Genomic DNA, 281,371 nt, shown 5'->3' with positions numbered 1-281,371 from the left:
GAAGACTGCAAAACAGCACTGAATGAAGGTATAGAAGAGTACATTAAATACAAAGGCATCCAACGTTCATGGATCAGAAGACTGAATATGGTGAAAATGACAACACTGCAAAACATGATCTGAAGATTGAATGCAACCCCTATCAAAATCCAAGGTTGCTTTTCGCAGAAATTGACCATCTGACCCTAACTTTCCTATGACGATGAATGCGGAAATGCATGAAAGGGATGTCGGGTAACAAAAACAATCTTGCCAAAGAAACTCAACGGTGGGGGACTCACACATCCCAATGGCAATGGGTGCTGCACGGCTACAGCGATGGAAGCACTGTGGTGCTGCCTGAAGGATACACTCACAGATCAGTGCCATAGCATGGACAGTATGAAGATGAGCCCTTGAAGTTATGTTCCACTGACTTTCACCCAGAGTTCCAAAACAATCAATGCAAGAGTCTTTTCCATAACTAGTGCTGACACACCTAGAAATCCACTTTCAAAAGAATGAACTTGCATCTTTACATCCCATCATATAAGAAAACAACATCATCAACAACAACAACAACAACAACACAAATCCTTCTATCTGGATCAAGCATTTTAGCATAAAAGTTAAAACGATGCACTACAAAACTCTCAGGAGAAATCCTGGCTTACGTCTTTGAGACCTTCTGTCGGCAATGGCTCTGAGATACGACAGAAAAAGCACAGGAAGAAAAACTCAGGCAAATTGGGTGCCATCCAAATGGAACACTGTGACATATGCAAACCTCTTACTCCTCGAAATCAACCAGTCAATCAAGCAACCAATCAATGAATAAGAATGAAGCCCCCCTGCCCAAAAGAGAAAACAATTGAGCACTGGATCTGGATAGACACTGGTCCAAGAAGGTACACGGTTGGCGAATAAGCCAATGAGAAGATGCTCAACCTTATTAGGAATCAGGGAAATGCAGATCAGAACCACAAGGAGATCCCAGTGCCTAGGATGGCTAGGATCCAAAAGACAGACAATAAGACGTGCTGGGGAGGGTGTGGAGAAACCAGAGCCCCGCGCGTTGCCGATGGCACTCAAATGGAGGCAACTGCTTTGCAAAAGAGGTTGACCGCTCCCCACGTGTTAAGTAGAGATTCCATGCGACTCAGAAATTGCACTGCTAGGTATATCCCCAAGAGAGGAGAGAACGTACATCATGCAAAAATTCGTGTGCGGAGTCGTGTAGCAGCATTCTTCACAAAGGCCGCCACGGGGAAATAACCAAATGTCCGTCAACTGATGCGTGGGTAAACAAACTGGTCTATCCATGGCATGGGATCTTACTTAGCTCTTTTTCGAAAGGTATAAAGCTCTGATACATGCTAATCAAACAAAGAAACACACAAAAACGTTGAAAACGGTATGCTAAGTGAAAGGAGACACACACAAAAGGCCACATACTATACGACCCCATTTCTCTGACAGTGTCCACATAGCCATCTACACTAGCAATGAAGAATCATTCTAGATCAGTATGCCCTGGGGGCTGGGTGGGAAGGGACGAATGGATACCACGTGCTCACGTTATGGAGTTGTGTTTGGGGGGCCATGAACATGTTCTGGAACGAGTCAGAAGTGATGCTTGTCTCACTTTGCCAATCGACCAAACACCACTCAATTGCACACGTCAAAGGCTGAATTTGATCACATACGGAGTAGGTCTCCATTCTCAAATTCATGTGACGTGACATTGTTTGGGCATCCTCTTCTATGGGGAAGAAACTCGTCCACGGTTAAGAATCTTCCCAAACCACCTTGGGATCGCCATCGAAGGTGCGCCTTTTAGTCATGGACTGCAGATTCCCATGTCAAGGCAAACGTCATGAACTACCCTAAGGAATATTCAGGACGGCACCAAAGTATTTCCCAGAAGCGGACGTTTCATACATTCTACGGCTGTATTTCTTTGGTCCGTGGACATGACATGCTAGAAGAGGGTTTCATTGTGATGGGATGTGAAAGCGTCTTCAGGAGGGAAACCATGCCTGCAGAGCATGGGAGGAGCTTGGAGGTGGCCACGCCCCTCCACCCACCAAGAAAAGTCTCAACTGAAAAAACCAGCAGCCCTTGTCAGATCCACCAAAGAACCGAGGTCACAGGGCATCCTGCTGCATGCCCCCCCACGCCCCGCCCTGTGTTGGAGAGACAGAGGGGCAGAGACAGGGAATCACAACTTACAGAAACAGAGGGTAAGCCAACCTCAGTGCAGACATGCCCGAGAGCTAACATCTCCAGGGGGACACACTCCAAAAATCCCCTCACGCTTTGGGCCAGAGGGAGCATGGAAGGAGACATGTAGAATTATGCCAGAGCACGTCCCCACCTTCGTGAGGTCTGCCCTCAGGACACATGATTTGACCAAGCCCAACGTTGCTGGGGTTTTCTCAGAGCCCAGTGACCTGGAGGGGAGGAAATACTCAGCTCCAGTCCCAGGCTGATTCGTGACCACCTGGCGGCAGGGTGGCAGCCCGGCTGGCGGCGGGGGCGTGGTGGGGACCGACTGAGGCCGCCTAGTAAAGGTTGCAGGCCAGGTCACTAAAAGACGAAGAACATCCCCTCACCCCCAGCCCTTATTAACACACCCCTCCAGGCCTAGGTACCACCATTCCTCTTCCCCGGTGCATCACGTCCCGCTTTCGACATCAAAGTACAAGGCATACTAAAAGACAAAGAGCTCAGCTGGAAGACACAGAGCGGGCATCACAGCCAGACCCAGGCACGGCAGGGACTTTGAAATGATCAGACGAGGAAGTTAAAAGAAATATGATTGACACGCTGAGCCTCTCGGGACACCTCCGAGAGGAAACGGGTGACGGAAGCAGCGACAGGAAATCCTACCAAAGATTCCCAGAAAGGGCTAGAGATCAAAGGCACTGTGACAAAGGCGAAGAAAGGCTTTGATGGACCCATCAGCTGACCGGACACGGTGTGCACGCACTCCGTGAACTCAGGCAGGTCAATGGAAACTTCCCAAGCCGGAAGGACAGAAAAATGCCTGGGGGTGCAGGGGGGGGGTGGGGGCGGGGGGGGCGGGACAGGGTGGGGAAGGAAAGGAACACGCCCAACCGAGACACAGACATGCAAAAGAGGAACCAAAGCTATCGACTTTGCACGCGCGGTTTAAAATTTGAAGGGCATTTGTCAAACTAATAAAGGCGGTGGCATAGATAGTTAAGCCTAAGAGCCTGCAGGGCATTTCTCTTCGAGTTGCTCAGACTTGAGCCCTGCGTCCCTTTGGCAGGGAGTCTTTGCTTTGTCGTATTCTTTTGATTTTTATCTTTCCGAAGAGGGGGCTATCAGCCTCCACAAGACACATTGAGGCCACATATGTGTAAGTCGCCCTTGGAACGACGTACAGCCAAGTGTTTTCAACGGTCACGCGAGCAAATGGAATATTGATATCAAACCCGCAAGCCATCCAAATCTTCCGGGGCAGACACCATTGTTCTCACGCGTGGTTCCCTGGTCCACGCGTTGAGGGCTGTAATGGCGGGCGAGGCCAGGGCGAGCCACCAGACCCCAAGGGGACAGGCTAGGAACGGTGGGTTGCGCTACACTCCTGACGGACTCTACGGAGAGCATCGGCGTCAAGGAGCTGAAAGACGCACGGCCGGTGATTCCTACCACATCCTCCTCACTCTTTTCCCTGCTGACCCGCTAGCAAAATGGTTCTTCTCTCCAGTCGCCGGGACCTCACGCGCCGCTGGCCTGAAGCTCTTGGTTGCGGAGGGAGAAAGGCTTCCAGCACGGACACACAACCATTCCGCTGGACTGGAGTTGAGGCGGCCACCCGGCCACTTTGGGCTCCTCGTGCCTCGGGGTCTACAGGCAAACAAGGGGCGTCGTACTGATAGCACGGATGGATCCTGATGCCCACAGTGCAATCGGGCGGCTCCGATCCATAGAAGGAAGGCAGGGCACCTCGGGAGCACAGGAGCTGGCTCAAGGCATCTCTCAGCACCACCCTGCCCCCACGAGTTCAGTCAAAGCAGAACTCCCACGAGGCAATTCAAGGAGGACCCTGAGTAGCCCAGGCTCCGCCATCAGGGTCCCAGCCCAGAACCGTGGGCGCCACCTGCTCCGAATGCCCATAAGCACCTCCTGCCCGGAGATGGACAGGAAGGGCCCTTCCCACTGCCCACCGCCACGGTGGCTTTCTGCTTCCCACACTCTCCACACCCTGAGCCCACCGGTCATGTGCTCTTTGGAATCATGCCAAGACTGTTGAGGGTCACGAATCGGGTCAGGGTGGGACCACCAGGGCTCCGAGGCGCTGCTTCCGTCTCCCTGCAAACTCTGAAACACAAGCCCGTCAGGTGATGCAAGTCGGGCGCTGGGGAAAAGGCAAAACCCACCAAAGACGTTCTGGTCAATACAATCACATGGTCATGATGAAATTCTGAAAAATACTCATCCTTTGTCCGCTGCAAAGCGGCACAAACAGGAACCAGGAAGTGACAGTGTGTCAGCCTCTCACCTGACCCTGGCAGGTATATACAGGGCCCCTGGCCCAGGAGGCTCCACACCTGAACACCTCCCCTCTGCACCTGCATCTCTGACCGACTCCGCCCAAAACCCACCAGAAACATGGGCTGCTGTGGCTGTTCTGGAGGCTGTGGCTCCAGCTGTGGGGGCTGCGGCTCCAGCTGTGGGGGCTGCGGCTCCAGCTGTGGGGGCTGCGGCTCCAGCTGCTGTGTGCCCGTGTGCTGCTGCAAGCCCGTGTGCTGCTGCAAGCCCGTGTGCTGCTGTGTGCCAGCCTGTGCCTGTTCCAGCGGCGGCTCGTGTGGGGGCTCCAAGGGAGGCTGTGGCTCGTGTGGGGGCTCCAAGGGGGGCTGTGGCTCCTGTGGGGGCTCCAAGGGGGGCTGTGGCTCCTGTGGGGGCTCCAAGGGGGGCTGTGGCTCCTGTGGGGGCTCCAAGGGGGGCTGTGGCTCCTGTGGCTCCTGTGGCTGCTGCCAGTCCAGCTGCTGCAAGCCCTGCTGCTGCCAGTCCAGCGGCTGCCAGTCCAGCTGCTGCAAGCCCTGCTGCTGCCAGTCCAGCTGCTGCAAGCCCTGCTGCTGCCAGTCCAGCTGATGCAAGCCCTGCTGCTGCCAGTCCAGCTGCTGCAAGCCCTGCTGCTGCCAGTCCTGCTGCTGCAAGCCCTGCTGCTGCTCTTCCGGCTGTGGGTCCTCCTGCAGCCAATCCAGCTGCTGTGTCCCCGTTTGCTGCCAGTGCAAGGTCTGAGGCTCTGGCTGATGGCCTCGGGGAACTCCGAAAGACCTGTGCTTGCCCTCAAGTGACTATAGGTACATCCTGGTTACACCCCCCCCAAAAAAAACACACAAAGCCCGCCCCCCAAACACTTCCTCTCCACTTGCTGGATCCCTCCAGTGTCTTGGCTTAGACTTTGCCCCCAGCCAGCCCTTGTGGCAAAGCAATGGACTACTCTCATACACATTCCCTACAAAGGCGATCCCATCCTGCAGGCCCTTTGGCCTCTCCTACGGCCATGCCTTCATGCCTGAGCCACACTACCTGGAAAAGGCCCATAGGCCCAGGACGTGGCCCAGATCCCCCTCTCTCATCATTCTCTGTGTCAAAGCACCACATCCTTGCTCTCCTCTGCTTGCTAGGAGCTTGATGGCATTGGCATTGCAATGTCTCCTGGAAGCTGCCTCACTAACACAGGTGTGTTAAGATCCAACGGGTCTTGGTGCACCACCCCCATAAGTGGTAAATAAACTCTCCCCCCAAAAGTCTTGGTCTTCGTGTGGCGGTTTCCTTCCATCCGCGGTCTCACTTGCAAAACACACCGTGTGTCCCTCATCTCACTTCTTAAGGGACCACTGCTCCCCACATCTTCACTGCTGTCACTCCACTGTTGGCTCACTGCTCACTGCACATACGTTTGTGGAATTAAATCAGGAACGACTCACTCACTACACGCATGGAGGAATGAGTCAATAAGTCAGGAAGAGACGACTGAATGTAAAAGAGTCGTTCTTATCAGGCTTAAGGGAGCCCAGACAGCTGAGCCTCCATGGGATTCAGACTTTGTGGGAATCGTGGAGGCTGCTCCTTCCCCATGCCATGATCTGCTTCGCAAGGCATCCCATGAGTGGTGTCTGCGCCCATCCAGGCCGCAGAGCAGGAGCCAAGCCTAGAGAGAGGGCAGGGACTTCAAAATGGGCTGTGTTCCTCAGGTGTTCCGGATGACAAAAGGAGAAACGGTGCCGTTTTCAGACACCAGAGGCAGGGTGTCTCGGCACACACTGACGAGCACTCTTTCCATCTCTGGGCTCACAGACATCACAGCGTTGGTTCCACACAGGATGGAACACAAGGCGATGTCCTCGACCCGAGCAAAGGATCTACCAAACAGCCACAGCTGCCACCACACGTCCCACTGAAAGCCTGGAATTTCCTTTGAAGGTCAGGGACAGGAAAGGATGTCCACATTCACCACATCTACTCAACATTGCACGCAAGGTCTACCCAGGCTAATAAGGCAAGACAAGGACGGAAAAGGCATCCATGTGGGAAACGAAGAAGGAAAAGTATGTCTCTTCACAGAACACATAATCTTGCACAAAAAAAAGAACCTAAGACGTGCATGCACACGCGAGCGTGCACGCACACACACACACACACACACACACACACACCACGCTCAGAAATCAACTCAGTGGGTTGCACGATCCATCCGCAATATACAACAATCAGCTGTATTTCTAGACACGAGCAATGAAGAATCATCATTGAAGTTCAGAAAACAATGTCCTCAGGAAGAACAAGTACTTAAGAATATACTTGAAGGGGCACCTGGGGGGCTCAGTCAGTCTAGCGTCCCAACTTGATTTTCGCTCAAGTTGTGACGCTCAAGTTGTGAGTTGGATCCTCCAGTCGGGCTCCATGCTGACAGTATCGAGCCTGCATGCGATTCTCTCCCTCTCTCCATCTCCCTCCCTCTCTCTCTCTCTCTCTCTCTCTCTGTCTCACTCAAAATAATTTAATAATTACACTTTAAGAAAAAAGAATGAACGGAACAACAAATGGGCAAGACTGACATCCTGAAGACTGCAAAACAGCACTGAATGAAGGTATAGAAGAGTACATTAAATACAAAGGCATCCAACGTTCATGGATCAGAAGACTGAATATGGTGAAAATGACAACACTGCAAAACATGATCTGAAGATTGAATGCAACCCCTATCAAAATCCAAGGTTGCTTTTCGCAGAAATTGACCATCTGACCCTAACTTTCCTATGACGATGAATGCGGAAATGCATGAAAGGGATGTCGGGTAACAAAAACAATCTTGCCAAAGAAACTCAACGGTGGGGGACTCACACATCCCAATGGCAATGGGTGCTGCACGGCTACAGCGATGGAAGCACTGTGGTGCTGCCTGAAGGATACACTCACAGATCAGTGCCATAGCATGGACAGTATGAAGATGAGCCCTTGAAGTTATGTTCCACTGACTTTCACCCAGAGTTCCAAAACAATCAATGCAAGAGTCTTTTCCATAACTAGTGCTGACACACCTAGAAATCCACTTTCAAAAGAATGAACTTGCATCTTTACATCCCATCATATAAGAAAACAACATCAACAACAACAACAACAACAACAACAACACAAATCCTTCTATCTGGATCAAGCATTTTAGCATAAAAGTTAAAACGATGCACTACAAAACTCTCAGGAGAAATCCTGGCTTACGTCTTTGAGACCTTCTGTCGGCAATGGCTCTGAGATACGACAGAAAAAGCACAGGAAGAAAAACTCAGGCAAATTGGGTGCCATCCAAATGGAACACTGTGACATATGCAAACCTCTTACTCCTCGAAATCAACCAGTCAATCAAGCAACCAATCAATGAATAAGAATGAAGCCCCCCTGCCCAAAAGAGAAAACAATTGAGCACTGGATCTGGATAGACACTGGTCCAAGAAGGTACACGGTTGGCGAATAAGCCAATGAGAAGATGCTCAACCTTATTAGGAATCAGGGAAATGCAGATCAGAACCACAAGGAGATCCCAGTGCCTAGGATGGCTAGGATCCAAAAGACAGACAATAAGACGTGCTGGGGAGGGTGTGGAGAAACCAGAGCCCCGCGCGTTGCCGATGGCACTCAAATGGAGGCAACTGCTTTGCAAAAGAGGTTGACCGCTCCCCACGTGTTAAGTAGAGATTCCATGCGACTCAGAAATTGCACTGCTAGGTATATCCCCAAGAGAGGAGAGAACGTACATCATGCAAAAATTCGTGTGCGGAGTCGTGTAGCAGCATTCTTCACAAAGGCCGCCACGGGGAAATAACCAAATGTCCGTCAACTGATGCGTGGGTAAACAAACTGGTCTATCCATGGCATGGGATCTTACTTAGCTCTTTTTCGAAAGGTATAAAGCTCTGATACATGCTAATCAAACAAAGAAACACACAAAAACGTTGAAAACGGTATGCTAAGTGAAAGGAGACACACACAAAAGGCCACATACTATACGACCCCATTTCTCTGACAGTGTCCACATAGCCATCTACACTAGCAATGAAGAATCATTCTAGATCAGTATGCCCTGGGGGCTGGGTGGGAAGGGACGAATGGATACCACGTGCTCACGTTATGGAGTTGTGTTTGGGGGGCCATGAACATGTTCTGGAACGAGTCAGAAGTGATGCTTGTCTCACTTTGCCAATCGACCAAACACCACTCAATTGCACACGTCAAAGGCTGAATTTGATCACATACGGAGTAGGTCTCCATTCTCAAATTCATGTGACGTGACGTTGTTTGGGCATCCTCTTCTATGGGGAAGAAACTCGTCCACGGTTAAGAATCTTCCCAAACCACCTTGGGATCGCCATCGAAGGTGCGCCTTTTAGTCATGGACTGCAGATTCCCATGTCAAGGCAAACGTCATGAACTACCCTAAGGAATATTCAGGACGGCACCAAAGTATTTCCCAGAAGCGGACGTTTCATACATTCTACGGCTGTATTTCTTTGGTCCGTGGACATGACATGCTAGAAGAGGGTTTCATTGTGATGGGATGTGAAAGCGTCTTCAGGAGGGAAACCATGCCTGCAGAGCATGGGAGGAGCTTGGAGGTGGCCACGCCCCTCCACCCACCAAGAAAAGTCTCAACTGAAAAAACCAGCAGCCCTTGTCAGATCCACCAAAGAACCGAGGTCACAGGGCATCCTGCTGCATGCCCCCCCACGCCCCGCCCTGTGTTGGAGAGACAGAGGGGCAGAGACAGGGAATCACAACTTACAGAAACAGAGGGTAAGCCAACCTCAGTGCAGACATGCCCGAGAGCTAACATCTCCAGGGGGACACACTCCAAAAATCCCCTCACGCTTTGGGCCAGAGGGAGCATGGAAGGAGACATGTAGAATTATGCCAGAGCACGTCCCCACCTTCGTGAGGTCTGCCCTCAGGACACATGATTTGACCAAGCCCAACGTTGCTGGGGTTTTCTCAGAGCCCAGTGACCTGGAGGGGAGGAAATACTCAGCTCCAGTCCCAGGCTGATTCGTGACCACCTGGCGGCAGGGTGGCAGCCCGGCTGGCGGCGGGGGCGTGGTGGGGACCGACTGAGGCCGCCTAGTAAAGGTTGCAGGCCAGGTCACTAAAAGACGAAGAACATCCCCTCACCCCCAGCCCTTATTAACACACCCCTCCAGGCCTAGGTACCACCATTCCTCTTCCCCGGTGCATCACGTCCCGCTTTCGACATCAAAGTACAAGGCATACTAAAAGACAAAGAGCTCAGCTGGAAGACACAGAGCGGGCATCACAGCCAGACCCAGGCACGGCAGGGACTTTGAAATGATCAGACGAGGAAGTTAAAAGAAATATGATTGACACGCTGAGCCTCTCGGGACACCTCCGAGAGGAAACGGGTGACGGAAGCAGCGACAGGAAATCCTACCAAAGATTCCCAGAAAGGGCTAGAGATCAAAGGCACTGTGACAAAGGCGAAGAAAGGCTTTGATGGACCCATCAGCTGACCGGACACGGTGTGCACGCACTCCGTGAACTCAGGCAGGTCAATGGAAACTTCCCAAGCCGGAAGGACAGAAAAATGCCTGGGGGTGCAGGGGGGGGGTGGGGGCGGGGGGGCGGGACAGGGTGGGGAAGGAAAGGAACACGCCCAACCGAGACACAGACATGCAAAAGAGGAACCAAAGCTATCGACTTTGCACGCGCGGTTTAAAATTTGAAGGGCATTTGTCAAACTAATAAAGGCGGTGGCATAGATAGTTAAGCCTAAGAGCCTGCAGGGCATTTCTCTTCGAGTTGCTCAGACTTGAGCCCTGCGTCCCTTTGGCAGGGAGTCTTTGCTTTGTCGTATTCTTTTGATTTTTATCTTTCCGAAGAGGGGGCTATCAGCCTCCACAAGACACATTGAGGCCACATATGTGTAAGTCGCCCTTGGAACGACGTACAGCCAAGTGTTTTCAACGGTCACGCGAGCAAATGGAATATTGATATCAAACCCGCAAGCCATCCAAATCTTCCGGGGCAGACACCATTGTTCTCACGCGTGGTTCCCTGGTCCACGCGTTGAGGGCTGTAATGGCGGGCGAGGCCAGGGCGAGCCACCAGACCCCAAGGGGACAGGCTAGGAACGGTGGGTTGCGCTACACTCCTGACGGACTCTACGGAGAGCATCGGCGTCAAGGAGCTGAAAGACGCACGGCCGGTGATTCCTACCACATCCTCCTCACTCTTTTCCCTGCTGACCCGCTAGCAAAATGGTTCTTCTCTCCAGTCGCCGGGACCTCACGCGCCGCTGGCCTGAAGCTCTTGGTTGCGGAGGGAGAAAGGCTTCCAGCACGGACACACAACCATTCCGCTGGACTGGAGTTGAGGCGGCCACCCGGCCACTTTGGGCTCCTCGTGCCTCGGGGTCTACAGGCAAACAAGGGGCGTCGTACTGATAGCACGGATGGATCCTGATGCCCACAGTGCAATCGGGCGGCTCCGATCCATAGAAGGAAGGCAGGGCACCTCGGGAGCACAGGAGCTGGCTCAAGGCATCTCTCAGCACCACCCTGCCCCCACGAGTTCAGTCAAAGCAGAACTCCCACGAGGCAATTCAAGGAGGACCCTGAGTAGCCCAGGCTCCGCCATCAGGGTCCCAGCCCAGAACCGTGGGCGCCACCTGCTCCGAATGCCCATAAGCACCTCCTGCCCGGAGATGGACAGGAAGGGCCCTTCCCACTGCCCACCGCCACGGTGGCTTTCTGCTTCCCACACTCTCCACACCCTGAGCCCACCGGTCATGTGCTCTTTGGAATCATGCCAAGACTGTTGAGGGTCACGAATCGGGTCAGGGTGGGACCACCAGGGCTCCGAGGCGCTGCTTCCGTCTCCCTGCAAACTCTGAAACACAAGCCCGTCAGGTGATGCAAGTCGGGCGCTGGGGAAAAGGCAAAACCCACCAAAGACGTTCTGGTCAATACAATCACATGGTCATGATGAAATTCTGAAAAATACTCATCCTTTGTCCGCTGCAAAGCGGCACAAACAGGAACCAGGAAGTGACAGTGTGTCAGCCTCTCACCTGACCCTGGCAGGTATATACAGGGCCCCTGGCCCAGGAGGCTCCACACCTGAACACCTCCCCTCTGCACCTGCATCTCTGACCGACTCCGCCCAAAACCCACCAGAAACATGGGCTGCTGTGGCTGTTCTGGAGGCTGTGGCTCCAGCTGTGGGGGCTGCGGCTCCAGCTGTGGGGGCTGCGGCTCCAGCTGTGGGGGCTGCGGCTCCAGCTGCTGTGTGCCCGTGTGCTGCTGCAAGCCCGTGTGCTGCTGCAAGCCCGTGTGCTGCTGTGTGCCAGCCTGTGCCTGTTCCAGCGGCGGCTCGTGTGGGGGCTCCAAGGGAGGCTGTGGCTCGTGTGGGGGCTCCAAGGGGGGCTGTGGCTCCTGTGGGGGCTCCAAGGGGGGCTGTGGCTCCTGTGGGGGCTCCAAGGGGGGCTGTGGCTCCTGTGGGGGCTCCAAGGGGGGCTGTGGCTCCTGTGGCTCCTGTGGCTGCTGCCAGTCCAGCTGCTGCAAGCCCTGCTGCTGCCAGTCCAGCGGCTGCCAGTCCAGCTGCTGCAAGCCCTGCTGCTGCCAGTCCAGCTGCTGCAAGCCCTGCTGCTGCCAGTCCAGCTGCTGCAAGCCCTGCTGCTGCCAGTCCAGCTGCTGCAAGCCCTGCTGCTGCCAGTCCAGCTGCTGCAAGCCCTGCTGCTGCCAGTCCTGCTGCTGCAAGCCCTGCTGCTGCTCTTCCGGCTGTGGGTCCTCCTGCAGCCAATCCAGCTGCTGTGTCCCCGTTTGCTGCCAGTGCAAGGTCTGAGGCTCTGGCTGATGGCCTCGGGGAACTCCGAAAGACCTGTGCTTGCCCTCAAGTGACTATAGGTACATCCTGGTTACACCCCCCCCAAAAAAACACACAAAGCCCGCCCCCCAAACACTTCCTCTCCACTTGCTGGATCCCTCCAGTGTCTTGGCTTAGACTTTGCCCCCAGCCAGCCCTTGTGGCAAAGCAATGGACTACTCTCATACACATTCCCTACAAAGGCGATTCCATCCTGCAGGCCCTTTGGCCTCTCCTACGGCCATGCCTTCATGCCTGAGCCACACTACCTGGAAAGGGCCCATAGGCCCAGGACGTGGCCCAGATCCCCCTCTCTCATCATTCTCTGTGTCAAAGCACCACATCCTTGCTCTCCTCTGCTTGCTAGGAGCTTGATGGCATTGGCATCGCAATGTCTCCTGGAAGCTGCCTCACTAACACAGGTGTGTTAAGATCCAACGGGTCTTGGTGCACCACCCCCATAAGTGGTAAATAAACTCTCCCCCCAAAAGTCTTGGTCTTCGTGTGGCGGTTTCCTTCCATCCGCGGTCTCACTTGCAAAACACACCGTGTGTCCCTCATCTCACTTCTTAAGGGACCACTGCTCCCCACATCTTCACTGCTGTCACTCCACTGTTGGCTCACTGCTCACTGCACATACGTTTGTGGAATTAAATCAGGAACGACTCACTCACTACACGCATGGAGGAATGAGTCAATAAGTCAGGAAGAGACGACTGAATGTAAAAGAGTCGTTCTTATCAGGCTTAAGGGAGCCCAGACAGCTGAGCCTCCATGGGATTCAGACTTTGTGGGAATCGTGGAGGCTGCTCCTTCCCCATGCCATGATCTGCTTCGCAAGGCATCCCATGAGTGGTGTCTGCGCCCATCCAGGCCGCAGAGCAGGAGCCAAGCCTAGAGAGAGGGCAGGGACTTCAAAATGGGCTGTGTTCCTCAGGTGTTCCGGATGACAAAAGGAGAAACGGTGCCGTTTTCAGACACCAGAGGCAGGGTGTCTCGGCACACACTGACGAGCACTCTTTCCATCTCTGGGCTCACAGACATCACAGCGTTGGTTCCACACAGGATGGAACACAAGGCGATGTCCTCGACCCGAGCAAAGGATCTACCAAACAGCCACAGCTGCCACCACACGTCCCACTGAAAGCCTGGAATTTCCTTTGAAGGTCAGGGACAGGAAAGGATGTCCACATTCACCACATCTACTCAACATTGCACGCAAGGTCTACCCAGGCTAATAAGGCAAGACATGGACGGAAAAGGCATCCATGTGGGAAACGAAGAAGGAAACGTATGTCTCTTCACAGAACACATAATCTTGCACAAAAAAAAGAACCTAAGACGTGCATGCACACGCGAGCGTGCACGCGCACACACACACACACACACACACACACACACACCACGCTCAGAAATCAACTCAGTGGGTTGCACGATCCATCCGCAATATACAACAATCAGCTGTATTTCTAGACACGAGCAATGAAGAATCATCATTGAAGTTCAGAAAACAATGTCCTCAGGAAGAACAAGTACTTAAGAATATACTTGAAGGGGCACCTGGGGGGCTCAGTCAGTCTAGCGTCCCAACTTGATTTTCGCTCAAGTTGTGACGCTCAAGTTGTGAGTTGGATCCTCCAGTCGGGCTCCATGCTGACAGTATCGAGCCTGCATGCGATTCTCTCCCTCTCTCCATCTCCCTCCCTCTCTCTCTCTCTCTCTCTCTCTCTGTCTCACTCAAAATAATTTAATAATTACACTTTAAGAAAAAAGAATGAACGGAACAACAAATGGGCAAGACTGACATCCTGAAGACTGCAAAACAGCACTGAATGAAGGTATAGAAGAGTACATTAAATACAAAGGCATCCAACGTTCATGGATCAGAAGACTGAATATGGTGAAAATGACAACACTGCAAAACATGATCTGAAGATTGAATGCAACCCCTATCAAAATCCAAGGTTGCTTTTCGCAGAAATTGACCATCTGACCCTAACTTTCCTATGACGATGAATGCGGAAATGCATGAAAGGGATGTCGGGTAACAAAAACAATCTTGCCAAAGAAACTCAACGGTGGGGGACTCACACATCCCAATGGCAATGGGTGCTGCACGGCTACAGCGATGGAAGCACTGTGGTGCTGCCTGAAGGATACACTCACAGATCAGTGCCATAGCATGGACAGTATGAAGATGAGCCCTTGAAGTTATGTTCCACTGACTTTCACCCAGAGTTCCAAAACAATCAATGCAAGAGTCTTTTCCATAACTAGTGCTGACACACCTAGAAATCCACTTTCAAAAGAATGAACTTGCATCTTTACATCCCATCATATAAGAAAACAACATCAACAACAACAACAACAACAACAACAACAACAACACAAATCCTTCTATCTGGATCAAGCATTTTAGCATAAAAGTTAAAACGATGCACTACAAAACTCTCAGGAGAAATCCTGGCTTACGTCTTTGAGACCTTCTGTCGGCAATGGCTCTGAGATACGACAGAAAAAGCACAGGAAGAAAAACTCAGGCAAATTGGGTGCCATCCAAATGGAACACTGTGACATATGCAAACCTCTTACTCCTCGAAATCAACCAGTCAATCAAGCAACCAATCAATGAATAAGAATGAAGCCCCCCTGCCCAAAAGAGAAAACAATTGAGCACTGGATCTGGATAGACACTGGTCCAAGAAGGTACACGGTTGGCGAATAAGCCAATGAGAAGATGCTCAACCTTATTAGGAATCAGGGAAATGCAGATCAGAACCACAAGGAGATCCCAGTGCCTAGGATGGCTAGGATCCAAAAGACAGACAATAAGACGTGCTGGGGAGGGTGTGGAGAAACCAGAGCCCCGCGCGTTGCCGATGGCACTCAAATGGAGGCAACTGCTTTGCAAAAGAGGTTGACCGCTCCCCACGTGTTAAGTAGAGATTCCATGCGACTCAGAAATTGCACTGCTAGGTATATCCCCAAGAGAGGAGAGAACGTACATCATGCAAAAATTCGTGTGCGGAGTCGTGTAGCAGCATTCTTCACAAAGGCCGCCACGGGGAAATAACCAAATGTCCGTCAACTGATGCGTGGGTAAACAAACTGGTCTATCCATGGCATGGGATCTTACTTAGCTCTTTTTCGAAAGGTATAAAGCTCTGATACATGCTAATCAAACAAAGAAACACACAAAAACGTTGAAAACGGTATGCTAAGTGAAAGGAGACACACACAAAAGGCCACATACTATACGACCCCATTTCTCTGACAGTGTCCACATAGCCATCTACACTAGCAATGAAGAATCATTCTAGATCAGTATGCCCTGGGGGCTGGGTGGGAAGGGACGAATGGATACCACGTGCTCACGTTATGGAGTTGTGTTTGGGGGGCCATGAACATGTTCTGGAACGAGTCAGAAGTGATGCTTGTCTCACTTTGCCAATCGACCAAACACCACTCAATTGCACACGTCAAAGGCTGAATTTGATCACATACGGAGTAGGTCTCCATTCTCAAATTCATGTGACGTGACGTTGTTTGGGCATCCTCTTCTATGGGGAAGAAACTCGTCCACGGTTAAGAATCTTCCCAAACCACCTTGGGATCGCCATCGAAGGTGCGCCTTTTAGTCATGGACTGCAGATTCCCATGTCAAGGCAAACGTCATGAACTACCCTAAGGAATATTCAGGACGGCACCAAAGTATTTCCCAGAAGCGGACGTTTCATACATTCTACGGCTGTATTTCTTTGGTCCGTGGACATGACATGCTAGAAGAGGGTTTCATTGTGATGGGATGTGAAAGCGTCTTCAGGAGGGAAACCATGCCTGCAGAGCATGGGAGGAGCTTGGAGGTGGCCACGCCCCTCCACCCACCAAGAAAAGTCTCAACTGAAAAAACCAGCAGCCCTTGTCAGATCCACCAAAGAACCGAGGTCACAGGGCATCCTGCTGCATGCCCCCCCACGCCCCGCCCTGTGTTGGAGAGACAGAGGGGCAGAGACAGGGAATCACAACTTACAGAAACAGAGGGTAAGCCAACCTCAGTGCAGACATGCCCGAGAGCTAACATCTCCAGGGGGACACACTCCAAAAATCCCCTCACGCTTTGGGCCAGAGGGAGCATGGAAGGAGACATGTAGAATTATGCCAGAGCACGTCCCCACCTTCGTGAGGTCTGCCCTCAGGACACATGATTTGACCAAGCCCAACGTTGCTGGGGTTTTCTCAGAGCCCAGTGACCTGGAGGGGAGGAAATACTCAGCTCCAGTCCCAGGCTGATTCGTGACCACCTGGCGGCAGGGTGGCAGCCCGGCTGGCGGCGGGGGCGTGGTGGGGACCGACTGAGGCCGCCTAGTAAAGGTTGCAGGCCAGGTCACTAAAAGACGAAGAACATCCCCTCACCCCCAGCCCTTATTAACACACCCCTCCAGGCCTAGGTACCACCATTCCTCTTCCCCGGTGCATCACGTCCCGCTTTCGACATCAAAGTACAAGGCATACTAAAAGACAAAGAGCTCAGCTGGAAGACACAGAGCGGGCATCACAGCCAGACCCAGGCACGGCAGGGACTTTGAAATGATCAGACGAGGAAGTTAAAAGAAATATGATTGACACGCTGAGCCTCTCGGGACACCTCCGAGAGGAAACGGGTGACGGAAGCAGCGACAGGAAATCCTACCAAAGATTCCCAGAAAGGGCTAGAGATCAAAGGCACTGTGACAAAGGCGAAGAAAGGCTTTGATGGACCCATCAGCTGACCGGACACGGTGTGCACGCACTCCGTGAACTCAGGCAGGTCAATGGAAACTTCCCAAGCCGGAAGGACAGAAAAATGCCTGGGGGTGCAGGGGGGGGGTGGGGGCGGGGGGGCGGGACAGGGTGGGGAAGGAAAGGAACACGCCCAACCGAGACACAGACATGCAAAAGAGGAACCAAAGCTATCGACTTTGCACGCGCGGTTTAAAATTTGAAGGGCATTTGTCAAACTAATAAAGGCGGTGGCATAGATAGTTAAGCCTAAGAGCCTGCAGGGCATTTCTCTTCGAGTTGCTCAGACTTGAGCCCTGCGTCCCTTTGGCAGGGAGTCTTTGCTTTGTCGTATTCTTTTGATTTTTATCTTTCCGAAGAGGGGGCTATCAGCCTCCACAAGACACATTGAGGCCACATATGTGTAAGTCGCCCTTGGAACGACGTACAGCCAAGTGTTTTCAACGGTCACGCGAGCAAATGGAATATTGATATCAAACCCGCAAGCCATCCAAATCTTCCGGGGCAGACACCATTGTTCTCACGCGTGGTTCCCTGGTCCACGCGTTGAGGGCTGTAATGGCGGGCGAGGCCAGGGCGAGCCACCAGACCCCAAGGGGACAGGCTAGGAACGGTGGGTTGCGCTACACTCCTGACGGACTCTACGGAGAGCATCGGCGTCAAGGAGCTGAAAGACGCACGGCCGGTGATTCCTACCACATCCTCCTCACTCTTTTCCCTGCTGACCCGCTAGCAAAATGGTTCTTCTCTCCAGTCGCCGGGACCTCACGCGCCGCTGGCCTGAAGCTCTTGGTTGCGGAGGGAGAAAGGCTTCCAGCACGGACACACAACCATTCCGCTGGACTGGAGTTGAGGCGGCCACCCGGCCACTTTGGGCTCCTCGTGCCTCGGGGTCTACAGGCAAACAAGGGGCGTCGTACTGATAGCACGGATGGATCCTGATGCCCACAGTGCAATCGGGCGGCTCCGATCCATAGAAGGAAGGCAGGGCACCTCGGGAGCACAGGAGCTGGCTCAAGGCATCTCTCAGCACCACCCTGCCCCCACGAGTTCAGTCAAAGCAGAACTCCCACGAGGCAATTCAAGGAGGACCCTGAGTAGCCCAGGCTCCGCCATCAGGGTCCCAGCCCAGAACCGTGGGCGCCACCTGCTCCGAATGCCCATAAGCACCTCCTGCCCGGAGATGGACAGGAAGGGCCCTTCCCACTGCCCACCGCCACGGTGGCTTTCTGCTTCCCACACTCTCCACACCCTGAGCCCACCGGTCATGTGCTCTTTGGAATCATGCCAAGACTGTTGAGGGTCACGAATCGGGTCAGGGTGGGACCACCAGGGCTCCGAGGCGCTGCTTCCGTCTCCCTGCAAACTCTGAAACACAAGCCCGTCAGGTGATGCAAGTCGGGCGCTGGGGAAAAGGCAAAACCCACCAAAGACGTTCTGGTCAATACAATCACATGGTCATGATGAAATTCTGAAAAATACTCATCCTTTGTCCGCTGCAAAGCGGCACAAACAGGAACCAGGAAGTGACAGTGTGTCAGCCTCTCACCTGACCCTGGCAGGTATATACAGGGCCCCTGGCCCAGGAGGCTCCACACCTGAACACCTCCCCTCTGCACCTGCATCTCTGACCGACTCCGCCCAAAACCCACCAGAAACATGGGCTGCTGTGGCTGTTCTGGAGGCTGTGGCTCCAGCTGTGGGGGCTGCGGCTCCAGCTGTGGGGGCTGCGGCTCCAGCTGTGGGGGCTGCGGCTCCAGCTGCTGTGTGCCCGTGTGCTGCTGCAAGCCCGTGTGCTGCTGCAAGCCCGTGTGCTGCTGTGTGCCAGCCTGTGCCTGTTCCAGCGGCGGCTCGTGTGGGGGCTCCAAGGGAGGCTGTGGCTCGTGTGGGGGCTCCAAGGGGGGCTGTGGCTCCTGTGGGGGCTCCAAGGGGGGCTGTGGCTCCTGTGGGGGCTCCAAGGGGGGCTGTGGCTCCTGTGGGGGCTCCAAGGGGGGCTGTGGCTCCTGTGGCTCCTGTGGCTGCTGCCAGTCCAGCTGCTGCAAGCCCTGCTGCTGCCAGTCCAGCGGCTGCCAGTCCAGCTGCTGCAAGCCCTGCTGCTGCCAGTCCAGCTGCTGCAAGCCCTGCTGCTGCCAGTCCAGCTGCTGCAAGCCCTGCTGCTGCCAGTCCAGCTGCTGCAAGCCCTGCTGCTGCCAGTCCTGCTGCTGCAAGCCCTGCTGCTGCTCTTCCGGCTGTGGGTCCTCCTGCAGCCAATCCAGCTGCTGTGTCCCCGTTTGCTGCCAGTGCAAGGTCTGAGGCTCTGGCTGATGGCCTCGGGGAACTCCGAAAGACCTGTGCTTGCCCTCAAGTGACTATAGGTACATCCTGGTTACACCCCCCCCCCAAAAAAACACACAAAGCCCGCCCCCCAAACACTTCCTCTCCACTTGCTGGATCCCTCCAGTGTCTTGGCTTAGACTTTGCCCCCAGCCAGCCCTTGTGGCAAAGCAATGGACTACTCTCATACACATTCCCTACAAAGGCGATCCCATCCTGCAGGCCCTTTGGCCTCTCCTACGGCCATGCCTTCATGCCTGAGCCACACTACCTGGAAAAGGCCCATAGGCCCAGGACGTGGCCCAGATCCCCCTCTCTCATCATTCTCTGTGTCAAAGCACCACATCCTTGCTCTCCTCTGCTTGCTAGGAGCTTGATGGCATTGGCATCGCAATGTCTCCTGGAAGCTGCCTCACTAACACAGGTGTGTTAAGATCCAACGGGTCTTGGTGCACCACCCCCATAAGTGGTAAATAAACTCTCCCCCCAAAAGTCTTGGTCTTCGTGTGGCGGTTTCCTTCCATCCGCGGTCTCACTTGCAAAACACACCGTGTGTCCCTCATCTCACTTCTTAAGGGACCACTGCTCCCCACATCTTCACTGCTGTCACTCCACTGTTGGCTCACTGCTCACTGCACATACGTTTGTGGAATTAAATCAGGAACGACTCACTCACTACACGCATGGAGGAATGAGTCAATAAGTCAGGAAGAGACGACTGAATGTAAAAGAGTCGTTCTTATCAGGCTTAAGGGAGCCCAGACAGCTGAGCCTCCATGGGATTCAGACTTTGTGGGAATCGTGGAGGCTGCTCCTTCCCCATGCCATGATCTGCTTCGCAAGGCATCCCATGAGTGGTGTCTGCGCCCATCCAGGCCGCAGAGCAGGAGCCAAGCCTAGAGAGAGGGCAGGGACTTCAAAATGGGCTGTGTTCCTCAGGTGTTCCGGATGACAAAAGGAGAAACGGTGCCGTTTTCAGACACCAGAGGCAGGGTGTCTCGGCACACACTGACGAGCACTCTTTCCATCTCTGGGCTCACAGACATCACAGCGTTGGTTCCACACAGGATGGAACACAAGGCGATGTCCTCGACCCGAGCAAAGGATCTACCAAACAGCCACAGCTGCCACCACACGTCCCACTGAAAGCCTGGAATTTCCTTTGAAGGTCAGGGACAGGAAAGGATGTCCACATTCACCACATCTACTCAACATTGCACGCAAGGTCTACCCAGGCTAATAAGGCAAGACAAGGACGGAAAAGGCATCCATGTGGGAAACGAAGAAGGAAACGTATGTCTCTTCACAGAACACATAATCTTGCACAAAAAAAAGAACCTAAGACGTGCATGCACACGCGAGCGTGCACGCGCACACACACACACACACACACACACACCACGCTCAGAAATCAACTCAGTGGGTTGCACGATCCATCCGCAATATACAACAATCAGCTGTATTTCTAGACACGAGCAATGAAGAATCATCATTGAAGTTCAGAAAACAATGTCCTCAGGAAGAACAAGTACTTAAGAATATACTTGAAGGGGCACCTGGGGGGCTCAGTCAGTCTAGCGTCCCAACTTGATTTTCGCTCAAGTTGTGACGCTCAAGTTGTGAGTTGGATCCTCCAGTCGGGCTCCATGCTGACAGTATCGAGCCTGCATGCGATTCTCTCCCTCTCTCCATCTCCCTCCCTCTCTCTCTCTCTCTCTCTCTCTCTCTCTGTCTCACTCAAAATAATTTAATAATTACACTTTAAGAAAAAAGAATGAACGGAACAACAAATGGGCAAGACTGACATCCTGAAGACTGCAAAACAGCACTGAATGAAGGTATAGAAGAGTACATTAAATACAAAGGCATCCAACGTTCATGGATCAGAAGACTGAATATGGTGAAAATGACAACACTGCAAAACATGATCTGAAGATTGAATGCAACCCCTATCAAAATCCAAGGTTGCTTTTCGCAGAAATTGACCATCTGACCCTAACTTTCCTATGACGATGAATGCGGAAATGCATGAAAGGGATGTCGGGTAACAAAAACAATCTTGCCAAAGAAACTCAACGGTGGGGGACTCACACATCCCAATGGCAATGGGTGCTGCACGGCTACAGCGATGGAAGCACTGTGGTGCTGCCTGAAGGATACACTCACAGATCAGTGCCATAGCATGGACAGTATGAAGATGAGCCCTTGAAGTTATGTTCCACTGACTTTCACCCAGAGTTCCAACAATCAATGCAAGAGTCTTTTCCATAACTAGTGCTGACACACCTAGAAATCCACTTTCAAAAGAATGAACTTGCATCTTTACATCCCATCATATAAGAAAACAACATCAACAACAACAACAACAACAACAACAACAATCCTTCTATCTGGATCAAGCATTTTAGCATAAAAGTTAAAACGATGCACTACAAAACTCTCAGGAGAAATCCTGGCTTACGTCTTTGAGACCTTCTGTCGGCAATGGCTCTGAGATACGACAGAAAAAGCACAGGAAGAAAAACTCAGGCAAATTGGGTGCCATCCAAATGGAACACTGTGACATATGCAAACCTCTTACTCCTCGAAATCAACCAGTCAATCAAGCAACCAATCAATGAATAAGAATGAAGCCCCCCCGCCCAAAAGAAAAAACAATTGAGCACAGGATCTGGATAGACATTGGTCCAAGAAGGTACACGGTTGGCGAATAAGCCAATGAGAAGTTGCTCAACGTTATCAGGAATCAGGGAAATGCCGATCAGAACCACAAGGAGATCCCAGTGCCTAGGATGGCTAGGATACAAAAGACAGACAGTTAGACGTGCTGGGGAAGGTGTGGAGAAACCAGATCCCTGCACGTTGCCGATGGGACTCAAAATGAAGCATCTCCTTTGAAGCCCTGCTGCTGCCAGTTCCACTGTTGTGTCCCCTTTTGCTGTCAGTGTTTGGTCTGAGGGGTTGGCTGTGGCCTTCACATCATTCCTACAATTCCAGGATCTCTAGAATGTGATCAGTGTCCCATACCAGAGTCTGCGTGTAGATCCAGATGTGTCTTTTCTACATTTGACATTCCACATGTGCAGTCTCAGTTGGCTTGCTCTCCAGAGTATGAAGTATTGCATCTACCCATGCCTTTTGTCTATTGTAGATCCTCTTCCTCTATTCCATTGGAGAAGAGTAATTTTCTTTTTCCAATACTTATGTTTCCCTCAGGACCCTGATCTCCTGAACCATGATGTCCCCTCCCCATACTTGTGATTTGGCTGAGTCTGGGGATACCACATGTCCAGTGTCTGAAGTCCAGCCCTAGGAGGTACACCCCCAGCCCACATCACCAGGTCCCACTCTGGTACTTCATTCTAATTTCCCCTTCTTCTTTTGTCTTCCAAGGTCCAGACTAGACCTTGTGGTAGCCCTAAATAAACACATTTCTAACCCAAGCACCCTGCCTCTCCATGATTCTTCTTTAATAGGGAAATTGAAAACCAACTGTGCATTACTGATGGGAGGAAAACAGGTGCAATTATTTTTTATGAAGATAACTTGGCAATATGTACTCTGATCTCATTTTGTCCATATTATTTTACTTGCTTTAGTGGCATTATCCAATACAATTATTAAAGGGAATGAAACACAAAATATAACAATTGAAAAGAGAAAGCACAATTATCATTATTTACAGTGATTCCATTGCATATCTGAAAGAAAAACAAAAACAAAACAGGTCAGGGGTACCTGGGTTGCTCAGTTGGTTGAGTGTCCTACTATGACTCAGGTTCTGATCTCTTGTGTTCATGAGTTCAAGCCCCACATTGGGCTCTGTGCTGACAGTTCAGAGCCTTCAGCCTGCCTCGGATTCTGTGTCTCCCTCTCTCTGTCCCTTCCCTGCTCATGGCATCTCTATCTCTATCTAAATTAAAAAAAAAAAAAAAACAGATCAAATGAAAAATACTGAGAATGTAAATGCATTCAGATAGTAGGCTGGATACATAATTAGCATGTAAAATTAGTATCACTCTATTCACACATAACAAACAAAATATAATAAAACAATACATCCCCACCCCTTAAATATGAGCCCTGTAAGAAACATTTTTAAAAACCTATTTTAAAAAATTGGGACTTCTTATATTAAAAGGAAAAACTGTCCAGATGTCCACTAATAGAGGGAAAGGACATCATTTTTGGTATAGACACTCAGTGGAATAGTATGTGGCAATGAGAATCTTACAGACTTAATGTTGAGTAAAAGAAGCCAGGCAAAAAGCCAGTCGTACAAAATGTACGACTCCTTTTGTATGAAGCATACATGCAAAAACAAAAATTGAACAACAACAACACCAGTCTCTTTCATTAAAGCTCATGAGAGGGTTCCTTTAAAGGGAAGTGGATGTAAGGGAGATACAAAGACAGCTTCTGCAGTCTAGTCATGTTCTATTTCTAAATCTGGGTGCTGGTTACATGTGCATTCTGTTTGTAGAATTTCACCAAGCTGTCTTCTGTGCATTTTCCTCCATGAATTTATATTTCAGTAAAATTTTTAATGGAAGTTTTTACATATCTATGTGAAGAAAAAATAAACATAAAAAATAAAAACCTATGCGAATAAAATTTTAATATAGAAGAGACAGAAAAGGAGTCATGAATAAAAGAATAGATAATTCTTATTTTAATAAGAAGTTTTAATATTATAATTAAGACAATTCTTCCTAGGTTAACCTATACATTTGATCTGGATAAATATACCAGTAAGGTATTTTAAGTAGCTTTGCTGTTTGTAACATTTGTACAGAAAACAAAGAAAATGCTAAAAAGGAAGGGGACCAGATATCAAAAGTTATTTCAAAGTTATAATCCAAACAACTTGACACAAACACATTAAAATCCAACAGATAGGGGCGCTTGGGTGGCTCAGTTGGTTAAGCGTCCGACTTTGGCTCAGGTCATGATCTCATGGTCCGTGAGTTCGAGCCCCACGTCGGGCTCTGTGCCAACAGCTCAGAGCCTGGAGCCTGCTTCAGATTCTGTGTTTCCCTCTCTCTCTGACCCTCCCCCGTTCATGCTCTGTCTCTGTCTCAAAAATAAACATTAAAAATAAATAAATAAATAAATAAATAAATAAACAAACAAACAAACAAATAAATAAAATCCAACAGATAAATGTAAAAGAAAAGAAACACCAGAAAGAGAATCAAACACACATGAGAAATACCTACATGAAAAAGATGGCATTTTAAATTTGGAAGAAAAAATATCGTTCCCTAAATGGTGTTAAAACAATTATGTAGGATCTAGGAAAATTACAATTGGATCCTTACCTCACCTCTTACTCCAAAAATAAATTCCATACAGAGTAGAGACATAAACAGAAATACAAACATAAAACAGGGCACCTGGGTGGCTCATCCAGTTAAACACCCGATTCTTGATTTCGGCTCAGGTCATGATCCCATGGTTCACGAGATCAAGTTCTGTGTTGGGCTCTGTATTGACACACGGAGTCCACTTAGGATTCTCTCTCTCTCTCTCTCTCTCTCTCTCTCTCTCAAAATAAATAAAAACATTACAAAAATAAAATAACTAAAACTAAATAGGAATTTTAAGTAATATTGGAATAGAATAGTTCTTTCTAAGGATGATGCAAAATTCAGCAGCCCTCTAAAGAGGAGTGATAAATTTGGTGTAAAAGAAAAATAAACAGTAAAATTAAAAGAAATTATCTGCATGGCAAGAGAAAAATTTTCTAAAATATCAACTGATCATCAACAAAGAACAAACTGATGTCTGAGGCACTGACATCTGTCTTGCCTAACTCACAGTACTGACTGGACTGGTGGCCTTGTTTAGAAGCCACTGCAGGCAGACACAATCATATGGCACATTAGAGCCACAGTTCCAGAGACAGGTGCCAGGGGGCTTTTTTTTAATTTTTCTAATGTTTATTTTTGAGAGAAAGAGCATGAGTGGTGGAAGAGCAGAGAGAGAGGGAGACACAGAATCTGAAACAGGCTCCAGGCTCTGTGCTGTCATCACAGAGCCCGATGGAGGGCTTGAACCCACAAACCGCAAGATCATGGCCTGAGCCTAAGTCAGTGTTTAACAGACTGAGCCACCCAGGTGCTCCAAGATTACATGCTTCTGGGAAGAAGCAGGGACAAAATGCTTGGAGAATTTGAGACGACTAAAAGCACACACACACAAACCCCAGGAAGATACAGCCTCAGAAAAGGTTTGAGAGCTAGGCTAGGTAAGGTTAATCACTGAACATTTCCCACTGCACAAAGCCAGTCAGCAGAACTGGGAGGGGTGGTTATTTTTTAAATAACCAAGTCTCAATGACAACAATAAAACTTCAAGTCATACAAAGAAACAGAGAAACATGGCCTGACCAAATGAATAAAATAAAGCCCTAGAAACCAACCAACCCTAAAGAAATGCAGATCTATGAGCTGCCTGACACAGAATTTAAAATAAATGTCATAAAGATGCCCAATGAGCTAAAACAGAGCACAGAATGACAACTGAATGAAACCAGGAAAATGATGCATGCATAAAACTAGAATATCAACAAAGAAATTTTTTTCTCAAAACAAAAACAAAAACAAAAACAAAAACAAAAACCACCCAGGAATTCTGGAGCTGAAAAATACAATAACTGAACTGAAAAATTCCCTAGAGTGGTTCAACTACAAACTTGTGATCAAGTCCTAGAACTGACTCAGTGAATTTGTAAACTAGTTGTTGAAATCAAGTCAGAGGAGCATAAAGAAAAAAGAATGAAGAAAAGTGAAGAGAGCTTAAGGGACTTATTGGTCATCAACAAGGAGATCAATATATGTCTTGTGGGAGTCCCAGCAACATCAGAAGTGAACATGGAAGAGAGTTTATTTGAAGAAATAATAGACAAAAACTTGTAATCTGAGGAAATAAATGGATATGTAAATTCAAGAAGCTCAAAGAACTTCAGACATATTAAATCCAAAAAGATCCATTTCAAGATACATTATAATCAACCGGCATTTGCAATTTTTTCCCTTAGAACATATTTCTATTTATTTATTTATTTATTTATTTACGTATTTATTTTAATATGAAATTTATTGTCAAATTGGCTTCCATACAACACCCAGTGCTCATCCCAACAGGTGCCCTCCTCAATACCCCTCACCCACCCTCCCCTCCCTCCCACCCCGCCATTAACCCCCAGTTTGTTCTCAGTTTTAAGAGTCTCTTATGTTTTGCCTCCCTCCCTCTCTAACCTTTTTTTTCCTTCCCCTCCCCCCTGAGACACTTAACAGAAGACCATGGGGGAGGGGTAGAACATATTTCTTGAAGGCTAATGGCTAGGCAAATGTGTATGTACATCAAGTGCTGATAAATATATTTTACAAAGTATTGATTTGTTTCTGATAAGTAATAATCACACATAATAAATGTAGTAGTCCATTGCTGCTGCACAAATTACCACAAACTTAATGTCTTAAAGTAACACCAACTTATTATCTTAACGTTCTGGAAGTCAGAAGCCTCACCAGGTTTAAATCGGGAGTCAGAAAGGTTGTGTTTCCTCTGGAGGCTCAAGGGAAGAATCCATTTCCTTGCCTTTTACAGTTTCTAGGAATTGCCTGCATTCCTTGGCTCATCCCCCTTGCATCTTCAAAGCACATCACTCTGACTCCAGTTTTGTAATCACATCTCATTCTCTGGCTCTCAAAGGGCCTTCATATAAAGCTTCCCTCTTATAAGGATCCTGGTGATTAGATTGTGTATACCAGGATTATCCAGAATAACCTCGCATCTCAAGACCTTTAACTTAATCATATCTGCAAAGTCTCTTTTACCATGCCAGGTAACATATTTGAAGGTTACAGGGCTTAAGACATGGACATCCTTGGGGGACTGGAATCCAAACCACCCAGGATATAGGATCCGCACTGGTTTGCAATGCACTAAGAATGCATTGCACTCTTAATGGATTATGAATGAAGGAAAAGGAACAGAATAATAAGCATTGCTAAAGACGAGTTTATAATACAAAAAGTTAAAAAATAAACTCTGATGAGCAAGAATAAGTATTTATAATAAACAGAAGGATTAGAAACCTAAATTCATAAAATAAAAGAAAAACAATATGAAAAGATGCTATAAATACATATACCCAAAACTATTAAAGACATCAGAAAGAACTGTATCCATAAAGAGAGAATAATAAACCGAGAAGATATTTATAAGAACATGCATAAAGAGTATCCAATACAAAATATTATGTCACTGAAATTAAAAATCCCAGGTTCCAGTTAAACAGAAAAGTACATACAACTGCAGAGAGAATTGTTAAACAGGAGAGAAATACTAAGTGAAATTAATTGCAATGGAGTATGGAAAAAAATTAAATATGAAAAAACCCTTAAGATACATAAAGAATAGAATGAAGATGTTCAATATATATCGTATGTGAGTTTTGGAAGAAGAGTAAAGAGACAGTGGATAAAATTCAATATTTGGAAACAATAATCATCCAGAATTAATAAAAGAATACATTTCATATTGAATAATCACAAATCTAAAGCTTGATAAATAAAAATATAAATAAGCTGAAACCTAGTCACAGCATAGTAAAACCTCAGAACACAATGGCAAGCAGAAAACCTTAAAAGGTATCAGACAAAAAAAGATTAATCAATAATTCAATTGACAACAAATTTCTCAGTGAAAGACTTGGGGGTGGAAACATGGAAAAATAAAATAAAATTCTAAGCAGAAATTTCTGCCAACCTGGAATACCCAGATAAACTATCAGTCAATAATTAAGTATAAGACACTTTTCAGATAAATTAAGAGCTTACCCACCATCAGACCTCTGCAGTAGTAACTTATTCAGAATTCAGGAAGAAGGAAATTAAACTTACAGGCAAAGAGTAAGTTACTAAAGGCAATCATCATTTAGTCATGAGTAACTATAAATCATGTTGACTAACCAAAACAAACAAAAAATTCATGACACATTTTGGGGGTATTATAAACAAGGTGGCAAAAAAAATACCAGCAATGATAACATTCAATGGCTCCAGAAGCATCATTGTCATGAGAGTATGAGAGTTAAAGTGATTCAAGACTCTTCAATTGGTAAGTAGGATCAAGAAACTTTGGGCTCCAATTTGGAATTAGAATTGCTTTACCTTTAGTAATGTTTTAACCTCTATTTATTTTTGCTAAGATAAGTTGACCCATGGTGGGAAATATCTGAAGTTGGAGTCTGTGGTTTTAGAATCCTGATTTTCTGTAGTTGTTTGGAAAGCTAATACCCACGCAAGGAATAGCTTCTAACACTGTAGACACACCACACAGATTCTTCAATATTTGTGTGGAGTAGGAACTGAGTATTATATTTGACTTCTCCCCCATCCTTGCTCTCAACTGATTACCTTGCTTCCTATTTCACTGAGAAAATCGAACGCTCAGGAGATGACTGTCACAGCCTCATGCCCCCACATCTACTTCCCCTAGCTTCTGTGCCCATCACTGGCCCACCCTCCCAAGATAGCAGATAAACAGTCCCTTCTCCTACTTGAAGCAAACCCCTGCCCCATTTGTCCCCTCCTGTCCGTTAAAGGACATCTCTCCGAGATTTTCCCCCACTCACCTGTATGACCTACAGAAGCATATAAAATACCTTGGTATAGAAACATTCTGGAGGTGGTGATGGTACCAGCGCAGCATGAGCTGTGATGGTACCAGCACAGCGCCCCCTCGTGGCCGGCCTGATAAAACCAAGGCCCCGCCACACGTGGCCCGCCACCCCCCGTCTCTCCCCTGCGTGTCCCCATCTGCAGCACCGGAAACACCATTCCACACGCGTGGCTCTGGCCCCCTCTGCTGTCCGCCTGAGATATCCTCACCCAGAGGAAGGCCCAGGCTAATGCTGAGCCGCGGTCCTGTAATGTGCAAGTGGTCATCTGTAGGCACTGACCCACGTCCGGGGCCCACCACTGACTGGTCAGGAACGTCTACTGCTGGCTCCCCCAGTCCGAGAAAGCACCGTCCCCGTCGCCCCTGAGTTTCCTCCTTTCACCAACAAAGCCCTGTCTGGCAGGGCTGCTTCCTGACCTGTCACCATATGTTTCTGTTGAAATACAATAAAGTTCCCTTTCAGTAAAATCATCTCTGTGGCCACAAAACGATTTCATTCACCGTGCGATTCTTTCGCCGTGGTCTGTTCACTGCCTACGGATGAACAAGGAATCTCCCTGGAAATGGGTCCCGGGGGCCCCCGCCAGGTCACCAGGCACGGCCCCCTTCCATGCACGTCTCCAGCTGCCTCCCACCGTGAGTGTCTCCACCGAGCTTTTGGCGAGGGATGTTCTGAGGCATGATAAAGAGGGCAGAGAGTCCCGGGCTCCAAGGCAGGATGTGGCACTCGAGTCCTGTGCCTGTGACTGTCCGTCTGGGGAACTTTCCCTTTGGGGGCGGTGAACTGGGAGGGTTGGGGCCAACAGAGTCTCCATCCTCCTTCCGTGCTGTATGGGGGCAGAAAGCATCCTCCTGCTGCCCTAGAAGCTCTGGCTCTGGGCGTAATCAGGTTCGACCTGTCGTTGCTTTCTCGTGATATTTGGAAAGCCAGTAAGGCGTCTGGGACCCCGGGAGGTGACATCAGCAATGTCCCACTGTCCATCGATGGGCATGGCGCTTGTCCAGGTGCAGACCCGGGGAGCCCGTCCTGGAGGCTGCGCCTGGGGCTGGATTCGGTGGCCCTTCCCGCGGACTCTACAGCCAGCTAGTCTTCCTGTCACCTCCACTTGGCTGAGACGATGGTAGCAGGATGTCTCCGCCCAAGACGCCCTCTCCTAACCCCAGAGCCGCGCGGATGTTAGGCTGCATGGCAAAGGGACTTCAGCTGAGCCTGGGGAAACCGGACTGGGTCACCTGATACAGGGGTCCTGACACGGGAAGGGGGAAGGAGAAGAGTCACGAGCAGAAAGCTGGCAGGCGTGAGGGCTTTCCCGGCCCCTGCTGCTGGCTCGGAAGACGGGAAAGCAGTCGTGCCCCAGAGGAAGCAGGCAGCGCCTGGGGGCTGGAAAAGATAAGGGGAAGGATGCTCCCCCGGAGGGCCCACAAATGAGCGTGGCCCTCACATGCGGCGACGTTGGCACAGTGAGACCCACCGTGGACGTGGCGCTGAGAACCAGTGTGTGGCGGGCATTTACAGCAGCACCGATTGTGGGAATTATATCACCTGGGATGAAGCCGGGCTGGCCCATCCATCCTGGGGTCCCTGTGGCTCCAGCACCCCTGGAATGGAGTGTAAGCGTGGGGGTGCAGGGTCCCCCTGCTTGGGCTGCACCAGCCCTAAATCTCACGCCCGTTTGGCTGGCTCCCAGGAGGTCCAACAGAGTCACCGGGGCAGACGCTGGCACCCTCTGGTCATCCCATCCGGCGGCTCACCTCTCCCTCGGAGCTTGTGTAAGGCCTGTGCCCCTCGTGCCCACATCCCCGTGTGAACCTCAGAGTGAGCACAGCTAAAAAATGTGGTCACCAGCCGACTCACACTTCAAGAAATGTGGAAAGAAGATCCTCGGGGCAAAGGAAAACAACCCCATAAAAACACAGATGTACAGGAAGGAATGAGGAACCCTAGAAAGCGTAAATGTAAGAGTAAGGATTGTTAGGGACCGAATCATGCCCCCCTGCAATTCAGATACTGAAGCCCCAACCCCCAGTGCGGCCGTATGTGGGGGGGGGGGGGAGCGTCCAGGGAGGCAATTAAGGGTAAATGGGGCCATGAGGGTGAGACCCAGACACAGCAGGACTGGTGTCCTTATAGGAAGGGGAAGAGACACCAGGCCTCCCGCATCCCCTCTGCACACACGGGAAGCTCGTGCGTGGACACGGTGAAGAGGTGGCGGAGGGCAAGCGGGAGAGAACTCAGTCTTGCTCCTGGACCAGAGGAAATAAGTGTCCGTGGCCGGGGCCCCCCACCCGTGGCGCTCTGCCATGACAGTGCCCGCTTCGGGGGCCAGTAGCTGTGGCTCTGGGGGTTACACATGGCACAGGGGAAGCGCATGACCACGTCCCCGAGCCAGCGGGAGGGCGCCAGGGTCAGGGGGCCGCTGTCCTATTCCCAGCTCCCGTGTCGGAGTAAAAGCACTGATTTTGAGGGCAGACTGTAGTGCCTCACGGACGCGGTCGAAAAAAATAAGTGGACAGACACAAGAGACAATCCCAAATAATCTACAGATTAAGCATTATAACAAGGAGGTAAAGTTAGCAAGGTCACTGAATAAAAGGTCGCTCTGAAGTTAATTTTCCTCAAATGCTAAACAAGTTTGAAAATTCCACTAAAAATCAAAATCATTTATAATTCATCCCCCCAAAATCGCATATGTACCTAGAAGTGTAAATCGTGCAAAAGGTGCACCAGACCTCGAAAGTGAAAATCACAAAACCTCCGAGAGAAATTAAAGAGCGCTTCAAGAACGGAAAGCAGCCTCACACAGACTGGAAGGCTCGCTCTGGGGAGACCCGGCTTCCCCAACGTTTATCTACGGGGCCCGTGGTTCCACTGAAATGCCAGCAGGGTTTCCACAAATCTAGAGGCTCAGCCTCAACAGAGTGGCGATCCTGGGCATCGTCCCTGCCCCCGATCTCGAGCACGGCGCACCGTCTTGTACCGCCTGGAGGATGCTTGGGGCAGGTCTTCCCCGGCGCTCACGGGGCACACGCTCGGTGGGCCGCGGGTTTCCTGCAGGTCTGCACCTCTCGTGAGCTGGGCGCCAGCCTGAGCCCCGCTTTCCCGACGGCCTGGGAGGGCAGAGACAAGGTCTCGTCCCGAACAAGGTGCAGACACGCTTCCTGCCTGCAGGGGGCGCTGCAGACCCTCCGCGTTCCGGGCCTCTGGCGCCAGGCGCGCACAGGTGCCCCGCACGAGACCCCGCGGGGCTGGAGCTCAAGGCCGAGGCCCTGCACACGCTGCTGTGGACCAAGGCCTGCTCCGTCTCGCGGTGGCCGTGAACCCCGCCCGCCGTCTGACTGGCTGGCTTGCGGTCGGGAACGTGGCCCCCTCAGTTCCGGACCTCTGTCTCATCGCGCTGAGGGGTGCCTGTCTGTTTTCACCACGAATGGCATCGGATTTTGTCTAATGCTCGCTTGTGATTTCTCCGTAAGATCAGGTGGGTTTTCTCCCCTGTTCCGCTCCCATGGTTGATCACATCGATTCATTTTCAGATGTTAACCCAGCTTTGAATCCCTGGTATAAAGCCCGGCTTATCAGAGCGCATCATTCTCTCGACACGTTGCTGGGCTCCGGTTTGCTGAGGGCTTTGGCCGTGTTGCCTCGTGCACCTCCTGCCCTGAACACTCACACCAGCAAAAACATCCTTGAGAACTGAGGGGCCAGTACATATATTTCCAGACAACAAAGACTGCAGGGGGTCACCAACCGCGTGTCAGGCCGCAGGGACGATGGAGTGGGGGTGGTTTTCTTCCGACAGAGGCGGCGGCTCCAAGGTGCAGGGAGGAGAGCGAGGAGGAAAGGGTAAATGTGGGTGAATCCACAGAGAACTTGACTCCACAGAGCAAAGGTAATAACGGACAGCGGGGGGTTAAATTTTACTTTAAATAAGAGTCACAATGTGGAAAGCACCCGTGCGGGATGAGGACCAGCCCCAAAGGACCTCTGTCCTCGGCCACGCGTGGAAACGGTAAAATAACTACCTCTGACTTGATTTTTGTGAGTCAGAAATGTGCATTTTCGTCTCTAGGGTAGCCCCGAAAAGCACCCTAAAATCGGGTTGATACCTCACAGGTGGGAAAGAGTAAAAATTAAGTTTTGGATCAATGGAGAGGGAGGGAACCCACAGAAAGCAAATAGTGAAAAGGTTCATTTAAGCCCAAACAGTGGACATCAGATATAAGCACACCAAATACCCAGTTAGAGGACAAATGTCCTTGACAGGCTGCTTTTTAAAACTTAAAAAAAATTTTTTTTAACCCCGCATATAAGAGACACACGTTAGAAATAAAAACACAGAAACCTTGAAAGCAAAGGATAGAAAAATAAGTAACCTGCAAATCAAACACTGAGCACAGATTTCTTAACCGGGACAAAAACACCGAGCACAGCGTGAACAGGGCCAATGACCTGTGCTGTGCCCTGCCTGGCGCCCAGGAAGGGGTCACACAGGCAGTGCCAGCCGGCGTCTGTCCCCGGGCCGGCTCCGAGGGCTGACGCTCCAGGGTAAGCAGGGAGCTGCCACAAAACGGTAACGAAAATGAAAAGATGGAGAGAGAATAGAGAGGCATGAGGAGGACCATGGAACGGGCACTTTTCTAATCGACCAGTACACACAATAAATGGTTCTCTGCCTCGTTAAAAACGCAAAGTAAAAGCAGAGAACGATAGTCACACACATCGCACGAGAGCCAGCCGGGCGACCCCACATTCAGGGAAGGACGGGAGGCCGTCAGTGCTCCTGCACGTGGCTCACACGCTGCTCCCACCCACTGAAGCTGGACGATGTCCCCTGACTCGGCCGCCCCACTCCGAGGGCGCACCTGGAAATGCCCCCAGATGCACGCCTGGCTGGACACACGCAGGAACGTTTCCGGAGCGTCGTGGACCCGAGTGCCCCTTGACAGTGGAAGACATAAATGAACGGTGACGACAGAATGCTATTAAGAAATGAAAATAAAAGGACTTCAGCTGTGGCCAACAGTGTGAACCTCACAAACACGACGTGGGCTGGGAACAAGCCAGACAGCAGAGGACACGTCCCACCTTGTTCCACTTAGATGAAGTCCATCTTCATCTTAGAAGATGAAGAGCAGGTAAAGCTGACCTCTGGACTCACCAGTCAGGACAGCAGGTGTTTGAGGAGATGGGGCGATGTTCGGAGAGGGGGTGGCAGGCTCCGGATTCGGGGTGGGAGTCGTTTAGTATCAGGACCCGAGTGGCGGGGACCTCGCTGTGCTCACATTGTGATGATGTCACGATCCGTGTGCCTGTGATCTGTGCATTTGACCGTCAGGCTGGCGCACTCCGCTAAAGACAAGCTTGTTCAAAAGTCGATGCCGGACACGTGCTCCTCGAGAGCCCCGCGAACGTTCCTGAATCCATTCGGCGAATTTGCGGCGAATTTGCGGCGAATTTCCTGTTATGCCTCAGACACTGTTCAAACACGGGGAAGGCAGGTGAATGAAATGTTCATGCTTTATGGAGCTTAGGTCTGGGGACAGGGGGGGAGGCAGGAGAGAGAGAGAGGTAAATGACTAAATGGAACATCAACATGATGGATAAACTGGGAAGGAAGGAAGGAAGGAAGGAAGGAAGGAAGGAAGGAAGGGGGAGGCAGAGCAGGGGGTGAGCGAGGTAATGGCAACACTTCTGGAGGCAGAGCCCTGCCGAGACCTTGTCGTTTGAGCAAGGGTCTGAAAGAGGTGAGGACACGTAGGGACGGCAAGGGCAGAAGCCACAGGCACGTGCTGGGGTGTGGGAGGGACGCGTAGCTGGACACACAGGAGCCGAGGGGGCCGGAGGGGCTGGTCTTGCAGCCCGTGGAGACGGGGGAACAGCGGCCCGGGAACGTGTGCAGAAGACCAGCCAGCCCGGCAATCACACGAGGTGCCTCTTGCTGCCGTGGTGGCCAGATGAGGCGCTCCGGAACCCTGGCTGGACCGGACAAAGTGTGAGGACGGGTCTGCACACGCGTGCGGCCTGGGGAGACCAGAGCGGGGCTTCTGAGGGCTTAGCCAGCGGCCACACTCGGAAGGCAGAGGGGTGGGGGCGGCGGGTCTGGGGGAGGTGAGCACCTCGTGGCTCTGGGTGGGTCGGGACGTCCCAGGCACCCATTAGACCCCCCACAAGTGGGGACACGAGTGGCAGTAGGGTGTGGGAGCTGGGCAGGGGGCAGCCCCGGGCAGCGGCAGATACTGCCTCCAGGCGCCAGGCTGCAGAAGCCCATCTGGCCTCAGGGTAGAGGACACAGCCCTGCGAGGACGCAGGCCTGGCGGGAGTACTGTTTCCTTAAGAGAATGGTAAAGAATTTTAAAACTATGTGTTGGTTGCTTTGATTAAAAAAATTAATTTTAGGGGACACCCGGGTGGCTCAGTCAGTTGAGCATCCGACTTCAGCTCAGGTCATGATCTCACGGTTCGTGAGTTCGAGCCCCGCATCGGGCTCTATGCTGACAGCTCAGAGCCGGGAGCCTGCTTCCGATTCTGTGTCTCCTTCTCTTTCTGTCCCTCTCCCCCTCGCGCTCTGTGTCTTTCTCTCAAAAATAAATAAATGTTAGAAAAAATATGTTTTTAATTAATTTTAGGGGCACCTGAGTGGCTCAGTTGGTTGAGCGTCGGACTCTTGGTTTCGGTTCAGGTGGTGATCTCAGGGTCATGAGATCGGGCCACACGTCGGGCTCTGCACTGACAGTGCTTGGGATTCCCTCTCTCCCTCTCTCTCTCTGCTCCTCACTCTCTCTTTCTCTCTCCAAATAAATAAATAAACCTTAAAATAATAATAATAAATTTCAAACTTAATTTTAAAATACTAAATAATAAAATTGGTCTAAAAATTAATTGGAAATTCACAGTCTTCTAAATATGCAAAAAGGAGGTGGATTCTGGGCACTGAGTAGATGAGCCCCACTGACTGCGGCCACGGGCCTCTTCCCAAGCAGCAGCCACTGAGAAGTGGGACCGGCTAACCCTGGCCATGCTGGGACCAGTTCCTAGGAATGCCAGGACGCAGAGGCAGGCAGGAGCTGGGATTCAAATTATAGGGACCAAGGGAGTGGAAGACATCACATTTAGAAACTTCAGAAAGTAGTGCAGCCACAGCCAGTGGGAGGTGACCCTGTGCCAGCATCTGACCTGACCCTGGCAGGTACGTAAAACCCCCGGCCCAGGAGGCTCCACACCTGAACACCTCCCCTCTGCACCTGCATCTCTGACCGACTCCGCCCAAAACCCACCAGAACCATGGGCTGCTGTGGCTGTTCTGGAGGCCGTGACTCCAGCTGTGGGGGCTGTGGCTCCAGCTGTGGGGGCTGCGGCTCCAGCTGTGGGGGCTGCGGCTCCAGCTGTGGGGGCTGCGGCTCCAGCTGCTGTGTGCCCGTGTGCTGCTGCAAGCCCGTGTGCTGCTGCAAGCCCGTGTGCTGCTGTGTGCCAGCCTGTGCCTGTTCCAGCGGCGGCTCGTGTGGGGGCTCCAAGGGGGGCTGTGGCTCCTGTGGGGGCTCCAAGGGGGGCTGTGGCTCCTGTGGGGGCTCCAAGGGGGGCTGTGGCTCGTGTGGGGGCTCCAAGGGGGGCTGTGGCTCCTGTGGGGGCTCCAAGGGGGGCTGTGGCTCGTGTGGGGGCTCCAAGGGGGGCTGTGGCTCGTGTGGGGGCTCCAAGGGGGGCTGTGGCTCGTGTGGGGGCTCCAAGGGGGGCTGTGGCTCCTGTGGGGGCTCCCAGTCCAGCTGCTGCAAGCCCGTGTGCTGCTGTGTGCCAGCCTGTGCCTGTTCCAGCTGTGGCTCGTGTGGGGGCTCCAAGGGGGGCTGTGGCTCCTGTGGGGGCTCCAAGGGGGGTTGTGGTTCCTGTGAGGGCTCCAAGGGGGGCTCTGTCTTCTGTGGAGGCTCCAAGGGGGGTTGTGGTTCATGTGGGGGCTCCAAGGGAGGTGTGGCTCCTGTGGGGGCTCCAAGGGGGGCTGTGGCTCGTGTGGCTGCTTCTCTTCCAGCTGTGGGTCATCCTGCAGCCGGTCCAGCTGCTGTGTCCCCGTTTGCTGCCAGTGCAAAATGTGAGGTGCTGACCACAGGCTCAGGTGTCTCCCGCCAATCCAGGCTCCCTGGCCGTGAGTGGTGACACATCCCGTACCCTCAACACACAGTCCTGTGTCCCTCCCCTTCAGGAGTGATGCAGACTGAATCTTCAGGACCGGAGATCCTGTTCCACGTTTCCTGATGGACACGGGGATTTCTCTCACACCCTCTGAACCATGCAAGGATTCACTACTATACTTAACAACCAAGAAGAAACTTCCTCCTTGCCGGCTCAACTCTGCCATCTGCAGGCTCCTTGGGGAATAAGCCCCAGAAAAACCACCCCCCCCCCAACACACACACACACACACACACACACACACACACACACACAGCCTGGGTCCCAGAGCTGCCCTAGCCATCCCCCTTCCCAACCTCTTCCTGCTCAGCCCTCCTCCCCACACGACCTCGGGCTGGCGCTGCCCAGACCCACTCCACACTCCGCCCCTCCTCTCTGGGCATCTCCCCGGCCACCGGCTCGTCTGATTCTTGGTCTGATAAATTCGACTCTGAGATTTACAAAGCTTCTAAACAAACAGATTCTCCAAGGACAAGCCTCCTTCTTACAGCGGTGGTAGAAACCAGGGTGCACGGGGTCAGTACATGCAGACCCTTTTATTCAGAGTTTATCGAGGACACAGGACACTGGATGTGCATAGATTTTGTGAACAAAGTTGGTTAACGCAAAACTACCTAGAAGAGGATGGGATTAGCAGCCACCTAAAACTGTAAAAGTGACGCTTGTCTGTGTAATGTGGATACATTTGATATATTCCGGGCTGCTGGGATTCCCACCAGATGGGTTCTTTACAACCTGGGAACGTGGTGGTGTTACTATGTAACGGGGAAAAAGCAGGACATGGAGCATGTGAACACAGCCATGTGTGCCCCACCACGGATGAGGTGGGGTTCTTTAATTTTCTTATTTGTAATATTAAAACTGAATAAGCTTCAACAAACACATCGAGGTGGGGCGCCATGGGCACTCCTCAGTGAGACACGGGTGCCACTCACACAGGCACAAAAGTTCAGTGAGCTGTGAACTTTTCAGACACTACATTCTCCCACCTCAAATCCAAAGCAATACACAAAATGAAAATAAAACATGCAGGTGCTCTTAAGTGACACATGAAGAAACAGCTGGTGCCCAGGCCCTGGTGGACACCATGGGAAAGTCCTTTATCTGGTCTGACCAGACTATAAAGAAGAATTACCGGCCAATATCCCTGATGAACATGGATGCAAAAATTCTCAACAAGATACTAGCAAATCAAATTCAACAGTATATTAAAAGAATTATTCACCATGATCAAGTGGGATTCATTCTGGGCCGCAGGGCTGGTTCAATATTCACGAATCAATTAATGTGATACATCACATTAATAGAAGAAAGGATAAGAACCTTTCTTTATCCTTTAATAGAAAAAAGGATAAGAACCTGATCTTGTTAATAGATGCAGACAAAACATTTGGCAAAAACACAGCATCCTTTCTTAATAACAATGCTCAAGAAAGTCGGGATAGAAGGAACATACCTTAACATCATAGAAGCCATATATGAAAGGCCCACAGCTAATATCATCTTCAATGGGGAAAAACCAAGAGCTTTCCCCCTGAGATCAGGAACAAGACAGGGATATCCACTCTCACCACTGTTGTTTAACATAGTATTGGAAGTCCTAGCCTCAGTAATCAGATAGCAAAACGAAATAAAAGGCATCCAATTTGGAAATAAATAAACGTTAAAAAAAAATTTAAAAAGGGGCGCCTGGGTGGCGCAGTCGGTTAAGCGTCCGACTTCAGCCAGGTCACGATCTCGCCGTCCGGGAGTTCGAGCCCCGCGTCAGGCTCTGGGCTGATGGCTCAGAGCCTGGAGCCTGTTTCCGATTCTGTGTCTCCCTCTCTCTCTGCTCCTCCCCCGTTCATGCTCTGTCTCTCTCTGTCCCCCAAAAAAAAATAAAAATAAAAAAAAATAAAAATAAACGTTGAAAAAAAAATTTAAAAAAAAGGGGGGATGGCGCCTGGGTGGCTTGGTCGGTTAAGCGTCCGACTTCGGCTCAGGTCCTGGTCTCACGGTCCATGAGTTCGAGCCCCGCGTCGGGATCTGTGCTGACAGCTCAGAGCCTGGAGCCTGTTTCGGGTTCTGTGTCTCCCTCTCTCTCTGCCCCTCCCCTGTTCATGCTCTGTCTCTCTCTGTCTCAAAAATAAATAAACGTTAAAAAAAAATTTTAAGGCATCCAAATTGGCAAAGAAGTGTCAAACGTTCACTTTTCACAGATGACATGATACTCAACATGGAAAACCCAAAAGACTCCACCAAAAAGCTGCTAGAACTGACACATGAATTCAACAAAGTCACAAGATATAAAAATCAATGTACAGAAAGCAGCGGCATTTCTATACACCAATAATGAAGCAACAGAAAGAGAAATCAAAAAATCAGTACCATTTACAATTGTACCAAGAACCATAAAATACCTAGGAATAAACCTAACCAAAGATGTAAAAGATCTGTATGCTGAAAACTATAGAAAACTTATGAAAGAAATTGAAGAAGACACAAAGAAATGGAAAAACATTCCATGCTCATGAATTAGAAGAACAAATATTGTTAAAATGTCGATACTACCCAAAGCAATCTACACATTCAATGCAATCCCAATCAAAATTGCACCAGCATTCCTTTCAGAGCTAGAACAAACAATCCTAAAATTTGTATGGAACCACAAAAGACCCCAAATAGTCAAAGTAATGTTGAAAAAGAAAACCAAAGTGGGAGGCATCACAATCCCGGACTTTAGCCTATACTACAAAGTTGTAATCATCAAGACAGTATGGTATTGTCACAAAAACAGACACATAGACCAATGGAATAGAACAGAAAACCCAGAATGGGACCCACAAATATATTGCCAACTAATCTTTGACAAACCAGGAAAAAATATCCAATGGAAAAAAGAACTTTTAGCAAATGGTGATGGGAGAACTGGACAGCAACTTGACATGCAGAAAAATGAAACTGGACCACTCTCTTACACCACACACAAAAATAAACTCAAAATGGATGAAAGACCTAAATGTGAGACAGAAAACCATCAAAACGCTAGGAGAAAACAAGACCTCGGCCACAGCAACTTTTTACTCTACACATCTCCAAAGGCAAGAGAAATTAACTATTGGGACCTCATCAAGATAAAAAGCTTCTGCACAGCAAAGGAAACAATCAACAAAATGAAAAGACAACCAACAGAATGGGAGAAGATATTTGCAAATGACATATCAGATTTTAGTATCCAAAATCTATAAAGAACTTACCAAACTCAACACCCAGAAAACAAATAATCTAGTAAAGAAATGGGCAGGAGACATGAACAGACACTTTTCCAAAGAAGACATCCAGATGGCCAACAGACACATGAAAAGATGCTCAACGTTGCTCATCACCAGGGAAATACAAATCAAAACCACACTGAGATACCACTTCATACTGGTCAGCGTGGCTAAAATTAACAACTGAGGAAACAATAGATGTTGGCGAGGATGTAGAGAAATGGGAACCCTCTTGCACTGTTCGTGGGAATGCAAACTGTGCAGTCACTCTGGAAAACAGTGTGGAGGTTCCTCAAAAAAATTAAAAATAGAATTTCCCTATGACCCAGCAATAGCACTACCAGGAATTTATCCAAAGGATACAGGAGTGCTGACTCATAGGGGCACATGTACCCCAATATTTATAGCAGTGCTTTCAACAATAGCCAAATTATGGAAAGAGCCCAAATTTCCATCAACTGATGAATGGATAAAGAAGATGTGTTTTATATATACAATGGAATACTACTCGGCAATGAGAAAGAATGAAATCCTGCCATTTGCAACAATGTGGATGAAACTGAAGAGTATTATGCTAAGTGAAATAAGTCAGAGAAAGACAGATATATGTTTTCACTCATATGTGGAACTTGAGAAACTTAACAGAAGACCATTGGGAAAGGGAGGGGAATTTTCTGTTGAAAATAGTTTCAAACAGAGAGGGAGGCAAACCATAAGAGACTCTTAAATACAGAGAACAAACTGAGGGTTGTAGGGAGGTGGGGGGAAGGATAAAATGGGTGATGGGAATTGAGGAGAACACTTGTTGGGATGAGCACTGGGTGTTGTCTGTAAGCAGTGAATCGTGGGAATCTATGTATAGAGCACACTGTATACACTGTATATTAGCCAACTTGACAATATATTTATAATTAATTAATTATTTAAACCAAATAATAATAATAATAATAATAATAATAATATTCTGAGAGAAAACCTAACCCTAACCCAAACCCTCAGCCTAGCCCCTGAACCCAAAGCCTAAGTCTGATCCTCACCCTAATCCTCCCCTTCAACTCAGTCCTCTGGGGAGGTCTCTGTACCACAGATAGGCCCCAACCATCTCCTGGGCCCTAACCCTAACCCTAGCCACAGCTCTGGCCCTGACCTGAACCCTACCCCTTGATCTGAGGGAAACCAAGATTTGGTATACACAGAGGACAGAATATTACTCAGCCACAAAAAAGAATGAAATCTTGCCATCTGCAACGACATGGCTAGAGCTAGAGTATAATGCTAAGCAAAATAAGTCAGTCAGAGAAAGAAAAACATCATATGATCTCACTCACATGTGGAATTTAAGACACAAAACAAATGAGCCAAGGGGGGAGAAAAGACACAAACCAAGAAGCAGACTCTTCACTTTAGAGGACACGCTGATGGTCACCAGAGGGGAGGTGGGGGGGCGTTGGATGGGCGGTGGGGATTAAGGAGGGCACTTGTGATGGTGTGTGGAAGTGTTGAATCACTAAATTGTACATCTGACACTAACACAATACTGTGTGTTAACTACACTTCAATAAAAAAGGGAAAAATAGAGATATTTTGTACTGTTTGTTACCAAAATGAGATCCTATTACGCTTGTGCCTCTACATCTACTTTCCTGACTAACTAATGCCTTGGGGAAATTTCTCTAACTCAACTGGTATGGCTAATTTAATGTTTCTGAAAGGTTTTATTATTGGTTTCGAATTTGGTGATATTTTTTGCCAATGCATATATATGTGTGTGTGTGTGTGTGTGTGTGTGTGTGTGTGTGTGTATTAGGTGTGTGTTTCTATTTGCTTTTACTTTTAGTCATTTCAAGGTCAATTGTGTTGATATTACCAAATTTTATTAAATTCTGCTTCAAAAAACTGTACCAACTTCCGCCCCCAAGAACAATGTATAAGAGCACCTTTTCCCCTATGTCACTAACAACAGGTGTCATTGGTGGATATCAACTATCTTATTCTTTACTTTGCTTTTACCTGACTACTGGTGGATTTGACCCACTTGTCCATGTGTAGGAGCCACCCATGCCATACATACTGGAGCCAGTGAGTGAGTCCAGCGAGGTCTCAGGACACAAGATCAAGACACAAAAACTGATTGTAAGCCTATTCACTTCCCATGAACAATCTGAACATGAAAGTAAGAAAATAACTTCAGGAGGAGCCAAGATGGCGGAACAGCATGGAAGTTTTTTGTGTGTCTCGCGTCCGTGAAACACAGCCAGACCAACACTAAACCATCCTGCACACCTAGAAAACTGATCTGAGGATTAACACAACAATCTGCACAACCTGAACCACAGAATTCAACAGGTAGGTGGCTCGGAGAGGTGAAGGGGGGAGAGAGAAGCTGCGGAGGACAGGGAGCTGCTTTTGCGTGCAGAGAATGGATGGGGGAGGGGGGAGAATACGGGAAAAGCACCCCCCCCAAAGCAGCTGGAGAGAAAGTGGAAAAGTGGAAACAGCCGCAGGGACTGACCTAGAAAGGGAGAAGGGAGAAAGGAGAAAAGAGGGGGTTTAAATTCCATTAATACTGTGAACAGGGGGAGCACAGAGTCTGAAACTCCACAGCTCGATACCTGGCGGTGCTCTGGTGGGAAGGGCGAATCCCCAGGAGCAGAGTGGAGTCCAGGGTTCTTCGGGCCACATGGGAAGAGGCGGTTCCCCTGCCAGAGGACACCCGGTAGAGGCTGTGTGGATCCCCCAAAGGCAAGGCCCCCGTGGACCCAGGAGCACAACCACATTCGCTGGTGCTGGAACAAGGTCGTGGGGGGGTGAGGCCTGGTACCAGATGCGTGTTGTGATTTGCCATAATCCCTGAAGTGCTGCTGCTACACCGCCTCACGAACTTTTTCTGGGGCGGGCTGGCACCGGGCCGCAGTCTCTGGGCAGCAGCGGCAGGAGCCCGGTCCTGCAAACTTTCCTGGGTGAAGCCGGCACCAGCCATTGCTCAGTGAGACCCTCCCGCAGAGGGGAACAGGTGAAAGCCACAGTCCCTCAGAAGTAAGGGGTCGGGAAAAACAGCCGCAGCTGAGACAAAACTCAGGAGGAAGGTGCTGCCTGGGACTCGGTCACGGACAGTGTAAAAGCGGGGAGCGGACAGAAGCTGAACACAAAGGACGGGGCATGATTGCTGATCAGGGAGAACAGAGTTCGATACTAGAGACTGGGTAGCTGAGTGACGCCATTTTCAGCACTCCTGCGCATACGCATACACACCCACAAGCCCCACGGCAATCCACCCCAGTAGGCTAGCAGCGCCATCTAGTGGAGAACAGAGCCGTTACACTAAGCTCCGCTCAGCTGGGCCAACCTCACTCTTCAGGAACACAAGTCTCTCCGTCTGCTTAGTTTACGGACTATAAAGCACTTCATAGTTTGACTTCTAGGGGAAATCGAAGTGATTTCAGTCATATTTCAGTCTGTTCGCTGGTCCATCTATTCAATTTTCTTTCTTTCTCTTTTTTCAGTTTTCTCCTTCCCATTTCTTTTCTTTTTTTTGAATAGAGAAAGAGAAAAAAATACATTTTTATTTTCAATTTTTATTAGAAATATTTTTCCTTAATTTTTTTCTACTATACTTTTTTCTTTTGTATAAATTTTTTCAAATTCTTTTTTGCTTCCATCATTTCATTTTAGTCTACTTCAGTGTATTCATTTTTTTTCAAATTTTCAAGTGATTTTCAAGTGTCTTTTTTTTCTTTCCCCTTTTTTCTCTAATCTGTCAAGCCCCTTTCAACACCCAGACCAAAACACACCTAGGATTAACCATCATTTATTCGATTTTGTGTGTGTGTGTCTGTTTGTTTTTAATTTTTAATTTTAATATTTTTTTAACCTCATTAATTACTTCTTCCCTTCAAAAGGATGAAATGGAGGAATTCACTCCAAAAGAAAAGCAGGAAGAAATGACAGCCAGGGACTTAACCAACACAGATACAAGCAAGATATCTGGACCAGAATTTAGAATCATGATAATAAGAATACTAGCTGCAGTCGAAAATAGATTAGAATCCTTTTCTGCAGAGATAAAAGAAGTAAAAACTAGTCAGAATGAAATTAAAAATGCTATAACTGAGCTGCAATCTTGAATGGATGCCACAGTGGCAAGGATGGATAAGGCAGAACAGAGAATCAGCAATATAGAGGACAAATTTGTGAATAATGAAACAGAAAAAAAGAGGGAGATTAAGGCAAAAGAGCACGATTTAAGAATTAGAGATATCAGTGACTCATTAAAAAGGAACAACATCAGAATCATAGGGGTCCCAGAAGAGGAAGAGAGAGAGAAATAGGGGTAGGAGGGTTAGGTGAGCAAATCATAGCAAAAAAACTTTCCTAACCTGGGGAAAGACACAGACATCAAAATCCAGGAAGCACAGAGGACCCCCATTAGATTCAACAAAAACCAACCATCAACAAGGCATAACATAGTCAAATTCACAAAATACTCAGGCAAGGAGAGAATCGTGAAAGCAGCAAGAGATAAAAAGTCCTTAACCTACAAGGGAAGACAGATCAGGTTTGCAGCAGAACTATCCACAGAAACGTGGCAGGCCAAAAAGGAGTGGCAGGATATATACAATGTGCTGAATCAGAAAAATTTGCAGCCAAGAATTCTTTATCCAGCAAGACTGTCATTCAAAATAGAAGGAGAGATAAAAAGTTTCCCAGACAAACAAAAATTAAAGGAGTTTGTGACCACTAAACCAGCCCTGCAAGAAATTTTAAGGGGGACTCTCTGAGGGGAGAAAAGATGGGAAAAAACCCAAATAAATAAAGACCAAAAGCAACAAAGACTAGAAAGGACCAGAGAACGCCACCAGAAACTCCAGCTCTATGAGCAACATAATGGCAATAAATTCATATCTTTCAGTACTCACTCTAAATGTCAATGGACTAAATGCTCCAATCAAAAGACATAGGGTAACAGAATGGATAAGAAAACAAGATCTATCTATATGCTGTTTACAAGAGACCAACTTTAGACCTAAACACACCTTCAGATTGAAAATAAGGGGATGGAGAACCATCTATCATGCTAATGGTCGGCAAAAGAAAGCCAGAGTAGCCATACTTACATCAGACAATCTAGACTTTAAAATGAAGACTGTATCAAGAGATTAAGAAGGCATCATATCATAATTAAGGGGTCTATCCACCAAGAAGACCTAACAATTGTAAACATTTATGCGCCAAATGTGAGAGAACCCAAATATATCAATTAATCACAAACATAAAGAAATGCACTGATAGTAATACCATAATAGTAGGGGACTTCAACACCCACTCATAGCAATGGACAGATCATCTAATCAAAAAATCAACAAGGAAACAATGGCTTTGAATGACACATGGGACCAGATGGACTTAACAGATATATTCAGAACATTTCATCCTAAAGCAGCAGAATATACATTCTTCTCCAGTGCACATGGAACGTTCTCCAGAATAGACCATATACTGGGACACAAGTCAGCCCTCAACAAGTACAAAAAGATCGAGATCATACCGTGCATATTTTCAGACCACAACACTATGAAACTCGAAATCAACCACAAGAAAAAATTTGGAAAGGTAACAAATACTTGGAGACTAAAGAACGTCCTACTAAAGAATGAATGGGCTAACCAAGAAGTTAAAGAGAAAATTAAAAAGTTCATGGAACCAATGAAAATGATAACACCACAACCCAAAACCTCTGGGACGCAGGAAAGGTGGTCATAAGAGGAAAGTATATAGCAATCCAGGCCTTCCTAAAGAAGGAAGAAAGATCTCAGATACATGACCTAACCTTACACCTTAAAGAGCTGGAAAAAGAACAGTAAATAAAACCCAAAACCAGCAGAAGACAGGAAATAATAAAGATTAGAGCAGAAATTAATGCTATTGAAACCAAACCAAAAAAAAAAAAAAAACAGATCAATGAAACCAGAAGCTGGTTCTTTGAAAGAATTAACAAAATTGATAAACCACTAGCCAGTTTGATCAAAAAGAAAAAGGAAAGGACCCAAATAAATAAAATCAAGAAAGAAAGAGGAGAGGTGACGACCAACACAGCAGAAATAATAATAATTAGAGAATATTATGAGCAATTATATGCCAACAAAATGGGCAATCTGGAAGAAATGGACAAATTCCTAGAAACATATACACTACCAAAACTGAAACAGGAAGAAATAGAAAATTTGAATAGACCCATAACCAGTAAAGAAAGCAAATTAGTAATCAAAAATATCCCAAAAAACAAGAGTCCAGGGCCAGATGGCTTTCCAGGAGAATTCCAGCAAACATTTAAGGAAGAGTTAATACCTATTCTCTTGAAGCTGTTCCAAAAAATAGAAATGGAAGGAAAACTTCCAAACTCTTCCTATGAAGCCAGAATTACCTTTATTCCAAAACCAGAGACCCCACTCAAAAGGAGAACTATAGACCAATTTCCCTGATGAATATGGATGCAAAACTCCTCAACAAGATATTAGCCAACCAGATCCAACAATACATTAAAAATTATTCACCACCACCAAGTGGGATTGATACCTGGGATGCAGGGCTGGTTCAACATCCACAAAACAATCAATGTGATTCATCACATCAATAAAAGAAAGGACAAGAACCATATGATCCTCTCAATACATGCAGAGAAAGCATTTGACAAAATACAGCATCCTTTCTTGATAAAAGCCCTCAAGAAAGTGGGGATAGAAGGATCATACCTCAAGATCATAAAAGCCATATACGAAAGACCCAACGCTAATATTATCCTCAATGGGGAAAAACTGAGAGCTTTCCCCCTAAGGTCAGGAACAAGGCAGGGATGTCCACCCTTGCCACTGTTATTCAACATAGTATTGGAAGTCTTAGCATCTGCAATCAGACAACACAAAGAAATAAAAGGCATCCAAGTAGGCCAGGAGGAGGTCAAGCTTTCACTCTTCACAGATGACATGATACTCTATATGGAAAACCCAAAAGATTCCACCAAAAAACTTCTAGAACTGATTCATGAATTCAGCAAAGTTGCAGGATATGAAATCAATGCACAGAAATCGGTTGCATTCCTATACACCAACAATGAAGCAACAGAAAGGGAAATCAAGGAATCCATCCCGTTTACAATTGCACCAAACACCATAAAATACCTAGGAATAAATCTAACCAAAGAGGTGAAAAATCTATACACTGAAAACTATAGAAAGCTTATGAAAAAAATTGAAGAAGACCCAAAAAATGGAAAAAGATTCCATGCTCCATAGGAAGAACAAATATTGTTAAAATGTCGATACCACCCAAAGCAATCTACACATTCAATGCACTCCCTACCAAAATAACACCAGCATTCTTCACAGAGCTAGAACAAATACTCCTAAAATTTTTATTGAACCAGAAAAGATCCCAAAGCAATCCTGAAAAAGAAAACCAAAGCAGGAGGCATCACAATCCTGGATTTCAAGCTATATTACAAAGCAGTAATCATCAAGACAGTATGGTACTGGCACAAAAACAGACACATAGATCAATGGAATAGAACACAGAACACATAAATGGACCCACAAATGTATGGCCAACTAATCTTTGACAAAGCAGGAAAGAATATCCAATGGAATAAAGACAGTATCTTCAGCAAGTGGTGCTGGGAAAACTGGATAGCGACATGCAGAAGAATGAACCTGGACCACTTGCTTACACCATACACAAAATAAACTCAAAATGGATGAAAGACCTAAATGTAAGACAGGAAGCCATCAAAATCCTCGAGGAGACAGTAGGCAAAAGCCTCTTTCATCTTGGCCACAGCAACTTCTTACTCCACACGTCTCCAGAGGCAAGGGAAACAAAAGCAAAAATGAACTATTGGGACCTCATCAACATAAAACCCTTCCGCACAGCAAAGGAAACAATTAGCAAAACTAAAAGGCAACTGATGGAATGGGAGAAGATATTTGTAAATGGCATATCAGATAAAGGGTTAGTATCCAAAATCTATAAAGAACTTATCAAACTCAACGCCTAAAAAACAAATAATCCAGTGAAAAAATGGGCAAAAGACATGAACAGACACTTCTCCAAAGAAGACATCCAGATGGCCAACTGACACATGAAAAAATGCTCCACATCACTCATCATCAGGGAAATACACATAAAAACCACAAAGAGATACCACCTTACACCTGTCAGAATGGCTAACATTAGCAACTCAGGAAACAACAGATGTTGAAAAGGATGTGGAGAAAGAGGATCTCTTTTGCATTATTGGTGGGAATGCAAACTGGTGCAGCCACTCTGGAAAACAGTATGGAGGTTCCTCAAAAAAAATTAAAAATAAAAGTACCCTACAACCCAGCAATTGCACTACTAGGTATTTATCCAAGTGTTACGGGTGTGCTGTTTTGAAGGGACACATGCACCCCAATGTTTATAGCAGCACTATCAATAATAGCCAAATATGGAAAGAGCCCAAGTGTCCATTGATGGATGAATGGATAAAGAAGATATGGTATGTATATACAATGGAGTATTACTCGGCAATCAAAAAGAATGAAATCTTGTCATTTGCAACTACATGGATGGAACTAGAGGGTATTATGCTAAGCAAAATTAGCCAGTCAGAGAAAGACAAATATCATATGACTTCACTCATATGAGGACTTTAAGACACAGAAAAGATGAACATAAGGGAAGGAAAGCAAAAATAATATAAAAACAGGGAGGGGCAAAACATAAGAGACTCTTAAATATGGAGAACAAATACAGGGTTACTGGAGGGGTTGTGGGAGGGGGGATGGGCTAAATGGATAAGGGGCACTAAGGAATTTACTCCTGAAATCACTGCTGCACTATATGCTAACTAATTTGGATGTAAACTTAAAAAATAAAATTAATTTTAAAAAAAGAAAGAGAAGAACTTCAAGATGCCTGGGTGGCTCAGGCAGTTAAGTGTCTGACTCTTGGTTTTGGCTCAGGTCATGATCCCAGGGTTGTGGTTCTCTCTGCCCGTGTCTCTCTGCCCCTCCTCCACTCCCTCTCAAAATAAATAAATACACTTAAAAAAAAAAGTTCATATGGAAACTCAAGGGACCTTGAGTAGCCAAAACAATGTTTAAAAAGAAGAGCATAGGGGCGCCTGGGTGGCTCAGTTGGTTGAGCATCCGACTTCGGCTCAGGTCATGATCTCGCGACTCGCGAGTTCAAGCCCTGCGTCGGGCTCTGTGCTGACAGCTTGGAGCCTGGAGCCTGTTTTGGATTCTGTGTGTGTGTCTCTCTCTGCCCCTAACCCACTCGCATTCTGTCTCTGTCTCTCTCAAAAATAAATAAACATTAAAAATTTTTTTTAAAAAAAGAAGAGCAGAGTTGGGGCTCCACATTTCCTGATTTCAAAGCCACGGTGACGAAGACAGTGTAGCACTGGCTTAACGACAGACACACAGACCAATGGGATAGGACAGAGAGCCCAGACATACACGGCCAGGTTTTGACAAGGGAGTCCATATCAGAGGGAAAGGACCGTCTCTTCAGCATATGATGCTGGGGAAACTGAACAGTCACATGCAAGGGAATAGTCAGAGCCTTACTTTACTCCATATGAAAAAGTTAACTCAAAATGGATCAAAAGGCCCAAATTTAAGAGTCAAAACTATAAAATTCTTGGAAAAAGACTTGGGGCAAATCTTCACAAACTTGGGTCTGCCAGTGGTTTCTCAGATGTGACACCACAAGCACAGGCAACAGTAGACAAATTGGACTTCATCAAAATTTTAAGATTTCGTGCAGCAAAGGACTTGGTCCAGACAGTGAAGCGACAGCCTCCAGATGAAGGAAATACCTATGGATCGAGAACTGATAAGGGTCAAGTGTCCAGAATACATGGAGAACTCTTGCATCTCAAAAATACAAAGACAGAGAGGGGCACCTGGGGGGCTCAGTCAGTTGAGCGTCCAACTTCAGCTCAGGTCATGATCTCATGGTTCGAGGGTTTGAGCCCCGCCTCAGGCTCTGTGCTGACAGCTCAGATCCCGGAGCCTGCTTCCGATTCTGTGTCTCCCTCTCTCTCTGCCCATTCCCCCTGCTTGTGCTCTCTCTCTCTCTCAAAAATAAAATAAACATTTAAGAAAGATACAAAGATAACACAACTAAAACATGGGCAAAGGATCTTCATAGGTATTTCTCTGAAGAAGACATACAGAAGGCCAACAAGCACATGAAACTGTTCCCGACATCATTTGCATCAGAAGCACAGAGTGCACCATTCCACCCTCACTAGGATGGCCACGATATGAAAGGGGACATAATAGCAGACACTGGACATAATGGAACCCCCTTAGCTGCTGGTGGGAATGTGAGTCGATGCAGCCAGGCAGTTCCTCCAAAAGTTAAACCTGGAGCCATCGCATGACCCAGGAAGTCCACCCCGGGCATCCGTCCAAGAGAAATGACAACATCCATCCATAGAGGGACGTGCACTCAGTCACTCAGAGCACCATAATTCACAACAGCCAGATGTCCATCAGTGGACGGACGGATTAAAAAGATGTAGTTTATCCATAAGATGAAATATTATTGACAAACAATGTACAATAAAAAGAAATGATGCACAAGATGGAGAGGCTCAGAACATCACACTCAGCGGAAGGAACCAATGACAAAAGACCACGGATTATAGCGTTTCATTTTTGCATAATTTCCCAAACAGGTGAACATATAGAGGCAGAAAGAAACGAGTGGCTGCATAAGGCGGGGCTGGGGGAGGGTGAATGGGAGGTGGGAGCTAGAGAGTATGGGGTTTCTTTCTGAGGTGGTGCACGTGCTCCACAATTGATGACGGTGGCACAACTAGGAACACACGAGAAACCACTCAGCTGTGCGCCCTCAGTGGGTGAACTGTATGGTGCGCGAATTTTATCCCAACCAGCCATTACCAAAGAAGAAGAAGTCATCAGAGACACTGAGGGTCGGTGAAGAGGGTCTGGTGTCCCTGGACTGAGGGTCCTGGTGAGGTCAGGGCACAGGAGAGTAGGGGGAGTGGGGGAGGGGCTGCACTTGTTAAGAGCAAAGTTAAGGAGACCACCAGCCGAGGGCAGAGGAGGTGAAGAAACTGAAAAGGCCTGGAAGGATGGTCCACATGCACAAAGAAATCACCAGGAATCAACCCAGAAACTGTTGGAGAGCATGGCCTTGAGTCAGCAGCCAACACCCCACCTGCAGCCATAACCGTGGCCAAGCTGCAGGGTCCTGGCAGGGGGCGGCCTGGACCACGTTGCCCTACAGTCGGAGTCAGCTCCCAAGCTCAGCACTGGGACTTGTCATTTGCATAATTCAGTCTCTATCCTTTTATTTTTGTGTCCAAAGATAAGCCCAGTTCCAAAAGACTGGTGGGAATGACAGACTGAAATCTCCCTCCGTAACTCCATTGTTGACCATTTCCCTGGGGAACTCCTCAGGTTTCATTTTCCCAGCAACCTTCCCTGAGACCCAGTGAGCTTCTCAGCGGCTGACTGGCCTGCTGCTGGGCTCTAGGAATGTCTTCCAGCAGGTGCTTTGTGACTGCCCCATCCCCCATCTCTCCGCCTCCCCGTGAAACTCCTGCAGTGGCCGTACGGTGTCCTGGTCCGGTCCTCACCCCTCCTCTTGTGGCTTCACCTTCTTGATCCCGCTCTGTGATCTGACATGTTCCTTCTGCCGCATCTTCCAGAGAACTGTTTCAGCCCCATCACTCTCCGAGTGGCCCAGAGGCCTCACACAGGACGCCGTCCCCACACACGCAGCCTGGGCACTGTCCACGTCCCCTCCAGAGGCTGCGTTTGTTAAAACAGATGTGTCTGTGCAGACGTCATTGGGTGCAAAGTCCTCGGTGCACAGTACGGTTCACTCGTGATGTCATATATCCCACGGGCTTTAATACATGTATAATGGCCTCTACTTACCACTTCGGTGCCACATGGAGTCGTTTCCCTCCGTGTTCTGCCCATTATCCCTCCCTTCCCTCCCTTCCCTCCACTCATCTCTTTACTGTCTCCCCAGTTCTGCCTTTTCCGGAATGTCATGGCATTGGGATCACACAGTCTGTGGCCAACTCAGATTGGCTTCTTTCACTTAGAAAGGGGCCTTTAACGTGCCTCCATGACTTTTCATGGCTTGATAGCTCGGTTTTTAGCACTAAATGGTATTCCATCATCTGGATGTCCCACACTTTGTCCACCACCTACTGAAGGGCACCTTGGCCACCTTCAAGTTTTGACAATTACGAACAAAGCTGCTGTAGACATCTGTGTGCAGGAGTTTGTGTGGACATGAGTTTTCAGCTCCTTTGGATAAATACTAAGGAGTGTGGTTGCCAGATCCCATGGTAAGAGTATGCTAAGTTTGGCAAGAAATGGTTAAAGTATCTTCCAGCATCCTGCATTCCCACCGGCAGTGAGGAGTTCCCACATCCTTATCAGCACCTGCTACTGTTAGTTTAGTTTTTTTTAATCATGGTTTTCTAGTTTTCAGTGACGTGACATGAAAATCCCGCATAACCAACAAAATAATCCAGAACTAATAAGTGACTGTAGCAAAGTTGCAGGATACAAGGTTAATATAGGAAGTCAACTGTTTTTGGGGGGGCACCTGGATGGCTCAGTCAGTTCAAGCATCTGACCCTTGATTTCAGCTCAGGTCATGATCTCACAGTTTGTGAGTTTGAGCCCTGCATCAACTTCTGTGCTGACAGCACAGAGCCTGCTTGGGATTCTCTCTCTCTCTCTCTCTCTCTCTCTCTCTCTCTCTCTCCCCCTCCCTCCCTCCCTCTCTCTCCTCACTCTCTCTTTCTTTCCCTCTCTCTCTCTCTCTCTCTCAAAATAAATAAAATAAACTTGAAAAAAAATGATGCTAGAACTCTTGGACATCTACATGAAAAAAAAGAAAAAAAGAAAGAAAGAAGCTGTGTCCACACCATACACTCTTCACAAAAATAAACTCAAAATGGATCACAGACCTAAATGTAAGACACAAAGCTATTAAAGTCCTAGAAGACAACAGGAAAAAATCTAGGTGATCTTGGGTTGGGTGACGAGTTAGACACAACACTGAAAGTTCATCTTTGAAAGAAAGTTGTGGTAAGTTGTACTTCACTAACATGAAAGACATCTGCTCTAGGAAAGACACTCAGAGAATGACAACACAAGACACAGCCCGGGGGTAAAAGCCCAAACCACTTGTCAGATACAGGACTGGCATCCAAAATATACAAAGAACTTTTAAAATTCAACAATAGGAAAAACAAACAACTCAGCTTAAAAATGGGCAAAAGGTCCAAATGTACACACTACCTGAGAAGAAACACAGATGGCACAGGAAAAGATATCCCACATCACATGTCATTCAGGAAATGCCGATCAAAACAACAGTGAGACACCATCACACACACCCGGCTGGGAATGCAAAATGGCGCATCCACTTTGGGCAATTTCTTACAAAACTAAATATGCTCTTACCTTAGGATTCAGCAATCACATTCCTTGGTACTAAGGGAGTTGACAACTTATGTCCACACAAACACCTGCACATGGATGTTTACAGCAGCTTTATTCATATTGTCAAAACTTGGAAAAGGCCAAGATGTCTTTCACCAGATGAATGGATAAACTGTGAGATATCCAGACAATGAAATATTATTCCATATTAAAAAGAAATGACCTATCCAGCCATGAAAAGTCACGGAGGTATGTTAAATGCGTCTTACTAAGTGAAAAAAAATAGTCTGAAATGGCCACATACTGTGTAATCGTATGCTGTGACATTCTAGAAAAGGCAGAACCATGGAGGCAGTAACAGGACCAGTGGCTGCCAGAGGTTGGGGGAGAAAGAGAAAGAGAGATGAACAGGCAGAGCACAGAGGATTTGGTGGCAGTGAAACTACTATTCTGTACCATAGTCACAAACACGTGTCGTTATGATTTTTCAAAAACCATGTAATGTCCAACAACAGTGAGAGTGGCCCTAATGCAAACCATGGGCTTTGGTTAATAATAACGTATCAGTGTTGGTTCATCACTTGCAGCAAAGTAACCATATTGACACAAGATGTTAGAAATATGGGAAATTGAGCAGTTGTGGGTAAAGGGGGCTTATGGAATCCTCTGTACTTTTCGTTGAACTTTTTCTGTAAATGTAAAACTGCTAAAAAAGTTGTTTATTAATTTTTTTAATCTTCATGCATGTGTACTCAACTAGCCTGAACTAGTCTTCTTCTCTTGTTTGTCTGCCATTCATCCCCCAGAAACTCCTGGTATCCAGGCTCCTCATCCCCCCAACTTGACCATCCTTAGTGTGATGCATGTTCCCTGTTGCCCTGCGGGGCCCACTTCACTTGCCAGGGCACCTGTAAGGGCTGCATTCCCACAAGATGTGGAAGGTCAGATCCCCAGTGAGGCTGTGGGTGGGATCACTCTGCTCCCCAATGTTTCCAAGTCCTTCCAGAAGTAGAGAGGACACATCCCACCTTCTTTTTCCCAGTTGTGTGGAGACAGAGACAGGGAACCCTCAATACAGGACAGGCAATGACTTGTGCTCTGTTCCATGGCTCTCTGTGGTCAGTACTTGCCCAGGCCAGGGTCTCTGACTCTGCTCCCAACCCTCATCAAGCCCAGAGGTTCAAGGAAAGCCTGAACTTCAACTACCACCCCACCTATGACCTCTCTGCCTGCTGCCCTTGAAAAACATGCGGCTTGGAATCAAGGTTGGCAGCAGAGAAGAGGTGCTGTGTATTCAAGCTGCCATCTTCCAAGAAGGCCCTCTAAATTATACTTCTGGATAGAGATGCAGACATGTCTAAATATTAATCGGCAGAATGCAACAGTGTATCAAAATAAAAATACACTAGGACCAAGCTGGGTTGCCTCCCCAGGCATGCAAGGATGGTTCAATGTCAGAAGCTCCAGTCAGACTAGAAAATGTAGTCTTCCACCTTCCCATGGACTAGGAAGCCCTGACATAAGAGCACAAACCAGACACAGATGCTGCACACTGATGTGTTCAGCTCACTATTTAATTAATTAAAAGGCTAACTTCATGAGGAATAAGGGGAGTCTCTACAGAAATTATCACATAATTTGCTGATTTGCAGGATCCCTTGTCAGGACCACAATCAGAGGCAAAGACAATAAGGAAAAGTGGAAGAAAAGGGGGGAAATTTTCATACCAAAGGGAGTGGTCCAGCCACGGGTGGAAGGCTGGAGGCCGGGGGAAGAAGGCAGTCAGCAGGAGGCCAATGTCCAAGGGCATGGCCAAGAGCACTCAGGAGTAGTGACATCTGGTACACAGACTTAAGTTTTCCTTTTCAGTAGAGTAATCCTCTTATGCTCACCTCAGGGTTTATAACCATCCCTCCAACAAAGTAGCCTTGCATTTGCAGTGGCTGGTGGTTACTACACAGAAACCACTCCTCCCATGGAGCAAGGCGGAGGAGGAGAGCCCACTCAGAAACTGGAAAAGTAGCTCAGGATGAACGGATGGTCTGAGTGGAGATGGGAGAAGCAGTAACAAGAGATGTTTGTGAGGTTTTCAGAAATAATCAGGTGGGAGAAGGGGTTCCTCTTCAAATACCAGGCTGGGGGCTAGATTATTCTTCTCTTGATAGTCAAGGCGGACAAACGCATGGGCAAACTGAGGCAGCACCAACATACATACACATGTCCATGCTTATAGAAAGCAACCAAAATTTCACCTCTAGGTGTCAGGATTATGGGTATTATTTGCTTTAGGTATTAATAAGACCAAATATGGGCATTATTTGCTATTTCCAGTAAAGACCATGGATGGTTGCCAGGGAGAAGTTGGGTAGCACGGGCAAGAGCACCTGAGGCCAGCAGGGAGGGCAGGTGACCAGCGCCTGGGGCTCCTAGGAAAACACCAGCATCCTGGAGTTGAGGTTCTAATTATAGGGCCCAAAACAAAAGTGGAAGGGGACAAATTTAGGAAACAAAGAAAGTGGATGCTCACCTGAGCCAGTAGGAAGGCACTGGCAGGGAGAAAAGAGGGCTTGAAAAAAAAAACAGGATAAACAGACACAAGGAAGTGACCTTGTTTCCTACAAGTCCACTAGGCAAGTATGTAAAAGCCCCCGGCCCAAGAGGCTCCACACCTGAACACCTCCCCTCTGCACCTGCATCTCTGACCGACTCCGCCCAAAACCCACCAGAAACATGGGCTGCTGTGGCTGTTCTGGAGGCTGTGGCTCCAGCTGTGGGGGCTGCGGCTCCAGCTGTGGGGGCTGCGGCTCCAGCTGTGGGGGCTGCGGCTCCAGCTGCTGTGTGCCCGTGTGCTGCTGCAAGCCCGTGTGCTGCTGCAAGCCCGTGTGCTGCTGTGTGCCAGCCTGTGCCTGTTCCAGCGGCGGCTCGTGTGGGGGCTCCAAGGGGGGCTGTGGCTCATGTGGGGGCTCCAAGGGGGGCTGTGGCTCCTGTGGGGGCTCCCAGTCCAGCTGCTGCAAGCCCGTGTGCTGCTGTGTGCCAGCCTGTGCCTGTTCCAGCGGTGGCTCGAGTGGGGGCTCCAAGGGGGGCTGTGGCTCGTGTGGGGGCTCCAAGGGGGGCTGTGGCTCCTGTGGCTCCTGTGGCTGCTGCCAGTCCAGCTGCTATGTCCCCATTTGCTGCCAGTGCAAGATCTGACTTTCAGTTTTTGCAGGGCCTCTTACCAAAGCAGGGCCATCCTGATCAAGAGTCATGGGCTCCAGCACAGCCATCATCTCCCTCTTCCCTGCACCCCTGATCCAGACTCTCCTCCATGCCAGTGTCCTGTGGTCCATCCGCCTCCCTTTCCCAATGTGAGCATGTTTGTTTGATCTCTTGCCAAGAAATAGAGTGGGCACTTGTATCCAAGAATGATTTCCAAGACCCCTCCTCCCAGCACCAGGACACCTTCCCCAGCCGCTTGCAGAAAAGGTCCATCCCTAGCCCTGCCTACCTGGCACCTTCTCCAGTGAGGACATCTGAGCAGGGACAGGCCAGGCTTTCCTCAGCTCTGCATACTCTGCAGTCACTAATTTCTCAGATATCTGTCCTGGAAGCATCTAATAAAGCCATTTGTCCCAGAACCCCCTGCTGTGTTGATGTATTTATCTGTTTATATTTCTCTGATGGGAGGGAGGGGGTGTGCATTGGAATAACACCCATAGCCATGCTCAGTTCCTGCACCTGCTAACAGGTGACCTGTCCCACGTTCCCACAGTGTCTTTGGCAAATGCTGATCTGTTGCCCATCTCCAAACGCTCCGTGTGTCTTCTACAGCCAACCATCTGAGGAGCCCTGAGCAAATCATTCTTCCTCCTGGAACCTGTGCCCACACCTGTAAAATGGGCTGCTAATATAGCATCTTCCTTATAGGAAATGCTGTGTGAGTGGTAAAGCAGCCATAGGAGATGGACCCATCACGATGGCCATCTGGGGGACTGCTGGCACGTACCTCCTCCTGGCTCAGTGCTGAGCTGAAGTAGGTATGGCCCTGTTGTCTTTCCTGAAGGAATCTGACCCAAATGAAATGACCTGTAATTGTTTCCTGTGTGGGTGTGGTGCTGCGCTAAGCACTTTGCATAAGCCACCTCACCAAATGCTCACAGCAGCCCTGATCTACCAATGTAAAGTGAAACATAGAGAGGGTCAGTGCAATAAAGAACCCAACACCATTTTTGATGTTGGACCACCGACAGTTTTCAGGAGCTCCCCACCTTCTTTTTACCCCACAACCAGGCAGCCAATGAGAAAGCCCATTGCACTGGCAGGGACGTTCAAACCATTCAAACTCCAGCCTGTGCAGGAACCTTAAGCCTAGACTCACCCCTAACCATGATAAAAACCAAAGAACATTCCCTCTGTTTATTCAGGTCATTCCAAACAAGCCTGGGTGCCTGCCGTGCTCACCCAGAATCTCATTATGTGAGGAATAAACCCTTCTCTACTCTCTTGATGCATGTGTGGTGTTTCAGTCTGATACCTGAGCCGATTTGGGGCAGAGAATTGATCCTGTCCCCCATGGGGCAATCACAAGATGGCAACATTTTGTCCATAGTCCCACTGTAGAGAGCTACAGAGCCAGAATTGAAAACCATGCAGGCTGGTTCCAAACCCACACATGGACGTTTATGGTGACGTGTAAAAGTCAGGAGAGCAAAGTTTCTGCTTCCAAATGGAGATGTAATACGTATAGAAGGTTAACGATCCCACCGCAGCAACCAGGAAAGGCCAAATTAGTTTCAAAACCCATAGAGTAAAAGACGTGAGCAAACTCTATGTTGTGTGTATTTTGCCACAATTTATAAAGAGTAGCATACATACATAATGTTAGACCACTGTGGAATCAGTGGGGACCAGATAGAAGCAAGCCTCAAGGGGGAAAGCTTTCCGAGATGAACTGAGGATCAATCACCACGTTTTCTTCCTTTGAGGAATCAGCCACTTCTGGGGTGTGGGCTTATCATCAGGCTTGACCCAGAAGGAGCGACTCTGCCAGGAGAAAGAAAACCCACAGAACTGTTGCAATCACCACCAGGGCTGGTGTAGAAAATTGGGACATTTGCTAACTTCCAAATCTATGAGAGGACAAAACTAGACCTGAGGCTTGTACATGCAAAGTGAGATCTCCCGTAGCCTCGTGGCACTCAGCACACAACATCCTCTGAGAGAAAAGGTTTCTGCCTCAGACACAGGCACGTGTCCCTTAAGCCATTTTCCAAATTTTGAAGCTTACTGAGCAGAAGAGCTAAGCTTAAAATATTTGAGGAAAAGGACAGTTTCCCACAGCCTTGCAGCACCAAGAAGCTAAAGAGAAGCCAGGTTCTTAACACCAACACCAGGAAAGCCAAACCCAGAAGACTTACACAAGTGCAATGAGCCCAAACCCAGCCCAGTCTCTACCGAACTGGAGTGTTCAGCTGCTTGCCCTACCTGGATAAGAGAGGAAAAGCCAAGTATCCCTGTTAGAAGATATCAACTAGAACCTTTATGGCCCTTTTATACAAATATCTGGCATACACTCAAAAAGTACTAGACACAGGAAGTGGAAGGAAAAATATGGTCAATAATCAAGAGGAAAGCTAACAACAGAAGCAGGTCCATGGATAATCCATATATTGTAATAAGAAAACATAAACTTAAAATAACTATGATTAATACACTAAATGAAATAAAGGAAAAGATAATCAAAATGGATGAAAAGATAGCTTTTTTAGTAAGGAATTAGACTATATTTAAATTTTTTTAATGTTCATTTATTTTTGAGAGAGAAGGAGAGAGAGAGTAGGGGAGGTGTAGAGGGAGGGAGACAGAGGATCTGAAGCAGTCTCTGTGCTGACAGCAGAGAGCCCAATGCGGGGCTTGAACTCACGAACCACGAGATCATGACCTACGCCAAAGTCAGACACTTAACTGACTGAGTTTCACTTCCAGCTAGGCTCCCCAAGAATTAGAATATATTTTAAAATGTTAAATGGAAAACATTCTCATACTGAAAAATGCAATATATGAAATACCTAAAACTAATGACTCATTGGATAGAAAACAAGTTTAGGAAACACAAAGATATATAAATAGAAAATATCCTAACTGAAGTGCAGAAAGAATAAATACAGAAAATGATAATAGAACATAACATGAGACACCTGAAACACAGTTTAAAACATATTTCTGGACTCCCAGAAAAAGCAGCAAGAAACAATGGATTGTGGGCTATATGAAGAGAAGATGATATCTTTTTTCCAGGATTGTGGAAAACCATGAATCTACAGGTTCAAGAAACTCAGCAAACTGAAAGCAGAATGAATAGATAGAAGAACACGCAGAGGCATGCTGTAGGAAAATTTCCAAACATCAAAGATCAAGAGAAATCTTTAAAAGCAGCAGGAGAAAAAGAACACATTACCTGTGAAGGAACAGCTATAAGAGTGACAACTGATTTTTAAGTAGAAGTGATGGAAGCCAGAAGACATGGAATGACATCTTAGAGTGCTGAAGTTAAAAAACAAACAACAACAACAACAACAAAAACCTGCCGACCCGGAATCTTACACCTAATGTAAATACCCTCCAAAATGTAAGTGAGGAGCACCTGGGTGGTTCAGTTGGTTAAGCTTCTGACTTTGGCTCAGGTCATGATGTCATGGTTTGTGGGTTCAAGCCCCTCATCTGACAGTGCAGAGCCTGCTTGGGATTCTCTCTCTCCCTTTCTCTCTCTCTCTCAAAACAAATAAATAAACTGTAAAAAAAAAAGTGTAAGTGAAATGGAGTTGTTTTCAGATGAGAGACGTTATCGCCAGAAGACCTACACCACAAGAAATACTAAAGAAAGGCTCTTCAGACTGAAGGAAAAGAGCCCCATATGGAAGCATGGGGCTTCGGGACTGAGTGAAAAGTGCTGGAAATTGTAAATATGTTGATAAGTATAAAAGAAAAGGAACTGCTTGGAACAATATATTAATGTCCCATAAGATTTTTAGCATTTTTGGAAGTAAAATGCAGGAGGATAAATGAAATTAAACAGTTGTAAGGCTCTTGCCTTGTTCAGGATGTCATGAGATGACTAATTGATAGTATATTATAATAAATCAAGGATATGAAATGTAATCTCTAGGATAGTCACTTGAAAATATACAGGAATATGGGAGTGCCTGGGTGGCTCAGTCGGTTGGGCATCCAGCTTCAGCCCAGGTCATGATCTCACAGTCTGTCCGTTCAAGCCCCACGTCAGGCTTCGTGCTGACAGCTTTAGAGCCTGCTTTAGACTTCTGTGTCTCCCACTCTCTCTGCCCCTCCCCTACTCACGCTTTCTTTCTCTCTCTCTCTCTCTCAAAAATAAATAAACATTAAAAAATTATATATATATGTGTATACATATATGTGTGTGTGTGTGTGTATATATATATATATATATCCCAACAGCTAACAGAAAAGAGAAGTTGGATTACAAAAATAGTTGAATATAAAATAAAGCAAGAAATAAGGGAAAAAGGGAACAAAGAGGAGATAGAAGAAATGGAAAATAACATAGCTGCTAATAAACATGAGTGGAGTCCATGGTTAGAGGCCAAATGGCAAGATGTAGGGCTGAAACGAGCCACCCAGGCAGTGCCATGATTGTTGCTGCCCCCTGTGGGATAGTGGTCCAGGAGAGCTCCAGTTCCCCACAGAGAAAGCGCAACTGCACCCTGTCCTGCCAGCCACAACCAGGACTATCTCCAAGGGCAATGGCCCCACACAGTAGAGTAGTCCTGAGACACAGACCTACAGAAAGAGGAGAAGAGAAACGGGCCCTTTGGGTCAACAGACTGGGCAATGGCGACGGTGCGAGTGCCAAGGGGCTGACAAAGTCGTGTTCTCCTAGGTGTTGGCCACAAGCAAGCATCTCCCACAATTCATGCTGCAGACTCGCTATTTGGATACCTGTTTAATGGCCACCAGATGGCCAACCCAGAGAGACATCCTCCAGGCTGGTAAGATCCCACAGACACCACAGGAGGAGCTGTCCCAAGCCTGAGGGCTGTGGCTGCTCTGGATGGCCATATTAGGGACAGACTGGCAGCCTGAGGGCAAGTAGCTCACCTGACAATGGCCAATGAACTGTTAAAGAATATCCCACCTTGTTAGCACCCAGAGGTCCTATACTCCTGGGAGCCTGTAAAGCTTTGGGACCTAAAATGCCCTGGATAAAGATGGATGCCCACCCCCCCCCCCCAAACTAGTCTCCTTGGTACCACACACACCACGGACAGGAGTAGCAAATACTTCCCAACGTGACCTAGCCACACCACATGCTGGAAGTGACTGTTAAAACAGCAATTCCCCAAAGATAAAATAAAGGGGGCAAGCACCCAGAAATTCAGGCCATATATGGAGCTACGAGAGGCCACAAGGGGGCACTCGGGCACCTTCGAAACAAAAGGGCTGCCACAAAGCAAGACCTTCATGGAGGTCAGGCGCTGTCTGCCAGAGGAACTGAGGGCCAGTGGTTGCTCTCTTTTAGGACCTCTACTACCTGACCCACACCCCTGTATCCCGATGTAATGGCCTTTATGAGAAGGGGAATTAGCATGGGGCTGAGGTCTCTCAGTCACAGCGGGGGCTGAGGTCTCTCAGTCACAGGGGAGACCAAGGTCTCGTGGCCCAGCAAGTGTACAAGGGGCCCAGTGGCTGCAAATCTTTATGGCTGTTTCAGACATGATGCCCAGGTGAGTCACCAATAGTGGTGCAGGGAGGTCCCAGGAGGACAGCTTTGTGACCAGGTGTTGATAACAGCTAATTCAGATTGGAAAACTATAGAATATTCTCTTTAAAGTCAGTTAATGGAATGAACCTAGCTTGTTACCCCACTCCATCCCACCCCCATCATGTCTGCTGGCCCCCTTTCCAGCCCCAGTCCATGGCCTTGCTTCCAGAGAGGGCCGGTCTTCGGTTTGACCTTCATCATGCCTGCAGCATCAAGAAGTTCCGTATGCTGGCACAACTTTACTGAACCCACGGGAGCTCTGGCCCCTCCAGTGGTTTCCTACAAGAGCTGGTTTAACACACAACACAAAGGTCAGGGAAGTAAGTTCCCCGTGAAGTGAACTTTGATCTGTGAGAACAGAAGACAGGTGGATAAAGTGTTCTCCCTTCTTCCTCCCTGCAGACTGTTCTGTGCTGCAGTGTCTCCATTAGGCCTCATTGGGGAGATGGCGTGCATAGACAAGCAACCAGCCGCAACTTCTTCCGGCCCCGACTCTGGCCTCCTTTGGATCGGCCCTTCGACAGCACGCTTGGATTAAGCTTTGCCCCTGGCTGCTTTCTAGGCAACCCAGGCTAAGACTGTTACCATCACCATGTACATTTGACATGATGATGCGGATCCTAGTCAATGCACTATGACAAGAAAAAGAAATGGGTGATGTCAGGTTTGCAAAGAAACAAACGTGGGGACCCACAGATGTATGACTATCTGCCTGGAAAGTCCACCTGAATTGATAGGCAATTCATGGCGGAACTAATAAGGGAATTGAGAGGCTAAATCAGAGGAAGCCTACAGACAAGTGACAACAAATCAGAAAATGATTTTTACAAAGAGCCCTTCCTTCCCAACAGAAACAGAAATTATAAGGCAAGTAGGAATACATTTAACAGGAACGGATAAGACCTCTCTGGAGAAAATCCTAAAGCAACAGAGAAGGACATTTAAAAACTAAATACACGTACATGGATGAGAAGAGCCTGTAGTGCTCTCCTCCAAATTAACCTATCAATTCAATGCAGCTACAATTAAAACACCAAATGTTGACAAGGATTATAAAAACTGGAGCTTCCATAACTCACTGGTGGGGTGATTATTATATCCACACCTTGAGAGCAATTTAGTAACTTCCAGGACGCTAACGGCAGGCGTATCCTGTAACCTGATGACCCCACTTCTGGGCACACACCTCAGAGAAATCTGGCCCAAGAGCCCTGAGACAGTGTCTCTCAAAGGTAAATGTGCAAATGGCAGTCTTATAAGTTAAACAAATATCCACCATGTGACCCATGGTCATACTCCAGGGCATTTACTCTGGAGACATGAAAACTTACATTAACACAAAACCCTGCACGGGAATGTTTCTAATGGCTTTATTCATGATGTCTAAAAAATTGAAAACGATCCAGATGTCCTTCAGCAAGTGACTGGGTACACTGTATTCTAAACGTGCCATCAAATCCTTCCCAGCAGCAAAAAGGAACAAGCTATTGATACACCAACAACCGGGATGAACGTCAAAGACAATAGCAGTCTCTAAAGCTTACGTACTGTGGGATTCCACTCCTCTCGTGTCCTCAGAAAAACTAAACCATACTGATGGGCACGGACCAGTGGTTGCCAAGGGGTAAGGCTGAAAGGAGTATGTCACCATAAAGAAATAGCACGGGAGACATTCTTAGGGTGACAGAGCTGCTCCGTATTGATTATGATGACGGCACACGAATCTACATAGGTGTCAAAACCCAAAAGTGTCAATTTTGTTGAGATGTCGAAAAGTTGGAACACTGGTGCGTTGTTGGTAATTTACAAGAGTACAGCTGCCATGGAGAACAGTTTGGTGGTTCCTCAAAAGGTACACACGCAAATGTCATGTGATCTGATAATTCCACTTCCACGTACATACCCAAAAGAGTGCACAGCAGGGTCTCTGTTCACAGAGACTGTTCACAGCAGTGTTATTCACAGTACACGAAGGACAGGGACAGCCCAGCATCCACCGGCAGACGAAGGGATACACAAAATGTCATCTGTCCACACCATGGAAGATTATTCGGCCTTAAAAAGAAAGGCAATTCCGACACCTGCTACCTATGGATGAGCTCCAAGGACATGATGTTGAGTAACATGAGGCAGATACAAAGGACAAATACCACAGGGTGCCACTCACACAAGTTCCCTGGAGAAGTCAAATTCGTAGAGACAGAAGCATGGCGGGTGCCAGGGGCCAGGGCAGGGACAATGGGGTTTATTGTTTAATGGGGATTGAGTTTCAGTTGGGAAAGATGAGTAAGTTCTGGAGACGGATGGTTGTGGTGGGTGCACGATGGGCACGTACTTAATGCCCCTGAACTGAACACTTAAAAATGGTTAAGGCGGCAACTTTTATATCATGCATATCTTGCCACAATAAAAAAAAAAAGTCGAGTCAATTTTACTGTATCATTTTAAAAATTAAATAAAATGATACAAAAAAGAAAGCCAAAAGCTTGAACGTGCGTACGAATCTCCTGAACTTGTTAAAACAGAGAGTCTGGCTTAGCAGGCTTGGGTGGGGGCTGAGAGTGTGCACTTCCCACACAGTCCCAGGTCGTGCTGACACAGCTGGCTACGTGGTGCGAGGAGACAACCACCAGAACGTTCGCTGCAACACAGCTGCGTGGAGAAAAACTTGCAAACGAGCTAAATGTCCATCAGTAGAGTAATGGCAACATAACCGGTCTGTTCCTCCAGTGCAAACCTACACACACAGCAGCTAAATCGGGTGGACGGGGGCACCCGCCTCAACAAGGATAAACAGGCTGGCGCGTGCAAAACAGAAAAAGCAAATTGAAGGAGAAATGTTGTGCCATGATGCTCATACAGAAATATTGAAAAGCGCACAAGATAATACTATCTGCTGTATGCAGGACTTATACGTGCCATGAAATGATAAAGCCACAACCAAGAAGACGTCCCCCACTCACCGCCTGCCTCCCACCAGGACCCCGATGTGGTTCTTCCAGCCTGAAGCAAACACGGAGACCTGCTGACATGGTTGGGTCCAGACCTAAAAACAGGTGTCTGTTCCATCATTACACGTGTTTGGCAGGGTTTGTTTTTGTTTTTGTTTTTTTTTACATCATAATTTAAAACCAGGAAAGAAAATAATCTGAAATGTGTTATGAAAAACACACAGAAGGATGCTGCTGCCTGCACTGGTTGTAATAACCAAACTATGGAAATAATCTATCACATAAATATAGAAACTTGGTCCAAATATCACCGCGCGTCCATCAAATGCAACACCACACAGACGTTTATCACCTGGTTATGGTGAACCTCGTGCAGGTTCACCGAGCGCTAGGTCAGAAGGTGAGGGCGCTAGGTCAGAGGCTGGGAGGGCGGGGGAGCTTCCTGGGGCGACCGGAAAGCTCTAGGTCCAAGCCCACCTGCTTGGACAACCGGGATACGCATTTTATTGTTAACAATGCCTTGACTTAAAAAAAAAAAAAAAAAAAATCTGGTTGTGGGGAAAACAATGCCACGGCTACACGTTTATTGTGTGTCTTTGGCTGAAACGCCGAGCTGCAAATCGGCAAAAAAAAACCCACAAAAAACAAAAAACAAAAAACAAAAAAAAGTGGACCCCGTTTTTCTTTCTGTGTGGCGAGGACGCAGGAAGGAAAGTCCACCCCGAGCGTCCTCTCTGGTCGGGCGCAGGCGGGCGGCAGGGGGCGCGCACGGACCGCCCGCGTCAGCCCGACGCGGCGCGCGGTCCTCCAGGCGGGGGACCGAGCCGACCCCGACGCTGCCCTGAGCCGGGTCCCGCTCCACCGCTGGGGGCCCGGGCCCGCGTGGCCCGCCGCGATCACCCGCGGGGAGCCCGGGCCCAGCGGGCAGCGGGCTTGGACCTGGCCCGGCCTCACAAGGCGACCCCTGGCTGGGGAGCTGGGAACCCCACTTCCTTCCACGCACCGACCAGCACCCGGGCCCACCGCAGCCCCCTCCCTCAGCCGCCCCTGCCCCTGCGCATCTCGTTAGGGCATGAGTCTCAGCGCCCAGGCCGCTGGCCCTCCGAGGGGGCCTAGGGGGCGCGGATAGAATCCAGCACGGGGCTGGAAAGAACCTAGGGCAGAGCTAGCGGCCTGGGAAACTCGCAGTGCCTCCCTAAACCTCTGCCCCCTTGTTGCAAAACTCCAGGTTTTAAGTGCTCCTTTGCACCAGAAATGACAGAACTGGAGAATAATCATGGCCCAAACATACTTCCCTGGCCAGGTCCAGCCCCAGAAAGCTGCATGCCACCCCCCACCCACTCATCTACAGCTTCCAGAAGGAAGTGAGGACATCATCGCCCGCCCCTCAATTTACTGCCACCTGCTCAGGCCTAGCTAGGAGCTGCCCAGGGCACAGCCAGAGTTCTTTGGGGCCATGGGCACTCCCAGGCCACGTGCAAGTGCTGACCACGTCCCGGCTGGGCAGAAGAGGAGCCCACTTGAACACCTTCCCCCCTGGCCAGGGAGCAAACCCAACTCCTCAATCTAAAGACCGACAAACCCCAACTCCTGCCGCTCCCAGGCCCTTCTGGCTCTCTCTGTGCTCCCTCCCCAAGGGCCTCATGTGCTCCCTCCAGCCACCTGGCCCCGTCTGGGCTCAGCCTGAATCCCCCTGTCCCCTCCTGGGGCTCAGCCTCCCCACTCTTCAGACATGGAGTGAACCCAAACATAGCAGGGTCCCAGGGAAGCCCCCACCCACCACTGTCCCGGCCATGCATCTGGGCTGGGCATTCCCAGGAGCTCAGGGTCTGCCTCTGGCTAGCAGATCACAGAAAGAGGAAAGACCTCAATCCAGTCCCAGCCCCAGCCCCAGCCCCAGATAGCCCCCAGCCCCAGCCCCAGATAGCCCCCAGGTTACCAGTGCTCCCTTCCAGGACAGGCCCAGTTGACTGTTTATCCTCGTGGTTGGCTCTGTGCCAGGAACACATCCTCTCCCCTCCCCCCGCGCCCGCCACGCACCACATATACACACAACTACCCTGACATTCTTCAGGCCAGCAAGAAAGGAGGCCCCACACACTTACTACACACCTACTCTGTGCGAAGCCCTGAGGCTGTAGGTGGCTCAGCCTGCTTGGGAGAACTGAGGATCAGAAGGGGGGACCCTCCAGAGCCCTGCCCAGGACCCACCTGCTACCCGATGCCCTCCTGCACTCCCACACAGAGCTCTGCGGTCCAGAGTGCCCATCCTTGCCCAGGACAAGACAGGCCAGTTGTGCCTGGCACATTTTTTGTGACCCTTCTTCAACCAAGGATGGCTGAGAGCCACCTCCTAGCTCTCTCCCTCCTTGGGAAGGTGCTGCACTCCCTGGGGGCCAAAGCCCCTCTCAGAGCCCCTAGGTGGCCCTGGGAGACCTGCCAAGGCTGGGCACCTCAGGCTAGAGAAAAGATCACCTCACTCTCCATCGGCCAGCCACAGGGAAGGGGTTTTAGAAACAACTGAGCTGTCTGGTCACACCTCCCACCAAAAAATAAATTACCTTCAAAGGCTCCCGTCAGTGTCAGCTCATGGCAATGGTCTTTGTCGTCTTTCTCAGAGCTAACATCCCAGTGCCCCGCACAGGGCCCGGCTGGAGAAGGTGCTCAGTAATCAGGAGGTGTGTGGGTGCATATCTTCTCCCGGCTCTCCTGCCTCCACCTCCCTGACCTCCTCCAGGTGTAGAGACCATCCAGGTCTTTCCTGCCTGGGGGGTAGGGAGGGTCCCTTCTGCACCACAGGTGCCTCCCCAGCCTCCAGACCACCTCCTGGGGTGGCCTCCAGGCTGCCCACCGCCCGTGTGTCTCTGGCCCCTGTTTGTTTCCGGCCCAACCCTGCTCAAGGTGTAATTACCTATGTTTGTTCCCGCTCTGGACTCCCAGCGTCCGGGCCTCAAGTCGCCTGGGGGCAGACCCTGACAGCCGTGACTGGGGGCTGGGGGAGAACACATATTGTCAGGGTGGACCCCGATAAGCACTGTTTGGGGGGGTGGCTTTTCACCAGAAGCATCAGGGGCTGGAGTGATCGGCGGGGCCTGGGGGACAGCACTGCACTGGGGACACCCTCCCCAGAGTTCGTGAGACGTGTGACCTGAGACAAACCGTCTCGCCTCCGAGCTTCCAGTTTGCTCCCGAGTAAAGTGGAAACCCAGGTTCCCACCTCCAGGGGTGCTGGAGAGGGTCGGCGTCAGTGCCGCAGGTAAAGTGCTCGCGGGCCTAGCTCGCGCAGCGCCCTCGCCGCCCGGGACCGAGAGGGTCTCGGGGCCCGCAGGCCCCGCGCGAACAAAGGCTGCGGGGCTGGGGAGGCGGCGCCAGCTCCGGCCGGGCCACGGCGGGTGAAGACCCTCGAGCCACGACCCGTTCAGCCGGCCTCTCCTCGGCGGTGAGCGGCGCGAGGCCGGGGGTCCCCGCGTGCTGGGGCCGGGCGCCGGGGCTAGGAAGGCTCCCTGAAGGTTGGTGGGGGGCGGGGGGGGGGGTCCCTGGCAGCACGGAGGGGACGCCACACGGCCCCTTTAAGAGCCGGTGCCGGGCGGGGGGGCGGAGGGCAGAGGGCGGAGGGCGGCGGCCAGCCCGGCCCCCCGCCCCCCGCGGCCGCCGCCTCTGATCTGCACCCGCGGCCGGGCTCCGGCTGACGTCACCTGCCCCCGAGCCGCGCGCGCTGATTGGCTGCAGGTGACGTCAGGGCCTTTTTCGCTCGGCATGACCTCATCCCCGCCGGCGGCCCCGCCCTCCGCCCCGGGCCTGTCACTCGCGGCCGAGCGCGGCGGCCCAGCCGGCTCCGCGCCCCCCGCCCGGACGCCGGAGCCCGAGCCGCGCCGGAGCCACACCGGCCGCGCCCGCCGAGCCCGGGGGGTGGGATGCGCGCCGCGAGCGCGCGTGCCCGTCCGCAGTGCGCGCGCCCCGGCTCGAGCGAGCGCTCCCCGCGGCGGCGGCGGCGACGGCGGCGACGGCGACGCGGCCCGCGCGCTCCCCCGGCCCCTGCCCCGGCTGCGCGGGCCCCCGCCGGGCCCATGGGCGGCGCGGCCGAGCGGGCGCGCTGAGCGGGCGCGGGTCCCCGTGCGCCCCGGACACGAGCGACGGCGAGGTGAGCGGGGGCGCCGAGCGCGGACGCGCGGGGCGCGGGCAGGGGGCCCGGGGTGGGGGTGGGGGGGCGCTGCGTCTGGAGCGCTGGGGCGGCGGCACCCGGCGGGCGCCCGGGAGGAGGAGGCGGCCCGGAGGTGAGCGGCCAGGCTCGCGGGGACGCCACTGGCCCGCCCGGGAAGCCCTTCCCCCGCCTCCCCCAGCCCCCGGTGGACCCTGGCCCGGTCCACACTGGCCCACCCCTCCCTCCTCCGGCTTCGCCGCCTTTCTCCTCGAAATCCCTTCTCATTTGGGGGGGTAGGGGGGAGCACGCAATAAGGACCCAGGACCTGGGCCGTTTGTGATCCAGCGTGGATCTGTACGGACGTCTGCGAGAACCCCAGACTCCCTAACCCCCACCCCGCCATGGAGGCCCCAAATTGGAGAAGGTCGTCCCTGCCCCCGCGGGCTGGCGATGCAGGCCTTGACCAAAGGAGCCGAGGGTCCTGGCCTGTGGAGAGGCTCTGGAAAGGGCCCATTCCGTGTTCGGCGGGGAGGGGCTGCAGATCCGTGTCCCCTCTCTGGCCAGGCCGCCACGGGTACCCCCACCCCAGGGTGCTCAGCTGGCCTCTGCAGAATAAAGACCATCCGCCCGCCCGCTGCAGAGGCAGCAGCGGGTGCTGGGGGAGGGGCTGGCACTGCCAGGCTGAGTGCAACCAGCCTCCCTCAGCCTATCTGCCCACCTTGGTGGGGAGGGGTACCTAACAGTCTGGCCCGGAGCAGAGGGGGCGATGATGGGCCGACGATGCGCCCAGCCCCCACCAGGTCACCCCTACTGGGAGAATTTGCCTCCTGAGTTCCTGCTGCAAGCTGGTACTAGCTTCTGCCCTGGGCGAGGGGGGAGGGGGGGTCCTGGGTGCTGCAGTGATTGGGGGTTCCGGGGGGGGGGGGTCGCGGATCCCGCAGGGTGGAGGAGGGAGGTGGCCAGATCTAATGCAGTGTCCACAGGGGTGCCGCTTGGGGTGGAGGTGGGGGTGCTGCAGGCCGGGGGAGCAGCTTCATGCCCTGGGGGTCTGAGCGGAGGTCTGAGGGTCCATCACTCCCCACCGCCTCCCTCAGACCTTCTTGCTTCTAGGGAAGCTCAGGGAATGAGTGTAGCATGCAGTGTCCCCACCCTGCTCAGGGAGGACAGATGTCCCATGAATTCACTCCCCAGAAGCTTAATAAGCACCTGCCTAGGTAGGGCAGATCATGTGACCAGGAGCTGGGAGTCAGTCCTGAAGTCTGACTGAATACCTCCCGCTGCAGGCAGCGAGGGCCCCAGGAGAGTTGCTGGGTGACTTCTAGTCCCCTGCTGCCCTGGGCCCTTGGGAAGGCTCCTGTGCCCCAGAGGCTGCCTCCAGGAACAGTGGGTTCCATGCATACAGATGCAGAGAGATGCTTGAAGTGATCCTCTGCTCCAGGTCCCTACCCGGAATCCTCTCCTCTCCAGCTGAGGCTGACCAGCTGGTCCAGATGTTTCCAGTGGACAGAGAGCCCAAGGGGCCATGAAAGCCAGTGGGTGCAGAAAGGAGAGGAAGCGGAGCCAAACCCATAGCAAGAGGAACATGGGTCAGACTCTGACCACGAGGACTGCACGGGCTGAGGCCACCTCTGCCTGAACCCGTCCAGGCAGTGACTGGTGGGTGCCCCGGGAAGGCCCAGGTGTGTGGCATGGGGCACAGTGACCAGAAGTCCTGCAGATCAGTAGGACTAGAACAAGCCAGGAAGGAACAGAGGAACCTAGATTTGTAGGGTCCCGAACATGCCCTCTCAAGGACCGACGTGCTGGGACCTCCCACCCCAGGCTCTGCCCAGACTCCTATGACCTGGGGGTGCAGGGCCCCCACCCCACCGTCTCCCAGGTACACAGCCTCCCCAGACCAACTTGGCTCTGCTTGGCCTTGCCATTGGCTCCTCCCGGGCAGAGTAAAGGCCAGCTTGGGTCCTGTTGCATTCACCTCGGGGAGAGGGGGTGGGGGGGCGGGTGAGAGCATTTGGGGATCCCTGATGAGAACAGATGGGGGTAAATGAGCTGAGCTGGTGTGAGCCCCCTACCAGTCTCTCTCCTGGCCTCTCCGTTTCTGCCTCCAGAGGTGCCCCTGGTCACAGTGAGCTGGACACATCAGCATTGTGGGTGCCCCCGCTGCCAGCTCTTCCCGAGGGCCTGCCTATGTGTGCCGGGCACCACTTGAGTTGGAGACACCACTCTGAGCGAGAGCCACGGGCCACCCATGGCAGACAGGCCTGACGGTGGTCTCCGGAGGTAGTGAGTTCCCCATCACTAGGTGCTGAGCAGAAGGTACCCTGGTGAAGATGCCTTCTGTTGGGGGTCTTCTGGCCACACGTGTCTCTTGCTCAGGGACAAGAGGGTGCCCCGTGGAGGCCCTGGGAGCCAACAATGTGACAAGATCTTGGAGCTGGCTTCTGGGGTTTTAGGGGATTTGGCACGCAGAGGGCACACCGGTGACCACGTGCATGTGCACACACATCTGTGTGTGAGCGATTGCATGAGGGGGTGGAGTGGGTTGTGGGAAAGAGGTGAGCACTGTGCGGACAGTGTGCAAGGGGGCACGTTCTGACTCACGCGGCAGTGGACACACAGCACAGAAGCCAGGCCGCGCTGTGTACTTGACCTTTCAGAGGAAGGGGGCTGCCTGCAGCCTCCTAGGCGGTGCCCAGCCAGGTGGGGAGGGGCCTCCTGCCTTTGCACTGAGAATTGCTAAGTGTCCTAAGCAAGGAGCCCTTTGACGGGGGTCTAGGGGGCTGTGCCCCCCTCCCACTGCCACCCAGCCTCTGGAATAGCAGGTGATGGCTGCTGTCTCCCCTCAGTTCCCAAGAGTGGAGTCTGGGCTGTACCTGGGGTGGGTGCTTGAAACTGGGGAGGCCCAAGAGCCTGCAATATCTGTTTTCCTTGTGCCCACTAGGGGCCCACCCTAGCCCCACTTACCTGCTCAAGACTGTCCTAAGCTTTCTCCACCCCCGACTGGAGTTCTGGGCTCGGATCCATAGCACGACAGGGGAGGGTCTGCCCCCAGGAGCTTTAGCCCCGAGGAGGCCCTGAGAGGTCTTGCAGGAGGTGCACTCGGGCCAGACCGTGGCCCCTTGAAGGCTCCCTGGAGGCGGGAGTGAGGTGCTCCGTGGGTGCCCTTGGCAAGAAAGGTTAGGACCTGGTGGAGCAGAGAGGGGAGGGCCCGGAGGAGTGTCACCCCTGGGCTTTGGGACTCGTAGGGACCCGGCCCCCGGTCATCCCAGGCCCCAGCTCCTGGGCACCTGCAGGAGGCAAGGAGCGGGCCCTGCCGTTCTGCAGAGCCAGCCTGCTCTGTAGCTGTGCCGCAGGACCAGCGTTGCCTGGCACCTCCGTGGTTGCCATGGCAACGACGGAGGTGCTAACTTGCTAATGGGTCCCCCTCGGCTGCAAATAACAATACTAGAGTGGTTCACCGGGCCGAGCTGGAGGGTTCCCTAGGGGCTGGGGCTGAGACCAGGTACTGGGCCTGGGAGCCCAGCGGCTCCCCCTTCCAGCCCCGGTCCCTGTCCTGCAGCCCAGCTCAGCTCCTCCACACCCTCCTCTCATCCTGAGCCCGCCTCCCTGCCTGTCCTACGGCCCTCAAGCTGTCCTGAAGCTTCTCAAAACACCTCATACAGGAATCGAATTGGGGACCCCTCATCACCCAGGCGGGGACACCCCTCAGACGGGCCCCCCTTGGCAGGTGGGGAACCCCCTTTGCAGACAGGCCCCCGCCAGCGAGTGAAGACCCCCCTCAGCAGGTGGGGCGCCCCTTTGGGCAGATGGGCCCTTTTGCTGTTGAACTGGTTTCATACGGCCCTCAGGATGACCAGCAGCCCCAGCTGCACCCCTAGGCCCTGCCCCCACAGTGGAGGAGCCCGGGTGCCTGCCTGGGGAGCAGGGTGTCTGTGAGTGGTATCCCAAGGCCCCGCCCGCTGACCGGGGCCATCCCGGGCACTTCCCTCTGGGCCAGCAGACACGGTCTACACCTGCCGTGCTCCTGTTTCTCTGTGAAGTCTCCCACCCACACCCGCCTGGGAGCTCACCTGAGGGGGTGGTCCAGGTATGGCCGCAGCTGCCACTGTTGTCCCCAGGGCCATCGTCACTGCAGTATGACAAGTGTCCTCAGGGGGCCCCCCCGCAGCAGCACCTGCAGCTGCAGGTTGGGGGCGTGCTGAGGGGGTCCCCTCTCTGAGCTCCAGGGTACGTCTGTGCCCCAGCCTCTCCTGTGTCCGAGCTGGGTGGGGCTGTGGTAGAGGGAAGGTCCCGACTGAATGGCAATGGTGGAGGCCTTGGGTTCTATCCAGTGTCCTTGGTGTGACCTTTGACTGGTCCCACCCCTCCCCTGAGCCTCGGTTTCCCCCCTTCAAAGGAAACTCATCATCCTCACACTGTGTGCCTCCTGGCAGGCTGTGAGGCTCGGTGGGCCTAGAGAGAGGCCAGTCCTGGCAGGTGACAGGGCAGATGGGGCCTCGCAGGCAGGACGAGGATGGGAGGCATGTGGCAGAGGCTTAGCACCAAACCCACAAGAGGGGCCTCTGCCCCGAGATCTGGGGTCCTTGTATCCCCACCTACCTCCTCCTCCTCAGGCCGAGGGCCCTTAGAGGCCGTGCCGAGAGTCCCCACACCCCGAGAGTCCCCACATATGGGTCACCTACTTTGACTTTCATCTTTAGGTGCCACCCATCCACCCCACCCTGGGACCTCCCAGCCCCCAGAAGGGTCCCCCTAGACCTCAGGACTTTACTGTGCCCGGAGCATACCCGTGCTGCCACCCCCATCCCATGAGCGTGTGGCGCACTCCTGCTGGGGGACAGACACTGGCCCCACATGGCACACACTCAAGCTCGCTCTGCAGAACTGGGACAGTGGCCGTGGCAGAGGAGCCCCGCCTCCACTCCCAGACCCCTCCAGCACCTGCCCTGGCACCAGCCTCAGGAACCCACGGACTTGTGGAGGCAGCCCCAATGGCACCCCCGTTCCTCGGGGCCAGATTATCAGCTTATGGAGAGATTGTGCAGCATGGGGCCACAGAGGGAGGGTATGCCGGGCAAGGAGCACGTTCTGGACCCCTGCCTTGCCCAGAGTTCTGGACATTAGGAAGATGTGCAGGCCGGGGAGGGTATGCATCCTAGCAATGGGATGACAGAGCCTGAAGGCAGGATGAAGTGTTCTGGAAGCAGTGAGTGTCCATGATCCCGAGGGCCCAGGGGAGGCGTCCTCAGGCCCGTCCTGGCCAGCCAGCCCAGTCCAAGCCCTGAGATCCTTCCCTCTGTGTTCCCCCATCCGCCTTGCTGTGTCCCACTTAGAAGCTGTCCCCATGACCTGGACAGCGCAGTGCTGGGTAGGACCGCGTACAAACGCTCTCAGCCCAGCGGGTCACAGACTCCACCCCGCTTACCTAAGATGTTAGGGGGCCTGACTTCCGTGGAAGAGCCAGAGGGGATGCTGGTTTATCCCAAGAGAGGAAGGGCCTCTGGGGGCACATGTCAGGCTCAAACCCCCTGGTCCCCCTGGGTCTCCCCGTGGGCCCTCTGAGGCTGGCCCTGCCCGGGGAGCTGGCCAGGCACCCACCCTGGGGGCCTGCAGCACTGCTGACCCTTTGCCTCTCCCTGCAGGTCTGGCACCATGCCCGGTCCCTCCAAACTCTAAGCCACAGCCCCGGCCACCGGAGCAGCCTCTGTTCCCTTCAGGGCCCACCCCCTCCCCACTGCCCACTGCCCCACCATGGCTGGGGACCGGCTCCCTCGGAAGGTGATGGATGCCAAGAAGCTAGCCAGCCTCCTGCGGGGCGGGCCTGGGGGGCCACTGGTCATCGACAGCCGCTCTTTCGTGGAATACAACAGCTGGCACGTGCTCAGCTCCGTCAATATCTGCTGCTCCAAACTGGTGAAGCGACGGCTGCAGCAGGGCAAGGTGACCATCGCAGAGCTCATCCAGCCAGCCGTGCGCGGCCAGGTACCTGACACCCTCCCTGCTGTGTCCACCCAGTCCCTGGGGCTGGTGCCACACACCCCCCCCCCCCGCTGCCCCCAGGGCCACCCAGTCCCTGGGGCTGACTGCCTTCCCGCCCAGTCCCCCGTCACTTCCGGAGGCCAGGACAGAATTCGCCAGCCAGGTACACAGGAGCTCTCAGCTAACCCCAGCTGGGCTCCTAGGGCCAGAATGTACTAAGCCATTCCAAGCCTCGGGCCTTGTAGGCGGCTCCCACCCCTCCTCCCTGAGCTTCCTCTTAGGGTGCACAAATGCCTCTCCCCAGGGAGGCCCTCTGCAGATACCGTCTCCCCAGATACAATTCATCACCCCTCCCTTCCAGAGCCTGCTGCCCTATCTGGGTCCTCACTCAGCCCTCCGCCCCTGGCAGAGGTCTCCCCTCATAAGACAGGGCCATGTCCCTGGGGCCCTGTCCAGGGCTCACAGAGGGGCACTGAACGGATGAGCTAGGTGTGACCTTGCACAGGGGCATGGGGCGGGCCGGGGGGGGGGGGGGTGCGGCGCACAGGGAGGCCGTGGACCAGGATGGCAGCTGGGGAGGCATGTATTGATGGCCATGAGAAGTCAGAGGAAGACAGGAGGGGTGGCCAAGAGGCTCACACTGAGAGGTCCTGTCCCCAGCCCCCCAGTTCTTTCCCCTCTAGAGTTTTGAATGACCCAGAATTCTCTCTGGGCCCTCCCCCGAGAACATCCCAGGTCACCTGCGGTGGACAGTCCTGGCACCGTCAGCCAGGAGCATCGAGTCCAGCCCTGGAAGGGACCCCTGGCCCAGTGACCTGGGAAGGCAGAGGCACCTCCAGTGTGGAGAGTGGCATGCCCAGCGGCCTGGAGCTGCGGGAGGGGTCTTGGTCACAGGCCCCGCCTCAGCAGAGCTGGATGTGAGAGGACCCAGGTGGCACAGCCGCTCGTGGGGAGTCCCCCCACCCACCCCCAAGGCCAGAACAAGCTCCCTGCAGCCTCAGTGAGGGGAATCCGGTGATTAATCACCCCCAGCGAGGACTCCCTGCCAGAGCGCCATCCCATTGGCTGCTGGTGACATCATCCAGCCTAGGGTTGGCGGCTCAGCTGGCTTAAGGGCTGAGTGTGCTTGGGGGGCAGGGCATTAGCCACTCTGAGCAGAAGCTGCTGAGCATCTGGTCCCCAGGCGGGGCATTTGGGGTGGGGGGAGGGCACGGAACCCCAGCTTCGAGCTGCTGCCTCCTGAATCCAAGGTGGCCCCTGTGGCACTCCTTTTCCCATCGCTGGCTGGGGAAGAGGGGAAGGCCCAGGCCCAAAGGCATCCCGCCTGCAGAAGCCCCAAAACGTGCCTCCCGGGGACCCTGGGGACAGCTTTCCCCTTGCGTCGGTCGCCCTGAGGGTGTCCGTGCACCCCTGTCCCTGGGGGCACCTGTGTGTACCCCTGAAGACCCTGTTACTTTCACCTTAATCTCTTCTACGTGGACGTGGCCCCCAGCGGACATCCATAAGTGCTCCCTTAGCTCAGATGCCCGTGCGTGAGGACACGGCATTAGGACAAGTGTCCCCCGTTTCTGCCTGCTCCGAGGGCCTGCCTGTGTGGCTGGGGACGTTTCTACCTGTCCAGGTGTGAGCTGTGCAGTGGGCGGCTCAGAGCCTGCCCTTCCCTCGAGGCGGCAAGGTGGCCGAAGCCCCTCCCTGCCAGTGCCTGACAAGCCGCAGTGGGTGGCAGCCGGGGATGGGGGCCTCCGGCAGGTGCCCAGCAGTGCCCTGACCTCTGCCCTCACGGCTCCCAGGTGGAGGCCACAGAGCCGCAGGACGTGGTAGTGTATGACCAGAGCACTCGGGACGCCAGCGTGCTGGCTGCAGACAGCTTCCTCTCCATCCTGCTCAGCAAGCTGGACGGCTGCTTCGACAGCGTGGCCATCCTCACAGGTGAGCTCCGGACAGACGCAAGGGGGGGGACTGGGGGGCACCACTGCAAGCTTGGCTGTGCTGGGTGGAGGCGTCTGGGGAGGCAGGGTTCTGGATCCATCTCTGCTCTTTTTTCTAAGCCCAGAGACCAGCGACTACAGGGGCAGTGCCGGGAGGGGCGCCTTCTCGGTAACCCCGGAGTTCTCTGAGGCCCCGTTGTCCCCTCCCCTGGACCCGCACGCTTCAGAACCCCCTCGCACATGGGCCTCCCGCCACCGCTAGCAGGTGAAGAGGTAGACAAGAGGCAAGCCCTAAATGCCGCGGAGGGAAGGGATCTCTGACCCTCCACCTGCCTGGGAAGGGAGACAGGGGCCCCATCCTCTGCAAACCCCAATCTGAGCACCCCTGGTCGCAGGCAGGGAGTGCCTGTGAAGGCCACGGCCAACACGGACGCCTACTTGACGATGACTCCGCCTGGGGGCCAACAGGGGTCCCTATAGGGCTTCCTGTTCCCCAAAAGCAGCCCAGCCAGCCTGGAGGCCCACACGTAGGTGTGCCCGACGTGCGCGCGCACACACACACACGTTCCAAAGTGGTTCTTGATGATGCCTTCCCCCCGTGGGCAGGGGCTGAGGCACTTCCTGTAGAACCCACCTCCCAGAGGTGGCCCAGGTCCCAGGGCTGGGTTGACCTGGTCTGTCCCAGGGATGCACACCCTCCCTGCCCGGGTCTGGGGCGTTTGTGGGCGCTCCCGCCCCCGACCTCTGCCTGCCAGGGGCTGTGGCAGGTGGACGGAGGACGTAGAGGGCTGAAGAGGGCGTTGTCCCCACCTCACACAGCCAATAGGATGTACATTCAGCCTGTCTGCCCTGAGTGGCCCTCACATGCAGGCACCCCATGGGGTGGTCCCAGGGCACCGGGCTGGCCCTCTGGCACGGGCCCAGTGGCAGCATGGACCTTCAACGTAACCTGAAGGCTAGAGCCAGGCCGCTCAGGGCAGACCTTTTGGAGGAAGTACCATATTCTGAAGGGTGTTCAGGTGGGTCAGCATCGTGTGCAGGTGTGCACGCTGCCTTCTACACATGTCTGGGTCTACACGGTCAGAGGGTGTCTACGTCGGTGCCTGCCCCTGGGAGGCTGGTGATCTGTATTTGCTTGTGTGTGTGTGTGTGTGTGTGTGTGTGTGTGTGTGTGTGTGTATCCCACCTTGGTGATCCCAAACTTGTGTGGGTGGGCTGTGGGACTTGTGTGCATGTGTGTGAGCTCTGGGAACCACAAGCCACAGAATTGCAAACTCTGATTCAACCGCTGTCCCCTGGGTTCACTGTGGGGGCTGAGCGGGTAGGAAGAAGATAGAGAGGACAGAGAGGCTCTGGGCTTTTTAATGGGTAGCCTGGGCGGACGGGAGCTCTCCCAGGGCCCAGCTGGGAACCCCAGCGTGCACGTGTGTGTGTGTGTGTGTGTGTGTGTGTGTGTGTGTGCACGTGTGCACGTGCATGCATTCACGCACACACGTCAGTGTGCAGGCGCACACTCTCCAGCCAGGAGCGGGAGCCACCAGGCCCTTTTCTGGGAGTCAGAGAAACTGGTCTTAGAGCAGCACTCTCCCTTACCCCCAGGCTGCCCAGGAAAGCCCAGAACCCCTAATGGTGGGTCTCCTCTGGAGGCTGGGGCCCCTCACCCAGCATGCAGTGGGGCAGGCCTAGGCTGGAATGTGCCAGGAGCACTCACTTGGGACCTGGTTGTGCCCCGCTTGGCTCGCTAAGCTCTTGGGGCTGCCGCCCCTTGGAAGGTTAGAGTATTTGCACCCGTTTCACTGAGGGCCAAGCCAGGTAGAAGTTATGACCCACCATGGTATGACAAGGGCTCAAAGTGACACCGAATCAGGACCCAGACTTGGGACAGCCTTCTCACCTTGCCCACAGTCTGAGGCCAGAGCAGCCCCGGAGCCAGTGAGAAAGGGAAGGCGGGAAGGCGAAGCTCAGTGGGAAGGAGGGATGCGGCCAGGCCAGAAAGGGGAAGTGACTTTCCAGGAACACCAAGATCACAGGGGGAGAGGGGGTCTCAGCAGAGGCCAGAAAAGGAGGACCCCACCCCTCCGTGGGTGGGGCTGAGGAGCGCTGAGAGGCTGGCGCGGCTGGAGGGCAGGGAGATCCCTCTCCGGGACCGCGGAGGCTCATGGAAGCAGGAGTGGGGCGGTGGGGCAGGCGCCCTGGGGCCCGGAACCGGCTGCTGTGACCGCTGCCCTCCCCGCCCCCTCCCCCCAGCAGCTCGGCGGTGACGTCCGGCGGGGCGGGGACGGGAAAGGGAGCCTGGCCCTTTAAGCGGCGGGCGGCCCTCGCCCCGGTGCGCGTTGCTGCGGAATGCGGGCTGGTGATGTCGCGGCGCCGGGTCGGTGCGCCCCCGCGGCCCGACTCCGCACGCGCCGCCCTCGGACCCTGGCCGGAGACCGCGGCGGGAGCGGCGGCCCCTGCGCAGAGGGTGCGCGGAGAGAGGATGGGTGGGTGGGGACCCTGCCCGGGGCGCGGGGACCGCGGGGGGCGCGCGGGGGTTGTGGGGGGGGGCACCGCCCGCATCTGGGCAGGAGAGCCCGAGCATTGGGAGCTGCGGGAGGGGGCGGGGGCCGAGTGCCCGCGGAGTCGGTGGAGTTGGTGCGTACTAGGCATGAGCTTTTGTGCGAATCCGAGATTCCATTGTGAGGCGCAGCCCGCTGGGAAGCCGTGAGGCAGAGGGAGGCGGGCATCCCTCCCGAAGGAAGGTGCCCTTGGGGACGCCTAGGGGATGGGGGCGCCTCCCGGCTGCCAAGAGTGCCAGCACCTGCAGAGGGTCCAGGCCGGCTGCCGCGGATTCGACCCAGGACGGCCCCAGAGCCCGGGCGGGGGGGGGGGGGGTGCGGCTGAAATCACTGGAGGGGCCCGGTCTCCAGCTCTGCTGCACCTGACATCTATAGGGGGCTTGTAGGGGTCACTACCAGAGGCTTGGCTCCGGTTTGGTGGCGGGGGTGGGGGGTGGGGGGTGAGTCCTGTGGGGTTTACTTGAGGAATCGCAGTCAAGTCTGGTAAGTCTGCACCTGTCCAGAGATCCCCCTTTGTGCAGCACGTTCCTGGTGGAACGCAGCCCCCCTCCCCTCAGCTTAGGCCATGTCACCCAGAGAGCGGAGAGCAAGGGAGGCTAGAGATGATAGAGATGAGCCTTTGGAGAGATGCTGCAGACCTTGCCCTCCTGGGGTGGGGGCACCATCATCCAGCAGGAACATCCAGGGGCCCCTGGCTCTGAAGGGTGAACAGGAGCCCTCCCCCAGAACCCGGGCCAGCTTTCACCTGTGAGCTGTGTTGTCATTGGTGCTGACGGTCACCCACTTCTCACTGTCCGGCCAGCAGGCTCGCGGGGACGGGACAGCTCCTCCAAGGCTCGTGCCTGCACCCCCCCCCAGCCTGGGGGCCCCCCATCACCATGCCCCCCCCAGTCAATCCTTCGCTGGGGTCACAGGGAGCACACATGGCAGGCACTCTGGTCGGAGGTTTGTACAAACTGGCCACTGATCTGGGCTACGGGTGAAGGCCAAGGGCACCAGGCATCTCTGTCCTGGGAAATCAGCCAGGGCTCCCTCACCGGCTGTTGCTGCAGACCCGGAAAGAGCACGGGGGTCTCTTGGCCTGCGAACTCCCCTCACTCCGCGGCCTCCTCCAGAGCAGTGAGGTAGAGCGCGGTCCAGTTGAATTCTGAAATGGACCAGTCCACGGAGAGCAGAGAACGTCCACAGGGCTTGTGTCCCCGTAAGTGTGGTTAGCCCCAGGGTGCAGTCTCACGCCGTCCCGCCGAGTGCTGGCGATCACACCGGGTGTGGGCAGGTGTGTTCTCAGTGTTTCTTCGCAGTCATTGTCTCCTCTGAGCTTCACAGCTACGCCATGTGGCAGGCAGGGTGCGGAAGCAGGCCAGAGGCGGAGAGAGCTCTGCCCGCGGTCACTCACGGACTCAGAGACATACTCGGGAGGCCCCCTCGGGTCTTTCAGGCCAGCGGAGGGGCTCGTTCCACTGACCTGCGGCCTGGGGCTTGGATGTGCAGGGAAGGCGGCAGGGCACGTGCCAGCCACGTGCAGAACGTGGGCCCGCTTGCGTGCCCTGCTTGCGCACAGCCCCTGGGCTTCCCAGCTCTCAGCCCAGCCTCTGGTGCTGCCTTCTGGGCAGAACGGAGCCCTAACTAGAGCACAGATGCCCCACGGGCTGTGCCGATTCCAGTAGGTGATGTCATGCCCAGGGGGAGGAGGGCCCCTCAGAAGCCCTTGCCTCCTGGTCCTGGCACCCAAGCTTGGTCTGGGGCTCCCGGCCAACTAGAGCCAGGGAGGGATTGCATCAGCCCAGGGGGAGAGGCGGGAAGGCCGGGGCTGGCCCCAGGCCACGGGTACGAAGGAACCACACCCTCAGCAGGAGCCTTCCGTGGCATCTGAACGCACCCCTGCCTGGGTCCTGCACGTGCTAGACTGGCTCACCACCCAGACCCCACATTTACGGGCATCACAGCGGCGTCCTCAGTGCGCCAGCTGCTAATTAGCCTGAGGAGGAATGTGGGCGTAGGGGCGGGCTGTATATGTGCGGAGCACACACCCCGACCTGGTGAGAGCGGCCCTCCAGCACCCAGCACGGAGGCCGGGTGCTCAGGCCAGAGGCCCACCCAGGGGCCTCCCTCTGGGCGGGGGAGCCCAGGCTGGGGGAGGCTGAGAGGTAGTGGTGCTCCGGTGCCCCAGCCAGCCGACCGCCTGACCCACGTCTCCTCCGCTCCTCCTCCTGCAGGGGGCTTTGCCACCTTCTCCTCCTGCTTCCCCGGCCTCTGTGAGGGCAAGCCTGCTGCCCTGCTGCCCATGAGCCTCTCCCAGCCCTGCCTGCCGGTGCCCAGTGTGGGCCTGACCCGCATCCTGCCTCACCTCTACCTGGGCTCTCAGAAAGATGTCCTGAACAAGGTGTGTGCACAGCTGGGGCTTTGGCCGTTGGCCGGGGGACGAGGCAGGAGCTCAGAAGCGGCTCCGGGGCTGGTCTGGGGGAGGAAGGGAGCCGCCAGGCCACGCGGGGATGGGTGCCCAGGTGCGGGAGAAGCACGGGTTGGGGGCGCGAAGACCCAAGGGCGCTGTGGCAGGACCAGAGCAGAGACGGGTGGAGAAGCAGCTCCCAGCCCCTCGGGCGGCGGAGCCCACATGCCAAACTGCTGATGTCACTGGGCCCCCGGCCAGCACTGAAAGAGTCCCGTGTTTTAAAACTGTGACGAGGGAAGAGGGTAAGGCCACCGCCCGGGCAACCCACCTCAGGCCGTGGGCGGGGCTTGCAGAGGCTCCCCTCTCGGGGACGTGCCAGGACCCGGAAGTCCGGTCCAGCGGCACCCCCGTGGTCTGACCTGCCCTCCTGTCCCTCCAGGATCTGATGACCCAGAACGGAATAAGCTATGTCCTCAACGCCAGCAACTCCTGCCCCAAGCCGGACTTCATCTGTGAGAGCCGCTTCATGCGCATTCCCATCAATGACAACTACTGCGAAAAGCTGCTGCCCTGGCTGGACAAGTGCATCGAGTTCATCGGTGAGGGGCGGCCGCTCCGCTGCCTGTGCTCGTTGGGGGGGGCGGGGGAGCAGGGGGCGGGGCCATCGAGTGCACCGTGAGGGGCGGGCACTCCGCTGCCTGCGCTAGTGGAGGGGGGACAGGGGGCGGGGCCATCGAGTGCACTGTGAGGGGCGGGCGCACTCCTGCCTGTGCTTGTAGGGGGGACAGGGGGCGGGGCCGGGGGCGGGGCCATCGAGTGCATCGTGAGGGGCGGGCACTCCGCTACCTGCGCTAGTGGAGGAGGGACAGGGGGCGGGGCCATCGAGTGCACCGTGAGGGGCGGGCACTCCGCTACCTGCGCTAGTGGAGGGGGGACAGGGGGCGGGGCCATCGAGTGCTTCGTGAGGGGCGGGCGCACTCCTGCCTGTGCTTGTAGGGGGGACAGGGGGCGGGGCCAGGGGCGGGGCCATCGAGTGCATCGTGAGGGGCGGGCACTCCGCTACCTGCGCTAGTGGAGCGGGGACAGGGGGCGGGGCCATCGAGTGCACCGTGAGGGGCGGGCGCACTCCTGCCTGTGCTTGTAGAGGGGCAGGGGCGGGGACAGGGGGCGGGGCCATCGAGTGCATCGGTGAGGGGCGGGCGCACTCCTGCCTGTGCTCGTGGTGGGGGGGGCCAGGGGGGTAGGAGTCTCCAAGAGGAGGGAGGAGCAGGCGCTCTCCTGCCTATTCTCGTGGTGGGGGCGCGGCGGGCGGGCAGTGGGGGCAGGAGTCCCGCAGAGAACAGCATGCAGGAGGCGGGAGGGAAGAGCTGCGGTCACCGGTCACCGGCCTGAGGTGGGGCTGGGGCTGTTGGCGGCGGGAGGGGGGGTGGATAGGGCCGGTGAGGCCCACCCCCCCCACCTGGGTTGGGGACCCCAGGCCTGACCCCGCCCCCACGGCTCCGCCTCCAGATAGAGCTAAGCTGTCCAGCTGCCAAGTAATCGTCCACTGTCTGGCCGGCATCTCCCGCTCTGCCACCATCGCCATCGCTTACATCATGAAGACCATGGGCATGTCCTCCGATGACGCCTACAGGTAGCCCCGTCTTTCTTCCCTCCCGTCTCCCCCCGCCAGCAACGGAAAGGCCCTGGCCCGGAGGGAGGGAGAGGCCCGAGCGAGGGGGGGAGGGGGCGGGGGGCTCCAGCACTCTCGGCCGGGCGCCTCGGCCGCGCCGCGCGCCCCAGCGTGGGGGAGGGGGAGCGGAGGGAGACAGGGAGGCCGTCCGGGTTGGCAGGGAGCCCCGAGCCAACACAGCCGCCCTCCTTCCCGCAGGTTCGTGAAGGACCGGCGCCCGTCCATTTCGCCCAACTTCAACTTCCTGGGCCAGCTGCTGGAGTATGAGCGCAGCCTGAAGCTGCTGGCCGCCCTGCAGGGTGACGGGGCGTCCCACCCAGGGACCCCCGAGCCCCTCCCGGGCCCTGCGGCCCCACTGCCGCCGCTGCCACCACCTACCTCAGAGAGCGCTGCCACCGGGAGCGCGGCGGCCAGCACAGTCCGGGAGGGCGCGCCCGGCGCGGGCGGGGAGCTCCCCGCGCCTTCCTCCAACCCCGCCACCAGCGCGCTGCAACAGGGCCTTCGTGGCCTGCACCTGTCCTCCGACCGCCTCCAGGACACCAACCGCCTGAAGCGCTCCTTCTCGCTGGACATCAAGTCGGCGTATGCCCCGAGCCGGCGGCCCGACGACCCCGGGCCCCCCGACCCTGGGGAGGCCCCCAAGCTCTGCAAGCTGGACAGCCCGTCGGGGGGCGCGCTGGGCCTGCCCTCGCCGGGCCCCGACAGCCCGGACGCGGCGCCGGAGTCGCGCCCGCGCCTCCGCCGGCGACCGCGGCCTCCAGCCGGCTCCCCAGCGCGCTCCCCCGCGCACGGCCTCGGCCTGAACTTCGGCGATGCCTCCCGCCAGACTCCGCGGCTCGGCCTCTCGGCCCTGTCGGCACCCGGGCTGCCCGGCCCCGGCCAGCCGGTGGGCCCCGGGAGCTGGGCGCCGCCGCTCGACTCTCCGGGCACGCCGTCGCCCGACGGGCCCTGGTGCTTCAGCCCGGAGGGGGCGCAGGGCGCCGGCGGCGCGCGGTTCGCACCGTTTGGCCGGGCGGGCGCGCAGGGCGCGGGGGGCGGCGACCTGCGGCGGCGAGAGGCGGCGCGGGCCGAGGTCCGGGACGCGCGGACCGGCTGGCCAGAGGAGCCGGCCCCGGAGACGCAATTCAAGCGCCGAAGCTGCCAGATGGAGTTCGAGGAGGGCATGGTGGAGGGGCGCGCGCGCGGCGAGGAGCTGGCCGCCCTGGGCAAGCAGGCCAGCTTCTCGGGCAGCGTGGAGGTCATCGAGGTGTCCTGACGGCGGCCGGGGACCCGGCGCCCGGCGCTCCGCTGCCCTCCGCCCCCTGGTCTGGGCCGCCAGCAGCCGGGCCCACTATAAATATATATTATATATAATGCAAAGAAAGGTAAATGGTTTTACTGCGATTTTTATCGAGAAGTAAATATTTCGATTTTTTTATTTATTTAAGCTGTTCATTCTGGCAATGATTTGGCAACAGTGCGGGCGGTCCTCGGAGCTCTATTTTTACTGTCTGGTATTTAAACTGAAACACCCGTTTCTAAGCAATATGAGGCCACCTTCAGTCCCGAGCTGGGGTGCCAGGCCTGGGGTCCCCTCCCTGCCCCCTCCCTCCCCCAGGAAACACTGCTGACCGTTGCAAAGAGGCTGCCGAGCTTTTGTGCACTTTTTACATAAGAAAAAGGGGGAAAAAGGAGAAAAAAAACTTTGCCACAAACTGAGCCTCAGAACCTCCCTGTCCCTCCCCGCCCCCTCCTCTCCACTCCTTCTCTTCTGCTCCTGTCTCAGGCTCTGCACCAAAGCCTAGGTGGGGGAAGTATGCCAGGAGCTGGGGTGTGGCGGAGGAGGCTCTGCCGGCTGGAGGCTCCCCCTCACCTGCCCTCCTATTGCCCCCTCTCCCCCGCCCCGTTGCCTGGTTGGTGTTACAGGCATTGGGCCTGCAGAGGCTAGGGTGTTCAGAGGGGCTGGGGATAGAACAGGGTAGGGGCGCAGTGAAGGGGGCTCTTGAGTGTCAGATGCTGTGGGTCCCCAGGGCAGGGATGGAGGTAGAGTGCCCCCCCCCTTGCCTGAGCCCAGGTCCAGTTTCATGGGTTCAGCAAGGCTGTTGGGTAGACGCTGCTCCCCTCTCCTCCACTTTGCAGGTTGGGTAGACGCTGCTCCCCTCTCCTCCACTTTGCAGGTGCCCTCAGCGCCACCTGCCAGGTTGGGGAAACAGCTGGAGTACAGGAGCTTGGCCCCTGGGGCAATCAGGCGGGAGGAGCTGGGCTAGCCAGTGCTGGCTCCATTGGTCAGAGGGCAGATGGATTTACAGTCTTGTTCTGGGCTCCTCCTGCACCCAGCCCCAGGCCCCAGGTCAGACTTGGAATTCAGGTATGTTCCTGCAGGTGGGGCGGTGGGGGGGGGGGTTCTCCACGAGGAGCTGGCTGCCTCGAAGCGGGAGGAGGCAGTTAAGCACCAGTCAGACCCTTGTGCTTCTGGGGGCGGGGGTCCTCAGCTTTGATAAGGACCCCTGACTCAGGCAGGTGCAAGAGGTCGCCCCCAGTCCTGCCCCTGCCCCTTGGGGTCCTTGGAGAAGAGCAGCTCCCATACTCCCCTTTCCTGGGGAGCACTCACCTCTGTAGCCTCCCTGGGGTCTTCCAGGTGGTGTGCCGGGGGCTTTTTGGCCCGAGTGGGCCAGCCTGGTGGGAAAGGCAGGGAAAAAACTCCAGCCACCCCCTGCCCCACACCCTCTCAGGTCACAGGGACCCACGGCTTTTGGAGGCAGGAGTAGATGACCCCCAATCTTCAGATGTCCTAGAGTCTAGGGGTGGGGGCTGGTCACCTTGGGAAGAGGCCAGGGGCTTGGTAGGAGGGGTGGCCGGGGGGGGACGGAGCCCTCAGGCAGCGGCCTCTGTGGCTGTTTCTTCTGTTTGTTCTTCTGTTGACCTGCAGCTCTGTGCACCTGCCATCCCCCCTTTAAGCAAAAGTCCTTTCCGGTTCCCTCCGTCCCCACCCCATTCCCCAAGAAAATAAGCTATCATTGTTGTGTTTGCAATCTATGGATTAGAGGTTTAAGTATTTATTATTATTGGTTTATTATTATTATTATTGATTATGTAAATTTGCCTTCTGTCTGTCTATCGCGTTGGGTTTCTGAGGTGACCCTGGGTGTGGAGGATGCACTGGTCCCCGCCTCCGCGCCCCCACCCCCGTGCTGTCCAGGAGACAGTGGTCTGGGGCCACTGGTTGGGCCCCAAAACTCTGGAGGCAGGTCCCGCAGTCCCGGTCCTTTCCTCCCTCTGCCCTTTCTCAGGGCGGCCAGCATCTCTTGTGACTTCTGTCCTGAGGTGTGGGGGGCTCTTGCCCTTGAGGCACGGGTCACCCCAAAGCAAGCAGCTGCACTGGGGGGAGGTCTTGTCTCGGCCACCCCCTCTCCTGTCCTGGGGGGACCGGGCCCTGGCACAAGCCCCTCCCTGGCCACTTCCACGCACTGCCCAAGGCGGGGCGGGGGCCGGGCCCCAGCCCTCTCCCAAGTCTCTCGGCCCTCCTCCCCTCCCCCATACCTCCCCACCCCCCCCACTCCCCCGGCCCTGGCATTGGGGGTTGCCCCACATTGGATCCGCCCCCTCCTAATATTTGCTGGAAAGTCCAGCGGAGGAGAGGTGGCAGGTCCCCCGCATGGCTCCTGGTCTCTCTGGACTGGGCGGCCCACCCCTGCCTCAGAGCCCGTCCCCCAGCGCGGCCACACTCTGCTCCCCGACCTGTCCCCTTCTTTTGTATTTGGAAACGACGTGTTGTAATAAATCCTGAGATGGATGTTTTCTCCATGCCTCTGGTTGCCTCTTTCTTCACGCTGGTGGAGGGTGGAGTAGAGTTGGGGCAGCGGCCCCTGGAGGCGTCCGACACCACGGTGCTGGGGATGGGCCCACAAAACCCACTTCCCGGGACCCAGAGGGCAGCCTGGGCCCGGTGGGGGAGCCGTGCCGGAGGAGCGCCCCCTTGTTTGCGGTCACATCCCAGGGAAAATCTAAATACCTCAGAACTACGTCCAGTAAAAACTCAACCCCTTCCCATCCCACTCCCCAGGCATAACCCCTGGAGTAGCTCACCGCTTCCCTGCAGCCCTCGTGTGCATGCCAGCGGGCGCACCATGGACACACCACACGATGGCTTTCCTTCCCAACAGAAATGGGGGTCTAGCTCTAGAGCGTGACGCAGCTGGCTTTTTAATTATTATTCAAATAATTTGTTGAAGGAATACACACGCGTGCTACAAGGACCAAAGGTCCCCAAGGTATCTGGTGGAAGGCACCGGTGCGACTCACCCACGTTTGTCCCCAACCACTGGGTTCCCACCAGGGCGGCCGGGCTGCTGCGGCTTACGTGTGTCTGCACTGACTGCAGCGGGAGGAGTGCCGGCTGTGGGCTCCGTCAGCCGCTGCAGCCCGGGCTGAGGTTACCCCACCACGTGTGGTCGCAGCCACAGCTCCGACCGTTCAGACAGGGCTCTCCTGGGACAGATTTTTAGACAGGACTCCTCTGGGTCACTCCAATGCTCGCTTGGCCATTACTATAACAGCGGCCCCTGGGTACTGAGCTCACTCCGCCAAGCGTCGCTCCAGGTTATTTCCCGGGAACGTATCTCCCCGTGTCCAGGTGAGCGGTCGGACCGATCGGTGACCTCACAGGGCATCGGACCCTTCTCGCAGGCCTGGCCTGCTTATTCCTAGGGACGCTTCCCAATTTCCAAGCAGCAGAGAGCCCAAGCCGGGGACACAGGCCCGACCCGCGTGGGTGCGTGTGAGCACGCGTGCGCGTGAGTGCGTGCAGGATGCGTGTGTTTCAGGAGCCGGGAGAGAAGAGGAAGCAGGAGGTGGGGGGGTGCTGAGCCGGCCCGTCTCTGGGGGCTGCCAGAGGAGGCAGGGTCCTTGAGTCCAGCATCCTAGGAGCCCTCAAGAGGCCGAAAGCTAGAAGCCTTGGGCTGCCGCTAAAGCAAGGCTATTTTTAGCTCAAGAACATCTATTTATAAGTCTGGCAGCCCCTTGGAGTCAATAAAACCAGGACTGGAAGAAAGCTGTCTCAAGCACCGCAGTGGTCTCTCCCACTCTCCCTAAGGCAGGAGAGCACCTGCAGGTACAGGAGGCAGGGTGATGGAGCTTCAGGCTCTCGATGGGTCTTGGGTGGGTGAGTAGACTGGTCAGTAAAGGGTTGCTTTGTGTGGGTCTGGGCCCGTGGGTTGTGATGCTTTCGGCCAGGGGTACCCGGGGCCGTCACCTGGCCCCCACTACTTGGTGGCCCCCACACACCTTTCCCCCACGGGGCCAGGGCTGTGGCCACACCGGCCCTGCCAGTCCTTACGATGACCACAGGACACACCTCAGCAGCAGCCATGGGGGCCCTTGGAGGAACACTTACTGCCCACAGGTCCTGGCAGGTGCACACACACACCTGGGGCCACACGGCGAGGTCACGGGGAGAGAGGGAGGCAGCGTCTCTAACTTTTTGGGGTTGAGGGTGGCGGCTGGGGTTTCTGGAGTGGTCAGTTATCAAGGTCACCCAGGGCTTTCTAGAGGGAACTTCACGGGGGGGGCGGCCTGACTCTGGCTCTGTATCGAGTTGTGTAGCTGGCAATGTGCTTATGTGAGATGGGTGTCTCTGAAGCGAATGCCTCGGCAGTGAAAGGCTTAATGCCAGGCACTTAGATTAACAATCAGAAAAGCTACTCATCGGGCACTTATGCTACAGGGGTGGATGGGTGGGTGGGTTAAATGGTTGGGCAGATGGGTGAATAGGGGCATACGGGTGGATGGATAGATGGATAGATGAGTGGATGGATAGATGGATAGATGGATAGATGTACGGATGTACGGATGGATGGGTAAAAGGGAAGACGGATGGGTGGACGGGTGGACAGCAGGTTGACGGATGGGTAAACGGGAGGCAGCAAGAAGGAGGGAAAGAAGGTAGGTGAGTAGTAACATGACATGGTGCACTTCTGCTGGTCTACCTGATATTAGAGCTGGGTGCTAACCTTCATTCTACCGCCAGATTGTATGCAGGCTTCTAGTCCTTGCTTATAGAAGATGGGCAGTAAGTGTCCAATGTAAAACCCACAGCTCAGAGCCGGAGACTACTGTATAGACCCAGTTCAACCCTCCCCGAGGCCCAAGGAGGCGTTAGAAGAGAGACAACCGGCCCAAAATGGAGTCACCTGTGCTAAGCTCCCAACCAGCAAACAAGACTTAACATCTAACCCGACTGCACTTTCAGCCCCTCCCAGGAGTGAACTCAGTCTGGAATTTCCTGGTCAGCGCCAGTGAGGTCATCTGCCGGATCAGACCCCTCCCTTCCTGAAACAATCCACTCGTTCAACCTCCTTGTCCCCTCCAGCCCTTCTGCCCAGAAAAACCTTCCATTCTGTACAACTCCTCAGAGCTTCTTTCTACCTGCTAGGTGGGGTGTTGCCCAATTCATGAATCTTTGTATGAAGCTGATTCCACCTTCAAATTTATCCAGTCGAATTTTGTGTTTTAGCAAAGGGAACTGACATTCCGACGTCCCCCAGAGTTGGGCCAGAGTTGGGCCAGAGTTGGGGTAGGCTGTTTCCTGATCTCTGGGTGCCACTCATCCCAGCTAGCAGTCCCTGGAGGTGTCCTGAATGGGGCCAGCCTCAGTGGCCCCTCAGGCCCCTTCCAGCTCAGACCCTGCTTCTGAGGCTCAGACCTGAGGGGCTTAGAGGAGGGGAAGCTTGAAGCCACTGGTTCTCAGGAAGGTGGGGGGCCGGCCTCTGAAAGCCAGGTTGGATTTGGAGCTGTGTGTAGAGGGGACAATGCAGCCAGACCACAGAGAAAGGATGGGGGTGGGGCTGCATGCTTCAGCGGGGCGGAAGCTGACTGCCTCTGGCCAATGGGTCCAATGGGAGGTGCAGTGCGAGGCTCAGAATACCGGTGGGAGGGGGTGTTGGGAGGTTGACCTGTTCTCCAGAAAAGTGGTCCTTCCTGAGAAGCCATGGGGCCTCCAAGGGTCAGAAAAAATGGAAACTGTCAGGGGCGCCTGGATGACTCAGTCGGTTAAGCGTCCGACTTCAGCTCGGGTCGTGATCTCACGGTTTGTGGGTTCAAGCCCCGCATCCAGCTCTGCAGTTCAGAGCCTGCTTGGGATTCTCTCTCTCTCTCTCTCTCTCTCTCTCTCTCTCTCTCCCCCCCGTCTCTCTCTGCCCCCCCCCAATCGAGCTTTCTGTCTCTCTCAAAATAAATAAACTCTTAAAAAAATGGAAACTGGCAGTTGGGTGTCCCATTCTCCAGAAAGGGGTGCTGGACAGACAGGCCGACTGCCAGGGGAACTTCACAGGGCGTGTCTTGTGCACCTAGCATGAGCACTCGGGAAACAGTTCTCCCTCTGTGGAGGGGCTCCTTCAGCCAACCCCCCAGAGTAATCTCAGCCTTCGGTGGTGGGGGGGGACGGTGGCTAGGCTGACAAGACAGTTCCAGGGCCTCCTCCCGGCCCTGGGGTTGGGGGTGTCTCCAGATAGAAGGTCATCTCTGAAGGAGTGGCCAGGCTTTGACAAGGGTGCTGATAGCTTGATGAAGGCAAGGGGACGGGAGTGGTTCCCCAGAGGACAGACCCGAGGCAGGCAGGCAGGAGGGCACCAGGCTGAGAAGCAGGGGCCAGTGCCCAGAACCTGAGGAAGCCTTGGTGGGCTGGGGAAGGACAGTGCCCCATTGCCAGAACACACACAGGCCACAGGGCAGGGTGATGCCAGGGGCAGGCCTTTGCCAACCGGGCAGGTGCCTGGAGAGCCCCTCTAGCCTTTCCAAACCGAGCAAATCTTCCAAGGACCATGTTCCTGGGGAGCACCAGGGGAAGGGAAGGGCTGGGGGCGGGGCCTCAGGAAGAAGAGCGGTGGGCGGCGCGGGACCCCGGGACCCCCGTACATCGGACGGGACTAGAACACACTGGCCTTCGGACGAGGGGCCTTCATTCCGGAGGGAAGAGGCAGAGGCCACGGCGGGCTGCCCTGTGCAGCCCGGTGGGAGGCTGCACCCCTTTTCTTTGCAAACACCAAAGGTGAAACCAGAGAGGCAAAGGCCTTTCCTCAGGGCAGCCCAGCGGGGTAGTTCTGAGGACCGAAGGGAAAGTTGCCCCCTTGCCGCCACCACCCCTGCCCCCATCTCGAATGAGGGGGCTGTCTCCCCCAAGCCTCTGCCTCGGGTGCTGCCGCGCCCAAGGTGGGATCCGCCACACCCCGGGGCACTCACCGCACACCTGGGACAGCCCGGGGCCCAGCAGGCCAGGTAGCTGCCCAGGCGGGGGTGGTGGCGCCCTCGGCTTGGGGCCGGCGGGAGCCAGACTCAGCCTGACGCAATTGGCGGACGTAGCTATAAATAGCCAAGGAGAGCTTGAAATAGAAGTGGGGGAAGAGAAGGGGGAGGGGGCCGGACTCCCGGAGCCGGTGGAGGGGAGAAAAGGCCAGAGCGCCCGAAGCCCGGAGGAGGAAGACAAAGCCGGGTCCTAGAGCGCCCCACCCCCACCCAGCCCGTCTCAGGGGGTGTTTGCGCACAGAAGCAGCTGGGGAAGAAGGGTGGAGTCAAGAACCCTGCCGGCCCAGGGCGGGGGTGGCGACCGAGGGCCACAGCCCCCGCTGCCTGTCCCAGGTGGAGAATTGGACCCTCTTGATGCCTAACGGGACGGATTCCGTGCCCCTCCCTCCTCTGCCCCCTCCCCAGTTTAGCCCCTGACCCAGGAGCCCCTTCCAGCACCCCTCACACAGCTCCCAGGGACTGAACTAGTCTGCCCAGGAGGGGGCTCCACTAGGCGTCCCGTGCTTGCAACGTGGACCCCCAACGTGCTCTGGGCTCAGAGGCAGGAGGACCTGTCCAAGGTCACGCTGGGCTGATGCCGAGCGGGGATCTTTTCTCTCTTCCACCTGTTTATTTGGGGGGTCGGGGGACTTAGTCCAAGACGGGGAACCACAGGCCTGCAGGGCTGAACCCCCACAGTGAGGCCCAGAGGTGGAAGGGAGAAACCCAGGGCCTGCTCTCTGCACTCCCGCCCCTCCCCGTGCTCTCTGCCCAGGTTCCTGCCCCAGGACACCCCCGCCACGCGCCCGCCCCTCTCTGCTCCCGATCTGTTGGTCAGCCTTGGGGAGGAGCGTGGGCAGGCTGGCGGCCGGGTGGCAGGCGTTAGGGCTGATAAAGAACGAGGGGACGTCGCAGGCGCAGCAGATCAGGCCCTTCTCCGCGAGTGGGCCCTAACGGGAAACTGCAGGAGGGGCAGGCTGGGGTGGGGGAGGCGGCGCTCGGCCCTCACCTCTCCCGGCAGGTGGTTGGCTGCCCCACCCTCCCCGAAGCCGAGGACCCAGTTGGAGAAGGGGGCAGCCGCTCCGCCAGGGGGAGGACGGGAGCGGTCCCGGCGGCGCGGGCGGGGCCGCTGGGATGAACGGTGACGTCAGCCCAGGTGAAGGGCCGCTCGGGGCCTGGCAGCTGGCGCGGGAGCAGCCGGCCTCTGGTCCTGGGCTCCCCAGGGAGCGCCCCCACCGCACTCCGGCCCCCGGGTCCTCCTCCCTAGAGGCCCGATCCCACCCCCCCCTCCCCGCGCCCGCACTGCCCCCCGCAGCCCCGGGCTCCGAGGGTCGAGAGGTTGGGCGCGGTGGGGGCGCCGCACCGCCCTCGATGAGCTCACGCCGGGAAGGGCCGCGCCCACTCCTGGACGCCCGCCCGCCAGGCCGGCCGCGGCGCCCTTCATCCTCAAAGAGTCGCGCGGGTGCTCCCAGGGCTCCCCCTCCCGCCCCCGCCCCCGCCTCCGCCTCCGCCTCCGCCTCCGCGCGCCCTCGTCGGCCCCGCTAAGAGCGCAGGGCGGGCGCGCAGAGCACCTGCTCGGCGTGGGAGCCCGAGGCCCGCGCGCCCCCACCCCGCGCTCCAGTCCTGGCCCCGGGGGGCCGAACACCTGCTGGGCAGGGCGGCGAGCGTCCCCCCAGAGGGTGCCTTTCAGACCCGGGGTCGCAGCGTGCGTTCCTCGGATCTGGCCCCGCGGGCCACCCTCCTCGCGCTCCCGGAGCCGCGAGGGCCGACGGCAGCCCGGCAGCGCCATCTGCTGCCTGCGCCCGCCAAGAGGGGGCGGCCGGGTTGCCAGCCGAGTAGCCCCCAGCCTGTGCACATCCCACCTGTGTGGGGGGCGGGGGGTTGGGTCTCCAGCGGCCTTGAGCCCCGAGGCTCCCACCCGCCCCTCTTCTGAGGGCCTCGCCTCGTCCCAGCCTCAACTGCCCTTGAGCGGCTCTGGGGCTCCGGGCCCCACAGGAAGGTCAGCCACACCCGAGGCTCCCGGGACACTCGTGCAGTCGACTGCCCCAGCTGTGTCACCAGTCAGATTTCATCCTCGACCTTCAGACCAGGAAATGCCAACACCGGCTGGATCTCAACACCTCCAACTCTCTTCCCTGCCCCAGCCCTCACCCCTGCAGCTCTAGTAAGCAGTACTGGGTATTGTTCTTGACTCTTACCTGCCTCGCCACCACCCCCCCAGCCTCTGCACCTCTCACTGGATGGTTCCACCTGCCACCACCCCCACCCACCCATCCTCCAGGGCTGTCTACAAAGCACCCTCCTTTTCTCTTCCTAGAAGGTGCCCCTCCCCTGGCCTGCCGGCATATTCCATGCCCTCAGCGGCCTCACCCGGTCCTAGATGCGTGGCCTTGCTAGGGTCCCCTCCTTGGTGAGGGGACACACAGTGTCCCCCTCTGTTGGGGGCTTGCCTCTGTCCCCCACTGTCCAGCAGAGCCTAAAACTGAGAGTCCCCAACTCTGCCCCCACTCTCCATGGGATTCTCCCTATGTCTATGTCCAAATGTCACCTTTTTGTAAGGACACCAGTCATGAGATTAGGATGCACTGTAATCTTATCTTAACTAATTTCATCTGTAAAGGCCCTAGTTCCCAGTCAGTTCACATTCTGGGGTCCTGGGGGTCAAGCTCACGCATATCTTTTGTGGGAGGGACACAAACCAGCTTATAACAAGGGTCAGTGGAGGGAGGGAGTTACCCACGTGCACTTCAGGACCACCAGGGGGAAGCCACTCAGCCCTCTCTCGCGGCCCTGCCCAGCAGCCTGCCCTGGGCACAAGGCTCTGTAGCAGCGGGTCTGCAGAGCGGCCTCCAGGGCTGACTGGTGACTTTGCAGACCAGAGCAGGAGAGACGTTGATCAGGAAAAGCCATCAGGGGCCATCTGGCTCAGGGCTTCTCACCCAGACACCTTTCAGGGTCACCTGGCAGCATCTTTGCATGCCGATCCCTGGGCCCCACCCTGACCCCCAAAGTCAGACTCTAGGTGGGGGGGGGCAGGCATCTGTGTTCCCAAAGTTCCTCCAGGGAGTTTGCTGTGCTAATTGATGGGGGGACCTAGCATTGGGACCCCTAATCTAGTGGTTCTCACCCATCTGATGGAGGGGATGAGGGGTGAACCCGAGCTGGTTAATGGCAGGCCAGGAGGAAGGCCATCTCTTGGCTCCCCCTCCCAGGCCTGATCCTTCCACTACCACTTGCCCAGGGCCATCATCTAGGGACCCTCAGCCTGCCCTGCCCCAACCAACCCTTGGACTGGGGCTTGGGAGGGCTATGGAATAGATGATGAGGGGGAGGAGCCTTGGGAATGGAGCGGCCCCTACCTCTGGCCTCAGGCACCTGCACATTCTGCTGGCTGGTTGGAGCCCAAAGCCACCCAGTAAGGGAGGGGTTAGGGAGCGGTCGCGTGGGAACCCCTGAAAGGGGTGGGTGAGAGGCAGTGAGACCTCTGTGGTCCCTGTCACCTTGTTCACCCTCTTCCTCCCCCTCGGGAGGAAGCCCCAACCGGAGAGGGGCTGAGGGCGGCTTTTTAAGGCCCCGCTGAGGTCTTTGAGCAGGAGGCCCAGCCATCCCCGCAGTGGCCAAGCTGCAGCCCAAACTGGGGACAGAGCTAGCACCCTGCTGTTCCAGCTCCCTCCAAGGCACCCATTCCCCCCCCCAGGCCTCCCGGGGCACAAGGCTCCCACCAGGACGGCCTCTGCCACACCGGGCCCGGCTCCTAGCTCTCGGCTGCTGCCAGTGGGGTCCGCATCGGCCCCAGGCCTCCTGAAGAACTCAGCTGGCCGGCCAGCGCCCAGCCCGTCCCATGGGCCTCAGGGGCCCCAGTGGGAAAGGCAGTGGGAGCAGAGCTGGTGGCCTCCTCCCGACCGTGAGTGAGAATCCATGTCCGGCCTGGCTCCACCAACTCCTCACCGAGCCACCCCGGGCAAGTGCCCCCTCGCCGGGCCTCTGTGTCAGCCCACGAGATGGGAGTGGGGGCAGGGAGAGATTTCGCTGCCTTACTTTTCTGCTCCCACCTTGTGTGCATTTTTTGGGGTTTACTAACAAGTACTGGGCCACTGCATAAAAGAGACCCTTCAGCCCCCCAAGTTCCCCCGCCCCTGCCCTCATACAGTGGCAGATGAGTGGCAGGGGCCATGTGGCATGCCACCGCAGTGAATCCACGGTTCCTGTGACAGGGAACGTGCAAAGATGCCGCCACTTGAAGGAAATAGTGCCTGGAGGAAGGGGCATCTGACAGAGGCCTTGAGGGATGAGCAGGAGTTCTCTAGAAGGAAGGGCATTGCAGAGAGATGGAACTGCATGTGCAAACTTCTATAATGTGACAGAGCATACTGGTTCGGGCCACACAGGTCATTTATTGACCTGGCATCTGCCCTGGGTCAGGTGCTCTTTGGGCTACAAAGCGGGGTTAGTGTGGGGAGAAGAATGGGGCTGGGTCAGCCCCTGAGGGTGAAGAGAGCCGACCAGGCCGACACCTCAGAAGGGTTGCTGGGAGGCTGGCACCGCAGATCCAGGAAGGAGTGGCGGTTCTCCCACTGGGTAGAGGTGGCAGGCTGGGTGGCGGGCACAGACCAAAGGGCAGTTCCTAACCCAGCAGGCCAGAGGCCGCCCTGCTCCCAGGTATGGCCTGCAGGTGACCCTGTGGGGTTGGGTCCTCAAGGGGCAACCTGAGTGGTCTCCACCTGCTGCCTGCCAGGTACTCTGTCCACGTGAGGTGGGGCGGGAGCTGGCAGAAGGCCTCACCTGTATCTGGAAAGACAGTTCTGAGGATGGCTGGGGATGCTGAGAGAGAATGGGCATGATGGTGTGCGTGGGGGGTGACACTTCCTACCAGGCATTGGGACAGCGGGTCACGGCTTGGCCTGGGAAATCCTGCCACCCTTCCACTCTTGCCGCCTCCTCTTGCGGGGGCTCCCCTGGGCCCTGTCTTCCAACCCCGGCCCCTCTTGAGCCTGCTCTGGTGGCTGGAGAAGATCCTGCTGGGGTCAGGGCACCCCCAGCCCCTGGACGCCTCCTCCCCTTTCCTGGAAATAGAGGAAGATGGGGTTCCTCCCAGCACTTCGCCCCACCCTGGCCTCTGGCAGGGGCGGGAGGGGGGGGACCCCAGGAGGCGGGGCCGGATGGGGACCTCTCCAAAGGCCAAAGCGGGGCAGGGGCAGGACCCACCAGGAGGAGAGGCGGAGGCCGGCCAGGGCCAGGACCTGCTGGGACCTCCGGGCCAGCGCTGGGGGAAGGCTGAAGACCAGCGCTGGGGCAAGTCGGACAGGCAAAAACACTGCAGATTCGTCTTCTTTTGAAAAACTGGGAGACCTGGCGAGGCTCGGCCTGGGGTCCTTGGCAGCAATAGCCAGTGGGAGATCATCTGGATCTTGGGGGCCTTTGCTGATGGGACAGGGGAGCCAGGAGAAACTTACCTTCTTGAGGTCATTTCTTGCCGTCCTGAGCTGGACGGCAGAACAAACAATAAAATGGAAAACGTCCCCGTCTGCGGGAGAAAGTCTACCCGATATTCAGGCCTGTGAAGGCAGGACACGTTTTCCGTGCTTAGTCTTCTGCCGCGGAGGGTCCAGGAAGAGGGAGTTCTTCTAGGAGTGAAGGTCCAGGGAGAGCCGACGTTAGCAGCACCTTTGAAAATCCCAACAGGTGGCGCACCTGGGTGGCGCAGTCGGTTAAGTGGTTAAGCGGTTAAGCGGCCGACTCCAGCTCAGGTCACGATCTCACAGCTCGTGATTTCGAGCCCCGCGTCGGGCTCTGTGCTGACAGCTCGGAGCCTGGGGCTGCTTCGGATTCTGTGTCTCCCTCTCTCTCTGTCCCTCCTCTGCTCATGCTCTGTCTCTCTCTGTCTCAAAAATAAATAAACATTAAAAAAAAAATTAAAGAAAATCCCGACGGGAGATTCAGGCGAGTGGAATTCAAGTGATTCACCATTTGGGTGGGGAAAGTTCCAAGTCCCGCCTTAACGATTCATTCCTTAAAAAAAGAAGCTTGCCTGTCACCTCAGAAATTGGTGGCTAGTTAATGACAAGTCACATCTAGATTAATGACACTCGGCAAATCTATAAGTCTTTGGGGACTTCCAGAGTCCCATCTAAATCCCAGGGCAAGCATGTCATATGTGACGAAGGAACCACCCCTGTTACGGGCTGAACTGTGTACCCCAGAAGAGGCATGTGGGTGTCCCAACCCCCGGACCCTGTGAATATGACTTTATTTGGAAATAGGGTCTTTGCAAGATAAGACACGGTCATTAGGGTGGCCCTGACCCGATGGCCGGTGTCCATATGCAAAGAGGGAAGTTTGGACTCAGACACAGAACCCACGCAGGAGGAAGGCGGTGTGGAGAGGGCGGCAGAGAGAGGAGCGGGCGGTCCGCAAGCCAGGGGGTGCTGGCAGTCACCAGACATGCAAGGAAGATCCTGCTGGCACCTCGATTCCGACTCCCGGGCCCCAGGACTGTGGAGCCATGCACTCCCATGGTTTTAAGCCACGCAGTCTGTGGCCGTTTATTACAGCAGCCATAGGAAATTGACACAGCCTCCCACCAAAATCCGAATTTGTTTTTTTCCTAAAGGTTGGATCTCCAGCCAGAAGTCCCAAAGTGACAGCCAGTATCCTGGGGGGAGGGGGTGGCTGGCACATCATCTGAACTCAAGCATAACGATGAGGCTTCGGACGGTGAAGAAAACACGAGAAGTCCTTCATTCGAAAGGTCCCACCCTTCTTTAGGTGCCGGATGCCCTCAGGTGAATAAGCAAGGTGGATTCCGGGAGGGAGCGGAGGCACCGGCTGGCGCTGGTTCTCCGTGGGTGCCCGCTGGCCGAAGCTGTGAGCAGGGACGTTGCAGTCACCTGCACGTTCCAGGATGGAGGAGGAGGAAGGAGACCTGGGAATGCCAGGGGGGAGGGGGGAGGGGGACAGACCCGCCTGGGACCTCAGGCGTCCCAGGGTGTCACCTGGGCCAGCGTGCTGAGCCACACCTGTAAGAGAGGTCCCTGAGGGCCCCCGCCTGGGGGGGTAGCGACGGGGTACACGGAGCACGAGCCTGGTGCCTGGCTGGTGGCGAGCACCCCGGAAGCGATCCCAGGTGATATCGGTTATTGGCGTCCCTGTCGCTACCTTGGCCCTGAGCCCTGGCCGCCCCACGGGCCCCAAGTCCTCTCCCTTGGCACCTAAGCCAAGTGCACCACCAAGGGGCTTCCTGCTTTCTGCAGGGGGAGGGCGCTGAAGCCACTGTCGCCCAACACCCAGGGAGGAGAGCCCCGCTGGGAAGCAGGGCACAGTGGGAAGATGGGGGGCTTGGGAGCAGAAGGTTCTGGGATCCCATCCCCCTTGGGCCGGTCCCCGCCCCTCGAGGAGCCTCAGTCTCCTGCCTGACGACCACCGCCCAGACGCCGTGGGGTTTAAGCGAAGGAGTGCGTACAGGGCAAAGCTGGCCCGCTGTGGGTCTGCAGGAGGGCGTCTCGGTGTTTGCTGAGGGCTTAGGAGGGTTGATGCCGCAGGAAAGACACAGCGGCCACCCACCACGGAAGCGCTCATGGGACTGGCTTCCTGAGTACCCTTCCCAAAGTGTCCCCCCCCCCCAGGCCAGCTTCTCAGACAAGCAAACGCTGACCCTCTGGGGTGGTGGGAACGGAAGGGGCTGCCGCAACCAGCCTGCCACCCCCCGCCCCGGCCCCCGCTGCCCCTGCACTGCCGGCGCGCACCCTCGGCCTTACTTGGGACTGTACCCGGCACAGGAACCCGCTCAGGAGGCAAGAGGGAGCCATTGTTCTCCGGCCTCCAGAGTGGAGGAGAATGTGTGTCACGAGGCGCGCCCTGTGCCAAGGCCTCCTGGCGGGGCGGCCAAGCACAGGGAGGGGGTGCCCTGGACCGACCCAGGCTGTGGGCAGGGGCCCGGTGGAGGGCAGTGAGTGAGCCCGAGGGACAGACAGGGTCAGTCCAGACAGAGGCAGTGAAAGAGGAGGGAGGGCCCCGGGTCAGCCGTTGAGCAGAGACCCCGCTTTCCTCTGAGACTAGGCCGCGCGTTCACGCTTCTGCTACGGGTGTCAGCCTCCACTCGCAACAGGACCATTTCCCTGGGGGGGGGGGGGAGTTCCTGCCGGTCCTCATCTAGAGCAAAGCAGAATTGGGCAAATTCTGTCTCCCAGCCCAGGAGCTCCCGGCTGGCACGGCCCCTTGGAATCTGGGCAGAAGGTGGGTGCCTGGTGGAAAAGGTGAGGTTGTGGACTGGAGCCTGTATGAGTAAGAAAGGAACACAAACTGGGCAGCTTAACACGACAGAAATTCATTGTCCCACAGTTCTGGAAATCGGAGCCCCCGAGTCTTTCGGGCGGGCAGGGCTGGTTCCTCCCGAGGCTGTGAATGAGGATCCGGCCCGGGCTTCCCCCGCCTCGTCCTCCCCTGTGTCCTCACGCTGCCTTCCTAACCTTCTGTTCCCGCTTCCTCCCTTTTTATAAGGACACCTGTCATACTGGATTAGGTGCCCACCCTCGTCTCTGTGTCCTCATCTGAACTAATTTAATCTGCATTTACTCTCTCTACAGGGAAGGTCCCATCCTGTGGTCATGGGGGCAGGGGACACCCAGCATTCTTTGTCCCTATCATCGGTGTTATTGTGTCTGACGTATTATATGTCTCATTTGTTCCCATTGACTGTCGGCTCTCAATAGCCTGTAAGCTCCATGGGGGTAGATTCTTGTCTGCTTTGTCTGCCCACCGTATTCTGAGCACCTTACGAGCGCCCGGCATATACTTGGCACTCAGTACTTATTTGCCAAATGAATGAAGGAATGAATGGAAAGAAGGAAGAACGGATTGAAAATCCTACAAGTCCGGGGTGCCTGGGTGGCTCAGTCGGTTAAGCGTCCGACTTCAGCTCAGGTCACGATCTCGCAGTTCATGGCTTCGAGCCCCGCGTCGGGCTCTGTGCTGACAACTGGGAGCCTGGAGCCTGCTTCTGATTCTGTGTCTCCCTCTCTCTCTGCCCCTCCTCTGTTCACGCTGTCTCTCTCTCTCTCTCTCTCTCTTTCTCTCTCTCTCTCTCAAAAATAAATACACATTAAAAAAAAAAAGAAAAGAAAATCCTACAGGTCCACCTCCTGCTTAAATAGACCGCAAGCAGGGCTTTGTGGCCAGAGAAGTCACAGAGGGGCATGCCACCGCCCAAGACCTGAAGGACACAGACAGCGAGGTTCCTGTCATTCTCATCCTCTCCCCGCCCGCGCAGGAGGTGGAGGGGTGTCAGTGATGGACAGTGTGCTTGCAAGTTTAAAAGACACGACTCCAACCGCGGCTGTCCTTCGAGATGTGGTGTCCTTCCTGGAGCAGGTCGGCACATTTGTTACGCAGCTACGGGTCTCACGGACGCGACGCGCCCCGCCTCAGAGCAGCGCGCTGTCCCGTGGCCAGACCAGCAGTGTGCCCCTGCCTTCATGCCGCGGGGTCAGATCGTCTCCTGTTTTCCATCCCAGTTTGGTCCGCGCAGATTCTGACCGTCTCGGCACGCCTCAGGGTCTCACACCATTCCACCGGATGATGGCTTCATGCCAATAGGCCGTGGAGCCCAGGACTTGGTGACATTTCGGGGGTTCAGTGGTCTGGGAATGTCAAGATATCCCCTGCAAAGTGGAGGACAAATCTTTACGCCTTGATCACCGTAACGACAGGAAGAAGACGGACATCCGGACGAGGGTATCAATTAGGTAATTGCCTTTTACTTCAAGTAACGGCAACAGGGAAGAACAGTGACGTAATCAAGAGTTTTTCCATTAAAAGGAGTCCAGAGGCAAGAAGTTCGGGACTGCTGTGGGGGTCCCAGAGCGGAAGCGGGAACCCCATTCCGTCCCGCTCCTCTGCCTCCTGGTCCTGGCAAGCGCTAATGGAAGAGAGAGGTGGGGGGTCCGGGTTTTGGAGCAAAGCCGTGTCACCTGAAAAAATAAATGGCGATTCTTTGAGATGCAAGTTTCGGCTTGCCACCGGGCACAATTCAAAGTGTACATCAGACGGTGGGGGGGGGGGGTGTCACACGACCATGCGATCTGAGCTGCCCATTAGGGACTGGGTGACACGGGCCGTAAAGTGGGGTGTGCCTAGCCATGCGCCATCATCAAGGGAAAGGGGATTGACCTTGAGCCCAGGTAAATTGCCAGGAGCAGGTAGGCCACACTCCCCATAGGCCTGGTCACACCTGCCCGCTTCCGCACCTCCAGCCTGCACCGGTGAGCTCGCGAAGTTTCCTATGACACATGTGGCAAGGGGTACTCCCATTTCTCCAGCAAAGAGGCTGAGTCACGGGGACATTAAGCAACGTGTCCAAGTCACCCGGCGGGTTCGAGGAAGAGCCGGGGTCTGACTTCCGGACTACCGAGGGGACGAGGGGACGTAGACGGCCGGTACACGGCGGGGGCGGGAAGGAAGACGATGTAACCGCAGCCCCTCCCAGGACTCCCATGCCCGGGGGACCCGGTCGGCGAAGACGGCGGTGGCGCGAGGCCGGCGGGGTCAGCGGGAGCGCGGAGTCCTCGGGGATGGCGGTCTAGGTCGCCGCACCAGGCGGAGGTGCAGCCTGACGAGGGGCTGGCGGAGGGCAGGGTCGTGAGAGTGGGCCACGGCCACCCGTCGGGTCGCAGAGATGAGGTCCCCGCGCGGGGCTGCGTGTCCTTCCTTTCCGAGATATGACGGGCTCGGCGACTCTCCTCTTCTGCCATCTCTCTCCTCCCTACTTCAGTGGTTGTCGGTGGCCAGGGTTGCACACGACGCAGGGGCGTTACGGCCGCAGAGCGCGCCTTCCGCCCCCCCGTCAGCAGCCTGGGCGCGGGGACAACGCGGTTAGGGCGAAGCAGCGAGACGGGGCGGCCTCGGGCCTCCCCTCCGGGGTCCTCGCCTCGGCAGGCGGGGCGCGCCCCCCTCTCCAGAAGCGTCCGGCCCCTGGCTCAGCCGAGGCGCGGGAGCGGGAGCGGGAGCGGGGCGACCCCGGCCGGCCGCCCCTGGGCCCCGTGCGGCCACCCCGCCGTCCCCGCCGGCCGTCCTTCGCAGGGGTGGGGGGAGGCAGCCGTGCCAGGCGGGGGTCCCGCGGGCCGTCGGCCACTGTCACCCCCACAACGGCGGAGGACGGCGGCTCGCCCGAGTCGCCCGCGACCCGGCCCCGTCTTCTGGCTCCGCGTTCTTAGCGGCAGCCGCCCCCGCCCCCCGACGTGGCCCCGGCTGGCTCCGGTGCCTCGGGCATCGCGCCCCTGCACAAGCCCCGGGCGCCCCGGCACCTCTCTTCGGAGGCTTCTGGAAGGGAAGCCCGCGGCCTCCCGGTTTCCCCGTCACGGTGACCTCAACACGACCCTGGCCTCCCGCTGCCGCAAGGGACGCTGGGAGGACACGGGGTCGCCGGCGGCCCGCGGCTCTGGGGACGGCGGGACAGCGGGGGCTCACCAGGCCGGTCGCCTGGTCCCAGAAGCCGCCCCCCACCCCGCCCCCGCGCCCGCCCCCGCCCCCGGCCGCGCCGCGAGCTGCCCCTGTCCCCCCACCCCCAACCCCGGGGCTCCCCTTTCCCTCAGACCCCCCTGCGGGCGACGGCGGGGGGGGGGTGGGGACCCGTCTGACGCGTGAACCGTCGCGTCCGCAGGGACCGCAAGGTGGCATCAGGGGACCTGAGGGGAAGGGACTTGGGGGGGCGGGTCCTCTGACAGTGGGAGGGGCTGCTTCCCTCGGGCCTGGAGGAGGTCGGTCCCAGTGCAGGGGGACATCCGGGGTGTGAGGGGACTTCCGGGGTGTGAGGGGACAGCCGGGTGTGAGGGGACATCCGGGGGTGTGAGGGGACATCCGGGGTTGTGAGGGGACATCCGGGGTTGTGAGGGGACAGCCGGGTGTGAGGGGACATCCGGGGTTGTGAGGGGACAGCCGGGTGTGAGGGGACATCTGGGGTTGTGAGGGGACATCTGGGTGTGAAGGGAACATCTGGGGTGTGAGGGGACATCTGTGGTGTGAGGGGACATCCGGGGTTGTGAGGGGACATCCGGGGTTGTGGGGGGACATCTGGGGTGTGAGGGGACATCCGGGGGTGTTAGGGGACATCTGGGGTGTGAGGGGACATCCGGGGGTGAGGGGACAGCCGGGTGTGAGGGGACATCTGGAGTTGTGAGGGGACAGCCGGGGTGTGAGGGGGCATCTGGGTGTGAGGGGACAGCCGGGTGTGAGGGGACATCCGGGTGTGAGGGGATATCTGGGGTGTGAGGGGGCATCTGGGGTTGTGAGGGGACAGCCGGGGTGTGAGGGGACATCCGGGGTGTGAGGGGACATCTGGGTGTGAGGGGACATCCGGGGTTGTGAGGGGACAGCCGGGGTGTGAGGGGACATCTGGAGTTGTGAGGGGACAGCCGGGTGTGAGGGGACATCCGGGTGTGAGGGGATATCTGGGGTGTGAGGGGGCATCTGGGGTTGTGAGGGGACAGCCGGGGTGTGAGGGGACATCCGGGGTGTGAGGGGACATCTGGGTGTGAGGGGACATCCGGGGTTGTGAGGGGACAGCCGGGGTGTGAGGGGACATCCGGGGTGTGAGGGGACATCTGGGTGTGAGGGGACATCCGGGGTGTGAGAGGACATCTGGGGTTGTGAGGGGACATCCGGGTGTGAGGGGACATCTGGAGTTGTGAGGGGACAGCCGGGGTGTGAGGGGGCATCTGGGTGTGAGGGGACAGCCGGGTGTGAGGGGACATCCGGGTGTGAGGGGACATCTGGGGTGTGAGGGGGCATCTGGGGTTGTGAGGGGACAGCCGGGGTGTGAGGGGACATCCGGGGTGTGAGGGGACATCTGGGTGTGAGGGGACATCCGGGGTGTGAGGGGACATCTGGGGTTGTGAGGGGACACCCGGGTGTGAGGGGGCATCTGGGTGTGAGGGGACATCTGGGGTGTGAGGGGACATCTGGGGTTGTGAGGGGACATCTGGGGTTGTGAGGGGACATCCGGGGTGTGAGGGGACATCCGGGGTCGTGAGGGGACATCCGGGGTGTGAGAGGACATCTGGGGTTGTGAGGGGACAGCCGGGTGTGAGGGGATATCTGGAGTTGTGAGGGGACAGCCAGGGTGTGAGGGGGCATCTGGGTGTGAGGGGACATCTGGGGTTGTGAGGGGACATCTGGGGTTGTGAGGGGACATCCGGGGTTGTGAGGGGACATCCGGGGTTGTGAGGGGACAGCCGGGTGTGAGAGGACATCTGGGGTTGTGAGGATACATCCGGGGGTGAGGGGACATCTGGGGTGTGAGGGGACATCCGGGGTTGTGAGGGGACATCCAGGGTTGTGAGGGGACATCCGGGTGTGAGGGGACATCCGGGGTGTGAGGGGGCATCTGGGGTTGTGAGGGGACACCTGGGTGTGAGGGGACATCTGGAGTTGTGAGGGGACAGCCGGGGTGTGAGGGGGCATCTGGGTGTGAGGGGACAGCCAGGGTGTGAGGGGGCATCTGGGTGTGAGGGGACATCCGGGGTTGTGAGGGGACAGCCGGGTGTGAGGGGGCATCTGGGTTTGAGGGGACAGCCGGGGTGTGAGAGGACATCTGGGGTTGTGAGGGGACATCCGGGTGTGAGGGGACATCTGGAGTTGTGAGGGGACAGCCGGGGTGTGAGGGGGCATCTGGGTGTGAGGGGACAGCCGGGTGTGAGGGGACATCCGGGTGTGAGGGGACATCCGGGGCGTGAGGGGGCATCTGGGTGTGAGGGGACATCCGGGGTGTGAGGGGACATCTGGGGTTGTGAGGGGACATCCGGGTGTGAGGGGACATCTGGAGTTGTGAGGGGACAGCCAGGGTGTGAGGGGGCATCTGGGTGTGAGGGGACATCCGGGGTTGTGAGGGGACATCTGGGTGTGAGGGGACATCCGGGGTTGTGAGGGGACAGCCGGGTGTGAGGGGACATCCGGGGTGTGAGAGGACATCCGGGGTTGTGAGGGGACATCCGGGGTTGTGAGGGGACACCCGGGGTTGTGAGGGGACATCTGGAGTTGTGAGGGGACAGCCGGGGTGTGAGGGGGCATCTGGGTGTGAAGGGAACATCTGGGGTGTGAGGGGACATCCGGGGGTGTGAGGGGACATCCGGGGTTGTGAGGGGACATCTGGGTGTGAGGGGACATCCGGGGTTATGAGGGGACATCCGGGGTTGTGAGGGGACATCTGGGGTTGTGAGGGGACAGCCGGGGTGTGAGGGGGCATCTGGGGTTGTGAGGGGACATCCGGGGTTGTGAGGGGACATCCGGGGTGTGAGGGGACATCCGGGGTTGTGAGGGGACATCTGTGGTGTGAGGGGACAGCCGGGGTTGTGAGGGGACATCCGGGGTTGTGAGGGGACATCTGGGGTTGTGAGGGGACAGCCGGGGTGTGAGGGGACATCCGGGGTGTGAGGGGGCATCTGGGGTTGTGAGGGGACAGCCGGGGTGTGAGGGGACATCCGGGGTGTGAGGGGACATCTGGGGTGTGAGGGGACATCCGGGGTTGTGAGGGGACATCCGGGGTTGTGAGGGGACAGCCGGGTGTGAGGGGACATCTGGGGTTGTGAGGGGACAGCTGGGGTGTGAGGGGACATCTGGGGTTGTGAGGGGACAGCCGGGGTGTGAGGGGACATCCGGGTGTGAGGGGACATCCGGGGTGTGAGGGGGCATCTGGGGTTGTGAGGGGACAGCCGGGGTGTGAGGGGACATCCGGGGTGTGAGGGGACATCTGGGTGTGAGGGGACATCCGGGGTGTGAGGGGACATCTGGGGTTGTGAGGGGACATCCGGGGTGTGAGGGGACATCTGGGGTTGTGAGGGGACAGCCGGGGTGTGAGGGGACATCCGGGTGTGAGGGGACATCCGGGGTGTGAGGGGGCATCTGGGGTTGTGAGGGGACAGCCGGGGTGTGAGGGGACATCCGGGGTGTGAGGGGACATCTGGGTGTGAGGGGACATCCGGGGTGTGAGGGGACATCTGGGGTTGTGAGGGGACATCCGGGGTGTGAGGGGACATCTGGGGTTGTGAGGGGACAGCCGGGGTGTGAGGGGACATCCGGGGTGTGAGGGGACATCTGGGGTGTGAGGGGACATCCGGGGTTGTGAGGGGACATCTGGGGTTGTGAGGGGACATCCGGGTGTGAGGGGGCATCTCGGTGTGAGGGGACAGCCGGGTGTGAGGGGACATCCGGGGTTGTGAGGGGACATCCGGGGGTGAGGGGACATCCGGGTGTGAGGGGACAGCCGGGTGTGAGGGGACATCTGGGGTTGTGAGGGGACATCCGGGGGTGAGGGGACATCTGGGTGTGAGGGGACATCCGGGGTGTGAGGGGACATCTGGGGTTGTGAGGGGACATCCGGGGTGTGAGGGGACATCTGGGGTTGTGAGGGGACAGCCGGGGTGTGAGGGGACATCCGGGTGTGAGGGGACATCCGGGGTGTGAGGGGGCATCTAGGGTTGTGAGGGGACAGCCGGGGTGTGAGGGGACATCCGGGGTGTGAGGGGACATCTGGGTGTGAGGGGACATCCGGGGTGTGAGGGGACATCTGGGGTTGTGAGGGGACATCCGGGGTGTGAGGGGACATCTGGGGTTGTGAGGGGACAGCCGGGGTGTGAGGGGACATCCGGGGTGTGAGGGGACATCTGGGGTGTGAGGGGACATCCGGGGTTGTGAGGGGACATCTGGGGTTGTGAGGGGACATCCGGGTGTGAGGGGGCATCTGGGTGTGAGGGGACAGCCGGGTGTGAGGGGACATCTGGGGTGTGAGGGGACATCTGGGATTGTGAGGGGACATCTGGGATTGTGAGGGGACATCTGGGGTTGTGAGGGGACAGCCGGGGTGTGAGAGGACATCTGGGGTTGTGAGGGGACAGCCGGGTGTGAGGGGACATCCGGGGTTGTGAGGGGACATCCGGGGGTGAGGGGACATCCGGGGTTGTGAGAGGACAGCCGGGGTTGTCAGGGGACATCTGGGTGTGAGGGGACAAGGGGGTGTGAGGGGACATCCGGGGTGTGAGGGGACATCTGGGTGTGAGGGGACATCCGGGGTGTGAGGGGACATCCGGGTGTGAGGGGACATCCGGGGGTGAGGGACATCTGAGATGCGAGAGGACATCTGGGGTGTGAACGGACCGTCCGTGGCGTGAGGGGACGGTCTGTGGTGTGGGGGAACATCCGGGCCTGTGAGGTGATATCCGAGGTGTGAGGGGACATCCGGGGTGTGACAGGACATCCTGGGGCGTGTGATTAACTGTCCCGCAGTAGGGAGCGGGGCGTCGAGGCCGCCCTCCGCCCCCATCCCCCGCCACGCCCCGCGCCGGCTCCCTGGCTGGCGGGCCTGGCCTAGAAGCCGCCGGGACTACGCGTCCCAGCAGGCGGCGCGCGGCGCGTCACTTCCGGCGGCGCCCGCGGCGCGCGTGTGGGAGTGTGCGAGCGAGTGTTTACTTCCGGCCGCCGCGCCGCCGCGGGCTGAGGGCCGAGCGTGTCGGGCGGCGGGCCCCGAGCAGCCATGGACTGGCTCATGGGGTGAGTGGGGCGGCGGGGCAGGCGGGCCGGGGCGGCGGGGCGCGCTGCGGGCGGCACGGGGTCGGGGCGGCGGGCCCGGGCGCGGCGGGCCGGCCGGGCGAGGGGCGTCTCCTCGGGGACGGGGCGGCGGACGGGAGCTGCCGGCCGCGGGGCTGCGGCGGCGGCGGCCGGCCCGGGCGGGACGGACAGGCGCCCACCCCCGGTGACCAGCGCAGGTCCGGCGGCCGCGGCTCGCCGCTGGGCGGGGGAGGGGGGGGTTGGGGGAGCGGCCGGGGCTGCTCTCGCCGGCCGCCGCGGGGAGCCGGCCGTGGAAGAAAGAAGTGTGTCGCCGGCTGGGGACGCTCCGCGGGGGAGGGGGCGGCGGGCACAGCGGGCCCCCCCCTCCCGTGCTGGCGCGTCCGCCGGCGGCGGGGCCCGGGCGGCGGGGGCCGGAGGGCGGGGTGCGGAGCAGGGCGGTCCGGGCGGTGGCGGCGGCGGCACGCTGGCCTTCCGTCCCGCCGGCCCTGCGCGCGGCTGGAAACCCGGGAAGCACAGCGTGGCGTCGTGTCCAGAAGTTGCTCTCCCCGAAGCGAGCTCGGGTGAAAACTTTTTTGTTTTTGAGGAACGAGAGGGGCGGGTACTTCTCACCCGGTGGCGCGGCCCTCGTGCGTCCCCGCCCGACGCTCCTAGCGCCCCCGCCCCCGCCCCGCCGCCCCCGGGGGCTGGGCTGGCAGCGCGCAGGTGGAGGTGCCCGGCCGACCCCGCAGACCCGGCAGGGGGGCGAATGGTCTTCGTGTCCGGGTCCGCGCAGGGCCGGGGGTGGCGGGGTGGGGGTGGGGGGGGACGGCGTGCCCCTGCCCGGCCCGCAGGTTGGCCGCGCGGGCCAGTGACGGGGAGACCGGCGGAGGTGGGCACGGGAGGGATGGATCCAGAGGCCAAAGAGAAGTTCGAGCTCGGCAGGGGAAGGCCTGGGCCCAGAGGGCAGGGCTCGGGCCGCGTGGGGCGGCGCAGGGGACCGCCGTGGGGCGGGGGGGGGGGGGGGTGGGGGCGCTCCGCTGGCCGCCTGGACAGGCCGGCCTCCGTCCTGCGCCTGCTGCTTGGCGGCGGTGTGCCTTCACGCCGTCAGGTCACGTCTCCAGACCTGCTTTTCTAACGCCGCCCGGGACCTGGAAACGGCAGCGCTCGCGGGACAGGTCCGGGGAGGTAGACCGAGGCGTCGGAGAAGAGCGCTTGGCGCGGGGCTGGGCACTGGCGACCGTGGGCTGCCGGCAGGACGGGGATGCGTTTTGTGGGGGGCCTTTGTACCCCACAGGCGCGGAGGGTCGAGGGCAGGCGGCCGCGTTTGCTTATTTGGACCCTCGGACGCTCTCTGCGTGGATAGGCCGCCCCGCGGCGCTTCGGGGAGTGGACGGCTGATGGGCCGAGTTGACTTCCCGGCGCCGCGGCCGCAGGGCCGGTCCGAGCGTGGGGTTGTTGAGGGAGCGGCCGACTGTCTCGTCGTCTGCGTGGGATCGCTCGGCGCGCCGGCCCACACGGAGCGGGTCCTCCGTGCTGAACACCCGCCGGCAGGCGGTCTTTTAAACCGAGTTCCGTGCTTTGTGCCCCTTCAGTCGTCGCGGCCAACGTCCAGAAGCTGACCACAGTGAGGCTAACCGGGCACTGTTCTCGAGGCCCTGGGCGAGACTGCAGCCGGGGCGGGGGCGCAGTGAGGTCAGCGGAGCCCTCGCCTGCTGGGTCCACGTGCTGCAGGAAGACCGCGCTGAAAGGGAAGGGGCCTTAGGAAGGGCAGGAGCGTTTCCTGCCGCCTGGCTGTGAGACCGGCGGTTCCGAGAGGACACTAGAGGTCTCGGCAGAGGGACTCGGACGGGGTCTGGTTATCTGTGCGTGTGCGTTTTCAGTTTAGTGGACTGTGTATCGGAGGTGGTGAATCAGAAGTTCTTCAGCAGGTCCTTAACCGCGGACCTCCCGCCCCTTTAAAGAAAAGTGGCGCGGTTTCAGTTGTCACGCAGTGACGTCCCTCCAGAGCTGGTCATCCTAGGACGTGAGAGCTGGGAGGGCCCGGTGCCCTCTGCCCCTCCCGCACGTTTACTGAGCACCTGCTGTGGAAAAGGAGGATGCCGAGGCCTTGGCTTTCCAGCTGCAGAGGGAGTGAGCAGCCCGGACCCCAGGTGGCCCTCCCGCTGGTCTCTCCTGGAGGTGAGCCCGCCCACGGCGGGTGAAGAAGCTTGTCCTGCCAGGCACCTTCTGCGTGCTCAGTGCCGCGGCTTTAGTTGCCCATTAGGCCTTTCTCTGGTTTTCAACCTGGAAGAATTGAGGAACTGTGTTATTTTTTACCGTTCCTTGATATTTTTCTTAATTCACACCATTATCAACCAGCTAGTCTGAACTGCAGTTCTCTTCTTATGTTTTAAACAGTTTTTCTTCTTTTTTAAGAAAGTTTCTTTGCGATGGTTCATCTCGGGTGACAAAGCGTGGACTCAACTGTAGTGGCAAGCACTGCTCCCGCCCTCTGTGCTGGCAGCTGTCACGGGCGGAGCAGCCAACGGAGGTACTTGTCTGTCACAGAAAGCGCGCTGCTGAGTAACACCGGCGGCCTTATCTGAGGAAAGGGAGGTCTTGCCGGAAACCTGCCGCGGGAAGTTGAGAACAACGCCAGCGTGTCACGACTTGCCGTCGGAGTTCGCTGGGACTCAACTTGGAGAAGAGTTTTGCGATGCGTAGCTTGCCTCCGTGTGTTTTACTGCACGTTTCCTCTGCTCGGCGTGGAGCTGGCTCGTGAGCTAGGTGTAGAGTAACTTTTCTTTCTTTTTTTAAAGAGTAATTTCTGACTTGAGAAGGGTCACCGCTTCTCGTGTGGCTGCCTCTTAAGTCCTTGGCGATCTCCGTCCTGGACAGTTGATGACGGGGGAGGAAGCGAGCCCCAGAAGAGACGCTGCGTGAGCTATGTCAGATTCCGCGTGGTCCCAGACAGTGAGGAGCCCTACACATAGTGGGGAGTGGTTTGGGGGAAAACTTTTGTCTTAACTGGCAGTGACGGGCATTTGTGAGCAGACAGTAAGAGTGCAGTTTAGTTTTTACCCGACAGAAAGCACAGCCCAGAAGCTTCTGAGTATCTGGGAATGTAGAAGAGGAAATGCACTTCCTCCCACTTCTGAGTGGGGGGAGCACCTCAGCCCTCCCGCTGGTCGTGGGCGAGGCCGACGGGGTGAAGTTTGCAGGGACATGCCCGCCCTCCACCCTGCAGACTGGGCCCGGAGCCAGGGCAGGGGCAGGCGCACACCAGCCCCCTTCCTGGGGCTGTGGCCGCCCTGTTGTTCTTCGAGCGGCGGATGAGGTGGGTGACGTCCGTAGCTCAGAGCTCTCCGGCTCTGGCAGGAGATCCGCCTCTGGTGTTGGCAGTTCAACGCAGACCACGATGGAAGTTGGCGCTCCTGGTCAGCCAGCAGGCATTTCTAGATGGCCACGGGGCTTTCTGGCCTGTCTGGCTTGGCCTTCGGAATCTTGTGCTCAGTTGGAGGAGATAATTCCTGTGTACGTGTACCTATGCAGGATTTGAATGGGGTGTTGATGACTTTTTCTTTGCACTTTGGCTCATGGGACGACTGGCCTGGGACTGACCACCAGATCTGATCGTGTGGACACCCAGACTGGACTTGCCTGAGTCGCCAGGCTTTTTTTTTGTTTTAACAGCCTCATCGAGGTATAATTTACACGGCGTAGAGTTTCCTTGTTTTAAGTGCACAATTGGGTGACTTTCAGTGAAAGCACAGAGCAGTGTAGCCGTCAGCACAGCTCGGTATGCCAGTGTTGCCATCGCCCCGAAGGAGCCTCGTGACCATCGGCGGTCACTCCCCTTTCCCAGCCCTGGGTAGTCACTGACTGACTTCCTCTAGAGCCGCCTGTTCTGAGCGTCTCCCGTAAGTGGAATCACAACACGTGGTCTTTTGTGGCTCGTCACTTAAGCGTAACGTTTAAAAGTTTGCTCACGTTGTGCGTGGATCAACCATCAGTCCTTTTCACAGCCAGGTGACATTCTGGGGTACAGAGATACGCACACTTTGCTTCTCTGTCGGTGGTCTGGGTTGTTCCCACTGTTGGTCGATCGTGAGTGATGCTGCGGTGACCCAGCCTTTTCTGACAGTGAGTTGGGCCACTTCCTCAGCTGAGGTTACCTTCGGGTCCTGACGGCATCCACCGTCCGCTGTGGGTCGGGCCCTGTGCTTCCGAGATCAAGGAGACAGTCTTTGCTTTGTCAGGCTGGGAGAGGAGGGCCGCGGACACTGGTGACCCAGCGTGGAGGGGTGAATGAAGTAGAGCTGGGGTGGGGGGGCCAGGCCGGGAGGGTGGCTCAGAGCAGGGGAGCTCATATGGGGAGATGCGTAGGAATTTTCCAAGCAGAAAGGAAGGACTGTGGCCCGGGCGTGTGCAAAGGCACGGAGGCATCGACGGAAAAGCTGTCTTCCAGCTGGTGACCCCCTCGGAAGCTGTGGTCGTGGAGCTTCCAGGAACGGCTGCGGTACAGACGGCTCCACCTGGGCGGCTGTTTGGGCCCGGGCTTGCCGAACTTCTTGGCTGCGGCCGCTGGTGCGTTCAGATTCCCGTTAACACGAACCTCTTTGTGGGGTGAGCCCGTGCACCTGGGTGCTCTCAGCGGCGCCTCATTTCTCATTTGTCCTCCCGCTTGGGGTATCCCCTGGGAGCTTTGCAGGGAGCGTCCCAGCAGCTGTGCCTCTGCGGGGAGACGGGACGCGCACTCACCAGTGGCGCTGCAGACAAGCTCTGCCGGCGACGGGGGTTGTGGCCTGGGAGGGCCCCGGGCCACCCTGGTGGACGCTGCTCTTCCCACTAGGTGCCACCGCCTGGTGCTTGCTCACCAAGGCCTCTTCCCCAGAACCCAGAAAAGCCAGACAGCACTGGGGGGGGGGGGGAAGGGGGGGCTGGCTGCCAGGCCTTGTCAGGAGCTGGCGGTGGCTTGGGAGGGGCTCACTCGGTACAACGGGGCTGTTGTTCGCTCTAAGGCCTGCCGTGGGAGGGAGCCGTGTGGTTCGGGAAGGTGGGTGCCGGGGGCCTCGGCGGGGGTGCCTGTGCCGGTGTTGCTGTGGTCGCGGTGTCTCCTGCTTCGTCCTGGGAACCGACAGGCTCTTGGCTTTGTCGTGAATGTGCTCGTGTGGCCTGTGAGGTGCTCGGTGAGGCGCTCTCTGCACTTTTTGGGCACATGGATGCTGGGAGCTAGTCAGGGAGCTGGTCTCGGGCCCCGCCCGTGACTTGTGTGTGTGCCTTTCCTCCCGTCAGTGTCAGCCTGTCCGGAAAAGGAGGTGGCGCATGCTGTTCCTGTCCGACTTGGCAGGAGTGCCGCCCTTCTTTGTCTCCCGTGTTTGTTTTTCTTCCAGGACAGGACTGCTCCTGGCTGGGCACGCCCACCGGCGCCGGGAGCTGCTCTGTAGAACAGTGCGTGGAGACGTGGACGTAGGAAGAGGTGAAACCAAGGAGTGAACTGTGGAGGCCTAAAGAGGAGAGAGGGAGGTGCTGGGTGGGGTGTCCAGGCCACGTATGAGCTGTGGCACTGTTCCTGTGTAGAGCCATGTGGCTTTGGGCGGTGACCGCATTCACGTTGTCACCTTCTGGTTCCTTTCTCTTTGAAGACGGTTTCCTTTGCTAGCTCGAGAGAGCTGACAGTGCACGGCTGCTGGGGTGGGACATACTCTCCTCCTTCCTGCAGCTGTTCCTGGGCACATCCCTGGGAGAGCGGGGTGCGTAGTTAGAACCTGTCGCACCTTTTTGTTTGTTTGCTTGCTTGTTGGGGATGTCGTTGCTGAGTTGGGTCATGGTGGTGACTTTTGGTGTTAGTTGAGCATTTCTGTGTAGGGTGAGGGCAGGGAGCTCCCGCAGGGGCACGCACCTTCTCCCCCAGAAGGCAGGCTGACCGTTGGCAAGCAGGGAGGTGTGCCCTCGTTCCCCTTAGGGTCAGGGGACCTCTCCCCTCCAGCCTTTGCACCAGGCTGGCCCTGGGCTGGCAGACTGTTCTCTCCCAGAGAGTGGCGCCTCTGGAGTCCCGTGGTCTCGGGGCTCGGCCTGCACTGCCCGTGCTCACCAAAGTGGCCAGCCCCCCCACTTCACTGGCTGTGTCCTTCAAGGCCAGCAGGGAGACCCTCCCCAACCCCAAATGGCTTACTGGTCTGACCCCCAGCAGTAATGTGGGTGGCTTAGCCAGGTTGTGGATGTGTGGCCCACATCCAGTCCTGGGGTCCAGTGGACTTGGCCCCATCGTGCCAGGTAAATGTGTCTCTTTTCTTGGGCTTTGGGTGGTGTCTGTTGCTGTGAAATCAACCCCAGAACTTAGTGGCTCCGAACAAGGACCACCATTTCTCTCAACTCTGGGTTGATGGGTGGGGCCTCAGTTTCCCCATATGGCCTCTCTGCATGTGGACTCTGGAGCAGCATTCTCAAACTTTTTGGTCTCAGGCTCCCCTTACATTCTTAAAAATTATTGGGTTTAGGGGTGCCTCAGCCGGTTAAGTGTCTGACTTTGGCTCAGGTCACGATCTCACGGTTTGTGAGTTCAAGCCCCGTGTCGGGCTCAGTGCTGACAGCTCGGAGCCTGGAGCCTGCTTCGGATTTGGTGCCTCCCTCTGTCTCTGTCCCTCCCCTGCTCGTGCTCTGTCTCTCAAAAATAAATAAACCTTGGAAAAAAATGATTGGATTTATATGGGCTGTAGCTAACAATATTTACGTATTAGCAAATAAAATAAATTTACAATATTCTTTAATTCACTTAAAGAGACTAGTAAACCCAGTGTATGTCAACGTAAGTTGTTTTCAATTAAAAAGTAACTACATTTTGCAGAATACAAAGCACGAGAAGAATGATCCAACTTTTTGCAAATCTCATGAGCTGGATCCCTATATCTCCTTTTGGGTTCGTTCCGTTATAATCTTACAAGTCACGTAGCTTCTGGAAAGCTCCGCTGTACACGGGTGAGAGAATGGGACTGAGAGGCAAGTACCGTCTTCAGGTTGTCATGAGAAGAGCTTTAACCGTGGCCCCCCAGGTCACACTTCAAGCGCCGTGACAGGGGCTCTCTACGTGGCCTTGCTGCAGCAGGAGAGCCACGGTGGAAGCCGTCAGAAGACGAGTGTCGGCTCTGCTGTGTCGGTCAGACAAGTCACAGGGCCACCCAGATATGGTGGGAGGGGACAGACTCTCCCTCCTGAAGGGGGAGGGGGGCCACGTGTGGGGAAGGGGAGGGCTGCCGGCAGCCCCATCTGCAGACCAGGGGCCATGGGAACGTTGGGCCGGTTATTGCTGGAAGTCCGGGTGCACGGGCCGCTGTCCTGCAGAGGTGCTGAGCCCATGTGGCCCCGGGGCAGCTGCTTCAGGTGTGAGTCCTGGCGCCACAGCTTGTTTAGGGCCCCGGAGCCTCTGTTTCTTCATCTGCGACACGGCCCGAGTCGTCACCTTCCTGGCAGCGCTCGGGGGGTTTTGTGAGGCGTCCGCGTGTGGTGTGGGTGCACCTCAGGCAGCTGTTGTAGGGAACCCCCCTCCCCCAGCTGAGACGGGGCTTAGCACCGGCCGGGTCTGAGAACTCATTTCCGGGCCTGCACTTTCTTCCTGGAGACCTGGGGGTGGGCTGGTGTGCGAGCGGTCCCTGCCCTGCCCGCCCCCGGCCTTGGTGCCAGCTATGGTGGCCAGTGTGGGAGTGGTCCTGTCCTGCCCCCCCACCCCCCCACCCCCAACCCCGGGTGCTGGCTGCGGTGGCCGGCATACGTGCTCAGCGCCCCAGGGGGGCCGGGTACACGTGAGGTGCACACGGCTCGGCTCGCCTTCCTGGCTGCTTCCCTCCCAGCTTGTCTGCCCCGAGAACCTCACCGCACCGCAGCCTCTAGAGCTCCGCTGTCACCTTGCACGTCACCTTGTCCCTATCACCTCTGTCCTGTTCTCGGAGAGCTGCTGTTACGTGCGGTTAGGCCCCGTGTCCCGGTCCCTAGGGAGAGCCCGGTCGGATGAGCACACCATCCTGCGGGTACGGCTGCCCTTGGGACTGCAAGGTCGGCACCTGGAGCGTGACCCCGGGGTCCTGTGGCGGGTCTGGCTCTCAGGGCGACCGTGGGCAGAGGGCGAGGGTTCGGGGGCTCGGTGCTCTCTGGAGACTGCCTGACCCCATCCCCGAGCAGAGAGTGCCTTCCGCCTGTGACCTGCCGGTTCCCGGTCCCACGGGGCCTGAGCGGGGGGATGTCATCCCGCCACGCTTGCCTTCCCTGCCAGATGCCAGCGCCTCTGCTGACACAACCCCAGCGTCGTCAGAAGGGCGCCGGCATACCCCGTTTGCCGTCTCCTGCCTCCACCTTTGTGCCGTGGGGGTTGCCGGCTCATCCCTCTCATTCCGTGCCCCATGCCTGTCCTGACACCGTCACACGCTGGCCCGCACAGGATGCCGTGGCACCGGGTAGCGACGGCGGACCGTGGCCTTTGTGATCGATGACGCGGGTGCTGTGGCCGCTTCTTCCCTGTGCTCTGCCGCTTTCTTGGTTGTGAGCATGTTCCTGCTGCCAAAGAGGGGAGGCTGAGAGGGCGCTGGCTTCACCGAGAGCGGCTCTTCATCACCCTGCCGTTTGAGAGGAGCACGCCTGCCCCCTGCTTGTTCACGTTTCCCTCCGTCCGGGCTCCCCACGGCCATTGTGCCCACTATTTTTCCCATAGCGGACTCCTCATTTCCTTCTCCTGCTGCCCCCCTCTGGGGGCAGCCGCCCTCCGCCCTCCGGGCCCTCCACAGGTGGACTCTTGTCACACTTCCCTCCTGGGCTGGGGGGGCCGTGCCAGGTCCTCCCCACCTCCTGTGCCGCCCCAGCGCTGAGACCCTGCCTCTTGCCCTCACTCAGCTCTCCCCCTGTGCCTTTCGTTCTCCACCCTCTGTCCCCACCCCCCCCCCCCCGCCTTCCTCCCCATCCCCCACCACCACTTCCCTTCTTTCCCTTCATGTCTGGGCCTGGTGGGGGGCAGTCCCAGGGCAAGGCAGTAAGGTTCAGCAGCAGAGGCCGTGGCCCGTGGCCCTGCCTATCCACGGGCAGCCCCTAAAAGGAGACGCCTGCTTTAGCATGAGCGACCTGCCTGCGTGGCGTGTCTGGTCCTGAGTGAGCAGCCCGTGGTCCGTGGCTGGGCTCCATCAGCTGGGCTCCATCTGGGGGAGCACTTGAACTGAGCCTGCTTCGGGATGCACGAGGGGTATACATGACCTGAGGTTAGGCTTATCTCTAAACCCGGGTGGCCACTTCTCCAGCCGTGGAACAAAGGAGCAGGCCCAGCCCCGCGAGGCCAGCAGCACAGAAGTAGCCGCCGTATTCCTGGCAGTTTGTGAAAAGGTGGTGGCTTTCACAGTGCTTGTTCCTTCTTCCTGTCTGCCCCTCCCTGGGCAGGCCTTTGAGGGGGGGCCATGGGGACACTGGCCTCAGCTTGGTGCTTTAGTTGCTGTCAGTCAGGTGATTTGGCGAGACCCGGGGCCACCCCAGCTACACTCCACGGGACGGAGGCCGTCTCCCTCGTAGAACACACGTGGCCCGTCAGCATAGGACGCAGAGCCAACGGCAAGTTCCACGGCTGTAGGGCCCCGGATCCCATGCTCAGAGCCTGTCGGCTTGGTCCAGCCTACCAGGTGGGCTCTGGCTTCTATACATGAATGTGGCCCCTTTGGCCTGTCCTGTGCATCCCTCGGGAACGGCGCTGTCATGGAGGATAGAGGATAACCAGGCGTTATCACCAGCCCCAGCTACTCATTAAGTAGACGCTTCCAAAACAAATACGCCTCCGGGCTGCGGCTGTTTTTAAGGCTGTTCTCTACCTGTCTCCCCCTTACTGTGAGCCTGAGGTGCTAGGACAGCTGGGGGGAGAAGGGGGCTGACTGGGAGTCGCTTCCTGTGGTGTAGGTGGGCTGCTCGTGGCCCGTGTCCTTGAGGGCACGCAGCCTGGTGTCTCTCTGGAGGCAGAGCTAGATTCTCGAATGTGAGCAGCACCTGCCTGGCACAGCATTGGCCCAGTGTGTTGCCACTGCTAGGGTGCTCTGGCCCAGGGATGCCTTTGGGGAGGGGCTGCTCTCTGAACGTCTCATTTAGGAAAAGCGCCTGGGAGGCTTGGGGGTTCCCAGCCTGCCCCCAGCCTGTTCCATTCAGCAGGATGTGAGTGCCCTGGCCTCAACCCCAGGCCACCAGCCAGCCTCAACGGAGGCCTCAGAGTGAAAGGGAAGGGAGACCCTGAACTGCAGAGGACACACAGTTGGTCACCAGAGGGGAGGGATGGGATGGGGATCAGGGAGGGCACTTGTGATGAGCGCAGGGCCACGTGTGGAAGTGCGGAATCACTCGATTGTACACCTGAAACTAACATTACACGGTGTGTTAACTGGGATTTAAATAAAAACTTTAGGGGCGCCTGGGTGGCGCAGTCGGTTAAGCGTCCAACTTCAGCCAGGTCACGATCTTGCGGTCCGTGAGTTCGAGCCCCGCGTCAGGCTCTGGGCTGACGGCTCAGAGCCTGGAGCCTGTTTCCGATTCTGTGTCTCCCTCTCTCTCTGCCCCTCCCCCGTTCATGCTCTGTCTCTCTCTGTCCCAAAAATAAATAAACGTTGAAAAAATAAATAAATAAATAAATAAATAAATAAAAACTTTAAAAAAGGGAAAGGGGGAAACGCCAGGCAGCAGGCTTCAGAGGGCGCAGCCTTCCCCTCCGACCTTCAGACTGCCCAGTCTTCCCTTCTGACCTTCAGAGCGTGCAGCCTTCCCCCCGACCTTCAGTACGCCCAGCCTTCCCCCGACCTCCAGAGTGCATAGCCTTCCCCTCTGACCTTCAGAGGGCGCAGCCTTCCCCCCTGACCTTCAGAGGGTGCAGCCTTCCCCTCTGACCTTCAGAGGGAGCAGCCTTACCCCCTGACCTTCAGTATGTCCAGCCTTCCCCTCTGACCTTCAGAGAGCGTAGCCTTCCCCCCTGACCTTCAGAGTGCGCAGCCTTCCCCCCCTGACCTTCAGAGCGCATAGCCTTCCCCTCTGACCTTCAGTACGTGCAGCCTTCCCCCCCGACCTCCAGAGCACCTAGCCTTCCCCCCTGACAGTTGTACAGTGGCTTTAGAAGCCTCAACCAGCCCCTGCGGCAGGCCTCCCCTTGGGGTGGTTCACCCATTGAGTCACACTGTCTGCTTAGCCCTGGCTCATCAAAGCAGACCCCTTTGATAGGTTCACAAGGACTGTCTCTAGTTCAGAGAACGGGGGCCCCAGCATAATGTTCCTCAGTAGGGGAGGAGGGATGGGGTGCATGGGAGGTGATGTTTACTGAATGGGCCCCCTGGGTCTAGCCACATGGAGGGCACTGCAGGCTGATGGGAGACAGTTGGGTACCCCTGTCACTGCAGCTTTATCTTGGTGGTGCCTTCCTAACAGCTGCTGGGGGCTGGGTGTGCAGGTGTGGGGAGTAGGGGTGGTCCTTACTAAGGTCCCTTATCCTCCTGGGCCTGTTACATTCTTTAGAAGTGGGAGTGATCAGGGCACCTGGGTGGCTCAGTCAGTTAAGTGTCTGACTCTCGGTTTCAGCTCAGGTCATGATCTCACAGTTTCATGGGTTTGAGCCCGACATTGGGCCATGTGCTGATGGTATGGAGCCTGCTTGGGATCCTCTCTCCCTCCCTCTCTTCCTCCCTCTCTCCCTCTCTCTCCCCCCCTCTCTCCCCCCTCTCTCCCCCCCTCTCTCCCTCTCTCTCCCTCTCTCTCCCCCCGTCTCCTACTCACGCTGTCCCTGTCTCTCTCAAAATAAATAAACTTGAAAAAAAATGAAAAAAAAATAGCGGGAGTGAGCCATTTTCCTGTCCTTTCTGAGTGGCGGCTGTGGTTATAAATGATGGAGAGTGCCCATGTGGAGTGCCTGGCACTGGGGTGGCCAGCGAGGGCGGGTGAGGGTGGCATTTTTACAAATGTCATTAGTTGTACTGGGAGGAGAGGTGGGACGCTCTGTGTTGGAAGCTCCTGAGACATCCTCAGTCCCTCTGGCTGCTCAGAAGGATGGGCATGTGCTGTTGGTCCTTTCTCAGACTAATTGCATGTGGTGGCCCAGCGTGGACACTGCAGACACGAGCTGACCGCACCAACTTGGTTTCTGAGCCCGCCAGGCTGTACCTCTGAAGCGTGGGGACTGACTCGCACTCACTTTTGGCCCTCAGAGCCTGGTACACTGGCACATTGAGCACCTGGTCCCTGCGGGAAGCGAGGGCCCATCCTGTCACCCCATCAGCATCCCACAGAGCCGGCCGCCGGTGGTCTCACCTGCTGGGGATGTTTTGGTTGGAGACATTGCAAGGCTTGGGTGGGGGCTTCTGGCCCCTACATCCTGTGGTGCAGGACAGCCTCACAGTAGGAAGGACTCCTCTCCAGGGGCCTTGTATGGTGGAACCAGCCTGGGCCAGGCCAACACCGCATGGCTGTAGGGCATGAATCACAGGAGGTGCCCTGAGCAGTTGCGGCCCTGGTCCAGGGCTGCCCCCGTCCTTGACTGCTGTCTCCAGGTGCTGGTGATTGTCAGCCCTGCACGTGGGTCGGCAGAAAGGCCTCAGAGCCAGGCCCGAGGGGGCCTGTTATCCCAGAGTGGCTGTGCTTCCTGGGCGGTTGGGTTGGGATGCACTGGGGAAATGTGGGATGCATAAAAAGGATTTTGGGTGCCGTGGGGGCCGTCTTGGGGAGCCACCAGAGTAGACACGCGTGCGTTTGTGGTTTCTGGTGGTTGCGCCCTTTTGAGCTAATATCGTGTCACCTGCGGAGAGTGCTCTTGAGGCCCAAGGAGGAGAAGGAGTAGTGGGTTCCAGGTGCAGAGGGGCACTGGGGTGCCGGGCCACCGTGTGGAAGCACGCAGGAAGGTGGAGGTCCACTTGGATCTAGGGGTCTAAGGAATTCCAAAATCTCAGTTAAGAACACTCCTGAAGGGTTTCCCGGGGAGAGAGGCAACAGCACCCACTTGCTCACTCACTGCCTTGCGAGCACCACTGTGTGTTCCTTTGTGTTTCCTGCTGGTGTGCGAGGGAGCAGAGTGCCTGCTCCCGCGGAACTTGATTTCACAAGTCTGTTGTAGAAATATGAAAACACGGGAAACGTAGAAAACAAAAAGTGAGTGATCCTGCCGCCCAGAGACCGCAGTTAATGCTGGCGTCCTGCTGGGCCGGACTCTCCTGCAGCAGTCAGCAGTCGCCGGCAGGAGATCCTGGTGGCTGCCTGGGGACACTCCATAACTCACGTGGTTCTCTGTGGTTGCGTCTTGAGGATGTCTCCTCCGGGTTGAGTGGTGTTCTGCACACTCTTGCACATCACTTACTGTGCCCGATGTTGGCATTTCCTTGGGTAGAATTCCGGAAGGGGACTGGCGGGCTCCAAGAGCAGGGCCCACGAGGGTCTCCCTGGAGAGGTTCTGCCCGCCCACGTTCCCGACAGCATTAGCAGGCACTCGCCTCTGCTTTGTGGCCAGCTGCCTGTGTTATTCTTTTGTGAGAAATACCTTTGCCGCGTTGACGAGTAGGAAAGGGTGTTTCGTTGGAGCCCGGTTCCTTGAGGGGAGCTGGGGCTGACATTCTCGTGCGCTGGGCCCATGTGTTCTTGGTGAATCCTCGGTGTGCTCTTTGTGTGCTGAGTGGTCTAGCTTTCTTGTGACCGGCCTGGGTTCTGTACCTTCTGAGGGTATTAATCCCAAGTATTAAGATTTTAGAATTCTTAAAGAAACAAGAGCAAAGACAGAGCGGGGGAGGTGCTGCAGCCGGCGGGAGTGGGACCACCCCCCGGCCCCCAGTGCCCCATTTCTTGCCGTTTCCCAGGGACATTCATTCTCCAGCAGAGCAGAGAGTGTGTGTGGCCGTGCTGCCCAGACCAGAGAACCCACAGGGGGTCAGGGTGTGCCAGGAGACCAGAATGGCAGCCGTGGGACAGCAGACACAGCAGTGTGTGAGCGAGTTTGGGCTGTGAGACTGAGCCCCACACCCTCTGCTAGGCAGTTCTGGGGTGTAGCCTGGGGAGGGCCATAGGCACAGACCAGAGCTTGGCCCTGTGCCCTGCCCTTTTCCTTCCTGGCTGATGCGTGGGGGGTGATCTCAGCATTCCGTTTTCTTGTGCAGCCTTTATCACCACCACCCCTCCTCATATGCACACGTGCATGCGTTACTGGAACTGTGTGTACCATTTGGTTTGTTCTCCTGGGAAGACGTTCAGTTCATGTTGGTATCGGGAGCTGTTCAGGAGCCCCTTGCTTGCCGACTGCCTCCTTGGGGCTGAGCTACAGGGGTTATTGAGAAAGCATTGGGGCCAGAGGACGACGTGGAGAGTCCGGAACAGGGCTTTTCAAGATGCCCCTCGAGGAGCACTCATCGTCTGAGATGCTGGATGAGTTTGGGACGCCCTGGCTGAAGTCTGGGGTCCTCTGGGAAGCTCAGTGGTCAGCAGTAGTTTGGGCTGTGAGCAGTCCTAAGGAAGATCACCATATGAGCTGTCTGTACAGCTTGTGGGTCACACTCCCCCCGCCATAGCCCTCTCCCAGTCCCTCTGCCCTCTTGGCTGTTGGGGTGAATGAACAAAGAAGGCCTGAGAAGGAATCCAGGCCGCTGCTGTCCTCACCACCCCCTGCCCTCCCACCAGCTGATGATGGGCCGCAGAGAGGAGTCCTCCTGGGCGGCCTGGTGTCCTCGGGGCAATGCCCCCAAAGTGTGTTTACTTCTTGCTGTGGACTGTGTCATATTCCCTCCTGTGCTGGGTGAACTGTGTGGTGGCCCACAGGGCAGAAGGTGGGCAGGGCCTAAGGCCGCATGAGCTTGTCTGAGAGTCACCGACACGGGCTGTGCAGCTGAGCACCGTGGCTTCAGCAGGAGAACAGAGTGGGCACCTTTGTTGGTCCGGGACAGGGTTCCCTCCCTTCCCTGAGAGGGGCGTTTTGTGCTGCACTGGCTTTCCGCACCTGTGATAAAATACATTACAAGAGCTCCCCTTTCGGGTGGGCTTCATCTTCTCTCCCCAGGCCCCTGGGGAGCCTCTGCCGTACATGGTGTGGTCAGGGAGGAGGCAGCACCGAGGTGTTCTGAGCCTGCCAGTGTGCAGCTGGCGAGGTGAGTGCTGGCGGCAGGCGTGTGTCCCGTAGGCCCTGGCCTCGGTTGGGGGGAGGTGCTGGCACGGAGGCCTGGGTGCTCCTTCGGCGTAACGCCTGCAGCTCGGGATCTCGGGCACCGTGACTGCTCCCTGAGCCTCAGCACCCAGGTCACAGCCCCTGCCCTGCAGGACGGTTTGGGCTGGGACGTAGTTTGTAGCAGGTGCCTGGTGGTGGTAAGGCATCCGCCTCGTCGTAATCAAGTTTACTGGTTTCAGAGAGATGGATGTGCGAAGCCCCAGAGGGTGCAGGGGCACCAGGGGCACACGGGAGTGCATCTTATGGGTCACTTTGTAATCACACAGGCTGTCCCTGCTGCCTGCCTCCTGGAAGCAGGGCATCCAGGCTGAGCTCTCTGCTCTGATGTACAGAGGGGACTTGTTTCTGGCTTGCACTGTGGTCTGGGGATGCACGTTTGCTCCTGTGCTGTCAGAATGGAGACCCAGGCCTCAGCCAGCTGGGGTTTCAAAATGCTTTGTAATTAAAATCCTTGTTTTCAAGTACATTCTATTGTTCCTGCTGGGAAGGCCTCCTACCTTTTTGGCTGAAGAAGTGCTGGGCTCAGCTGAGTTCTGTTGAGAGTTCCTGGCATTTGTAATTCGTGTAAAAATAAACGTGTTGTCTTGCTGTGACCTTGTGGGCTTTAGTGTACTTCCTCCAAGGCCGGCCGAGTGCACCTGTTGTTCAGTGAGGTGGACTGTCGGCCCTGAGGTGTCGCACTCTGACCCTCTTTACAGGGCTCTGTGAGGAGCAAGGCTGTGGCCCGTGGGCAGTGCTTTCTCCTGGGGGGCCTCTGCACCCTGGACCGTTTTCTCTCATCTGCTGCCTCCTCACTAGGCTCGTGTCTTTGGGGAGTAGCCTTAGTGGTTTGCAGGCCCCTGAGGTCCGAGCTGTCACCAGTATGGTGACAGGGCCCTTGGTTTGCCCGAAGAGCTTCCTGTCTCCTGACGTCTGAGCGAGAGTGAGGGCACAGCCCACTGCCCTCTGGTGGAGCTGGGGCCCAAGGTGGCCTCTGTGGGACTCACATTCCGCTCACCCGGGTTCTAGGGCCCCGCCGAGCCCCTCACCCAGAGTTCCGGCCTGGACCTCTGAGGCCCGGGATGGAGGAGGGGGGATGGGAGGCCTCAGAAGAGGGTCTGTGCCAGGCGGTGCTGTGGCCCAGACCACTCCCTGCCCCGCTGACCCTTTCCTGCGGTGTGCCGGGGCCCTGGGCAGTCCCAGGGTGGCCCCCAGGTAGAGACCTCAGGGGTGCTGCAGTGCTTTTTTGGGATGGAGCGGCTCAGCTTTGTGCTTGCTGTCCTTGCACCTGGCATCTGGCTGTGCCCGGGAGAATTGTTGGCAGCAGCATACCGGCTGAGGGGCCTGAGGGGTCCCGCTGTCCTGTCCCCTGCAGCCTCCCGTTGTGTGCGGCAGGCTCCCTGCTTGTGTGAGCCCGGCAGGGACTAATGGGTCAGGGCTGACCAAGAGCTAGTGCCGGTGGCCAGAGGTGCCACCTTCGCTGTCCCGTAGACTCGCTGCGGCCCCTTCCCACCGCCAGCGTGTGCCTGGGGGCTGGTGTTCAGGTCCTAAGCTGTAGGCGCCCTGCCTGCCTGTGAGGGCTGTGCTGCCTTGCCGGCCAGGGCGCTGTCCTGGCATCTGGCTCCCGGTGGCACGCGGTCCCGCTGCACCTGCGGTGGTGGCCGCATTGTAGGAGCAGGTGCTGCTGTGCGGGACTCGGTGGCTGGGGTTTTCAGTGTCCTGGCCCTGTGCTGACCTGGCAGGGCGGGGACGTCGGCTGTACTTTCTTGGCCTCTGGTAGTCGGCACCTGTAGTGCTAGAGGTGACGAAGGTGCTGGGCTTGGGCTGGCTACCCCCTGGGGGAGCAGGGATGGGACTAGGCAGTGGGAGTGGGGTGTGGTGTAGGGGCCGGAGCCAGGGCCCACAGAGCTGTGGCCTCTGAGTCTCTTCTGATGGCTTGTTTTTAGCCAGATGGTTCAGATGCAGGATCGACATGCAGTACCTGTACGTGTCGCCAGTTGTCCCATTGGTTTTTTTAAGCTAATTCTGCTGTAACTGGAGTCACAAAGTGCTCCTGGTAACACAGCAGCCGGGAGAACAGTAATCATGGGGCCATTCTTGCTCTCCGGAGCCAGGTACCCCTGCCAGGAGCCGCCCACAGGGACCCACGGTTTTCCATTTCTTTCACAGAAGTCCGGGTCCTTTGATCTCTAATACGAACAATATAATGTCCCCTCAAATGACATTTGCAGGAGTCTAGGGTGAAGATTGCACTCTTTGGCCTGTATGCCTGGGCCTAGGGCCTGTGCCGGGGAGGCCGTGTCCTGGCTGCTCACACACCCCGTGGTTCTGGCTCTAGGCTCGGTCCGGGGGCCAATCTAGACGCCAGGACCTCATCAGGGCCATGGCTTTGCTGGGCTCCCTCCAGGCAGGCCCCAGGGCCCTGGGCTCTCTCAGATACAGGCACCCAGGTGTGGGGTTGGGGGCCGTATGTCCTTACCTTTGACTCCAATCTTCCAAGACCACCAGAGAGCAGATCGTGTCCTACTCCTGCTTAAAAGATCCTTTGTCAAATTTCCCATCTCCCTCCAGCTCCCACCCCATGCCCACCCCACAGGTACCTGTTGTATTGCAGCCTGGTCAGCCCCCCATGTGCCCTCTTCCACTGAGACCCCTGGCCCCCGCTCACGCTGTCTCCGTGGCCTGGCGAGTCTCTCGCTGCCTGTTTTCTGAAGAACACGTACACATGGCCAACAGATACAGAAAAAGAAGCACCACGTCACTCATCGTCAGGGAGGTGCACATCCAAACTGCCCTGAGCTGTGACCTCACACCTGCCAGAATGATGATCATATCATAAAAGAGGAGATGACAAGCGTGGGTGAGGAGGCGGGGAGAGGAGCACTGTTGGTGGGGGTGCACGCTGGTGCAGTCGCTGCGGAAAACAGTATGGAGGGTCCTCAAGACGTTAAAAATGGAGCTACCATTTGACCCAGCAGTTTCTCTTCTGGGTATTTAGCCAAACAAAACCATGACCTTGAAGCCACGCGTGTATCCCCGTCGTCGCTGCAGAGTTATTCCCAGCAGTCCAGGTGTGGAAGCAGCCTGTGCAGCTGGCGACAGAGAAATGGGTAAAGAGCGTGTGGTAAACAGACACAATGGAATGCCACTCGGCCTTAAAAAAGGAGGAAATCCTGTCATTTGCAACAACATGGATGACCCTGGGGGGTATTACGCTAAGTGAAATAAAAGCCTGATGAAGAAAGACAAATACCACATGGTTTCACTTATCCGGGGAATCTAAAAAAAGAAAGGAAAAATCAAACTCAGGAGCAGAGTGGTAGAGTAGTGCCAGGGGCTGGGGGAAATAGGGAGAAGTCAGTAGAAGGACACAATCTCAGGGAAGAAGGATGCTTGTCCTGGCTCCGCCCCTCCTCTTGTTTCTACCTCCCCGGGGTCCTTGGACAGCGCCCCGGGCGTCTCTGGAGCTACCCTGCTGGCCCAGGGCCTTAGGAAGGTGTTGGGAGGCCGAGTCCACCCGCTGGCCCTGCTCTAGGGATGCCGGGGAAGGGGATCCTGTCACAGCAGCTCAGCTTGGCAGTACTCTAACCAGACATGCCAGCTAGCGTGAATATTTGAAAACCACGACTCACACATTTGAGCCAATATAGAGAATAGTGAACCCAACAACGGGGGGGCCACACACCCTCTTTAAGCCCTCATCGAACATTCGCAAACTGACTGAAACCTCGACGGATTTCCGCCAACTGCGGCCATCCGGTGTATCCTTGGCCTAAGTGGAATCCAATCAGACGTCAGCAACAAAGGGAAGCTAACTCCCTCTATTTAAAAATTAGGAGACACACTTCTAAGTAACCAGTGGGACAAATAATGATTCAGAATGGAAATTAGGAAATATTATTAGCTGGAAGATAACAGAACCCCACCTGTCAACACCTGTGCGCTGCAGCGAGACGGGAGAGTAGTTCAGAGCCTTGGGTGCACGGATCACACATGAAGGAATCACCCAAGGAGTGGCATCCAAGCCCAGAGGAGGCAGTGGAGGGAAGGAAGGCCGCGGCACAGACTGGATCTCCAGCAGAGTCATCAGGGCCAGAGTTTGATGCATTGAACGTATGGATAAAGTGAAAATCTCTGGCAAGACTAATCAAGACAGAAGAAAGAGAAGGTCCAGAGAGTCTTTTAGTAATGCACGCCGGGTCAACTGGGTGTCCGTGTGTTAAAAAAAAAAAAAAAAAAAAAAAAGGGAAATCTTGGTCCATACTTCACAGCCTACAAAGGAGTTGAGCCGGGAAGAATGTGGGTCTAAAACTCGGAGAGCCTCACGTGCTCACCGAGAGCTTCAGCTGTGCTGAAGTGCACAACACCTAGATTTTGAAAAAAATAACGTGAAGTGTGGTTTTTGTGTCTATTGCATATTGAAATGATGATCCTCTGGGCTAAACAAAATATATTAAAATTAATTTCACCTGTTTCCCTTTACCCTTTGTGGTGGCTCCTAGAAAATCTGAAATTTCAGACGTGGCTGGCATTTGTGGCTTGTGGTATGTTTCTCTTGGACAGTGCTGTTCTAGAAGATAACACAGAGGATGCTATTCTTGGCCTTTGGGTGCATAACGGTTTTCCAGAACAGGACCAGGAAGTGCAGATCATGAGGGGGAAGAGAATTTGGTTTACGCTGAACCTAAGGCACTCTGTTCACCAAAGGATACCCCTCGGAGAGTGAAAAGGCCGGTACCCTGGGGAAGTGCGGCACACGTCCCTGACGGAAGGGGCACAGCCAGACCTCGTGGAGTAGCCAGAAACAGGCCGGAGACTCGCGGAGGAGGGGGGCACGCCTGGCCCCCGGACAGAGGCAGAAGTGGGCCGCCCCGGGGCTCTGGGCTGCACGCTGCAGTCCCCGCGGCTCTGGCGACTGTCACGTAACCGGGCTGCACGGGAACCATCTTTCTTCTTAGCCCGTTTGCCCTCGATGCTTGCGGTGGTGGCCGGGTCGTGTAGGTCAGACCTGCCAACGCTGCCTGTCCGCCTTTCTTTGAATGTGTTTGTTACTGCTCTTTCAGACCCTCCTTCCTCCCAGCCCCCCCTGCTTTGGGAGCTGTGCACTCACGTCCCTTTCTTTCAGAGGTGTCTTGTGGCACAGAACCAGAGCTTACCAGCGTCTGATGCTGCGAGTCGCCCTCTCCGCCTCCCTGCAGCGCCCGGACCTCAGGCCCGCATGCAGTTGCCCTCCCCGGGGGCTTCTGCATGCTGCTGACGTGGCTCTTCACGCGGCACGTGTTAACCCCCGGTGTCAGCAGTGTTTTATACGCTTGGCGTTTGTTTAGGTGCACACTTTCTTTCCATCCCATGCCGGGATTTGCTGTTCTCCTTGTGCCTTAGTCCTCCTGGCGTTTGACCTCCTTCCACGGCTGGTTCTTTTCTGCCTGAAAGACGTCCTTTTCATCTGCTTTCTTCAGTGTCGGTACATGGGTGGGTGGCTCCCCATCTTTGTCGGCCTGAAAATGCCTCCAATTTGCCTTGTGTTCTCACTGCACAGAGCAGTTTTGCTCGGCTTTCTTTCAGCCCGTTTAGGTGTCTGGCCACTGGCTTCTGGCTTCTAGAAGCCACCTGTCAGGTAAACTCCTCTCCTTTGGAAGTGATCTGCTCCCCCTACCACCCTCCCCCCCCACCCCCAATACTGTTTACTTTTTATTTGCAGTAATTTCAAAGTTAGAGGAGTTGCAGAAAATAGTTTCAGTAATTCCTGTATACTCCACCCACATTCCCTAGCGTTAAACTTCTCATGTTTGCTCTGTCATTCTCTCCTCCCCCCACGTATATATTTTTTTCTTAACGGTTTGCGAGTGACCTGCCCCTTTAACCCAAAATAGGACAGAACATATTTTTGTGGGAAGGTGCTCGGCTGCACTGCACTAGAAGACGCAGCGAAGGAGTCCGCTGCCTCTGCCCTGCTCTGTATAGCTTAGAAATAGGATCCGAAGTCACTGGACGAGAGCCACAGGGAAGGGAGAAGGCAGAGGTGAGGACGATGTGGTATCAGGGTAGGAAACAGAACATCGGGCTTGCCAGCTTCTGAGGCCCATGCAGGCAGGGCAGGAGTGGAGCCTGGAGGGCCAGGTCTCCAGGGGTCGCCGGGCTGGTGTGCCCTCCGGAAGCCCCACTTCTGCGGAGGCGCATGTCTGCCCTCCAGCTCCCAAGGCCACGGAGAGCAGCCCTTCCCTGGCGGCAGGGAAAACAGAATGGATGGGACATGTGGGGGAAGTCTGGCGACTGACAGGTTAGAGGCAGAGTAAGACACAAAGCAGTCAGTGTTCCCCAAATACGTACATTTGTTGTATTTTGTAAGATTTTGTGTCCAGCTTCTCAGAAAGAACGTCAGGTCTTCTCTGCTCCTCATCTGCAGCCATCATTCTTGCTTTTGCATTGGTGACACCCCTCCCCTAATTGTGAGGTTGGAGATGCCCCGTCTGCGGAGAGCAAAGTCTGTGGAAGGAGTTGGTTGGTATTTTCTAGAGCCTGTCTGTGCTCCAGTGAGCTAGCTTCCTTTTCCAGCACGACCTCAGGTGAACCTGGGCTCTGGCATACCTTGGTAAAACAGATCTGCTCTTTTGTCACGAGGTCCATGCTAATCCCTGCGGTGTCCCCCGGCAGGTTCCGGAACTCTAGCTGGGCCCTACCAGTAGCCTCTCCCCTCTCCTGGTGCAGCCTCTCAGTCAGTGCCACAGCCTGACTTTTCACTTCTCCACCGAGGTGGCAGATGCTGCCCGGGACAGAAATGTGCCAGGTCCCAGCCCCAGTCTCTTGCTCCGGTCCCTCGGTGTGCGGAGTTCTCTCCAGCCTCTGTTCCTTTCTGTTGGCTCTACTCGCTGACCATCCCCTTGGAGGCAGGGCAGTGAATCCTTGGGTGCTGTGTCCCGGGGTCTCCAGGGCTGGCCTGGGCAGGTGCCCGGTGATGTGTGTTCTGTGGGTGCAGAGAGCCCCTGTGGTAGGGCCATCTCAGCCTCCTCCACTGCCTTTGCCCAGCCTCTTGCCGGCACCCCAGAGAGGACAGGCCTGGCCATCTCGGTCTTAGAGGGACTCCTGCAAAGACACAGGGCTCCTGGGGCTGGCATCAGCGAGAGAGTCCTGAGGCTGCTTTCTTTGTGCCTCCTGTGTGGGTGGGCGTAAGCCATCCAGTCCACTGCAGTGGTGTTTGAGAGGGTGGAATCGGGGGCATCAAAGCAGCCACTTGGTGTAGGGAGCTGTGGTTTGTAGTGAGGCACTTTGGCCTTGCCGCCTCCAGCTCGCTCATCCACCCCAGGTGACTGGAGGCGCGGCCCCAAGGTCACGATGCCGGGGGGAGGGAAAAAGACCTGAGCCCCATTGGAGTGGCTGGACAAGGCCCTGTCTGGCTGCTGACCACCTCCTCCTCCCTGGTGCTGGCCCGGCAGAGGGGATGTCTTCCCGGGCCATCCTGGCACGGCGCCTGGTCTCCGTCCACAAAGGCTGATAGGTTCTGGCGGTGGCCATGGGCAGGGAAGGAGTGTGATTCGGAACACATCTGGCATCACAAGTCTGTCTTTGTGCTGGCCAGAAACCCCTCACCCACCCCTTTCAGAGCTCACAGCTTTCGTGTGGTCCCCACTGGCCACGGAAGTTGGAGTTGAGCACATAGTGTCATTTACTTGGTGCCTCATTTCTCCTTGTTGGGTGAGAGGGAGAGAGCAGGTGCAAGCCTCACCTTCCTGGGTGTGTGGACACGTTGCTGAAGGCCACATGCCAGTCTCAGGGCAGCCTGGAGTGCAGCACTCTGACCAAAGACCTGTCAACTGCTTGGTTCCCCCAAGATACCCCGAGTCGATGTAGGAAATTCAGGATAAATGCTTGATTTTTTCCCTCTTTTTACCAGCTCTCACAATTAAGGAGTTGATACCCTGACATCTTCCCAAAGTGACCAGGAGGGTTTAAAATATACATGTTTCAAGAAGAACTCATAGATTAAAACGGTCTTGGTCTTTGAGTCTCTTGTGGTTGTCCTCCTCAGCAGTGGTCATACCGTCCTGTCTCTCGCCCCCAGGAGCTCACTCAGGCTGGGTCTGAGTTCTGATGACCCGGGCTCTAGTGACCTTGGATAGTGTCGCTCCTCTGCTGTGATAGCAAGGTCCAGACCTGGAATCTGCCTGTTCTCTAAGAACCCCTGGTTTCTTGAGGTGGGAAATGCTTTTCCAAGACCACGTTCCGGGTGCCAGGGTTGACCCTGTTGCCTTGAGTTGACCACGGTCTCAAGGCCTTTTTGGTGAACAGACCACGCATGGATGGACAAAGGTGCTGTGGAGTCATGCTCACCCTTCCCGTTCCGTGTGGGCCTGGGGCTTTTAATTAATTGAATCCGTTTGATAGCCATCTCCCACTGTGCTGGAAATCAAGATTCTCAACCTTAACCCGCATAGTTTCCCTTTTGATTCATCCCCTATCCGTACGCAAGACTCTCGGAATATAACGGCAGGATGAGCCTCGCCCCCCGACAGAGTTTGGGCTGGGCGCAGCCCCGAGCTCCTTGGGTCTGCCCCCCCCTCCCCCCCCCCCCCCCCCCCCCGCCCCAAGCTGCTCAGTCCTCCCATCCGGGCGCACCAGGCACTCGTGCACCGTTCTCTCTGGAGGGAACGCTACGGACTGGTTCTGTGAGGTCAGGTTCTTTTGTCACGTGCTCTGAGTGTTTCTGATTCTGATGTGGCATCACGGTCCTCTCATGGCTTCTTGTATTTTCCTCATTGTTAAAACAGTTTTGAAATTGTGGGTTATGGTTTTTATCTTGAGGGGTGGGCCCCTTTGGCGGGTGTTCATTGCATGGAGGGTACTTGTAGTCCTGGGCTTTTCGGTCGGTCCTTCAGCGACCAAGTCAGATTCACCCATCACCCTTTTCTGTCAGTCTCTTTCTAATTAAGTAAAACGAGTTTTATTTTTTGGTTGGGTTTTATTTTATTCTGTTTTCGGTGGGGAGAGCGGGGGAGCATCTAAAACGTCTTTTTAGTTTTGTGCGCTAGGTGGCCCTCTCCTGTTGTCTTCAGAGGGTTGCATCGGCCTCCTCCCTGCCTGTGTCCGAGCTGCGTCTCCTGTCCTCTGCCCAGGCTCCAACTTGGGAAGGAGCCGTCGTTAGTGTTTGCTAGATGGCTCTGCACCATCAGACCGTGCCGCGTCGGGTTCTGTGTGCCCCAGGCCTGCCTCGCTTCCCAGGGGCACCCGTGGTCGCCGGTAGACCGACTCGCTGCTGTTCAGGGAGGCCAGTTTGCCTCCCCTTGCTTCCTCCTGTGGCACAGTGTCGCCCCGTCGTGTGACGATAGTCCAGACGGCTGGCCTGCTGGCTGTGCCCACTAGCAGCCTGTTCACGGCCGATCGCTGGTTCGCCCCCCTCCTCGGTAAGGCTGAGCGGGCTGCCCTGCCTTAGCCCCAGTCCAGGGGGCTGCGTGGTGGTGCGCCGTGCCCGAGGGCTCACGGCCTCGTCACTACCCCCTGGGCCCGGGCCTGCCTCTGGGGAGGAGGATCCGGTGCCGTTGCTCCCAGGAGCGAGGCGTGGACTCCGAGTGCCTGTCTCCTGGGTGTGGCAGGGTAACCATCGGTCATAATATGCTCAGCCAGTCACTTGTTAAATTATACAATGAAATGTGCAGAACGAGCCGTCGTATGTCTGCCCTGTGGTATTCCTCCTTTGTTTCTGCATGAGCTGAGGACAGCAGGAAGGCAGGGTCCTTCTCTGTCCCATAGAGGCATTGTGGGAGGGCCCCTTGCCCCTATGGAGCCCTGGCTGGGTGTCCCCTTGCTGCCCTACTTTTGGGTTTTGGCTCGCCCCTTGCTTCTCAGCTTCTTCCTTTCTCTGCACGAACAGTGGTCTAGTTACCCCCCCTCTTGCTCTGCTTGGTACAGCCATTGGTGACAAAGCCTTCTAACTTGATGGAGGGGCCCTAGGTTTGGGCCACCAGGATTTGCAGTCAGTCTATGTTGGGGAAAGACTCCAGCAGGCTCACCTGGGTCAGGGGCCAGATTTGGTTATCGGAAGGGATTCAGATCCAAGAGGCCAGGAGCTGGGTGCTGGGCTCAGGGCAGAAAGGGCAGCGAGTGCTCAAGTACAGAGTGGCGGACCCCAGACTCTTGCTGAGCTGAGGCCACCGGAACGAAAGAGTGCTGTGCTTCTTAGTAACCACTTAGGGAGTGGGGACACGGGAGGAAGGTGTCTGGGCCTTGGGTGGTGTCCAGTCCCTGAGCACATGATGCTGGAGCTTCAAGGCTCCCCATCAGTGTGGCTTCCCTTAACCACCACAGCCCCCTGGATTGGGAGCGTCCCAGAGGGTGGGGAACGCTGCCCTTTCGTGATGTTGGCGGGCCGTGGCGGAAGCAGGAAGGAAACTCGCAGGTACTTTGACTGCAGAGCTGGCTAGGAGTTAGGGGGTGTTGGGGTGTCCGTTCTGTAAGAGATATTTTGGAAGAACTTCTATTAAGTGACATTTTGAATAACTGTCTGGAACAGAATCTGAAAAGCAGCTCCAAAAATAGCAGACCTCACTTAAAGTTTATGGCTAGCTCGTAAAAACACTGACGCAGTGAACACACTTAACTACATTGCATTTGGAAAGCATTCTCCGTTGATTCTGTTTGCGAGCATGGTTTTGTTTTTGTCAACCCAGCAATCCTTCTCCTTAGGACTGTTGCAGACCCACGTGTGTTTGTAGCTCTTTCTCCCTGGAACAGACTCTTCAGCAGAGAGGATGTTTCAGTTGTTTCCAGAATGTGTAATGTGTGAATTTGTGCCCCTGTTGGTAGGTAGGACCTTCCAGTAGACACATCTCAATGGGTGCACTTTCCAAGGCCCTGTGTCCACACAGGTTGTCCCAGATAATAGGCCAGATATGGCCACCATTTGTTCCAGAACAGTCTTCCGAAACTTTGTGGTCGTGAAATTAATTCATTTTGTAATGTGACTTAGAATAATATAGTGTGCAAGTCTGTGTATATGTGGTGTGTGTGCGCACGTGTGTGTGGTCTTTATGTATAACTGAAACGCACTGGTCTGGGGCACGTGCCCTACACCGATCGTTTCTGTTCTGGGCTACTTCTTTTTTTATTTTGTTAAAACCGGCCAGGTGGGGCAGACCTTTTTTATAAGCCATATTAGTGGGTCCGGCCTGTAGTTTGAGAAACTGTAGGTCCAGGATAGTTTCCATTTTGAAATAAGAAAAATCACACATGTAAGGAGATCTGTTTAAAATGGGCCAAAATCCAGGCTTACAGTCAGAGTTGTTTGAGAGGCTGTTGTACTTTAAAGGAGGAGACGGATGACGGGGACGATCCTGCGAGTGGAGTGTGAGCGCTGGCCAGAGCTCCTGCACAGGCCCTCATGTCTCGCCACGCAGGGCGTGCGTTGTTTGCAGGCACGTGCTGGGGGGCTGTGCACCTGCCATACGCGGTGGGCGCCTCCTCTTGGGAGAGGTGCCGAGTTAGTGATCTGTGCCATGCAGCTGGTTGGGGTGGGCCGAGGTTCCCCACCCCTCTGGGGCAGGGGAGTGGTCCTAAAGCTAGTGCTGTAGGGAGGGGCGCACAGCAAGCACGGCCCCACCCCTGGGCTGGGGCCCCTGGCTCTTGAAACACCAGGACCTGGGCTTTTCACCGAAGTGCCTGGTGGCAGAGGGCAGATGTGGGTCCCCGTGTCCCCTGCTCTCTCTGTCCCTTGCCCTCTGCGCCCCTTCCCGGGGCCTGGCTGCAGCTCACCAGCCAGGAACCTCAGTAGGCCCAGCACGTACTGCCTTTCCTTTCCTCTGCTCAAGGCAACAGAGTGGCGAGTCAGAATTAAGACTCCTTTGAGAAGATGAGGCCCCCAGGTTGTCTGGCAGGTGTGATTCTGTACCACGAACACCAAGTTTAAATGAACGAGCGAAGGCTTTTCCCAAGTGGGACAGTCTTGCCCGGCACCCTTCCTCGGGCCAAGCCTTTCTGCTGACCGCGTGCGGTGCCTGCCTGGAAGCTGAGGGCCACTCGCTGCCTGCGTGTCCGGCCCTCGGGGCAGAGAAGTCCCCGCAGGCAGCAGCAGGGGCTGCGGCGCCAGGGCCACATCTTTTTGTGCAGTGGTGGGAGCTCTCCTTCTTCTCGGGTGTGCTGAGGCTGCAGACGCCTTGCTGGGAAGGCCTCTGGGCAGCGGGGCACAGCCCCAGGCCTCCGCTCCGGCGCTGTGTGCAGGGGCCAGGCGGCAGGAAGGGTTGGATGGGAGCGATTCTCATTTCCGCTCTGGTGGACGACCTTCCAGTGAGGCGTAGGTGTTACTCTCAGAGCTGTCTGAGAACAGAAGCGTCGGGCTCCTCCCTGTCTCTGCTAGGCATTCGGCGGCGAATTGCTGGGGGATTATTTCTAGAAGTGTCGCTGTGGGCTCTTGGGAGTCCTTTGGAGGACTTTTGCAGGCCGCCTCTCTTCCCATGACTGTGAGCCTTGGACTCTAATCTGGCTGTGCCCGTGCCCCTGCTGGACCCAGCTTGCCGCCACCTCCCACACATCCTGAGTTCCCGTCCTGTGCCTGCTGCCCACCTGTGTCTCCACCCCGTCTCTACCCACGTGGCATGTCTTCAGTTCAGACTCCCCGTGTCTCAGAGTTTCCCTGGTTGCTCCTTCTTTCCCCTCTGGCCCTTCTCTTAGTGGGTCTGGCTCATTGGCCGGCTCTGCCACAGCCACGCGTCTCTGGTTCCTTTGTCTCCTTCAGGCCCTGGGAGGTCAGCTCCGCCGTCAAGCACACCCCAAACCTGCTGGGTTCTGGCCGTGCACATGAGCCTTGTGGGCACCCCGGCTTCTTACTCCCGGGCCGCCTCCGTGGCATCCCAGCGGGTGCCCTGCTGCTTCTCTGCCTCTAGCGGCAGCACGTCGGCCGTGTCACTCCGCCCCTAGGGCCCCGGTGGGTTTCCACTGCACTGGACTCCCACGTCAGCTTGTGCCCCACGGGGCCCAGCTGCAGCCTGCCGGCCTCCTGCCTGTCTGCATGGCAGGCTCCTTTGTGTCCCACGATCTTTGCACTTGCTGTTTCCTCAGTACCTTTGCTTGGCTGTCCCTTTGCATCACTCAGGTCTCGATGAAAGTACCTGAGTTCTCTGTGGCTTGTCTCCATCCTTGGAAACAAACGACAGTGCCCGGAGGCAGGGGTTTGGGCTGCACAGTGTAGCGTAATGTCACGTAACTGACTTTGCCACGTTCCTGACGCCAGAGCAGGCCAGGCGCGGCGTCTGTGTGCCTGCTACAGTGTGGGCTGAGCGAACCACGACCCTGCCCAGGCTCACTGCTGCAGCACATCAGCCTGTGGGTGGCCGGCCTGGCAGAGTCCTCTCTTCACTGCCAGGGCCACTGGTCTGTATGCCAGGGCTGGGACTCGGCGTCGAGTCTTGGCGGCTGACCCGCCCTTGGCACTCCCACGGGGGGGAGGCAGACGTCGCTCACGTGCATTGTGAGTGGAAGGTGAGAGGCCATCTCATCAGGGCCCCCGGGGCCAGGGCTCTGTCCCGGCTGTAGCTGGTACCAGGTGAGACCCCACTGTGGACAGGGCCTCCCCATGGTGGGCGGGGTCTCTCTAGCGCACTGGCTGCCACAGGGTCCTGAGGAGGCATGCTGAAGCCAGGGGAGACAAGTTCTGTAGGATGCACGAGGCCTGGGGCGAGGCGGGCAAGAAGGGCACGAGTGAGCACATCCCGTGAGGCCAGAGGGACAGGCTTCACGTGGCCTCACAGACTTGAGGTGTGTTTCAAGCACATCAGGAAGCCTTTAGAGGGGCTTAGCGTGGCCTGGTTGTGTTTTGCCACGACCCCTCTGGGTGTTGCATGGAGAGGGGGATGTTGCCAGGACCCCGTGAAGGAGGCCAGTTAGGACACCTGTCAGGGTCCCAGCAGGTGGCAGTGCCTGGTGGAGGTGGAGATGACAGGGTGGCAGGCGCACTTGTTCCCTCCTTCCTCAGCTCATGCCTTCGGGGGTTCTCATACTCCTGGTGACCCCATTTTAGAGGCGATAAAGACAGGCACAGAGGGGGTAGGACAGTGCCTGAGTTACTAGGAAGTCCCGGTGCTGGAGTTCAGCCTGACCCAGCCATGCCAGGGTCTGTTCCAGGGTCCTCTGGTGGGTTTGAGAACTAGGTGAGGGAATTGGTGGTGGACTTTGGGTTGCAGAGGGAGATGGTGGCCCGGCCCTGTGTGGACATGAGCGGGCAGGGGGCAGCTCTGTTACTGAGACGCAGGCGTCCGTGTCCTGTTTGTACTTCAGGGCATGGTGAGTTTGATGAGCAATGGTGCCCTCTGCCTGGTGGAGCAGAGGTGCCGGGGGGCTGTGAGTATGCAGACGGGCCTGGCCGAGCCTGGGCAGAGGGAGAGGAAGGGAGGGCCAAGAGAGAAGGGCAGGAGCAAGGCTGGGCCCCGAGGAGCTGGGCCCCAGGTTGGGAGGAGCTGTGGGGAGCACGGAGTCTGCAGGGAGGCCAGCGTGGGCAGCTGCGGCAGGTGGACAGGTGCCCTGCGCTCAGCGGCCTGGACCGAAGGGTGTGGGACTGAGGGTGACCTTAGCCAGGGCGGTTTTGGTGTACGGATGGGGGGCAGGGGGCGGGCGCGGGCCAGTGTCAACCTCAGGGAAGGTAAGGAGGTGGAGCCAGGGAGCGATTTTCAGGAGCTTGGCCGTGAAGGGCACGAGACAGCGGGGCTTGTTGGGTCGGCCTCCGTGCCGGCCACTTTGCTCTGTCTCCCGTCTCCTTGCGTCTCTCGGCATTTTTTTCTCGTGACACGGAGGACCGCACAAGGGAATAAGCCTCGTAGAAGGTCGTCTGGATGCTCTGCTGTGAGCTTTGTTTCGTGCAGTGTTCTTTCTTCCATAAGGAGACTCAAGGTAAAGCCACACAGGCTCCACCTTCCGGCAGAAGAGAGGGAAGATCACACGCCCCCATCCCTCCCCTCCCCCATCCACTTCCCTCTTAGGGGCATACGAACCCCTAGATCTGGAGATACAGAGTATTCTCTCCCGTTCTCGTCTGTTTGAAACAAAAGTGGGGCGACTGTATTCTGGACTTTGCTTAAACCCGCTGTGGACCTCTTCCCCCCGGCTCGTGTGACCGTGACGTGTTTATCTCGGGTCGGCTGTTGTTGCCATCGTGGGTGGTGGTGAGAGTGGTTATAGTGGTAATTATAAACAGCGTCACAGGGACAGTCTCACAGGGACCGTCTTGGCCCATCTGCCCTTGCTACTTATTTTTTTTTTTTTTACCAAGGGAATCACTGCTGTCCCTTCCCTTGATGATACACTGTCACATTCTTCCTGTGCCCTCCTGCCTGCTGGGTGGCCAGAGGCCTGCTCTGGTCAGGGGGTGCCAGTCTGGTGGAACACAGTCGCACTGTCCTCTGTGTTTCTTTGTTAGTGGGGCCAAGCCTATTTTTATGTCTTTATTACCTAAGTTTTCCTCTGGATTGCTCATTCTAGTCTCAGAATGCTGTGTTGATTGGTGTGGTCACTACCAAAAAAGAGATTTATCCTATTTATTCCTTTACCTGTGTTCACCACGCAGAGGTGCTTCCCTCCAGGTGACTGGAGGGGAGCATCAAGTCAGAGGAAGCAAGACCGTGGAAGCAGCTAGTGCTTGGCGCCTTCTGTTTGCATAGCTCTGCACACTGCATGACAGGAAGATTCAAGTTGCAAGATTCCACACCTGCCAGAGGTGGCCCTTTCCCTTATCACCTCAGTTCTGTTAGTTTTAAAGACCACTCCTCACGTTGTAAGTTCAGAGGCCCAGGCAGCCTCCTCTCTGGCGGCCAGCTTTCTTATACCCAGGGACATCTGGGAGCTGGGGTCAGATGCCACACGAGGCTGCGTCTGCTTGCTCAGGATGGACTGGACTGGACCGGAGGCCAGCATTCCCACTTTGTAGACTGGAAAAGAAGGCCCAGAGAGGTCGAGCGGCTGCCGGGGTCCTGAGTCTGGGTACCGTGCTGCCGGGGATCGATGTGCCCACTTTCTAGTCTGGAGCCCACCGAGCCTGCTCACTAAAGCCTCTGGGGTACGCTCGGGTGCTCCCCAAGAAGCAGGCTGACCCCACCTCGACCACTGCCTTCAGACCTCCCGACACAGGCTTGAGCTGCACACCTGCCACGGTTCTGAGCTGAGGAGGCAGGGGAAGTGGAGACAGCCGGTGCAGACCATGCGGCCTGCGGTGGGACTTGACGTGGAGGGGGACTTACCTGGTCTCCTGGCAGGAGGAGGGTTCGAAGGAGCTGCTATGAGCAGAAGGAGCCTGTGTCCACCAGAGGGCGCAGGTGACCACGCAAGTAGGCTGGACAGCGGAATGGAGGTTCTGGGGCTGGATGATCACCCGGAAAATGAGTGCGTGCCGGCGAGGGCCGCTGTGGAGCCTGCGTGTGTGTGTGTGTCTGCTGCTGGTCCTTGCCCTGCTGCCCCACATGCTGTGGCTGCCAGGACCCTGAGGGGTCCTGCTGGGTGTGCGCCGGCTCAGCGTCCTGCCGACCAGACGCCTGCTGGAGGTGGCCCTGTGGAACAGCCGGCCTGCCTACGAAGTGCGCGCCGTGTCCCCAGGACGGGAGGCCTCAGGGCGCGCCATCACCAGCAGGACGCCCTGCCAGGCTGGCTTGCCTGCTCCTCCCCCACAGCCACGGAAATGCCACGCACTCTCACGTCTGCCAGTGCCGGGTGGCCTTAGCGTCTCAGTCTGTGACTGTCTGCTAGGTTATTGTCATCACTGGTCCACTTTTGGTCTCATTTGTTTTAGTGCTGCCCCCCACCCCCCGTCCCTCACCTGCCCCTGAATTTTGTTTGGAAGACTCTAGGCAGCCCGCGGCCATCCCCTGCCTTGTAGCACCTGTCAGGGTGGTGGTCTTGGGGGGAACATGTCCATTTGGCGCCTGTATTGGGTTCCCTGCTAAGCTCTGAGCTCTGGAGAGCAGGTGTGTGTTTGTCCCCGGTGAACACGAGTGGCCGTGTCTGGCTCATAATAAATAGGTGCCAGTGTTTGAGCAGCTTCCTAAGGGGTCACCAAGAGGAGGTGTCTGCATTTTGCCGTTTGGTTGACCTTGCGCTAAGTATTTGCTTTTCAGGGTTCCTCACAAAGATAGTAACCCTAGTGAAAGCCTGCTGTCCACTTGTGCCCACTCCCCACCACGAGGGCCGAGGGCCAGGGGCCAGGTGACTGCCAGGATCAGGGACTCTGCCTGAGGCTGCAACAGGGAGATGGCGTGGGGACCTCTCCAAGTCACACGAGCCTTCTCCAAGTGGTTTCAGGGTTCCAGTAGGGTTGGGACGTGGGTAGTGGCAGCTGAAGCTAGTTGGAGGGGAGGGGACCCCCTTTTCTGAGCAGACATGCATGCGCCTTCCCTTGCCTGCCACACCCCTGCCGTGCAGACATGAGCCTGAGTTAGCAGCCTCAGCCAGGCTCTGGGATGAGAGTCCAGCACATTTGACAGATTTGTGCTTTGTCTTTGGTCTCTGAGCACACCTCCATGGAGACAGTGGTGTGTGTTTGGAAGCCTTGGGCCACGGCTGGGGCTGGGGTCTATCGCCCATGGCCTTCGGGTACAACCCACTGACCCTCAAGGTTGGATCAAGTCCATGGCTTTCTGACTCTTTGGGGATAGGGGACAAAGGGACAGGTGATCCTGAAATGCTGGCTAGGAAGTAGGGCCGGGGCTGGGCTGCACAGGAAGGGGCAGGGGCTGTCAGGATGCATTTCCTCTAAGGCTGGCCAGCCCTGCAGTCGAGCTCCATCCTGGTGGGGCAGGATCCTCCTCTGTGAGTGGGCTTGACTGGGTGGGAAGTGCGCCAGCAGATGAGTAGAACTGACATCTCCAGCGGCTCCTTGGTGAGCCAGAGACCCTGGGCCCCGCCTGGGACCGAGTGATGGGCGTGGGGCCCGCAGCAGCCAGGATGCTCTGTGGCCCGGTTCAGATGCCTCACCACTCACCTCTCATACACAGAGACAAGTGGGCGTGGGCCTCAGTTGGTAGGTGGGATGCGGAGCCCGGGGCCGCCTGCCTGCATCCGTGCACTTGGAGGAGGTGGAGTGGGCTTCTGTGTGGAAGTTAGAAATGTAAGAGCAAATTAAAAGCCCAAAGGATAGGAGATAAGATTGGGTGTACTTCCCATCAGGTAGAACAGAAAGTCAGGTTTCGACCCCAGGAGCACAAGAGCAAGGGTGTCCGAGCATCTGTGCAGGGAGCGCACAGACTCCACGAAGGAGTTCCAGAAAGAGCAGGAAACAGAAGGAGGGAATTATTAAGCCAAGTCACCATTCTCCCAGAACCACAGGCAGTGGGTTCACATTGAATGGGCTCAGCGCCTCACACAGGGAGTGTCCTCTGTTCCCACAACATTTCAGGATGCCAGGGATAAAGAAAGGATTCTAAAAACTTCCAGAGAGAGGAACAAAGCAAAACAAAAAACAAAGGAATCCAAACACAAATTCTAGCCCAGAAAAGAAAAAAATAGTCTTCAAGGAACTGTCAGAAAAGGATTTCCAACACGGACTTCATATCAGCCGAACCATCAGTCACATGTGAGGTTAGAATAAAAAATCTCTTCTCACTCATAAGTTCTACAAGAAAGGATTACTTTCATGCACCTCCTTTCAGGAAGTTTCTGAGGAGACCTGGTGCTGAAGGGGGAGGAGGGCAGCCCTGTGGAGTGCTGGGGAGCAGGCCTGGTCAGAACTGAGGGACAGGGTCACTGGCAGGAAACCCAGGGAAGACCCTGGGGGGCGCTTTACCAAAGCGCTTTCTCAGGGGTCCATCCAGTCACCTGTCTTGGTTGGGCCCTGTCCTACTCTGAATTTTCCTAATTAATAATTCCTGGCTTCAGGTTCTAGAAAGCCACATTAACCTAAATCTAGGTGAGTGGTGTCAACATGCTATTGCTCCGTGAGTGCCTGTCCCCTCTTCCTCACCGTGCGCATCACCTAGTTTCTGGGAGGGAGGCGGGAACAGTGGAGGCCCCGCTGTCACCGGGAAGTAAGCGGTAATGGAAGTCCCCTGGATGCTTGCTGGTGGCCACCCTGTCTTCTTGGCCGTGGGCCCCACCCTCGGCTCGTCGGTCCCAGGTCGACCTGGGGCAGTGCTGCTGTGTGTGTGTGTGTGTGTGTGTGTGTGTGTGTGTGTGTGTGTGTGGTCAGCGTTGTGGGGTGGGGGGGACAGCATCCACCCCAACCCAGTTCTCAGGTCAGCAGTGCTGTTGGAGGAGTTTTGACAAAGGTGTGGGTTCGTGTGTTTCTCCCTGCAGATGGATGGCTCCCTCCTCTAGCCCTCCCACAGTCATGCCTGCCTGCCACCTGTCTCAGGCTTTTCCTGGGCCTCGAGGTCACCCACCGTGTGTGTGGCAGCGGTCGGCTCCTCTCCCACTGTGGCCAGAGCTCCTTCCAGCGCTTTTGAGGTCCTCGTGTGGCCGTGTGGCCTGTGCCCTAGGGGTTAGGAGGGGCATCGTCATGGGGTGCCCACTGTGTATTTCACTTTTTGGGAAATGCCAAATATTTAGCTGCACCTAATTTTTAAAAATCTTTGTTAGGATGTATGTAGTAACTTTTTTTTTTTTTTCCCAATTATAAAACTTGGAGACCTGGGGACAAAGCTTCCTTTTATTAGCATTTGTTTCTTGGTGTTTTCATGTTTGACTTTCTCCAAAATTACGATAGCTTTCTTCCCCTTTCTGATTGTATGGGAAATTCCAATAATTCATAGAATTATAAAGAAAATGAAGGGGCGCCTGGGTGGCTCAGTCAGTTGAGCGTCCGACTTCAGCTCAGGTCATGATCTCGTGGTCCGTGAGTTCAAGCCCCGTGTTGGGCTCTGTGCTGACAGCTCGGAGCCTGGAGCCTATTTCAGATTCTGTGTCTCTTTCTCTCTCTGACCGTCCCCCCCATTCATGCTCTGTCTCTCTCTGTCCCAAAAATAAATAAACTTCAAAAAAAAAAAGAAATCCACATCAAATCTCACCCCCAAGCAGCCGTTCAGGGTGGCCCCTTCCAGCTTTCCAGTGCTGTGGCCCATCCGTGCCAGCGTGCGCTCCAGCAGGGACAGAGACTGCCCCTCTGATGGGGACACACCACGGCTTGTTGACCAGGCCCCTGTGCATACAGGCTTAGACGGTTTCCAATATCTTCATTTCAAGCAATTAAGTCCTTATTCGTAAGTCATTCTGAGTTTGAGTATTTGTGATAAATTCCTAAAAGTAGTCTTCACGTTGTGCATTATGGAACATTTTGTGGGGCAGTCTTTGGGCAGGGAGTGTGGGCGAGTCTCCCCAGCACTGGCTGTCCTTGTGCTACATCAGAAGCAGGAAAAAATTGTCTTGTCTTCAGTGGGGTTGCTTCTGAGTTAGGGAAATTGGCCTCCTCTTCTTATGTTTATTGACCATTGACCATTTGTCTTTTTTTTTCCCTCTCTCTTATGGATGTTTTTTTTTTCTTGCCCTTTATTGCATATTTCTGAGGGGAGGGGGGTCGTGTTTTCCTTACTGATTTGCACATGTTCTGATTTGTACATCAGTAGTTAATTCATTCAGAAGCACAAGCATTTCAGTGCTGCTGCTGCTGTTGCTGAACTGTGTCCTCAACGCTGAGGTGGCAGCAGAAAATGACAGGCCTGGTTCCCGCTCCCGTTTAACTCCTAGACACAGTGGAGTGGGGGGGTGGGGGGTGCTGCAGGGTGCTGTTTTTTGGAGGGTGAGGGTCTCAGGTGACATTTGTGCCAAGACTTGTAGGAGCAAGGGAGGATCTGAGGCTTACTGGGGCTGAGAACACAGCAAGACAAGGTTCTGTCCCTGGGGCCAGGCTGGCCTGCTGGGCGTTGGGCAGGGGCACACATCTCATGGGGCCTCCAAGACCCTTGAGAGCCCATGAGCCTTCACAGCCAATGGGGGCCCTGGGCAGATTTGAGCTAAGAAGTGAGATGAACAGGTCTGGCTTTTAGAAGGAGCCCTCTGAGGACTGTGGCCATGGGGGCCTCGAGCAGTTTCCGTGCCCGGGAGGCACCAGGGTGGGAGGCCAGGTTCCTGTCTGGACCCTCTGTCCCCAGGCCAGAGTGCTGTGCTGAGTGTCTGCTCCCCGCGGCTTCTCTGGGCCTCCCCCCCGAGGAATCTGAAGTATGGGCCTCGGCATGTCAGATTCTGGCTTCTTCACACTGTGCTGAACTCCCATACCTGCTGCCCTCCTCCTCATGTCAGAGAAGAAAACAGCACTTCCAATTAGAGGGGAATGTGCTGTGGGGGAGCAGCGTGTGGGGGAGGGGACCCGGGACCCTTCTGCCAGCACGGCCTCAGCCTTCCCTTAATGCTGCCACCAGGGACCGGCTCCCCAGGGCCCCACAGCCACGGCACGAAGTGGACGGTGCCCAGCCACAGGCCTGCTGCTGGCAGAGCTCTCATGTGGATGGAGTTCTGGGGGTTTCTCACCCTCATGCCCTTTTTAACAGGGTAACTCGGGTGCTCCTGGCTTTGGTGCATGGAGCTGCTGGGCCAGCGTGGTGCTTCCTGGCACCCCACACCCTCCCCAGACCTGCGATGCTCCTGGGCTGTATTGCGCGGGGCTGCGAGGGACAGCCTGGTCCCGTGGCTGAGCGGACTAACGGGCAACCGGGGAGGTGCTATGGGGGACAGGTTGTCTCCACCCCCCTTGGGCTCCCTGATCTATGCCTCTCTCAGGAGTACAGCCTTCTCTGGAAGCTTCCCTCCACCCTTCCATGACATAGAGACATTCATCTATTTCCCTTTGGCATTTTTCTAATGAAAGGCTGTTTCTTGCTTCGAGTTCAGTGTTTTGGGGGGAAAAAGAAAGCTCGCCAGTGTTTGTGCTGAAGTATCTGCCCGTGGTGGGGTCATACAGGAAGTAAGGGCACTGGGAGGGGCTGGGCACAGGCGGCGTCTCACTGGGCTGTGCTCCCCTCCTTCCTGGTCTGAGTCTGGGCTAAATTTTGCAGCCTAGGCTTTTATACCAGCGGGGAGGGCGGGGCAGCTTGGCGGGACCCACATCGCCCTATTAGGCGTTGTGGGCTCCTTGCCTGCTGGGCTTCTGAAGCCTGGCGGGGCTGGGGGGGGTGAAGAGAGGCGGTCACCCGTCCCCTGCCTTGAGCAGACTGGCCTTCCTGACCACGACCTCGCCCGGAGGAGTTAGCGCCGGTGCACCCGCCCCTTGTTTGTAACTGCCACGGCTGGCACTCACCTGGGCCCCGAGATGGGCAAGGGAGGGCTGGGGCACATGGGCTTTGCTGCACTAAACAAAGGGGTGCTGTGGAGTCAGTGAGTCTCAGCCAGCCTGCCACGAGCAGGCCAGCTTGCTTCTGCCCAGGCCAGTGGGCGCTTGTCTTGGCCGATGCCAGTGTGGGGGTCAGGAGGGAAGACTGGCCAGAGGGGGCTGCCGTGCGGCCTGGACGCCCCTGCCCTCTGTGGTCAGCGGTGGCCGGGGGCCAGGCGGGATGACTAGGCAGGCTTCAACAGCCACTTCCATTGTTTGGAGTTTGGCTTGACTTGAAGTTGGAACGGAACGATTTTGGTGGCGTGGTGGTGCATTTCTCTGCTTTCTGCATGTGTGCTAATATCCTGGCGCCCGGCCCTGTGTGGCATACAGCCTGCCTCCTCTCCCATTGAGGCGGCTCTTTCGGCCTGACCTCAGACCTGCTCCCTGGGACCCATGGCTTCTCTGGTGCTAAGGCTCCAGGAAGGCACTTGACCGCCTGCCTCATCCCTGCAGGCCTTCCTCGCCCGCCACCTAGGGGTTCTCCCCTGACCGCCTGGTTCACAGAGGTGCTGGGCAAGTGTGTGAGGAATGCAGGGTGGGCCCCGCTTGGTCACGGACCCGGGCCCAGCCCTAGCTCTCCTCCAACCCCCGTGTCTACATTCTTGCCTTGTCATAGCAGACTTGGCCCCCACTCGGATGCTAGTACCAGGGTGAGCCTCGGAAGGGGGCCGGGCTGTCACTGCTCCTGCTTTCCCTGGGCCAGGGTGCAAAGGAAACGGTATGGTGTGTTTGGCGTGACGTGCTGGTGCAGTGGTGGGCTTGGGGCTCTCTCTCTCTCTCTCTGGTTCCTGCCTCTGCTGCCAGGGCGGGGAGAGAAGCAGAGATGCTCGCCCTGGGAAGTTGGAGCCGACTTGCCTCCTGAGTCAGCTGCATGGCTGCTTGTGACCAGGCTGCCCGGGGCCTGCTTTCTGCTCAGGACAGCTGAGCTCTGGACCAGCATGGAAACAAGCTGCTTTCCTTTCTAGAGGTGCCCGTCCCCTCTTGGGGGGTGGGGTGTTTAAGAACAAAGGCTCTGGAGCAGACTTCCAGTATCGTATCTGGGCTTCTCTCCCTGTCTGCCTCGGTGTCGACCTCTGTAGAATGATGTCCAGACACCTGGAGGGCAATCGCAGTGTTCTGAGGGGTCTGCCAGCACTGGGCTTGCACGCAGGTGTCACCCCTGGTGGCACAGGCAAGGGGAATGGGGTGGGGGCGCCGAGCCCCAGAACTCAGAGGTTCTAGTGACTTGTTCTTTTGTGTCCTTCCCCTCTTGTGTGTACAAGGCTGTTGGCCCCGCAAGGTCTCGGGGAAGCATATGATGTCACCCCTGGTGGCACAGGCAAGGGGAATGGGGTGGGGGCGCCGAGCCCCAGAACTCAGAGGTTCTAGTGACTTGTTCTTTTGTGTCCTTCCCCTCTTGTGTGTACAAGGCTGTTGGCCCCGCAAGGTCTCGGGGAAGCATATGAAGGCTCCTTCCACCCAGTTCAGGGTGCACCAACTTTGGGCCTCTTGGGCTGGTGCGTGCAGAGCCACGTCACAGGTCCTGGCCGCTTGTGTGCAGGGGCACCTGCGCACTGGACGGGATTGTGCCTCTCTCCTCTGTGCCCTAGACAGAGTGGAGTGGGGACCTCTGGCCATAGGGGACTGTGTCAGCCCCACTCCAGTGGCTGTCACCACAGAAAACCTGCACCGAAGTCAGCTGCCACCTCCCCGCCCAAACCTCACCTCCTCTCTCGTCTCTGTCCTCTGACTCCTGCTGCTGCTGAGGGTTCCCTGCGTGCTCTCTGCTCGGCTCCAGCCTGGTTTTAGTTGTGGGATGACTCTAGCATTCTCTCTCTCTCTCTGACCCCATGTGGGTGGTGACCGCTGCGGCATTGGCTGTCCCAAATAACAGAAGTGGCATCCCTCAGGTCCCTCCCAGGATGTTTCCACTAATGTGGCAACCTCACTGCAATGGAAGGTTTCTTTACATTCCAGGGGACAGGCCTGGTGCATTGGCTCTAGCTGGCCATGCGTGCTCTTTTGGGGTGCTGGGCCCCTGGATGTGGCCTGGAAGGGGGTGGGGGTCGCTGGGGGATGGGGCTGAGGAGCCATAGGGGACGGAGCAGATGCTGTGGGCTGGTGGCTTCTCTCCATATGTCCCGGGTAGCTGGGTGGGTGGGACCTTCCCTTCCTTCCTTTCATCTTTGACAGCGTGGGCGATGCCACTCGTCCTGTGTGGTCGTCTTGCAGAAAGGGACGGAGAAGGCCGGTGAACATGCTGTAGCCACCGCCCGGTGTACAGACAAGGTGTCCCAAACACGTGTCATCTTTGTGTTTCTGCATCTTAAGTAAACAGTTCATCACGACATCCCGTATGGGGAGAGCACGGATGCACGGGCTTCCGTGCGTGAGACCGTTTGCTTAACCTCCCGCCGTGGTTGGGCATTCGGGTTGCTTCCGAGGGTTGGCGGTTGTGAGCGGTGCTGCCGTGCACCGTCCCGGCCCCGCCTTGGTCTCTCCTGCAGACGCGGTACACTCTGGGTCGCACGGGAGGTGCACGCGTGACCTCAGAGGACGGCTTTCTCGTGAAGCGCCAGCCCCTTCCTTTTCCGCCAGCAGCTCTCGGTTTCTCCGTGTCCTCTTCAGCCCTTGTTGTCACCATGGACCCCACCAGCCTGGGGGGGTGGGGTGCTGACTTGTGGTTTCCCTGCCGACTGACGCTGAGCGGCTGCTCACAGCTTCGTAGCCCTCCTTTCCTCCTTTGGGGACATGTCTTTTCAAAGCTCTTGCCCACTTTTTATTGTCTTATTATTGTTGAGTTTTGAGAGTGCTTCATCTGTTGTGGATGGAAGCCCTGTGTCACTAAGTGACTTGCAAATATCTCTTCCAGTCTGTGGCTTGTCTTTTCTGAGACGCACCCCTCTTTCCTTTTGATGATGTGCCGCTCATCCGTCGTCGTGTTCTACGGGCCATGCCCTCGGCAGATGGCGTGTTTATGTACCACACTGAGGTCTTGCTCGTGCTGTTTCCTGGAAGAATTTCCGGTCCGGTGCAGGCCCCTTTCTGTGTATCATGCGAGCTCCTGGGGGGCCAGGGTCAGGCGGGCAGGGTGCCAGGTTGGGCGTGAGCACCTGTCTCTGTGTGCTTTCCTGGGGCCAGCAGGTGTGCAAGCCGCAAAGCTGGGAAGCGAGGAGAGAGGAGTTCTGACACCAGCTGTGCGCCCACATCCCTGGAAACTCGGAATGTCCGGCTCTCGCTGGCCGTGCCTTTGGGCTTTATGGATCTGTGGTCCGAAAGTGTTCTTTGCACCCTCTTGGGACCTGGATAATCACTGGTGGAAACACTTTAGCTGTTGCGTGGCGGTGCTGCCTTCCAGCCAGGAGCCTGTTCACCAGGTCCCTTGTCTTTGCCCGGACATTGGAGCTCATCCAGCGTCCTGAAAATTTGATTGCTTCTTGTGCCAGTTTGACAGAAGTGCCAGGAAAGCAGACGAGGGTTGGATGAAGTTAGCGCCGTAGTGACCCTTCACCTCAGCTGGAAGGCTGTCAGGAGCATGTCCTAGCGCCAGTGGCATGTCATTGAACTCTGAAAGTTGCGTTAAGAGCTCCCCGGGAAGGTGCCGAGGTGAGGGCACAGTCGATGAAACGGTTCGTGTGAGAAGTCAGCAAGTGCGCGGGCCCTCAACGTGTTCTGAGGGAGGGACACGGCCGTTAACAGGTCTGGCGATGCCCTGCACACCTGATGCTAATCCCTGGCGTGGCAACGGGGGACATAACAAGCCGCGTGCCGGGCGCTGTGCGCTAGCAGAGAGTGAGGGAACGGGGGGGGGGGGGGGTCGGCCATGGATGGGGGGGCATCTCTGGGAACTGGTGAGGGAGCGGCACGTGAACAGTTGGGAGAGAGAATTGAGGGAGAGCAGGAGCACAGCAGCCCCCAGGCGGGCCTGAGCTCCTGTACTCGGTGTGGTCAGGGGCCAGCACGGCCCAGCAGCGTCGGGGGTCACGGGCTGGGGTGGGTGGGGGGAGAGCCTCAGGAAGAAAGGAGCACAGTTGCCTGGAGGTCATGTGCGTGCACACACGTGTACTCATATACGTGTACACACACAACTCATACGTGCATACATACAGCTCACACACACACAACTCACATCCACATAAACACACAAATACACATACACACCCCACATATAATCATACACACGCACATACACATAGTCGCAAACACACACACCCATGCACACAATACGCGGATAGATACGCACTCTCTGCTTTGCAGCGTGTGGCTCCTGGAAGAGTCCGTGTGCAGCCTGGCCGGTCCAGACGCTGTCTTATGTAGAGAAAAGCAATAGATGAGGGTGGATCAGCTGCTGGAAAGCTTTCTTTGCCCTCTCGATTGGAAGTTTGCACGTGGCACGCGGAATCCGCCGTGTGTGATGTAATGAAAGGGTTTGTGTGGATCTTCTTTATTGCTGGTTTTCCTGGGTGTAAAATGGATATGGAAGTATCTGGTCGCCTCGCTGGGCTAGGAGGACGTGTTGAGGTCATGCCCATGGGGCACTGCCCGTAAGGCTTTGGCGTGGAGATGCTCCTTCTGGGAGCCGGCATCGCGCCAGCTGTCATAGATTAAAAAATACTGATTCTGTCTCCTGCCTGCCAGGCCTCTGTGGGTGTTTGGGGCTCTCCAGCTTCTCTTCAGTGCTATAAAGGTTCTGTGTTTTCTTCTGAAAGAGGGTGCCAGTGTGCCCTGAACAGACCATCGTGTCATGCCTTCTTTACCAATAAGGCAGGCAGGGTCACAGGTCTGGAGCACCAGAAGAGGATGTCAGAGAGGACGTGAGAGGGGCTGCTCTCGGGGGCCAATCCTTCTCAGAACTCTGCTCCCTCCTTCCAGCAGGCCTAGGCCAGTTGGTGCTCCAGGAGATGCTGGGGATGAGCCCCCACTGTTTACCTTCTCACAAGCCCCTTTCTGTGCCCTGGTCTATATGCCTCCAGCCCTTGACGTTGGGATCTGCCTGCTCAGAGGCTCTTGGGGGGGCATAGAACCAAGGTCCAAGGCAGAAACGTTTTCTGAAATACCCAGCCCCTGTCTCTGCCTGGGAGGCGCCTCCTTTCCTACAAGGTTCTTAGATAACCAGGAAGGAGGCAGAACCTCCTGTCCAAAAGGTCTGGTAAGCAGGTGCTTCCTTCTTGTGGAGCTGAAGTCGGCAGCAGCTATTCTGGGTTCTTCCAGAAAATGCTCCCTCCAGGCACGAGGCTTATGAGGAACGGCTCCTACATGCTGGCCAGGTCCTCACCGGCCAGGCCCGTCAGACGCTGCCTCCTCCCCCTGGGTGCAGAGAGCGGCGGGACGGTGGGGAGGCGGCTCTGGTGTGCTCCGTGCCCCACAGCCTGGCTGGGAGTTCGAGCCAGCCGTGCGATCATCTGTGTATGAGGAGGTACGAGGGGCACCTGTGGTCTGGAGACAGGTCCTGCACTGTGGTGTGAGGCTCGCCCGCCTTTGGGCCGTGTCCAGGCCCTGCTGGCTGCAAGCACCCTCATGCTTGGGGACCTTGCCCAGCTGGCCGGCGTCCGGGGGAGCTTTGGGACGGGGCTCCTGTCAGGGTCATTGGGCCGAGGCGAGGGTTTGATGCCTCTGCACAGTGATGAGCAGATGTCACCTGCGGTGGCGGTGCCAGCACAGGTGCTCATCCAGGACGTCTGGGCGACTCTGTGGCAGCCGGGTGCAGCCCTGTTAGCCTCTGCCTCTCTCGTCCTGGCGCCATGACCCCGGCCCAGTCGTGCCACTCCAGCCCAGACTGGCCCTCCCGCCTTCTCCACACAAGTTAGGCCTTCTGATCACCACTCTCCCACTCAGATCCTTCAGGGGTTCCCACACGCCTCAGGCACAGTCCAGATCTCAGCCCCGCTGCCCTGTGTCTTTAGCCACCCTGCACGGCTCTCCTGGTGGCTGGAGCTCTCCTTCCCAGGGGTCTGCGTGTGCCGTTCCCTGCACAGACCCTTCTTCTCCTCATCCCTCGGGCCTCACTCGTCTGGACCCTCCCTCACAGCCTGTCGGGGTCGGACGCTCGTGTGTGCTCAGGGCTGGGTGAGCTCGCTCCCTGTCCCACCCAGAGTGTCGAGTGAAGGGCAGGGATGTGCAGAGCCTGTGAGTGTGGGCAGAGCGCCTCTCTCTTTCACAACACACACACGCCACCTGTAAGCCACGCACGCTCCTTGCGCAGGCTCCCTGCAGAGGCGATCCCGTTCTCCGGAGCAACACTCTGCCTGAGGCTGCATAGCGGGTGTGGGGGAGTCGGGGGGACCCCAGCAAGCCCAAGGCCACCATGCCGTCACGCTCTGCTCGGCACTCAGGGCACCCTCGGCCTGGCCACGTGTCCGCTGCCCGTGATAGGTGTTGGCTTCTGGAGAGAGTGCCAGGAGGGCAGGATTACCGGTGTTCGCTTTTCAAAGTCAGATGCGCCCAGGAGCCAGCGGGTCAGTTGGGGGTGAAGGGTGAAGCCGTCTTCCCCACATTGGCAAGGAGCGCACATGCTTTCCTGTCCAGGTCACTCTGCAGTTGAAGGGATCCACGGAGCCCCCGGTGGCCGCCGCTCACCCTGGACTCTCCCAGGGCTGGATGTCAGGCCTTCTCCCTGTGGCAGTCCAGTGGAGGACCGGTGTCCGTGGTGGCCTGCGGGGCCTCAGCTTGGTGGCAGGCAGAACGTGTGTGCACGTGTCTGTGTGCCAGGGGGGCGGGGATTGGGGTTTTCCGCGGCCAGACGGCAGAGCCCTGAGGGCGTGCGGGGCTTCTCCAGAACGACCGCACCAGAAAGACATTTTTCCGTCCTCTCTTCCTCGTTTAACTCCTGGCTGGCCTACGCACCTGTCAACACTCTTTTTGTGCCCTCAGTGTGCCAGGTGCGCTCCAAGTACAGAGTGTACCGCCGAGGAAGTGGCACACAGCCTGGCCCCCTGAGCTGGCGGTTCCCGGGGGTGGGGGTGGGGTAGAGTCACAACGCAGTTCTGTGCAGCCCGGCCGGATGGGTGCTCCGTCCACAGCTGTGTGTTGTCGGGGGAGTGGCACCCGCCCAGCACCCTCACTCCCTCCTGGCGTCTGCCATGCTTGTAGACAGAGTCACTGTTCTGTCCCGGCCCTGGGCCTCCCACGGAGGAGAGAGCGGTAAGCGTGCGCAGGTGCCTGGCTGGGGTCCGACTGCTGTGGCGGGAGACACTGGGATGACGTTGGCTCAGTGTGGTGGGCACTTGGGGTGCCAGGGCCCTGTCGCTCCAGTCCTGTAAGGCACTGGGGTCAGAAGCAACATGCAGGAGGTGGGAGAGGAGGAGGCAGGCTCCTGGCAGAGCACCTGGAGGAGGCGGGAGCAGCTGTGTGCCGGCTGGATGCAGGGGTGGGGGGCCGGGTCCGCGTCACGGTGCTTGACCCACAGCAGGAGACGCGGGCACTTACACTGCCCGGCCCTGGGCCTGCTGCTGCCTTCAGCTGGAGTCCGCTTACTTTAGATGGACAGTGCATTTTTCTCCTGAGAAACCCGGCCCCGGGCAGGCGCCGTGGCCCGCGGCGGACGCCCTTCTGCCGCAGCAGCCCTTCCCTGGGGCGACACGGTGCTTCGGGACGTGCCGGTGAGTGAGCACGCAGGCAGCATCCCGGGACAGGGGAACGGACTGAGGGCGGGCACAGGCGGGAGGAGGGAGACTTGTCAACCACCACGGTCCCGCAGTGAGAGGGACGGGGGGCTTCGGCCAGGGTGGACCCGCCGACCGTAGATAGAGCCTCGAGGACACGCTGGTGGACGGGTGTGGGTAGGGGCTGGGAGGACGCCAGAGGGGCCGTGCCGGAAGGGGGAACTTAAGGCGACCTCGGGACGGGTGGAGCAAGGACGCGTGACGGGAGCCGTTCTCGACACACGCCGCGCCTGTTGAGAGGGTCCAGCCCTGCGGGTGTTAGCGTGCGCGAGCCTCGGAGCCCTCTCCCCAGTCGGGGAAGTGAGCCCACCCGTCACCTCCAAAAGGTACCACGTGACTTCTTTCCCACTCCCTTCCAGGTGACCGCTGGCACGCCTCTGTCGTCACGGGTTAGTGAAATTGGCCGGCCGTTTACGGGAGGGAGCCTGACAGCAGAGTGTGAGGCCCCCGCACGCTGCGTGCGTCCGGTGTCTTCCGTCTGCAGTCGGGCGGGGCCCCGTGGTGCCGACCGGCCCCAGCTTAGTGGTCCGCTTTCCTGCTGGCGGCCACGGGGGCTGTTTTCACATGTCGGCCGACACGGATGAAGCCGCTCTGGACGCGCGTGCAGGTCTTCGTACAGACACGCGCGTTCCCTTCGGTGGGTCGCCTGGGTCGTACGACACACGTGCGTTCAACATCTTCAGAAACCGTCAGACCGTGTTCTGCAGCCACCACGCCACTTGTCTTTGTGCCAGCCGCGCGTGACAGCCCCAGAGCGTGCCCGTCATCGGCACTGGGTGCCGGCAGTGTCGGTCAGAGAGCCCTTGTGAGGGAGGGAGGCGGGGTCTCGCGGTTGCGGTCCGCGCTTCCTCATGACCTCATGACCTCATGACCTCCAGGTCTTCTCAGTGCCGACTGTTCAGACTTTTTGCCCGTTTTCTACGGAGTCTGTGTTCGTGTTGAGTCATAGGGGGCGATTAAGCATTCTGGATGCAAGCCCTTAGTCAGACACGTGTTTTAAGAGGGATCCGCAAGCAGCTGCCTGGGGGGGGGGCGTGGGCTCGCAGGAGGCCCGCTGCTCGGGTCATCGTCTGTTTCCCATGTTTCATTTCGGATAGCCTCCGTGGTCGCAGCTTCAAGTTCATGCATCTTTGCTTCTTTGCTCTGGCTGTGTTCGGTTGGCCGTTAATCCTACCCAGAGTACTTGTCATCGCCCGTGTTATCCTTTCTGTGTCCAGAAATTCAATTGGGATCTTAAAAGAAACCTTCCCTGTCTCCTTGATGTGCTCAGTGTTTCCTCCAGTTTCTGCAGCAGACGGGACTCCGTTGTGACAACCTTCTAACGTTTTCTCATTCTGTCATCTGGCCATTTCGGGGTCCTTTTCCATCAGTTATTTGACTCTTAACAATGACTTGCATTTTCCTCCTTCCTCGAAGGCTTCCAACTAGACACAAGACGACATGTGCCTTTTTTGGTGCTGGATGTCTTTGTATGTTTTTAGCTATTCTTGAGCTGTGTTTCTTGGACTCTGTTGGGAAGTGATTGAACCTTTTTAGTTCTTGTGTATGTTCTTTGTTTGCTGGGATTCTGGCAGGGTCTCACGTGGAGCTGGTTCTCCTCCCGCTGATGCTGAAGTCCTCGAGTATCGCATCTGATGCCATGAGTCGTTTCTCCACTCTGGCCAGGGTGCCCCTTTTCCCTGCATGAGCCCCAAGGATGGTCCCTGTAACCTTCCCAGGTGGCTCGCCCCACCCTCGGTAGTTAGTTCCCTCGCACCACCCATCCCGGCCGGTGGGGCCCTCGGCAGATCTGTGCAGTGCTGTCCTTGTGGGTCCCCTGCCCCCAGCCCCCCGGCGGAGACTCCTCAACCCAGGGTCTGCTGGGCCCCTCCCTGCATGCAGACTTACCTTGTCTGCTCCCATCCCGGGGTCACTGTGCCGTGTTGTCTGGTGTCCAGGATCTTGAAAGCTGTCACATATTTTATCCAGTGTCCTGTTGTTTGAAGCAGCAGGTAAAATCCGGTCCCCGTTACCCCACCTTGACCAGAGTGGACGCCCCAACTGGAAGTTTTGTTTTGAGGACGTTCCGGGTTAGAGGTCGTGCTCAGACCGGCCGCCCATGGTTGCTCTGCAACGCCGTCTCCCTCCTTACGTGCCTGTGAAGTTCAGTCTGCGCACACGTAGCAAAACTGAGTGAGGTTTGAAATCACTTTTATCTCCCCAGACTTGCTTTCTTCAGCGTATGAAAGCGACGGGCCGTTTGATGGCAGAGAAAGGCAGCCCTTGGCCTTACGTTTTCGTCTGCTCCTTCCGTGGCAAGCCCGGTGCAGTGTGTTTAGGGGTGCATGCCAGCTGCTCCTGACTGGTCCTGCTGAGTTTGCAGCCACATCCCGGCCAGCCACCCCGTGACCACTGGGCCAGGCAGGGCAGCCGGGGTCCCACCCTGCCCCCCGGCACAGGACCACCCACAGAGCCCCTGAGCAAGTCGGGAACGGTGGGTTTCCAGAAGCTCCTGGCTGCACACGAGAAGAGCAAGACTTGAGCTGCCACCCATGCAGGTTAGAGGGGCAGCTTGGGAGGAGTGCACATCCCCACCCAGGCCGAACGGAGGTGGGCCTGGGTGTGAGGAAATGCGCCGTGGTCTCGGCAGCAGAGCGCCGGCTCCCTCCTTGCCTGGCGGTTCCGGAGGAGGCACACCAGTCACCACTAGCTGCGCTAACTCAGACTTTGCTTTCCAAGTACGCATGGGCCCCGCACAGTTCTCACTTCCATTTGTTGTGAAAGCTGATGGTGCCCCTGGCTGAGTGTGGACCATGCCCGAAGAGCCCGGTGAACGCCCTCACCCCTGCCACGCGCCTGTGTGCCCCCGGTCCGCCCTGCTCCCCACCTAACGAAGTGGGCTGCTGCCGTTGGTTTTTCCGGGGACGTCGCCGTGGACCTGACTTCTCAGAGTGCCAGTTTACACGCACGTGGGCCATGCATAACGTCAGTGTGTGTCGTGTTATAACGCCCTGCTGCCCGGGGCTTGACCAGGCATGACCACGCCTGGGCCATGCTGGCCGTTCCGAGGGAGCCTCAGCGCACTGAAAGAGGGGAGCTGCCACCAGGTGTTCACGGGGAGGCCCGTCTCTTGGCTGGGGGCCAGATTCATGGCCGGATTTTATAGGAGTGTGTTGTTAAGGGTGAGGTTTCAGCAGGCACGTGAGTCTGAAGCTCCGTTTCTCAACTTACATCCAGTGTGACCCTAATCTTGCCGTTCTCTTTTCTTCACCCCATTGCCCAAGCTGTTCTGAAACAAATTCTGGACGTCGTGACATTTGGTCTGTAAATGTCTTCGTGTGTGCACGAAGGGTAGGGCCGCTTTTCCTTGCACAGAGGACATTTCGTTACCGTGTCAGAGCAGCAATCCGTAGTAACGTCAAACATCCGATCTGTGTTCATGTTTTCTCCAGTTTCTTACAACTGTTTTTTTAGTGTTTGGATTCAAAGAAAGTCCATGCATCGTGGTTGGTTGACAGGCTTTATAACTTTCTCTTTTTTAACTTTATATCTCGAAATAAAAACTCACAAAAAATTGCAAAAACATCACAGAGAATCCAGTGTCCACTTCAGCCAGCCCCGAGTGGTGACACTGCACACCACTGGGGTGTAAGGGGGTGACGTTGGCACGGTGCTGTTCACCAGGCCACAGACTTTATTCAGCGAGTCCTCAGTCCACAGGCGCTGCTCCTTCTTCTTCCCCCTGCGGTCGCACTGATGAAACCAGGCAGCTTCTCCTGTGGTGTCACCCAGCCGTCCTTGTGGTCCAGCCTAGCGTGTTCCTCTGTGTGTCCCGTGAGCTGTCGGCTCTCCTGAGACACTAGTTGGGTCGTGTTCTTCTTATGTGAGGGCAAGACTCGCTGTCAGTGGTGGTGGGCTTCCAGTAGGAGGCTTGCACTGCGGCTGTTGTGACTGGTGTGTGGCCCTCGTGACCACCGGCCGCCCAGAATCGCTGCTTTGTTAGGCGTTGCACAAAGGCTGTATCTCTGCATCCTTCCTGGTCGGTTAGACGGAACACTTCCGTAAAGAAAACCTTCTCCTCTTCGAACTAACTGGGCAGCTTGAGAAGCAGGATAAATACTCAATCCTTCCTTTTATTGACTGTCTTTCAACATGCAGATTTGTGTTTTTGCCATTTCCGAAGGTAAACAACCAGGTGTTTTGGTAAAAAGTATCGTTAGATGAAGGTTTAAACACTTTTGCGTTTCAGACCATTGGGTTGTCGTCCTGTACGCTTAAATTGCCCCATCCTCGGCCAGGGAATCTCTTCAGGCTCGTCCACAGTCACAGTGACAGTGACCCTACCAACCTCAGCTGCAGCCCCTTGCCATGACAGAAAGGTGCAGCCCTGGAGTCCGTGTGCAGGAGCCCACCTGGCCACCGCAGGGGCACGCACGTGCAGAGGCCACGGTCTGGACATCAGGCGTGCTTTCCGCTTCCGAGCCAGTTACGTTCTCTTGGCCTTTTCAGTGGACAGAGGCAGAAAAGGTGGGAGTGTGGAGCACACGAGCTCTTACGGCTACTTCAGGTCCAGGTTCGGGGCCTCACCTCCACCTGTGTCCCCACACCACGAGGCCCTTTCTCCGCCATACCACACCCTTGTGCCCGTCCCATGCCTACCACACCAACAAGAGGAACACAGAAAACAGGGACCGCATGTGTGCCGAGGAAGCGGAGGACGGACCCTCGGGCCCTGTCGGCATGAGCCGGTGCAGCTGCCGCGGAGGACAGCGTGGCGGTTCCTCCAAATACTGCAGCTAGAACGAGCGTGTGACCCCTAGTTCCTCTTCCAGGTATTTACCCAAAGAACTGAGAGCAGGGACTCGAGTGGGTATTTGCACACCCACGTTCACAACAGCTGAAACACGGAAGTGACCCCGTGTCCACCGACGGACGAGAGGGCGGACGTAGTCCGTCCGCTCCCTGGACTGTCGCTCGGCCCTGATGAGGACGGATGTTCTGCCACCTGCCACCACGTGGATGGACCCGGGGAACGTGATGCTCACGTGTGATCCACTCACACGAGGTCCCTGGAGTCTCCGGATTCCCGGAGACAGAGAGTGGACGGTAGGCGCGGGGGCTGGGGGAGAGGCCGGGGGTCCGTGTTTCACAGGGACAGAGCTTCCGTTTGGGAAGATGGAAAGTTCTGGAGATGGGGGGGTGGGGACGGCCACACAACTGTATGAACGTGCTTAGTGCCCCTGAGCTGCACGCTTAAGAGTCGGTGGAGATGGTACTTTTTAATGTGTATTTTGTCACAGTAAAAAAGAAGATTGTTTAGAAATATTGATGTTTTTCTAGCAGTTACTTTATAAAGCCTCCAGTCCTATCCTATCATCTTTTGGCTGTTGCCCTTTGGTCCCCTCACGTGAGAAGTGAGAAACGTCATATTAGCTAGAAGCTTCTGCCCACTCCGCTTCCTCCTATACCCCGTGATTTGGAGCGATGTCTGCTGTTCAGTTGTTGGCTCAGGGTTGGTTCTCAAGCTAGAATACCCTTGGTGCTCACAGGGCCGCCCCACGGACGTCCTTGTTAGCACTTCGCTTGCGTCCCAGTCTCCCGGAGAGCATGTTCACACCCACGTGCTGGCTTCGCAGCAGAGCGCCCAGGCTGGTTGGGCTGCGTGGGCCTGAGAACTGGCATTTCGGGCAGGCTCCCAGGTGATGCTGCTGATGCCGGTCTGGGAGCCGCTTGAGAAGCAGTGACGTTAAGTGCGGAGAGGCCTCGTGGGTGCCGTGGGGCGTGAGCTCGTTTGCAGCTTGTCTGGAGCCTTCACCCAGGTTCGTCCACCTCCACACTGTTGACGCGTGTGGCCGGGTGATTCTCGGGGGGCAGAGGGGCGGCCCTGTTGGCTGTGGGGTGTGGAGCCGCAGCCCTGTCCTCTACCCACATCTTCAGATATTGCCAGATGCTCCGCAGGGCAGTATCGCCCCTAGTTGAGAACTCACACTTGAAAGACTGGACGGATGGATATAAAGTCTCTGGCTCACGTTTTCTCACCTTGTGCATCTTTGAGCACACCGTAGCTGTCTTCACTCCGGCAGCCAGAACAGAACACCACAGGCGGGCGGCTCAGACAGCAGACCTTTAGTCTCACGCTTCTGGAGTCTGACATCAAGGTCCCGGGTGATTTGGGTGTTGGGAGGCTGGGGGAGGAGATGTCTTTCTCTCCTTCTAAGGGCACTAGTCCCATCGTGGAGCCCACCCTCACCATCTCATCTACCCCTGATCACCTCCCAGAGGCCGCATGTCCAGACATCATCCCATCAGCAGGTAGGGCCTCGGTGTAGGGATTTGGGGGCGACACCAACATTCCGTCTGTAACAGTGGCCTTCTGATGTAAAGCGTTGTTGTTGGAGTCTGAAGCAAATACAGTTTCCCCTGCACGTAAGCTGGTCTTTCTGTGGAAGGAGCCTTTCCGCGTTGTAAGTCTGGTGATGGGGCCATGACACCTTGGTGCGGGTGGCTCTGGTTTGACATGTGCCTCTTCACTATGTGGACCCAGGTCTTTGTTCTTTTAAGTTTTAAGTTTACCCACTGCTTTCACTAAAATGCTTTTTCTGTCTTCCTTTGTAACAATTTTTAGTTTTTTAAAAAATTGCTGTCTAAATTATAGACAGTATCATGCACAGGTCTTAAGCGTGCAGTTAAGTGAGTCTTGACAGATGTGAATACCCCTGTAGCTTACACCCTCAAACCCAGAAGGTTCCGTCCTGTACTTCCCAGCCACTTCTCACCATTTCCCTGCTACGTCCCCTCCCAAGACGCGACTGCTATCCTGATTTATCTGCATCAAAGATTAACTTCACCGTTTCTAGAACTTCATATAAATGGAACTGTAGGGTACCTATGTTTTCTTCCTGGCATTTTTTTCCCAGTGTGATGCCTGTGAGGTTTAGCATGTGGATGTGTTTGGTTGCTGAGTGGTATTCATTATGTGCATTTACCATAATCAATCTGTTCTCCTGTTGATGGACTTTGGGGTTGTTCCCGGTGTTTGGCTCTTGCGAGCAATGCCGCTGTGAACATTCTGTGTGCCTTTATGTAGATAGATGTGTGTTTTGTTTCTCCTGGAGAAATACTTGGGCACGGACTTACCGGTTCATAGCATAGATGACACATTTCACTTTATGATGAACTGCCGACCCGACTGTTTTCTCGAGGAGCTGTGCTGTGTCCCGTTCTCACCGGCAGGGAATCAGAGTTGTGGTCGCTCTGCCTTCATATCGACCCTTGGTGTTGTTCGTGTGTTTAATTTTAGCCAGCCTGGTGGGGTCTCGTTGGGAATGGACCTAACGTGCCTTTCCCTACTGACCAGTGATGCTGAGCACTTTCTTTTGCGTTTGCTACTCAGACAGCTTCCTTTGTTAAGTGTGCTGGTCTTTTGCCCTTTTTAAGCCCTGGGTTGTCTTGTTATTGAGTCGTAGCACTGCTGTGTATGGTCCGGATAGCAGTGTTTTGTCAGATACACGTTTGCGAATGTTTTCTCCCAATCTGTGGCTTGCCTGTTCTTGACGGTGTTGTGAGTGGAAGGAGTGTGTTTGGCGGTGGGAGGTGGGGGGGTAATTAAATTTTGATGAAATGTGATCAACTTTTTCTTTTATCATTAATGCTTCATGTGTCCTGACTCATTTTTGCCTGCTCTGAGTGTGGTACAGAACCCCTCCTGAGCTCTCTGTTAGAAGTGCGGTCACTCTGCTTTCGTACTTCAGTCTTCAGGTCGTGCTGAGTTCCCTGTTGTTCGTGGTGTGAGGTAGGGGTTGAGGATTTTTGTTTTTGTTTTTTAATAGGTGTTTACTTTTTGCAGCAGTGTTTATTGAAAAGACTTTCCTTTTCCGTAGAATTGCCTTGACATCTTTGTTAAAGTCCAATTGACCACGTTTATTCTTTTTTTAAATATCTGTTTGTGTTGTTAGTAACACAGTTTCTTGAATACTATAGCTTTAAAGTAAGTCTTGAAATTAGTGAGTCCCCCAACTTGGTTCCTTTTCTTGCAAGAATGATTTCATTATTGTAAGCCATTTTACATTTCCATATACGTTTCAGAATCACCCTGTCAATTTCTACAAACACATTCTGCTGGGATGGTAATAGGCTTGTGCTGAATCTGTGTTCAGGTGGGAAAATTGACATCCTAACAGCATCGAGGCTTCTAATCTAGGTTGAGGATAGATGTTCTCGTTTGTTTATGTGTTTAATTTTTCTCAGCAACGCTTTGTGCTTGGTAGCAAGAGGCTCTGTACACTTTAGTTAAATCTATTTCTAAACTTTACAGATTCTGTTGTAAATAACAGTTTTCTAACTTGCATTTTCCATTTGTGTGGTCTTAGTATATCGGAATAAAGTGAATTTTTTTTTCAACGTTTATTTATTTTTGGGACAGAGAGAGACAGAGCATGAACGGGGGAGGGGCAGAGAGAGAGGGAGACACAGAATCGGAAACAGGCTCCAGGCTCCGAGCCATCAGCCCAGAGCCCGACGCGGGGCTCGAACTCACGGACCGCGAGATCGTGACCTGGCTGAAGTCGGACGCTTAACCGACTGCGCCACCCAGGCGCCCCTAAAGTGAATTTTTTTTTTTAATTTTTTTTAATTTTTTTTTTTAATTTTTTTTTCAACGTTTATTTATTTTTGGGACAGAGAGAGACAGAGCATGAACGGGGGAGGGGCAGAGAGAGAGGGAGACACAGAATCGGAAACAGGCTCCAGGCTCCGAGCCATCAGCCCAGAGCCTGACGCGGGGCTCGAACTCACGGACCGCGAGATCGTGACCTGGCTGAAGTCGGACGCTTAACCGACTGTGCCACCCAGGCGCCCCCTAAAGTGAATTTTTATATATTGACCTTGTATCGTGTGATGTTGCTAAATTTATTTTTCAGCTGTAGCAGACTTTTTTTGCAGGTTCCTAGAACTTTGTGTATATACAACCGTCTTATTTCCCAAGCAAGATGTTCTTTTCGATTCTAATATTTATACCTTTCATTTCTTGTTTGGCCTCATTGCACCAGCTGAGACCATCCACGCGGTGCTGAGTAGCAGTGCTGAGTGAACATCGCTGCCTGGGTCTCAGTCTTACCCGCAAGATGTTTAGACTTTTTCAGCTGGATATTTGATCTTCATATTTAGATATTTCTGTAGGCGCCCTTTTCCAGTTGAAAACATCCCCTTCTAGTCCTGGTTTGCTGAGGGTTTATGTGAACATTTTGCCGTGTACTGTTTCTACCTGTACATGAGAATGATCATGTAATTGAGATGATCACTTTTTCCCCCTTTAATCTGTTAATGTGGTGAATTACATTGATTTTCAGATGTCGGCTAAGCTTAGATGATGAACCTCTCTTGGTTATGCTCTGTTACTCCTTTTACATATCGCTGGGTTCATTTTGCTACTGTTTTCTTAGGGAGTTTTGCATCTGTGTTCAAGGAGGATATTGCTCTGTAATTTTTCTTGTGATGTTTGCATTTTGGCCTCGCTGAATTAGCTGGGAGGTGTTTCCTCAGCTATTTTCTGAGAAAGTGTGTGTAAGAATGGTGTTATTTCTTCTGTGGATTTAGTTGAATTCACTCGTAGCCATCTGCTTTTGGCATTTCCTTGTAGAAAGGTTTTTTGAATTTTTTAATCGAATTTTTAATCATAAAGTCGAATCTTATATTTGTTCTTCTGTCAGTTTGGGTAACTTGTGTTTGTAAAGAACTTGCCTGTTTCATTTCTGTTGGCACACAATTGTTCACTGCGGTCCCTGGTCCTCGCAGTGTCTGGGATCTTTAACAACACCTATTTCACCTCTAACATTGGCAGTTTGCACCCTCACGCCCTCCCTCACGCTCTCTCCCCTTTTTGGATCAGTCTGGCTGAGGAATTGATCCATTTTCTTAAGCTTCTGAAAGTTACCTTTGTGGGGTTTTTTTTCCTTGTTTTCTGTTTCATAGACTTCTATTATTGTTATGTCCTTCTTTCTACTTGCTTTGGGTTTAATATGTACCTCTTTACATATTATAACTTATTAAAACTTATAAGTTTTCCCTAAGCCTGGCTTTTTACCTGTATTCTACAAACTTTAATAAGTTATATTTTTATTGTAATCTTTTCTTTTTCACTGTTTAATTTGTTGTTAAGTCTATCCCATAAAAAAGCTTTTTTAAGATTTTTTATTTTATTATATTTTTGAGAGAGAGGGAGCATAAACATGAGTGGGGGAGGAGTGGAGAGAGCAGGAGAGAGAGAGAATCCCAGGCAGCTCCATTCTGCCAGCGCAGAGCCCAACGCAGGGCTTGATCTCACAACTGACCCTGAGATCACAACTTGAGCCGAAATCAAGAGGATGCTTAACTGAGCCACCCAGGCACCCCCCCCCCATAAAATTTCATTCTGGATGTTCTATTTTTCAGTTCTAGAAATTTCTGTTTGTTCTTTTTTTAAATTTATAATATTAGAGTCCTAATATTTGTGCTCATTATGTCCATCCTTTCCTGTAAATCCTCGAATCATTGAATGTATGATGCATCTTTGTTGTGTCTGGGTCTGTTTCTGTTGACTGTTATTTTTCCTGGTTATGGGTGACATTTTTTACTTCCTCACCTGTCTCTGCGTGTGTGTGTGTGTGTGTGTGTGTGTGTGTGTTAGACATTGTGGTGGCTAGTGTTATTAGAGCTGGGTTTTGTTGTTCTTCCTTAAAGAATGCTGTGCATATTCCAGTATGCGGTTCATGTGCTGTTGGTTCAACAGGAGCCTTTTGAGGCTTGGTGAAGCTTTATTAGGGCAGGTCTAGAGAAACCTCCTTCTGAGGCTACTCTAACCTTGCTCCTGGCATGGTTTTGGGTGGAGGCCCCATGGAGCCTCACTGGAGCATCCTCCGTCTCTACTTGGGAGCAGGATGCCTGTTTTCTGCCCTTGCAGCCTTCCAGAACACCCCTTTGGCTTGCGGCTCCCCATAGCTGCTCTTTGCCAGGCCCCGCGTGCCCTCAGCCAAGTGCTTGGCCAAAGGCTTGCCTGGCTCTGTCTTTCTGTCTGGAGTCCCTTCTCTGGGCAGCCCAGCCCCTCTGGTACCCTACCCTGCACGTTCCAGCAGCCCAACAGCCCCACCTTCAAGCCTTGCCTCCGTCCAAGACTGCGGGGCCTGCGTGGGCTTAGCCTTTCCGCACCCCAGCCTCCAGCAGGTAACTGATGTCTGCTCACCCGTGGGTCCCCTGCTCTCAGGGGCACCGTCCTGAGCTGCCGGCTGCCAGCATGGCATGTTGTCCAGCATCCGAACAGTTGCTTCGTGTATTTCACCCAGTTTGTGGCTGGTGGCCGTCGAGGAGGCCAGCCCAGCACCTGGCCAGCCCTGCTGCCATGGAAGTGAGAGTGTCTTCACTCGTCTTTTGTTTAAAAAACTTTCCGCCCTGCACTTCCAGCCTTGTCGGCTTTGTGCTCCTTCTGGTTTACACTGCATGTCAGAAGCTCTGATTTCTGGTTCTTATTCTGAGTTCTTTTGCCTCTCTCATCTTCCCTTTTTTTGAGTCACTTTGTTTCCGAGATTGTCTAATTTGTTGGGTTACAGTTTTCAGCTGTTTTGTGCGTGTGTGTTTCTGGGGTGTTCTGGTTGTCATCGGGGGGCTTCTTATTCTCTCTTATTTTCTTGTTCTCATTGGACTCAACCATGAAGCTTTTCCCATTTGCTTTTATTTATTTATTTATTTATTTATTTATTTATTTATTTATTTATTTTGAGAGAGAGAGAGACCATGCGAGTCAGGCAGGGGCAGAGACAGGGAGAGAGAATCCCAAGCAGTCTCCATGCTGCCAGCGTAGAGCTGATGTGGGACTCGAACCCACGAACAGTGAGATCATGACCTGAGCCGAAACCAAGAGCCAGATGTTCAACCAGCTGAGCCTCCCCCGAGCCCCGGAGCTTTCTTGCACCTTCAGCAGGGGTGCCGGGCTGTTCCCTTTGCTGCCTTCACAGCATGGAGCTCCTTCTGCTGTGGTTTTGACAGAGTGATTCATAACCTGTGGCTGCTCAGAGTTGTCTCACTGTTGCAGGGGGAGCTTATAGACAAGCCAGGGAGGAGGCTGGAGTAATGCACGGGTGACAGACGAGAGTTGGAGGCATCGGGATGAACACGTGTGTAGCATAATACGCACGCAGACGTGTGTAGGTGAGCACACGCACTTTGCTCTGTCAGCAGAGAGGACCTAGGATAGGAAAGGGCCACCCAAGAGCCAGATCTCGGGTTTTTGTTTTCTCCATTGGAAGGGACCAAGGCTTCTTGGAGAAATGACCAGTTCTAACACAGGGCAGGGAATAGAGAAAGATGAGCTGGTTTCGGCTGCCCAGCCTGCTGGGGCCCTGACCGAGCAGGTGGTGTCATCCCTTCGCGGGGGCTCCACACCTCACCTGCCCGGGGCTGCGTGGCCATCCTGTCGGCATCCCTACCCTGGACAGACAGCAAACGAGTGTGGTGCCTGAGGTCATGCTGACTCCCAGGGTGGCAGTGGGGACGCCATCCTGCCAGGGCAGGAGAGGCTTTTTTTGCCCTGCCTCACAGGTGACTGGAGCTCTGCTGGCGGTGTCCTCAGCTGTGCCCGGGCAGAGGTTGCCTTTCGCTGTCACTGAGCTGTCCTCTTGGTGGTTTTGGAGTTGCCGCTGGGTTGAACTTGGACAGATGAGAAGGTCGGCAGGGCCCTTTGTGGGATGTGGCCTTGGTGGGCGGAGGGCAGAGCTGAGCCTGGGCATACGGGTGCAGGGGCCTGGCAGACCTGTGGCTGTGCTCCATGCTGGCTGGGGCTTGTCCGCGGGCACGGGGAAGGGCTGTCACTGTCACTGTGGTTGGAACTGAAACCAGGGTTGAGCAGATGTTTGATTTGTCAGTACTTTGTGGCCTCCTGCGTATACAACAGCTACAGAGAAGTTCTTGGGCACACAGCTTCTCTCACCCTCCTAGGAAGGTGTTCTGGATGTTTCTATCCAGGTCTGCCCTCCAGGAGCAGCCTCTGCCCAGTGCGAGCTCGGTGCCTGCCCCGGATGCCCTGGAAGCCAGCCAGCTTTATCTTTCCAAGGCTGTATGAGTGTTGGTGCGCCACAGGCTTGTGCCCATGCTCTGCAGGTGTGCGGTCGGCCTGTCCCCCCACCCCCACCCCTGCCCCAAGCCATGCCTCCACCGGTTTCTTGTCTCAGCTGGGCTGGGGTCAGGCAGGGGCTGTGTGTTGGCCCCAGGAGCACATGGGGCAGACCTTCTGCCTGCTCTCTGTCTGAAGGGCCACGTGGTGCCACCCTGGGGCCTCGCTGATGGGTCCTCCCAAGGGCTGTGCCCCTCCCCGCAGCAGTGGCCTTGCCCCACACAGCGCCCGCAAGGCGCCACTTTGAAAAGGCCATCGAGACACTCCCTCACTTAACCAGACTTGGCCAGCCTTCGCCTGTAAAAGGAGCAGCTGTTCCTTTCTACCAGGCCAGAGTCCTCCTTTCTCTCCCTGCGTGTCCTCATTGGCTGGTCTCCGGGAGGGAGGGAGGGAGGGAGGGAGGAGAGAGCAAGGAGGGCGCGGCTGTCCCGTGCCAGTGCCGCGGCTCCTGCTTTCCCTCCCCGTGTCTGCACTGCCCCATCATGCTTGGAGACCCCAGCAGTCTCCCCGCAGACCGAGCTCTGCTCAGCCAGCCCCCCAAAACTGGACTCAGCTGCAAAATGGTGCTTCAGGCAGTCGGCAAAGTGCTCAGGTGAACGGGACGGGCCAGTGGGGGTGGTCTGACCGTCCCCAGTCCATATCCCAGGGTTCAGCCTGCGGAGCAGTGGCGGTAATCGTCCGCTAAAGTGCCGGTGGCAGGCAGCCGCTGGCAGGGCGTGGGGCGGCCAGCTGGATCTGGTCGGGAACTTTGTTTGGAGTCCAGTCTTCCCTAAATGCCTGCACTTCCTGCTGCTTGTGGGAGGCAGCTCGCTCACTTGACAGAGTGGCCCCGGAGGATCTGGATGAGGACAGGGGGCCCACCAGTGACCCACCTCCCTCTCGGTGGTTAACCACATTTGTGACCATGGAAGTCCTGCCTTGCCCCCTCCCGAGCCTGCCGGACGGGTGCTTCACCCCCGGTAGGGTGTCCTGCCTGTTGGCCGTAGGCAGGATGACCGGATCCTGTCCATGAGTGGCCTTGTCCAGAGACCTGACGTGGGCCACGGCTCTCCACTGTGTGTGTGTGTGGGGGGGGGTGTTGCCAGAAAAGCCATTTTTGTGAGCTGTTTAAATTTATTTTTCTGACCTGCAGAAGGGTTTAGAGAAAGCCAGTGCAGTGCCTGTCTGCGTCAGAGTAGGTCTGTTTCGGGCGTTGGGTAGAGCAGGTGCGGCCTGCCGTGTGAGAGAGCCTGGGGCCGGGAGCGGGCGGAGCGGCCAGGAGGGCCAGTGAGCAGCAGTGGCCTTCCTGACCCCCAGAGATGGGCTGTTCTGCGCTCTCAGGGGTTAGGAGCACAGCCAGAGTCCGTGCCCAGAACGTGTCACAGTCGAGACTCAAATCCAGTTTTCTTCAGTGTAATCATCTTGCCTTTGCCTGAGACTTCAGTGGGTCATAACTTTTAAAACTCAAAGCGAGTGCCTCTTGCTTTTCTGTTCTGTCTTTAGCTGTAACTAAACTAAGCAGGCCTCTTGGGTGAGGGTGTGACTGCTGGTGGTCATCGCGGAGTGACCGATCCGACCTTCCGTGGGCACCTCTGCTTTCCACCCCCCTCTTCCACAGCGGGTCACGAGTGTGCCGCACAGGGAGGACCCCGGCGAGTTACAAGTAGAAACCAGAGATCCAGCCCGTTAGCTGCCCGAAGCTGTCCTTCTGTCACGTTAAGGTGTGAGATTTGGAAACGTGGCCAGGTTGTGGGTGCTCTCCTCCAGAAGTTTGGCTCCGATCCGGAGCAGCGCCCGTCCCTGGCCTTGTGCAGGGACCACGCGGGTGCCCACGTGCGTGCCATGGTGAGGGCCGAATGCTGAGGTGGGCTCCACAGAAGACAAGAGGCAAGACCGACTCTGCTGAGTCTCTGCGTGCACTTGCGGCAGACTGGAGGCCGAGCCATTCTCACGGCGGGGGGAGGTGGGTCTGGGAGGACCTCACAGTAGAGGTGACGACTCAGCCAGATTAGAGGAAGAGCACTCACTTCACAGAGTAGCAAGAGTTAACGTTGAACTCTGAGCAGTGGCCACACCGTGGCTCAGACAGCACTTGGGCACCTGGCGCACGTGGACGCTGGGTCCGGGGTGTCTGCGTGCTTTTCTCAGTCTGCCGTGGCTTTTCCCCTCTCAGTGGGTCTCTTGTTCTGTAGGGGATACGAAGGCTCGTGAAAGCTTGCTCTGTTCGGGGGTGCAGACCGCCGGGCAGTTAAACCGAGGAGGGAGACACCCTGCGGGTCCCTCTCGGCAGCCTCAGGCTGGCTGTGGCCTGTGGGGACTCGGGGGTCCCATCCCAAGCTGGGTCTTCCCAGCTTTTGGTTTCCAAGGCTCGGTGACAGGAAGGGGGTTACAGGGGCCCCAGGGCCAGTGAAGACCAGCAAGGACGCGATTCAGGAGGGGCGTCTCCACACGTCACGGTGGTTTTCGGGCCCCACGCCAGGCCCGCCACGTCACAGTCTTGAGGGTAGGCAGTGCTGCTGAGCCCCAGTGCTTTCTCACTGTCCCGGGGTTGAGGGGCTTGTGGGAGGAAGGTCCCCTGTGTGTCTGGCCCTGGTCACGGGCCCGTGTGTGCCCTGGCCGTGTGGGGTGACAGGGCTGTCAGTGACGTCCCTGCCGAGCCTGCGCCCTTACCGCCGTCCCAGGAAGGAGGTCGGTGCGTTCCTGTGCCCTCGGCCCGGAGGCTGCCCTTGCTTCCCCCAGCATGCCACCCCAGGTGGCGGCGTCTGTCAAGCCTGCGCCCGGGAGCTGAGCCTCTGAGCCCGTGTGCCTCCCTCCTGCACGAGGCTGCCGTGGGGGGCGGCGGGCTGGGCCCAGGGCGGTCAGCACCCACTTGTGCTGCTCTCTCCATGCGCCCCTGCTTTCCCAGACCGCCGTCAGCACCGTCTGTGTCCGTGCAGCACTTCCTGGGGGCCTCTACATGCCGCAGGTCCACCGTTCACACACCCGCAGGTTCCTCGTGATCCTGCTCCCCCACCCCCAGACCTTTGGCCTGCATCCCGGGAGGCTGCCTCTAGACGGGGCTGCCTCGGTCATCGTGTCCCCTCCTCCGGGGTCTCCATGCTTCCCTTGACTTCCCACGGGGGTCCCTTCCTACACCTGCCCTGCCTCCTCCCAGCCACATCCTTAGCCGTCTCCGGGTACCAGCGTCCAGTGAGCACTTCGGGGGCCAGACTGGGGCACAGCAGGCTGAGCAGGACTCTGAGGAAAGATGGGGTCTCCCTCTGTCCTGCCCTTCTTCCCCTGGCTCTCTCCCCTCGCCAGGCGCTGCTCTGTGCCCGGGGACCACCAGCCCCTTGCCCCAGCATGGCTGAGGGCTTGAGGACGCCTCCCGTGTTCAAACCTCACAGCTGCTTGTGGCTCCTTTCGGGTGTGGCCGGGCAGCCAGGGCGTTACCGCGTCTGCCCGTGGGGTCCAGCCCTGTGCGTTGTTGAGCTGACTGCTGGTCGCATTGGCATGGGACACCCAGTGTCCCCTCAAATCCAGCCCCGGGTGTTCTTGGGCAGCTGGGGCTTCCTCACGGTGTGTCTGTGTCCCTAGGGCAGACTCCTCTCCTGTGGCTGACAGATGCCTCCCAGCCTGTTGGGCAGGCATCACCACATGGATGGATTACATGTCATTGCCAGGCTACACACAACAACCTCGGGAGCCTTCCTGGTGGCACCGGTGGTGTGACATTGGAAAGGAAGTGTGTTAGGCCAAGCATGTGGGCAGAGGGACATGTGTGGAGTATGGGGACTCCTGCAGAGGTGGGACAGGTCATCCCAGGACACTCCACAGGTGCCAGGAGTAGTGGAGGGTGCACGGTGAGGCTGGCGGGCAGGCACCCACTGGGGTGAGGAGACACCGGGAAGACGTGCTCCATAGGGCCTGGGCCCCTCCCAAATGGATGACCAGCCTCGGAGCGCAGCCGCTGGACCCGGAGCAACGTGCAGGGTTCCGTCGGGGGCTCTCTGCCTGTGCCTGTGGCCATACTCTTCCCGAGGTCCCGGCAGGCCCTGTGGCGAGCCGAAGCCTGTGTCCGCCTTCTGGTCCCTTCAGTGCAGCTCCGTGCCAGGGCCTCAGACTTTCACTGTAGCTGTGGGCGTCCCAGCGAGCAGTAGGGGGGGAGAGCCAGAGAGGAGGAACCCAGCCGTGTGGTCCCTGGGCAGACCCCTGGGCCTTGGCCAGACAGAGCCGGCTCCAGAGCCCAGTGCCCGTGGGGTGGGGAGCACAGGGTCTCGTTTTCTCCACCGATGTGGCCATAGGGACAGAGGACAGGTACCAGCACGGTGTCGCATGTAGCAGCCTGTTCTACCTCGAAGGCCACGAGGTGTTTTCTGAAATCTTGCGCCTGCTGCTGTTGGCGGCAGAGGAGTGGGGCTGGGTCAGGGCCACTTGTTGGCCAGAGGGGCCAAGTGTCTTGGCAGTGGGCGGGACACAACTTGGGGCGGGAGGGACCTGTCGTGGCTGGGCTTGTGGGCCCCTCCTGCACAGGCCCTGCCGGCACAGAGGCCCTGCGGGTCCCCAGACGAGCCCCAGACACGCTTGTGCCTTCGTGCTGCGCCCTTTGGGTCACAGCCCATTGTCTGCTGTCTGCTCGTGGGACTGAGGGGAAGAGGACTCGGTCCAGGGGTCCCAGGCCAGCCCTGGGCGGCGATGACAGTGAAACCAGGGGGAACCGGCTTGGAGAGGTGGAGCTTGGCGGGCCTGCTCTGCGTCTGCCTGTTTGTTGCAGGGGAACAGGTTCAGACAGCAGCAGGTGAGAAGGGCGAGGAGGCCGAGGCCTTCTGACCACGCGGGTCACAGCCCACATCCTCCCGGGGCTGCCTGCCTGGCCCTCCGCGACTCGGCCCACAGGGGCTCCCAGGCTCCCCTAGAAATGGACTCGCCAGCATGAGGGCGCCACACCCTTCCTAAGGCAGTGTCCGCGAGCGGGCCTGTGTGTGACCCCAACGACTTCCTGCACCACACCGGTTCCTGCCGCTCCTCCCATGTCTGCTTCTGCTGCGTGGTCCTCGAGTCACTTGGTGACATGGCTCCTAAATGGCAGGGCAGGGAGGTGCTCAGACAACTGGCTCTTGCCCCATCCCTACACGTGTGATCATAGGACCCTCTAGACCCGGGGATCGAGGCCCGGCATCTGTGGTCGTAGCCGGGTGAGTCAGCGTGAGGCGCGGGCCGGTGTGCGCGTAGAGCACAGGTGAGGGGTTGGGGTCAGGTGGGGCCTAGACGCAGGGTGGAGAACGTGCCCAGCAGGTGGATGTTCGGTGGTGGGGGTGGCCGGAGCAGAGCTGCATGGGTTGAAGTGCCTCCCGTGGGCTGGGCCCTCGTGCCTGGCACTCTGGGCACAGGAGATCTTCCAGGTGACGCAAGGCTTCCTGACAGGGTGGCATGTGACTCAGTAGCAGAGACTAGGGTCAGGAGAAGGGCAGGGGGCAGGGAGTGAAACGGCCCTTCCCACGACCTGCTGGGGCATCTGAGGGCAGCAGCAGAGCTCCTGGGCTCCCTGAACCCTCCAGGACCCGGTCTCCCTCGACACATTCTGGGGAAGGGTGGGAGCCTCGCTCTCCCAGGCCAGGGGACCACAGGGCCCTGTGAAGCGCATGTCCACACTTGTCCCCAGTGAACAGCCCCACCCCACAGTCCCCTGGGCAGGGACCCCTGAAGTGCTCACTGCAAGTGTGTGTGTGGGAGAGAGACAGAGACCTTCACGCCTCTGCTCCAGCCTTGGCCTGCTCAGGCAGGGCTCGGAGCTCCGGTCGGGGGGGTCTGTCCCGCCCTGTCCCCAGGACGCTGTGGCCCTGCGTGGCATTGGCCACTCCCAGTGGTGCACCAGGAGGCTGAACACACGTCGCCTTTTAAGGAGAAGATTTGCTGAGAAGCTGAGGGAAAACATCTCCCTGGCATTCGGGGAACATATTTCCTTCCTGTTTCTCTTAAATAAACCACCAGCGACTTTTCAAAACAAGAAGAAAAGGACAAGGTCAGGGAGCTGCAGAGACCTTTCACCCCTGCTCCTAGCAGGGCTGGCAGGGGGAGGGATGCACAGGGAGCTGAGTGCCCCGAGCCGTCGGGACGGCAGTGTTCAGCTCCGCCACCACGAGGCCAGGCCCCCGCCGAGGCCCACGGCGCAGTGAGCCGGTCTGCCGCTCCTTCCGCAGGCACCACAGCCCTTGAGGGTGTGAGCGGGTGCGGCCTGGGCGCGCGTGTGCTGGGCCCCAAGTCCAGGTCCTGCCCGCCTGCCCCCCCACCTCTGCGGCCCAGCCAGCACGGTGACCACAGCCCCCCAGAGTTTGCAGGGGGCCAGGTGGAGGAGGGTGGCCCTTGGTGCAGTGGGCTCATGGCCATCCTGACGGGAGTGCCTGCTGGTTTGCCAGGGCGGGCACGTGCCCACTCTGGCCCCTCACCCCCACAGAGCAGGAGGTGGATGGGCTTGCGTCCCCTGGGGTTCTGGCCCTCAGGCCCGTGGCCGCTCCGGGGACGGGGATGATCCCTCCTTGAGAGTTGATGGCCACGGTGGCCTTTTCTGGTCAATAAGACTTCATGACGAGCAGTCTGTCTTCTGTGGGTCACAGTGTTTGCCGTTAAAGAATTCAGTTCAATTAAGAGTCAAGCGACTCATTCGTGCTTTTAAGCATTTCCCTTCAGTTTCTCAAACTTTCCCCCAGGAGCCCAATTCAAAAATTGGGGATTTCCTACAGGTGCAGGAGGATTGCAGCGTCGCTCTGAGCTGACCGCTAGATGGCGGGAGGCCCCCCTGCCCCCTCCACATTGGGTGGTTGCTGCCCGGAAGGGGGAAGGGCCGTGTCTGCACGTGGCCCTCCCCGGGGTCCCCTGCCCTGAGGCGTGTTTGCCCAGTGTGGGCTCCGGTGTGACAGATTCAGTGACTTCTGACAAACCCACCCTGGGCCACTGTGTTGGTCACGTGTCTCTCGTGAGGATGTCCTGTCTTATTTGTGTACCCAGTTCGCACACACCATGACCCTGGCTCCGGCCTCTGGGGCAGCTGGTGGGAGGCTGGTTCTGAGGCTAAGGACTCCCCCACCAAGGAGGGGCCCCCTCAGCACCAAGAACTTTTGGTTCATGGGGCTTAGCTACTGATGGTCATTGGATTTGAATAAAAACAAAGACATTTCAAAAAAATGTATTTAGTCCTATAAAAATAGCTATAATAAACCTATTCTGTTTTGTATGACAGCATGTTGTTTTGGAAAAGAACTATTTTCAAAACAAAAAAAACCTTTTGGTGCAAAGCGGTAGTTTGAGCAGGTTTCCCTCTGCCCCTGCCTGGAACCTGCACCGTGTGCTTGGGACGGAGCCCAGGGTTGTGCAGGGGGGAGCCTCATTTGTGTCAGTCAGTGCTCTGTAACGGTGGGCCGCTGGACCGTCTGCACAAAAGGACCGGGGCCCAGGCCAGGGACGCTCTTCCCTGGGTCCCACCTGGTGGCCCTGGGGCCAAGATGGCTGCAGTGTCACACATGGCAGGTGGAGCCTGACTAGCCTGGCCGGCGACCTCCTTCAGTGGGCCCAGAGCGGCCTGTGTCCCCTCTCGTGTCTCTGGGCCAGCTCGTGGCTTCCATGCCAGCATTTGTCTGCAGTGACCCTCTGCTCCCTTGTCTCTGGCAGGAAGTGACCCTCTGCTCTCTCTTCTCTGGCAGGAAGTCTAAAGCAAAGCCCAATGGAAAGAAACCTGCCGCGGAGGAGAAGAAGATGTACCTGGAGCCGGAGTACGCCAAGTCCAGAATCACTGACGTTGGGTTCAAGGAGCTGGTGGTGCTGCCCCGGGAGATCGACCTCAACGAGTGGCTGGCCAGCAACAGTGCGTGTGGGCACAGGGTGGGGAAGGGCGCCATGGCGGCTGCAGGTGGTCGCCTCCTCCAGGCCTCCCCACAGCTGGTGGCCGGCCCTGCAGTGCGCTCGGGGTCTCCACCACACGGGGACCCAGCGCAGGTCCTGGCCGTGCCGGGGAGTGTCTGTGGGGTGGGAGTGCGGCCGCGAGGCCAGCAGTGCCCAGGTCATGGGAAGGCCGTGGCCCACGGGACAGGGGGGTGGCTTTCACCTCCACCTGCTGGGCAGGCCTGGGGCTCAGGGCTCAGGGCTCACAAATTGTGTGCCTGCCCCACCCCTTGCGGAGGGGACTCAGCTCGATGGCCCCTGCCTGTCTGCCCAGCTTGGCACCGTCCAAGCAGACGCCCAAGCCCGCACAGCAGTGGCTGGTGTCCGGCTTCCAGGGCTGGTGCTGTGCGCTGGGACATGTGTCTCTGGTCTGCGGTAGGTGCTGGCTGCCCCAGGGTCCAAGGAAAGGAGGCTGTTCCTCGTGGACGCAGTGGTGGGTTTCACGCCTGCCCCTTCTCTTCTCTTCTCTTCTCTTCTCTTACAGCCACCACGTTTTTCCACCACGTCAACCTGCAGTACAGCACCATCTCTGAGTTTTGCACAGGAGAGGCATGCCAGACGATGGCCGTGTGCAACACGTGAGTCGCTGCCTGGCTGCAGCTCAGACCCTGGACCCTCTCACTGCACCCGTGCAGGGTCTCCTGATGGCGTGGGGTCCTCCTCAACGGCATCCTGGCCGGGGCCGCGCCTCCTGTCGCTGTGGGGCAGGGACACCAGAAGCAGAGCCCAGCCAGGGCAGGGCACTCGGCAGTGTGTGGTAGGGGGGTGTCCGCAGTACATGCCTGGCTTGGTTTCCTGAAATGTCAGAGTGTCATGAAGCTGCAGGCACTTCTCTGCTTTACTTAGTGGTTCAGTTGAAGGATGGCTCTTTTCTTTTTTGAGAGAGAGAAAGAGAGAGATCGTGCGCGCAAGTGAGATAGGGATGAGAGAAGCTTAAGCAGGCTGCGTGCTCGGTGCAGAGCCTGATGGGGGGCTCGCCCCGTGAGATCATGACCTGAGCTGAAATCAAGAGCCAGCCGCCCAACCAGTGGCCGCCCAGGCCCCCGAAGGACAGCTTCTCCTGAGAGCCCCTGCTCTGTGTGGAGGGGGTGACGGGGGACGGCGAGGGACTGGGCGCCTTCCTCACTGGCAGGTTTTGTGGGGCTGGGACGGCTTCTCCGTGAGTTTTCGGTGGGCCTGGGTGCCGGTCACTCTCTTCCGGAAGCGTGTGCACATTCGCGCCCTCAGCAGGGAGGCACCCCGCTGGACTTGCAGCAGCTCTGGCTGGGGTGTGGGCGGGAGGGTCCCTGCACAGTGTGGGCTGGCCCCCTGACGGCAGAAGGGATGGAAGGGGCTTTGAACAAGAGGCGGGGTGTGCTGGGGCTCAGCCTAGGGCCGTTGGGACTGAGGACGAGCGCGGAAGCTCCTTTCTAACGCCTCCTTTTTGTTACCGGGGCTGCAGGTCAGGGGCTGATGGCAAGCGTACGTGAGCCGCTAGCCCCTGCTGGCGAACACACATTTGCTGTGCTGTCCTGAGCCCATCCTGCCGGCAGAGCTGCTGGCCAGGCTGCTGGGCACAGACCCAGCTCAGTCGTAGGCAGGCTGAGCTGGCTCCTAGCCCTGCCAGGCCCTGCTCTCGTGGCCCCAGCAGGTCACAGCTCAGGGCTGGGTCACATGGGAGCAAACGTACACAATGTACACTCTCCACTCTGTCACCCAGAAAGAGCCACCGACGGGAGCCCAGGCATTACATGTGTCCCCCCTGGCCACAGGCAAGGGTATCTCGGGGCAGGTGGGGCAGGTCGGCTTGAGGCAGGAGGCCATCGATGTGGGAGGGAAGCGCCCTCGCTAGAGTGACGCCAGCGGCAGGTGCTGGAGGCGGGTGAGGACACTGCTTGAGAGCCGTGTGTGTGGTGTGCTCGGTAGGATGCTTGCTGGCTCGGCCTGACCAGGCAGCGTCAGAGGTGACCGGTAGGGTGGGCGGGTGGGGAAGCCATTCCCCCCTGCCCCCGTGCACCCTTTGGCATCACCGTGTTTGAGAAGAGACTCCTTGAGACGGCGTAGGGCTTGGTGTTGGGCAGACCTGCGCCTGGATGTTGGCGCTGCTGTGTGAGACTGGGGATCTGGGGAATGTTGAGCCCACTTCTCTTCATTCTTCTCGACCTTCTGTGGCTCCTTCACAGGGTTTTTACAGACTCACAGGACCTGGTGTGCTCTAGTGCCTTCCTAGCGGTTGTTTGATACCAAATTAGTTTCAGAGAAAAAGGCAGGTTTGCCAAAGGTCACCCCACAGAGCTGCTTGCTCCCTCGGGACCGATCAGCACATCCACCTGGGTCCCGAGTGGGGCCGCGGCCTGTCTGCACCCTGCTGCTGCCCTAGGGATGGAGACCAGAGGGTAGCGTTGGAGTCCCAGAAGGCGAAGAGAAAGGGCCGGGCGGAGGGTGTATTTGAGGAGATAACGGCTGGGAGCTTTCCAAGCGTGGCCGACACAAACCTACAAGTTCCGGAAGCTGAATGAAGTCCAAGTAGGACAAAAGAACCCACAGGCAGATGCATCATAACAAAATGGCCGAGAAGAGAAGGCCTTCACAGAGCAGAGCCCGTGGCACAGCGCCTGCGGGGACATTGGCGGGTGCCTGTGCCTCTTGTCAGAAGCCTTGGGCCACAAGGAGGCTCCGCCACGTTTTTAAAGTGAGGAAAGGAGGTGAGAAAAAGAAAAGTGAGAAAAAGCAGGTGTCCCAGAGTCCTTCGGGCAACCCGTCCTTCAGGAGTTCGGGTGAGGTACAGACCTTCCCCACACGGAGGAAGACCAACCCGCACACAGCCGGCGCACCTGCTCCACGGGAGTTTCTGCGGGGGGTCCCAGGGCAAGGGGGCTGCGGCTGGGGACCAGCCCTCCGAGCCCCTGAAGCCACACCTGCCTGATGGGCCAGATGGAGGGGCCCGCGGGGGGCTGTGCTCTCAGCACAGCGCAGAAAGCATGACTGAGTATGTAGTTTATACTCCTGTGAGCAGCCTCTATAAAAGTTGTGTAGATGATCTAGCCAGATTCATAACAGATGAATTGAAAGGAAATACTAAAACATAACCCAAAAGAAGGCAGGAAAGAGGAAACAAGGGCGATGAGAAGCAAAGGGAGTAAGTAGTAAACAAAAGACAGCAGACTTAAATTCAGACTCAGCAGAAATTATGGTGAGTGTCCGTGATCACTAGGCAGAGATTGTGCCCAAGGGCCGTGCCCCTGGGCCCCCATCGGGGGCCTCAAATTACAGACCAGCCCGACCCCTGCGTGTGCACACGTGCCTGTGACAAAATGTAATTTATGCGTGAGGCACAGAGTGTAACAACAGTACCTGATAATAAAATAGGACCGTCACGACAGTATCTTACAATGAAAGCTACGTGAACGTGCTCGCTCTGTCTCTCAGCTCGTACCCACATTCTCCTTGTGATGGTGCGAGACGAAAAAGTGGCTGCGTAGGGAGAGGAAGTGAGGGGCCGGCGCGGGCATCGTGACGTGGCCTTGGATCACTCCTCTGCCTTGTGCCGCTGCGTGGGGAGCAGCAGCGTCTGCCTCTGGATGGTGGGTCACTGCGAGGGCCTGACCCCAAGGAAGGCGAAACCGCACACCCCACTGTGTGAGAATGAGCCAACTGAGCAGCGTTCACAGGAAGCTCACTTTACTTCCAGTGACCTCAGTAGATCACAACTAAAAGCACAGAGAAGATGTATCAGCAAAACACTAATGAGAGGAAAGCCGGAGTGTCTGTTAATCCCAGACACAGTAGGCCTCAGAGCAGAGTCAGTGATGAAGTGTGAAGAAGTCCGCGTATTTACAAAAGAGTCAATTCATCAAGGAGTATCGATCTTGAATGTGTATGCACCAGACAGCAGTGTTTCCCTAGAGGACGTGGACAGAACTGAGAGAAACGGACAAAAATCAGAGTAGGGGACTTCAGTGCTCCTGTCTTGGAGGCAGAGGGCTGGTAGACAGTAAGCCAACGAGGTCACAGACTCACTGGCATTGCCAGCCAGCTGGACTGGATGGACTGGAGAGCATTTCACCCTCGGCAGTGCATTCTTCCCAAGCGCACACAGAATAGTCCCCAAAATAGATCACATCCTGGCTCACAAAACAACCCTTCGCAATCTTGAAAGAATCAGAATCGTGCTGAGTCGGTCATGTGATGTCATGGGGTTAAACTAGAATGAGTCACACTTGGAAATTAGCATGTTTCTAAATAATCCGTGGATCGGAGAGGAAGTCTCAGAATTAGAAATGTATTAAACGGAACACAAATGAAAGCGCACCGGACTTGAGGGGACACAGCTACAGCCGTGCCTAGAGGGACAGTTGTGGGTACGCGCTTACTTTAGAAGGATCTCAAGTCAGTACCCTAAGCTTCCATATTAAGAAACTAGAAAAAGAAGAGCAAAATAAACCCCAATTGAGCAGAAGAAAGGAAGTAACAGAAACGATCAAAAGTGATTTCTGAAAACAGGAAAATCGATGAAACCAGAAGCCAGTTTCTTAAAAAGATCAATAAAATTGATAAACCTTTAGCAAGATTGACAAAGAGAAAGGTGCAGATTATCACTATAAGCAGTGAAGGGGGTGTCAGCATAAACTCAGCAGATATTAAACATCACAAATTCTTATGGACATAAATATGATAGTTTTCCGGACGGCTCCGGAAACAGCCAGGTGCTTCGGGGTACACTCGGGTGTGCACGCTGCAAAGTGCCAGGTGCTGGTGAGCGCGGTCAGAGGCCTGTGCGAGTGGCAGGCGTGCCACGCTTGTGGGCTGGGAGGCTTGACAAGCTCCAACGGGGAGCTCTCTCAGCCCGCCCTGTTCGTTCGTCATCGGAGCCCCAGCAGAGCCGTCGTGGGTGCCAATGAGCTGGCTGAGACACGTGGAGGGGCGCAGCCGCTGGCGCAGCGACAACGGTTTTGGGGAAAGAGCAGGAAGGCTGGAAGGATCCCACCACCCAGTTGTAATCGCTGTAAGGCCACGGCACCGAAGACACACGGTGTGGCAGAGGAGCAGACGCACAGGTCAAGGGGACAGCCGAGTCCAGACATAGACCCACACAGATGTGGGCCTTTGATTTTTGACAAAGATGCAAAAGAAATTTGGTGCAGAAGGATTAGTCTTGTCAACCAAAGCTGTTGGAAAAAACAGTCATCTGTGGGGGGTGGGGGAGTGAATCTTGACCCAAACCCGGCACTCCATGCCAAAAGCAACTCCAAATGATTCTAAATTGTAAAACTGTGAAACTTTTGAAAGAGAGTGAGGAAATCTTCATGACGTACCATCAGGTGAAGAGCTCTTGGCTGTGACACAAGGCATGATTGTTAACGAAACAGAATCAGTAAATTGAGCATAATCAACATGTAGAGCTTTTGCTCAGAGAAGGACGCTATCACAAGGAAGAAAAGACAAACCACAGACTACGTACCCAAGAAGGGACTCGGCCCAGAACGTGTGAAGAAGCCTCACGACTCGTCTGTGGGAAAACAGCCTGGGCACCGGTGGGCCCGGGCCTGGACACACAGGCCAGCAGAGAAGACACAGGAGAGCAGATGAGCCCCTCAAGCAGCAGGTGGATGGGGATTCAGAAGTCACAGCCCGCGTTGGCGGGCCCAGCGCCGGCGACGCTGTGTGCGGCAGGGCCGCGGAGGGACACGGAAGCCAGTCCGGGAGTGGTTTCGCGGCTTCTTCGGAAGGGGCGCTCTCCCCTTGCCTGGGCCCGGCAGTTCCGGTCCCGAGTGTCCGCCTTAGACAAGTGAGAGCTTGTGCTCCCATAGGAACCTGTCCTGGAGTGCGTGTCGCAGCCTGAACCGTCATCGCCCCGAGCCGGGGACAAGCCGGTGCCTGAGCGGGTGAGTGGCTGGACACACCAACACTTCCACACAGGAGCACGTCTCAGCGTAAGAAGGAAGGGGCTGCAGATGTGCGCACGGACATGGCCGGGTCACCCCCCAGCTCAGGATGCCACGTGGCGTCCCCGGGGGACGTCGCTGGTGTGCGGGGGGGGACTGACCAGGGGCCGTGGCAGGAGGGCAGCATGAGTTGTGTCCGGCTGTGGGAGGCACCCAGCCGTCCGCATGGGTGAGGAGCACGGGACCACATGCCACCAGGTCATCTTTCCTGCGTGGTGATTTAAAATGAAAACAAACAAGAGGAACGTCAGAAACGGAGCATCTCATCTTCCTTGGTTCCAGACGGGGCGGTCCTCGTCATCCCTCAGGAGCCAGTGTCTCGGGGCTTCATGTTGTGGGGACCTGTTTCCCAGTTTCTGGGGTCAGCTGTGTTCTCCGATGCCGGCACCTGTGGCCAGGTGCATCTGCCATCACGTGGGGGACGGGGGGGGGGGGGGCGTGGGGAATGGGTGGAGCAGGTGTCTGTGCTGCTGCCCACGCACTTGGGCCTTGTCCTCCGGATCTCACTGCAGACCTGGGCCTCAGCCTGGCCGCTAGAGGCCGGGCTCCACTTCCTGGCACAGGGACCCCACAGGCTGTCCAGAGTGACACAGAAAAGGGCTTTGTGTGGGTGTCCTCAGGTGCTCCGATGCACCCGCACTGACGCCTGGGCAGGCAGGATAGGGGTGAGGCAGAGCCACCTTGTGGTGAGGAGGGCGCCAGGGCGGGCGTTCTAACCGACGGCAGGGCCTTGCAGGAGTTTCCCTTCCTGGGGGAAAACAGGGAGCTTTTCCAGCTTCCGAGGGCTTCGTCTTGACCAGCTCCCCTGCCTGTTCACGTTCTTGGGCCTCGTGGGGCACACGGCACCAGGCGCTCATGCAGCCTGGCCTCCCTGCAGGTACCGGGGAGTGCCACCTTACACCCCGGTCACAGCCCAGACCTTCCACCTCCGAGTGGGTGGCTCTGGTGCCAAGTGGCAGCCGGGGCCGAGTCCCCTTCCCCATCGAGGGCTGGCCTCCTCCCAGGGCCTGTCCATTAGCAAGGAGGCTGTGGCCGGGGGTGGGGCCTGCGTGTCTGTGGTGATGCCGTGACTGGCCTTCTCTGTCCCCACAGACAGTACTACTGGTACGATGAGCGGGGGAAGAAGGTCAAGTGCACCGCTCCCCAGTACGTCGACTTTGTCATGAGCTCTGTGCAGAAGCTGGTGACTGATGAGGACGTGTTCCCCACGAAATACGGTACGTCCCTCCCCTGGTGCTGGGTGCCCCTCCCTGCTAGGCAGGCGTGGCTGCGGAGGACACAGAGCCAGACCTGTCGGGAGGGGGCAGCCGTGTGGCTGGGGCTGTAAAGCCAGGCAGGTGCCCTCTGGCAGGGTCAGCTCGGCCTGGGTCGAGACCCCCATCCCCACCCCAGGCTCTGGGACCCGTGGCTTCTGCCACCCCCTCCACCCGCCGTGTGCTGGGGCCATGGCAGTCCCCCTTACCTGCGGCCTGCCAGCCGAGGAGCGGTGGTGGTGGCGGGGGCTCCAGGCCAGTACAGAGCTGCCAGAGGGTCCCGTGCATCTTGGTTCCCGTCATCCTCCGTGGCCCCGGCCCCATCGAGGGCCCCGAGAGCATCCATCACGGAAGCACACGTAATCCCAGGGCCAGGGCCAGGCTGAGGGTGGCCTGAGGCAGGCCCCTCGATGCAGAGGCAGCCGGTACGGAGCAGTAGGCACCTGCCGGGTCAGTAGGCACGCAGCTCCGGGAGCCAGGCCCGGGGCGACAGGTCACTGGAGCGCCTGCCGATGGGGGGAAGGTGGGAGGTAGGGGGGGGGCCCTCCAGAAGGCTCCTGCACAGCCGGTCCCCCCCCCCCCCGCTCCCCCCCCAGCCAGCTCCTTCCAGACTGGTGGGAGCTCGGCAGGACGTGGCCCACCGAGCGGAGTGCCGGTGACCCGACGTGGTGGGCTCTCTCCCCAGGCAGGGAATTCCCCAGCTCCTTCGAGTCTCTGGTGAAGAAGATCTGCAAGTACCTGTTCCACGTGCTGGCGCACATCTACTGGTCCCACTTCAAGGAGACCCTGGCCCTTGAGCTGCACGGACACTTGAACACACTCTACGTCCACTTCATCCTCTTTGCCAGGGAGTTCAACCTGCTCGACCCCAAAGACACCGCCGTCATGGACGACCTCACGGAGGTGCTGTGCAGCGGCGGCGGCGGGGGGCCGCGGCGGGGGCGGGGCCGGCGGCGGGGGCGGGGCCAGCGGCGGGGGCGCGGGGGCACAGAACCACGTGAAGGAGAGGTGAGCCCCCGGCCGGACAGGCGTGCACGTGTGCAGAGAGACGGTGGTCCGTGTGCCTGCGTGTGCGCGCACACGTCCCGGGCGCGCTCGGCGGGAGGTCTGAGAGGCTGACGCCGCCCCCCCTGCCCGGCCCCGGGCGCGCCGAGCGCGGGCTCCCCGGACGCCGGCAGGCCGCGCGTCGGACTGGCCCCCGCCGGGGCTGTCCTGTTGGATGGATGAGTGCCGCTTGTCAAGAAGGACCCTCGGATTTCATTCGTTCGCTCGACAGCGTTCATGGGACTGCCGGTCTGAGTTTCCTTCTCCTGTGGGGCTTTCCTTTCCTTGGTCTTCCGTGTGGCGCCTGCCCCCGCCTCCCCTGAGGGCTCTGCTGTTTTGAGAGAAACACACCAGTGAGAGCCGGGGCTCCTTCCCAGGAGGGACTCTGGCTCGCTTTGGTTTGGCATCAGGGTGGGGTTATTCTAGAGATTCCGCCCCATCCCCCCCTCAGACCTCCCTCTTCCTGGCCTTGCTTGGATCTTGGCTGTTGGCGGCTCAGAGCAGGTGGGGTAGGGTGGGCGTGGCCGGGGGTGCCCCACAGGGGCCCTGACCCTGTGGCCATGTCCCCCTCTCTCCTGCCCCTGCTGCCCACGAGGGCCCCTGGACTAGCTGGGCCTAGGACCGAGGTGCCTGGGCGGACGGACGGCCTGTGTGGAGAAGCGGCTGTTGGCGGAAGGCTGGGTGTCCCTGCTCCGCTCACCTGTTCGGTCGGTCGTAATAAAAAGAATTCTCTCAGGTCAGCGCCTGTGTGTATCCTCGGCGTCTCGATGACCCTTGCTGAGAGTGCCAGGGCTGGTGCCAGACTGAAGGTGGCCTGCCTCCCGCCCCCTCGTGTGGTCTCTGCCCACCCCAGGCTGGGCTCTTCCTGCCGTGTCCACAGCCTGGGCCTGCAGGACCTCGGGAAGCTGGGGGTGTGGGGGTCATGCCTTGTCTCCTGAGTGTCCGGGGGGGGGGGGCGTGATCTCTCGTGCTATGCCTTCCTGTGCAGGTGGCAGGGACCCCAGAGTGTGCTCTGGAGTGGGGGGGGGGGCTTCCTGGCCAGCCTGGCCCCGGGGGCTCTGCTGCAAGGGCTAGCGCTGGCCTGGCAGTGTGGTCCGAGGGGTGAGCTTAGGGGAGAGCTCTGGAGAGCAAGGCCGGGCTTGGGGAGCAGAAGGGGAGGGGGTACCTGAACCCTGGAGTCGGTCTAGGTACTGTGTGGGCAGAGGAGAGAGAAGAGGGCGCCGTGCCCTGACATCTGGCCTGGGGACTGCCTTCTCTGGCTGTTGACGGCTGTCCTGTTCCTTCCGCCAACACCCCGTACACGGTGGGAGTCGTGGTCTCTGCGTGTGAGTGTACGTGTGTGACACCTGCATCTGCAGAAAGCTGTCCAGGACACACATGGTCCGTGTAGCTCTGACTCGGGAAAGAGCTGTGGGATCCGTGGGCACAGCACTGGCACAGGGCCTCAGAAAGTCTGCCCAGGAAGGGACAGGCAGCCAGGATGAGGAGCAGTCTGCACACCTCCTGAGGGCGAGGGCAGTGCCCTGTGCCCTCCTCCAGCTGGCTGGCTCTTTGCTGCAAGAGCCAGAACATCCTGGCCCGCTTAAGCCTCGGGAAGCTTCTCGCCTCTGCATTGGTTCCTTGGCCCGCACGGCAAGTGGCTGCATGCGGCGCTCCCGGGGCAGCTGGGCTCCGTGCTGAGGACTCAGCTTTCGGTGGGCGCACCCGGAGTGGAGTCCCCGCTCTGCCCCGACAAGCCGTTCGCTTACCCGCCCACACCCCGTCGTTAGCTCTTCCCGGAAAGCGAGAAAGCACACAGGACTCCGTATCAGTGGAGGGAGAGGCTCGATGAAGGGGAGAGAAAGGGCCCTGAGTCAGAGTGCAGCACCTCGAGAAGCTGGAAGAGGAAGAAAACGTTTTCTCCCCCCTGAGCCTCAGGAAGAAGCAGCTATGCTGACATCGGATTGTCGCCCGGTAGGGACCATCTTGGACTTCTGTCTTCCAGAGCTGCGACGTAAGCCACTAGGTTTGTGGTAAGCAGCCACAGCGGGGACAGGAAATAAATGCAGATTTCGGTCCCGGGGTGGGGTGCTACTGCAGCAAACACATAAAATTTAGAAGCGGCCTTGGGGTGCGGCAGTGGCAGAGGCTGGAAGGATTTTGAGGGGCACAGTAGAAAAAGCCTCGGTTTTCTGAAGCAAGACGATTGGTAGGAGGGGGCCCGGACATTGATGTGTCCCCTACCAAAGACCCAGGAGTAAATGAGGGGCGCCATGGAGGAACCCTGGTGAGTTACCTTGAGGACTGCCCGGAGCCAGCGCGAGCGTCTGTCGGCAGAAGCAGGGATGTGGGGCGCTGCCGGTGAGGGCCCAGAACAGCGGGGCCCATGTCAGCGGGAACGGAGGCTGGATGTGCAGCATTACCTCGTGGAAAGCTCCGCCGAGTTCTGCCCCTCGGTTGTAGGAAAGCAGGACTTGGGAGCAGTCCGTGTGGATGTTTAGCCGAGAAGGTTTCCAAGCAAAGTGTAGCTGCGCAGCGTCGTTTCCTGCTGCTCTGCTGCTCGTGGCGACACGGGGGAGGAGAGTCAGACGGAAGGCAGAGCTCTTGAACCAAAAGGACCTGGCACTTGACGGTTTGGGAACTTAGCCAAGCCAAAGGACGGCAGGTTCATGGTCAGAGACAATGTGCTCTAGAGAACAAGTCGAGGGCGCAGCTGGACAGCCTTTGGTTAATACCTGGGCAAGATGAGTAAGGTCAGAGCGTTCAGTCCTGCGGAGGGCACTCGGAGGAGATTGTACGCATGACTGACAGACGCCTCCTTCCTCTCGGCAAAAGCCAAAACAGAAGAAAAGATTTTTTTGGAAGGATCTGGAGGCGCCTCTCGTCTTGTGGAGCAAATCCCCATGGCGTACACAGGAGACCCATGCCGTGCTTGAGAATCTCACGCACCAGAAACCCTGCCAGATGGGATGAGGGCGCATAGGGAGGAGGGAATCAGGCCCCGTGGGCAGGAGACTCGGGGGAACGGGGAACCGGCGGCAGCTGCTGGGCTGCCTTTCTTGAAAGAAAGCGTGGCCTGCAGGGGGAGCTGCGAGCCCAGAGGGGAGAGCCTTGAGCCACAAAGTTATTCCCAGGCCTTGCCAGCACCTCGTGGGGTTTGCCTGGCTGGGCCCAGTGACGCCCACTTCCTTCCGCTGTCTCCCCTTCCACTTGTCTTCCCCCTTGGGGATGGAAATGTCCTGTGCCTGCCCCACCTTTGTATTCTGGAAGCAGGTAGCGTTTCCTGTGTCAAAGATGGCACGTGGAAAGGGGTTTTGCACTGGGATGGATCATGCAAGTGTCACCCATACCTGACGGAGTGACTTAGGTGACGTTTGGGGCTTGACTTGATGCTGTTGAGAGTTTGGGGGACCTCAAAGTTTGGGGTAATTTTCCATGTGAGGTGGTTGTGCTAGAGGGCCGTCTGCAGGGGGCAGAAGGAGGTCTCCTCCAGACGTCCACACCCTAGTCCCCGGGATCTGTGAGCATATTACCTGCACAGCAAAAGGTTTAAAGTTGCAGACGGAGTGAAGTTGCTAATAAGCTTGAGATGTGGAGATTGTCTGGGCCCAGTGTAATCACAGGATTCCTTAAAACTGGGGGAGGGGGCAGAAGAAGGGGAACCAGAGCCGGAGGGCGGGACGAGGGCTTGGCCTGGTGCCCCTGCCTTGAGGGTGGAGGAGGGCGCTACGCAAGGGATGCAGGTGCCTCCGGAAGCCGCGAAGGACCAGGAAACAGATTCTCCTGCAGAACCTCCAGAAGGAGCCAGCCCTGGCAAGGCCGTGATTGTAGCCCAGTGAGACCCACTTCTTGACCTGCAGAACTTGGTAACGATCGGCGTTGTAAGTTTGTGCTCACTTATTCCAGCAGGTGGGAAACTAGTACATCTTGAAGGTGGGCCATGGAGCTCTTGGAGGGTCATTTTGAGGGCGCACAGAGATGGCCTCTGAAGGCACTTAGCCCAGGGCCCGACACCCAGGATGAGCTGGACAGACAGCAGCATAGACTGCCATCCCACCTGAGCCCCAGGCGGGCTCACTGCCCGGGTCAGAGGTGCCGCCTCCCTCGCCTCCGTCCGTCCCAGCTGCCTTTCTCCTCCGGCCGCCATCACTGCCCTGATGCTCCCCACCGGTTCTTTCTCTTCCTGTCACTGGTCATCTCCTCCGCTCCCTGCTAACCTCCAGCCCTTGATGAATCACACCGGCAGAAATTCGACTCGATGGTGGGGAGTGGGGTGGATCCAGGAAGGGGAAGCATGGGGGTGGGGGGAGGGGAGAAGCCACAGGGTGGGGCTGGTAGCCTGGGGTGAGGGCAGAGGGGAGTGGGCACTGAGCTGCAGGGCGAGGGAGAGGCGGAGCCACTGGCGAGGGCTGGGCCGCTGCTGGCAGTGAGCTCCCTGGCGTGGGAGAAGTGTGAGCTGGGATGCTGTAGCACCCTTCCCTGAAGCTGGGTTGCGGGACTTTGAGGGTGCGCCCCCCTCTCCAAGCTCTGAGGCCTCAGGGCACCAGCAGTCGCTCGGTCTCACAGCTTAGGAGCCTGTGGGGCCCTCTGCCTCCACTGTCAGCTGACAGCACGCACGGTCTAGGGCAGGCTCTGAGCAGAGCAGAGCACATCCTCCTCGAGGGCCTCCACCCTGCCTCTGCCACCTGCTGGCACTCAGAGCTCCTGGGGGGTTGGGCGGCGGGGCATGTGTCTGTTCACTGGGGCCGCAGGCCAGCAATGGCTGGCCCCCAACGTGTGTCGGTGCCTGAGAACTGACAGTCCTGAGAGACCGTCCTCTTACCGGGTGCCAGGTCCACCACCGTCTCCCTTCCGGTGTAAGTCCCCGTTTCAGTTTGTACCTTGCAGAAATAGCGTGGGGACCGTCTGGCTTACTGCTCAGTGTAAGTGCTCAGGGCAGTGTCTGTTGCATAGCAAGTTCCTTATATACACTTTATATTAGTAAATATTAATACTAACAGTCTTTGGCTTCGCTTGCCTTGGTTTCTGTTTCTTACAACCAAGAGGGAGCTTGGCGTCAGAAGGGGGGTGGCACGACGAAGGGGTGCGGTGGGCAGGCGGCAGGCGTGCTGTGATACTCGGGATTCCCGTCACGTGGCCCGCTACGGCTGACACTTTGCAGTGTTCAGAGGGCCAAGTAGAGGAGGATGAGGTCTGTGCGTCGCCGCTCATTGGGTAAAGCAGATGCAGAGCCACCGGTCAGGGAAACTGCTCCCGCGGCCGGCAGCCCAGGCCCCCGGGAGCTCTGTGGTCATGCCCAGCTGACCTGGAGCAACTGAGGCCCCTCCTTCAGCCTGTTTCTGAGCTGCGGCTAACGGGACACCGTGCAGCTCAGTGACTGCAGTGGAGCCTGTCCCTCAGCCCTTCGGAAGTACCTTCTGGGCGCCCACCCCCCTCAGAGGCACGGTGCTGTTCCAGGGCCAGCACGGGAGGAGCCCACCCAGCTCCGCAACCCCAGGTTCTTTCTCACGTCCAGGGCCTTGAGCCGAGCTGGAGGCCGTCGTTCTGGCAGAGGCGCCCGGGGCCTTGGCAGCACTCTGCTCCAGCAAGATGGCACAGGGCGTAGGAGCGTGGGCTCCGGGGCTGGCCCCGCTCACCAGGGGCCACGTGGCCACCTCGGGGAGTGGTTTTGTCACACGGAGGTAGGGGGCGGCTACAGGCATCTAGCAGGGGGAGAGCAGAGACGGTGTTGATGTTCTGTAGAATGCAGGTCAGCCCCCGCCGCCACAGAGGACCACCCGGCCCCAAATGTGAGTGCCGTGGCGGCCGGATCCTGCTGTGGAGACAGCTGGGTGTAGTCAGGCCCTGCCACGAAGCCACGTGCCCACGCGGTCACGCTGTGCCTGATCTTCACATACAGGGAGAGGGTGCCTGTGTGGGAGGCCTGGGAGGGCTCCGTGGGCGTCGTGGTCTCTGTTCGGACCGCTCGTCGGGGACCACTCCTCGCCCATCCTCAGGGCTCTGTGGTAGACTCCCAAGTGCTCCTGCACGACCTGGGGCTGGGCAGCCCTGGAGCTGGTGGGGGATGGATGGCCGGTGCGTGGTCATAGTGCCCATGTGGCTGACAGGCGTGGTGGGCACGGCTCGGGCCACTCTCCTCCGCGGAAGAGGCCAGCCCAGGTTTTCCTGGGGCTGCCAGCCAGCAGCCTTCGCCCATCACTTCCAGGGCCGTGGGGCATGGCACTCCATCTGCCCCTTACCAAGAGAGGAGCGAAAAGAAGGTCCATCCTCCAGGTGCCAGGGTGACCCCATGGGGTCAGGGGTTGGCACTAGAGCGGCAGCGGCAGGGCAGGGCGGCGCTCCACGTCAGCCGCAGGCGTGCTCCCCTGTGCCCCTGGGCCTCCCCTGCCCCCAGCCCAGCACGTGATCCCTGCTCGGTCTGGGGCAGCCTGGGGGGGCAGTCCCCAACTCCGCCCAGGAGGCTGGCCTCTTTGGAGCGTCCACACCCGGCAGAGCCCAGAGGAATGCACGTGGGGGACAAGAGCTGGACCCAGTTGTCCCACATCCCTGCCCCACCCCCGCCTGGACGGAGACTGGCGTCGGGTATTTTTACTGAAGGAATTTATTGTTCCAGAACTAAGGTTGCTCACAGTTATTTGACAGGGGATACACGGGGTGGGGCTTGTTCGTTTCCGTGACGTCTGCGTGTGTCCCGAGTACAAAAGAGGAAGGCTAACAAGAGGTATTGCTTTCGGTGTCTTCTGTCTCTGGAGAAGCCCCTCCCGCTTGTACCGCGTGGCTTATGCTGTTATAGGTGTTTAATTGTTTCTTATGTATTGAAATCCCAGCCTGTGGTGGGGGGGGGGGGTCAATGTAACAGAAGCATTAAAAGCTGTCCACGATGGGAGGGGGGCAGGGCGGGCGGGGAGGCGGAAGACACACCAAAAGCAAAGTGGACTCGTTACAGCGAAGGCATGCAATCACAACCTGCCATCCTGGCCCGCCGCTGGCCTGGTGCCTCCCAACAGCGGCCAGGCCCCCCGCGCACTCTCAACACCACGGGGGCCTGTGCCAGCCTGGAGGGACCGGGCCCACCAACAGAAACAAGCAGAAGCTGGGGACAGGGACGGAGTGAGGCGGCCACACCCCGTGACCTTGCTGTGTACAGAGAACACACACTGCGGAGGACGCCGCCAACTTTTTTCTTTTCTTTTTTTTTTTTACTTTTTGTCATTTTAGTAAAAAACCCTGCGGTGCCTCTGCTGTCCCGTGTGTGGGAGCCAGCCCAGGGCCTTCCTCCGATCCCCACTCTCAGACAAAACCAAGATGGTCCCCAGCCTGGGCCTGACAGAGGGGCCCTGGGCAGGGCCATCCTGCTAGGAGACAGCGCCCTGCCCCGTCCCTACCCCCCCACCCCGTGGGACTGGAGTTGCGTCTACACAGTAACCGGACAGAACATGGGACAGAGCGAACCGCGCCGTTCTTTAAATATATATATGTGTATGTATATAGAAAGAACCAAGAGCAAAGACCTGAACACAAAACCTAGCCCTGCCCCAGCGGCTCCCCCCACCCCCACACCCTTTTCCAAAAACAACCAAGAAAAAAAAGTTTATAAAAATATCTTGCAGGAATTCTTTAAAGTTTACAGTAGCTTGCCGGCGCTGCATCCACCGGCCTGCCCCCCGCCGCCCCCCAGCGCTCCGACGGCTCCCTCCTCAGGGCGCCTTCTCGGTCCCAGACCCCGCCCTGCCCAAGACACACAGATGGCAGGAGGACGCTGCTGCTGCCCCTTCCCTGAACAGAGAAGTGAAAGAAACTCAATAAGTTAAAACAGCAAATAAATAATACTGATCTCGGCCAGCCGTGGAGCAGGCAGGCGGCTCCGGTGCCTGCAGGGTCAGGGTCCACCCGGGCCAGGCAGGGTCGCCAAGCGCGAGAGCACGCTGCAGCCCCAGGCGAGCGGGGAAGGGGTGGGGGGGGGGAGGGGGCGGGTGGACGCGAGCGAGCGGCGGGGCGGGCGGGCGGCTGCAGGCAGGGGCCGTGCCGGGGGAGGCCGCGTGCAGGCTGGCCGGCGGGCCGGCTGACTTCGTCTGTCCCGCCCGCCGCGGCCCGGCCGGAGAGGTCGCCGCGAGTCCGGAGCCCGGCCGGCCGGCCGGCCGGCGCGGAGCCGCCGCGCGGGTGGGCGGGGCCTCGCCGCGGGCGGGGCGGGCGGGGCGGGCGGGGCGGAGCCGCCGCGCGGGTGGGCGGGGTCTCGCCGCGGGCGGGGCGGGGCGGCGCGCGGGTGGGCGGGGCCTCGCCGCGGGCGGCAGCAGCAGGAGACGAGAGAGGGCGGGTCCGCGGCAGCTGCCTTCGGTCAGCCGGTGTCCGGCGCGGAGCACAGAGGACGGCCTCGTGGAGGTGACATGTTAACTTTTCGGGATAATTCCTGGTATCAGAGCGGAAACAGTGGCGTTGTCAGAGGCAGGCAGAGAGAGAGACAGTGAGAGAAAGAGCGAGCACGGACGGGCCCCGCCGCAGGCGCTGGCCCCCGGTGCCCCCTTTCCTTTCCTCCCCGGCTCCGCAACAGTCTAGCCGGGCGGACGGGCGCGGCCCCGGGTCCACGCGGGCGGGCGGGCGGCGGCGGGCGGGCGGGCGGCGGGGCGGCCTTGGGGGCCACTGTCAGGGCCGTGCTGGGGGAGGGGGCTATGTGTCTAAGGCTGCTCGCGGCGGGCGGCGGGCGGCCCCGTCTTGGCCGTGTCCTTGCCCGTTGGGTACTCGGCGTCCCCTCCAGGGCCGGGGCCAGCGGCCGCGGAGTCACCGAGTGGGCCGTGGGCACTCCGCTTGGCGGGCGTGCTGGGGGCCTGGGCCGCCTGCCCGTTCTTCTCGTCTGAAAAAAGTTGTTTAATTACGTCAAAGAAGTTACTCAATGGGCTGCCTGGGTACACAGAACAGAAGACAAAAGAGAAAAAAGAAAAAAGAAAAAAAAAAGAGAAAGAGGAAGGGGGGTAAGGAGAGAGAAAGAGAACAAACAAACAAATGAACGAAAGGGTCTCCACGAGAGAAAGAAAACCCAACGAGATGAGGTCTGAGCCGGGCGTGGCAGGCAGGGGGGGGGGCAGGTGGGCAGCAAGCGAGGGTGGGGGCAGCAGGTGGAGAGACCCCTCCTCCCTCACCGCGCCTGGCCCTGAGGCCCTGGCCCCCCCTGCACCTCAGCCGCCCCATGGCCTGGCCACCCGGCCAGCCCCACTCTGGAGACCGAGGCAGAAAAGCCACCACTGCCACAAGCCCCAGGGCTGAGCAGGACCCTGGGGCCCCCGGCTGCCCCCTCGCACGGGACCAGGGAGCCTTCTCTGGGCTGGGGAGGCTGGAGCCAGTGTGCCCGCCACGCTCCTCCCGGGAGGCTTGGAGCCCGGCCCCCGGCCAGCCCAGGCAGCACCGCATGGACACAGAGGTCAGCAGCAGACACACAGATGGACGGATGGGTGAACAGGCATGGAGAGCTTGGGTATGGGAGGGCTGGGGGCAGGCAGCCAGAGTGGGGGCCCTGATCCCAGAGGAAGAAGGCAGAGATGGTTTGACCACCCCCACCGGGGGGCCTTGTCCTACTGTCCAGGTGCCTCCGCTCTACCTCTTAAACCTGACTCCCCCAGCCCGGAGCAGTGGGCAGGGGAGTGCGTGCACGGCACCCTCCCCCACCCCACCCTCCAGTGGACAGAAAGCTTTTACAGCAGCCTCCTGCCCAAGGTCTGGAGTCCACCCAGACCCCAGACCAGAGCCCACACAGACCCTTGCTGGCCCTGGGGCGTGGAGACCCTTGACTGATCTGAGTCTCGGGTTCCCTTCCTGGCCTGCCTGGATCCTAGGGCTGGGCCAGTGGCTGCCCTAGGGGGTGGGTGACCGAAGCTGCTCCTGGCAGAGGTGGGGGGGGCTGGGGGGGCCCGAGTGTGCGTGTCTGGGCCCCACGTGTATACAGGGACCCCAGGGTGGCCCTAAGGATGGCAGGGGTAGCACCCAGCCAGGAGCGGGCTGCAGGTGGGGGTGACAGGCTGGGGGATCCCAGGTGAGCGTGAGGGGTTCTTACCACATTTGGAAAGCCTCCCCGTCATCATTTCCATACAGTTAGTGGTGTCTGGAGCACAGAATGGAGAAAGGAGGGAGGGAGACGTGTGAAAAAGTCTTCCCACTCGGAGCCCAGGCCAGGCACTGCCCTCAGCCTCTGGCCGGGCCCTCGGGGAGGGGCAGAGCCCGGGTTGGGGGCGGGGCCACGGGGGGGAGGGGCCGGTGCTGCGGGGGCTGGCACGCTGGAGGAGGAGGCTAGGAGGCTGGGAGGGGAGGAGCCCAGAGCAGGGGGGTTGGGGCAGGTAGGGTGGGTTCCAGCTGGAGTTGGGTGGGACTTGGGGGGGGGCGGTGTGGAGCCTGGGGTGTGGCCGGCTCAGACTGTGGGCAGTGAGGGGGGTGGGGCAGTATCCTGGTCAGAGGAGGGTCCTGCTGCAACCAGCGCCTGAGGGCAGGACGGGGCCCTGCCCATCGGGTGCCCCGCACCCACCTGGCCCTCCGTCTCCTCTGTCCTGCCCTGGGCCCGAGACATGTGCTCTGGAACCGAGAAGCTCAGGGCTCTGGTTGTGGCCTACTCTGGACAGGTGAGTGTCCTCATCCTGCCACTCTGCAGCTCAGGCAGCTGTATCTGCCCCTCAGCCCGTGCTCGCACCCCGTTCCCGTTCCCTTCTGCTGGGCCTGGGAGTGTTGGTGCTCCAGAGGCCTAGAGTGTAGGGCTCCTCAAGGCTCTCACAGGGGCCTCTGCTGGGTGGGATGTGAGCTCTTGGCCTCCTTTCCCCAATTGGAGTGACCACCGGGTCTCTTGCCCTATAGCTAAGGGGCCCCCACTTCTGCCCCCTGCTCACAGTGGCTCTAGAACTGAGCTCGACAGACAAGAGCGTCCAGACCGGGAGGGAGGGTGCTGGGAAAGGCCAGAGCGTACAGGAGGCCTAGGGATGGGGCCAGGGCATGGGCTAGGATCCTGGATTAGGCTCCCCAGGTCCCAGACCCCCTGAAGGAGGTCAGGGGAGACGGGCCTGGAGCCCAGAGGGGGTACCCGAGAGTTTGCAGGGACACAGCTTTGGACGCAAGGCTGAGTGGGGTCAGGACTAACAGCGGCCCCCGCTTTGGGGCGGGGGCAGGACTGCGGTGGGGTGTGGAGCCCAGGGGAAGAGTAGCGCCCACCTTGCTCACTGCTGTGCCTGGTACTTGGCAAGAGGGACGCCGGCTGATGGGCAGAATGACCCAGCCAGGAGCAGGCCTGGGTACCCTCTGGGCAACACACCGGGCCCTGGCCTTCGCTCACCTCCCTCAACAAGCTCTGTCCTTCCCTGGCCTCAGTTTCCCTCTGTCAGCCCTGCTCTGCTCTGATGTGGAGGCCTTGCAGGCTCCCAGGGAGCCAGAGGCACCTGACGCCTGTCCCCCCTGCTCCCTGCCTCCGGTGCCAGCCTGGCTCCCAGAGCCCACTCCGTGGGCTTAGGGCTAGCATGCTGGGGGCACCCCAGCCCTGACCTGCCAGTGGGGTGAGGAGGCACACGTTGGGGGTGAAAAGGGTGAAACACATACAATGGAATGAGGATGGCAGGGGCAGGGTGGATGAGCGGGGCTGGTCTGGCCTCTGGGACCCCACCAGGCTGGAAAAGGGGCCCCCTGAGGGGGTGCTCAGAGAGGCAGGGCTCGTGCTGGTCGCCGTGCTCCCCAGACCCTAAACCCAGACTGGGCCGTCGCGGCAACAAGTGCCTCACCACCATCCTGACAGGACCCGCACACCCTCGCTAACGGACAGCTGCGTGTGCCCATGCCCACCCGGCCCTACACAGGCTCACCCACCCCTGCAGCGGGCACGTAGCCCACTCCCCACCAGGTGCTGAGCAGCGAGGACCCTCGGGCTCTCGGACCCCCAGCACCTCCAGGCCTGGGCAGCCCCTTCTCCCTGTGTGACCACCGCCCCCCCGCCCCCCCCCCCCGTAGGCCCAGCTGGGGAGTTCTTCCTTTGGGCACTCAGCCCGCCCCCTGTCTTGCTCAAGGCCAGACGATCACGGGCCTGTCACGGGGAAGTCAGGTGGCAGGTAGCCCCACCGTGTGTCAGCCAGCGTGGGCGCTAGGCCCACAGCCTCGCAGGGTACGGCTGGGGGAGCCCGGAGGGTGGCAGGCTCCCCGCAGGCCCTTGGCCACTGCTCTTCTGGAGCCTGCTCTCACCGGCCTGGGGCCAGGCTGCCCGTGTCCGGCTGCTCAGCCTGGGTGCTGGGCCTAGACGGTCTGTCCAGGGCCGGGAGCTGGCCGCTGGATGTGTGAGCGGGCACGGGGTGCCCTTCTTGGGGCCAGTCTGGCTCTCGCCAGAGGCTCTGCCCGCAGCCCCCTCCCTGCCCCTGCGGCGGGGCCGGACACCTTACCTGCCAGCGTCAGAGGCTACTCTCGTAGCTGGTGGCCACCTTCTGGCCCTTAAGCCCAGCACCCCAGCTTAGTCCTGGCGCTGGCGGGGGGGGTTCTACAGTGGACAAGAGGCGCCTTTCAGTGTGGTGTGCTGGGCCCTACCTCCCTGGGTGTGCAGAGACGGGCCGGCCCACTGCGCCGGGGAGGGCCCTGCCCCCTGGGGGGGCAGCGAGGTGGGCACGTCGGAGGGGGCCACACCCCTGCTCACCAGCCCGCAGGGCAGCCCAAGCTGAGCCCCCGCCTCACCTGACAAATGCTGGGCGGAGGGCTGGTCGTGTGTGCTCAGTAGCTGGGTCTGAATGGTCTCCACGACCCTCTTGAAGCGGCGGCTCGGGCCTGGGGGAGATAGGGGGTCATGCCCAGGCCCAGGGTTAGCCCGGAGCCCGTGCCCTGGGCCAGCGGCTCACCTGACAGGAGCGTGAACGTGACAGAATAGATGCCATTCTCCTTCTGCGCTGCCCCGCCCTCGGTGTAGGTGATGTCCACCTGGAACTTGACCGGCTTCTGGAACACCGCCGGGCCCCCTGTCGCCTTATACTCAGCCCGGAAGCTGGTCTGGGAGATGACGCTGTGGCTGAGGCTGGGGATCTGCGGGGCGGCAGGGTGGTGTGAGCGTGCAGTGCCCGAGCCGGTCCTCCACACCACCGTGTGGACCAGGCTGGAGCCCCTAACCCTGAACTTCCGTGCAGGCTGGGACACGAGAGCCGAGTGGAAGAGCAGAGGGTGGGGGGGGAACAGGGAGGCAGGAACAAGGAGGGCGGCGCAGGCCCCTGAGAGCAGCGGCGGTGGCGGCCAGGATCAGGGCTAAAGCCTGTGCTGTGCTTTGCGAAGGTGCCTCCGGAGGCTGAGGCCACTTGGCCATCGCTGAGCTCGGGCAGAGGGGCCCCTGTGCACCTGAGTCACGGGCAGCAAGGGGGCATGCCCCTGAAGACGGACTCAGGAGGTGGTTTTGCCTTGGGGGGGGGGTTACCCCTAGGACGGCGCTCTGCTGCTCAGGAGAGCAGCCGTGCCAGGAGGCTGAACGGGGTGTCGGCCGAATCCCCATCACACTTGGGAGGAGCACTTGGGAGGGCTTGAGGGAGAGGGAGACCCAGACTGGGGGCACTGAGGAGGCGAGCAGGCAGGCTGCCCCCCACCCCGGGCCTGCTGCTGGCTCCTCCTGGCCCCCGGAGACTTCTCGTCAGAGCTCTAAGCTGTCCCCTCGCCCAAAGGGAACTTTGGCCGCAGCCGGGACGGCAGGGCCGAGGCCGCACTGAGCCCAGGGAACCACACTGGCGGGTCCTGCCCACCCTGGTTGGGGTGGCCCAGCTTGAGCTGCAGGGGTGCCGTGGTCCTGGGGGACCCAGCCCCGGGCGAGGCCCCCTGACAGGACCCGGAAGAAAACGTTCAGGGCTTTCTGCTTCACACACTCAAAGGTCTCGCAAAGACAAAAGGAGCACGCCCAGGGCCTGAGGGCAGCCCACCCTATGAGCCACCAGGCCTCCCTCAGAGACACGTGGGGGTGGGCGGAGAGCACACAGGGGACAGGCCTCTGGGACGGTTCCCGAGGCCACGGTATGTCCACCAGACCCAGCAGAGGGCCTTCTGTGTCCAGACCCCACGTCCCCTCCCTGGGGAGCTGCTACCATGGTTGCTGGTCTCAGTGAGGTGCCCCCCCCCCGGGGCTCAACCCCAGCCCCCAGCACCCCCGGCCCTCGGCCCTCGAGGCCCAGCCCCACTCTGAGCCCCAGCTCAGCATGACTTGTTCCGTGCACACCTGTCTCCCGCCCCCAACACACCAGTGCCTCCTCAGGAGCCCGCGGCCTGCCCCAGGCCAGGGGCCCACGTGGTGACCCTCAGGCGCCAGCCAGGGCAGTGGGAGCCAGTGGCTGTGTGGCATGCGCATCGCAGGTGGGTGGGGTCGTGGGGGCTCACCGACAGGAAGGCGTGAACAATGTCGGCTTTGATGGAGCTCAAGGGCTTGTCCTTGATAACCACGAAGATCTGCTCCTCCTTCTCCAGGTTGATGAAGTTCCCAAACCACGACTTCTTGGCGAGCCTGGGCAGGGGGGGCGGGGGCGGGGGCAGGGTCTGCTCACTGTCGGCAGAGATTCTGGGGACAGGCCCGCGCTCCCCTCCAGGCCGAGGCCGGCTCACTGCCCTGCTGCCCCCTCCCCATCCCCCACTCTTGCTCTGCCTCCCGACTCCTCCCCCCCCGCCCCCCTCCCGTGCCCGCCTGGGTCTGGGCAGTGCCCAGCAGAACCCACCACAAAGGAAGGTAGAGCCCAGCCTCACTCCTGCTTCAGCCACCGAGTTTTGGGGAAATTGGCTCTACGCCATCCCTGAGGGAGGTGCCCCTGCCCTGGGGCTGCGCGGGAGGCCAGGGTAGGGGGTCGCGGCTGGCCGGGGAACTCTGCACCCACACGTGCACCCACGTGGACACATGGATGGGGGGGGGACGCTGCATGGAGAATGGAGCACCCAGGAGGCTGTGTGCCCCTCCCACCTGACGGGGCAGCCTTGGCTCCCCGGGGGCCACCCTCTGTCCTGGAGGACCAGGGGCCGCCTGGCCGTCCGCATTCCTGCTGCCCAGCCCGCTCACCCCGTGGAACACGGAGGCTGCTTCCAACCCAGCTGCTCTACTGGGCAGGGCAGGGGCCGCATCCTCCCGCACACGCTGAGCCCCTCACCTCACTGGCGCCCAGGGCTTCCCTTACTGTCCTCTGTCTTCCGTCCGGCCTTGTTATTCTGCCCTGCGTCTGGGGCCACCACGTGCTCAGAGCACACCAGCGCGGGAGACCCTCGGTTGGCCCCACCGTCCTGCCTCCCGCATTCACACGCCCGTGCCGGCCCCTCCCTTGGGAGCCCCGAGAGTGACAGATGTCGCCTCCAAGAACACGTTGCACAGGCCGCGACTCCTGCTTGCCAGCAGGTCCCCACGGCACCGTGACAGAGCCAGCTAACACGACGGAGAGGCCCGTAGCCGAGGAACCCGCGTCCTGCCCGCAACCACACGAGCTTGGCGCAGGCCCTGCTCCTGCTGAGCCTTGAGAGGACCACAGCTCGCCGACCGCCTGCAGCAGGGGGCCCACGGGGCCGCCCGGGGTCCTGACCCACAGAGCCCGAGAGGAGGAACGCGTGTCGTTGAAGCCGCTAAGCTTTGGAGCGGTCTTCCAGGCCGCCGTCTCGCCGTCTCTCACCGCATCAGTGACACCGGACCCGAGTTCCGCCCGTCAAGCCATCAAACACGCCCATTCAGACCTCGAGGCAGCCAGCGAGGCACAGGCAGGGCCCCGCCGGGCACGTTGCTGCGGGCCCAAGCGGCCTCTGCTCAGCTCGGGGACCCTGACCCCACAGTGCACATCCCCCCACCCCCATTCCTGCGTCCCCGCCAGCCCTCTGCTCTGCTTCCTGGCCCTGGAGCGCAGGCTTCTGCCCCAGCACCCGTCCCCAGGGCCTGCAGCCCGAGAGGTACTCGGGAGTCCGTCTGGAACCCGCCGCGGGTTCTCTTTCCCCTGCTTTGACAGAGATGACAGAAGAGTCACTGAAAACGTCATTTGTTTGTACCCTGGGAGCCCAGCTGCTGGGCAGCTGGCACAAACAGTCCCGTGCCTGAGGGAGCCAGAGAGGCTCTTGCCGGTCGACTCCACAAGTCAGCTCGGCCACCCGGGCGGCTGCCAGGTGCTGCTGCTTAGACGTGCGGTAGCCAGGCGTCTCTGAGTAAAGCAGACCACTCTCCAGGATGTGGTGGGCCTCATCCAACCAGGTGAAGGCTTTGAGAGGGAAGGCTGCAGTTTCCCTAAGGAGTTCCGCTCGACAGAGCACCACGGGGTTCCCCGCCTGCACATTTCACACTCGGGGCTGCAACATCACCCAGACCTGCTTATTTCCACCTGCCGAACCCACGGCCTGAGGCCTGCCGGCCCCCACGAGCACGTGAGCCAGTTCCGAGAAACAGCCCCACGTGTACACACTGGTGCGCTCGCACCCCACCGGGTGGGGGGACCCTGACCGACACGCTGCCGGCGAGGATGTCCCCTGTAGGAGGCGGCGCTGGGGATTAGCTGCACCGAGCTCCCTGGGCGGCTGCGCACCGGCCGGGTCCCATCGGGACCCCCAGGAGGGGCGAGGCCCCCAAAGGGACTCAAGGACGGGAAGGCCTCGGGGCATCAGGTGCTGTGGGACCTAACTTGTCCGCCAGCACAGCAGTCCTGTTACAGGGCTGTCTGTGAGTGGTGACAGCAGCAGGAAGGGTCGACCGACGAGGCCCTAACCCAGCGCGTGGGGCCCGCCCGCCGCACCTGCCGCGGCCCGGGTGTCCGCCCTGCCTGCAGGCGCCGCGTCCCCAGGCCCCGCGTGAAGCCTGCCCCATGGCGGCACCTTCTGCTCAGTCAGCAAGACCGTGGCCTTCGAATAGGCTGCCCGTGTGAGGCCATGGCGGCTTCCTGCTCCCCTCGCTGGCCCTGTCCCATACCCACGCCTCGCTTCCTGTTTGCGCCATGCTGCCAGAGCCGCAGGCCAAGGCCACCACGAGGGCCAGGAGGGTGGGGGTGGGGGGCCTCTCCAGGGTCTCTGCCACAGTTGAAGCCAGCTGCGGGGTGGCTGTGGCTCCGCTCGCCCATCGCCTCCCTCGGGACCTGCTCCTCCTCAATGGCGATGGTTAGCTGAGGGCACCCTCCCGCAGTGCCACCCTCCGCAGCCCGCTTCCTCCTCCGCCTCCTCGGCCAGCGCCATGTTTTCGCCTTGAGACCCTCCATCCTGACGAGCCCCCAAATTCCTGGACGCATCCTGAGCTCCACTCCGCCCTTGGGAAGCCCGTGTCAGCACGGCCCAGCGCTCCCCTCCCCGGAGGCTGCCTGCCGCAAGCACCACAGTCCAGCCCTTCGCAGGCCCCCTGTGCCCCGCGCGTCCAGGGCTGAGCCTGCGCCCAGAGAGTCGTGAGCACGCCTGGCCACCAGGGCTCGGGCTCAGGGTCCACACGCTTCCCCCAGTGTGGAGCCCGGGCTTTCAGGCTGGTGTGCGGCAGTCCGTCTCCAAGGCAGGGCCGTGCCCTCCCTGGTCTCCAGCCAGGCTCCCTACCCCAGACCCAGTTCCCTGACCTGGCGTTCACAGCACAGGACACAGAGCTGTGAGTGCCGGAGAGGAGGTGTCCCAGAGGCAGGAGGTGGAGGGGGCACCTGGGGCAAGCACAGGGTCACGGGGAGAAGGAATAAGCACCCGGAGGGGCTGGGGTGCTTTACCCCAAAGCCCTCGCGGGTCCCCAGCCCGCCATGTGGGAGGACCCAGCACCAGCCTCCCCACGCACTCGGTGTCTGGGCACCAGGAGGGAGGCCAGTGGCTCACAGTGGACGTTGGGCAGTGGCCACTTACTCTGGGGACGACTCCGGGGTCAGGTTGGACATCTCCTCGGGTGTTGGAACTGTGCACATGGGAAGGACAGGAAGGGAAGGCGTGGTGACCCTCTGCCCTTCCCCCACCAGGGATCCCCCTGCACTGCGGGCAGGGTCTTAGGGAGCCACCCCCCAGGCTCCTGGGGGCTCACCACCAGAGCCTAGGGCCGCGGGGCAGTCCCACGGTGCTATAATCGGGCTGTGCTTTCTCTAGCCTCCAGCCAGCCCTGCTGTCACCAACAGCCAGCCATGGTCCCCCCACACCCGCCCATCCGCTGTGCTATAGGCTCCAACAGCCAGTGGAGCTGCCAACCGACCCTCGGCACCCAGCGTGCAGGAGGAGGCTGGCCACCGCTGCCCCGGTCCCACGGGCTTCTGACTGTCCTCGCCCACACCCGCCCCTCGGCTGGCTCCCCTCCCTGGGCTCAGGTAGCCCGGCCGGGCCACACCCACCAGGCCCGCGACGTGCACCATGAGCAGGCTCGGGAGTAAGCAGGCATCGGAGCTGCTGCCTGGGCCCTTGCTGGCCTAGACGACTCAGGCCACTGCCTGGTGCTGGTGATGGGGTGAACCAGGAAAGTGGGGAGGGGGCGGCCCCTGCCACCCCGCCTGCCCCACCGGCCCCCCTCCCCTCCGCTTACCCTGCAATTTCCGGCGGTGGAAGCGAGGTGACCCCAGGAAACTGTTCTTGATGGAGTTAAGCCGTGTCCTCCAGGGCACCCCTCCGACGCTGGGGCTGGACGGTGGCGTGGGGTTGGGTGTGCCTGCCGGGCTCTCCTTGGGCGTGTGCACGGGCGTCCCCTTAGGGGTGGGGAGGGGACTACCCCTTGGAGAGGGGTGAGGGGTCACCTGTATGGTGGGGACAGATTTGGTGTTCGGTTCAGTCCCAACGGGTGGGAGCCGGGTGGGGGCCGGCATGGTCGGCGGGCCCGGGGGCAGGGCCAGCTGGGGGCCTAGGCCCCCCGGGACAGGGGGTCGGGCCTGGGTGCCGGCCGGGAGTGGGTTGGACTTGGTGCCCTGCAGCGGCTTGTCGGTCAGCTTGGCCTTGCTCGGCAAGGTCTGGGTCTTGGGGTTGGGCCGCGAGGTGGCCTGTGGAGGGAGGGTGTGTCCGGGCCGAGAGGCGCTCCGACAAGCTTCAGGCTCCACGGAGGTGGCCAGGGGGCAGGCCACAAAGGGGCTCTCGGGGGGTGGGGGGGGCAGGGCAAACTTTCTAACAGGCTACAGGGCAGGCGCGGAGGGCAGGGATCAGAGCGCGAGGGGTCCCCGAGAGCCACCGTGCATGCGCCCACCCCCGCCCCGCATGCACACACGGCACCAGGAGAACCAGAAAAGCAACGTTCAAGCAGGACCCCAAGGCAGGACCAGCGGGGGCAGGCAGGCGTGGGGGTGGGAGCGGGTGCCATAAAAGTACACAAATAACACAGGAGAAAAACAAACAAAACGAAACAAAACAAAGACGTGCAGTTAGCGAGGGCAGCGGCAACCGCGGGCGGCCCCAGCAGCTGGCGAAGGGGGCCTGCTTCCCCGGCTCTGGGAGCCTCCCCTGCCCCCCGTGCACGCCGGGCCTGTCGGGGCGGGGGGCTCACCCGGGGGCTGCTCAGCGGGCTGGTGGAGAGGCCCGAGGAGGCGCCGCTGATAGACCTGGACCTGCAGACACAGGGGCGGGCAGGTCAGCTGGGAGGGGCCGTGCTCTCCACTTCTGTCCCCCAGGCGGACCCTCCACGAGGACGGGAGCCCTGGCCGAGAGCCTCGAGGCGGCCCAGGGCTGTCCAGCGGTGCCCCCCCCACCCCCGTCTCTCCCCAGGCCCGGGAGGGCCCCACAGCCCCATCGGGGTCCCCGTCAGAGCCCCAGTGGGGTGGCTGGCTGCCTGCCCCCCCCCAGGGGCTCTGCCTCTTCTCTACGTGGGAGCTGCCCCGGGTCCAAGGCCCAGGCCCAGGACGGCACAGGGGAGCCCTCGGCAAGGGTCTGTCGGGGGCTCAGGTGGCTAGAGGGACGAAGGGAGACGGGTGCCTCCGGTGAGCTGAATCCAGCCCGTGCCTGGTCCATTCTCCAGGCCCCGGGGGCCCTGAGCCCGGCCAGAACCCCCAAGGCTGAACTGTCACAGGCCCCGAGTCCTGCGCTTTGCTGAGCACCTCCCATCCTGCCACGTGGGCCACCAGCTGGGCACCAGCCCAACCCTTCCATGCCCATAGCCCACCTGCCCAGCCCAGAGCCACCCACAGCACACCAGCCTGCGGCCCTCTCCTCCTGGCACAGGAGGGCCTGGGCAAGGCAAGGCCGGGGTAAGTGCTGGCTGAAACCACGAGCCTAGTCCACCACTGGCCCCACTCGGCCCACAGACCTGGCCGGGCAGGCACCCGGCACCCCAAGAGGCCTCGCTCCACCACACCACACGGCCTCAAGGGAGGGCACACCACGCCCGCTCAGCCCTGGGTACTGGCACCTGCCCCCTTTCGAAGAAGGAAATGGGGGGGGGGTGTGGTGCCGAGGCAGCCACGGGAGAGAAAAGGAAATGAGTGAAGGCCCACCCCCACCAGCCAGCCTGGCCCTGAGAGGGCTCCCGCCCACCCGCCGGCCTGCCTGCCCGCACCTTGGCCCAGCCCTTGGGCCTCAGGGAGGAGCTGAGCCCACTCTGACCAGGGCCCCGGCACCTGTGGGCTGGGACCCCATGGCAGCGACCCTCCGACTCCCCCACCTAACACAGCCACGGAGCCAGGGGGTGGCGCTGACCTTGCTTCCGGCCCCCCAGCCCAGCATGCCCGTGGCCAGGACAGGGCCCAGAGCCAGGCCTGGGTCCAAAGCTTCCGGATGCTGGGAAAGGAGTGGGGGCCGTCGGTCCCAGCTGGCGCCCACCCCAGCAGCTGCAGGCCAGCAGGGCAGCAGCCGAGAGCGAGGGCCAGCGCCCAGGGCCTGCCTGCCACTGGGCCAGCCATGCGCTTATCACTTGGCACAAGGGAACCAGAAAAGCAGCAGTGGGAGGAACAGGGGTGGGGGCTGCCTCCATACCCTCCTGTGTAAGCAGGCGGCCCCGGAAACCAGGCTGCACCTGCCCGAGACAGGAAGGATGGGGCCGGCACAGAGAACAGCCAGGGCCGGGCGACAGGTAGGCGGCAAGAGGCCAGCGGTGAGCAGGCGGGGACACGGGCAGGTGTGGAGGCAGGGGGAGGGCAACAGGGGTGAGGCCCAGCCACCGTTGCCCACAGGCAGCAGGCCCTGCGAGGTTGGGGGGGGGGGTGCTCAGGAACACCAGGCCCCATGCAGAGACCCCTAAGACTGTCATGCCTCCTGCCCCCTCCTGGGGAGCCTGCGGCCGCCTTGGGCTGTCACCTCCACTCTGGCCCCTGTGGGCAGCAGGGTGACCCCAGGACCCAAGGCCAGCACAGAACAGAGGAGGGGAGGTTTACCAGGGCTACACAGAGGGGGGCCTCACAGCCTGCAAACACTCGGGGGGGTCCCAGGGCAGGGAGAGCGCAGTGGGTCTCCCAGCCCTTCTCAGGCCGGCCATCGGCCTTGCCCCAGCAGCCCACACCTCCTCGGGGCCTCAGCCCTGTCTGGCCCAGGCCCGTCCCCAGCTCGCTGGAGGGTTCCCTCGCCAGAGCTGAGAGGGCCGGATGCGCCTCGGGCCCAGCCCTGCCACCAGGCCCACCGTCGTCTTCGGGGCTGGGGGGCGGGGGATGGGTGGGCAGGGTGTATACCTGTCTTCTTTGCTGAATTGGGGGTGGGCTTCAGCGATATCCAGGCTTTTACTGAACATTGCTTTACTACAGCAGGAACAAAGCGAGAAAACAGAGTTACTGACGCAGCCCCAGCAGGCGGCCTGGGAGGCCGGACCTCCACACAGCTCCACACAGGCCGGGCGCGTGGGCGCGAGGGGAGGCCAGGCAGGAGGGTGCCAGGGCCACAGCGCACCCCAGCCTGATGACCTGCCGGGCAGGGTGGCCTGGCCAGGCCTTGGAGGATACGCCCAGCACCCACCAGCAGCCCTAGGGCCCCTCCAGCCCCAGTGCGGAGCGGCCAAGCCAGAAGAAGCAAAGTCTGGAGCAGCAGCGGCAAGTTGGGAGGTGCCGGGAGGAAGGGGCTTTTCCAGTGACCACTGGGATGGCCCACGGCTGACCCGGTCCCAGCACCTCCCACCCCAAGGTGGCCAGGCCTGGAAGGCAGAACGGGAGACTCGGCCCGGTGGCCTCCCACGCCTGGCCCCTGTTCTAAACGGGTGAGGAGGGAGGGACGTGGGGTGGCTGGGATGAGGTGGGCCCCACGTCAGCAGTCGGCCTGCCCCGGGCAGGCCGAACGGGAGGCCAGGAGCAAGGCTCAGGAAAGGTGGGCTGGGGAGAGGTGGCCTCTCACCCTGGGGGCCTCCTGGGGAGAGGGGTGCCCACAACCAGCAGGACGCGAGGCAGTCAGGGCAGGAGCTCAGCCAGCAGACACCTTTCTCCCCACCACCCTAGCCAGCCTCCCAGTGCCAGAGCCCACGGGCAGCGGGCCGTGGTTGTCCGGAGCCAGCCTGTTGCCCCGGGGAAGGCCTGGGACCACCGAGGGAGCCGTGCCCACTTTAATCCTGACAGTGATCCTGTTTCCTGGCAAACTCCTTGGGAGGCCCGGCTGGCCCCAGCACCTAGCCCCCAGCTGACCGGAGAGCTGGGACCTCCCATGGTGGTCTCCATGCCCCAGAGCTCTGGCTAAAGCCCCTGCCTGGGCAGGAACATTGGGCCTCACCCCAAAAAGACCCCGCCCAGTGCCAGGGTGAGGATTTGATTTGCCAAGGGCCTCTCCCAGCCAGCCAGAGTCCGCGGAGGCTCTGCAGGACCAGGACGCCCTTCCTTCCTCCAGGGGGCGCTGCTGGTTCAGCCCACACCTGCTCGCCGCCCCCCCCTGCCCCCCCCCCCGCCCCGCGTCCCCTCCCCCTGCCCACCCCATCCCCACCACAGAATTCCATGCCCTTGATCCCAACACTACCACAGGTGACCCAAACACGGGGCCAGCATCAAGTGGGGACAGGCCTCCTAGGTAGCTCTGAACGTGGCTTGACCACCCCCAGTGTAGCCAAGTCCAGGCCACTCCAGTCCAGCCCAACCCCTGACTAGCCTGGTTCAACACAGGCCAACAGAGCAGAGCTCTGCTCAGCTCAGCCCAGCCCAGCTCAATCCAGTCCAACCTAATCCATCCCGATCCAGTCTAACCCAGCTCAGTCCACCCCAGTCCACCCCAGTCCCACTCGGTTCAGCCCAGTCCAGCCCAGTCCAGCCCATCCTATCTCGACCCAGCTCAGTCCAGCCCAGTCCAGTCCCAGCCCGGCCCAGCCCAGCTCAGTCCAGTCCAGCCCAGTCTAGCCGAGCCCAGTGTAGCTCAGCCCGGCCCAGCCCAGCCTAACCCAGTCCGGCTCAGTCCAGCCCAGCACAGCCAAGTCCGGCACAGCCAAATCCAACTCAGTCCAGTCCAGTCTAGCCCGGTTCAGTCCAGTCCAGCCCAGCCAAATCTAGCTCAGTCCAGTCCAGTTCAGTCTGGCCAAGCCCAGCCCAGTCTAGCCCAGTCTAACCCAGTCCAGCTCAGCCCAGCTCAGCCAAGCCCAGCTCAGTCCAGTCCAGCCCAAGCAGCCCAAGCAGCCCCACCGAGCCCCCCCCCACCCCCACCCCCGGCACAGCGCGTGGTCCAGCCCCACCCGGTGGCCTTGGCCCAGCCCCAGGACTAGGGGGCAGAGGCGAGCCACGCCAGGCCCAGCACAGCCCGTGAGGAAGGAGCGCCAATGCCGACCAGGCCGGGCCACCAGGAGGCAGAGTGCTGGGTCCTCCTGGAAGGCACGCACCTCTGGCCATGCTGGGCCATCTCGATGGCCCGCCGCGCGGGCACCGGGGAGCCGCCGTCTGTCACGCTGAGCACCTCCATGGACTTGCGTTCCGGCCGCCGCTTGCCATGCCGGTTCAGCATTGGGGAGTCCACACGCTTCCGAGGAGGGTCTGTGTGCAGACAGGGGTCAGGGCCAGGCAGCCCGCTGGGCCTGGAGGGGGCAGCATGGGACCAGGCCACCCTGGGACCTTATACCTATTTCGTTTCTGGGGGGCAGGTCCTCGTCCTCATGGCTCGGGTACCTTTCTTTCCGGTCCAGGAGAAGGAAATAGATCATTTTCTCCTGGTTTTCCCTGCATTGGGTGAGAGGCAGGGAGAAGGGTCGGCAAGTCCATTCCCCCGAGGGTCCCGCCCCCCGGCCACAGCGCAGCCCCCGCCAACGTACTCCTCGGACAGCAGGTCCTGCAACAGCTTGTTGCGGTCCCGGAAGCAGCCCAGCGAGTGCATGCTGTCCAGCACGTCGGGGTCGATGTCCTCCAGGCTGGGCAGCGAGCGGATCTGCACCTTGCGGGGGATGGGCTGCTCCGGCTCCGGCTCGTTCTTGCCCCCTCTGTGGATGACAGGCACCGCGGGGTCACTCACCCCCACCTCTGCAGCCTGGGGCTTCTCCGCCCCCACCCTGAGGTGCTGGGAGGGCGGGGCCCACCCCTTCCTGGGGCCCTGCAGCTCGCTGCTCTCCCTGCACCCGGCCCCTGCACACCTCCTGCGTCCGGCCTGTGCCCAGCGCAGGCCGGCCCGGGGGGCCTTGAGAGCCAGGAGCGGCTGAGGCTGGGAGCCGGCCTGCGCTGGGCTGGGTCGCCCCCCGCCTTCCCTAGCAGGCCCTCCAGGCCACGGTGACGGGTGACAGGCAAAGCAGGTGATGTGGGAGGAAAAGCTACTTACATATACCATATGTGTTTCTGAATGTGCTCTAGCTACAAGGAAAGAGAAACAGGGAGTTAGTACGAGCAGGGAGGGAGGAGCCCACGTTAGGAGGCCGGAGGGGGCGGGAGCACGGGGAGGGAGGACCACAGGAGTGTGCAGAGAGCAGCACAGGAGGGGTGGGGAGGGGAGGAGAGAAGGGACGGGGTGGGGCAATGTGGGGGGAGCATGGAGAGGGGCTGCACCCCTGACCTAGTACCCCTGACCCTGCGTATCCCAAGTGGAAGAGGAAATGCTGGCCTAGAGAAAGAAGGAAGGTGGGCAGGGCTGGGGGCTGCAGGCAGGGCTGGGGGCAGAGGGAGTGAGCAGGGAAGCAGAGTGGCCTCCTGGGTCTGGCGGCTCCAGGCCGAGGCCAGGGGAGGAGAGCAGGGGAAGCGGCCAGGGCGGCCCTCCTTGTGCACAGGGAGGGGCTGGGTGCAGGTGTGAGCAGGAGGCTTGGGGGCCAGCCCTGCTCTCCCCCCAGCTCCACCCAGGACAGCTTGGCTGGGAGGAGGGGAGAGGGTGGCCCCTTGGGCACCGGGCCGCCCCTGTCCTGCAGAGGACAGTCAGGGGAGTCCTGCTGCCCTCGCTCTGGGGACCTGCCATCCCGGCACTAGCTGAGCCCCAGGGAGGCTGGAGACGGCCAGCTGGGGGCCTCTTTCAGAAGTGGGAGCTTACCCCCCGCCACCCTCTCTGGTCCCCAGCTGTCCTGGGGGGCGGTGGTGAGGAACTATTCACACCGACCTAGCCCTGGACAGCCCGGGAGGCAGGGGCCTGTATTGTGGGCACCGGCCTGCCAGGCACACCAGCACTCCCAAACCACGTGTGCATCCCTGTGTACCCGCCTGTGCTTGTGCACACACGCCCGCGCAGCTGTGCACACGTGTACGTGCACACGGTTCCAACCCTTGTGCTCCCTCTCACACACGCCGTACGCACCCAGAGCCCCCCATACCACACTCAGGCACGGGCCGGCCCTTCCCTCTGGGAGGAGGCTCCGGAGACGGGAGCCCGGCCCTAACAGGGTGGCCCCTGGCAGGGATCTCGCAGGCTCCGGGGGTGGCGGGGGGGGGGGCCCTCCACGACGCCTGGGACCCACCGTGAGGCGCCGGGCCGCGTCCACCTCGATCATGCCGCGCAGCAGGCTCTGGCAGTCGGGCGGGATGAAGTGCGGCATGTGGAAAACACCCCGCTTCACCTTCTCCAGCAGCTGCCTCAGGTTGTCGTCGTCAAAGGGCAGAGCCCCCTGCCGGCAGGGACCGGGGTCACTTCAGGCGGGGCGGAGGGGGGGGACGGGCAGCACCACGGGAGGGAGGGAGGACGGGCAGGGGGCTCACCACCAACAGGGCGAACAGGATCACGCCGCAGCTCCACACGTCCGCCTTGCGGCCGTCATACTTCTCCCCCTGCAGGCGGCAGTGGGGTTGGCGGGGTGAGCGCCCGGGGTGGGGGGCTTCGCCCAGACCCAGGGTCGGGGAGGGAGCCAGCCGGGGCCTGGGGGTCCGCACAGCTGACGTGGGGAAGGCCCTTGGTCAGGCAGGGACTAGGGTGGGGGTGTGGGGGCAACGGCCACTTACCCGGATCACCTCGGGGCAGGCGTAGTGGGGGGACCTGCAGGCAAAAGCGGCGGTCAGGTCCGAGGCCCCGGGCCCTGCTGCCTGCCCTGGCTGTCCCACCCCACCCGGACCTCTGGGCTGCCCCCAGGACCACAGCAGCGCAGACACCCTGAGGCACGCTCTGCCCGCAGCAGATGCCCCGCTGTGGGGCCCTCAGGCCCAGCAGGAAGCTCAGGGGACTTTGATGGCAACCCCCTTACAACCTAATCCCCGCTGGGTACACTGTGTGCTTCTGGGGGAGACAGGGGCTGTGGAGCCTCTGGGCTCTGCCACGCTCGAGGCCATCTGCCTGCCGTCCGGGTCCCAGGAGAGCACAGTCAGAAGAAGGACCTTGGGGCGCTGCTGAATGGGCTCCGCAGAGAGATGGCCCGCCCGGGATGCCCCTGAGCGAGCAGGTGGCCGCTGGGACTGGACCAGCCTTCCAGGACGCGGCCAGAGAGCGGAAGGAGGGCCTGGGCCTGGCGGGTCACTCACTGCACGGCACTTGGGAGCAGAATCAGGGAGCGGAGCCAGAGGTCCTGGGGCTGTGGCCGCCCCACCCCCACCCTGCCCCCCCCCACTGGCCGCAGCAGAGACCACTGGCGGCCTGCATGGGGGGGCGGGGCTGGGGGCTGTGCCCGAGCGCAGGCCTTCAGGGGCAGCGGCCCGGCCCCCTCCTGGCCCTGCGGCTCCGCTCACCCGCAGCTGGTCTCCAGCAGGCTGTCGCCAACCTGCAGCGACGCCATGCCGAAATCCGCGATTCGGATGTTGTTCTTCTCATCCAGTAGAAGGTTTTCTGGCTTCAGATCCCTGTGGCTGGGAAGGAAGGCGGGAATGAGGCTGACCGGTCCCCTAGCTGCCTCCCCCTCCCCCAAAGCCCACCCACACAGCACGGGACCAATGGCAGCCCAGCCTGGTGATGTCACAGGCAGCCAATCAGAAGTCGCCTGCCTGGCTGCTGGGATGGAGCAACGGGGACCCTCTGGGGTCACACCGCGTGCTCCCACCCATCCTGGGCAGGCTCTGCCTTACTCTCTGGGGTCTCCCCACCATAAGAGCTCTGGGCTGAGGCCATCCCGAGCCCCTCCAATCCAGGGTGACCTGGCCCCAGGAGCCCTAAAAAGGCTGAGGAAGGGGCTCCCAGAGCCTTGGGTGGGACACCTGGCAGAAGCTTCCTGATGTTCCTGAAAGGGGTCAAAAGAGAATATGCTGTCTGCCCCAGGGGCACGGGGCGGGGTGGGGGGAGTGCAAGGGTGGGGAGGGGGTACCTGGTGGGGGATGGGCACCTGGTGGGAGACGGGGGGGGAGTGGGGGGGCACCTGGTGGGATGGGGGGCACCTGGTGGGAGACGGGGAGGGGCACCTGGTGGGATGGGAGGGCACCTGGTGGGGTGGGGGGCACCTGGTAGGGGATGGCACCTGATGGGATAGGGGGTACCTGGTAGGGGATGGGGGCACCTGATGGGATGGGGGGCACCTGGTGGGATTAGGGGGCACCTGGGGGGATGGGAGGGCACCTGGTGGGGGATGGGCACCAGGTGGGAGACAGGGGGGATATGTGGTAGGAGACGGGGGGGTACCTGGTGGGGTGGGGGGCACCTGGTGGGGTGGGGGGTACCTGGTGGGATTAGGGGGCACCTGGGGGAATGGGGGGCACCTGGTGGGGTGGGGGCACCTGGTGGGGAATGGGCACCTGGTGGGAGATGGGGGGGCACCTGGGGGGATGGGAGGGTACCTGGTGGGGGATGGGCACCTGGTGGGAGACGGGGGGTACCTGGTGGGAGATGGGGGGTACCTGGTGGGGTGGGGGGCACCTGATGGGATGGGGGGCACCTGGTGGGATGGGAGGGCACCTGGTGGGGTGGGGGGCACCTGGTGGGATTAGGGGGCACCTGGGGGAATGGGGGGGCACCTGGTGGGGTGGGGGAACCTGGTGGGAGACGGAGGGGGTACCTGGTGGGAGATGGGGGGGTACCTGGTGGGATGGGGGGCACCTGATGGGATGGGAGGCACCGGTGGGATGGGGGGCACCTGGTGGGGTGGGGAGCACCTGGGGGGATGGGGGGCACCCGGTGGGGTGAGGGAACCTGGTGGGGGATGGGCACCTGGTAGGAGACAGGGGGGTACCTGGTGGGGTGGGGGGCACCTGATGGGATGGGGGGCACCTGGTGGGGTGGGGGGCACCTGGGGGGATGGGGGGGCACCTGGTGGGGTGAGGGAACCTGGTGGGGTGGGGGGCACCTCGGGGGATGGGAGGGCACCCGGTGGGGGATGGGCACCAGGTGGGAGACAGGGGGGGTACGTGGTAGGAGACAGGGGGGTACCTGGTGGGGTGGGGGGCACCTGATGGGATGGGGGGCACCTGGTGGGATGGGGGGCACCTGGTGGGGTGGGGGGCACCTGGGGGGATGGGGGGGCACCCGGTGGGGTGAGGGAACCCGGTGGGGGATGGGCACCTGATAGGAGACAGGGGGGTACCTGGTGGGGTGGGGGGCACCTGGGGGAATGGGAGGGCACCTGGTGGGGTGGGGGGCACCTGGGGGGATGGGAGGGCACCTGGTGGGGTGGGGGGGCACCTGGGGGGATGGGAGGGCACCCGGTGGGGGATGGGCACCAGGTGGGAGACAGGGGGGGTACGTGGTAGGAGACAGGGGGGTACCTGATGGGGTGGGGGGCACCTGATGGGATGGGGGGCACCTGGTGGGGTGGGGGGGCACCTGGGGGGATGGGGGGGCACCCGGTGGGGTGACGGAACCTGGTGGGGATGGGCACCTGGTAGGAGACAGGGGGGGTACCTGGTGGGGTGGGGGGCACCTGGTGGGATGGGGGGCACCTGGTGGGGTGGGGGCACCTGGGGGGATGGGGGGGCACCTGGTGGGGTGAGGGAACCTGGTGGGGTGGGGGGCACCTGGGGGGATGGGGGGGGCACCTGGTGGGGTGAGGGAACCTGGTGGGGTGGGGGGCACCTGGGGGGATGGGGGGGCACCTGATGGGATGGGGGGCACCTGGTGGGGTGGGGGGCACCTGGGGGGATGGGGGGGCACCTGGTGGGGTGAGGGAACCTGGTGGGGATGGGCACCTGGTAGGAGACAGGGGGGTACCTGGTGGGGTGGGGGGCACCTGGTGGGATGGGGGGCACCTGGTGGGGTGGGGGGCACCTGGGGGGATGGGGGGGCACCTGGGGGGATGGGGGGGCACCCGGTGGGGTGAGGGAACCTGGTGGGGGATGGGCACCTGGTAGGAGACAGGGGGGTACCTGGTGGAGTGGGGGGCACCTGGTGGGGTGGGGGGCACCTGGGGGGATGGGGGGCACCTGGTGGGGTGGGGGGCACCTGGTGGGGGATGGGCACCTGGTAGGAGACAGGGGGGTACCTGGTGGGATGGGGGGCACCTGGTGGGGTGGGGGGCACCTGGGGGGATGGGGGGCACCTGGGGGGATGGGGGGGCACCTGGGGGGATGGGGGGGGCACCCGATGGGGTGAGGGAACCTGGTGGGGGATGGGCACCTGGTAGGAGACAGGGGGGTACCTGGTGGGATGGGGGGCACCTGGTGGGGTGGGGGGCACCTGGGGGGATGGGGGGGCACCGGGTGGGAGACAGGGGGGGAACTGGTGGGGTGGGGGGCACCTGACGGTATAGGGGGTACCCAGTGGGGGATGGGGCCACCTGATGGGATGGGGGCATCTGAGAGGGTCGGGGCACACACCATATGGAGTGGCTGTGGCAAAAGTCTAGCGCAGAGATGATCTGTCGGAAGAACTTCCGAGCCTCTTTGGGGGTCAGCCTGCCCTTCTTGACAAGGTAGTCGAAGAGCTCTCCACCAGACACGTGTTCTAGCACCAGGTATCTGCAGGGGACAGGTGGGCGTCAGCTGGCTGTGCACCATGTGGTCAGCCTGCCCCGGTGCCAACCTCTGCCTCGTCCCAGCCTCCGGCACCCTCAGCACGGTGGGCCTCCTGGCAGGCCTGCCTCCAGCGCAGCCTCGGGAGGCCTCTGAGGCAGGGAAGCTGGGAGCAGGCCACGCCCGACCCCCTGGCTGAGGGGCCGCTGGGCCTCAAGGCAAGAGGGGCGCTGTGGCCGCTGACCCCCGTGCAAGCCGGGCTGTGACCCTTCTAGGCCCTCCCCTGCCAGTCCAGGTTGGGCTCCCAGAGCAGGGGAATGAATCAGACGCTTAGGCCTGCGGGGCGCCCAGGCCAACAGGGGAGACCCCAAGACAGGGTGGGCCAAGGGGCTGGGGCAGGGTATGGCCGGGGGGTCCCCCGGGGCTGGTCCTCAAACGGGGTCTTGGAAGACAGCGTAAACAGGGTGGCCCCCCAGCAGGATAGTAACTGCCCCCACGGGCTCAGGGGGCCCTGGGGGCCTGGCTGGGGCTGGGGCTGGGCCACTAGGGGGTTCTGACAGGGGCCTGGGCTCCCTGGTTCTGCGGGCCAGAGCAGAGCACCTGCCCCAAGGCCAGTGGTCCCCAGCCCAGCACTCCCCTAGGCTAGCCTGCTTCCTGGTCTGCAGAGCAGGTGGCTGGCAGGGGTCCAGGGACGAAGGGCCCTCTGGGCTCCTGTGCAGGGCAGGATGGGGACAGCTGGAGGGGGCAAGTACAGCCTCTGGCCTGGTGACAGTGGCTGCAGGCCCCCCTCTGTGTCCAAGCTCAGCCTCACTGATGCCCACAGGAACCCCCGAGGACTTGCTGGAGGAGGCCAAGGGCACGGGCAGAGGGCCAGGAGGTAGGGAACCAGCCGTCTCAAAAGCGTGTCTTGCAGGAACGGAAAGCTCAGCAGGGGTGGGGGCATAGGGGGCCCGAGGAGAGACGGGGCAGGGAGGGGGCACAGGTGGGATTCTGGCAGGAGGGGCCATCCCAGGGGTCCTGCCCTGCTCCGGAGTGGGAGGCCCAAACACAGCACCTCGGTGAAGGGGTCCCCTGCCTGCTCCTCCACCTGCATGCTCCCAGGGCTGCCTTGGGGAGGGTGCTGGGCCCAGCGGGACCCAGCCTGGCCGCCTGGTCGCTCTCCTGCTGGCCGTGGTGTCCCTGTCATTGGGCCTGCGCCCGGCCGTGCCTCCGCTGGGCCTTGCCGTCCCAGGCCCCTCCCTGGCTTCCTGACCCCCACCCCAGGTCCATCCCTGCAAGTATCTCAACGTAAATGAGACACGATGGGTCCCCCGCATGTTGTGTGTGAAGGTGGCCAACAATGCCGGCCCCCCACTCACGGGATGTCGCTGGACACTGACCGCAAGGTGGGCCCCAGTCAGGCCGATGGTGGCGGGTCGTGCAGGTGTCTCAGGGAGACAGAGTTCCTCGTACTCACTGGTGTCAGGGGCCCCAGGACCACAACCCGCCTCCTGGTGCCCCTACAGCTATACTGACCCATCTCCGGCCCCCACGTGGGCGACTCTGGTCACCCTACCCTCAAACACTTGGAGTTGGCCACTCATGCCACTGGGCCTCCAGCTGCCACGGCAAGGGGGGTGGGCGGGGGTGCCACAGCTATGAGGAAACTGAGGCCCAAAGAGGGACAAGCTTGTCACGGGTGGGATTAGGGCCATCCTCAATCCATGTGCCCAAGCCTTCCTGCTCCCCCAGAGCAGCCCTCGCTGTCTGGCTTCGTGCCCCAACCCCCATGGCCCGGGACAGTATGGGCGGGCTGTGGATGGCCACCTGGCACCAGCCGGCCTGGCCCACGAGGTGCCCACGTCTTTTCCGGGGACCCCAAGTCGGGCCTGGGGCTTGGGGCTTGGAGTTGAGGCCTCGAGGTCCCCTGGGCCAGACCCCTGCATGCATTTCCTCACTCAATCTGAATGCCCCCAAGAAAAGTGCCACTGGAGCCCCTCCCTGAGGGACAGGGCATCACAGGATGGGGCCCTCCTACAGCCACACGGGCAGTAGTGACAGGGCTGAGCGCCCCCTTGCAGTGACCCAGTGACCACCGCCCACACCCCGGGTGAGCTCACTGAGGCCACACGGCGGGCGACCTGGGGCCGGGGGTGGGGGGGCAGGCTCCAATTTGCAACCCAGGTGCACCCAAGATAGTGAGATTTCCGCTGGCCTCTGACTCGGCAGCACGGGGGTGGGTGACCAGGGAGGGTGAGGGGCCTGGTGTGGCCATCGAGCCGTCGGCCAACCTGGGGTCCCAGTCCCGTGAGGGAGCAGATGGGGGCCTCAGTGGGAATGGGGAGGGTCCCTGGGGGCCCTGGCAGAGTGACTGGGCCAAGTGGTTCCTGTGGCTTGACCCCGGCCCCCAGCCCCTGCCTCCAGAGAAGCCCTACGCCCTCGGCGGTTCAAGCTGGTGGCTCTGCCGTGGTCTGGGCCAGGAGCACTGACCGTCGACACCCTCTTGAGTTGGCTCCCTCCCCGGGGCCCCACGGCCTCGCCTCTGCCCCCTCCCCAGCTCTCCAGACCCGGCAATACCTACAAATATTTTTTGTTTTCATAAACATCGTGCAGCTTTAGAACGTGAGGGTGTTCGATGAGCTTCAGGATGGCAATCTCCCGCTCCACCTGCACGGGGAGAGAGGTCCAGCTGGGGGCGGGAGCGTCCCCTGCCACCTGCATCCACCCACCCCGTCCCCTCCTACACGCAGCCCTGGGGCCAGGTAGACGCCACGCTGCCCTGACCTCGAGGGGGTCTCTGGCTGGTGGGGAGACAGTAGGATCTGAGTGGGCTGTGCCCCCCGCCCGGCACCTCGGGCAGGCTCACGGGGGCGGTGGAGGCTTTGGAGCAGGGCCAGCCTAGGTGGGGTCTCCGCCCCTGTGGGCGGGCCCATCCCGTCCCAGGGGCATCACACAAGGGGGGCCGCCCCTCCGCGCCTCCACCCTGGCCCTGCCAGGCCTTGTGGGCTCCTGCCACTGAGCTCGTCTCTGTTCAGATAGCTTATGTGCGTCTTGAACTCAGGGTCCCCAACTGAACACGGTCCCAGGAGCTGTCCAAGGCAAAGTCGGGATCTGCCCCCACCCGTCCAAGCCACCGTTGCCTTCTCTTAAAACTGCCCCACCTTTGGTCCCTGGGGTTCCTCAGTGGGGCCCACCCCAGTCCCTCCCTGCCCTCCTGGCATACTGGCCACACATGCCCGCCTCGGGAGATGTCTGGGGAAATGAGGGAGGCACAGTCCCCAGGGCAGGGGGCAGCCACGGTGATGCGGAGCCCCCAGCATGCCACCCACGCGCAGAGGTGTAAGTGCCACACCCCCCAGTGAGCAGGCAGGTGGGGGAACCTGAGGCCTGGGCAACCCCTTCCCACCAAGCACCAGTCCATGCGGGGCCCGCTCCGGTCCCAAAGGGGGTCCAGATTCCACCACAGGACGGGCTCCCGGGATGGGGGGAGGGAGGGGGGTGGGAAGCGGGAGGAGCTGTTGTGGTCCCTGGGGAACTGTCACTTCCTCAGAGGAAGGGGCCTCCTCCTGGGTCTAACTGGGGAAACTGAGGCCCAGCCAGCTATCCCAGCAGGTTGGTACGGCACCCGGACTGTGCCCCAGGATGCGGCCTGTCCCTCCTGGGCCCCCGGCCGAGGCGAGGAGAAAGGGCGGGCAGGGCTGAGGAGGGAAGCCAGGTGCAAGGTGGTCACTGGACGCCAGCACAGGGAGGCTGCTCCGTAGCCAGGAGCTGCCCGCCCTGGGCTCCAGCAGGAGCGAGTGGGACCCACCTGGGCTGGCTTCTCTGTAACCCCACCCGTGGGACTCTCACCACGGGGACCCGCCGCCAGGCTGTCCCCCCCAGACCCCCCAAAGGGCCCCCTTAGGCCCCCCGCCTGAGCTCACCTTCATCAACACAGACTCGCTGAGCTTCTCCCGGTTGACAATTTTGATGGCCACCTTCTGGCATGTGACACAGTGAATCCCCAGCTTCACGAGGCCTGTGGGGTACAGAAGCCCCCTCAGACCCCATCCAGGGCCCCAATCGGCAGGGACCCCACCCACTCCCCACACAGGCCCCTCACTCAGGGTCTGGTTCCTGTCCCCCACCTCTCTCTGCTAAGTACGCCTCAGGATACCCACAGCCACTGCCCGCCCTCCCATGTCCCTTGGTCACTGCCCAGAACAGCTCTGTCTTGGAGCAGCAGCCCTGCCCCACACCATGTCCTCCTCCCGGGGACCAGCCCTCTGACCCCCTGCACCCCTCCCCCAGGCCCTGGAGGCCATAACGCCGAGAGCCCCCGCCCCAGGCCTCCAGCCACTGCCCAGGCACCTCCAGCAGGGCAGCCAGGGAGCCCTCGGGTTCAGGGCCACCCCTCCCCACACAACAGGGTCCAGCTCACTGGTGTCTCAGGGACAGCAGGACGGGCCTGAGGCCACTCCCTGGGCAGCACCACCCCAGCCTGCCATGCCCATGGCCCCCCGTCCTGGGCTCCCCACAGGACAGAACCCACCTCTGCCCTCATGACCATGACTCTAGGGCTCACAGTCCTGGTTGCTGCTCCCCTGTCATGTGGCCACAGCCAGGCATCCCCTTCCCCTCCCTGGCTGGCACAGGCCACCAGGGCCGCCAGCAGCCTCACCCCTGCTGCAGCCCAGCCACGGCCAGCCGCCCTCCTAACCTCTGGCTGGACCCTGCTGTGGCCTTGGGACCAGGACATCCCCACCTGTCCGTTCCTGAGCCCGGACCCCCAACTGTGACATCCTCCAAGGTGACTGTCATTCTCAGACAGGCGTGTGAAGGTTATCGTGATGGCCCCTACCTCCAGCATTTGGGGACAAGGGGGCAGGACCCTTGACCTTAGCATCGCAGCCCGACCCTGACTTGCGCTCTGCCGGGGGTGCCCCTCCTACGGGGATTGAGGGATGCCCGCACTGCTTCACCCAGACCTGGTCAAAGTCAGGGCCCGGAGCACATGCCTGCCCCATGTTCGGGGTGACGCAGGCCCCGTTGCTGCTGCTTCGGCCGTGACCTTGAACTCCTCATGCTCACCAGCTGTTGGGGTGCCCTTCCCCCACTTTTACGCCGGGCCTAGGTAGGGGAGATTCTTACCAACTTGCAAGAGCCCTTCAACTTTATGGGAAATGGATCCCTCTCCATATGATGGAAAACACGGCCCCTTAATGGACCGCGCATCGGTAACTCTGCGTGGCCTCCGCGGCCTCCCGTGGAGCGTGGTCACCCCTGACCCTCCAGGCCCAGCTTCTCACTCTCCCCTTGAGTCAGGATGGGCGGGCCTGCCAGCCACAGCCTCTCGGGTGCACAGGGAGCTCTGGGAGGGCACCTTCGTGGGTGGGGCCCGTGGGCCAGAGCTCCCGTGCTCAGCGAAGACAGATGAGCTCCTGGGCTCGGCGTCGTGGCCGCTGAGGCCGCTGAGGCCGCTGAGGCCGCTGAGGCCCCCGGCTCCCACCCCAGGAAGGGCTGCAGACCCCTGGGGCCTCTTGGGGCTGCCTTTGCTCTGGCCCTGGGCCCTGTGATTCCGGGTCCGCGGGAGGGGCAGGGAGTGCACAGCAGGAAGAGGAGACGGCAGGTGCGCTGCTGTCACCCATCTGTAACCCATGGCTGGAGGCCCGGGGGGCTCACGGCCTCCAGGACAGAACCGGCCCCACCGCCCGTCCTATCTCCAGACAGCAGGCACAAGCCAGAGTTCGAAGCAGGACTCTGCCTGGCAAGTCCCCAGAACAAGGCTGAAGGGCCAAGGGGACCTGGGGAGACAGGCAGCAAAGGCCACCACCCCAAAGGGGACAGGCTCCCGCGACCCCCACAGGCTCAGGACAGACGCCTCCCGTGAAGAGACACCCGTGGTCCAGACACGCGACCCCCACAGGGCAGACAGCCATCGCCGCATCTGGGAGAGCACTCCCGAAACCGGACGGCGTGACCTGGGGCCCGCTGTGCCAGACTGTTCGCGCAGCAAAGACCAGGCAGGGACAGGTGTCCTCAAGCGGGAAGGAGCGAAGTGCTTCTGGCTCAGCCACCAGGGTACCCAGCAGACTTGAAAACGCAACACAGCTGGACGGCACAGCAGGGCCGACGCGCTTGGGCCGATGGGCGGGGCCCACACGAGGACACACGCACACACGCCGCCCACACCAGTGCACGCGCGTCCTTAGAAGGCGGGAACCACAGACGTGCGGGGGGAAAAACATCCTCCTGCTTCGAGAAAAGGAAAACAAACGGGTGTCAAAGTGACAGGGCGCTTGACAAACACGCCAGCCGACGGCAGGAGCAGGACACGACCCAGCCGGTGCTGGGTCACCGCCGTGACCGGAACAGCCATCCTGGCGAGTGCCCCGTGCCGGGCGCTGTGTGAGAAGAGGGACTCCCACTTCGTACACAAGGAAACTCGGTGGTCCCACCGCCAGCCGCTGCACAGCTGCACAGAAAGGCCAAGGGACGAAGGGCCCAGAGGACAGCGGATGCCAGACAAGCCCCACGCCACGGGCCCGGCCCCCCAACAGCAGCTCATGGGCCTGTGGGGCGAGGCCAGCCAGGAGGCACGGCCAGGTGCGGGGGGGTTGCGCTGGGCAGTGACCTGAACTCTGGCAGCTTCCTCCCTGCCTTCGTCGTCTTCCACTTGCTACCCCTGCCGAGAAAGTCTTCAGGCCCGCAGACTCCTACACACCCCTCAAAACCCAGCGTGGAGGTGCCCCTCCTTCGTGAAGCTTCCCTGCCACCCTGGGAGGTGACCTAGCCCTGGGGGCCTCTGGGGTGGGGTGTCTGGGTTCCTAGCAGGCCTGCCATTTCCCCAGAGACAGAGAGTGGAGAGTGTGCCCCGGGGAGCCCTCCTAAGCAGGCTCGGGATGGTGGGAGGACAGCGTCTGCAGGGAAGCCTGCAATCAGACTAATTCCCCAACCCTGCGGCTGCGCAGGCAGAGCTCCCCATTGTGATGTACGATTGTGTTTGCAGCAAACACGGGGGCACGCCAACGCAGGGAAAGTCTGCCGCGTCACAAATGATCGCCGGAGCAGCGGACGTGGTCCCGCCCAGGCAGCGGGCGCTTGAGGGTGCTGGACCGCCTGTGTCCGCGCTGCGGGAAGACTCCAGGCATCGAGGAGCCCCAGGGGCATCCCAGGGAGGGCTCAGGCGAAAGGCCAAGGAAGAGCCCCGAGCCCCCCAGGGCTGTCGCGCCCACTGGCTCCCCACTGCACCCCAGACTTGGGCACAAACACGCCTGTGCCTTAACGGGGGTGCCCACCCCCTGGGGCCCCCAGCCTGGCCAGGAGAGTCCAGAGGCCTGTAGGCCGCCATCTGAGAGCAGAGCCTGCACCCAGGGCCCAGGGCCCCAGACAGTGCGGGGCCCTCCCCGCGCCAGGCTGGGGACAGGGCTCCAGGGGTGCACTCCTGCGCTCTCACTCAGCTATTGGGGCCCCCGGGGCCCAGAGGGGGCCAGAGAGCGGGTGGGCGGGGAGCCGCTGGACTGGCTGTGCTCTCCAGGGTGGCCCAGCAGCTCTCTGCGGGCAGTGCCCGGCCCTCCTGCCCTGGTGGCTCTGACCGGCCCTCACACCGGCTGCGGTGGTCTGGAGGGGGAAGGAGGTTGGCCCTGCGTGTGCTGGGCCCCGAGTGGCTGTGAGGGGGCCAGGGCAGCCCCAGAGCCGTGGGGAGCAGACAGGCGGGGCTGGCAAGGGCCAGACCCTCCGGGGCCCCAGCACGGAGGTGGCCTACGGGGCCTTGGAGGGCCGGGGACAGTCCTGAGTATATGCCTCACCCTCTGGCTCCTGGGGCTTGACCTTGCCCTCCCTTCTCTTCGTGGTCATGGTCCTTTGGAATAAAACCACGCTGGGGTGCCCCGAGCCCCGGAGCCCCCAGAGGAGGACCCGGACATCACTGCCCAGACACCGCCCTTCGGTTTGGGCGGAGGTCGGGGAGCAAGTGACGGTGCTGCATCTGGGAGGGAGGGGAACCCTCTGTGCCCCAAGCGCCAGCCCCGTCGCCAAGGAGGGTGGTCAGGGCTGATGGGCGGTGGGACAGCCTGGGGATGGCCCTCCCTACGTGGACAGGTGGGGCTTTCGATGAGCCCCCCACGCTTTCCAGCCTCCGGTGCCATTTCCACCACAAGGGCCAAAGGCGCCCACCTGGGGAAAGCCCTGGTCTGACGTGGCCCCAGGCCTGCCTCTCAGTCTCTCAGGGTGGCCTGGCCACAGCCTGCTGCCCTGAGCCTGACCCTCAGGAGTCCTGGTCACTCCATCCGCTATCTGCTTCGAGCCCTGCAGACCCCACGGACATGCAGCTCAGCACCCCTGGGGCCCATCCAGTCTGTCCTTCCTTAACGGGGCCAAGAACCGTCCCTGAAGCCCTCGGCCGTCCACTCCTCTCCCTCCAGGCACTGGGGCCCCACGGCATGGCCTCCTCCAAGTGCTTGGGAACACGTCACACAAGCACCCTGCCCCCATTCCTCCACCTGTGGCCGCCAGGTCCAGCGCTCCCCGGGCTGGCTCCACGGCGTCCTGAGCTGAGCACCCTTTTCCAGCCACCCTGCGTGGCTGCTGCAGGGAGGCGGGGACCAAACAGAGGCCTGACTCCTTCTGGTAACATTCCTGTGTGAGGTCCATCTCTGATGTCCCCGTGCGCTGCCCCCCTGCCTGAGCCCCTGGACGGGCAGAAGAGCACGGTGGCCCAATCCCTCCAACCCCCTGCCTCTGTGCGTCCCCCCCTCCCTGGCAGGCCCCTGTCCCGTCCCCCGTGGGGGAGCCTGAGAGGAGTCAGGTGACGACGGCAGACCGACCTCGAAGTCTCCCCGCGGAGCCACGTGAGGTCATTAACCGCCAGCGCCACGGCAGGCACCCACCGGCCGCCCTCTCTGCGTGTCCGCCACGTGCCGGGATGGAGGGCCCCGCGCAGAGAGGAACCCGGAGCACGAGTGGCGTGTGCACATGCAGCACAGGCCCCGTGGCGTGATCTGCCACGCCTGCACCCCCCGCACTGCCGACTGGCCGCGGGCCGGGGCCACGTGAGTCCCGAGGGCTCTGCAGGCACCTGGAAACGCCACCGGCCCTGCCTGCAGAGCCCCGTGAAGCGATGCGCACGGGGCCACAAGCAAAGGCAGAAATGACTGCCTCAGCCGCTTCTCATTCCAGTCACCACGTCCAGATCCTGCCATCACCACGGGCGCCCACCCCTGGGGAGTGGAGCCCCTTGGGGCTGGGGCTTCTCTGAACGTGGTGGAGACTTGGGCACCCCCCACCCCCACACCGTCTGCAGGGGCTCCGTGGGCGCCCACGGAGCCCCCGCGCCCCCCTCAGCCACAGGCCGTGGTCCTGCCTCAGGAGTTTGCCAGAAGGCCCTTCTTGGTGTCTGGCAGCCTGAAGACCGGGGAGGAAGGTGAGAGTTCAGGGAGAGGGTGGGGGCAGCTGAGCTCCGGAAAAGCCTGCGGAGGAGAGCACGTGGGCCGAGGGGCAGGACACAGCAGTCCCTCTGGGGAGGAGGGTGGCGCTCTGAAACCTGGCCCTGAAGACGAAGGCCACTGTCCGCGGTGCTGACCAAGCCGCTGCCTGCCCACGGAACCCGCAGTGTGCTCACGCTGGGGGCCTGCGCTGTGTCAGCGGGTCCCTGGGCACGGGGGACAAGGGACAGCAGCTCCTGCCGTGGGTTCTGGGGAGGGAGGCTCGTGGGGGCCGGGGCAGGAAGCTTCTGCTGACCCAGGCACAGCGCCTGCCCAACCTCGTAGGGTTCCCATCTGCGTCTCGGGAGAGACCAGTGTCCGGCCACCAGTGCTCACAGGGCCACCCGAGGGTCACTAACACCTGAGACCATCACTAGCCGCTGCACCTCTGGGACCATGCAGCCAGCTCCCCTGGGGCCGCAAAGCATAGCTAAGAGTGACCCATTTTCTGCCACCTCAACATGCCTCACTCTGGGGCTCTGCTCGCGGGGGTGTGAGGGAGCCCGGCACAGCAGACACGCCTGCCTTCCTGGGGGTGGACAGCCCTGTCACCCCTCCTGCCTGGGCTCTCCTTGGAGGAGGCAGGGAGGTGGCACCACACTGGCTGTTGGAAAAATGAGTCAGCAGGGCTGGTGGCCCTGAGCCAGCCCCCTCCCCCAAGCCGCCCACGGCAGGCAGGGCAGAGGCACACCGCCTCGCTGGGGGAAGCTCTGGACATCATAGGTGGTCTCAGCTGCCCCCAGCAGCCTCGTGGTCCTGCCCTGGCCACTGTCCCCACACATACAACCACCCCACGCCAAGGCCAGGACCCACATGCCTGGATCTGGAGGCAGGACCAAAGGGGCAGAGGCCAGGCATGGCGTTCTCCATAGGCCAAGGGTCCCAGATGGGAGCTCGGTGCAGTCAGACATGCCTGGGGCATGCAGCCAGAGGCAGTGGGCCGCAGAACCAGCCGGCCGGGGGGCTTCCCAAAGAAGCGGAGCACTGAGCTGAGCCCAGAATAGAGCTGGTTTGGGGGCTGCAGAGGCCCCTCCCCCCGCTCCCGGGAGCAGCTCGTGCGCAGAGGCCATGAGGAAGGAGGCACAGGCCCCTCTTGCTGGAAGCCAGCCTCCCGGCCCTGCGGCCCCTCCCACACTGCACCACGCTGGCCCGCGTGGCCAATGAACGGTGGCAGGAAAGAACCCTGCGTCCTTCGAGGAGAGGTGACAGCTACAGCTTCCTTCTGGCGTCCACTCCCCAGGGTCCCTGCGCTGAGGAGCCCACTGCCTTGTCTTGAGGCAAAGAACAGAGGCCTCCAGCCAACGCAGCCTGGCCCTCGCCGGCAACCTTGTGAGATTCCTGAGCACAGCTGCCTGGCTCAGCTGCCCCTGGACCCCTGACCCTCAGGAACCACGAGAGAGCGTTTGCCGTCTCAAGCCACCAAGTTTGGGGGCCCCTTGTTAGGTAACAGCAGGTCACAAACACGCTCCGCCCTCCAACCACCAGGGCCGAGGTCTGGCATCTGGTATGATCTGGACACACGTGGGAAGCAGCCTCCTGGAGTCAGGTGCATGGCCTCACGGACGGCCTGGCGGGTGCTCCCAGGCAGGCGCCCCAGCCTGAGTTTCCTCACCTCACCTGTGGAAGTGGGGAAAACAGCCCCTCCCACCCGGACCCTTCTGGACAGCATGGAGCTCTCCTGGAGACTCGGGGACTGGAGGAGGGGCACACCAGGCTGTGCCTCTCTCCGCACCCGATGGGGTCTCCAGGCTAGAGACCCTCTGCTAGCCTGGCTCAGTCCGGGTCCTATTCCTTGGAACCCACAAATGTGACCTCACTTGGAAAAAGAGCTCTTGCAGAGGTCGACTCTAGATCTCATCATGAGAACCATGATCCTCCAGAGTGGCCCCTGAAGCCAATGACAAGCACTCTTGTGAGAGGGGCACAGCGAGCACGCCACACAGACGTGAAAGCAGACACGGGGTGGCCAGCAAGCGGCCAGAAGCGGGGAAGGGGACTGGAATGGGCCCCCCCCACAGCCCTCAGGCCTCCGGCCCCCACAGCTGAGACAGGGATATGCTGTTCCGTCGGCCCCAGGGACAGACACCGCGCCTCTTCCGCTCACGTACGTATTTCTTGGACCCTTCCGCCATCGTAAACCTCCCAGTGCATCTCAGAAAGCTTCCTATTCATTCGACTGCGACCTCGGCTAAGCACATGTGTCCAGGGCCCTCACTATAACGGGAGGTTCTCTCCCGGCCCGCCCCACCCCCCCCCCACACACACACACACATGCACGCACGCACACACACACACGCTCAGCAAGCCACTGTGCCTGGCCAGAGCGGGCAGCTGCTACAGCATCAAAGCTCACAGGGCCTCCTGACCCAGCCTCAGCCTGAAGGCGTTAAGGACAGGATTTGCGGGAGGGGGTCTGGTCCTGCCTCCTCCGTAAGAGGCTCTCCCCACTGCCCTGCCTGCGTCAGGCACAGCCCTGGGGGGAGGCACCCTGTGGACCGCAGCCTCAGTCACTTGAGCCCTGGCTAAGGCCCTGGGGCAGGTTGGGCTCTGGGGGGATGGCCACGCCTGGAGGTGGCCGCCCGCTCCAGCCATGCCGCTGGTCAGGAAGGAGACTCCTAAGTATTTTCCACTTGAACCCCGGTCCTCACAGCAGGGGGTCCATTCTCCTGCCACTGCCCAAGGGGTCAGGGTGAAGCCTGCCCATGCCTGGGCCTGGGGGCAGCGCTTCCCCAGCTGGGGCAGGCACAAGCCCCAGCACCCCTTTGAACAGGCTCAGGGAGTCAGCTGGGTGGGGCGGAAGTCCAGAGACGCTGAAGGGAATGAGTTCAGGTTCCCCCCACAGTGGGGAGGGGGGGGGTCCTTTCAGCACCGTGGACAGGGACCAGTGCAGCCCCACCCCCCTCCCCGCAGCCCTCCGGCTTGGGGGACTTGCTCAGGGCTACACAGCTGGGTGACACCAGAGCCAGGGTGCCCTGGGAAGCCGGTGGTCAGCACTCCCTGGGCACCTCCTCTGACCACACCCCTGCTCCTTCCCGAGCCTGGCTGCCCACGTTCTGGGGCACCCAGGGGCCTGCCACAACAGGACATTGGGCGGGGCCTCCAGCTGCTTGCCGCCCACTCCCCCCTGCCTCCAGCTCCTTGGGGGTGAGGGGCTTGGGGTCAGGCCCCAGGCCTGGTGTCTATTCTGATGAATAAATGGGCACAGGCCCCACTGTCCAGCAGCCCACTGAGCTCTTACCCCGCACCCTGACCAGGCGCCCAGACACCAGATGGGCAACGAGGAAGCCGTCTGGGAGGCTGCCCGCCCCACCCACCCCCAGCCCTCAGCATCGCCCTCTCCTCTCTGCTCTCCCGGGCCTGGACCCAGGGCCGCCGGCGCTCACGTCTGGCTTCCGAGGAGGGGGCTCTGCCGCTGCAGCAGCGGCCGCCGCCGCCGCCGCCGCCACAGGCGGAGGATCGATTGTGCGCCCTTGGGGGGGTGGGGCGCCCGGTGGGCGCGTTTGGCTCCCAGGTTCCAGGAGCACCCCTGCCCACGTGGGACGCACAGACCCAGCGGATTCGCTTCAGACGCACCGCACCTCTGCAGAAAGGCCGGCTGTGAGCCCGAGCCCCACCTCCCAGCCGCCCTGGGCTCGCAGACTCCGACTGACTACTGATACGGGGGTGGGGGCGGCCGCTTTGAAGTTGCCCAGACTTCAAAGCGCCTTCGTTGCCCAAAGCATCGCCTGGGCCTGCGTTCCTCCGGCGCCCGTGCCCACCAGACCCGACCTCCTTTCCCCGCCTGCAGGCCCTTGCCCCAGCGCTGGGGGAGGGGGAGGAGGGGTGCTGGGTTGGCACCCTGGTTCTCCCGGCCTCCTCCTGGGGCTCCGTGCTCCCCAAACCCTTCTTCCTTCACTTTGGGGGCGGGGAGGTGCGGATCCCCACCCTCAGCTTGCGCGGTGGATCCATAAGCCCCGTGCACCCACGTTTCTGGGCTCCGTGGAGGCCCCGCAGGCCGGCGACACCCCCACGCCCCACCGTCACGCGGCCGGCTCCTGGTTCACACCCACGCATGCTCCTCCCAGGCTGGGAAGGAGGACCCGACGGGGGGGCCCAGAGAGGGGACAGGGAGGAAGGGGACACTGGCCCCAGCAGGCTCAGTCTCAATATAGATCCCGCCGTTTCCTTCGCCCACCAGGCGCCAGGGGGGAGGCGGTGGCGCGCGTCTCTTGGGAGACAACTGTTCACGCTCTGAAAAGGAACCTCTCAAATTAAATTAATTAAGCCCTGAAATATTTCACACCCGCTGCAGCCGCTGGGCCCCTCTGCCAAGCTCCCCGCCCTCCCCACCCACAGCACCCAAACACCACGTGGGGGCCTGCCACCCCCTCTGCAGGATGCAGGGGAGCCCCTCCTCCTGTCACCTTGACCCCGGGGAGGAAAGGGACATGGGGGAGGGGAGAGGCCGGCTCCATACCCACCCCGTCTGCCTCTTCCTGCCTCCCTGGTCATTCGAGAGCTCCTTGCATCACAGGGGGCTCTTCTGGGGCCCAAAGGCCCTTCCCAGGTACAGCGGGCCGTCTCTGCCTCTGTGTGGCCCTACCATAGGCAAGGACCAGGCTTGGAAGCTTGGCTCCCCCTCCTCTCCTGGGGCGGGGGCTTCAGTGGCTCCATCAACCTTGGGGTATCCTAAAACCCTCTCCACCTGTGTAAAGATGGAATGAGACCCGCCCCCATGCACACACGCCCGCCACCTGAAGCACCCTATACTTGACCCCTTCCCCTCCCAGAGGCAGCCTGGGATTGCGCCCATAAAGAGGCTCAGCTGTGTGTGTGGAGGGGGACTAACCCTGGGCAGAGCCAGGGGGTCTCCGCAGGGGGTCAGTCAGGGAGCAGGTAATGAGGGACAGGACAAGGACTGGGCCTGCCAGTCTCCAGGAGACCCAAGGGAAGCTCCAGGTGTCAGTGTCAGCCAGGGAGCACGCGGCAGGCCTGAGGGCAGGGCTGCAAAGACAGATGTGGCACTTACTGAGGGTGTAGAGACGGGAACAGCCCAGGTTGGCACGCCCCTCTCCATGCCAAGAAGGACAGACAGCCTGGGACAAAATCCAGCACTATAGGGGCCAGGAGGCTGCCCCGAGCAAGTCTTCTTGTTCCGACAGGCCTGATGGCCAGTCCCTGCCCGTGCGCACCTCCCCCGCCCCGACATCCCACACTCTGAGCAGTGGATCCCCCCACCCCCTCCAGAGAGACCCACTTCCCACACAGGAGGAGCCGTGCCACCGTGTGGGCCTCCTCAGTTCGGGAAACAGCCAACTACGCGTTACCAGAGGGAGTCCAGGACAGAGAGACAGAACCGACCTGGCGGAAACAGGTGTTCAGAAGTTCTCTTCCTGATTAGCGCAATGACTCGCTCAGATTTAGTAAGCTGCTACATCTGTAAAACAAGAAGCCTGCAGAAAGGATGAGATGTGAGGAAGGAGCTCTGGGAAGTCAAGACTAGCCTTCGGGGGGAAGGGACAGCGGAACTCAGCACCACAGCGTGAGCAGTGCGGCGCGACTGAGCACAGAGACAAGACATGAACCAAGAGGAGCTGAGAGTGGACCGATGTTCCTAAGGCCCAAGGCCCGGTGGGGATGGACACGTCACAGCAAAAGGCCCCACAGACTCAACATACTTAGCGCTGAACAGAAACTCACTGAAGTGGCCACTCGGTCCTGACCCGGCTGAAGTCCCGCGTAGATCAAACTGACCAGCCCCACCCTAAATGCCTGACAGGGAGGGATGCGTCCATTCTGGAAAAACCTTACCTGGTGCAGTTGAACTGTTCTTTTTTTTTTTTTAAATAAACAATATCCGGCATACAATAAAAATGACGCCGGACACAAAGGAGTGGGAAAATGTGACCCTACTCTCAAGACAAAAAATAGCCAATAGAAGCAGGCCACAGCTAACCCACATATTAAAATTTTCAGAAAAGGACTTTAAGATAACATTATAAATATATACACCTTTTCTCTGTCCTCTCCCTCTTCTTCCCTCATAAATATGCTTTTTAATTACAGAAAAGGAAAGACAAAAAAAAAAATCCATTGGATGGGCTTAACAGCAGAGCAGACACACACAAAAGGATTAGTGAACTCTATAACAGGTCAATAAAAACTGCCCAAACTGAAATACAGAAAGCAAAAGAATGAAAAACAAACCAACCAACGTAACAGCACATCAGAGACCCATGTGACAATTCCAAAAAGTCTAACATAACTGTAATAGGAGTCCCAGAAAAAGAGGAGAGAAAGAGAGAACAAAGCAAAAGACATATTTTAAGATATAATGGGCAAGATTTTCTCCTAAATGTATTATATACATCAGCCCACAGATCCCTGAGGCTCACTGAACCAAAAGCAGGGCAGAAACGTAGGAAACCGCACCATGGCATATCACTGCTAACCTGACACAATTGAAAGAAAGTGAGAAAATCCTAAAACTAGCCAAAGAAAAAGATGCACTTCACTGGGGGAGTACCAGTAGTGCCTGACTTCTCTCCAGGAAGAGTATGACCAGGAGGCAGTGGCATACCACCTCCTCAGTGCAGGAAGAAATCCTAGAATTCTATACCCAGCAAAAATATCCTTCAATAAAAAAACAAAATAGACACTTGTAGGGATTTCCCCAAGGGGGCCCCTGGCCTAAGACTCTGGGAACAGCTGCTCTAGAGGAACCCCTAAAGAGATAATAAGGGGAAAGCAGTGTAGCAGAAACATTAATACAGTAAAGAAAGTGAAATAAATTTTTTTAAAAAACACCTGGCTGATGCAAAATAAGACAGAAAAAGAGGAATGAGTGTACAAAGAACAAACGGAATAAACAGAAAGATGGCAGATTGAAATCAAACCATAAAAAATTTAAAAAGATTGTCAGAGGGAAAAGGAAGTCTAAGACCTAATTGTGTGTTGTTTACAAGAGACATGCTTTAAATACAAGGACACATAGGTTGGAAGTATAAGGATGATAAAGATGGGACCATGCTGAAGGGTCTCAGCACATGGGAATGGATGGGATCACCCAGAGTGACCCTGGGGTACTCCTGGATGAGGAAGAGCCAGCAAAACAGACTGGGGGAAAATGGATGGTGTGTAGGAAAATAAGGACAAATGTGGAATTTCATAAGCAGAGTGAAAAGAAGAATAGAGGAGAATGTTCCACTGTGTCAAATGCTGCTGGCTAACTAAGGACTGAGAGAGGACCATTGGCTTGCCACCATTCAGGTCACTTCAATAGGGTAGCAGGGTCAAGAGATAAAGAGAAAAGATGTGGGTTCAACAAGACTAACACTTTTCAGGAGTTTTGATATAAATGGAGGCAAGGAAAAAGGCAGGTGAATCAGACTGGCATCTTTGCTCTGTCCACTGAGGTCAGGAGCTAATGGAACCAAATCTCCCAAGTGCTTGGGGCAAAGGACTCCCTGTGGGGACATGTGTGCACAGAGAAGATAATTTCAGTTCTGGGACTTAGAAATGCTTCTCTTCCACGTAACTTTTCCTAGGAAGTGACTTGACAAAATGAGGTGGTAGTCCAGAAGGAAGCAGCAGATCCCATCCAGGGGGTGTCCTGGGAAACCCCCTGAAGGTGGCTTTTTTAGAAAAACACAGCAGTTTGAAGAAGGACAAAGGGCTCCCAGAATGAGGTTACCAGGAAAAAAAGAAAACTAGGTAGAATGGATGATCAATCTGTCTCCCTCCCCAGCCTCCACCCCTTTCCCTTTCCCTCTCTTTCTCTCCCTCTACACACACACACACACACACACACACACACACACACACACACACACAAGTTTATGACAAATAGTGCAATGGGGAAAAAAAAAGGCAACTGGAAACTCCAGAAAAATCAAAGGACTCCCAAGAAAGTTGTGGCGATGCAAAAGGAATGCATCACAAATGTAAACATTCACGGGATGTCAGAAAAGACAATCCGTCAAAGGACTTTGAAGCCTCTGATTTTCCCAAATCCATAGCAACCAGGTCCCAGAGCAGAACCACCAGGCGCACACACACAGCTTCCTTCTAGTGGGTTACAGAACTCCAGCCTGGCAAGGGCAGATAATCTGGGCACACCACCGAGCCCAGCACCGAACAGAACTTCCACACTGACAATTACGGAAACCCTCTTTATGACTTCATTTTTGAAGGTCAACCAACAGTCAAACCCCAGAAAACATGGTGTGGCTGACACACACACAGCAATGCTATTTTGCCGGGCGGCGGGGTGGGGGAAGGTGAAAGTATCTTTTAGGAGGATGGGACGGAAGAGAAGAGATGCCACCCCATCTTGATGGAGCCAGATTAGTGTGGTATTTACAAACTGAGCGCAGGAGTACCCGAGAAGAGCTGTGCTGTCTAGCACCAGCGACAGGGAGGTGCAGGGGCCACTGGGCACTGCCTTAAATGTCAGTCGAGACTCAGGTGCAAGCTCCCCACCAGGGGGCTGCGCGTGCTGAGCCCCCCACACCCAGACCACTCAGAGTGCAGCCTGCGGACCAGGACAAGATGGGTGGACGTGTGGGCTCGTATCGCACGGACTCTGGGTGTCCTTCCCGCCACTTCACTGTCACATCACGCTAACATACTGGGCTGAGAATTGCTCAAGGTCGGCCGTCCCGTCACATCTCAGGGAAAGGCTGCAGAACCCCATTCCGGACCACGTGTGGTCTGCTATATGTGCGCCACCTTGGTACAAAATAAAGACAAAACCCGCCTCGCAGGGTCTACAGGGCTCGAGAGACCAGCAGCAACCCCTCGGGGCAGCTGGCTCGCCTCCCGGACATCCTGCCAGAAAGCCTTCCCGGCACTCTGCGCAGGCAGCCACCCCGTCCACACCGAGACACAGCTCTGGGCTGGCCAGCCCAGCCAGGAAGCAGCCGGCCAACCAGGTGCCCCACTCCCCCACTTGCAGCCTCGCTTCCCAGCTGCCCCCTCCCCCAGGGCCACACTGCCCCGGCCACTGGGAAGCACCCCATGTGCCAGAGGAGGCCCGGGGTTGCCACAGGAGCCAGTAATGAACTCTATCCGTCTTGTTTTGGGTCCCCGCTGGACTTCAAAACTCTTGAGTTGCACAAACCTGTACAAACTAAGCACAGAAGTACTGAGAGTGCTGGGGGCCCCAGGCCAGCTGCTCCGGGGCTCCCGCGGCTGCCTTCTCAGGGTGGTGGCCTCGGTGCAGCAGGAGGACAGCCACAGAGTCCCCCTGGAAGCTGGCGGGCCCCACCCTCTCGTCGGAGCAAGCCCACTGCACGGGACAGAGCGTGAACCCGAGGGCCAGCAGGGTGAGGCCACTGCACCCGACGCCGGGAGCTTCTGTTCAAATCACACTGGGTGACCTCCGGGGGGCGACTTTTTTTGGCAAGTGCAAATCTTAGTTCCTACACAAAATATTTTACTTTGCTATCCTTGAAAATGAAAGAAAATTCTTTTTAAACGAAGTTATTTGATGATCGTTTTAGAACTAAAGCACAGATCAAGAAATAGCAGTCATCACTGATCAGCCCATGACAATTGCCAAAGATTCGTTGTATAAAGAAGGGCAGCTAAGAAACAGCCATCTGGGCCTCAGGGTGAGATGCAAGAACCTGTCCTGGGGGGGCCATTGTCCAAGGGGGTCCCACGGTTTGGGGCAGGTTCACCACGCGGACCCACAGGCATCCAGACACAGCTGCTGCGGGCAGCCCCACTCACGTGCCAGGAGCTGTGGATGAGCCTCGGCCCCAGGGGTGGCCCCAGTCCCGAGCCCTGCAGTGCTGGCCGTGGCTGCCCTTGGCCTTGGTCTTGGAGCCCACCCAGGGGCCACATCCATCTCGCTGCATGCAGCCAAGGTCAGGGTCAGCAGTCAGCACATCCGGCACAGCATTCCTGCACTGTCCCGGCGTGGGGGAGGGGGGTCACGGCCACTGCAAGTTCACCCGCCCCTCAACCACCAGTGTCCCTGAAGATGGCATGAGGGGCTGGCAGAGCGGGGGTGGGGGGTGGTAGCGGGTCCCGCTGACTGCAGGGCTGAGGTCAGGACCCCTTCTCCTGGCCCTCACAGCTCTTGGATTAGAGGGGTCAGGGGACAGCAATGGCAGGACAGTGTGGGAAGAACCCCAGTTCCACAGGCCCAGATGCTTCATGTCTACTCCCCTCCTGAGTTAGGGGGCTCTGTCGGGGAGCAGGGGACCCCGAGGGCGGGGTGTGGCTGGCAGGAAGACAGCCTCAGCATCATGGCCCCACATACCCCTGGCCCCAGCCCGGCTGCCCCCCATGTCTCCCCACTCGGTGGCCTCACCCCAAACTTCTGCTGGCTCTGGCCTGCCCCTCCCCGCCTTCCAGAAATAGTTTTCTTAGATAGAAAACAGTCGATCGAAGTCCTACCAGAAAAAAAGCAAGCACTTTACCAAACCAGCCATGAAATTCATTTTTCTCCACCAGCAGGTGCGACAGCCAGCCCGCCCTTTGCCTACAACTTCTCCAAGGGTGGGAGCATGGCAGGTGCCGCCCCAACTCCGAAAAGGACCCCTAGGAAAAGGGACAGGAAGCGGCCCCCACCCCAGAGCCTGGCTGCTCCCCACCTCCTCCAGAGGCCCGTGGGGCGGGGTGGCAGGGGCACACTCCCATCCCAGTCCCCCAGCCTTGGGAGCAGGCAGAGACCTCCCCCAGTGGCACAGGGCAGAGGAGCGGGGAGTTCCCACCACAGCCACGGCTTCCCTGGTGAACTCCCCACCCGGGGGGATAGGTCAGCTGTCTGCTCTGAGGTCACGTGCCCAGAGTTCGAGAAGCAGGTTGCAGAGACTAGAGACCGGAGGTGGAGGACCGGCCCTCGTCACCCCAAAGGGGAGGGCAGCTGCAGGGGCGGGGCGCCGTGGGGGGCGGTGCCAAGCCCACCCCTCCCCCTCTGGTTAGTGCCGGGCAGGGGCGGGGCCTGGAGGCCCCGCCCTCACAGCAAGACGTGTACACGCACGCACGCACACTAACGGTGCAAGTTTGACGTGCTTCCGTCACCACGCACCTTTCCTAACGAAAGATGAAGGCAGCCCGCAGCCCGGGCCCTCTGGGGACCTTCTGCCGCACAGGGACCTCACCAGGCCCCGCGCCTCCCACAGCGGTCAGTCTCCCTGAGCTCCAGCTCGAGGCCCCTGACGGGGAGATCCAGTCCCGGAAAAGCATCTTTGGGGGGGCCTCAGCACTGGGCCCGGGGCCAGGTCCTCCCCAGTAGCCGCTGACAGGGGCTGCAGGGAGATAGAAGGTGGGGCAGAGGAGGGGTCTCCCGGGCTGATGAGAGACGGTGGTGGGGCCGAGGCACAGACCCAGGTGAACGAATGGGTCAGCCCTCGGGGGTCTCGGGGAAGCCTTTGGGAGGCATCGGGCTGAAGGCTGCAGGGAGGGCATTGCCAGGGCCTTGGTGATGGGGCAGATGCCCCCAGAGTGCTGACAGCAGAGCAACTCGGGATAGGCCCTGGGCTGCCCCGCTCCCTCCGACCCTGGCTTATGTCTGAGCCCCGAGGTCCCCAAGATGCCACAGAGGCACCGGCCCCGTGGCACCAGGTCCTTCCCAACAGGCCTGCAGGGCAGACAGCGCACAAGGCCTAACACCAGCCCAAGAGCAGCAGTCGTGGGGGGGCAGGAGGAGAGGCCCCCGGGGTGAGCCTTGAGTGCCTGGAGCTGCCTCTGGGGCTGGGGCCAGGCAGCCCCTGCCCGGCCGTGTTGCTGGTCTGGGAGGGTAGCACATGGGAGACGGGCAACAGCGGGGCCTCAGGGGCCAGACCTGGTGGGAGAGCCCACCCAAGGTGGCCTGGTCAGAGGTCCCCCAGCCTTGGCCGGTGGCCCGCGGCCTCCTCTGCCAGGGCGTGGGTGGTGGCGGGCCAAGGACTCCTGTCAGGTGCACGCATTCCCACCTGGGAACCTCACAGCTGGGCCTCACCTGGGGCCGGTGAACGCGCAGAGCCCTTCTCCCGGGTGGCGCTCTCGCACACTCACATACACACGTGCACACACGGACTCACACCCACGCAGGGAGATAACCCGGCAGTCGGGGCTGAGCCTGCAGGGTGGAAATTATCTCTGCAGCGGGAGCCACACTGGCTTTGAGGAGGGGGCGCGGGCTCCGTGCGCCCAGGTGATCACCCTGGACAGCCTGGGCCCTCCCACCAGCTACAGAGGAGCAGAGAGGGGACAGGGTGTGTCCCCAGGCCTCACTGGGACACGACCATCCTGGGGTGGCAGGCGCCCCTGTGGTCGGAAGCCAGTGCAGGGCCATGCCTGCTGTTCAGCTGCAGTGCCCCCGACGCTGCCCGCTGACCCAGGCTCGTGGGGGTGTCCGGGTGGGGGCTCTGGCCCAGGAGAGGAGGAAAGAGGGAGGGGAGGGGGCGAGAGGGCGCCACTGTGAGCAGGTGTGAGGCTGGAGCTCCCGGGAAAGGAAGCCCCGAGTGGCTTTGCGCTTTGCCCCTGGGGGCCGGGGCCCGGGGAGCCTGCTCAGCCTGGTGGCCAGAGCTCCCACCCCACCCCTGAAGGACCCCAGCTGGTCTCCAAACCCCGAGCAGCCTCGTACAAAGCCCTCCCCCTCCTCTCTGCTGCCAAACCGCCATCTGTTGCCATGGCAACGAGAGCAGAAAAGGCAGGCGCACTAAGCGCTCTCCCCCAACCCCCTGCTTTCCCTGCTCCTTGAGCTGGGCGGGCTCCAGGGGCCGCAGCCCACAGTGGCCTCGGGGCCTCCCTGCCCCCAGCAGTGGGCCTGGTCTCAGCTCCGGAAACATCTGCCTCCCGCACAAAAGGCCAGATCCCCAACCTAGCCCCCCACCCCCGCCCACCGGGGTCGGACCCCTCCTGCGTCAGGGAATGGCTGGAGGCCTGTCTGGTCCCTGACCCACCACCCCCACAGTGCTCCCGGCCACCCACCCGGGCCCCGCCCTGAGGCATGGGTAGACAGCACGGTCCTGGCTACTGCGTGGCAGGGGACCAACCCGTGGAGACACAGCCACAGCTCCGCCACCACATGCCGCCTCAAATCACCTGCAGGTGGGCCAAGGAGGCCTCGAGAATAAAGCAAGCGCCGGCCCTACTGTCCGCGTCTGGCTGAGGATGCCTGGAGGTCAGGGGCGGGTGCAGTGACAAGAACACACACGGCAGCGGGCGCCACTGGGCGCCCGGTCCCAGCACGGCGCCACTACCCTGGTGCGCGGGTCCCACGCCCTGTGAGGCAGACGCTGCCAGGGCCCCTTCTGTGGCGAGGCCCAGGGGCTCAAGGCAGAGTTGGGGGGACCGCAGGAGCCGGAGGATGCCAGCCTCCCCAGTGTGGCCTGACTTTCCTGCCCAGAGGCCCCCATTCCCTGGCCACCTCCCTGGTGAGTCCAGGAGGCAAGGGCAGGGCAGGCCATCTCGAGTCCCCTTGAGCCTGGGGCTGTGGCGCGAAGGCCCCCGTGATGCCGCACCTGCCCCAGTTCCTTCCGAGGACACCACTGCCCTGGGACCCAGCCAGCATTTGTGTCTGGGACACCCTACTCCATCCCACCCCGAGCAGGGGCTCGCTCCGGGCTGTAGGAGGAGCCAGGTGGAGGTGGGCCGGGGAGAGCTCACCCCTCCTCCCAGGACTGTGGAGTCCTGCGTGGGGCGGGGAGGGAGCCAGGGGACTCCCTGGCAAGGCACCGTGAGCTCCATGGAGCGGGAGGCCAGAGGAGGCCGGGGCTGCCCACGTCCCCAGGAGGCTGCAGCCTCCTCCCTGAGCTGAAGGACCCAGCCCACAGGGGACAGGGCTGGCTGGAGGAGGGAGCGGATTCCCCTCTCCTCCAGAGTCACAGGCTGGGCGCTGGGTGGTTGCCATGGCGACCAGAGGCGGCGGACTGACAGGGTAGGGGGTGGCGTGTGTGATGCAATGGGACACCCCTCCCTCTCCTCCCCACCCCGGGGACAACTCCCCCAGGACCAGGAGCCCCCAGATGGCCACTCGCCCTGGAGCCAGACAGGAGGGCAGGCGCTCCTCCCCCCGCTGTGCTCCCCTGGCCGCCGTCCAGAGCGGGGCATCACCGTCCCTGCCTCCAGGCCGGGCTCCTCCAGGCTCAGCAGGGTCTCCCTCGGCCTGGGCAGCCCACGCACCCAGCCAGCATCCCCAAGGGGCGTCCACCTACTGTGTGCTCAGGTCTGCATCCTATGAGCACCAGGCCCAGGCGCTACGAGACCCGATGGCCTGACCTGAGAATGACAGGGGGTCCCTCTGCCTGGGGGAGAGGCAGGGGGGAAGGGGAAGGTGCCCACCACCTCCGACACAGCTGGGCCCCAACACCCCTCTGGCCATGGCCCCGTGGGCGGGGAAGGCCGGGCCAGCCGCACGCAGGCACGGGGCAGGACACCCAAGGGGACACCGCGGCCGTGTCTTGGGGGCAGAATGCTGTGAAACCATCAGTTCCGGGGGTACACTGGGTGCAGCGATGGCAAGCAGCTGGCCCGGCCCCCGCGTGCCCCTTTCCGCCCCAACCTCCGCCCACTCCGTACTGGGAAATCCGGAGGAACATGCCTTCAGAGGGGCAGGCGAGCGGGGACCAACCACGTCTCCAGTTCCAACGGTGGCAGACGACCACGTTAGATTTTTACCAACTGGTTTTCAATTCACTGCTGTAAAATCAGCCCAGTGAAATATTTTGATTAAACCCCATAACTATTCAGAAATTCAGTCTGGTAAATTGTGGTTTTTATAAGCTGGTGTTCTAGTTTCAGGAGCCTCAGGACTGAAGGCTAATGACAGGGTCACCTGCCAGTGCCCACAGGCTGGAGGCAGGAAGGTGGTGGGGCTGGGGGCCCGAGGAAGGGTCTGACGCTTGCGGGGAGCAGGCGGCAGAAGACGAGGGCTTGGGGGCTGCCGCGAAGGGAAGGGGGAGGGTCTAGCACACAAGGAAGCCTGTGCGCAAGAAGGCGAGGCTGCAGGGGCTGGGGTCACACCTGCAGTGTGGACGCTGTGGCGTGGCCAGAGGTAGCACTGCTGATGGCCCACACTGCCCAGTCCCCCGGGGAGGTGTGGGGCTGTGGGGGTGGGGTGGGGCAGTGCAGGGGCAGCTGGCAGAGCACCCGAGTCAGTGACTGAGTTTCGTGCGGGGGTTAGAGGAGGGGCCGCCAGGAGAGGTGGGCAGCGAGCAGGTCCCAGCAGCAGACACATACCTCAGTCTACCTGCCCAGCAAAGCACAGGTGCGCCTCCCTCCCTTCTCCACACCTGCCACCCCCCTCCCGCCAGGCCCAGGGACAGCAGTGGGATCACCGGCCACTGCACACACACACCTGTCACTGCGCACACGCCTGCCCCTGAGCACACGCCTGCCCCTGCACACGCCTGTCACTGAGCACACACCTGCCCCCGTGTGCACACCTGTCACCATACACACACACCTGTCACTAGGCACACACACCTGCCCCCATGTGCATACCTGCCCCCACGCACACGTCACATCTGTCACCGCACACACCTGCCGCCGCACACACACCTGCCCCCGCGTGCACACCTGCGCACACCTGCCCCTGCACACGCATCTGTCACTGTGTATATACATCTGTCACTGGGCACACCTGTCACTATGCGCACACACCTGTCCTTGCACACACCTGCAAGGTGTGGGGGACGCTCGGGCACAGAGCCAGGCCCAGGGGCACTCACAAGCTAAGGCAGGGGTGGAAATACTTTCTAGAAGCTTCCTGGCCTCCCCACAGTCCCTGCCCTGTAAAGTGGGAGCTGCAGGTGACCAGACACCGGAGGTCGGCCACCCTCCACCCCTGACTGCTTCCCAGCTCCCACGAGCACCCTGGCTGTCCCCAGCCCCCTGACATAGGACACAGTGAAGCCACAGGCAGGTGAGGCCCCCTGCATCCGCTGGCCAGCCCGTGGTCAAGCAGATGAAGTCACAGCCCACCCACCTGTGGTCACCAGGCACCCCTGGTGGCCCCTTTGCCAGAAGCCCTGGGGCGGCTACCCGGGGTGGCCCTGGAGGCCCAGCAGGCTGGAAGAGGAACATGAGGGCGGGTGTACCCCTGTGGCACAGCGAGGCCTCCTGTCCCCCAAGTAGGGTTTCTGTGGGAATGTCACAAGAAACAGAGACTCTGCAGGGGAGCAGAGACCATGGGGGCCACTCTGCACTGTCAATTTTGGGTTTAGCATTGAAAAAAAGACCTGATCTACACTTTAAAAACTACCTGGGGGTGCCTGGGTGGCTCAGTCGTTAAGCATTTAAGCATCCGACTTCAGTTCAGGTCATGATCTCACAGTTCATGGGTTCAAGCCCCGTGTCGGGCTCTGTGCTGACAGCTCAGAGCCTGGAGCCTGCTTCGGATTCTGTGTCTCCCTCTCTCTTTGCCCGGGAGAGCATCACGCTCTGTTTCTGTCTGTCTCTGAAAAATGAATAAACCTTAAAAAAAATAAAATAAAAAAACAACTATCTGACTTGGATTCCCCAGTCACTACAGCAGTCTCGAGTCCCACCCTCCCAGGGGCCAGTGAGCTTGTGTCCCCTCCCTGCTTATGGGGTGGGGGCACATTGAGTCATGCCCTCTTCCTAGAGCCCTGGGAGAGCAGCCCTGGCTCGGGGGTCCTGGGCAGGACAGGGTGGCACTACCTAGAAAAGGAGGCCAGGCCTGGAGCCCACTGCCCAGAACCTGCTGGGTGCTAGCTGTGGGCGGGCCCTGGGCCTCACTTTGCTCCTCCATACCAAGGCACAGAGACCCCGACTGTGGGGAGCACCTGACCCAGAGGGGCTGGGGGCGGAGGCGGATGCTGGGGCAGGGTAGCTGGGCCCAGGGACCCTGGCTGGTGCCCCACATGACACAGATGCCAAGGTGCCAAGGCTGGGGGGGGTGGCCATTCCCCGCCTGGCCAAGGTGGACCCTGGAGCCTGGGACCGGGCTTGGGTGAAGCACAGAGGTCTGGGGGTACTCCCAAGCCCCTCTGCCAGGAGTGCAACCTCCCTGGGGGCAAATCCAGACGTGCTTGGGTCCCTCAGGGGGATGTGCTCCCGAGACAGACAGACCGCTGGCCGCAAGGCCCACCTGCAACACCGGCAGGAAGTAGGAGAGCAGCCCTGCGGCCCTTTGCCGCCCCCGCGCAGCGGAGGTTGGGAGCCAGGACAGCCCGCCCACCCCCGTCCCCGGAAGGACGCGGGAGGGTGTAATCTCCCGCTAGGGGTAATCATAGAATGTGCTTAGCAGGCAGCTTGCTCCAAAGGACAGAGAGAGAGGACACAGTCAAAGACCCGCCTGTCACACGTGTCACCCTCATCCTGCCAAACACCCTCACGGGTCTGAGGACCACTTCCGGGAGGGCCCCCTGCCCACAGCTGTCCACGGTCTCGGAGCCCGGGGCGAGGGGGACGTGTACCCCTGCGACCTCTTCCCTGCTGGGGCTGGCACTCGGGTGGTGGCATCTGCCCCCCAGACGGCGAGAAGGGGCACAAGGTCCCTGCGGTCCTCGATGTGCCCACCACTCCCTGCCCCAAGGGCCCCTGCTCGGCGCCCCCAGACCACTGCCCTGTCCCACGAGCCTCCCCACCCCCACCAGCACCCACTGCCCAGGGACTGGGGCAGGCCAGGTGCTCGCTACACACACATGTCCTCTGCCCTGGGAAACCTGCAGGTTAGTCTCAGCTCAGGCCCGCTGTACACAGGCCTGGTTTATGAAGGCCTTGGGGCGCCTGGGTGGCTCAGCGGGTTAAGCGTCTGACTTGGGCTCAGGTCATGATCTCACAGCTCATGGGTTTGAGCTGACAGCTCGGAGCCTGGAGCCTGCTTCCGATTCTGTGTCTCCCTCTCTCTCTGCTCCTCCCCCACTCGTGCGGTCTCTCTCAAAACTAAATAAACATTTTAAAAAATGTTAAAAAATAAATAAATAAACATTAAAAAAACGAAGGCCTGCACCCAAGTGCAGGCCACCCATCCAGAGGCCGTACACGCCAGAGAACCCGACGTGATCCTGCCAGCGTGGGGTTCCCAGCCTCTGTCTCTGCTGACCCGCTGACAGGCCCAGCCCCCTCCTGCCCAGGGCTCCAGAGCAGGCAGAGGAGGAGAGGCACAGGGCACCACCCAGGCAACACCTGTCCTGTGCCTGCTCAGAGCTGACAGCCTCCCTCTGCTTGCCCGTGCCATTTCTGGGAGTTGCCAGGCCCCAGGGTAGAGGCACCCAGCGTCCAGAGAAGGAGCACCTCCGTGGGGAGGGCGCCGGCCTGCAGCCCTCCCTGTACACGGGACTCACTGCACTGGTGAGCCCCCCAGCCAGGGCCTGGGGAGCGTGCCCGCAGCTGCCAGCCCCTCACAGGGGGCCTGGCTCCCCCAGGGGCCCTCACAGAGAGAGACCAGCCACACAGAGGCTAAGGAGAAGGCTGTCCCTCAGTAGAGAGACCAACTGTTACAACTTAAAGTCCTGCCGCAGAGACAGATGGGCAGGACAGGACCCTGCTCGAGTCACCTGGGGTGTGGTGGCACTGTCACCTAGAGGCCGCCCAGCTGGGGTGACTCAGTATGCTGCAGATCCCTGGACAGAAGGAGCAGTGAGTGAGAACCACAGGGCTGGCCAGCTAGCTCAGGTGGTGCCCCAGCCCTCGCCTGGATGTGCCCTTCGCTCCAACACCCCCCGCGGGTCATCTGGCCCCCCCCCCACAGGGGCATCTGCAGCACCAACCTGACCAGGAAGTGATTCTTCCTCACACTGACCCATGGACCGAGGAGGACATGGCCTGGGGTAGGGAGTGGCCACCTTTCCGGGTCTCTGGATGTAGGGACAACCGTGACTGGCCCCCCACTGACCCCGCTGAGTTCCAGGTCCCACGGCTGCAGACACCAGGGCGGTGCACCGTGGAGGGGGTGGTGTGGTATTTAGCCCGCGGCCAGCTGACCCCGAGCTGTGGACTGTGGGTCTGAGCCGCCCGCAGGCAGAGGGACCCGAGACGTGGAGGCCTGGATGTGGGCCTGTCCCCACCTCACAGGGCAACAGCCCTCTGGGGACAACGGCATGCATGCCCCCCCACCCCTGCCCCTGGTCAGCAGCAAAGCTAGAAGGAATCTGATGGGACCCACTCTGAAACCCTGGTCCGCTGGGCATCACCTGGGGGCTCCCCTGTAGCCCCTGCCGAGCCCTCCATATGTCTGTTCTGCCGCCTAGGACAACACAGCCCACGTGTACACATGCCCCCCCCCCCCGTGGCTCCGTGGCGTCTGCTGGAGGATGTTCTATCTGTGCCACTTTATGATTAGTTATAAATCCCTTGGGATTTGGGGTTTAGAATCAGCAAACCTCCAATCTGTGACAAGCCCTCTGCCTCTTTAGAGATAAGCCAGCATCAACCCTTCACTATCCGCCAAGCCCACAGCCCTCCAACAACAGGACACACTCCCTCCTCTGCCTCATTCTCAGACACACACCCCCTCCCTCCCCAGCAAGCCCAGGATGCGGGTTTGGGGCTGAGAGCCTGGCTTCCTGAATTCTACCCAGTTCCCAGTAATGCCCGGGCCCAAGGAGGGGGCTGCGGGAGGGTGACACCCAGTGCCTTCACACCCCCACATCTCTGTCCCCCCAGGTGAGGGGCTCGAGCAGCCACACCTGTGACCCAGAACCCAGCCCCCTCAGACACCCCAAGGCCGTCCACCCATGGCCCAGTGTTCTGTAGACACTTTCACACTTCATCCACCCCCAGGTCACGACCCCCAAAACAAGGGGAGCTGGCAGCAAGGCAGGGCAAAAACTGGACGGTGGGGACCAGACCTCCCCTTCAAGGAGCCCTGACGGTGCAGGGCACCCACAGCCTCTAGGGCATTGGGCCAGGGGACCGGCCGAGAACTCCCAGGTTGTCCTGCGCCCTCACAGCACCCACACACATCTCCAAGGGAACCAGACGGAAGGTTCCTGCCCCAGAGATACAAGGTAAATATCAGAGGGGGGTGGGGGGGCTGCTCTGGGAAGTCACCTCAAATCAACCCCAGAGCCAGAGAAGGTCCCCTCATGCCCACAGCCTCTGTGAGGCCTGGCTCTCTCCTTGCCCCCAGGAGACTGGGCCAGTGGCTCCTCCTGCAAGAGGAGGGAGGGCCTGGGGGCCGGGGTCTCCCCTGGGAGCACGACAGAAGGCTTGCCACCACTAAGTACATTTAGCACCCAGGCAGCTCCCACCTCCTGCCCCTTGTTAGCACAGAACCGGTCCCACAGCCAGGCGACAGGCACAGGAGCCTGCCAGACACCTGGACCTTCCCACGGCAGCAGAGATTTGAGGACACGCTGCCAGCTGCGGCCTCCCTCACAGGGAACGGAAGCTGCCGACTTCAGCACGGCCCTGCTGGACAGCTCCCCAGCCGCGGGCAGGCCTTTCCAGGGAGAGGGACTGGCCCCTCGCACCCCCACACCCAGGACTGGGCACAGGGCGGTCTTCTCCCAGTCTGAAGGCCCCAGAGTCAGAGCGTGGCCAGCAAGCTGCCCCAGCCTTGTCCCCACAGCCCCCTCCCCGCAAGGATGGCGCAGCAGAGATGGGGGCACGACCCAGAGCTTGTGACTGCTCCCCCTGGAGACCCAGGAAGAGGGGACCGGGTGGGGGCACCACAGGCTGCTGGCAAGGACCAATGAGGGGCGCTCCCAGGAACACTGCCTGCCTGCCCCCACCCCACTCCCATTCCAGCCCTGATGGCCCTGCTCCAGGGGCAAGGCTCACAGGGAGCTGGCCCCTGGCCACAGGGGCTCCTGGCAGCCCAGGCCATGCACACAGTTGAGGGGCTTAAGGGAGACCCCTCCAGGCCACCACAGCCCTGGTCAGATGGCCCACCACAAAATGCACCCACACTCGAGGAATACATTTGCACATACAACATGAGCCCTGACTGCAGGGCAAGGAGTGGGCACGACTCCCTCAAGCAGCACCCTAACACTAGGCAGGAAACCCAAAAACACGGACACCACAAGGGCAGGGGGGCTCAGCTGCTCCAGTGAAGTCACATGTTGAAGCCACAGGCCAGGTGGGCTGGCAGGGCGGGAACACGGGCCCAGGGTGGGCAGGGCCGTGGCCAACCCCGGCTGAGCTCCGGTCGCTGCACACACTGCTGTCCGTCCGCCCTTCCAGGGAGCCCAAAGCACCCGAGGACAGGGTCCCCGCGCCCAGGAGGACCAGGCAGCCCACACTGGGAGGGCGCCTCTCTCATCGACGCTCCTACAGCAGCAGGGGGCACGGGAGGGGGGACCCAGGGAGGAGCATGACCCTGCATGACACGTGCTCCCCACTGGGCCTGGACCTCCGTGTGCACAACGGGCAGTGATGCGTCCGGACCCGGCAGGTCTGGGGCCCCAGGAAGGGCTGAGCCCCTGCCCTGCCGTGCCCCGCAACCGGCACCAAGCATAGAGGACTGTGGACTAAAGAACAGAGGCCACACCGCTACCACACAGGGGGCGGGGGTTGCGAGTGAGGGGCCCCACCCGCATGTGCATCGCCAGGGTTTTAGGGACACGGACCCCCGAAGTCCCGGCCTCCAGGCAGCGAGGGCAGAGGCCTGGCTGGGGGTGGACACTGGGCCTCCGGGAAACAGCCACTTCAAGTGAAAAACCTAGCATCTGACTGAATTTCTGCCGGTTTGGGGAATCCAGCTACCTTCGCAGGGTGACCTGGTACTGTGCTCTTTCAGGGTCTGTCAGACACACACCGAAATACTGAAGCTGCTCTAGGAATCACCTCCCGTTAATGCCGGGTGTGGGGGAGGGAGTGAAACTGGCCTCACGCTGCCGAGGGTGGGCTGGGCTCTGCGGTCGACACCCCAGGAGCAGGGCCACGTCCCAGGGCACCGTGGCACCGTGCGGCAGAGGGAAGGGCAGGATAAGCCCCTTACCGGCTCGGAGCCTGCGCTGGGGCAGCCACCACTCTGCGGCCCCGACTGTGCTCCCTGCCCTCCCCGCCCCCCCCCCCGGCCCTGCAGCCCAGCACGGCTGCTCAGCCGGGCCTTGCGACAGCCCCCACCCACTGTCCCCACAGTGCATCTGCCCTCCTTTCTCCCCACGGCCCCCCTCCCCAGCCAGGGCCCCCCTCAGGCAGCATGTCCAGCACACGGCCCGAGCAGGACACACCGGTCCCCTGCGGGTTCGGTCCCGCACGTCCCGCATCACACACGAGAGCGAAGACACAACCATGGAGGTGTGAGACCGTCCAAGCGGTCGCACAGGTATCAACAGTCTGGGCCGTTCACGGAACAGAGGGTGGGGGCCCTGCGCATGGGCATGACCCCGAGACCCCGGACGGTCACGGCATCCCACACCCGGCCGCTCCTTCCAGGCCCCGAGCGCCCCGTGCCAGGGGTGGGCACAGGAGGGATGGGTGAGAGAGAGGCCTCGGGGTCGCGCCAACCCCACACACCTGAACGATCCCAAGGGACCTGAGCTCCTCACACACACCAAGCCGCACACCCTGAAGAACAAAGGGGCTGGGAAGTTCCAGGGTGCTCCTCCCCACAGGCATCGGGGACTCGCCCCCTCGTGCTCCCCGTGCCCAGGAGGAGGCCAGCTCCGTGAGTCCCCTGGGGCTACACCCAGGCTCTCGGACAGGCGGGCGGGGTTGGGGGAGGGTCTGCAAGGAGGGTCTAACAGAGCCTGCAGCTGCCCACCCAGGAAGGGGGCTCCGCCGGCCTCCGCAGACCTGGGCTCCCAACTGCCCCTGCCCAGCTGGGCCCTGGCCGAGAGCCTGAGGCCGGTGTCACCGCCCGGGAAGCTGGACACGTGAGCCCGGTCTGCCGTTGGACCCACGTCTCAGACAGAACCAGGTGAGTTAAGTACCCTGCCTTGGAGCTGCCTCCCACCACAGCCCCGCTTCACCCAGGGGCCACCTCCGTCCATCGCCTTTCTCATCTCGGCTTGGCCCCTGGGGGAGGCCCCCTACCCAGGGAAACAGCCAGCCAGGACTCAGGTGAGCTCCCAACCCGGCCGGGCCAGCCCAGGCAGTGGCTCCCCACATCACCTCCACTCTGGCCTCCCGGCCTGCAGTTCAGGCTGAAGTTGGCCACGGGAGTCAGTCACCCAGGGGCACTCGGGCCAAACCACGCCTCACAGATGCCACATTCCCGGCCAGGCGGCCGCCAGCCGCCCCCGCAAACTGCCCACGGCAGTGATGTGGAGCCGCAGCCTGACGTGTCCCCGGCTCCTGCTGCATCACTCAGGCCACACAGGCCCTGTTTAGGCTGCCCTCCCACCTCTGCCCTGGGGCCAGGGAGGCCAGCCCTGCCCTCCAGGGCCCACCCTCGGGCCCCGCCTAAGCCCACAGTGGGTGGCTATGGTGTGGGTGCCCCGGGGTGCCTCCATTACCAGTGGCAGGCCATGAGCCCCCGCTCCCAGGGACCCCCAGTCCCTCCACTAGTGCCCAGTCCAGAACCACAAGGCCCGGGGAGCCTTCTGTCCCCCTCGGCCAGGCTCGCGGGGTGAGCCTGTAGGAGGCCTGTGTGTGAGGATGTGGCGACAACCTGGGGAAGTGGCTCTGTCCTCACAAAATGACCCCCCCCAGGATATCATGTGGTGCTCCTTATCTTTGTGACTCTCAGAGTCCACCTAGAGGCCCTGTCAGCCCAGGTTCCAGCAAGGAAACCACCCTGGAAGAAAAGCTCTGCTCCCTTAAGCCCTGGGGCCTCTGGGAGCACTGCTCTGGGGGCTGAGGGGGGGCGCTGCTGCCCAGCTCCAGAACACTGGCCCCTCAGAGACTGCAGAGCAAGGCCGGGGCCACCTCTCAGGGTGGGGCCCGACACAATCCCCGCTTTGTCCCTGCAGCCTCTGTCCCAGCCCAGCCTCCATCCTGTCCAGTGCCCGTGGCAGTCCCGCTCGGCCAAACGGCACGGCTGGGACAAGGCCTCAGGCAGGGCGCGGGCAGCTCGGCCGTCCTCGGCCAGGACCCGGGGCTCCGGGCCAGGCTCGTGGAGGCCCATCTCAGGCCCGGGGCTGACCTGGCCAGGCATCCGGAATGGCTCCAACAGAGAGCGGCTGTAGGAGACACCCGCTCTCCCCACTTCCTGCAGAGTCCAGAGGAACCCGGGGGCGGGCGGGGGGGGGGGTTCCCCCATCCCCTGAGACCCTGGATGGGACCTGACAGATGTGGACCCACTGTCCTGCCACCAGACACTGCCCACAACAGATGTGCCCCCCCCCCAACTGACATCATTCCCAGCATGAGCTTCACAAAAGCCGCAGGAAACCCTGCTCTGGGGGGTGGGGGCTGGGGCTCAAAAGCCACCAGCTACTAAGCGCCAGAGTCCATGCTGCCCCTGCTCTGTGCCTCCAGCACAGGACCACCCCGTTAAGTTCCAAGGTGTCCACGAAGGCCGGTGGGCCCCACCCTGCACGGCTGGAGGGACCAGCCAACGTGGGGAGCATGTGGGGCCACGGGCAGGCAGCAAGCTCCTCTCTGAGACGCGTGTGGCCCCCGCACTCACTGTGTGGCGACAGGCCTCCAGAAAGCGCAAGCACTCCCCGGCCACAAGGACGCCGTCCACCGGAGGTGGGCACGGGCAGGAGGGAGCTCTGGGGTCCGGGGAGCCCCAGGCACACCCACACCCCAGTGGGCAAAGGCAGGGTGGCCACAGCGGTCAGATGGCTCCTCCCCCAACCCCTGGCACTGCCACCTGGCTGGGGCACTGATCTCAAAGCAGCCTTACCCTCCCAAGGTCCCCCCAGAAACCCGCTCTGAGTCCAGTGGCTTTGAAGGCACAGGTGTTCTCCAAGCCAGAGCACCAGGTAACCACGAAGGTGCCCTGACTGCGTCGTGTCAACACCAGTCACAGACGCTCCGTGGTGTCCGCAGACAGGCAGCATGGCCAAGGCGCCACCCACAGCGTCGAGCCTCTGGCGCCGGAAGGACCCGTCTGCTCCAGAGACACTGAAGGTGCCAAGCACGGAGCGGGGCTTATGCTCAGGCAGAGGATACGGACGGTGCACATTCAGGCCCTGAGGTCATCCCACAACACCTGGGTAAACCAGGACAGGAAACAGCCAGAGAAACGTGCCCCCGGGCGGGGCCCAGGCCAGTGCTGGCTTCCTGCAGCAACCCACTTGCTGGCCCCACACAGTCCTTGAGGAGGTGAGTCGGGGAGGGGCCGCGGGGTGGTGGGGGGGGGCACAGCCAGCCAGCCCTGGAGGCCCCGTCCAACACGCATGCTTCACCAAGCGTGGTCAAGCCTGTCGGCAACCAGAGAGGATCCGGATGGCCCTGGCCACCTTCAGGCGGGCTGGGAATGGGGCAGGACCCGGAGCCCCTCACCCCATGGCTTCTGTTGCCCAAGCCCAGTCCTGGGCAGCTGTCACCCCTACAGCCTTCTGTGAGGATCCGTTAGAAACAGAGCCCCTCCTTGGGGCTGTGGGCAATGCTGTCCAAGCATCTTAGAGGAAGTGAGAGCCAGCCTCTGCACGTGCAGCTGGGGGCACCCCATTCCCAGACGGTCCTAGAGACATCTCTGCACCCTGGGCACATGGCCTCTGCCCACCCCAGGACTCGTCCACCCCAGAAACCTCCATGCCGAGCTGCCCTCCCTCGACAGGGACAGCCCACCCAGGGACAGCCCTTCAGTCCAGGCGGGGGGCTTCCTGGCAGAGAGCCTGCACTGTGGAAGGGGGGCTGGAGTGCTATCTGTCCCACTCAGTCATGGGCGGGACACCGACCGACACTGCACAGGCCTCTCCGACAGCTCCCGAGGGGCCAGGGGAGACAGGCGTGGGGGGGGGGCTCCCCATAAGCTCTGTCCGTGACCATCTGAGAACAGGGTCCTGCTACTCTGAACTTTTAAACTGAGCCTGTGCCTTGAGCAGACTGGAACTGCTCCCCTTGGCCAAAGCACTGAGTTCTGAGCCGGCTTCCTCACTTACAGACAGACGGACTGCACCGTGCCTGCTGCACAGAGGGCGGAGGCTCACGGGGGCAGAGGGAGACCTTCAGACACAACAGGTGGTCCACACGTGGCCAGCGGAGGCTGACCGCACTCCCTGCCCTGTCCACCTTTGTGGCCGTGGCCACACCCCTTCTCCTGGCCTCAGCCCCCTAAAGCACCCCAGGGCCCACTCCAGCCAATGCCCCACCCCCAGCCCCGTGTGCAGGGCCCATGACCTGCAGCCTCTCTGGCTCTCAAGCCGCCTTCTTCTACACAGCTTTCCGAAATCAACTGTGTCCTTCAGGTCGGAGGCACCTTCCCTGACTCCTGCCTCTGGCTCTGCTCCCCCATCTGCTCTGCCCTGGGCCATGGTCACCCCCAGGTCTATCAGACTCTCTCCTTCACCTGTCTCTTCTCCCAGCTCACCTGTGTCTCTCCCTCCCTCCCTCAGTCTCATCTTCACTGGCTTCCCCCACCCCAGGACTTCTCCTCAGCCTGCCTGACCAGCACCCCACACGAATTCTCCTAAAGGTCCCCGGAGACCCTGAAGGGGACGCCCCAGTGCCCTCAGCGTGGCAGTCTAGATCCTTCCCCCTGGTGCACGCTCCAGCCTTCAAGCCCAGCCAGGTGAGCTGCGGGCAGCCGCCTCACCCGCGTCTTCTCTCGTGAGCTGCCCTGGCCATCATCTGAAAGCCCCGCCCCTGCCACCTTGTCCTCAGCTCCCACCTACCAAAGGGTCCCTGAGGGCAGGCTCCACATCCTACCGTGGGCCCAGCTCTGAGAGCCCACCACCTTCCTCCTCCTCCCACAGGGTCCTCCTGGCTTATGGGAGCTGAACCCCATCGACACCTGCTGTGCTCTAGTTTGCGCAGCCCTGCCCTGCTCCATTTCCTGGTGGGGCTGGAAGGGCGAAGGCCAGGGGGCCACATGGCTTACACAATACACACCCCTCCCCGGACCTGCTCGGGCCCCACCTGGACCCTCTGGAGGTGCCCCCCGCTCCCCAGCTGAAGAAGCCTTTCCTGGATCCGGGCTGAGTCAGACAGAGCCTCGGCAGCGGACTCCGGCCCGCACAGGGACAGCCGCCCCCCACCGGAGGGTGGGTAGGTGCCGAAGACCCACCCGTCCACCGGGGAACACGACGCCTCCCCAGGGCGGCCTCCACAGGCGACCCCAGGACACCGAGGACAGCCATGTAGGGGAGATGCCCTGGCAGAAGGAAGACGACCTCTCAGTCACACCCGCGCTGCCCGGAGGCAGAGGCCTAACGCCCACACAAGTGACAGAACCCGCTTGCTGAGCCAAGAGCACACAAGCGAGACAGAACCACCGAAAAGATGCTACAGAAGGGACAAGCGGGATCCCACCAGCCACCAGAGGGGCGTCCAGCCAGGCAGAGGGGCAGTCAGCCCACACCTGCGCTCGGCAGCCGGCAGTGTCCACCCGACTCCCGCATCTGGAGGCGGAGCAGCAGGTCGCCTGGCTCGGGGCTGCCGGCCGGGGTACCCGCAGCGGGTGGGCAGCACGAAGCTCACCGCCGCCTGGGTGACTCCCTCCCTTTCCAGGGCCCCAGGCAGAGCGCACGTGAGGACCGGGGAGGACCCGGGCACAGGCAGTCCGGGGACGGAGGCAGCGCTCGGAAGCTTCGGTCACACAGTCTTCCACTGAGGTCTCCTGGCAGCAAGCCTACCCCGGATAAGGTCAGACGTTTATCTCCCGGGCAAAAGGACAGGCCTGGGAAACTGCAACTCCCTTGGCACTTGATGCCCAAGACCAGCCAGCAAACCGAGTGGCCAGGCCCAGTGCACCCACACCCCCGGGGCCCCACGTCCACCGAAGTCCCGACAACCCTTCCGCAAAAGGGACAGGGAGACAGCCCTCCCGGGAAGCAGGCACTCCCAGGGCCCTGGACGAAGCCACAAGGAACGCAGGATCAACAGATCCCTGGGGAGGGGGCCTCAGCCACAGGGAGAGCCCACTCCCCTCAGAGGGGAGAGGGACCCGAGGAGAAGGCCCGCCGCTTTGTGTCCCTCTTGCAGCTGTTTCCTAAACATCACATGGCAACGCGGTGTTGACACACGCGCGCGGCTTATCCTTTTGTATTCGTTACTGTTAATTATGGTGGAAACGTCCCGTAATGAACTGTACGACACTGTAACTCGATGAGGAGTACGGAGACCGGCCCCCACCCGTGGCGACCGGCGAGCGCGGCACACGTAGAATTCACCGCTGTCACCACTCACACGATGATGTTTCCTTATAATCACATTTTACCGGTGCGATAATTAGATTATTTCACTGCTCCCACGTTGTGCTGCCCCAGGCCCCTCCCCCACTGAGGAGTTCACCAACTCCAGTGGTTCCTTGCAGGAAACATGCGTATTTTGAACTCAGAGGGACACCGGCTGTCTCCCACCTTGAACCCGGGCCACACCACCCCCACTCCCAACAGCGCTGCCCTACTGCCGGGGATCCCTTGGGGCCACAGCGGTTGGCACAGCGGCTGTCTACCCACAGTGGGGGGGGGCAGCTTCCCCCCCCCTCCCGTCCCTTCATACACGCTCTGCCTTAGTTACATCACAACCACTGCCCTCCTGGGAGAGCCCAGGGCCTGGCCCACTTTCCTCCCTAACACCACCTCTTGGCTCCTCCTCCGTGCCGCCCAGAGGGGCTTGGGAAGGGCCTGCATGCAGCCTCCCTGGCGGGAGCAGCTCCCTCCTGCCCCCACCCCCACCCCCGCCGTGCACCAGCCGAGTGGGATCAGCACTGCTGCACCCTTGTCTTCCCTTCCTCCTCTCCCCTACCGGCCCTAGGTCCCAGGAACTTCCCAGAGACAGGGAGAAGCAGTCAGTGCCAATCGGACCTCTGGGCTGCCAGGAGAGGCCCATCCTGGGAGAAGAAAGAAAATGGCTGAGCCCAGCCTCCCACAAAGCGACTCTGTGAACGCCTGGCCAGCTGGATGAGACCATGGCCGCTGGGCTAGGACCTAGCCTGATCACCAGAAAGCCAGCCAGGACCGGCCAAGAAGCCCCCTCCTCCCACAGACTGGGGTTTGGGGATCCATGGCCTGGGATCTGGCAGAGGGTCCAGCACCAGCCTCCCTCTCCCTCCCATGGGAGAGCGCAGTGTCGCAGACATTCGAACAGAGGCTAGGAGGAGCGAGAAAGGCGCTGTCCAGCCCTCACGGCCGCCGCGGTACTCTCCCAGTCCCACCGTGGAGGAAGGTCCCAGCCTGGCCAAGGTGGCCCGGTGGGCCCGCAGGACGCCGTAGGGCCGCCTCCCTGCCTGCCGCCGGGAGTTGGGGGTCGCGGCCGGGGGCGCGCTGCTCGGGGCGCAGCTGCTCGGGCAGCACGCCTATTAGCGCGGCCGCGGCAGACGGCAGATGGGCGCCCGCTCGGCCCCCTCCTCCCGCGGCACAATGGGCCCGGTCGCTCCGGCGCACAATGCGGCCGGGGCCGCGCACCTGCAGCCGGAGCCGAGGGGCGCTGGCCCGGCCCGGCCCGGCCCGTGCGCCCCCGTCCGCGCCGCGTGTCCTTGGGCCGCGCCCGGCCGACCGCAGCGGCGCGGCCTACGGGCTCCGCGGCGGGACCCGGTGCCCGGGCGCCCATTGTTCGCGGCCGCCGGCCAGAGCCACGGGCCGGGCCTACGGCTCCCCGCTCGGGACGACCTCCTTCCGCCGCCACCCCCCGCCCCCCCGCCCGCCCGCCCGATCGGCGCACAGTCAGCACGGCCTTCTCGGCGGCCGGCCTGTGCGCCCCGGCGCCCCAGCGCCCCTGGTCCTCCCCAGCGCCCGGCCCGCATCCATGTCCCCAGTCCCCTTCGGTGTCCCCGGTCCCCTGGTACCCCTCCAACCGTGTTCCTGGGCCCCTCGGTACTCCCGCTCCCCCCGGACGCCTGGTCTCCCCGAAACCCCTTGTCCCCTCGGCGCCCTGGTCTCTCAGGCCCCCGTTCTCCATCAGTGTCCCCCGTCCTCTGCCCCCCCCACCGTGTCCGAGTCCCCAGACTCCCCACCCCCGTGTCCCCGGGCCCCCTCGGTGTTCCCGCCCCCCCCCCGCACCCCTGGTCTCCCCGCACCTCTTGTCCCGCGGGTCCCCGGGCCCGGCCCAGCACGCACCTGTCTGCCCCTTGCCCAGCGTCTTCTCCAGCCGGTAGGGCCCCACATACTGCGCGTGCTGCGCCCCGCCGCCGTCCTTCCCCGTCGATGTCATCGCTCCCGGGCCCGGCGCCGGCGAGGTGGGAGCCCCGGGCGGGCGGCGGCGGCAGGGAGGGGCCGCGTCCGTCCGCGTCCGTCCGACCGTCCGTCCGTCCGCGCGTCCGTGCGCTGGGCCGGGTCGGCGGCGCCCGGGCGGGCCGCGCTCGCTCCGCGCCCCCCGCGCCTCCCCGCGCCGCCGCCCCCCGCGCCCGCGGCGCTGCCTCTGCTCTCAGAGAGGACCAGGCGGGCGGGGGCACCAGGCTTCCGCCGCCGCCGCCGCCGCCGCCGCCGCCGCCGAGGCCCGCGCCCCGCGCCCTGCGCCCCCCGCGCACGCCCGTCCGTCAGTCCGCGGCCGCGCAGCCCAGCCGAGCCGAGCCGCCGGGCCGAGCCGAGCCGAGCCGAGCCGAGAGGCCGAGCCGAGCCGAGCCGAGCCGAGCCGAGCTGAGCCGAACGGCCGGGTCGAGCCGAGCCGAGCCGAGCTTAGCGGCCGAGCCGAGCCGAGCCCGAACGAGCGCATAGGGCTGCAGCGGTGGCGGCGAGTGGCTGCTATGCCCGCCAATCATTAGCATTAGCCAATCATTGACTCCCTAGCCTGTAGCTCCGCCTTTCTGCCCGCCCGGCTACTGAGAGCTCTCCTTGGAGCCCTACTCTGTGAGGCGAGGCGAGGCGAGGCGAGGCGGGGCGAGGCGGGGCGGGGCGGGGCGGGGCGGATCCGGGCCCGGGGCGGGGTCCGGGTCCCGGGGGCGGGGCCGCGCCGGCTGCCTGGGCGTCTCCAGCCCTCCGCCCCAGCCCTCGCCCGGCCCGGCCCCCTCCCCGGCCCCCGCGCGCCCGCAGCCCCGCTAGCGACGGTGGAGGCTCATCCCGGGACGCTGCTGCGGCGGGGCCGCCCGGGCAGGGGGCAGCGCACGGCCTGCGGCCACTCCCGGCCCACCCGCGCCGTCGCTGCTGGCCGCGACCACCGCGGTCGGAAGGACTTTCTCGCCCCCTCCCCTGCCCCGGGCGGGGCGGCGCCGCGGAGGCGAGTGGCCGGCCGGGCGGAGACCTTGCGAGGTCTCCCGGACGCCGTGCTCCGCTCGGTTTTCCCGGGTGTCCACGATGACCAGCACAGCGGGGTCAAGGAACTCACCCAAGGTCACACAGCAGCGGCCTCCCTCTGGAGGCGGCTCTCGGGCCTTTGAGCGGACGGGCTTCCGTCGGGTCGGCGGCTGGGGCCGGGCGCGCAGGCCCCGACGGCTCGGGAGAGGCGGCTGCAGAGGTCGCCACACGTGCGGGGCCCCTGTTGCTCCGCAGGAAGACGCCAGCGCTGCAGACGGTGGGGGCGGGGAGGCGAGGGCCGGGGGCAGGGAGCCCAGAACCCCGCGTGTGCCGGGTCCCGCGGCTTCATAGCCGCCGGTGCCCAGGCGCCGCACACCTGCAGGGGTTTGTGCTGCGCGCTCCCCGCTGTTCACCGCCGGCTGCCCTCACTCCCATCAGGACCGTCCGCTGCTCCTGCCCACCCTTGGGGGGGAGGGCTGTGTGAACTGCAAACTCCCAGATCCTTCCAGCCCCCCTCCCGGGGTGGGAGGCGGCCCTAGACTGGGCCCTGCCCGTGTAGGGGTCCCCGCGATGAACACACGGCCAGAGGCTCCGCTCCAGGCCTGGGATTGGGGCTGGCTGGATGTAAGGAGCATCTGGGACCTTGCACTGAAGTTACCCAGTGGCCAGCTGGAGGCAGAGCAATCAAGGGAGCGTGATGGGTGAGGCCCCCGTAGGCACAGGTGCCCGAACAAGGGCCAGCGGCTGCCTGCACAACCCCCTGCGCCGGAGTGCTGCCACCACAGTCACCTGGACCCCCAGCCTGCAGGACTTGTCAGGACCCATCTTCCGTGTAACCCCAGTAGCACCCGGCCCTGTTGAAAGCTCTCATCTGGGCGCTCCTGGCTTTCCAGACTCCCACTTTGCATTGCCACCCCATCCCTTGGCTCCTGGGGTCTCCCCTCTGTGGCCATTTCTCAGTCTTCTCTGTGGGGCCCCCTCACATCGACATCTCTCAGGGCTCCGTGGGGGACCCCTTTCCTTGCCCCTCCATGTCCTCCAGGTGACTGCCTCAGCCTGTTCCTGAGTTGCCAGCCTCACCCCAGCTCCAGGCTGTGGGGCCAGGTCCCTCCTGAACCTCTCCTTGCGTCTGTTGTACAAGTTCTCACACTCAACACTTCCATGGCAGAACACCTCATCTCCCCGTCATGGTGGGGGTCAAGAGCACGACTGCCCACGGTCAGGCTTCTGTTAGCCCAGTCCAGTGCTGGCCTCAGTGCTGGTGGGAGGCCTGGCTGGAGCAGTACGCCAGACACTCAAGTGAGAAATAACACGGATACTGCATAAGCACTTCCAGGGCCCTTCCAGCCGCTTCCAGGAGACCACCGTAACCCTACCAGGTCCAGACAAGAATAAAGCAAGGAAAGAAGATCCAAGCCCAATATCCCTCAGGAGCCCAGACACAAAACTCCTTAACAGAATATTAGCAAACCAATTTCAACAACGTTGATAAAGAAGAAAGCCTATGACCAAGCGGGGCAGATTCCAGGAATGTAAAGTGACTTTAACATTTCAGAATTGACTGATGTTCTCACCATGCTAGCAGTCAAATAGGAAAACCATACAATCATTTCAATAGGTGTATATTAAAAAAAAAAGCATTTGACAAAATTGAATACCGATCTATGATTTCAAAAACAAAAATCTTGGAAAACTAGGACCAGAAGAGATTCTTTCAATCTGATAAAGAAAGGGAATCTGCAAAAGCCCCCCAGTGGCTTCTCCCTGGATGGTGGAAGACAGTTGGGATGAGGCAGGAGCGGGTCCCTGCACTATATCTTGAACTGGAGGGGCTTGGCCAACGGAGTAGGATAAAGAAAACAAACCAAAAAACAAACACCTGTGTTTCTGCTCTTACATGATCGGAAAGGAAAAATTAAAGCTATCTCAATTCGCAGATGACATTATTGTCTGTAGAAAACCCTAAGCTACAAAATGCTACCAGAACTAACAAGTGAGTTTGGTGAAATCACAAGATACAAGACCTATATATAAAAATTCTATTTCTGTATCCTAACAATGGACAATTAGACATTGAAGTTATAAAAACAATACCACCCACAAACAGAATCAAAACCTTGGGATACTTAGAGGTAAATTTAACAAAATGTGTGTGAAATATGCACGCAGGAAACTATAAAATACCACTGAGAGACTAAAAAAGACCTGAATAAATGGAGTCATGCCATGCTCATTGGCATGGCTCATTCTAAGACTTGTTAAGATATCAAATCTCAGGGCCCCTGGATGGCTCAGTCGGTTAAGCATCCAACTTTAGCTCAGGTCACCATCTCTCGTTCTGTAGATTCAAGCCCCACGTCAGGCTCTGTGCTGACAGCTTGGAGCCTGGAGCCTGCTTCGGATTCTGTGTCTCCCTCTCTCTCAGCCCCTCCCCCACTCACGCTCTGTCTCTCAAAAATGAATAGACATTAAAATTTTTTTTTAAAAAAGATATCAATTCTTGGGGCACCTGGGTGGCTCAGTCGGTTGAGCGTCCCACTTCAGCTCAGGTCATGATCTCACAGTTTGTGAGCTCGAGCCCCACGGTCGGGTTCTATGCTGACAGCTCAGAGCCTGGAGCCCGCTTCTGGTTCTGTGTCTCCCTCTCTCTCTGTTCTTCCCCCACTCGTGCTGTCTCTCTCTCTTTCAAAAATAAATAAATATTTAAAAAGATATCAATTCTCCCCAAATTGAACTATATTTTCAATGCAATTTCAAGCAAAACCATAGTGACTTACTTTATTTATTTATTTAATTAATTAATTAATTAATTTTAGAAATTAATAAGCTGACCCTAAAATGCAAAAAGTAATATAAAAGACCAAGGAAATCCCAGTGTTGAAGAACAATAAAGTTGGGAGATTCACTCTACCTGATTTCAAGTCTCACTGTAAAGCTGCATCAGTCAAAACAGAATCTTGTTGGCTTAAAGATAGACCTATAAATCAAAATACAACACTAGAGTCCAGAAATCAATAATGATGTTCGTGCCAGTGGGCTTTCAACAAAGGAGCAAAGGTAGTCCAATGAAGAAATGATAATCTTTTCAAAAAAAGGTGCTTAAATAAACATCCATATGCAGATAAGGAGCCTCAACCCTTACCTCACACCATCTACAAATACTGACTAGATTAACTGGCTGATATTAACAAGCACTAAGTAGAAACAGTCCACAGACCTAAACAGAAGAGCTTTAACTATAAAAATTCAAGAAGAAAACACAGGAGAAAATCTTTGTGTCCTCGGGTTAAGCAAAGATTTCTTAGATAAGATGCAAAAAGCACCAAGCCAAACAATTTTTACATAAAAGTTGGACCTCACCAAATTAAAAACCTTTGTGCTGCTTCTGTAAAGAAAATGAAAAGCCACAGATTGGGAGGAAATATTTTAGAAACTTCTCTCTAGTAGAAGATTTGTGTCTAGTATACATAGCTTACTAGTCGCTAAGATACAAACGGGATTGAAAGATTGGACAAAACACTTCACCCAGGAAGACGCACGGATGGCACATAAGCACATGAGAAAGGGATTAGTCATCCAATACAGGAAAGGTAAAACTACATTGGGGCCCACTGTATGCCCGTTAAGTAAGGACTGACATTCAGAACACAGACAACACCACCCGTGGCGGGAACTCAGAGCACCTGGAACCCTTGGATGTGGCTGATGGGGGATGAGAAATGGTCTGGCCGCTTTGGAAACCAGCTTGGCAATGTCTCAAAATCCAACACACACTTGGCACACAATCCAACAGTTCTATTCATGGGTATTTTCCTGAGAAAACGAAAACTTCCGTCCACACAAGGGTTGGACACTGGTGTTTACAGCAGCTTTATCTGTAATCGCCACAAGTCAGAAGTGCCCCAAATGTCCTTCAGTGGGCCACCGCTGGATGAGCAGTGCATTGCTACGATAAAGAGGGACGCACTGTATGGGCGGATCTCAGGGACATCCTGCCTTGGGAAAGACTCTGGTAACCTATCCTCTGATTTCATTCGTACGACGTTACAGAAAAGGCAAGACTGTGGTTATAAGGCTAAAGTCTGAAGCAGGAAGCAGGGCCCTGAAGCCAGGGGTTGGGGGGCAGGGCACCTCGGGCATCCTCATGGGGAGAAGTTACAGTTATTCAGATGGGCAGCTGACCTGACAGGTGGGCAGCTACCTGGCTGTTATTGGCATTCCCAGGGCACAAAGGTGCCTCCTAGCCCCTCTCCTCACCCCTTCACCCACAGGGAAATGGGCTTCCCATGCCCATTTGCCAGGGGCGGTGTGTCCAGAAGGGAAGGACAGCGGTCTTCTTTTCCTAGCATTGTTTAAGGACATGAGGATCCTCTCTGACCCCAACTGCCTTAGGAACTGTCTGTCTTGCCTCTCAGTCTTCCTCTCCTGCTCACGGACCACCCTAGCTATCCCTCCATCCTGTTCATAAACCCCTAGTTCCCTCAGGGCTATACTAGGCCACCTGGCCCACATCTGGCCAGACTCCACCTATCCCTCAACTTCTGCTCTGCCTCTGGGTCTTGGGGGAGGGAGAAGGAGCCCCTGGCCTCCCACCTTCCTCTGCCCCTCTTGTTCTTAGTGTCTCCGAGGAGGATGGCTCTGGGTCCTCCTGCTAGCCACCCAGCCTCTCTGCTGTCCTCCCTTCCACTTCCTGCCCCCAGTGGCTTATCTTGGATGAGGGCCACGTCTGACCCACACATGCCACTCTGGAATGGAATGGTGCAGTCCTGGACATGAGAGGCCTCTGCCCGGTTTATAATCTCCCCTTTGTTGAGAGTAGTCAGGACAGAGAAACAAAAGAGGAGTATCTCTGTACAGCAGTATCAAGCCTCCTGTTCATGAACATGGTCTGTCTCCTCATTACTTACGTCTGCGATGCTTTGTAGCTTCCAGAATACAGATTGAACAGACCTGTTAAATTTATTCCTTCCTATTATACTTTCTTTTTTTTAAATTATTTTTAACGTTTATTCATATTTTGAGAGACAGAGTGTGAGTGGGGGAGGGGCAGAGAGAGAGGGAGGGATACTGATCCGAAGAAGGCTCCAGGCTCTGACCTGACAGCACAGAGCCACACGTGGGGCTCTAACTCACAGACTGTGAGATCATGACCTGAGCTGAAGTAGGACGCTTAACCAACTGAGCCACCCAGGCACACCTATAATTACTTTCTTAATTTCATTTTCAGGTCACTCTTGCTAGTGTATAGAAACACAAATGTTTGCACTGCATCCTACACGTTTGCCAACCTCACTCATTCCGATAGTTTTTAGCAGAGTCCTCAGGTTTTCTGTATTCAAGCTCATGCCACCTGCAAATGTAGTTTCGCTTCTCCCTCCGCCGCCATCTGGATGTCTTTATTTCTTTTTCTTGCCTTATTATCCTGTCCAGAATCTCCAATACAACGTTGGATAAAATCAGCAAGGCCACACGTCCTTTTCTTGTTCCTGATGTCATAAGGAGCATATCCAGTCTTTCACTATTAAGCGTGATGTTAGCTGCAGTGGTTTTTGTAAATGCCCTTATTAGGTGGAAGAAGTTCACTTCTATCCCCAGTTTGTCAAATGTTTTGTTTTGTCTTTTTCCGATCATGATAGGGGGTTGGATTTTGTCAAATGCTCGTTCCACATCTATTGAGATGACAATGTGGTGCTTTTTTTTTAAGCTATTGATATGCTGTATTATATTAACTGATTTTCAAACACCAAACCAGTCTTGCATTGCTAGGTTACACACCACTTGGTCATGGTCTATAATTCTTCTTTTATATGCTGCTAGATTCAGTCTGATAATATTTTGTTGGGGATTTTTGTGTCTATATTCATAGGGTATACTGGTGTGTAGTTCACTTGTAATGTCTTTGTCTCGTTTGGTATCAGGGTTGTTCTAGCCACACAGAACGAGTGGGGAAGTGCTCCCTCCTCTTCTTGGAGGAGTCCATAAAGGACTGGTGTGAATTCTTCATTAGCATTGGGTACAATTTACCAGAGAAGCCATCAGGCCAAGGGTTTGTCCTCATGGGAAGTTTTTAAATTACGGATTCAATCTCTTTACTTGTTATAGGTCTATCCAGGCTTTCTGCTTCTTCTAGAGTCAGCTTTGACGGTTTGTGTCTCTCTAGGACTTCGCCCATCTCCCCGAGTTATCTGATGTGCTGGTGAACATGTATATTCATGTTTCAGAGTCCTTGGGGGGTCTTTGGCTTTACCCTTGCCCCTTATGGGGTAAATACAGCACACAAGGGACCCTCTGAGAGTGTAAGTGAGATCTCATTCCTCCTCTGCTCACACCTTCCATGGGTCCTATGTCACCAGGGTGCCCTCTCTCATGCATGACTGTGTCCACATCTCTTCTTGTAAGGACACCTATAGTATTGGTCTAGTACCCACACTAATGACCAGGCAGTGCTGCCCACTTGACCTGAGGACACAGAAGCCTGGGAGTGTGAGGGTGAGGCAGCCCCCAGGGGCCCTGAGATGATGGCAAAGTCAGATTACAACAGAGAGGGAGAGGTGTCTGGCTGGCTCGGTTGGTGGGGAGTGCAACTCTTGATCTCAGGGATGTGAGTTCAAGCACCATGTTGGGTGTGGAGCCTACATTAAAAAATAAATAAATAAAAATATGGGGTGCCTGGGAGGGCTCAGTCAGTTGATGGTCTAACTTCAGCTCAGGTCGTGATCTCACAGTTCATGGGTTCAAGCCCTGCATCAGGCTCTGCATGGGTCCAGAGCCTGCTTTGGACCCTCTGTCTCCCTCTCTCTTGGACCCTCCCCCTCTAGTATGCATGCACTGGCTCTCTCGCTCTCTCTCTCTCTCTCTCTCTCTCTCTCAAAAACAAACATTAAAAAAGAGAACAAAAGGGGCGCCTGGGTGGCGCAGTCGGTTGAGCGTCCGACTTCAGCCAGGTCACGATCTCGCGGTCCGTGAGTTCGAGCCCCGCGTCGGGCTCTGGGCTGATGGCTCAGAGCCTGGAGCCTGTTTCCGATTCTGTGTCTCCCTCTCTCTCTGCCCCTCCCCCGTTCATGCTCTGTCTCTCTCAGTCCCAAAAATAAATAAAAAGGTGGAAAAAAAATTAAAAAAAAAAAAAAAGAGAACAAAAATAAATTTAAATAAAATTTTAAAAAAAGAACAGGGAGGAGGAGAGGGCTGGGCTGGGAGACGTATGAGCAGATAGGGATAAAGACAGTACCCCAGGCCTGACCTCTGGCCCAGGAGACCTCTTGTCCTGTGTCCTTGAGGTCATTTTCCACTTTCGCTGGGCTTAGCTAGGTGGGTCACTTGCCACAAGAGATCCTTGACCAAGCCCATCCAGGGCACAAGGGCTGGTGGCAGGGCGGGGGGAGGGACGGTGTCTGGCATCCTCACTAGTCGTTGAAATAAAACCTTTGAGAGCCACCAAGCGCTGCCACTCGTGTCACCCCCACCCCCAACTCGCCTTGGAGGAAAACCCGAGAGCGAGTTCTACTTTCTTCCTGGCTGCAACAGTCACCACTCCTTGGGGGTCACGACTCCATCCACTCAGCTCAGGGTGGGGGAGGGAGTGTAGGGCTTGGAGCAGGTGCTGGGACACAGGTCATCCCTTGGGCCCCAGGCGCCTCCCGGCTGTGCCGTGCCAGGACATGCCGGTGCCCAGTGGCTCTGTGGAATGGACTCCCGGCTCTCGGAGCTAACTGGCCCGAGGGTCCCAGTAACAATGTCCCTGCTACTGCTGCCTGCTGGGGGAGAGACCAAGCCCCTGCAGCCCAGGGATGATGGCTCCTCCGCAGACCCCTTTCCAGCCTCCCGCCGCAGACACTGAGGCTGTGGCTCCTTCGCCCTCTTCAGGCACAAGAGAAAGAGCTTAAGAGGGAGACGGTGAAGCAAGGAAAGTTCGGGAGTCTGTGCCTGCCTCTGACCAGTGAGGGCTGGCCTGGGGAAAGATGGGTGAGCCCAAGACCAAGAGACCAAGAGGCGGGGATCCGGCCTCAGGTCACAGAAAGACTTCCAGTCACTCAGAGGTGGGGTGGGCTGGCCTGGGGCCCCAGGAGGCTCTGAGGTCCTGCCAGCTCGGGGAGGGGGGGTAGTGTGCACATCAGTGGGTGGGTCAAGATAGAGGGCCTAGGCGTGGCCTTGCTCCCAGGCCCCTTAGGCGTCATGGGAGGGCAAAGGCACCTGTGTATTTCAACTGGCATTTGAATAAGAAATGGGGAGTTAGGAGCCCCCAGGGTGCTGGAGATTGGCTACGGGACAACGTGAATGTACTTAACACTACCAAACAGCACCCTTAAAAACGCTTAAGATGGTAAATCTTGTGTATATTTTTAGCTGCAATTAAAAATTTAAAAACAGGCTGGAAAAGAAGACGAGGGTCATATTCTTAAAAGCGGGGTTTTTTGTTCTTTCCCCGCTCCGTGACTTCCGAGGGAGGTGCTGGGAACGGCACAGGCAGCCGGCTGGCGCTGGGGACAGGGGTGGAAGGAGGGCATTGTTTCCCAGTCGGCTCTCCGGGCACTGGCCGGATATTTTTGGAGCATTAATCTGGTTCCTCCTGGGCAGCGCAGTCCCACACCTCTTCCTCCCGCCAAGGAGGAGGAGGAAGGACGAGGCAGGCCAGGCTTTCGATTACACTTCGGGGGTGAACGCAGCGGAGCAGGGCTGCACCTGCGGGGGATGGGGGTGCGTGTTTTCTTCCCCGCGGGAGCTCGAGCTGCAAAGAGCCAGTGCAGAAAGAAACCGCGCCAGGAGCGCTCGAGCACAGAGCTCACCAAGGGGGTCTCCCCGGCTGATTGATAGCGGCCGTAGCAAGAGATAAGGACCCTTACACCCCGATGAATTGTGGCCTCATAGTCCATGTGTCTCGGGATGGCTGTCTGTGCACTTACTCGATGGATGACGATGGCTGGAGAGGCCCTGGAGAGGCCCCGGCGCGGCCAGGGGAGGACGCCCCGCGCCCCAGCCCCACCTCCAGGTGCCGGGGCTCGGCGCCTGGTAACCAGACCGTGTATTTATGTTTTCAATTTGTTTTTATTATTATTGCCATCACTGTTATTTGTTTTTTCAGAATTAGAAGTCCATCAGGCATTCGCTCACCCCCAGAAGCGGGTCACATGTCTCCAAAGGGCAGGCAGAGAGCTTTCCTCAGATGTGAGCAGAAGAAAAATATCGCGTAATTACGTGGAATGTGAATAATTAAACTTACCATAACTCAGTGGATTGAGTCTATGCTTCTCGGAATCTGCCTGCTTCATCACAGGGTAAGCCCGCAAATCACTTCTCCACACGTGACCAGCCCGCGGGTCTGCACTGACGCAACGGAAGTGATTCCCGTGACATTGGGGTTTAATAAGGGATTTTTCCCTTGTTTTTTTCCGGGACCCCTTCAACACGAGGATGGGTCACTCGGTCTTGACCTGACCCATTTCCTGAGTCATGGGTGAGGGGATGAGGGGGTGAGGCTGTCCATGGTTGGTGTCTGGGCTATCTGGTGTCATGTTGGCTCCGCCCCATCACACGCCCACACGTGCTCACACACTCACACGTGCCCACATGCACTCACACACACTCACACGCGTCCACATTCACAGGGGCTCACACAGGCCCACAAACTCCCACTCACACCCATTCACACACACTCCTATGTGCTCACCAGAGAAACTTTAGTCTCATCCCACCGCCCCGGACAGCCCTAATCCGGGGGCCCCAGGCCCCTCCCCAAGGCCCAGGAGGAGGGCTTGAGCTCGGGGCTGGAGCTGCAGGAACAGCGAAGGTCGGTGCTCCCTGGAGGAGTCCTGTGGGGGTGTCTCAGGGGTTCGAATTTGGAATTCTTTCTGGTCACCCGAAGGTGACCTTTTATAGCTGGGTCCGCTGGTGAAGACCCACGGAAAGTCGCAGAGACCGCGTTCTTGGGCATGTGTCACGCCCGGTGGCCGCAGTTCAGCGGCCCGGACGTGACTGGTCAATGCTACCGAGGGCTGCCGGCAGCCGGTCCTGGGAGGGACCCATCCCGAAAGGGAGAGGGTGCCACGGGCGCACCGGCACAGAGAAGACACCCCCGCCGGCCCTGCTCTCTTCCCGAGGATTCCCCGTCCCTCAGGTCTGGTCACGCGGGCCACGTGTGGCAGCCCCAGGAGGGCGGCGGAAGACCTGCTCCCTCCCTGGAACGTTCAGCTCCAGCCCAACCTCAGGGCCAGGCCGAGGGCACCAGCTCCTTCTGCACTTGGCGCACCTCGGGGCAGCCTTGATCCCACTCGGCATTCTCCGAGCTTGGAGCTTCCCTGCTTCTGTGGCCTCGTGGCTCCTGTGGTCCCCTTACCCCCACGAACCCTGTGGCTCCCGCGGCTCTGTGCCCCCAGCTCTGGGGCTCACCCTTTCTCCTCCTCTGCACCCCTTCTCAGTCTTCATGGCCCCCTTTCTGCCGCTGGCCTGCTCACGCGGGCTTCGTGGGGTCTCTGTCTCCCGGTCTCCTGGCCTCTCCTGTACTGGGCCCCGGTCCACAGCACCTCTCCGGAAGATTCCAGCAGGACCCGGTTCCAGGCTCCCCCCAGACTGGCTGTGTCTCTGTCGGTTCCTGTTCTACTGATTTATCTCCCCTCCAACCACTGGCTCCTAAGGAAGGCACTGGCCTTTCTCTTTACCGCCTGGCCCTCTGGGAAGGAACAAATGGCTGGGGTAGGAAGGAACAGAGGGACGTACTCACAGTCCAGGTGAGCAGTGCGGTCTGGGGGGCTGGCCTGGGGGGGGGGGGTCGAGGCAGGACTTCTGCCCCAGCAGCAGGGCCGGCCAGAGCAAGGCCTCTGCTGAGGCACCTGACTTCAAGGGTACTCCGGGCGGTTCCCTTGGCCTTGTCAGGCCAGGTCATGTGATGACCATGCCTGGGGGATGGGAACCGGGCCCTGTGTGTCACTTCCTCACTATGGCCTGGATTGTGTGCCCCAAATGTATATGTTGAAGGTGAACCCCAGTACCTCAGAATGTGACCATAATTGGTAATGGGGCCTTTCCAGAGGTGACTGAGATAATACAAAGTCACCGGGATGTGTCCCGATCCCTTGTGAGCGGGGTCCTCACAAGAAGCCGAAATCAGGACACAGACACGGGCAGAGGGACGACCCCGTGAGGACACTGGGAGAGGACAGCCGTCCACCCACAAGGAGAGAGGCCTCGGGGGGACCCGGCCCCGCCCACACCTGGACCTCGGGCTCCGGCCTTCAGGACAGGGGACAGTGAATGTCCATTGCACGAGCCCCTGGGCTGTGGGGTCTTGTTATGCCTGCCCCCACCCACGCTCTCCCCGCTGCCCTCCCTCACACGGCCCCTGGTCTGGATATGCTGATGTTAGATGGGTTCCGAGAGCACCCAGGCTCCTGGGACAGGCTGTGGCCCGTCCACGATGCAGGCCTGGGCCCAGGGCGTGGGGGACCAGTTCCTGACCCCAGGCCTGCCCTCCACCCTGGCACAGAGCGGGTCCCTTTCGCTGGCGCGGGCGCCAAGGCCACTTGGCCGTGTGACTTGGGCATGTGGGCGTGGCCACAAGGGGTGGCATATAGGTCCCAGCCCCATATCTGAAGGGCTCCCCAGAGGAGACACAGGGAGCACACTGACCCCAGAGAGCCCGTGGTGGTTCCACTGGTCCGCACGCCCTCATTGTGCAGACACGGCCGGTTTGGGGTGTTTGTCATGCAGCAACGGCCGACCAACGCGGGGCTGAAGGCTCCACGGCCTCTCCTACTCCTCTGTACGCCCCGAGAGAGTGCCAGGGGAAACCCACGCCCCGCCGCATGCGCCCCTCGCCCCAACCCCAACCCCGGGCTTCGGGCCCTTGTTGCCTCTGACCGGTCACAGCCCCAGGTGCGCCTCCAGGACCCAAGGCCGGGATGTCCACACACAAGGACACGAGAGCATCTCCTTCACGATGCTCAGAGGCCGTGGCACCAAGCGCGTTCCGCTGACAGAGTGCCCTGGGTAAAGCTGAGGTGGTTCCCCAGATGACCGAGTTGCCGGAGGGAGGGAGGTAGGCCAGTGACCCCTGCCGAAAACGTGGCTCACGCTGAGACTGATAGCACGGGGGAGGGGCGGGATGGCCGTCCTTGTGTTCACGGGTGGCCACTGTGAGAGCCCAGGGGGCAGGGCACAGGGCTTGAGGAGAAAGCACTTTCCCTCAGCTCCCCAGGGGTGGGGTGTGGGGGGCCCTAAAAGCTGTCAGCAGTCAGACACCAAGAGCCGGAGTCAGAGCAGTCACCACCAGGGTTAACCGTCCCGTGCACCCTGCACCCGGCCCTGCTGGGCCTCTGTGGCCCGGGGGCAGCGGCCAGCCCACTGGAGCCGGTGTCGTGAGCCTGTGCATGGGGACAGGAGTGCAGAGGCGTGGACCAGCCTGGGGCCCCGTGTCACCCCCACTCTCGCCACCACCATGGCCCTCTCCTGCGGCACCCGGGGGAGCCTGCCCCTTCTGTGAAGCCGGGAGCTTTCTGGGCCCCAGTAGGACCTCTCTACGTGGGCCCCAGGAGGACCTAAGACGGACCTGCCTGGCGGGTGGAGGCCACTGCCTGAGGGCTGAGGTCAGGCGGGAGGATCTGTCCAGACCGGGACGGCCCCCCAGGGCCCTGAGGCAGGGGGAAGGTGGAGGCTGGCAGGGGCTGCCGCCCTAGGAGAGGGACTCAGGACACGGTTTGGGCTCAGCCTGTGTCCGAGGATGCTGAGGGCGGACAGCGTAGCACATGGGGCAAGTCTGTGGCTGGATTTAGTGAATAGAAACACGGAATGCGCAGTTGAATTTGAATTTCAGATAAGCAATGAACATCTTTTTTAGTATAAGTGTGTCCTATGCAATATTTAGGGCATATTTATGCTGGAAAAAATAGTCATTGTTTATCTGAAATTCAAATGTGTCCTACAATCTGCCCAGCAACGCGGTGAGCAGGTTGGGGAGCCCCCCCTCCCCCCCGCGTGAGAGGTGTGTGCAGGTGGGCCAAGTAGGCGGGGATCGTGGGGGGACCAGGCGGGACGCCAGATCGCTGGGCTGGGCCGCAACCTTGTGGGCTTTCAGCGTGTGTCCTGGGGCCCTGGGGCCTGGAGGGACATTGAGGCAGCAGGGGGGCGGGTGGAGACAGAGCTGCAGAGGTGCTCCCCCTCCACGCTTCAGGTCCAGTGGGGGGACAGAGGGACGAGGCCCAGCCAGAGGACCAACCCCCCCTTGGAGCCCAGCGTCCACAGACAGAAACTGCATCTGGCTGTGCTGCCTCCGGCCTCCGGGCTCCCGGGCTGCAGGCAGCCAGTCTGGAGGCCAGTCTCGGGAATCGGGACCCAGCAGCACCCGTGTTAGAGTCGCGGCTGCGCGACCAGGGCCGGTGACTGAACCTGGCCCGACCTAGACACCCGGCGGCCGGGCCCCAGGGACTGCGATGACGCTGCACGTGCCCTGCTTGGTTTTACACGAGGAGCAAACAAGCTGGGGGTAAGAAGGAAACGGGAGGGCTGGTGGTGAACAGACCCGAGCTTTCAAGTCCCTCTGAGCGGATTAGAAACAAGGAGAGACCGGGCAGGACTGCCCGCTGGTGGAATGAAATCCGGCTGCCGGCGTCGGCTGCCCGCGTGGCGGGGGTCTCCTCTTTGGCCGGGGCTCTGAGCTCCCCTGGCTCCTGACCCCCTGGGGCAGACCCCCCAGCCCCCTGGCTCTACTGAGGACAGGGGGCTCCCTGTGATGGTCCAGACGGGACGGTCCAGCGGTTAGCCTCCCCAGGTCAGGGTTCGGCCCGGCTAGGTTCAGATCCTGCTTCCCCTCCGGGAGGGCAGGGCCCCTTCCCTCTCCTGGCCTCTGCTGTCCGTGAGTGAGGGTGGTGGCCGTAGCCCCCGGTGCAGGGTCACAGGGACTGTTGGACGGGGAGGGCGTGTTCAGTAAGCGGCCAGGCGGGATCGCATCAGGGGCCTGGCGGAGCGCCCTTCCTGGGCCTGTCCCGTGGACGGGGCCCGGTGGTCTGGCTCAGAGGTCCGCTGAAGACGAAGCTCTGGGGCCTTCTCGGGACGCTCGCCTCTCCGGGCGCGGTTCTGCGGGGGTCAGCGTGAGGGGCCTTGGAAGGCCACCGCCCGCTGAGCAGCCAAGCCCACCCGGGTCCCGCCTTCTCCAGGACCACCGTCACACCCACCTCACTGCTGTGAGAGGGCCGGCCCCCATGCCCCTCTGCGCCACCCCCACCGTGGTCCCGCAGGCCTTTCCCAGGGCCTTCAGGGGAAGGCCGACCCCCAGGAGGACTTCTACGCCTTTTACGCCTTGGCTTCATGGGCCACTTAGAAGTCCCTGCAGACCCAGGGGGCGGGGAGAGCCTCCATCTCAATGCAGCCTGCTGGGCTCGGGGCAGAACGGGGACCGGAGTACAGGACGCGCTAGCCAGCATCAACCTCCAGCCAGCCTTGATCTGCCGTCCCCTTCCCTGTGGCTGCCTCCAGCTGCCAGGCCCGAACATGACCCTTTTCCCTGCCGGATCATTCAGAGGCCCCCAGGCACGCAGCACCCCGAAGCCTCGGCCCCGCCAGGCCTGCCTCCTTCCCTCTAGGCCCAGAGGGAGCAGCACCGGAAGGGCCTCCAAGCCTCCTGCCCCAGGAGCCCCTTGGCTGTGGCTGCTGTTGACTGTGGCCCTGGGGCCTCTCGCTCTGCTGACCAGGAAGTCGCTCAGGGAGACTTCCACTGGGCTGCTAACAGGGTGTCGGCCTCTCTCCTCCCGGAAGCCCTCCCAGACACTCCCGCTGGGCGCGTGCCCCTTGTGCTTCCCGGAGCCTTGCATCTATCCAGTGGGGCCCCGGGATCAGCGGCTAGCCTGACAGGGGACCGGGTCATTGGTTGTGGCCAGGGGCCCCTAGCTGCCAGATGCCACCTCCCCACAAAGGACCAGCCCTGGGGCCCGGGCACAGCTGAGCCCGAGCGGGTGTTGGGGTCCCAACCGACGAATGGAATCAGAGGACGTGGTTGCAGGAAGGTGAGTGGGTCGTGCAAAGTCTTCCTCGGTGACCCTGCCTCTCCTCTGCCTGCCAGCACACTCTTGCTCACCGAACGCTCCCCCTGCGTGCACCTGTGTGGTTTACTTTGCAATCATGTCATGCCATCGGATTGACTTTAGGTGTCCCTGCCGCCCTCCTGACGCGGGTGCAGATCCTGAGACTTTGGGGCACATCACCTGCTTGCATCGCACTCTGCAGGGCCTCAGAATGAGGCCTTGTACACAAACAGAGCTCCCGGTTTCATAAAACACGCTTGCTGACGTTATTTCACTCTTGAAGCCGCCCCGCGAGGCGGGCAGAGTCGTCCCCAGTTCGCAGGGGATGGGGGTGGGAGGGGGGGGCCTGGGGGGCGCCGAGACCCACCTGCCGGCGGTAGGGAGGTCACTGGGTGGGCAGTCGGTCCCCAGTTAGACTGGAAGGCACACCCTGGAAGGACACGGGCGGAATCCGGAGTCCCGCAGGCAGGCGAGCAAGAACCAAGCAGACCCGAAGGCAAGGCGGTCGGTGGGGACGAGCGGGCCCCACGCCAGGCGACGGGGCAGGCACGCTTCCCGATTTCCAGACGTGCAGGTGTTCCCTGGTGACGTCCTCGAGAGCACACCCTTCGCAGCGCCAACCGTTTTCAGCGGTTCACGTTTGCTTCGTGGACCAGAACACGATTGTGTCTCTCCAGATGTTTACACGTGGGAAGGCGGGAGTTCCAGCAGCGTCGCTCCTGGGAACCAGTCTGTTTTATCACGGGATTCGCCTCTCCTATAGAGGTATTGATTTTTTTCCCTTGTTTTATCGTCTCCCCGGGAAGTGGGTTAAGATTTCCAATAACAAATGTGGATTTGTCTACTTCTCCACTTAGATCACGCGTTTTTCTTAAACCGAGAGAAAACACATCTGCACCTGAAACCTGAAGATTCGGCAGCACGATCTCATGACTCCTGCTGAACGCGCGCTCGTGTGTGACCCGATGGCGGCGCGGCGTGCTCCCGGGGCGCCTCCCAGAGACCCTCACGTGCCCCCGGCGAGCACCGTTCGCACGTCTGGCACCCCACACTCATTTTGCCTGTTCTTGAATTTCGCAGAAATGAAACCAAACTGTACCTAGTCTTTTGTGTCTGGCTTCTTTCACACATAATAATGCTTTAATTTTTTTTTATTTTTAAAGGTATCTCGCAGCCTGGTGGAGGTAAAACCGAAATACGAGTGACAAGAGCCAATGGTCACAGCACGAATGCATTCCAGATAAATTAATTTTTTAACTGTGGTAAAATATACAGAGTATGAAAAGTACAGTTTTCACCGTCTCTAAGCGCGAGCTCAGGGGCATTAAGCACGTTCACCCTGTTGTGCAGCTGTCCCCACCCTCTGTCTCCAGAAATTTCCATCTTCCCAAACGGAACCTTTGTCCCCATGAAATTTGGACGCCCAGCCCCAGCGCCCACCATCCACTCTCTGTCCCCGTGAATCACGGACCCCCAGCCCCTCCCCAGCCCCGGCACCCACCGTCCGCTCTCTGTCTCCGGGAGTCTGGAGACTCCAGGGGCCTCGTGTGAGGGGATCACACGTGAGCATCACGTTCCCCGGGTCCATCCACGTGGTGGCAGGTGTCAGAACGTCCCTCCTTGTCAGGGCTGAGTGACAGTCCCGGGAGCGGACGGACCACGTCTATCCATCCGTCCATAGATGGATACTGGGTTGCTTCCGTGTTTCAGCTGCTGTGAACACAGGTGTGCAAACGTCCACTCGAGTCCCTGTTCTCAGTTCTTTAAGGTAAATACCCAGTGGTGGGATTGCTGGATCAAACAGTAGTTCTGGAACCACCACACTGTTTTCCACAGCAACTGCACCGATTTGCATTCTCACCGACAGGGCATGGTGCTCTGATTTCTCCACATCCTCGCTGTCGCTTGTTATTTTTTGGGTTTTTGTTTTTGTTTTTGTTTTTGTTTTTGTTAGCAGCCATCTGATAGGCGTCATAATTGGTGTGAGGTGATCTCTTATTGTAGTTTTGATTTGCATTTCCCTGGTGATTAATGATGTTGGGCATCTTTCCACGTGCTTATTGGCCATTCACATATCTTCTTTGGAGAAATGTCTATTCAAGTCCTTCGCCCATTTAAAAATAGCATAGTTTGTTGTCGGACTGTAAGAGTTATTTGTATGTTCTGGATATTAATTATTTATCGGTTATACAATCATATAAAATTAACTTTGTAGAATAGTCTGACAAAGGGCACTTAGAATGCTCAAAAGTATAAATGAAAGACCGAAGTCTGTGTTGATCAGGGTCCTTAATCACAGACAACAGAATCCACTGCTGGTAATTTAAGCAGCAAAGGATTTGTTTAAAAAGTCACAAAAACTTATCAGGAATCATTGTCCTGGAAACAATACCCAATCCTGGTAGAGTCCTGCCACCACTGGGACTTCTGCCTCTGCTCCAGTTAGGAAGCTGCCACCACTAGGAACAGCACCATCTATCAATGCTGAGCAGGTGGAATTCTGAGAGAGTGCCCAGCTTTGCAAAGTCTTTCCCTCCAGCCGAGTACCATTATTGAATCTTTGATCAGTCATTCCAACATTCTATATACATTACAGACTAACAGAAGGAAAACCATAACAGGAAAGGCCCAATCCATTCAACAGAAAGCAACATTGGGTAGAAAAAGAAACGCAGAACAGTCAGGATAAATAGAACTCATGTAATAACATGACGACTTAGCCCCCAGTATATCTGTAACTATATTAGATATAAAATGGCTAAATGTTCCACTTAAAAGACGAAGATTGTCAGCCTGGATAAAAGGAAATAAAACTCAACTCTGTGATATGTACAGGAGACATATCTAAATCATAAAGATGTAGAAGACTGAAAATAAATGTTGGGAAAGCAAATACCATGTAAGTATTAACCCAAAGAAAGATGAGATAGTTACAACCATATCAGAAACAAATAAACTTTAAGGTAAAAGCTTTACTAGGATAAGGAGGTCACTTCATAATGATAACAGGCCTGTTTCCCCAGGAAGATATGAATTCTACATTTTTATGCACCTAATAACATGGTCTCAAAACACGTAAAGCAGAAATTCACAGTACTTTGAAGAGAGATGGATAATCCTCAGTCATAGTGGGACTTTTTAAATAAAGCTCTCAGTAACTGATACAACAAGTAGAGAAGATGTCAGTAAGCACATAGATTATATGAACAAACCAACAGCTGCATAGTACCTTTTTTTTTAAGCACATGGATCATTTACATAAATGAATCCTATCCTGGCCCATAAAGCAAGTGTTTTAAAAATCAGAAAGGATTGAAAGTGTACGGGGTCTGTTCTCTGACCGCAGTGGAATGACGCTAGAATCCAATAGAGAAAAGATAAGCAGAAAATACTCATATATTTGGAAATGAAGACAAGCACTTAGTGCCAGATTGTCGTTCATTCAGCATAATCCCTATTTGTCTCTGCATTCTTTTCTGTGTCCCGGCAGAGAGAGCTAGCACCAGGATTTCCAGCACCCTGTATAGTATACATTCTGATGGTGAGAGCCCCTTGGGCAAGATGCAGAAGGCGGAGGGAGGGGACAGCCCTTATTTTCCACAGCAGCTGCAGGGAGACCGTTGCTGTCAGTGGGGGTAGCTTCCTGGCTTCCAGGGTTCGCCTGAGACTCACCCTTGGCACCACAGGTGGCTGAGATCGCTGGGGCAGCTTCTAGCTACTTTAGTGCTGCAGTCGTCTGGGGTCCCTGATCTGACCTCCCCACCCCCTCTATTCTGGAACTTCCAGATCTCCAGAGAGCGACCTTCCTCCCCTTCAATTTCCAGATTTCTCAGGGTTTGTGTAAGCCTGTAATTTCCTGCAATAAATCTCTTTCTACCCCCAAATACCTAAAGTAACTTCAATTTTTCTGGCCAGCTACCCCCTTCTGACCTTCCCTGGCATCAGCAGTATTTCCAGGAATCGTAGAACCTTAAAAATAGGAATCTGGGTTTAGTTATCAGATCAGGTTAAGTCTGAGGTAAGTAATGACTTTGTGACCATATGAGGCAGGCTGCAGAGAGTCTATGAATATAGTCACTAATGAAATATCACCTCCACTGGTTTGTGACGAGGGGCACATTGAAATGGCTTCCAGTGAGGCCGTTCTCGTGTCATTCCAATGAACGACAGCTTCCAGGGACCAAGGGCTCTCGCAACAGAGGGTTATGATGGCTTGTGAGCTGGAGACCAGTGAGGTCCTGCTGAGCACACTGGTGGGTTGGCAGCAAGGAAGTGACAAGCCGTGGCCCAAGTTCTCCGCTCAGGGCACGGCCCAAGAACCAGAGTGCTTCTGTGGCTCTTCTGAAAAAAAACTTATTTTATTTCTTGTAGTTTTCAGGGCAATTTTTTTTAAAGAGGACCTCAAATTTCGTCTAGCAGGCTAGGGACGCCTGGGTGGCTCAGTCAGTTGAATGTCCGACTTCGGCTCAAGTCATGATCTCGCGGTCTGTGAGTTCAAGTCCCGCGTCAGGCTCTGTGCTGACAGTTCAGAGCCTGGAGCCTGCTTCCGATTAAGTGTCTCCCTCTCTCTCTGCCCCTCTCCTGCTCACGTTCTGTCTCTCTGTCAAAAATAAATAAACATTAAAAAAATTTTTAATCTAGCAGGCTAATGCATTGCAGCTGAAGTACAGTCTGTATTTTACCAAGTCTCTTCAGTAAAAGTTAGGGCATTTATTTGGAAAGAGTGCGATCATGAGAACTGGAGTGGATTTTACTGGATCTGAGTCCCCTGAGCACCAAATCCCCTGGACCACCCCCACCAGCAGAAGCAGCCCTTTCTCACCATGTGAGGTTGGTGTGTCCATACCCAGGGACCCTGTGAGGACCTCGCCCAGGGGAACAACCAGGGGACAAGGTGGCAAGTGTCAAGCCTCACCTCCACCAACTCTCATGATTTCCAGATCGATGACTAGAGGCAGGGGTGAAAATGAGCACACAGTCACACGGACACAAGGAAAAGACCACATACACCAAATGCAAGTTTTTGCCAACTTGTAACAGGGGGAGCCCGGGGCATGTGTGGTAATAGGCTCTGAGAGATGAGGCCACGGAGGGGGCAACATGGCCCCGGGTCGGGTTGGACCGATCACCATGGGCTCACTTGCCAGAGACTCTGGGTTCGGCGAGTTTGTTCAAGAGCAGCTGGCGGTAGCTTTAGACGCTCGTTTGGTTGGTTGACTGAAGCTCAGACACAAAAGAAGGGAGATGTCAGACGGTCTTGGTATAATGGGAGGGAAAGAATGCAAAAGCACAGAGACAGCAATGCTAGAGGGCTTACTGCGTGCACCTGTTCACGCCCGAGTGTCTCTTTGGAGGAAACAGGCATTGGGAATGCGTTGGGGGGCGGGGAGCACCAGCATCCTTGAAAAGTTCTGTGGAATAAGGATGCCGGGGGAGACGCTCCCGCCGAGGCAGACTCCCTGGATTCAATGGCACAATGTGACCCTGGGTGTCAGAAGCCAGGTGGCACCGCCAGCCACAAGGCGGGTGTCATTGTCTCCACAAGTAACTGCCAGAGCAGTTTTCCCGGCAGGACCTCTGGCGGTGGCTAATTGCCCAAGCGTCCCTAGGACTGAAAAAGACAAGTGGCCTCCCAGAGTTTTCGCTGACCCCAATGAGCGACAGGGAACACCTGTAGTCTGGGGGTCCGAGAAATGACTCAGGTCAACACGGTGGAGACTCATGACCCTTCCGAGTCCCAGAACTGAGAGACGCACAGACACAGAGCTCCTGAGCGAGAGGAGTCCAGATCGGGGCGCCTGGCGGGCCTAGTTGGAAGAGCATGCGACGCTTGATCTCAGGGTCATGGGTTCGAGCCCCCCATGGGGTGTAGAGATTACTTAAATAAATAAAACCTAGAAATAAAAAGAGAGAGAGGGAGGGAGGGAGGAAGGAAGGAAGGGAGGAAGGGAGGAAGGAAGGAAGGAAGGAAGGAAGGAAGAAGGAAGGAAGGAAAGGAGGGAGTCCGGATCTCCTGTTGAAGGGCCATGAGAACAGCACGGGTGGTGTAGCAGCTTGGGGGCGTCACACGTTCTGTCTAGCCCACCCCCCGCTGTCCTGACCCCAGGACCGGAGCCACAGGCCTCCCTGGGGAAGTCTGAGAGGAACATTTCAGTACGTACTGGCAGTAGTATCTCAGATTTCTATCATGTTTCCTTTTTCCTCATCTGCTTGTCGTGCATTTTGGACACGACAGTGGGTTACGTAAACACGGTCATTCTGTCCTCCAGATGTGGTCCGTGTAGTGGAACACAGGAAGCTCTTGTCGGACGAACGCTGTTCTCCTCCACACGTGGGAGCTGACTGTGGAGGATGGCCGCCTTCACCTGGCAAGGACAGCAGTATACCTTGGCCCACTGGCCTGGGACTTGTGTCACGTCTCTGTTCTTGTCCAAGTACAGACCTCGGGACCCCCGATCACCCCACAGAACAGAAGGCCAGTTAAGTCTGCCGATGGCACAGCGGTGATCAGACCTGGAAGGAAGTAACAAATGTCCTGATGCCCTTAGGAAGACGCTTGAGGCTGGACGGTGGGAGATAAACCCACGAAAACCAAGGACCCTGCCCTCTCAGTGCAGTTTAAGACGCCCTGAGGCCTGGGGTTGGTTAAGGTGCTCACAGCTGCTAAGTGCTCCCCCTGCCACGAGGACGGAGGCCTCGTTGGATTCTGGAGGGGTAATATACTATGTTTAGGGTGCTGTTCTGAACGGGCTCACAGGGACAGGTCCCCGGCAGGTTTAGGCCGCTTTCTGGGCCTCTGCACCGCGGCTCCACAGACCGAAGGTGTTTAAAGGGTCTGTGTCAGACGGGGATGCCATACCGAGTCTGGCAGACCAGGCCTGGCATTTGGGAGGAAGGTCATGCCCTCGTCTGAAAATACCCACTCTGTTTGGAGACTCGGCCCCTGGTTCTCCACTGGGCCTTGGTGGGGAGTGACAGCTAGGCCGGGGCCTCGAGGGACACCAGATCCAGCCATTACGCAGAGGGGGGACGCCAAAGGCTGGTGGGTCCCGTGTTGACACACGGCCCTCGCAGAAGCCCCCTGCTGGGATCTAAAACTGGGCCCCGTGTGTGAAGGGGACGGGCAGGGAGAGACCCAAGGGGCGGCCGCTCCAGGTTCACAGGTGGCCGCTTAGTAAGCAAGAGAACTTATGTGCGAGGCTCCTCCTGGGCAGCAGCAAGACGACGGGATCCCCGCACCCGCCTCCACATCTGACGGGTTTATAACGAGGCCTTAACTGGGATCGGTCACGTCTACTGTGCACATCACCACCTCCAGGCTGTGACCTTGAGCAGCCTCCGGGACGGACGGGAAAGGCAAGTGGAACCCGCGTTCCAAGGATGGGGCGGGTGGCGGGGGTGGGAGGAGCTCCCAGATGCCGGGTCCAGGCTTCTCGATGACCTTCCCCCAACATCCGGGGACACACACTTGTTGCCAGCTTGGGTGGCTCACACTCCAGCCACAGCGCCATCTGCCGTGGACCGAATGTTTGTGTCCCCTCCCCCCAGTTCTTATGTCGAAGCCCTGACCCCAGAGTGGCGGCATCAGGGGGCGGGGCCTTTGGGGGGGGGGGGAGACGAGGGTGAGGAATCAGTGCCCTTGTGAGAAGGGACAGGACAGAGCTTGCTTCGCTGTCTCCCTACCCCCGGCGGCACGAAGACGCAAGAGAAGACGGTCGTCCGCAAAGCAGGACGCGGGCCCTGACCAGACGCCACATCCGCGGGCACTTTGGTCTCACACCCGCGGCCGCCAGAGCTGCGGGAGACAAACGCTTGTAGTGGAGGCCACCGTCTGTGACATATTCGTAGCGTCACATCCCTACCGTATTTATACCACCCAGCCAAGACACCGTCTCCCCCACAACGTGCACCTACGGCCTTCCGGGGCGCCCCACGTGCAGGGGACCGAGGACAGGAAATCCGTCCGGTGGGCGGAGCCCGGAGTGGAAGCGGCTGAGCCTTCGCCTGTTCGTGGGAAGGGGCCGGTGGTTTGTTCGGACGTCCAGGACTTGGAAGCAGTCAGTCGGGAGGGTTGGTGACAAGGACGTCAGGGGCAGACTGTGTGGGTGGACCTTTGCAAAAGGGCACGAGGGGGTGGACGACGGGACCGGCCGGGGGATGTCGTGAGTCACGCCTGCCGCTCGCTCCCCGGGCTCACGGGCAGAGCGGTCACGGCGGCTGGGAGCTCCCCATGGCCTCAGATGGGGACCGTCCTCACCACGGCTGAATGGTCCCCACCACTGCTGGGGCCCGACTCGCCGGCACCAGAGGCCAGGCAGAGCCCCCAAAACAGACCCTTCCCCAGAGGGAGAAGCCAGGCACCAGTGTGGACGGTTGACCTCCTCTGACCCAGACCTGGGCCTGGAGCCTTGGGGATTATCGGGGCTCAAAGGCCTGGAGGAGGAGGGAGGAGCCGGCGAGGGGGTGGGCGCAGGGCCTCCTCTATTCTGTTTGTCTCTGCGCCCCGCCCCCAGGAGCCCAGAGGGGACACACAAGGATCCCACCCTCTTTTAAAGTCTCGTCAGGGCTATCTAAGCAGCGTGAGTGCAGGACCCCTGCCCCTCCCCCGGCCTCCCACCCGGGTGCAGGGGTGCAGCCGCGAAGCTCCATCCACAGCCCCCCAGCTCTCTGCACCCCTCCTCTCCCCCAGGACCCCCTAACCCTAACCCTCCTGTTGCCAAACCCAAGGTCACACGTCCTGGGTCTTCCTGCTCCCCCTGCCTGGCGCTCCCCTGGCTTCCTCCTCGCCTCCCTCCCCTCCCTCTCCATCTGCTCTGGGCCCTGGTCTTCTGCCCTTTCTCGCTTTCCTGTCTCACCCATGTCTCTCGCCCATAGTCACCTCTGCCACCCAGACTGTTCCCTGAAGCCCAGGCCGTCCACCAGCTGGCACCTTGACGCGTCCTCTCTGCATCCAGGGGCACCTTTGACGCGTCGCCTCTGCACCCAGGGGGCACATCGAAGCCGCGGTGTCCAGACTGCACTCCTGATGCCTCCCCCAGGCGGCTCCCTGCACGACCTCCCGCGCTTAGCTCCACAAATGGCAACCCCCCACCCCAGGGCTCAGACCCAAGTTGGGGGCACCCTCGACCCCACACCCATGCCTGGTTCGGTAGCAAGTGGTGCTGCCAGCTCCGCCCCCAACGCACATCCTGACACCACGCGTTCCTCACCTGGCGGCCAGGAGCTTCCTCACTCACTCACCGTCTCCTCCGCCTCTCCTTTGCCCCAGCCCGGGGGAGGTGTTCCAGCAGCCAGAGCGGTTGCACCCCAATACCATCAGCTTCTGTTCGGACCCTCCAGTGAGTAAACGACCCCCCGTCACCCGAGCCCCTGCCACCTCCCTGACTTGACCTCTACCTACTCTCCTGGCCACCCCCTAACTCTGGCCCTGTCTACTTGCAGGCTGCACATTCTGGGCCTGCTGCACCCCAGGACCATTGCACCTACCATCCTCACTCTCTGCAGTCCTCCTCTCTGTAATTTGCACAAGGCTGTCCCCATCCGAGGTCTCAGTGCATCCTAACAGAGAGATCTCACTTTCCTCTCTGTTTACACACCACTCTCCCTACACGCACCAGAACTACGAGCGCCTCCCTCCTTTATTCTCCCCTGCCCCATCCAGCCCCAGCAGGATAATATGCAATTTGACATTTCCTTCTGCATCTCCAGGAAGTCTCAAAGCTGGGGTCTCATCTGCCTTGTGCACAGAGGCCTCAGTAATACTTTCTGGATGCACATAACTTTGCTATTTGTTTCCGCAAAAATTTTAAATTGTGCTAAAATATACATAACATTAAATGTACCATTTTTAAGTGTGCACCTCAGTGGCATTAAGTGCATTCACAAATGCTGTGCAACTATCTGCTCTCCTCTAGTACCTTTTAACTGGTCACTTTGAGACATTATTCACTAACTTCCATTACGCTAGATAGGATTAGCTCTGTTATAATTCTTCGCTTGTCCTTTCCCACAGACTCAATATAGAGAAAACTCTAATTTGAACCAATAGGCAATATTTATGCCATTTTGGCTAAATATTGTTCATCCTAGTGAACAGATAGTGTATATTTCCTTCCTTGTACAGCTTATTGTTTTTCCTGGAGTTTGTTATTGCTGCATATTCTACTTGCATCAATTGCTATCCTTTTATCTTCAATTCTTTCCAATTGTTCTACCCTATTGTAGTAGTTTTCTATTGCTGCTATACCAAATTGTCACAAACTGAGTGGTGAACAACTTGAGAGACATGGGGACCGATGGAAAGTCCTAGAAGCATCTCTGTGTGTCCAGTTGGGGCAGATCATGGAAGCCCTCCCATGAACACAGTGCCAGGCCAGGGACTGAGCACAAGTGAGGAAGAGCGTTACAGGGTTTCCGCCCTAGAACTGGAAGATGGTGCGCACCAGGGAGGAGGTATGACAGCAGCAGGTGTCACCCGATGGATATATGACATTAAGGGCAAAGACACAGAATCAGTACCTGCTCCACCAGAGATGTGCCTCCTTGGCTCCCTCCGTCCCTGGAGTGCAGGGCCACCCAGCTTCGTTTGGCACTCTGCCCCAGCATACAGGCCCTCAGACAAGCAACCGCTCTGAGACCGATTAAGTTCTGCAGTAAGCGTTTGCCTGCATGGCACCAGACAGCCAGAGGTGTTTCCAGAGAAGGCCAGCCTCCAGCTGAACCTGGAAAGAGAGGGGGATATGCGTTCCTAGGGGGAAGAAGGGGGACCTGAAAAGTGGAGGAATATAAGGAAGGGCCAGCTGGCCGGCAGGGACAGCCAGCGCAGTGAGGTGTGGCTGAGGGGCACACCTGGGAACACTGTTGGAGCAAGGCTTGCATCAGCAGACCAGGGCAGCACCATGGAGCCCGCAAGTCAGGCTCAGCCCCAGGGTAGGAAGCAAATCTGATGGGATGGGCACCCCAGATGGCTTGTGGGTAGGAAGGGGCTGGGTGTCGTGACAGTCAGGGGAGTCAGCCGAGACAACCCAGGATGAAACACGGAGAGGGCAGGAGGAGAGGCCACCAGAAGGTTCTAGAAGGACAGCAGGGACACCAGCCTGTGTGTGTGTCTGAGCCTGGGCCGCCTGCAGCCCCGAAGCCCACACCCAAAGGGCTCTGAAGGGCCTCAACAGCAGGCCGTGGGCATTCTGGGCATGTGTTCTGTACCTGAAAGGCCAGTCCCCGTGGTCACTGCCGGGCCCGGGGGGCGGGAGCCCACAGCCAGCATCTCGGGGGAGGGACAAAGGCAACAAAGACGGCAGCTGGGGCACCGAGCCTGTCCCCGTGCAGCCAGCCAGCCTCTCCTCCCCCGGAGTCAGGCCAGATGGAGCAGCTGGGGCCTTGGGGACTCAGGGCCTTTGTGCCCTTGGTCCGGTGACAGCCACAAACCATCCATCAAACTGAAGGACCCTCATTTAAATTCTAATAGGAAAGGGGCCAGGAGGCAGGGGCTTCCCTGGGACTGCCCTCCCTGCCTCCCCCGCTGACCACCCTGCAAGCCAAGAGCCGTCCACACCAGCATCGCAAGGCCCCACAAAGCGGGGCGCACGTAAGTGGAGGGGGGGGGCTCTCCTCTGGGAAACTCGGGACACGTGTTTTTGGTGGCTTTCCCAGGGACCCACGTGAATCGTGCCACCTGCCACAGGAAGAGCAGCAAACTGCCCGGGTCAGCTGGCGGAGCTGCTCCCCGCCCCCCTCCGCACCCCACCCCCGCCCCCGACACTGTGGGTGGGGCTCTGAGGCTGAGGCGGTAGACGTGCGTCCCACGAGGGGCTGGATTTTCGGGGGAGCTGTCAGTCCAGCTGGCATCTTGTTTGTTGAGTTACAAATGCCCGTTCCCCTGGTGGTGGCGCCCCACGCTGGGGTGCAACTGTGTGCACCGGTGACCGGGGCAGCCGCTCTGCCCCCGGGGCTCCCCACCACCACCACCCCCCCCCCCCGCCCCGCCCGGGGCCTCCAGCTTAGCCTCAGGCCTTTGTTTTCATTCGGTCCAGAACGTGGGTGGTGGAGAGGGGTGCCAGCGGCCCGATGGGCAGGGAGGGGCCCCGAGGCAGCAGCGCAGTGGGTAAGGGTAGCCTGAACACAGGTGAGGGGTTTGCAAAGCGGGTTCCGGCGGGCATGGCCAGGACTTGGAATTTTATTGCAAAGAAATACGCAACCCAGGCCACATCCCGCTCCTGCGGACCCTCACCACCAACCAGAAGTGGGGGTGAGGGTGACGGGAAAGCCACAGACAACTCTCAGCTTTCTTTCTGCCTAAACAGCCGGGTGGTGGCTCTTCATTTACAGAGACAGCGTGGCTGGTGGAGCCGAGCCCACAGGGACACACGGGGAAC

At 58.4% G+C, this 281,371-nt stretch overlaps 3 protein-coding genes across 6 annotated transcripts; 2 read left to right on the top strand and 1 right to left on the bottom strand.

The window, feature by feature from the left end:
• Positions 1 to 75,696: 75,696 nt before the first annotated feature.
• On the top strand, positions 75,697 to 85,726 carry DUSP8 (dual specificity phosphatase 8). Its single transcript, XM_047100562.1, has 6 exons — positions 75,697 to 75,927; positions 77,715 to 77,853; positions 82,624 to 82,790; positions 83,239 to 83,398; positions 84,309 to 84,432; positions 84,670 to 85,726. Exons 1-6 carry the CDS (start codon positions 75,697 to 75,699, stop codon positions 85,724 to 85,726), a joined length of 1,878 nt encoding a protein of 625 aa, XP_046956518.1.
• Positions 85,727 to 113,599: 27,873 nt separating this feature from the next.
• On the top strand, positions 113,600 to 183,589 carry MOB2 (MOB kinase activator 2). The gene is given in 6 exon segments (XM_047100567.1): positions 113,600 to 113,823; positions 175,076 to 175,236; positions 175,798 to 175,891; positions 182,330 to 182,454; positions 183,176 to 183,411; positions 183,413 to 183,589. Coding segments are annotated over 6 exon segments (915 nt in total). The 5' UTR covers positions 113,600 to 113,614; the 3' UTR covers positions 183,503 to 183,589.
• An 8,239-nt stretch (positions 183,590 to 191,828) lies between these two features.
• On the bottom strand, positions 191,829 to 252,973 carry BRSK2 (BR serine/threonine kinase 2). 4 transcript variants are annotated; one of them, XM_047100604.1, is made up of 20 exons: positions 252,880 to 252,973; positions 217,394 to 217,488; positions 216,052 to 216,137; positions 213,357 to 213,497; positions 210,351 to 210,467; positions 209,634 to 209,667; positions 209,394 to 209,462; positions 209,156 to 209,302; positions 208,039 to 208,070; positions 207,542 to 207,706; positions 207,352 to 207,449; positions 207,116 to 207,266; positions 202,898 to 202,958; positions 201,953 to 202,160; positions 201,292 to 201,340; positions 197,857 to 197,980; positions 196,350 to 196,530; positions 196,189 to 196,278; positions 193,556 to 193,603; positions 191,829 to 191,920 (listed from the first exon to the last, which is right to left on the bottom strand). In XM_047100604.1, the coding sequence occupies exons 1-20, from the start codon at positions 252,971 to 252,973 to the stop codon at positions 191,901 to 191,903; spliced, it is 2,010 nt and encodes a 669-aa protein (XP_046956560.1). In that variant the 3' UTR covers positions 191,829 to 191,900. The 4 variants fall into 4 exon arrangements, with proteins under 4 accessions (XP_046956560.1, XP_046956557.1, XP_046956558.1 ...); XM_047100601.1 differs by lacking the exon at positions 191,829 to 191,920 and adding an exon at positions 192,170 to 192,409; XM_047100602.1 differs by lacking the exon at positions 191,829 to 191,920 and adding an exon at positions 192,170 to 192,361.
• Positions 252,974 to 281,371: the final 28,398 nt, after the last annotated feature.

This window comes from Lynx rufus, unplaced genomic scaffold (genome assembly GCF_022079265.1).
Source record: "Lynx rufus isolate CCGP_SWC_20201006 ecotype Redwood Valley unplaced genomic scaffold, mLynRuf1.p SCAF_50, whole genome shotgun sequence".
In the NCBI taxonomy this organism is placed as follows: domain Eukaryota; kingdom Metazoa; phylum Chordata; class Mammalia; order Carnivora; family Felidae; genus Lynx; species Lynx rufus.
Note: the sequence above shows the minus strand (reverse complement) of the source record. Positions and strands in the feature narration are given on the sequence as shown.

Bases quoted from the DNA above. Each gene is read 5' to 3' on its own strand.
- DUSP8 (XM_047100562.1), top strand. From the start codon at position 75,697: ATGGCTGGGGACCGGCTCCCTCGGAAGGTGATGGATGCCAAGAAGCTA. The intron at 82,791-83,238 runs GTGTGTGCACAG...CTGTCCCTCCAG, and splicing joins AGAAAGATGTCCTGAACAAG to GATCTGATGACCCAGAACGG. The intron at 83,399-84,308 runs GTGAGGGGCGGC...CTCCGCCTCCAG, and splicing joins CAAGTGCATCGAGTTCATCG to ATAGAGCTAAGCTGTCCAGC.
- BRSK2 (XM_047100601.1), bottom strand. From the start codon at position 252,973: ATGACATCGACGGGGAAGGACGGCGGCGGGGCGCAGCACGCGCAGTAT. The intron at 216,138-217,393 runs GTGAGCTCAGGC...CTCCCCGTGCAG, and splicing joins GCGAGTCTGTGTTGATGAAG to GTGGAGCGGGAGATTGCCAT. The intron at 207,707-208,038 runs GTAAGTAGCTTT...TGTCATCCACAG, and splicing joins CAGAAACACATATGGTATAT to AGGGGGCAAGAACGAGCCGG.